Below are 288,358 nucleotides of genomic sequence, written 5' to 3' on the forward strand. Positions count from 1 at the left end.
TCCCCGTTGCCAATTTTAAAAAACTAACTTTAAATGAAAAGCAGGAGGTCTACAACTCAACCAGCAGTCTACGAACAACTCAACTCCACTCGAAACCACGCCTCCTAGTGTGATGACGTTGCCTTTGGCCCCGCCCTCTGTGATGTCATTGACCACGCCCCCTGATCCACTGATCCACCTGATGCAGAACTGTCATTTTTATACTACTAATAATGCATATCCAAATCTCTATATCAAGTATGAACCCTTTTATGTGACTCTGGTTTTTTTACAACGCAAATATTTGCGGTGATAACTGCGAGGATACATTAATAAGATTTACAATAATTTGTCCATAAAAGACTTTGTTTGGCTTTTATTTTCACAACCATTAGTTATACATATATATTATCGAATTTCAAAAATAACCTAATGATGTAAATGATCCTGGTTTTGCATTTTTAAATTTTAAAAAATGTGGTTTTGTAAAATAACGAAAGAAAATGTTTTATACGTTCATCCGGTCCTTATAATTAATGTTTAGAAATTGAATACCCATTCTAAGCATGAAAATACAGTAACTTTTAGTCCCATACCAGAACAACTGATAAACATATTTCATTCTAATTTCGGGCAACGTATTCAGGAGCCCTACACAAGTAAAAGAGCTTAGTATTTTCTTTTGTACTTGTCGAAAAATAAATTATCAATTTAAGAAAAAAAATGTTTCTGGTATTAAAGATGGAGCATTTGTAAGCAGATCGTCGTAAAAAAAATGTGTTGATCAATGCAGGTATTTTCAAAAAGGGAATTTTATTCAGATATTCTTATAGAAATCTTGTTCTACATAACGCTGGGAGGCTTTAATATATTCGCATAGTCAACTCTTAGCATTCTATTCACAAATTTAAAATATCTCTATTTTTATGAATTATTGTATGATTGTTAGAGTATGATTCTAAGGTAGCATAAACTTCATGAGGATACTGATATCGCGTTTTTAGTGTTTGAAAAGTTATAAATTACTTGCGTAAAATTGCTTTCGGCATACCAATCTTAATAAAATTAGAAATTAAGAATGTTAATTACTAGTAAATTAGAAAAAAAAATATCATTGATTGGCATCTGAAGGGAAAAAGTTCGAATTATTTTAATTTATTATTATTCAAGAAAAATTGAAAATGATGTCAAGCAGCCCAGATTTTGAAATTAAATGTCTCGGTCAATTTTTGTGGTCAGACAGTCAAATGATTTTTTAAAATATTTCTTGGAAATAGTATGAAAGTTTCTTAAAATATAAGCATAAGATCCGGGAGACACGACATAAAATGTTATATTTTTTAATTAAAAAAATTAAATTTAAAATAAGAACGGTATTTACGCGTTATAACAACCTCCTTAGTAGAAGGTCATCAAATTCTCACAATGTGCCAAACTCTGGCAATCATGTTCATAACGATTCTTCAGTTAACTAACATCGCCATTTCGCTAATAATTTTTGCCTTGAATCTAATTTTAAAATATGTGCTTGTGGAATTCGCCAACTATGGTAGAAATTCCATTAAAACTTCTGCAGGATATAAAATTGGTCACGAAATCTGTAAAAGAAACAACGAGGAGATGCGTTTGATAGATAGTCGGTGTGGCATAAGTTTGTTCAATGTCTGCAATTCTCTGATGATTTTTAAGCGAAATTAGAGGGCTGTGTATTTGGGGAAGAAGTACAGAACAAAAACATATAGAAGGATTTGGAGACTAATGTAAGAGTTTTATTAGTTCAAACTATTTCCAAGAAAATCCATCTAAAGATGCTCATTTTAAAATTATTTTGCGACATTGATGTTGAACTGAATTTTATGGTTTAATTGCAAAGAACATGATACTTAATAAATAAAGGTAACAAACAAAACATTAAAAAAACGCCTCTTTGGACGTGATTTAAAATCTGAAACCTTTTAGATTTTTTTATTTCTCTTTTTTTGCTGCATCACGTAATCATTATTTAATAATAAAAATTGTATATTAAATTGTTAAAGTTTGTTGCTAATGTTTGCTAACTTACAATATAAATCGATAGTTTGGGAATCGTTTTAAGAAAGTCTAAAAAAACTATGAACTTCATCCGATAAGTAACTTTAATCTTTTCATTAGTAAAAAATTGCCAAGATAGTTGCATTAATAGTATAGTGTCATGACAATTCATGAAATTTGTCTCAGATAAAATATTTTCATAACTGGAACTATGTATCTACGACCAAAGGTACCGAAAATAAAGGCCGGTCAATAATTTTTGTGAATATGGTTAAAATATAGCCTTAGAAATTTGATAACTGGTATATACCCTAACAAATTAACAGTCCTTACATCAATCTTCTCTAGCAATATTTCAATTCAATATATCTGAAACACAATAATATTTCTAATGTATAACATCATTGCCAAATTCTGCTTACAACAAAATAAATATTTCGGATTCACTGTAACTCAAAGAAATAAAAAAGGAAACTTCGCATTCAATTGAACGATCTTTAAGGCCATTTCATTAATAGAAATCTGGGAGATGATTGATGGGGATAAAGTCGTTTATTACAATAGCTCTGCAATCTTCAGCTCTTTCCCTCACACGCGAACCTCGTAAAAACATTTCTGAATTACAACGGACACGGAAAAAGTTATTGCCGTATCAACCTTCTAGGCGGAAATCCATCGCAGCCTCCCAATAAGCAGTTACCGAAAAATAAACGATCACCAATCAAGGGATCCTTGCAGGAAGGGGAACAAAATGGCTCCCATATCCTCTCTGTCCTGATATCAAATCACTCAGATCCGCTTTGCCAGCAGACAGCAGCCGAAGACTTCCTTTTGTTGCACGGCGGCATCTTTGCATTATGCATTGAAACCGGGTCTCTATTGTGGGTTTCAGTTCAATGGCTTGTAAAATCACTTGTCCTTTTCCGAGATATTAATAGGCCTATATATATTAAAGCGTGCGAGCTCGTATCCGCTATTTTAGTATAAATTTTCGTCTGGGGTACTTGTCGAATATGCGAACTCAAATGGATTTTGTATTCACATCCGCATAGCAGAGCAATTTTACTGAAATATTTTCTCTATGTGTAACCATATATAAATAAATAAATACAACGTGAAAAATCGGAAAACGAAATTGATGATGCATCTAAAAAGCTGTTTATATTTATATGTTAAAATACTTCAGGTCTAATATAATGCAACGAATTGAACTAAATGTTCTTTGAAACTTTTTCACCCTAGGTTGCTTAAATACAATGAAAACACAAAAATTTAAAGATCAGTTTTAAGTAGACTCCTTGCCTTTTCTATGATTTTTTTCTTAATTTAAGAACTACCATTTATTTTTTATGAAGGTTATTAAACGGTTATATTAGGCAAGATGTTTTGATCCTGAAAAATTTTCCGGTAATCCTATAATTAAAATATTTTGAAAACAAAATTAACAATTAAAATATCTTTCGCCTCCTACAACTTTCAATGCTTTTGGACAAGTTTTTTTATTACGTTTATTAGAATGTTCTAAATAAATTTAAGGATCGATTTCGCAGTTAATGAATAAGTTGCCGAGGAAAAAAAAAGGCATATTTATCATAAGTAAAAACTTTGAAACAAATATAATTTGATTTACATTTTGGGTTCCACTAAGATTCCTTTTCAATATTTTGCAAAACCCACCTTTGTTTCTATTAAATACATAATAATAAACAAGCAGTAAAAATGTAAAGTATTTCAACCAATGTATATATAAGTTTTAGGACTTTAAGTAAAAAGATTTATCGAAAAAATTTAACTAACAGAACAATATAAACTGCAAAATTCGCAGTTTAAAGGACGTAAACTCTCTTATTGGTCATTAAATTATTTCAAATTTCTCAAATATTTTTTGACCTCCTATATATATATATATATATATATCTAAAATAATACCTATTACCATTCACGGTGAATGGTAATACAAATTACAAGGTTATTTGAAAGCTTATCTGACCGAAATATTGTAAGAAAAATAATAAAATGCAAGTAGAATTTTTAACTCCTTTTTATTTTGTAAATCATTCAAAACAATTTTAATATATGAATTACTTACAACAGTTTTCTAAAGTATTTATAATCAATACTAATAATACTAATTTGTTATTTTATTTATTTTTCAGAAAAGTAAAATTTGAAATTTCAATAGATGTAAAATTTTATTTAAAACTGCCCAACGGCATATTGATTTCTTCTCTTCTTTTATCCATTTGTTTTAATATTAAATTTTATTTTAAATTAAAATAAGAGTATTTTAATCATTTATTTAATACGAGTTTTAATAGTTATCTGCTCAGGAACTTCATTTCGTTTTTATGCCACTTCTTTCTGTTCATGTCTATCACAAATAATTTCGATTTCTGAATTTCATAATAAAATTTATGGATAACGCAAAAGAATAATTGCTGATATGAGTACGAAGAGGAGGAAAAATACCTGAAAGTTCAAAAGTGAAAAAAATCCCTTTTCCAAATTTACACATATAAATATAGTTTGCTGATAGGTGCAGTCACATATGATTACCTTCGTATTCTTTTTCACTGATTTTCAATAAATACCTGGCACAATGAAGAAGTAAATGATAATAAACAGTCAGGTAGTTGTGGCATTTAAGGGCCTGTCAACGAAACCTTTTTGTACTATTTATTATTGTCAAATAATTTCAAGCATTTTCTCTGTATAGTAAGGGTATTAAAATATATTTGTAGCAAAAAAATTTTAAAATCTGTAATTCCATCGATTTTGGAGTACCGAGTTCCTTTAACTCAACTGCTGATATATAACAGAACTCTTTGATAAATAGGTATGCATAGGAGAAAAATTCAACCATTATTTTGGTGAATGTTAAAGCATATCCTATTATTATATTAAAAATAAAAGGTTTCGACAAATATCAAATAAAAAGAAAAATTTGAAACCCTTTCCGACATTTTCGAATGACTTTCAAATTGTATCCTAATTGTTAAACTATTTTTATTCTTTAAAAGATTCTAATATATTTATAGTATAATTTAAGAAAGAATCACAAAAAATATTCATTTTAACAAACATTCCACTTGACAATTAAGTGATCAACCAATAGCTGGGCGAGTAACATAGATAATTCATTCATCACAGAGGTTAAGTTGGCAGGCTGTTTTGGATTTCATGTTTCCCCATGTATTAAATTTTCATACTTCGTGTCCCCCCAGCGCTCAACGTTTTCTTTACGAAGTTTTTACGAAAGTATGGAAAATTGGATTCAGTTCCATGCAAAATTAAGTTATTTTTAAGCTAGATTTTACTTATCTGTTTAAAGATAAAACGCAAAACTGTTGCAAGCTAGATGCAATTTATTAAAGCACAATATTTCTTTGTGATCAGTTTAAAATTCCGGATGATTTAAAAGATAAAGTAGACATGTCTGCATTGACTTGAAGATCAGTCAGTATATAATTTATGAGTATACCAGTATATGAGTCAGTTTTATATGATCACATATAAAACTTGCGAAAATAATTCCTCATCAGCAAGGGTTTGCTGTAATTCTTCTTACGTCACATAAAGTCTCCGTCGGCGCAAATCAGTATTTCCTGAACATTCTCAATACCAATAGACGATCATTTTCTAAATTTAAAAATTTGTGGCTGGGTAACAGGCAACTACTGAAGAGAAACAATGTGCATTTGCAATAAAGCGTATCAAAATCTTACTTAAATGACAATTATGATTTCAAGTAATGGAGTGGAACCCATTGTCAGGAGGTAGTAATCATTCATTTGTTTACAGCCGAAAACATCTTTCGGGTGGTTTTGGTTTCCATTCCTCTTCCAGTGGTTTTGGTTTCCGTTCCTCTTCCACCACTTTTCTAATTACTAACTAAATTTATGCTAATGGTTTGCGCATAGAAAGAGCTCTTTTCAAGAGACCAAAGGCAAAATACTACATTGATGAAACAGCAGGGAGTTTTGCAGCAATACGTTGAAAATATGTATACGCCGTACCTGTATCAGCAATTCATATTGTCAGCGAATGCATGTGGAACCTTTGAAAGGATAACTTTCAGGTGATTTGCTTTGATGACGTTTCACACTATTTAAGTCAGTGGGATAAAGAAATGGAATTTCTTCTGCAAATATCGTACGTCAGATTTTCTCTTGTTATTACGTTGATTTGATTTAAACACTTTTTCCACTCTACTTATTTTTAATTTCTAATTGTAAGAGATTCCTTTGACAATTTTAATGTTGCTGAAATTGCTGTCTGTATAGTGTACTGCAGCTTGCAGCCAACATCAGCGTTTTCATCATCTTTTCCGTCGTTCGCTCTGTCTTTCCACGTGAAATGATCTTCAAAGCCCTCACGGATAATAGATAGCCGCGTTATTTGGAGCTCTTCGTATTATTTATATAACAGTCAGAGCCCATGAAGTCAAAATTTACGACCAAATAAGTTAATAAGAGGAAAATGAATACTGCATTGGCTAATGCATTTTAGATTTCAAGAGAACTCGCTTTAAAAGAACGCCTTGAGGAAGGAGAAAATTATGTGTATACTTAAAATTTTTCAGAACCGGTGCTAAAAGGCAAGGGGGAAAATACACGAGTAAGTACGGTGCTAGTAATATTATACAGTTTTAGTGATTGTGATAAAATAAAAATTTCAAGCCCTTTAATCCATTAGTAATAGTAACCCAAGTATTCCTGAAGGATTTGATTCTTAAATTGCTAATATTTTTACTGATTGATATTTATGTGCTACTAATTTATTGAAAGTTATTAAGGAATTAATTGCCTCCAAATGTAATAAAAGTAGTTGCATGAAAATCAAGATATATTTTATTATTTCATTTAGACTAAACTTTCATAATGATAAACAGATGCAAATAGCTGAATTGTTGTACTTCAATACGCTACGCTCATACTTCCCTTTCTTTTATTTTTATAAACTTTTAGTTAGTTCACTCACTAAGTTTGTAGCTATTTTTTAATTCGTGATAAACTACTCAACTCAAATTTTGTACGCACATTGTTTGTGAATGACACTATAATATGGTGAAATGATTTTTTTCAAAATCGATTTATATTTTTTTAGTTTAATATTTAAACGAATTTTTTCACATACCTCTTTTTAACGACTGAACTGAAACTCTCAGAATTTGACTGTTTGCCCCACTGTATATTTCGAGGGAAAATCTTTTATATGAATTTCCATATTATTATTAACGTGATTTCGGACTTAATTTGGACTTAACGTAAATTCGGAATTAAATTTGAGAGGAATTTTCAAAAAATTACTCGATTTTCCCGACCATTTGACATAGTAAATTTGTTGAAAGAAAAAGAGGGTTTTTTTTTTTTTTTTTTTTTTTTTTTTTTCCGGTGTGTGTAACAATTTCTCATTTGAATAATTTGGTTAACAAGTTATTGCTAAGATTAAAGGTTAAAATAAATTAAGGTAAAAATAAAAAGTATTTTTTAATGATCTCTTATTTAAAACGCATAAAGGAATTAATGAACTAAAAGGAGAAATCAATTATTCATATAGTTTCATGGGAAAAAAATTAAATAAATCTTTTTTGCAAAATTTATCTACAATTTTATATCACGTATGATAAAACCACGTTGAACTCAATAATGGAATCTAATAACTATAAAATGACAGATGAATTTCATAAAGACAATTATTTAATCTTTTGCTACCATGAAATATATATGATAAAATTTTGTTCTTATTTTAGTTGATTAATTATTTTATATATTCTTAATAAAAGTTTGTTTTATAAAAACTCTTTTTTACCTTACTTTATTATATAATTTCGATGAATAGTTCTCTGTTATCACCACAGATGTACTTGAAAATCGAATTTTTCATTTTTTCTCCGAGAATGTTGAAACATATCTATTACGCAATGAAAAAGACCTCGGCTAACTATCATTTTGTTCGCTTGACATCACCGTTGGGAAAAACTACCACTTCTGCGAGACTTCCTTTTTTGACACAAGACGAATGACCATTCATCTGCCCTACCCCCCGCGTGGATAGGGGAAGGAAGGAATACCCGGAAATGTAAGGAGCGGGCAGCGAGACTATCATGACGTGTACTTCCTCTTCTCCAGAACCCGGATATGACCGTACTATTCCGTACGGGCCATTACGAGACATAATGCGCATGCGTAGGGATAAAAAAAAAGGGGTGGGAGAGAGAACACAGAAAGAAATCATTTTTCTTCGTACAATAACACTTGACTTTTACGTATAAAAAATAATGTTCCTTTTCTATATATATATGTTTTTTCTATGTCGCTTTATGTTTCTTTTCCTGCGACAAAGATACTTTCGCATTTATTTTTATTTTGAAAGGAAGAACGAAATAAAAAAAGTTTCACCATTGGTCATTTTGATTAATGCGAGGGTAATTTTTATTCTAGTTTTTATCCCTTTTCAACACAAGTTCGTGGGGGTGGAAATAGATATTATTAAACTAGGACAATATTTAAAGACATTGATTAATGCTTTATTGTCTTTTCCATTTTATACGAGAGCATCACATCAAGCAAATCCCTTTTATATATCTAGAATACAAAATAGCAAAGCTAATATACGGATATCTAAAGCACATTGTTTTTGTAAAAAATTAAATGACCGTTGTAAACTTCAATATTTTCGATTAATTTCTGCTCTGAACATCATTCCTAGATAGAAATAAGGATTGTTTTTACATATTTCTTTATTAGAAATAAATATATGCGGTTTTCCGTTCGAAAGTCATTAGGATAATACATGTATATTATTTAAAACATAAATGGAAGCATATAAGATATAAAAAAATGGCTGATTTTGTTGTTGGTGTATTTGGTAATATACATTATACATCGTGATTTTAAATACTTTATTGCAATTTAGTAACTAATATGGACTCTATGGGAAAAATCTAAACATTTCTGGGCGTATTTTCATTACTTTTAATATGTCAAAATATATATACAGGGAGTGACAGGAGAGAGAATAGAAAGGCGGCTTACTAGGACCATTCGAGTATCGCCCGGAATCAGCAACTCTTCAACGCCAGAACTCTTTGGCGCTCCAGAAGCGCCGTGTCAGGAGCTTAATAGAAAAATTTGTTGATACTGTATGCTGAAATTTGGGCATTTTATACAATATAATACTTGTATGTTGATGCACACACTGTAGTTTTTACATAAATATTGTGCACTAATAATTAAACATTACCGTGGTGCATTTTACGTGCACCTAGGTTTAAACACTGGGAATATAGTCTTACAATAATGTTCGTTTTACACATGCGTACGTTGTTGCACGTACACTGCCCCGCCTCAAAAAAAATGGGACAGTTCTATATCTCCTGTCCTACTGGGCCGGTGGTTCCCGATGACATCGCAGACGAAAACGTCGCGTAAAAACAACACAAGACGAAAACATTGTGGTACAAAGCATCGTGGCAGAAAAAAAGGCAAATAAAAAAACATCGCATTTCTAAAACATCGTGGTCGAAAATACAGCGATTCAAAAACTTCGCAGTTTAATAACATCGTCGCCGAAAACATCTGGCAAAAACTAAAGTATCTACAAATCATCATATGTTGATAACATCGCAATGCGTTTTCAGGTTTCAAAAGTTGCAAATGCAGTTTCGCGTAATGATTTGGGAGCGCAAAAAAGAAAGAGAGATTCTTTTATTTCTTCTAATATTTCAAATTTTTGAATGAACTAATAAATTTTTGCTGAAAAAGTAAGAAAGAAACTTAAGCATTTAAAAATTGAAAATGAGTAAAACATGAATGCAAGTTATAGAACTTAACAGAATTTTAAATTTATATATTTAATTAACAGAGACCATTAATAAATTAACCTTTGTTTTTAAATTAACCTTTGTTTTTATAAAGTTTTAAGGATAATTTTTTATGAAAAATACAGTCTAAAAAGGCTTAGAAAAACGAAGCTAAATAACTGCATAAGATTACCTCTTTAAAAATGGCTTAGTTAATTATGAAATTATTTTCTTTCACATTTGTTTATCTGACATTTGTTTTGTTTCCGTTTACTCTTAAAGTGTCGTTAACATTTTCATCTATAGCATGCAATCAATTTCTTGGATATCGATTTGTTAGTTACGACGAAAGTCAGTTACATAATATGTCAGTACAGGATTTGATAAACAAGTGTGTGCTATATTATCGTCATGCGATAATTTGTAGGCACTTTATTTTTTACCACGATATTTTCGATGACGATATTTGTAAACTGCGAAGTGTTTTAACAGCTTTCTTTTCGACCACGATATTTTGTACCACAATGTTTTAGAACTGCGATATATATATATATGTCATAATAAAAGCAAAGGAAATAACGGAGCAGTGTCGATGCTTGCTTAGATCCATATTGAAGAAGAATTTGATTGCGTAGTATGCTAGTAATCAAACTTGGGAATATCTAAAGAACTTGGCAGTCGAGGCAGTTTTAATTCCATTTTTATTTCCAATTGATATTTGTGGCCACAATCACTTGGCACTCTAGTCGTGCCTTTCCACAGAAGATTTACATTTTTGATATTGTTGGGATAGCAAGCAAGCAAGCCAGCGAAATCACATCTTAGCACAGTAGCGAGCAAAAGCTGAAGTGCGTAGTTATGAAAGATGGAAGCACGCGAAGAGAAAAGTTTTGGTTTGCAATTTGGTGATTGGTCGAGAGGGATCTGCATTATGGGTTAAGTAAGATCGCATGATTAATTTGAATGACTCAATGCAGATAAGTTATTACGATTTTAGAATAGAGAGGAAGAATTAATGTTTATAGTTATATTATAATTCTGATTCATATATTTTTATCTTACATATATATTTGCTCTGTGCTGTGTTAAGATGTAATTTCGCTGGCTTGCTTTCTATCCCAACAATATCAAAAATGTAAATCTTCTGTGGAAAGGCACGACTAGAGTGCCAAGTGATGGTGGCCACAAATATCAATTGGAAATAAAAATGGAATTAAAACTGCCTCGACTGCCAAGTTCTTTAAATACTACGCAATCAAAAATCTTCTTCAATATGGGTCTAATCACGCATCTACCGTGTTCTGTCTTTTCCTTTTCCTGTGCTTTTAATCTTACATATATATACATATTTTGCTTTTTTTTTCCCTCCCACGATGCTTTGTACCATGACGATTTCGCCTTACGTTGGTTTCTCTGCGATGTATTCGTCCGCGATGTTTTTGCAGCAATGTTTTCGCCTGTGACCTACTGGGCTGATTGACGAAATTCAAACTGTGTTTTTTATGTGTCGAAAGAGCGATTTCTATTTAAAGAAATATTAGGAGCGATATATATTAAAAAAAAGTTTAATATATAGGAAAAATCTAGGTTAAACATAGGTAGTTTGACACAAAATCAGAGTTTTTCTGAAATGACATACCAATTTGTTTCCGTATTTCAATTCTACGACTCAAATTATGCCTAAATATTAAATTTTTGTAACATTTGGTGCCAAATTAACAGAGAAATTCAAAACTTTATCCTGTCGCATTTCTTGCAGTTTGCGCCAAGAATAATTTACTTGACCAACTTCTTAATTTATAGCAACCTATTTTCCTTCCCTTTTTTTATTGTAGACGAGCGGAAAAAGTCATCCTTCATACTTTCAAATAATTTTTAACAACGTGCGTAAAACACATTCCGTATTATTATCGAAAAAAAAAAAAAAAAAAAAGATGTCAAATTTTAAAACGCACCAATATGTAAATTTATGTATATCTTAGGAAATTCTAAGTAAAAAACTCCAAATTTTTTGCAGGTGTGCCTAGAACTACATTTACTTTAAGATGATGTTAAAAGCTTTATAGGTTATAATACAAAAAGTTTTCCGGAAAATTTATAAAAAATATTTAAAAATACAAATTTTAAAAATAAATCATAAAAATGCGTGAATTATATTTAAATTAATCCTAAATTTCGAATTCTGTAAGAAGGAATCAAATAAGTTCAACAAAAAAGAGATATTAACAAATATGTATCAAATTCAATTTACATTGCGAAGCTAAACGTTTGAGAGCTAATTTTTTAAAATGTACTCGTGCGATTTTTACAAAACTTGGCAGTTTGGCATAATTTGAGTCGTAGAATTGAAATATGGAAAAATTTGCCATGTCATTTCAGACTAAGTTAAATTTTGTGTCAAAATATCTAATACATGGATAAATCTAATACATATCCTAAGTCGCGCGTTTGAGACATGAAAACCTCAAACTGAATTTCGTCAATCGACCCAGTAGAACGGGAGATATAGACCTGTGCCATGTATTTTTTTTTTCTTTTGCTCAGTGTACATAAACATTTCACATTAATAGTTGAATATTTTACGTTGATTTTACTCTTGATTACAGGCCATTTCTGCAATACATACACACACACATATATGCAACACATACACATATTAAGTTTATCTGGTGCATTTTACATATATACGTAGTTTCTGGTGATACGTTAGTTACTTCATAGTGTTCATGTACAGGGTTCCATCATACACACACCAAATAGCACACAAACACGCCGCATAAGAGCACTTGCACCATACAACGATACACCCAGGAGTAAGACAGTAAGTACTAAAGAATGGGCAGGAATCAGTAATGCACTAGGGAACAGGACAAATGTCTTATCCCAAAGCCTGCAATTTTCCCATTATGAGTTTAAGTTTTCTGAGTGGAGCAGGCTGCATATTGAAGAAGCGCATTAATGGTGCATCATCAACCGGCAGCCGCAGCTACCACGCCTCTGTGATTACACAGAGTCTCTACCACGCAGGTGTCACGCATGCTGTTATGTAATGGTCTGGAGTAATAGCTTCTCCGCAGAGGTTAGATGAGACAAATCCCTTTTTACAGAAATACTCTGGGAAGGAGCCGTGACCCGTTACAAATCTTGTCACAAAAGGTGTCCAGATAAGTCATTGAGTGTGAACTTTGTGGAATGAACTCTTCTATCTTGAGGACCTGCATTCCATTCATCTTGCCATTGTTTTCATGAATTCATACAGCTGGTTGCTTGCTTCATAAAATTCCCTCTTTGGAATATTATTTAAGTCTGTGGCTTCGATTTCCTCAGTCTCTTTAAAAAATTTTTAAATTGAATTTCACTTTAAGAAAAGCCAAATCTACTTAATACGAGAATGGTTGAGAAATTTGTTAAATTTCTTTACTGGAAAATGCTTCAGAAGCATGTAATTGTGTGATGGTGCAATGTAGTACATTAGAAATTTGTCTGAGCTTTCTTATGCTTAACTCACTGAATTGTTTTCCGAATTTCGCCCATTATGTCTTTATATAATATGAAGGTAATCGTCTGCACCTCTGGAAATAATTTTTTATGAATAGTCCCTTTTCAATCAAACAGATCACAGATGCAAAGCCTATGCTCACAGGTGCATGATTAGTTTCAAAAAAATTATTGAAACCAAAGTTTCTGTGGCTTTTTCAGAACTTTTCAAATGCAAGTATGCAATTGACTTTCATCTGAAGATTATATGCACAGCATCAGCTTCATCTTCAATAATTATATCTTTCAAAAAATCAGAAGTAATTTCATCAAATCATGAAAAAAGAATCAGAAATTCGATCTTCATTCTCTGTTATAGCTAATGCATGAGAGACAAAAAGAAAAGCAAATTTTTTTCAAGATCTTCGATAACAGTTTTGTGAGAAATGCCTTTCTGGCAGTAAGCTTTTGAGATATGACTCAAAGGGACAAATGATTTTTGAGCAATAAATTTCGAACTCTTTTGATGTTCTTACCCGTTCGAAACTTCAAAAGGTAACCATTTCTGAATTTCTCATCAACATGTAAGCATCTGTACCAACAAAAGTCAAAGTATCGTGTTAATACCTGATCCTCAAATGCTTTCAGCAATATTTCATATATTGTAATTGCTGTTTTTCGTACTATAGTTGCATTTTTTTTCTGTTCTTTGTTAAAATTTGAATTCATGGTTCCAGGTATTCACTAGGTCAAAGCAAACGACTAACTGCATATAAAATAGAAATAATTGCATTGGCGTACAAATATTAACGGCAAAACAGTTATGTTATATATATATATATATATAATTTTGTTATTATTCTATTATTATTTTATTTAATTTGCAATAAAATTCATTGATGCTTTTATTAAAACATATGATAAATGTAATAAAATTTCCTTATATTTATTGCAATAAAATATATTTTTAAAATTATATGTTGCAAATATGTGTTTAATTTCAAGATAAACATAAGTAAAAAAAAAGATCGATTATTTCACTAAATTCGAAATAAAAATATGTAATTATTTTTTTCTTTCAATACCGCGTACCTTCGGGATTTAATTGGGAGCACGACTGGCTGAAAGTCCGAATGTCCGAAGTTCGAATTATGGTGAGGGAGTAGTTAATATCGCCAATTTTCTGCTCCAAAAACTTCTATACTCTGATAGTGGTACGTGAATTAAAATGTGGCGGATGATAATTCGTTCTCACCTGGATTCAGCAAGTAGCCTGGATTCAGCACTTCAGCGCTCTTTGAATTTGAGAGAATGTAAGAAATTTCCTCCTTCCTCACCGCCCTAATTTCTTCATGTAATTAGAAATTCCGGCTGGTAATCGAGAATTCCATAGCTTGAATCATGAAGAGGACACCGCTTATTTTCGTGCTTCTTTTTAATAAACCTAATGCCTCTACAAAAAAGTTGTATTATTGTTATTTTTATATTCTAGTATTTTAACAAAATACTAGAATATAAAAAATAAAATTTCCACAGTTTCATTACAATAAAATATGCGTTCCGTGTTTAATTTCAGGATTTATGCGAAGGAAAATCCCTTTTACTGTTTTATTTTATTTGCATGAAATATATACTACATATATATATATATATATATTGTCGCATGCGTACGGGCTCGTAATAGACTGTATGCACACAAGTCCGCTGATATATTAATAAAATTTATTTTCTCAACATAAACATTTCAAAGTTCTGGAATTTTCTTCAAAAATGCTCGTACAGGAGTTCACACTATCAAAAAGTACAAACAACAGTTACGAATTAAACTATTAAGAACGTTAAGCACAATGCAATGCAAAGCTCATCCAAAGAGTAAGCTATTGCGGATAACTCAGTTCAGGCGGAATTTTTAACTTCAACAACACTAAGCAACTGAGAGCAGATGTTCTCTCTTCGGCCTTAAATAATTTTCAATCTGCCATCGAGATATTTCTAGTACTTTCTGCTTCTAGAAATTACCGGAATACAAGGGTTGAACTGCGGTTACAGCTTACATGGTAGTCAATTACATTTATTCAATTTCAATACATATTACGGTAATACAGGAACGATTCCAAAATGTCGCCAAATTTGGCGAATTTCTGGCGATTTATAGCCAAATTTGGTGAAACAATAAGACCGTCGTCAGCTTGGAGATATCTCGCCAAACTACCGATATATCCATTTACACAATCTTAAATGCACTTGTTAAATGTTTAAGTCAATGTTAAATGCACTCAAAATATTCTTACTTTTCCGGCATAGCCCCTTTTTAAATTTTTCATGTTATGAAAGAAATACAACAATTTTACTTATAATTCTACTAAAATTACCTAAGTACAAAATTCGTTACATTATATATGTGTGTTTGCGTGTATAGTGGTACATTGTTTTCCATGCTTGGAAATGCACTGTACTTACGAATATAGTAAGCATAACTCCAATCGGTTAAACTTATCATCACATATATGAAGACAAAGTGTATGACCTAAAAACTCTTTAATATAATTAGCAAAGCATTGTTGAAAACTTAGTCCTAACAAAAACTCGATTTCATAATAACTGATCCCTGGAATACAATTAATCACTGTACTCTGAGTTCGAGATAAAAGATTCTTTTTCTGTTTCTCCTTTCATCAAGCCGTCTTTCTTTAACAAGGAGACGGATAAGCGTGATTGAATGGAACTGACGGATAATTTTTATTGATCACCATCAAGTTACTGAGTATCACTCAAAGTCAGTTTTCAGCTATTATGGCAATAAATATTACTGGCTTAAATATAAGCCTTTCCATAGTCAATAGTAATTACTTTCGTATGTACTTTTATTAATATCTGCATTACAATTTATGTTCTATCATTTATTTCGACATTCCGCGTAGTGTATTTTTCCAGTTACGCATACTAAGACATATCAGAGAATGTGGAAAAATTAATTTTATTTCACAGATATAATTGAGGTATATGGCTGTTACTTTGTTTTTTCCTTGGAAGTTTAATACGTCCGTACGTTTTTTTACATTTTCACTCTACATGTGCTCCCAACTTTAGAAACTTTCCTTAATATGAGCAAATATGTTCTCAAGGAGTAAATTTTTTCGAAGGCGGAAAGAAAACAAGGACAAAAAAAAAAAAAAACTAAAAAACAGAGGAAAAGGAAAGATAAGAAGGCATTTAACATTGCACCAGAAAATTTTTTAAAGCTCTTTATGCTCCCGCTAAACATCGTAGTTCACTTTACCAATCTGGTCTTGGTCTCGCTCCTGTTAACACAACATTTTGACCGTCTTAGCTTTACTATTAAACATCGCTTTCTTCGCATTTAAGCCACACAAAACTCAAGAGCAAAATCATAAATTATTTAAAAACATTTAAACGTGTATTTACAATTGCCGATAGATTATTAGTAATTGCCCCACATTTCTTTTTCCTTTCATATTCAATGTACTATTTCTTTGAAAACTAGCCGCTCGAGCGGTCCCGCACCTAAACGAGCTTTCATAAAAAGGGTGTTTAGTGATTTGAATGAGTCCAGTAAGTGTCATTTCATGCTATTGATTATTTCTTATTAGCCATCATGATTTAAATGCACTATTATTTAACTCGATCAGGTTACAAGCTCCTGCTCACAACAATCAAACTCCATATTGACAAGAAGCAATTGAATAGCGTAAAACGAGTGCAGTGTCGCCAACCCCATAAAGAACAGCATAAACTCTGAGGCCTGTGCTTCATACTTTACAACATGATCAGCACCAATGCCGATGCAGTACTTAAGAAAATTGTTCTGTTGTTCGTTTTGTATCAATAATGTTCCTAAGATATACACCCGATTTGTATCAATAACCAAGCTATTTCCGCACGTATCTAAAAAGGTCAACTAGATCAATCTAGTTCTCTTCCCATGTAGAAGTCTTATCTCCAAGAAGAAAAACTTATCATCCTCGAAATCGACAGATTTTTGATGAAATATATGCCAAACTGATATTGTTTTTTGTAAATTTTACATTTGGACTTTCTTTATATACCACCTAAAACTACTGCATTTTTAAACTTGTTACTTTAAACGACTGACATTTAAAAATACGATTCTATATCTTGCTACGTTTTTTAAACATTTGCTGTTCCAGTAATAGAGCTTAAAATATATTTTGTATTAAATCTCTATAGAATGAATGGGACTCTTCAGCTGGTGCGTTTTTTTATAACCATGTGATCAAGACCGACGTATCTTTGAAATCGGTAAGTGTGTAGAGACATTCCGTATTTTTTGGAAGCGGGAAAAGATGAAAAATATGCAACGCCTTCGCCGGGAGTCGAACCGCAGACCTCTCAATTATGCGCTGCGCCTTCAGACCACTACACCATGAAGGCTCGCTAAGAACGCGGGAAAAATACCTTATATACTCCCCCTTTTAAAGGGCGACTGGGTTTTTTTAGGGAATCCAATCGCCAAATCCTGGGTGAGGAGAATCACATCATCCAACATCCTTTTAGTTCGGGCGCCACTGTAGAGACATTAGGTATTTTTTGGAAGAAGGGAAGATGGAAAATATGCAACGCCTTCGACGGGAATCGAACCGCGTACCTCTCAATTACGCGCTGAGTGTGCAGAGCACACTACACTAGGCTCGCTAGGAAGGCGGTAGAAATACCTTATAAGTGATAAACAAAGAAAAACCGTTGAATTTGAGCAAGATTACTTTTCAAAACTTCCGCCATGAATATCTTGACAACAGGAGTTACAATCAACAGATTACCGTGATTATAAAATGGTTAGGATCCTTAAGACAATTACCCCACTCTTCGTTACACTGAATAAGACCAATTTTAATTATTCTCTGCCCTGTCCTTAAAATATTAACTAGAAGATCCTAGTAACTTTCCGGAATCCTAGGTATTCCGATTTTCAGAAATTTCTGGAAATCCATTAGTTCCAAATTAAGATAATTGGATATGACGTGAACTAGATTAATTCCTAAAGCTTTAAAGATATATTCACCAATATGACAAACAATAAATAATCGTAAATATTATATATATATATATTGTTGAAAATTAGATTGTTCCACATTTTTAGGTATAATAACAAGAGGTATTTCTTAGGACAGTATCTCCGTTTTCGTAGATCATGTATAATATGCTTTCGTAGCCATTTTTTTGGGCTATCATCGAAATGTCATCTATATTCTAATAGCTTTCTTCCTCGCAAGTTACACTGAAGACTCAACAGAGATATTTAATTAGCCAAGAAACCGAAGAAATGAGCTAAGACATTCCCAGAATTCAAACTCTAGATATCCAGATTGCCAGATGGACGTGCTTTTAATTACACCACGTCTGGGCAAGTGGAAATGAGGGCGAAAATGCCATATATTCCCCCTCACTTAAATGGCAACAGGGAAGAGAAACTAATCTTCAATCTTGGCGGTGATGAATTATCGTCAATCATATTTGCATTTGGGTACCACTGTAGAGATTAATAATACGTTTTTGAAACCAGAAAATTCAAGAAATGAATTATGCCTTCGCCGGGATTCGAACTTCGGAGCTCGAGATTTCCCACAGGTTGTGCTTCCAATTAACTAGTAAGGAACGTGGTAAGGAGAAGAAAAATACATTATAAAATCTCAAATCTTATTTCTGTTTTGATATATCCTTGCAATATTTGAACAAAATACATTACAAAGTCTTTGATTTTTATGAAAAACCAGAAATCCATGTACGAAAATTAAGAAAAACTGGACGATGATTGATTCCAAAGGTTTTGAGGAATTTGGTGGTGAGTGTTAAGAATAACAGCTTAATTTCCTTGTTAACACTAGTGTTAGTTATATTAAAATGTAATGAATGGTTAAACCATTAAAACAAACTTTACAACTGAGTGCGTCTTGTACTATCGGATCTTTTGTCATATGTTAAATATTTGTTAAAATCTAATGCAACACTTTTGGTATTTCATTTTACAAAGCCTTAAATCATAATTTTAGTGTATAAACATAGATAAAAATGATATGTTTCGCAAACATGAGCGAGCATATTATACCTTAAACTAAAAATGTATTTTCCCCTCACTTAAGTTACTAGGCTAATTAAAATAAAATACCTTCACCTACCAATTAAATCGTAGCATATATAGATATATAGCGGAAGACTTCAGTAGATTATTTATTGCTAAACACGCTCTGTCTTAATAACAGGATGCGCGGACGTGATATCTTGACACTTTCCCTAATAAAACTGTCGCAAATTCATTACTTTCTAAGCAAATTCATTTTTCTTTTGCGACTTTTAATAAGTCGGGAGTTTAAAATTTGTACTAAATATGAGAAATCTGACTTAATTTGGCAGGTCGATGGGCATAAATTTATTTAGAATTTCTCCAGGAAGTCATTTAGTTTTACTCCACACTAATACAAGTTATGTCATATTGGCTTTGTTTTGAACATCGTCTTTTCTAGATATTTTTATAACTTAAAAGGTTTCCGAATCCTAATCATCTAAATGCATAGTCTTAAACATATAACTCATTGATGAGTATTATTAATACATGCTCATGTCTCATTAATATATATATACACTTATTCAAAATGTCTTATTAAATATGTCTCAGTGTGTCAGTATTTATTATCTTAAAGACATAACTTATTTCTTAAACTTCTCTATTTTTATTGCTTCGGGTGCCTTTTGTCTTTATTGTATTAAATGAATTTTTCTTTCATTTTACTTGCTTCATACTTTTGATTGTAATGCAAATGGTTTTACGATTTACTTCAGAATTAGATTAATCGATTCAAACAACACGTAAAAGTTTTATGTCTCGTGGACGTACGCCTTAAAGGGAGAGACCTTCGTGGAAAGACCTCCACGAAGAGTTACATTCGTGGAGATCTTTATGAAGGAAACTGATTCATATTCATGTTACATGTGATGGAATCCATGAAATTGCTCAAACATTTAGCCCGTTCACTGGGATTCAAACTTAAGTCGAAGAATCTAGTATCCATTTTTGGTTTATTAGAATATAGCAAAGCACACGACTGCTATCTGAGTAAGGATAGGGATGCTTTCGAAGAGTAACTGGACTCGTATTCACGTTGCATATGAGAAAATGCAAAAACGCTACCAACTAATTCGCCTAGGTTCGAACCCAGGTCGAATTTCCAGCATTCAGCGGTCTTAACCATTCAGCCTCTAGTGAGGCAAAGTTAATATTCACAGCAGTTTACTAATCTTAGAATCTGAGAATTTCTCCTGGCGTTCAATTTTTATTGAGCTCGTTTTTCCTTTCTGCTAGATAATCTAATGGTGATGATCTTGCTCAACTGAGCTGGTCAATTTACATTTCAAAAGTGAATCGTATAACTTACGACAACGAATCGTAAACATGTTAACCTCCCCTACGTAGCATCCACTAGCTTAGATTAGAAACCCTAAATTCCATATTCTGCATGCCAAAATTAAAAATTATTCATTTACATTATAGGATAAAAATACTAAATTTCTTTGCAAATAATTTCAGGCAAAGTAATGCAAGGAAATATATTTTTAAATATATATTCAGTATATAATGAACGTGTTAAAAAAGTTGCATTTTGATGTTCATTCTAAACAAATGATCAAAATATAATATCATACTTAAAGCAAAATATTCATTTTCAAAAGTTAAGCTAATATATAAATAGTTAAAGAAGAGGAAGTATATTGATGTATGAGAAGTTAGCATTTTTTTTCATTCTAAGTATTTACTTCTGTCAGAATGCAAACAGATTTCCTCTAAATTCAAGCGTACATTATTACTTGTATGTTAATTCACTTTTCGAATAGCGCTGTTTGGCTTTTACTTTTTAACTCAAAGCTTTTGCTTTTAAGCGCAGTAAAATACAATTGTATGACATTACATTTATTACAATCATTTTGGAAACGTTTTACTTAATTGTGCTGGCAAGCCTCTACATTATTCAGTGTCAGGTGTGCTAACCACAACCGCCCAAGGACACCGTTGCACTAATTATATTAATGTGTTCTACATTATCATTACAGTGTTACTGTAGTTAGTGTTAGATCTTTTATATTATAACTTTCATATTATATTTATTCATTATTAAAAGAAATACGATATAAAGTTGCCAGAATATCCTTTGTTAAAAAATCTTCTATTTGGTAAATTTGTTTTGCCCTTTAAAGATGCATTCTTTTCTGTTTTAAAATTCCATACATTTCAAAACCTATACTACTTAACTGCTCGCTGAATGAAGAAAAATAGTTAACTACGAAGCTTTAAACTTACAATAACTTTAACAATAAATTACATTACGAAGAAAGATAATTAGTTGTTGAATATTGTGTTTTCAAATAACATACAAATCATTGAAAAGAAACCACAGTTAAAATAAAAAACTACAAAGAGTAATTGTTCAAACAAAGCAGCATTAACTGAAGCTACAGTTAAAAAAGCATATTTTCAGAACGATTTCGATAAAGAATTTTAAAAAAATTAAATGTTTTGGAATAAACATATCTGGCAACAGCTCAGAGTTTGAAATGAGAAATGTCGTCTGCTACTTTTAAATATATTCTTCATTCAAAATGTCACAAGTAACCAAGCTCTGGATTGAAGGACACGTTTTTGCACATTCCGAAGAGATTATTCTAATTCTATAATTTAAAAATGGTGCGAAATGCATTGTATTAAAATTTCTAAATGCAATATAAGCAACAGTATTAATGGGAAAAGGAAAAACTGTGAGTTATTAATTTTACATGAAAAGAAATTTTTAGACGAGCACCTGATAAAGGTAAGAACCTTTTCTAATGTTTCTAAAGTTAAATTTTTTGTAATAAGAGAAAATCCGCCGACGCTGAAATCAATTACGAAGTGCTTAAATAAATCTTCAGCAACAGTAAATAAAATTGTAAACCAAGACTTACAACTTAAAAAGATAAAAAATTGTTCACTAACTTTTGCTGAAGTCTGTGGCTCAACGCAGAACAATTTGTAGGACCCTGTACGAAAACTATTTAGCAGGATATAAATGAAAACACATTGCTACCCTTGATGAAACATGGACTTACCTAAAGGACTAAACTAAAAAAAGGCCATTTATTATTGAAAAACAACGAAGAAAATTTGTACAAACCTAGTTCCATGAATGCAAGGAAGATTTAAGTAAGAGGCTTATGACTGTCGTAAGATTTTCCTACAACGGGAAGTAAAAAAGTAAAAGTATTAACTAACCCAACCTACTATCAAAAGAAAGTTTTACGTCCGATATTTCCAGAAGTTTTCATTTCTTTATTCCAATGACTTTCAGAAAGTGAAACTTCATCAACACAAAGCAACAAATCATACTTAATACTAAACATACTACTGAAATCCTTAAAAAAACGTGGATTGCATATACAACAATTGCATATATACCTTTTAAATGTACTACTGAAACGTCTCCTATTGTTTCTTCTATGGACTGTTAAGTCTTTGATCTCTTGAAAATATCTCTTTCTAAGTGCAAAGCCATTACGAAAGGTTTTGTTCTGAAAGTTATGGAAAAGGAAGGGAAAGCCCGAAAACTTTATGAAAAGCTTTTCAATCATGGAAATCATGAAAGACTTATATTTCAAAGAAATGGCTGTCAGATCAAACATTTAAAAAATACTCTTTGTATTTTAAACATTAATTAAACGGCCTCGAAATCATTCTAAAATGTGTAAACACTCTCTTATTATATTTATGAAGTTATTAGCTTGAAAATTGTTGGAGTGTTGTAAAACAGGTGAATTATGCATAAAGCCCCGTTTCCATTAGTGCGTTGGGAACGCGTAACGTGATTGTGAGAAACGCATACGGCAGACCGTTTACAATTTTGCGTTGGATTTACGCGTACGGAAGTTCGGTGGTCGATTGCATTTATTGCCACCAGATGTCTCTGTATTTAACTTACGGGATTTGGATTCTTAAGACATTTAAATTCCATGTTATTGGATATTTTTATTTCTGCTTATGAACTGTGAAAGTAAAGTACGCTAGCAATTTTCAGATAATGGTCAAGGTTTCAGATTAAGGTTATAATGCATATTATGAACATTATTAATTGCATAGAAGCTGAAGTAAATTTTAAAAAAAAAATCTTTGCGTTTTAAGAAGCCTTAAATATTAATGAAATGATATATATATTATTAAAACTAAAATGCACTGTTACTCAAAAAATAAACAAATAAATAAAATAAAAAAGTTAAACGAATTAAAAAATAGTTCATACTTTAAAAATACAGAGCAACTGTAAAGAAAGTTTTACAATATTTGCTATGCTATCGCTGACTGTATTTGCTATACTGAATGTGAGATTGTATATTTTTTAAATATGCCCAAATTTGGGGAGAAAGCAGGTAATATATAAAATTTTAGCATCGATTTCTTCATTTTCAATTTCTTCAGGGTCATAGGTGGATAAATTATTAGAAAACGCGTTTGTTTTATAATGATCTATGCCCAAATATATTTTATGCTTAATCCATAAAATATAATTTTTAATTAAAAATTTTTTAATTCATATATATTTTTATAAATATTATCAAAATAAGCTTTCTCTCTTTATATATATATATATATATATATATATATATGTAATAATAAAATTCCATAGTCAAGAATACACTTAAAATTCTAACTGCATGTTCTTTTCATTTTTAATGGCGACGTTCTCTTACTTGAAAGTACGTGGAATTAAATGCACAGCCCCGTAATCAAGTTGTTTTTCTCGCCTTTTCTACACGTACAGTTATAGAATGTTCTGGAAATATTTAAAGCGAACTGGATTGGCTGACGAGGCTGACGTCATTTCTTGGAAGCTCCGCCTTTCCAGAGGCTATAAAAGGACTATTTTATAGCCTCTGGTTGCTATTTCTCCTGACCAATAATAAATGGATCCTGTTTCTTAAACTTATCGTCTGATAATTTAAGCTATGACTACATTTATGCTTCTTCAACAATCTTTTATTCCTGACAAAAGCTGGTATATATATATGTACAGATTAGAATCACCACAGTCTCTCTTTGAATACCTCTTTTGCTGCTAATACCAAAGGAAGAAATTCGTATGTGTGTGACTTTTCTGAAACATCAGAACAAGCCCACGAAATTCGTCGGAGGAAGGACTGCAAGATTGCGCCTGTCCTTTGCAAGAGCCTTGAGCACCATACAGGAGACAGTGCGATTTCGCTTAGTTCCGCCCCAATTTTGATGGAGAGCACTCCAGAGGTCAGGTTCGAGGGATTTCCACTTCTCTCTCCCTACCACGAATCTTTCGACAGGATTTTAAACCCACCATCTATATTTAGTGTGTCCCCCATGCCACAAAGACACTATACATTTAGAAACATCCATGCCTTCTCTGGGATTCGAAACCGGGCCTTTCGATACAGAAGAGGCTTCCCTACCATCTATACCATCTGAACGACTATAGTGGCTATACTATACGTCAGGGTGGCTAAACTAGTTACAGGAAATTCGTTAAGTAAGATTACAGGTAATAAATTTCATAAAATCTCAATATTCGAGGGAAAAAATGCTACACGATTGCCATGTGTAGTTTCCAAATTCTGAGAGTTTAAACCATAATGTAGTATACGCAGTTAATTTGAATTTTATTTTATTTTTTTTTGTATTTTGTATAAATTTAAGAATACCACAAGGATAGGTTTCAAGAGCCACTTGTGGGGCTTTTAGCACATACTGAAAAAAGGTGCTCTAGTAAATAAGCAAAATGGCACTCAAATATTAATCAACTCCCTTAAGGGTTAAGAACTTTAATTTTTCTCTAAAATCCTAATAATACGTTGATTATTCGGTAGAAAATAACCTATTAAGGCTCGTTTCTACTGCTGCGTATGCGTTGCGGTGTGTATGCGTTTCCCCAGTCAGCGAGCGAGTTCATTTTGATTGACATCTGCAATCCCGTCAATGTGCGGTGACGGATGACGGACGGATGAAGTTCAACTATGTTCAACTCCTATCCGTATGTCTGCGGATGCGTTAGGGTCACGTGGTAAAAAATAAGCAATCAGGTGTTGTCACTAAAAATTAATGGCGGCAGAAGTAGCGATGAACGCTGACTTAGGGAAAGAACGTTTTGCTAAAAAATACTTATTTCTAAATTAACATTATAGCGAGAAATCTGCATGCTGTAAAAGACAGCAATTAGCTGAATTTAGTTATAAAAGATAAGAAAAATAAGATAACTGCAACTACAGTACTAGTACGCAGAGAAAATCAGGCGTTCAAGAAAATCAAGCGCAAAAATTATAATTCCAAGTCCATGAAATAGCAAAATTTGTCCTGACAATTATTTCCTAGTTCTACATACACATTTAATGAAAAGGAACGTCTGACTGTAACAAACTGCTATAACAAATCAGATATAGCATTGAAAGATCTGTTACTTTTTAATTTGAAACAGGTAAAAAGTAAAAACGTTAAAGATAAATTAAATTTGATAGCCTTTTAAATATTCCACTGCAATAAAGCGTTTGCTAAATTTGTATTTCTCTATTTATAAATATACCTTTTTGGCTAACATATATTTGTAAGCACATGGAATATATTTTTAGCAGCCCAATCGGAACGCCACTTTAAAAGATAATGTTTTTTGTAAGAAATGTCCTAGAAGCTGAAGAATGAATTCTAGTGAGTTTTTTAGACGATAGCACGCTGAAATAGGACCAAAAAATTTAGTTTTAAGAGTTCATTTACTTGATGATGTACATAAGCCAAAATTGCAGGCCATACCCGTATGGTGATCGCTTAGTGGTAAAGCTTACGGTAACATGTTTTAGCTTTTGGGGTCGTGAGTTCGAATCCCCATACGCTTTTTCCATACTGTCTGCAACTTTCTCAGCTACTTGTTCCAATTTGATCTATATCTGTGTTTTATAATTTATTTCTATTATTATATGCATTAAATATAATGTCTTATTTATGCTCTTATTTCTTTAAATTTTCCCCGCAGAAAAATTTTGAAAATTATATAATACGAATTTAAAGCATGCTCCCTGTACACACACACATATATATATATATATACATCGTTTCACTTTTATGTGAATTTACATACATGTGCTCAGACTTTGGGATGTTTCCAGCTCTAAATTTTCACTACCAATTAACATGAGACAGTATTAATGCCTTAAACATTTTAAAAGAAACTTACCATAATAATTGCTTTTAAGTTCAGTCCTCTCCAGCAGAAGCTCAGGAATTAATTAATTAAGTATTTCCATTTTCTTTATTTTCCATTTTCCCATTTCCTTCCTCCGACGAATTTCGTGGGCTTGTTCTGATGTTTCAGAAAAGTCACACACATACGAATTTCTTCCTTTGGTATTAGCAGCAAAAGAGGTATTCAAAGAGAGACTGTGGTGATTCTTACTAGCATACTTCCAAACATAGAACAGTTCTGCAAGATTCGGCAGGCTCATCCATTTCATTAGTGTCTCCTAATAGTTATTGAATTATTAGTTAATAATGTTAAAGTTTACCTAAACTGTAAAAAGTAGCTTTGAATTATTAAAAATAAATGTACATTTTCTTCCATTAACTTAATTAAAGTTAATATAAAATTAAATGCATTTTAACCCTAGAAGGACTGCGGAAGTAAAATTCCAAATAAATTCACTTTGAATGAATGAAGTATTTCTATTTTCGTATTTTACCAAAATGGCAAATGTAACTGAGCAATGGATCTTCATTAAAATTCAATAATCAAGTGAATGGCTCTCGGAAATTGGTGTAAGATAGAAAAGTTACCATGTAACACTTTTGTTCGTATTTCATTCTTAAAATTGATATTTCATAAGCACTATTTTTCATCTATTGGTGCAATAAAAGAAATTATGTATGCATTCAGTTAGGAATCGAAATAACAAGTTTTAAAAGCGTATAGATGAATGAGAAATTACTTTAAGGAATAAGAGATTGGAATAGGTAAAGATACTTTTGAAAGTGATATAACAAATGTTGACCAATAAATTGGGTTTTCGAGTTTAATGGAATGATTCCTGATACCTTTTGATCACATTATAGTATCACCTGATATCTATTCCGTTAAAGTTGTAGTCAAAATATAACCATTTTTCGAACCATTGTTAAAGATATTTCTTTCTAGAAACTCCAAGCAAATCCTGTTTCGACTAAAGATTCGATGCGAGTTCCATTTGACACAATCCTTCACAATTCTATCTCAAACCAAATTTTATTTCTTTTACATCCTGATTATCAGATCGAATGATAAAAAACATTTCAGTTTATCTCATAATCGAAAGCAAAGAATTTCGCCTGATGGAATCATTTCGAAACTCTTTTGCACAACTCCTTTCGCAGTTTTTTCCCAAAAAAGTGCACATAACGTGGGCGAACCTTGTAAAAAGGATTGCGAGAAGTAATTCAAACGTCAGAAGCGGAGAAGTAATTCAGAAGCCTTTCCACCCAAGCTTTAAAAAGTGAGAAGGCGCTTGCTTCCACCGTGTTTTTAATGGATTAAAATCGTATCTTGTTACTTGTCGAGACGATAGCAGATTCTCCGCTTCTCCTTCCTAAATATTATTCGCTCTCGTTGTTATGCTAAAGCGATGTGGCACGTGTCAAAAACAATCTTTTTCGCTTTCCGGAAGAAAACACAGCGAAAGACAATTTTGCAAAGTGGCCAAACATACACTGCAGGAAGGAGGGAGAAATTAAATAAAAAATTCCCATTTTCGCATTTTTCACATTTTCAATCATCAATATTAAAGCCGTTTTTATTGGTATCACTCTGAAGTGAGACTTCGTTTTCATTCCATTGGAATCCCAATGTCAGTTTAGAATATTGAATGACTGTTTCCAATTTATTTGCTGATTTTTTTTCCCACCCCGAAAGAAATATTCGATTACATGTAAAAACTCATGAATTTAATAAATACAAAAAAGGCGTTTAAAGCATATATACATATATGTTACTTGATAAGCATCCATGATAAACTGCAGTTCATAAAGGGCAACACATTGTAAAACTCCGTTTGTACGTGATAAAAGGGACCGTTTAAAAAAGGCATATAAATAAGAAAAATTTATTTATTTGAAGACATTTCAGTTTAGGAATATGATCCGAGCATTTTAGCTGTAGAATTCTAATTCTGTTACCATATTTCTAATCTTATAAATTTAATTTTAAAGTTTTTAATATATTTAAAGTATTATTTATGTTAAAAAACGTTTTGAAAAAAGATATTAAATCAGATCGCTTCAAATTTCATATTAAATGCGTTTAGCATCAAAATAAGAAAGATAGAAAATTTTATTTTCATTACCTATTCTGAATAAATGAACTCTTCCCTCCAGCAATATTTCAATATAAAATCAGATTTTTTTTCCTGAAGAAGAATCTTCAAATGACACATAATGTGCGGTTCGATTTTGTGTATTAATCAAAACACGGAAGGGTGTAAAAGTCCAGTTACAGTCCAATTATGATCTGCTTACGAAACGACAGACAAAATGAAACATTAGCAAAGGAATTTGATTGGCAGACATCATTATCTATTCTATCCCTTCAAAAAACCAGTTTCATCTGCCAGCCGGGTTTTATGCCCTATTTACAGCTTGACATTAAAATAGGAGCTTCAAGATCTTAGTGATTCTTCCCACATTTACATTCATAACAGGAGTCGTCATCATCGCAAAGCCTATAATTTTTTTCCCTCTCATCTCTACGTATAACTTTCAATCGTTATAAAAAAGCAAGACTTTTGGAAACTAGTTTGAAATTCAAAACGAATTCATAAATAAATCCATTGAGGTCTGCTTTCGTCGAGATATGCATACGCGTCAGATTTACTCTGGGAATGAGGATCTACTCCATAAAAACGCTTTTATCTACTATTGAACAACACCCTGTCTGAATGCGCCTTTTGGGATCACACATTCCATTACAAAACTTGCTTATTTCGATTCCCTGTATCTACCTTTACATTTTTGACACATAATTGTTTTTGACATGCATACTGTATATGAAATTTTTTTATGGCAAGCTAGCTACTACAATTAACAGGAAGCGTGCCTTTAGAATCTCAAACTCAGTCCATTAAACAAAAATATCATTAATAGTCTAATGTCTAAATATAATTGCCTAATGTCTCTACAGTGGCGCCCGAACTAAAAGGGTGGTGGATGATGATTCTCCACACCCCAGGATTTGGCGATGGAGTCCTTTGAAATCCCATTCGCCCTTTAAAAGGGGGAGTATATAAGGTATTTCTGAGGCCTTTATAGCATGCCTTCGTAGTGTAGTGGTGAGTATGTTAGGCGAGTATTTCACAGGTCCGCGATTCGATTCCTGTCGAGAGCGTTGCTCAGTTTTCAAGTCCCCTGTTTCCAAAAAATCCTAATGTCTCTACAACTGTCCTACTTTTATCAGGTTTTCTTGCTTAAATAAAGAAAAACAAGATGAAATTAGTGCGGAAACAATAGACGCAACACCTACTTTGTGAAACAGTATAGCGAAATTAATCATCTGATGGTAGATAGATGCGTAATTATAAAATATAGCTTCCTGATGTTATGATATATGTACTTTCTATTTAGAAAAATCTATCCATTGTTGACAAGTCAACATATATATCTTTTCATCGCTCGAATGCCGACGCAGCTATGTTTTAAAACCCCGTCAGATGTGTTTCAAAAACTGTAAGTAAAGCTTGTCAAACATTTCAAACTCTTATAAGACGATCGAAATTTCGAAGTTACTGAGCCCGAAATTGTTTCAGAGTATTTGTAGACACGCAAATCGCCCGTCTCTGATGTTTGACGTGCTGGGTTAGACCTCGTTCCTCTCTTTCTGACATGAGGGATCGTATTCCGATTGCAAATAATGCAGGAAATGAAACTACTATTATATTTTTGTTTTTGTATACAATACGCTCTTACGAGCCTGTGCATGCTCCATTAAAATATAATCACCTGTGAAACCATCAAATTAAAATATAATCAAAATGTTATTACGAGTTACATTTATTGCTTTTAAATTGCTTAATTTGTTAATCAGTAACACACATATTTTAATGCGCGTGTTACTGATTAACAAATTAAACAATTTAAAATCAATAAATGAAACTCGTAATAACATTTTGATTATATTTTAATTTGATTGATTTAAATAAAAATAGATTCAGGTCCACGATATGCCTGATTAATAATTTTTCAAATGTTTGAAATTTTTTGTGAATATGTTTTTTTATGACTGAGCATCGTGAAACATAAATTTGATTACAGTGCCCTTTTTCTCACATTCCTTGTTGTGATTGAAATGCGAACGCTCCCAATTTCTCTAAATCATAAACTGAGAAACATTTTGTCATTAATATCTCTTTTGGAATTTGCATAGTTTCTGAAAGTTTGAGAGGCGCGACTTTTGGATTACTCTGTATAACCTCTTGCAATAATACAGTGATATTCAACTCTGTCGTAAAACAAAATGGCACTTCATATTTAGCTTTAAGAAAAGTATGTTAATAATTTCTTTAATAAAATGAACTAACGAAACGAAACATTTTCTTCATTTATACGACAGTAAAGTTATGTTCAGCTGTCAGAAAAAGTTCATATTGTTATACAGACTTCTTTAAAATATAAGGGAATTGGGGCCAAGATCAGTCATCATATTTGAAGTATTCTGCATATTTTAAAACCAAAATGCTTTTTGAATGCATTTACTTTAAAACAATTGAAAAATACTCCTCCTTCACAATATAAGAGCAAATCTGTTGAGTATGAATATAAAGTTCATTTAATGTAGACAATTCTATGATTATAATAATTCTTGACATGCATTGGGAAAAAAATAAAAATTAAAAACATAAGAAATTTACGTTTTTAGTTGCACTTCATAAAGTACTTGTCATTACACGGGCTTTATACAAAGTGAAGAAGCTTCATTTGGGAAGATGGCGGGGTGATTTTTATGAAATATTAGTCGGACAATTATTTTCTTCTTACTTTGGCTCCGGTAAATTCTGGAAAATTTTATTAAGCTCGAAAAAGAAAAACTGTTGTCGAGATCACTTAAATTTTGCTTTAAAAGTTTTAAAGTGTTCTCGAAGATTATACACTATTCTAAAGAGTAAACTTAGACAACGCCATCTAAGGTTTTAGAAAAAGCTGATTGGGAGATCATAACAAAGGTCACTGAAACCTAAGATAGATGTTTTGGTTTTAAAATTGAAGCTGTGCAGAAATATTAATATTTAGGTTTTGCAAGAAATAACTGTAAATTAATTGTTCAGCTTGTATGAATTCCACTGATAGCTGGAATGTAACAACAGCGTATTTGTTGAAACTAACATGTCTGAGGTGAGATCGACATCTTATGTAAACAGTGACCTTTCTCTTGTTTTTAAGGTCAAGTGTGCTAAATTTCATCAAGATCGGAATAAATCTATAGATGTGCATGAATCACACAAACACAAACAAATGGGCCGAAATTTTCGAGTGAACTATTATAATTAAAATGCATTGAAATGGTTCATCAGCTAATTCTGGATACAGAAAAGCAAGGATTTTTTTATAGAATAGAGATTTTCATTGGTTTTAATTTTTCCTCCTCCTGATGGCAATATTGATTGAATTCCTTTTTTTTTTTTTTCCGTTTTTGTTCATTAACCTTTTTTTTTAATTTGAAGAATTTTAATTTTAACTTTGGTTAACTTCTTTTTTTTTTTTTTTTTTTTTTTTTTTTTTTTTGTATATTTATATGATTTATTTAAAATTTATTGCCTATGAATTTTAATTTTTAGGTCTTTGTGAAAAATTGGTTCTAAATTTCTTTCTTTATATATATATGTATGTTGTATGATCTTAAATTCAATTAGGAATAGAAGGGATTGTAAACCAATGCTGATACTCAAAGAACTTATTCTTATGAAGCACTTTAGTCAATTCAATTTGGAGTAAAAAGCAATTTCTGTAGAGAAATCCGAAATAACCCGAGTAACCGTCCCCGACACCTTAATGTTTATGCATTTGAGTTCTATATTATTTGTAAAAATTAAACATTGGAAATTGTCATTATGAAATCGAATTCAAAGTAAAGTTGAAATAAACATAGAAGGTTACAAAATAAGATAAATAATGCAAACTTTGTAAAAACAAATCAAAGACAATATAAAATAATATAAAAAATAATATATAATAAGAACAGTGAATGTACATGAAGATATAAAGGCCAGAAAAGGTATTAAATAACTTACATTCTTTCTAGTGGGGGAGTTGGCAAAGTGTTCTCTTCGTGTCTGACTCATAAGTGTTGGGTGTCCGAAAATTCTTAGCGGCAGTGGGGCTTTGAATAATATCAGTCGGTAAGACTTGGGTGAAGTAATTTATGGTAGTGGGTGGGACTCGGAATTGTATATCTCATATTCAATATAATATTATTCCTGGAGAAGACAATGCTTGACACTAATCGGATTCACATATCATCATTATCAGCGTAATATGTCCCCTCATTTATGGAAGCCTAGCGCATCTTAAGACACCATATGAATGGTGTCTTACCATATGAATGGATAATAGAAAGAAGCGAACTGTGGGCGTTAGTTTGAAGCAAGGAAAGCGGAAAAGTTATGCATTCAAAAGGAAGCGTGCGGAGAGTTAAAAAACTGTTTGATTTCAGGTGAAATCTTATTCTTGGATTTGTTAAGAAGTATCTGCATTGAAGCATTAGGTAGGATCGTGTGATGCAGAATAATGTTGCAGTCGCTCAGTTTAGATTGATATATTACATATAGTTTCTACTTTTAAGGCAAAAACGGGAAATGCCCAGATTAAAATGAAGAATATGAGGGGCTGTTGTCAATTCAGATTAGAAGTTTGCTTCACATATTTTTATCTTATGTATATGAATGACTCTAGTTATTCCAGCTAGCATAATTTCATGGGGGTTGTTAGTAATTAATAATAACTGAAATGAAGTGTTGGTTTCTTTTAAATAACTTACTTTATTAGTTAACCCGCCAGCCCACGTGTTGGGTCTGTAACACCCAGGTAAATGTGTTTTTTATTACTTCAGACAGATGGCAGCGTCAGTACTGCTGACGTTCCACCGGCCTTCCTGTCCTTATCACACCATTTAGTATCTGCACTGAAAATAAAGTAGGTTCTTTCAAGCGGGTGTTATTTCATTGCATTAATCATCTTGGGTCTGTGAGAGCCAAATAGTCCAAATATGTAACTTTTCTCAAAATTTTATTTTATTTTATTTTATTTTTCTGCATTTTGGAATTCAGACAACTGTGTGGTACTCAATTTCTGTTTTATATACACTGCTGAAATAAATTAAGAGAATTTTCGTATTTTTTCGAATTGCATGCAAAGAACTGAACTGAAGGGAAAACCACTGTTTCTAGATAAAAATGCAAATCTTGTACGGCAAATACATAAGCGTACGCGTGTGTGTAGGCGGAGCCAGCAGAAAAACAGGCTTTATAAGCGCGTGGAGGGTAAGATGAATTGCGTTCGCTAGCACACCTCGGCGAATTTCTTGGTGTTATCTTGCAGAAATCGGTTAACTTCACATCGGAACAGTAAAAATGAGTAACCATCAACATTTAGAATGAGGATTTAATAGACTGAGGTAGCGAATTCTGGGGAGGCTAGAAGAAGGCCAATCGCAAGTTCAGATAAGCAGAGCGTTAAATTTAATGCCCAACGTCCTGTGTAACCTATGGAAACGGTTCCAGGATACTGGATCCATCGAGAGAAAGCCTGGACAAGGTCATCCAAAAGCCACTACGGGTAGAGAAGATCGCTATTTGTCCATTTTAGCGAGGTGTAACAGAGAGGCTACAGCTTCTCAGCTCTCTTGGGATCTGTATGCAGTCCCAGGAACCCGCGTAACAAGGGTGACTGTTTCCAAAAGACTGAAGGAGAGAGGGTTGTTTGCCAGAATACCGGCTGTTTGCGTCCCGCTCATGTCTACGGACAGGAGAGTCCGATTAGCACGGTGCGGGCAACATAGTGATTAAAGTACGGAGCAATGGGCGACCGTTCTGTTCACCGACGAGTCCCGTTTTAGCCTAAAGACTTATTCTTACCGTACTTTGATATGGAGAGAGCCAAGGACCCGCTACCTACCCTTGAATGTCCGCGAAATCAACAATTATGGCTGTGGCGGTGTAATGGTCTGGACGGGCGTCATGTTGGACGGCCGCATACCTCTCCACGTCTTTGACAGAGACTCTGTGACTCGTGTGAGGTATAGATATGAGGTCTTGGAGCCCTATGTTCACCTTTTACGGGGGCAGTGGACCCCGAGTTCATCTTACAAAACGATAACGCGAGGCCACGTAGAGCCCTTCTGGTTGACGAATTTCTCGAGAGTGAGGATATTCGCTGGATGGATTGGCCAGCCAGGTCTCCAGACATCAACCCTATGGAGCATGTCTAGGACACTCTAGGGAGGGCAATTGCAAATCGCACCTCTCTCCGAGAACCATCCGGGAACTGAAAACATCGTTGCTGAATGAGTGGGACCAATTGCCACACGCACTGATAAACTGCCTTATTTCCAGAATGACATCACGCTGCGAAGCCTGTGGGGAAGTAACAGGGGATCACACCCCCTATCAACCCATTTCTTTTGTGTCTTCTGCAACCGCTGTTTCAGACCTTCAGACTCCCATGAGCGTGGCACACGAACATGTGTGTCTATCATAACTGTTGAATGTTTATTTTGTTTGCATTATATCAACCTATGTTCACATCAAATTTTATTAAAATCTGTGCAGTAGTTCTAGAGATCGTAGATCAAATATAAAAATTCTCTTAATTTATTTCACCAGTGTATTTTCAGGACTTAGGAAAATTTACATCTCAATAATCCTGATGATATGGCCGCAGGACTAGCATTGTTTGAGGAGTTTATTTGGATTCCAGGATGATATGACTTAAGTTTCGTACATCCCAAAGTGGTGTAAAAGAGTAATCTACTTGACATCCATGCATCATGATGACCAAATTGAAAGTATGGATGACAAGAAGAAACTTGATATCATAACTTTTTATAATGAAACAAAAGGTGGTGTTGACTTTGCCGACGAGAGAATAGCATTTTATAATGTTGCTCGAAACACGAAACGTTGATCAATGGTCGTTTTTTATGCCCTATTAAATGTATCAGCTTATAATTTATATTTAATTTTCAAATCAAATGTACCTGATAAGGCTGAAGGTAAAAGTAGAAGTTCGATTTGACAGAATACCATATAAAAGGAAGAGCAATATCAAAAAACATTCTAAGAAATATTCACATTGCTGCACAAAATTGTCAGAAATAGTTGTAGAGCTGGAACAAATGAAACAGGAAAAAGTGACCAATGTACCTATCGTAAGGACAGAAAACCTCTATACATGTGTGAGCAGTGCAAAAAGTGTCTTTATCTAGAGCAGGGTTTCTTAAACTGTGGGTCGAGACACCCTCTTTAACTTATTACAGTAATGTTACAATTACCAAATATTTTTACATAATGTATCTGAAAATAGATAAAGATAAGACAATGCAGACAAAAAAAAAAAAAAACGAAAATGTTTCGACGCATTCTTTCCCTTGCTTTGCACGTGACGCTGTCATTTCGTCTGTTACTTATTTAAAATTTTCACATTGTTCTATGTCTTAAAACTAGAAATTAACGTCCTAAAACTGCAATTGTATATTACAGTACAAGTGAAAACATTGTCAGTTTCACTCACGCGTGTGTCGTATTTAAGCAATGTTTATGGGTCCCACAAAAGTTTTGTAAATACTATGGGGTCCTGGTCGTGTCCCTAAAAATCTCAGTGATAAAAGGGATTCGCGACTGGAAAACGTTTAAGAAACCCTGGTAAAGTATGCTGCGTTTTTTTTTTTTTTTTTTTTTTTCTTTAATGAATGTAAAAATGAAATATGAACCATCGCTTTGAGTCAGCTATTCTTCAATAATAGAAAATGCCTTTATGAAATGCTTACGTTATTTTTTTAACTCTTTTGGTTTGTGTTTAAAGCTCACTATAATGTCTAAAAGGATACCTTTGTTGTAAAGAACGTTCACAAGAATATAAAAATTTTCTTGACCTATTTTAGGATTATGTCATAAATATATTTAACTAAAAGAAGATAAAGTTAAGATTAAATAACACGCACGCCGAATAAGTATTAATTTAGAAGTCAAACACCAAAAATAAAATTTGCAAATATAACGCTGATTTTTGTTGTTTGACTTAATTATTAAATAAAGTTGTTTTAATTTTAAAATGATACAAGTATGATATATCTGATGTAAAGTACAATGGTTCTCACAGACCCAATCAGTGCATTTTTGGTATTTTGTTCCCACCCGTGCACTCACGGGTTAATCATAGAATGAACCTGAAAGATAAACTAAAATCTTACATTTTATCAAATGATGAAACACTAATGCGTATATTAATAAGATAAAAATATTATATGCGTATAAGATAAAAATATTATAGTTCCGGTAGTGGCAACATATTTATTTTAAATTGTTTAATTTGCTTAATAATTTCGAAAGGCCAATACATTGCGAGGGGCAGCACACTTCCTTTAAATCGCCGAGTTTTTTGATAAAATTTGAAATGTCTTACGTTTAAATCTTACGTAACTTTGCACAGTAGTTTGCACAGCGAGAACACAAAGTTTTACCGATGACGCGCTCTCTTTATCGCGTTATATTATCGATATATTTAATTTAAACCACTCACAACATTTGAAAAAATTATACAAATCTCTGAATTATATCACTGAAATATTCGCCTGTTTTAATGATCTAAATGACTATCTTATTTGCTTATAAACACGTAGCTATATAAAATACATTTATTATTTTCAGAAATTTACTAAGGTTTCTCTGAAGTGAAATTATTTTCAGTCTGTGGAATTCTCCAGTTACTTTTATCCAGATTCTGTCACTGCGTAGAAAAATACTAGTTTTAGCAACATTTCGTAACTACAATAAATCATACACCAACATATATATAATTTATTATAGTTACGAAATGTTGTAAATAATCACATACACTATAATTCTTCAGTATTATGACAGCAATGAAATTGTTCATTATTCATTAGCAATTTATCACGCTTTATTTTTCTTTTCACTGCTACCGGTAAAAATAAATAAATAACATTTCACATATGAGAAAACTTTCTTCGCAGACGTTTTAAGAGTGATTGCCGAATATACAAAATACAAAACAGATGACGCTTGTTTACATTATTTATCTGTGTTTAAGAAGGACACATATTGCTATGTTTTTAAACAGAATATATATTCAATGTCTAGAAGCTATTAAATTTTTATAAAATTTAGCTATTCGTTACCTTTGTTCCCTTTCTTCGGACATTTAAAGCACAGTCATGATAATTATGGAAGTGTAGAGAGAATCAGTAATTATAGTAATAATGATGACGATGATGATTATCTGATCTTTATTGTTATTACAGTATTAAACATTCTTCTACTAAATATTGGGATAAATTATTAATTAAAATTTTGTGGGATTATTTTATTTTATTTTTGTAATTTGTGTTTTGTGCATTTTTAATTCATTGTGTATTCACTTTTGTTGCTTTTATTTGTTTAAAATTACCATATAAAATGAATCATTGTGCATGGTCACTTTAAGCTTATTCAGTTTGTATTGATTTAACTTTCGTTTTGTCGCCATTTACTAGAATTGAACGAGTTTGTAGTACGCATTATGTTGTGTATTTTTTAAATATTGAGTCGAGCAACTTTTGAAGCGATATATTGCCTAAGAAGAACATGATATATAGACAGAGTGCTTTTAATTTTCTCGCCATCCTCTGAGTTCTAGAATATAATTTCGAAACTTTCCGAAAAATGCATATTCAGAGCTCAGACAGCGATTTTCTCGAAGCTTCTAAAGTGCTTAGAAGAGTCCTTGTTGAGAAATCCTATAAAAAGAACGCTGCAGGCTGCCATTAGTAATTTAATTCAATAGCGCAGTTAAGTGATTACACTAAAAAAAATCTGCTCGGTAATTTCTGTTTTAGGCATTCCTTTGCAAACGACTCAGATGATCTGCGGTATTCTATTCTTCGCATGTGAAGGTGAAATTCTATTTTTCTTCAGTTATTTATAGTTATTTGTCTTAAGGTGGTGAGACTATAAGAGGTGTTATTTTTCGAAGTAACTTTTCAAGTCTCTTTATTCACCTAGATTAGTTATGAATTAAAAAAGTATCGTTTATTATATTGCATTGTACCTTTAGGCATGAGTTGTACTTTTAGTAAATGTCTTGCGAATTAAAATTTGCGAGCTAAAAATAGATTTCAGCAATTAAAATTAAAGTAATTTATTTTCGAATGTTAGATGCTCTTTCGCAAAAGTCTATTATATATAATGTAGCTTGTACATAACAGGCACTTCATTTCTGCGGTTAAGTCTATTAAACAAACCTGTATCTAATAGACTTGTAACCTATTACTTGAAACATGCATTACGAAGGCATACTGGGAAAATGGGGGAATACGTTATGAATGTTTTCGGTGTCTTTTATCATATGTGTGTATTAAATGTTATATTAAATAGAATTATCATTAACCATTATAAAAAAGACTTATATAGTTAAAAGTATAAGATATAAAGTATAAGATCATTAGTAGCAACTGCATATCTTCTACCTTTATCAGATACGTGTATTGTAATTTACACCAATTATAAATATCACCACCATAATCACAAATTATATCAGCTATAAAAAGATATAAATTTCTAAAATTTTATTTATATTCAGAAACATTTCCTTTAAAACATTTATAAAATCTGATTTACATTAATAAATTTTTAATTTAAAGAACTTTATTTAAAGTGTTTTAAATAACTTAATTCTTGAAGTTATTTACAGAATTTAAATTTACTTTAAAGGTAATTTAAGACATCTTATATCGTCCGAAACAGCAACGCTTTGAAAATTTGCAATTATTTCACGATGGTCTAAAGATAACATCTCGATAACAGCAGTATCTCTCAAACTAGGAAATTGCCGGATGGTGTGCACTAAATATTCCTTAGTACCTTTGCGTAACTTAAATCAATCCAAAATGATGATAAAAAATAAGGAAAAGGCGGTAGATATTTATAAGACTAAAAAACTGTTATTTCTATACGTTATATTCTCTCACTTACAATCTAGTATCTAAAAATTCAATTCCATTTTCTCTGGATTGCAATAAAATAACCTGAAATTTAATATTCGATATACTTATGCAGTCCCTGAACCTCATAGCACCTGTCATTCCAATTTCATTCTTTCTGGCTGCGCTTTTGCCAGTTGTCACAGGGGGATGCGGAACCATCCATCAAAGCGATTTTCCCCGGAGATGTTCATCCTTACAAATCCGGACTCCCCGAGTTATGATTTCATAAGTGTTCTTGCGCAATCCAACTCTTTGACTGTGCTTAGAGAAACAACATCCGGAAGTTTTTATGTACTTTGCGGATGTTTTTATCCTTATTATCATCTTCATTACCAGGCTAGAACTCTGAAGTCTTAACAATGGAAAGACTTTATATCTTGGCTTTAATTAATTACATTATTTAATAATTATATGTTTAATAATAATAATGAAAGTATTTGGAATCCTGTTTATATTTTCATATTGCCAGATACAATAAAGCTAAGCTTGATGCGAATTTATTTATGTATTTAATTTCTTCTTCGAGTTCAAAAATTTAAAACTATAATAAAAATATTTACAAATATGGTTTAACAAACTGTATATATATGTAATAAATGTTTTGATGAAGATGATGTGAACATGACATAAATGATGCCTAAAGACCTTATTTGTAGTCATAAACAATTCAAAACTTCTTTACTCTGCAAACACTTCTTTTATACTAATTGGCGCAAAATAAGAACCCATTCTTCAGTGATAACATAGTATGTACTTTTCCCATTTTAGACTATATTTTAAGTTAGAAAGAGAAGCATGACACAAGGTGCTGCCAGAACAAAGATGTTGACAAAAATGCATAGATTATAGAGCATAGATGTTAAAGAATTTATAATTCCATTTTATTTCTGCGGTTAATTATAAGCTTTGATTTTAAAATTTAATACTATTATTGACTAAAAGATTTTAATTTCACTTTTGCCTTTTTGAAAGTAAATGCGTTATATAAGAAGTATATGGCAAGAATTAATTTTGAAATGGAACAGCTCAGATTGAATTGTTTCAAAAAAATAAATTCAAAGTAATGCAATAATAGAATTTGTTATAAGTTTGTACACAAAAAGTATTGCTAATTGCAAGATATATCCAAATTAAGATAATCAAAATAAGATGGAAGATAATAAGAACCAAATTAAGAATATTTAAGGGATTAATACCAAATTAAATTAATATGATATATATATATATGTGTGTGTGTGTGTGTGTGAAGAAAGAAATTTAAAAAAAAATTTTTCATAAAGAATTTTTTTTTCTTTTTTGGTTTTTCTTGTGATGGTTTATTTTAATTTTTACATTTTAAAATATTTTTATTGCACATTTATAGGATTTCATGGAGTTCATTTGAATTTCAGTTTTTAGTGTTCGAGAAAAATTTGTTCTAAATTTCTTTCTCTATATATTTACTGATCAATTTTCAGCGGCATATCGCGCAAAAATTCTTGGAAGGATTATAAATTTTCCTTTTAAAAAAATTATTTGTATTTCTGTATATTCATTGTGTCTACTAAAGTCCGGTACCACCCGTTTAACTGCATAAAGGATTCAATTATAGATACAAACGTGGTGTCTACCTATAGTAAAGTGGCTATGCGCTAAAAGGTGACATAATGTAGAACACCACCTCGTGGAAAACAGCAGAGTTAGGTGAAAATGATACCAGACAAAATGATACCAGATATCGAAAATGATACCAGACAGGAAGAAAAAATTAATTACAATCGTCGATTTAGTACAAAATGACATTTTATGGGTATGAATGCTAAAAACAGAAAGCTGAAAACGCACATTTGTTTCTTCGCGATTTCCGAAACTGTGACGTCACGAAACTTGAACGAAAGAACGAACGATTATGTTTGGACGAAACACGAGTGCGTATCGCGGCACAGTGGTATCGCTTGTAATTCACAATCGAGAGTAATTCACAATCTTCCTATCTCATATCGTTTTCGAGGCACGGACGCTAACTCCGCTGTTTTCCACGAGTTGGCCTGTAAACTATGTCATCTATTAGCGCATAACCACTTTTATGACTGTAGCTGCAGCTGTTCGGCTGTTAAACGGGTGGTACTGGACTTTAGTGGGCACCCTGTATATATCTATCTGTATGTATGTTTGATTATATATATATATATGTAAAGAAAAATAAAGAATATGTAAACGATTAAATTAGCAACGAAAATTAATTCCTTTCTGTATTCTAAAAATTGTAACCTCTATTTGCACTGCGTCATTTCGAGAAAAAGCTATCTTATATGACTCTTACATAATTCTGAAGATGTAAATAAAACTAAAACTCAAACAGCCAATAGTAATTTTACAGCAATATTAACCATCCAATTAAAATGCTTTGAAAACCGAAACTAACTCAGTCTGAATTAAGATTTCTCTCTGAACATAACTTGCTTTCTATACTTTTGCCTAGCTGGAATGCAGTCTGTCTGCTCCTTCTATGTTACTGCAAATTTATCTGAAATGTAACCTTTTTGGGATAGGCACAATTAATGTACCAACTTGGCCACAACATTTTTACTGAAGTAAAAGTTAAATATTCCTTAACTATCAAATTTCTTATTCCTTGTGGATCGGCGTTTCAGCATTCTACGGCATCAAAAGGAGCTACCTGCGTTCTACTAAAGAATCTATTATACATATATATATATATCTGTGTGTGTGTGCTTTTGTGTATCTGTTACTTTTTATTTACATAACAAATATTTCCTAATTGCAATAGTTCTTTACATTTTTCAAGATAAGAATCGTTTCAATGTTAAAATTTTAATTTTTTTTTAAAATTAGATTTTTAATATAAGCGTTTAAACGCTAGTTTTGATTATTTAAAGTGCTTAATTACTTTATTAAATAGTTGTTTAATAATAACATAAGACAACAGCCACCAGTGCCTTCTTTACTATGATAGAACGTTTCATTATATTAGATTAGTTTAGATTATAACTATTTAGAAATCAGGTTTTACTTTTCCTTAAACACTAACTGTATTAAAGGCCAGCTCCTTTCTTACTTATGTTTTATAGATCACTTAACTAGTATTAACATAGTAAAATGTAATAATTCCAAAGAAAAAAACTTCTGGTTTTAATGCCACGCCCAATAACCAATTAGCTAACGAGCAGCAGTTTCTATGATAAAAAAATTAAACTGCATTTACCAAATAACTTAAAACAGTTGTAATTTACCTATATAAGCCAAACTAAGACTATTTTCAGCCTTAAAATTAATAATCACAGTTCATACGTTAAAACATTTCAACAGTTTCCTACAAAATTTCATAAATTTGGATAGATTACACCAGAACTGGAATATTTTCAGCTTCATAACATTAAATCACTTAACTTCATAATTTAACATTAAGATTTCAATTTTTAATTAAATTTAATTTAATTTAAATTTAAACTTTCAATTTTAAGATTTCTTTTTAAATGGAATTTGAATTCCGTTTTAAAAGACAGGTTCTTTTTAGAGAAATCCTTTATTGTTCTAGTTTAATCTTTTAAATAATTACCCCCTGATGCGTCTGTCTGAAGCATTAAACTATGAATAATTAATTGCAGTTTGTCATACTGTCTTAGAAAATTGACTTTAATTTTTAAAACAAAATTATTTTGAATTAAAAAAACTATGAAATATATTTTATTTAAATTTGCTTGTCTAAATTACTTTTAATTTGCTTAATAAATATGAATAATTACAATAATTCTATTCATGTTTTAGGGTAATGTAATCTTTTTAATGCGAAAAATTTATATTCCTTTGAAAAAAGTAAATTTTTAGTCTAAGTTACTTAAGCGTTAGATTTTATGAAGTCCTAATTTCAGTAGCTTTATTATATGTATATATTGTATACAGGAATGCATATAAATATATATGCATATATGTAATTTATTTCATCAATAAATTCGTACTTTACATAAGTCATTGCTTAACATATTTTATGATTACTTACTAAACAGGTTGAATATATTTTTCTAAATTCTTTTTGCTCATATTTTTTCACTTCAAAACTTCTGTTACTCTGGTGTTACAAATTTAACTCTCCAATTTTTTACACTGTTAGCCATTAAAATTGAAGCATCAGGAAGGAATTATCTGAAGAAAGTCAAAATCACATGCAAATGATTAGTGTTTCATCTCCTTGAGACGATGCAGGGGAGAGAAATGACATCTGATACACTGCATAAAAGAAAAGTTGTGTAGTGGATTTCTCATTCAGAAAGCTCTTTGTAGGGTCCCAGTTTACTCCGAATATCGTTTTATGCCTCGAAGAAGAAATGATTACAGCCAGTGTTGAAATTCGATAGAGGCAGTATCGATGCTTATCAAGAGTGCGGATTATCGTTTCGTGATATCGCCCGTCGCACTGGTCCGACATCCAACCACTGTCATATGGAATTAATGGGTTGCTGAGGGTCATACTCAACGGCATGCAGGATCTCAACTCCCTTTCATGACTAACACCCGAGAGGTGAGACACATTGTGAGGTCGTGGTTTTCCCCATGTGTAACGTGTATATGAGCCAGTTCCCCTTCGAAAGTCCTCCACGAAGGCATCCCTCCCCTTAGGCAGGTAGCCCTCGAGGCTTTGCCTAGGGACTATGCACCTGGTGTGATGGTTTTAGCAGCCATTTCATATACGACACGCACATCTTTAGTTCGGATTTAAAGTAATTTGAACGCAGATCGGTACATTTGTGACATCTTACGCCAGTGATTGTGCCCTATCTTCGAGGCCCCCAAACGCCATCTTCCAACAATACAATGCAAGAACGTATGTTGCACGTCGTGTTCTGACCTTCCTCGATACGCAGGGTATTTGACTGCTGCCTTGGCCTGCACGGTCGCCAGATCTGTCCCCCATTGAAAACATCTGGTCATAGGTTGCTGAGACACTGGCCCGCCACCCCTCTCCAGCCAATACAGTTGATGAATTGTGGCGTAAACTTGAAGCAACAGGAAATGTGTCGCCCTTTTCTGTCATCCAAGCCCAGTTCGGCACCATTCGTAATGGGGTAAGGGCCGTTTTAGTTGGCAAGGGCGGCAGATATTTCTGCTAATTTCGCACCCCTGAAACAGCCAAACTGCTTACAAATTTAATCATTTTGTCTTCATGTCATACAATAAATATCTTTTTTGTATTTGCTTTCCTTCATGGTGTTGCAATTTTAATACCCAGCAATGTGTTTTATGTTTTTCGGATCAAATTTTCATTTATTATTTTTCATATGTTGGATTGTTTCCGTGTAACATGTTTTTTGTACTCGGGAGACTTAAGTTGAAAATGCTTGCTTATGATTTTGATGCTGTAATTTTAAAAACATTTTAACTATGCCTTTGGGCTCTCAAAATTTTTATAGGTTTTTGTACGTCGGATTGCTTGCATTTGCAAGTTTTTTTTTTTTTTTTTTTTTTTTTTTTACCGGTCAGCTGGAAATAATAATTTTAAGCTTTCTTTTTTTTAATTCTTATATATTTCTGATCCTATGATTTTTAAACTGTTCGCATTGCTTACTTGGACCTGTAGAGGCTAGACTGATAAAAACACAGATTACTTTGTTTTATGAAATTATATTAAGTTTTAAACTTAATTTATATATATATATATATATATTGGTTCAGAATTGAAGTGTTTTCTTCCTCTTTTCCACATTATTTCGTGGTGTAACTGGAAACACACGAAATTATTTGGGGGGTCTGGAATTCTATCCCCGATAAGGGTGCTGCACATTGTTCACGTCTCCATCATCAGAAAACCTAATTACTCTGCACAGAAACACGCTTATTTATTTACTTCTTTACTTCTTTCGTTGCATCTATATGCTGATGACGGTGCAGAGAAAGATGTAAATTTCTTATTTGCTTTGAGTTTCGCTGTCTTTTCCCTCTATTTCTTGCAATTTGTTACTGTGCTTCATGTTTTTGGTTTTTGTATACGTTTACTCACAACTGAATGTGAGATTAATATTAAACTTATAATATTTTTAATTTATTTTACATTAATACAACCATTTGTTGCTGGTTTCAGAACGCAAATCGATTAGATTTAGAGCTGGTTTTGTATTTATTCATTATATATATATATATATATAAACTGTGTGTGTGTATGTGTAAAATATAAAAAATACGATGGCTTTGCTCTACGCGAACAGGCAACCTATAATTAAGTTTCCGCAATTTCAGGATCTTTCCCCTATACCAGTACTCTCGAGAACATTCTGGCATGTTATATAACTGCTATTATAAATGCAGAGTTTGCGCCATTTTTTAGTCAGACTGTTTTCTCCTTCTGCTGCTATAAGACCTTTGTTGCCATTCTCCTCATCTGTCTCCCTTTGTTTGAATAATATGACGCAGTAAATTTAAAGTCAATCAGTCAATCTTATTCAGTTACTATTGCATATGTAATTTTGGAGAACCTAAAAGAATAATGATCTGCCATTTGAATTGAGTAAAGATGTGGAATCAAACGAGCTAACTTCTTCTCTGTCGTCATTGGATGCCGCCTTGCACTCAGCCAAAACTATGTCCGGATTTTGATGCCAAGCTTTGTCACCCCTGTGCTTGATTACCATAATATGACATATATATATATATATATCAGAGGGTTTTAACCAGCGGAAATTTCATAGTTTTGGAGAAAGGAAGGGAATGCAATCAGCCTTTTAGTTAGCTATTAAGTTTTAGTTTATGCATATAAAAAATAGCTTTGATTTAAGTTTTGGTATTTATTATAATTTTCTACACTTTTTATTGTTTAACTGTATCAGTTAAGTAGGCATTAAAAAAATCATCTATATTTCGAGTTTTTGAGAGGAGACGGGAATTTTCCTTTAGCAATAATGAAAGGAGTGGGTGTAAGCGTCTCTATAATCACCGGTACAACTCTGGTTATTACTAAACTAAGACATATTTATATGAATTATAATGAAAAGAAAAGTAAAAAGAACATTCATCACACCTTTACACGTCTACACTCACCATCGTTTACTCTATTCTCCCTTTGCTCATCTAGATTGCGCTTTAAAATTATCTAACTCAGTTGCAGTCGTAGTCTTTTGTATATATATTATGGAGTTAGAAATTAATTTGAACATACCTATGCTACAGATGAAAGTAAAGATATGAAAGTAAAGATGAAAGTAAAGTTGCAAGATTCTTATTTAGTTCTTATAGATGGTGTGTCCGCGAATGAAGAAATTTAGATTAATTGACACTCTACTATGCATTTATGATTAATCACTTCAGTATTAATTAATAATATTAAGTATGCTTCTTATTTCTTGTGAATGAGGGACACTTGTTCGTTAAGCGTTCGTCGAGAATTTTGGTAGAATTCATTGGTCATTTGGCTATATCCTCACCGCAAATGTAGTGCAGGGTGAACTAAGGTCAGTGAGCAAACGACAGGCTCTTGCCAACGCTGACGTCACTTGTTTACGGAAATGGGAGAAAGAAGCCATAAGGTGAGTAATTGCTTTTGAGTAGATCAGGAGTCAGTGACGTCACACAAGGGCAAACTTTAGAATATGGTAACCTTGGAATGCAGTACAAATTATAACGTATATAATAGTTGCAAGGAAAAGAGAAAGAATAACATTTATTCCTTTTCCGTTAGAACGGCGTTAGTTAAAAAATGTGTAGTTATTTTTTTTTTTTTTTTTTTTTTTTTTTTTTTTTTTTTTTTTGCCAACAGTTGTTACTAAGTATAAAAATATGAAATAATAATAAAGAAGTCAAAAGACTAAAAATCAGTTCCGTAAAAAGTAAACTTTTCTTAATTTCTTAATTCCTAAAGAAAGTAAAATTTTCTTTTTAATTTTTTAATCTAGAATATTCTACACATAAATAAAAAATAATAAAACAAAACTAAATTCAATTTAAACAGGAGGCATAAAATTACAAATATCATTCGATATTAAATATAACAAATTTCAGTTTTTGAATATAAACGACGCCACATAAATTCTATAAAATATGACTCTAAATGACTGTGAGCAGTGCCCAGCTGATGTTTATTTCTCCATTTAGCACTGCCCTACAATCGCTCCATAGTTTGGGTCTGGTATCCAGTTTCGAGGTCTTCACAATTATAACTGTGATTCGCAGTAAAATGTTCATACCCAGTATTTCTTAATTCCTCTTTCTTATAATTTTTCTAGCAGTCTGCAAATATAATGCTGTCATCTGTGATGTTTCCTAAATAGCAGTCATCAGTGTTGTATCTCAACGATCAGGAACGGCAACCAGAAAACGTTCTTTGCTTTCCCGGCATAAACCCCCAAATACCTATCGCCCCTTGAACGAACACGTCCATTTTTGTGTTTTTTAGTTTTAGTGAAAAATCCTTAAAGTAGCTATTTCAATCTATTGTCATGTTATGGATGATTTCTAACTAAAGTTACCAAAATTCAATCCTTTTTTTCAATTTCAAAATTCAATTTTTTTTTCAATCCGCACGTAACAGCGCCAGCTTTGTTTGAGTTAAAAGTTAAATTCGTCGGACGATTTTTGAGAACAAAGTCTATTGCTATGAATCATTCCTTTGTCCTGAAAGAATCTTATAACAGCCCCTTCGTCATTAGATAACTACCAAATTGTCTAATCCATTTTACTAAAAATGGCAGAAAAAATAATGAGTAATGATATTTCAGCGTTAAATTCTCGAGTCAGGATATTTGGCGTGCTGTTGCAGCATTGTTTTCTCTTCACTTTTAACTGACGCCACTCTAATGGGATAGTACCACATATTTACACGGGAATCGAACCTACATTCTTGATTTCAGGCTATAGTCAGTGAACCAACCGATTATTCAGAGTCACCATATAGTATTTAGAAGTACTGGGCATAAATATTATTATTTTATTTCAAATATCGAATGTATTCCATTGAATAAAAATTATGTCCCCTTTAATTTTGTAAATTCTTGAATTTATGCGACTATATTCTATACAATATGTGGAACAGAAAAAAACACGGTGAGAAAATTAACAAACCTTAGTATCTTTCTTAAAGTATTGAGCATAAATGCATGTTCATAAAATACACAGAATATGTCTGACATCGAATTTTAACGACTAGTATTATTTCTTTGCACATGCATAGAATAGTTAAATAAAGTAATTCTTTACAAACGAAAAATTTGTAATATTAATAGTGTAGAATATAATTTTATAAATAATAAATACTCTAATTACAAAATAATGCTTTAAGAATTTTCAAGGATATTAATTGTTCTAATTCATAAATACTCATAAGAGAAATATAAACTCCAATAATTTTTCAGTTAAAATTCATCAGTTTATATTGCATGCCTCATTTCTCTCTGAATATACGTTTATATCCGTCATTAAAACACAGGCACGCACATCAATAAAACTACAAACGAACGCAGCAGCCTATATAACTTTATAAATTCATATTACCTTGAGAAAGAAAATCGCATAAAGCGGGGGGGGGGAACTTCGTATCAAAGCCTTTCCTTATTCTAAATTCACGCAGAAAGTTTACATTCTTTCCTCATTTCTTCGAATGTGCTTTTGGCGCCATAAACACATTACGACTTAAATTCCGATTCTTCTTGCTTTTATCATATATAGTATTCAAGCCTAAAAAAGGGAAATTTTGTACATAAACGGAAATTAGTATTAAGTTTTTATACGTTTTGCATCGTAAAACTAGTTAACACAGCTATAAAATAGATAACTGCAGAAGTTGTGCCTCCACAACAGAACCCTTTCATGGCATTTTTATTGCCCTTTTTCAGTTTACACGAGATGAATACTGCTTAACAGTTACAGCTCTAATATTTTTATTGGTTTTTGCAGACAAATGTTCTATAAAAATAATTTTGACTGCAAGGGAAAGCAAATTAAGGAAATGAAGTTTATTTCCCTCAAGATACAATCTTAGAACAGGCATTGTAATTTAGAAGTGAATAGAGATTTTTTAAAAACTTAACGCTATTCAGTAATAGGAGTATTATTAATAGTAATAATACTATTCAGTAACAATAATAATAATTAATCATAATAAATTTTGAAAAATAAACGAAGAACTGAACACAATTGACGAAAAATATAACCATTATTCAACTCAGTTGCTTTACTTTACAGTTCATATTTAGCATAAAAGAGCTAAATTCTCATAAGTAGGTAGATTAAAACAATACAAAAGCATGCGCCCACTTTATGCGTAAAATAAATTATGCTTCTTTAAATTAGCGGTATTTAGCTATGTATCCTAAATGAGTTATGTTTATTATATACATTAAATGCGTATTATAGCCCAAAATACGTAATTTATTAATTACTAGACTGTAAGAACTGCAAATGTACATTAAACGTACTTTTTATTTAAAAATCATTTCTGCCGTTCTGTTTTTTTGTCTGCTCCACCATAATACATGAATGAAGTGAGTTTTTAATAAGAACAAAAATCCTTTTTAGAAGGGTTTAGCAACATTACCTTATAGAGACATTCGGTAATTTTGTTTTTAAAGCAGGAGACATAAAAAATGAGCAATGCCCTCGCCGGGATTCGAACCACGGATCTCTCGAATACGCGTCTAGCGTGCTGACCATTATACCTCAAAGGCATGATAAGAAGGCTGGAGAAATACCTTATATACTCCTCCTTTTAAAGGGCGACTGGGAATTAGGGGACCCAATCGCCAAATTCTGGTAGTGGAGAATCATCATCCACCATCTCTTTGTGGTTCGAGCTCCACTGTAGTGGCATTAGATTATTTTGAAGCAGAAAAGATAAAAAATGAGTAATGCCCTCACCGGGAATCAAAGAACGGACCTCACGAATACACATCGAGCATGCTGACCATTACACCACGAAGGCATACTAAGAAGGTGGGAAAAATACCTTATAACTTCTTGTAAAAAAATTTCTCTGTTACTGTCTGTCTTAAGAAATATTGCCATCAGTTTGTGGATTTGTCTCAGACCGCCTAGTAAGTTATTAACCGTGAAGTAGCAGAGCCTTGTAGTTAAGCTTTAAATTTAAGTTTTCGTTTGAAAACACTTTGAATCATCACTGTCTGTTAATCAAAGATGCAGAAATTAGTTTTATTAATTATTTTAGTTTTATAACTTTCGGTGGAAGTTTAAATATATTCCTTGAATATAGGAATGTAAAGGTAATAAGTATCAAAATGTTAATTGTTATTTATTTAATATTGAAAGGACGATATATTTAAGTCGATCATTCATTCGGAAATCTAGAAGTTTGTACCAATATTCAGATTAACTCAACATAATATCCTTAAACATTTTTTGTGATAAAAAAGTGAGCAGAGTAATATTTCTAACTGCTTATGCAAAGAATTCAATAATTAATTTCAACTAACAACAATATTTGTCAAAACTGCGGTACGACAGAGAAGCATGCACAGATTCATGTTAGCCTCATACTGCCGAAATATATAGTTTTATTTTAGCAGGTTTAAGAGATGCATCATAACAAGCACAGCAAAATTTTGCGTAAATTAGAAACTTACTTCGAGGTATAAATATGAGGTTTTAGTGAGCGAAGCATATTAATTGGTCGAGACTCATCACTTAATGTCTGAGCTTCATTGAGAAAAAGCAGCGTCACATTTAATTACCATCAAGTTATGTCTGCACTTTCTAACGCAGTCGTTCTGACTCATCTGGTGTTAAAAAGAAGAAATAACTACATTACTACAGTCTGTTGCATTTATAAGTTAGAAAAAGTTACATTAGTTAGAAAAAGCAGTTCGAGGACATTCTCACCTCGCAAACCACGCTTCATAACCTTGGTAATAATTGTATAAAAAAGTCGAATTCTCTATTTTGCTAAAATCTTCCTACGGTCCTTGTGTGATACTGAGGACGCACGTTATGATCGACTATGAGGGGAGAGTCTCTATGACCTTGAAGTACTTGGTTTAAAGTAACAGACTGTAATCACAAAAGACATTCTATTGAGCGGTGATAAAACAAATTCACAACACACACATTGTGCCATCAAAAAGTGTGCAAGAGTTAGTATTCAGGCAGAAAAGAAAAGATAAGAATTCCATGACCCTGGATCAGATGTCTATCACTAAGGAAAAGAATGCAGCTGAAAATTCAAAATTGTCTTTTCGGAGGTGTAAGCAATGATGATAAAAAATCAGTATCATATATCTGTTTATGTTATGTTCAAGTTGATACTTCTGTTATTTTTGGACTTGTAATCAAATGTCACTTATTTTCAAAATTTCTCTTGTATTTAATATGTTTAACCATCACAATTAATGCACTTTTTAATATTAAACACCTGGCTATCTGATATTGAAAACAATCCTTGTGGTATTGTGTAGGTAATTTGAAGATGTGTATTGTACCATCACATTCTATTAATGTCACCATATCACATTCCATCAGTATCACATTCAATAATTGTCAGTGCGATGTCTGATATCTTCCCCAAACTACCTTTAAGTTGACAAGAACCAGGAGAGTGAACACAGATGCACGCCACGTCCTCCACTGAAGCGTGGGAGTGAGTATTGAAGATCGAAAGTATGTCTTGGATTCCTAGAATGAGAAATCGAAAATTTAAAAATTCAGAAGGTTTCAGATGAAAATTCAAAAATTCAAAAATCTAAAAATTGTAGGCTAATATAGATCAAATTTCGGATTTTACATTTTAGTATAAAACATTGCTTTCTGTACTTCTCAGAAGTTTCGCCAATTGAAATAATTCAAAGCTGCCGCTGCCGATAAAGAATTTCGGACACACAACCCTTCTGAGTAATACGCCGAAGAAAACATTTTGCCCACATCCCACTAGAAAGAACGTAAGTTAATTAATGTTTCTTCTGGTCTTTTATATCTTCATGTACATTCCCTTTTCTTATTATATATATATTAATTTTCAATTTTTATTATTTGATTTGCTTTTGCAAAGATTGCATTATATTTCTTAATTTTCTAATGTTATTTTTAGTTACTTTGAGTTCTATTTCATAATTCCAATTAAGATTACCAATGTTTAATTTTTTACAAATAGTTTTGAATTAAATGCATAAAAACGAGGGTGTCGGGGTACAATTACTCAAGTATTTTGTCAATTTTACTACATAAATTGCTTTTCACTCAAAATTTTATTAGCGAAAATGCTTAATAAGAATGAGTTCTTAATAAGAATGATACTCTACTTTGGTTCTAAATACCTTCACTTCACAGAAATGTTTGACCTAACTTAATTTGCCAGTTTGGCATCACCATTATTACTTGAGTAAAAGACGAAACACCTTCGTATTTATTTATTAATTATTGTTCATTGAACGGGAGTTGGTTTGTTCCCCTTGAAAAGTCAACTAATTTCCGATCAATAGCAATAATTGCTTGCTTTGAATTTAATTTCTTTCTCCAATTGAAATTTTGTTATTCATGATTTACTTCAAGTCCCCATAAAACATTTTTAACAACTTACATTCAAGTTACTTTAAAACAATTTTAGGAATTAAACTTCCTACCTATGGGTTCACTCTTTTTAGATACTTCTACTAAAATTAATATTAGGAGATAATATAATCAATATTTCTTTAGTAAATAAATTATTATTATCTTACTTTGCAGCTATTGCGCAAGTATTAGAATAACTTGTTTTCTAACTTAGAGAATTTAAGATCATACAATACTATATATATATATATACATTCTATAACAAAAACATCGATACACCAAGAAGGAATCATTTAATTGCTTTGAAATTTCGTAAGCATAAATGTTTGACCAAATATAGAAATGATTAAAATTTAGTGTCCAATGGGTGAATAGTGCAATATGCAATGCATCGGAACTGCGCATCAGGCAAATGTGTATAAGGAGCTATTCTTGAACTGTTGTTAAAAACATTTTGTTGCATTGCGATTTAGGATACCTTTCAACGACTGAAAAGTGCCTCACGGCAAGATTGGAACTCATTACGAGCAACTGTCAAAGTTTGAAAGAGGTCGTATCATTGGATTGAGAGGACCGCAGCAGATCGGGACGATAGATTGATTGTCAGATCAGCTGTCACATCAGATGCCTGATTCATCGATATCAACCATCACTCATGTGCGACCCGCACATGAGTGTCCACCATGACCATTCGCAAACGGCTGATAGAGCGAAATATACGCTGGTACCAACCATTACGCCACCTACCACTCATGATCAGGTGAAATCATGACTCGATCAGGTTGAAATGAGGTTGACTGGTATATATAGTATTCAGCGATGAATCCCGCTTCCAACTGTGTCGTAACGATCATACAAAACGTCCAGAAGATCATCTGGAGACGCCCAGAGCAGCTTGCCAATCCTGCTTTCACTATTGCACGCTACATAGGCCCTCAACCAGGAGTTACGGTCTGGGGTATTATTTCTCTTGATAGCCGGAATCCTTTGGTCGTCATCAGAGGCACATTTACAGTACAGCGGTACGTCAACGACATTCTGAGATCTGTTTTGCTACCGTTCCTATTGCAGTACGCTGGCCTTATCTTTCAGTAAGATAATGCCAGACCACATACGGCACGTGTTGCTATTAACTGTGTTACAGCTTGTCAAATACTTCCTTGGCCAGCCAGATCTCTCTCTCTCATCGAGCATGTCCGGGATATGATGGAAAGGCGATTGCAACTACCAGGGAATGTTGATGACCTAGCCCGACAATTAGAGCAAATTTGGTGAGAAATACCTCAGATGACCATCTGGTAGCTTTATTAGTCTATGCCACGCCGTGTGGCAGCTTGCAACTAGACTAGAGGTGGATCAACACATTATTCAGCTCATTACTTTGTAATTATGTAACTGAAATAAATCACTGAATTGTTCTGAAATTTTAATCACTTCCTATTCTGTACATAATCTTCCTATCTACTAACTTTTGTATTCATCGGGCAACTTCTTGGTGCTTCGATATTTTGTTATAGAGTGTATATATATAGTTTCCAGAAGGCGGCACAAGTCATCATCATAGGCCTTGCCCACTACTAAGGCCAGGTGCGGTGGTCACTTTATTAGGGAGGCATCTAATAGGTGAGTCACTTTTGCCTCCTACGAAAGGACGGGCAGTTGTAACTATGCCTTCTCCGAGATTAGAGTCCGGGCCCTTTGGTAACGCAGTCGGCTTCCCTAAGCACTATACCATCTGGGTGACATTTTCCCTTATATATAACATTAAAATTAGTTTCCCTTAAAAGATCTTCTACGAAGACATTCGCCTCCCCCTTTTAGAGCCTCCCCTTTTTCCCGTGAGTTTTTGCTATATTCCAATACCCGGGCTATAAATTGAACCTTACCTTCGACCGTATACAATAGGCTAGATTGAAAGTAAAATGGTACAAAAAATGTATGAATCACTTTTAGAAAGCTGAACTCAAAACATTCTAAAACTGGTTAAAATATTACTTTCATTATTTCAAATGCCGCTAAGTAGCATGAGAAAACCCTATACTGATGCAATAACGTTCGTTATATATGCTTATCGGAAAATTTATCTTAAGATATGTTCTTTTAAGAGGAATTTGAACTGGCCTAAAATTAAACACTTCTTTATGTGTCACAATTTCAAATAGTCCGGTAAAGACGGACATACTTTTTCGAATTTTTGATATCAGAGATTCTGAAAGTCATGAAACCTATGATTCTGAGTTGCTATATGGTAGCACTGAGAAATGCTATGTTATGGTTTTTAGTAAAAGACTGAAACTCGTATTCCTCGCCCAAGAAACTTGAATATTAACGTATTTTTTATTAAAGCATAAACGCATTGTTGGCACACATAAAATGAAGAATGTACTTTGTAACAGAATCAGTAGGCAAGGACTTCTTTTTTCTGTTATCAAAAGAAGACAATTTCCTTTGATTCCAAAATTTATCATCTCAAAACATAACTCCTAACTAGTAATCATTGGATAATATAGACATTTCACGAAAAAGCTGATACTTTTTCATGAACAAATACATATTGCTCTGAAGTGTATTGCTACTCAACGTATATTGTTACTGAATGTATATTGCTATTGAATTTATATTGTTACAAATGTATATTGCTACTGAATTCAATGGAATAACATTTCTTATCAAAGATGGTACTGAACTGAGCCATTTAAAATTTTCAAAAATACACTCATGTCCATAAATTAAGGATAATGCAAAATCAGGCAAAGGAAGAGTTAGAAGCAAACCAAATTTGATTTATTTGTAAAGCTTATTTATTAAACAAAAGGTAAAGAGCAAAAAACGATGCTATATGTTAGATATTATTAAAAAAAATAGCGATTTTTTCTCCCTAGAGCAAATTAGAAAAAAAAACCTGTTTACCAAAAACCAATATTACATGGTTGGTATGATTGTTAATACATTGTATTTCTCCCAGACGATGCAATACAGTCCGTACAACGCCTAGGCATGCTGAGTATCAAATTATCGATCTGATCTTAGGGAATATTACACCACTCAAAAAGCAATGCTCTTCGAAGTTCCGGTAGACATGTAGGAGGAGGTTGACGGGCTGCAACTTGTTGGCCAAGCATGTCCCACACGTTCTCTACTGGATTCAAATCCGGTGAGAATGCTGGCCAGTCCATACGGGTGATATCCTTCGATTGAAGGCATTCGCTTACGATGTTTGCACGGTGAGGACGAACGTGGTCATCCATAAACACAAACTGTGCGCCCATGGCGCCCCGAACCAAACGTACATGTTGTTCCAGAATGACGTCCCGATAGATTTGGCTTGTCATGGTTCCAATTTGAACATGCAGGTCAGTTCTAGAACCCAGAATAATTCCACTCCTGCACCACCGTAACGGTGTCGTTCAATGATGTTTTCTTGGTGGTAACGGGTACACCTGGAGCTCTCCATATGAAAGTCCGGCGATAATCAGACTGCAAGCTTAACCTGGACATGACACAAGCCCACCTGTTGCGGTGTCCACAATGCATGCTCTCTACTCCAGGCTAACCGCAGGCGACAGTGAGTTGCAGTAAGTGGAACGCATCTGATAGGTCTACGAGCATACAGACCAATCTGCCCTAAGCGTCTATACAGGGTCTGCCTTGAAATTGTTGTACCAGTGGCTGAAGAGAGCTGACGAGACAGGTCTGAGACTGTGCTCCGCCTGTTTCTTTTGGCAGTAGCTGCCAAATACCGGTCCTCATTCGGCGTTGTAACTCTGGGGCGATCTGTGCTGTAACATCTACTGACATTACCATCATCTTGGAAGCGTTGCCAAAGCCTGGAGATGACACTCTGGGCAATTCCAAGTTCGTCTGATACTTCCAGTTCGGTACGCTCACATTCCAGACGGCCGGTAATTTTACCAGGTAAAAAATCCTCCAAATGCGTCCTTTGTGTCATAACTATTCGTTTGTTGCACTGAAATGCTTATAAAGCGCCTGCGAACAATTTTATTTCTTTGCCTGTATTCCTTATATATCACTCTCTTACACTCTCGTCATTGTAACGTACCATCGGTGTCATCTGGTTACTTCCTGAAATTTGCATATGATTCTTGAAGATGTGTGTAGTGATTTTAGAGGTGATATATTTATTTTAAAGTTCGATTTCCGCGTGACTCCGAATTATCCTTAATTTATGGACATGAGTGTAAATTTGCAAAAATATTACTTACAATACAATGTTTTATTAAAATTAAAAATAAATATTTAGTATTAAATTGATTTTTTTAAATATGTCTTCCGTGTATCTTTTTAATAAATTAATTTTACACGATAATTAATCAAAATATTAAATAAGTAGTTACTTTTACTAAAATACTACCTATTTATTTTTCAACAAGGAATGTGTTACCAAATACATAACCGTCAACATAAACTAACATCCATATAAATAAATAAATATATATTAAAATTAAGAATTATTGAAGAACTCAGATAGCTAGGATTGGGTTTCATATTTGCCTTTTATTTTTTTTTAAATTTAGAAAGTATAGAATTTCCAATGTTCAGATAATACTTGTTACGAGTCTTTTTCGTGAAGTAGAAAATATCTAAGCCCGACAAGTGGTCTCGTATACTTTCATTTCCGAATCATTCTGAAGAAATATGTTCCTATAAATAGTTATTACATACTCTAACACTATTCCTATTTTGCAATCATATTCCAGCGTAATGCTGTCTAATGATAAATAAGCATATAGCAAATTTCTGTTCTTTTTTCATAACGAACCTTTGAATTCATAAACCAGCCGAAGACATACCTTTTTATTAAAAAACTAAGATTTAATCTCCTGAGCTCCGCAGCTTAGATATGTCTTCTCTAAAAGCAGAGAAAAATCCCCAAACCACATAAGCGGTCTTTGCTTTAATGCATCTAAACAGGCCGACATATCTGTACAAAAGTGTAAAATATATTCTAGACATCCTTTTGTTAGAGTAATAATGCCTTTGCAGACTATACTTCAGATTCAATGCACCTTATATTTGTAAAAGTTCTGCAATAACTTTCAAAAAGAATGATTCCATTATGGATATTTAATAGAACTTCTTTAGTACGCATTAATATTTCATAACTAACTTTAATGGGATTCCGAAATAACATTTCATTGCTTTGAAGCTATTGGTAAATACATATTTTAAGAACTATATACAATATTTACATAGGTCCAGTAATTTTCATTATAATACTAGGAAAGTTGGAATATATTTTAAATGCGCGAATATCTGTTTATTTTGTTCTTCGAAAAACTAACTACGGATATTTAGAGTTTGTAGTTAAATTAGGTTTTACGGTATTCAAATTAAATAACCGTGCCTTTTTATGATTTTATTTAAAGAGAAAATTTTCATACATGTTTACTTCCTTGTACGAATTAAAGTAAGTAGTGCAATCGTGAAAAATTACTGGTATCATATTCCATCAGAATATCAATTTTGACCGTTCCCGAATCCATTTGACGATTTTTTTTTTTTTTTTTTTTTTTTTTTTCTGTGTACGTGTGTACAGAATAAAAGAATGTTTTTTTTTTTTTTTTAAGAAATGGAATTTAAAATAGATTTAAAATGGATTCAAAAGAGATTTTTCCTACGTACGTTGTTGCAAGCCATTTTTGGTTTCGTTGCACGCCATTTTTGGTACGTACGTATGTATTTAGCTTAAAAAAGATTAAGCGTAGAATGTTGAAATTTTGTATATGGGACTGCTATAACATCTGGTTGTGCACCTGTCCTTTTTTATTGCAATCGGCAATACTAAACTCTATATTTATACAGAATGCCATAAAAAAACTTCCCCGATATGTGAAAGCTTAGCGGCCTATTTGCTTAAACACTCGAAAGGAAATTTCAAGTATTGTTACTTGAAGGTATGCGTTCGAGACTGTGATGGTTTGAAACAACAGAGCTCTCACGGTTACAGTTTCAGTGAAACAATACCGAAATTTTTGAACTGCAAAACCAACTTTTTCCTGCGCAAATTGATTAACGCATTGAGAAACCAAAAATGGCTTGCAACGAAACACGTATGAGGAAAATTGCCGTCGTAAAACATTTTCAAAGAAGATCGTTGTAAAGCACCAATGACGACACCAGAGAGGAGAGGGAAACAAACTTTTCTGGAAGTACAAGTTTTGTACAAGTCCACTTTCGCAGACGATAACGCATTACATGCGGAAGATTGTTGAAAACAATTACGAGCGTAACATCAAGGGAAGAATCTGTGAAACTTTACATTTCATGGTGCCTTAAAATTCTGATAAATCTCATGGATTTGATGTATGCATATTAGATTTCAGATAACCCCAGATCCAAAAATCCATCGGAGTGAGGTCGGCGGAATGAGGTGGCCGCGAAACTACAAAGTTACGGGAGATGACTTGATCTTGAAATGTTGTACAGTTTTAAAACTTTTAGTTCTAATAAAAAATTTTTGCCTTTCCTCTGTTTTGTTGCCATTCATTCTTTACAATATTCTTTTTTGTAAAAGCTCTACTGTGGCAATTTTCGTCATATATATATCGTTCAAAGTAACTTACGGTTTCTCAGTACGCTGATGAATTTGCTCGGGAAAAAAGTGCCATTCGAAAATTTCGAAGTAATTTCACAGTACCCGTAAGAGCTCTATTGTTTTAAATTACAATCTCGAGCGCATACACTGAAATTCCATTTCACTTGAGTGTGCGGATACGCCGCTAGAGTATCATACATCGGGGAAGTTTTTTTATGGCCACCCTTTGTGTGCCTAGTTCCTTGCCCGGCTTAAAAGACCTTATCCGACTTATATTTCCGCAATCGTTGAATATAGTCACATACTTCCAGTTTGCAAGCCTTAATAAATCTAGAAATACATTAATTGGTATAAATTAAGGTTTCTTTTGAAACGAACGATTCTGATTCGGAAGTTTAAACACAGTTATTATCGTCATACATTTCCGCACTCCAGAAGAACACCTCATATATATTGGCACACTAATGGCTGAGCGGTAAAGTCGATGAACAATGGGTAGTCTGATCTGGGTTCGATTCCAGGCGTACGGGCTGTTTGTATGGGCGCTTTCGTTGTTTTTCCCATGTATAACGTGGATGTGAGCTACTTTCAGTTAGAAGTTCTCCATGAAGTTCTCCACTTCGCGGTTCTAAATCATTGATGTCAAAAATAAAGCTGTTTAAAAACATCGCAGTTTTAAAGCATCGTTGTCGAAATATAATGGTAAAAGTCAAGGCAGCTACAAATCGTCGCATGACGTTAACATAGCAGACGTGATGTTTTTAGGGCTTTAAAAGCTGTAAATGTAATGACTTCGTAAGAATAAATAAGTAATATTTTAATCTCTAGGTTTCATATTTTTGAATTAATTAATATATTTTGCTAAAAAGTCAAGGAAACGTAAGCAGTCAAACATTGAAAATTAACTCATTAGAACTAATTAATTAACAATTTTAGTATCGGTAACTTCATGTAGTTTCTCAGCTTCCTTTCTCTAATCTTGTTTAGATTATATTTTTCGAGAAAACTATCAATACAACTTTATAAACTAGATCAATTAAATAATGAACTTTAATAGTTAACTACATGCTCTCAACTGTGGTGCGTAGCATTAATTTTCTATCATTTTCAGTTTTGAATGATCAAGTTTCTTTCCTGCTTATTTAGACAAAAATTATTAATTAACTCAAATATAAAATATAAATTTAAAAATATTCCTCTGTATTATGCGCTTACAAATCATTACAACTCTAAAACATTTACAACTCTTAAAGCATGAAAAACACATATATGCGATGTTTCATCATGCGATAATTTGTAGGTGCTTCCTATTTTACCACGATATTTTCCACTAAGATGTTTTAAAACTGCGATGTTTTTGAATCGCTTTATTTTCGAGGACGATGTTTCATACCTCGATGTTTTAGAACTATGATGTTTCCACTGAATGAACACCACGTTTTAGAACTGGGGTGTTTTATGCTTGCTTTCTTTTCTCCACAGCGTTTTATAAGATGGATGTTTTCGCCTTGCACTGTCGTTTTCCTGCGATGTTTTCGTCTGACACCATTTCCACGACTCTTTGAAGATTAAATAGAACCTTCCGATTCATTTACAGGAGTTAAATAAGGAAAAAAAAGCATGAGTTCAAGCGATAGCTATAGGCAAAAAATTCGAGATTGTTTTCAGCAAAGGAAGAGGAAACAAAGCCATTGGCGCCATCTATTGACAAAAAGAAAAAATGACTATTATATAATTTCTTTAAAAACTTAATGTATAATAAAAATAATAAAACTGAAATCCTTAATTAGAACTAAAAGTTTTTTTACGAATATGAAACGCCTCTAAAAAATCTAATTAGCCGATGAGGAATGTTTTTTTTTAATAATTTTGGTTGCAGGCAAAGGAATTTGAGATTTCGTGACCAGCTATGTTAGGAATTGGAAGCTTTTTACATTTCTTTTTTACTTTCTTGTACCAAGCAAAAGAAGTACTGTAATCGCGAAAAATTTCGGATATCGTATTTCAATGAAAATATTCATTTTGACCGTTCTTCATTTGACTGTAACTCGATTCCATTTAAACGATGTTTTTACATTTCATCTATAGGTAAAGACAGAATTAAGGACGCTTTTTTTCAAAATGGATTTAAAATGCAAAGAAATTTTTTCTTGACGTCTGTACTTGCGTATGTACGTATCTCGCATAACTCAAAAAAGAGTAGCCTCAGAAGGTTGAAATTTTGTAGATGGAACTGCTATAAAATGTAAATGTGTACCTCCTCTTTTGGTTGCAAATGGCCGCACCAAAAGTATATAAATATATGCATATTATATATGCTCACTCTGTTACCCGTCCCGTGAGCTCAATTTTTTTTATTCTTATATGTTAGTAAATTGTGCATTCTTCGCTTTAAAAGTGATTAATTTATTGTTGTTATATTCGGTTAAGGGTTTTAAGCCGCTAGTTAATCTTCATACAATAGTTGTAGAATTATCAACAATTTAAAAGTTGTTTGTTTAAGTTCCACTAAGCCTAATGCCGCTTTTTTAATGAATATGTTTTGAATTTTTATGTATTTTTCCCTAGCCTAGAAGAGAGAACTGAATTGAAATTCGCGAAAATAAGTTTAAATGAAATGCAGTAAACATGTGCATAATTTAATATGCCGTACAAGTAAATAATGTAGTGCTCACATCAGATCTCTTTTAATGCATATCTCATGTTCCTTGGAGCAAAATATCAAGGTTTTCTTATCTTGTCCTATGGTATTGTATAGTATAGTAACATAATCTTGTGCAAATTATATATTTAATTACTATTGTATAGCATGCAAACATAGAATGGCATATATTGTAAAATCTGCATGGCATTCTTTTGTATTTTATATATTGTATTGAAATATAATCTGGTATAGTACGGTATTATCAACATAGCATAATGCTCTGTAGTATACATCATTTTTCAATAGGGTTGTGTAATTTAGAAATAATGTAACTGCAACTATTTATGTCTTTATAGTTTTCTCAAATTCGCAACATATTGTCTTTTCAGTCACATAAAGATAATTTACCTTGTGCAATTATAAAAGTCTCGCATCGTACTGTAATAATTTTGTATGGTACTGTTATGTAAATCTACTATTATACTGCATTATTTTTTGTGTAGATACTGTAATTATATAATCGAGTCCAGTACCATTTGCTTTTTCAGTTAGTTATTTAATATTTAAATGGTTTGTAGTACTGTTTATGTTATGTACAACTTATCATGCCTGCCACAGTCGTTTATTTCTGTTTATTTATGAAAATGTAATCCTTTCATGGCAGTATGCAAACTCATATATAATAATTCTAGCCCTTGTTTGGCCGTGTATTTATTGTTTTGATATTCAATAACTATGGCTCTAGATGGGGGTGGGCACGGTGCTAAACCGATTAACCTAATGGTAAAGGGACATTGCCCGTGAACCCCGTCACCTATCTCCTATCTTGGCCAATGTATATTAAGGCACATTGATAACGAATGCTGTAGATACCCCAGGATGTCATATGCGAAATAAAGTCTTTAAGTGTGTAACTGTAAATTTGATTAATATGAGAAATTTACGAAATGTAAGCTAATTCTTGTTGCTACAGTATTAATTTTTGAATCTACAGGCGACATTCACAGGCGACAGTTTACATTTTACATCTATATTCATAAAGCAGAAAACACGAGAACTCGACAGAGTTTCGAAAGATTCCTGTTCCACTATATTCTAACAAAATATAAGCATACATAAAGACCTACTCTAAAATTTATAGTTATTCCGAAAATATATCAAAGTCATTACCTTGTTAAGTATGCAGCAGCTTCCATCTCTTTTCGTTAACTATCAAAGAGAAGAAGCTTTTAGATTCGTAAACCAATAAAACATACATTATTTCCAAACGAAAATCATAATCTTCTAAGCTCTTCTGTTTAAATACGTCTTGTTTAAAAGCAGAGGAACGTAGACAAATGCAAAACTATTTACTATATCAAAACAGAGAGACATATGAATAAAATCCACTCTATGTATACTTTGCTTGGAGTAGTAATGTCTATGTTTTTACTCATTTCAGTGTACTTACGTTTTGATGAAATCAGGAATAATTCTACAGTAGCTTTATAAAAGAATGCCATAATGGATGTTTAATGGAACTCTTCCGCGCATAGTCTACAATGTTTCATAATTCATTTTAATGTAACTCTGAAATAGTATTTCATTGTTGGATGCTATTAGTAGGTAAATATTTTTAGAAACGCAAGTTATATTTATATAATTTTTGTCTTATCTGTGATCTTTTGGCACATATTTTAAATTTATAAATATTTCTGTGACATATTATTCCCAGTACTAATCATTACAATATATATATCATTTGGAGTTTTAAATAATTTAAATAGCTTTTTAATAATTTCAAAATATCTGGATATTTGTATATTAGTTATTACTTCTGTTGGTATCTAGTTGAAAAATTTCCGGAAATTTTGAATTGCGATTACTATTCTTATTAATTTCAATTTGAAGTTTAATAACTGGAAACTGAATGAAGCAAAAAATAAATTAACGTTGACTTACAACTTCGAAAAATTACAGCAAAAGGCGTCTAGGATTATATACAAAAATGCATTCAAATCTTTTTTAAATAAGTTATTAGATTAATAAGTGTTTTAAAGAGAACAAAATTATATCGCCGCATACGTAAATATAGAGTGTACTTACACATTTTTAAAAAGATTTCAGGGCAGTTTAATTAATTTTAAAGTGTAAAAATTACTTTTCCAAACTTGATATTCTTAAATCGAAACATTAACATGTTTTCTTAAGAGCAAAAATATTTTTAATTTCCTAAAATTAAATTATTTTTTAAATATATTAAATCGGGTTCTTTTGTTGAGACATCTTATACTTAAGTGAAGTAAAGGTGCCATGTACTAGTACTAAATCCGAAACATTGCAAAGCTTAAACACCGAGATCATCGCTGTGCCATTTTACCTAATATTTTTTATGATACTTATTTTTACTTTTACTTAAATAAACATATAAGGTATTTCTCCCGCCTTCGTCGTATAGTGGTTCTTCATTCTGGTTGTACAGAAGTCTGTGGTACGATTCCCGGCGAAGGCGTTTTCTCATTCTTCATCTTGCCTGTTTCCAAAAATACCTAATGTCTCTACAAACAAAAACAAAAAATATATATAAGATGGAAGTAAAGAAATGTAATATGATCACTGCTGACCATTAAAATTGCAACATCAGGATGATCTGACGAACGTCAAAATGGAAGGAAGAAAAAGGTTGGGATATGCAAATGATTAATTAGTATTTCAACGCACTTAGATGACGCAGGAGGAAGAAACGACATCTGAAGCATTGCAGAAAAGAAAAGTTGTGACGTGGATTTATCATTCGGAAAGTGCTCTGTAAGGTTGGCGTTTGTTCAAAATATCGTGTTATGCCTCGAATAAGAAGAGGAAATGCTAACCACCAAGTTTCGAAATTCGATAGAGGCAGAATCGTTGTCTAATCGAAAGTGTAGATTATCGTTCCATGATATCGCTGGTCGCACTGGTAGACATCTAACCATTGTCACGCGAATATGTAATCAATGGACTTATGAGGGTCATACTGAATGGCATTCATGAAATCAATCATCCAGTATCAGTTCTTAAGGTACGAAGGTGCGTCGACTTTTGCAGCAGCGTGGATTATCAGCAGGATGACCATTACTTCGCCTTCACTTAACAATGCATCCCAGAGAGAGACGACGACTCTGGTGCGCCAAACGACAAAACTGGGTACAGGAGTGGCACAATATCGCCTTTCAAACGGGTCCGGGTCCTACAACGGATACGAGTCCGGGCATTCGGTATCGGCATAAAGGCCCTGCAATTAGTGTGATGAATTGGGCAGCTCCTGGCACGACACTCTAGTTCGGATCGACAGTAATTTAAATGCAGATGGGTACATTTCTGACAGCTTACGCCCAGTGGTTGTGCGCTATCTTCGAGGCCCCCAAATGCCATGGTCCAGCAAGATAATGGAAGACAACATGTTGCACGTCGTGTTCTGACCTCCCTTGATACACACGGTATTCGATTGCTGCCCTGCCCCTCACGGTCTCCAGATCTGTCACCCATTGAAACAATTTGGTCATGGGTTGCTGAGAGACGGGACCGCCCACCCCTTTCCAGCCAATACAGTTGATGAAGTGTGGCGTAAACTTGAAGCAGCATGGAATGTGTCGTTCTTTTCTGTCATCCAAGCCCAGTTCGACTTCCATTCCTAATAGGGTAAGGGCCGTTTTAGTTGGCAAGGGTGGCAGCTATTTCTACTAATTGCGCACCCCTGTAAATCTCCAAAATGATTACAAGTTTAATCATTTTGTCTGCATGCCAAACTACTTACATGCAATAAATATCTTTTTTGTACTTGCTTTCCTTCATGGTGTTGTAATTTTAATGGCCAGCAGTGTAATTGAGCAAAGCAGAAATGAAAATTATAGAATAATGAAATACATCTTTTAAATATTTAGCTAGGAATGTGAATATTATTAGATTCAATGCCGCTGCATATTTTAAGATATAATGCTTAATATAGTTTGTTTATTCATGTCAATTTAAAATAAATGAAATAATAGTTAGCTTTGTCTTAAGCTTATAAACAAAAATATACTCTAAGTTATATAAATAAAGTATTACAATTTTGTCAAAGATCTCTCAACATAAACCGAGAATATTTGAATAAGTTTATTAAATTAAATTTTGTCACCGAAAAGAATTTAATTTACTCTCTATTCATATTGAATTTATGTCACGATATGGTTTGAATAAATTTCTCGTTATCAGTATTCTGTGACAAAATAAACAATCCTTTATGTTTCTCGATGTCTAAGAAACGCCTTTTCATTACGCATTACAAAATGAAACTAGTGTTTGCTATTCACAGAAATCATATTATCAAGATGCAAAAGGCTTTTTAATTAAAGTAACAAGGTCTGATAACCGGGACCAAAATTACATCCATAAAAGTAATAGGGTTTTATTAACGTCATGCTGTATCGTTTTCAAAAGGTATAATTAGATTTTAAAGCTTTCATTTTACATAGCTGCTGGTAGTTATGGTGGATGGGCTTTGTTAAGCATTTCAGAGCAAATATTCATAATCTACTAAGCAGATTATAATATTCGTGACAGAATTTTTCATTTAAGAATTTTAATAAGTAGATGAAGAAGTTAATGTTAATTCGGTTATTAATTAGAAATAAAAGAATGATGATGAATGAATTCCTAATAAAGTAATGTATTTTATAATTAATTTTTAAGTAAAGCTGAATGAGACAGAATAATGCTGTTTTACAGAACGCATCGTTTAATTTCAATTTCATTATCAAATGTGCTGTAAAATACTTAGATGTAATGAACTTTATATTCTTTTTATATGATTTAATCCTCTCAAAATACTTTTGAAAATTCATTTCAGTATATTATCAGGAACAAAGCTCCGAGTTTGCTTACTGAAGTTTTTAAAATTATTACTGAGGCATTTCATACAGTGCAACTCAAAAGAAATATATTCGTTCAAATTTAAATGTTGTATAACTAGCCGAGCTGAAGTGTAATGCGAAAATTTAAATGAAATGTTGCACATTTAATATTATACTTTCTCGTACTTAATTAAAACCATTGTACATGCTCTGAAAAATTTCCTTTTCGTTTCCTCTACTTTCAACACTCTTGCTTAAAGTTTAAAGATATTGAATTCTGATGTATTGCATAGAAAACATTTTTACTTTAAATATTTTATGAATTATTTAAAAAGCATCTTTTTGAACTTACAGCTTTGTGCATTTAGATGGGGAAGAATATTAAAGTTTTTAAGAGTAAAAACAGGTAATAAAGTGTATATTTTCTAAAAAGTCTTTTGACTAATGATAAATTCTCTTTGAGTATTTTTCTGTAAATGTATGTACGCTAAGTACTTAAGGCAACTCAAAAGGCAAGCAGTGGAAAACATTTAAAAAACCCATTAACTAATAATTACTCGTATTTATTCATATAATAATGGCTACTGTGTGGTCGAAATTTAATATTTAATGCACTGAACAATTCTTACTGACAGATGAAATGAAACTCTTCATCTAGTAGCTGTTAAAGTAATTTCTCACATGATTTCAGAAAGGATCATTAATAAAAAAAATCTCAAATCTTTCAGATTTTATATTACGACCAAAGGCGCACGTTTTTAAGCCATTTGTGTGTTACCGTTATTTATTAAATATCATGTTCTTCGTACCTTAAACCATAAAATTTAATTCAACAGCAATATCGCAAAATAATTTTAAAATGAAAATATATTTAGAATTTACAATACACAGTCTCATGTGCTGGAGATAAAAATATTTTTTTCCCAAACAGTTTTGCCATTGCTCGCTTTGAAATAGTTGAGTTTGTTAATAAAAAATTCGTTGAAGTGTTACAAAATATGAAATCAATAATAAACCAAATTTCGAAGATCCAAATTAGGGCCTCCAGATGCCCATATTTGGTAGAAGATTATGTTATTCAAAATTTGATGGCTCTAGGTATTGTTGTTTTATCACAGTACGAGAAACATACATACATTCATGCAGATCCTTCATTATTTAATTTCTTTAAATATAACACTGGGCGAAAATATTTAGTAGCAACAATTTGAAAAGTTAACCGACACAAAATACCAAACGCAAAATACGAAACAGCAAAATATCAAACGAAACGCTAAGTACCAAAATGAAATTAATAGCCCTTTGAGCTAAAAATAAAATACTAAACCTTCTAAAGACATGTTGAGGATTAGTATTTTCTGTATACATATTGTAAATATTATGCATTATTTAAACATTAAAATGAAGCATTCTGAAAAAAATTGGCTAGGTACTTCAAAACTATTGCATAGAAATATGCGTGGAGTTGCGGATCATGAAAACACGTAATAATCACATAGGGCCGCATGCGCAATCTCGATGCGTAACACGCCAACGAAGGCAAAATGAGAAAGATGCAAGACAGGACATACATAATGAATCCTGAATAAAAAAATAAGAATATATACGCTATTATTGTTTTAAATGAAACTGTTAAAGCAGGTGTTAAAAGTTGCTACCTGCAGGTGCAATACAGGTCTTGCAAGGACGATGCATGGATCTACGAACATTTGTTCAACAACAACCACCATTTCCAGCACAGCAATGTTGTGTGCTACTAGGCCCGTGCTCAATTTTACAAGGGTTTTACACACTAGGCTTTTCATGCAGCTACCAGAAACGGTATCAGTAGAGAAGACATCTGGAATCGATGGATTTATGGAATGGGATACAGCGCCCGTAGAAATACCTTCCAGATACTATCAAACAATACAAGAAAAATGCGCTGGAGCTCCATCTTGTTGAAATCACATGCGTTGATGCGCATATATCGCTCTGAAATCTCAGAAGTATCTCAGCTAGGAAGCGGCTATTACTCGATTCGTCTACCCTTGGTGGAGGATGTGGTGGACGATCACTCTGTCACCAAGCAAACCTGCCGAGAGACGATAATGCTGCAGCGAGGCTAATAAGCTCGGGCCGTATGGTTCTTGGAATTTAAAGTGCCCACATATGTAGATTGCACCCATTGTATACGCCTTCCAGTATAAACAACGTTTCGTCTGTAAACAGGAAGTTGACTGCTAAATTGGGGACCGCAGTTGTTTGGGAAAAAAACCAATGTGCGAACTCTATTTTTGTGACGCCATAATTCCTAAATGATTTGCCGTAAATAATATAAAGAACGTCGGATGAGCAAAAAATCTTGACAGTTTATTATAAAAGTAAATGCACAGCGCAATAAACATCTGTAAAGAGTTCAAGCAAATCTCTGTATATATTAAGAAATTCCTTAGTACACGAAAGTCAGCTCCAAAATCACTCAGATAACCTCTAAATCGCAATTCAGCTAACTAACTACTAAATATTACAGCTGATTAATAACTAACACTTCCTAGCAGTCAGAGCTGTTTTTATAAAATGTTGCATGCACACGGGTATGGTGTAGCCTAGGTATAGCGCTATGCGCGAAATTTGTTCGAGGGCTTCAATGATGAGTTGTCCCGAGCTTTTCAGAAAATCATCAAATTGTCGAGAATTTGTTAAATGTCATTAATTCGTATTTGCGAATATGTGACGTTACTAAATTAAAGACGTTAAACTCAAGAAGGGTTAATTATCCTTTATTCACTCAAAATAAGATTAAAAGCCGGCCCTTTTCTCAGGGCGTACAGTGAAGCCTCCATTTGGGCTTAAAATGTAAGAAATAAGAACTAACTATTAGCCCAATCTTTCATAATTCTAAACTAGTTGGACCGTAATACTAAATTAGCCTGCGAACTATCAAAGGCGCATTATACTGCCGGAGCGTAGTATCAGTTTTGAGAGACGTAGGCCAAAAGCAAACGCGCGCTACTCAGGAATCCTCCCTCTCTCTGGCGAAGTCAGTTGAATTTGAATTAAATACTAGTCTCTTTCTTGTTTTCAATTAACGCGATATTAAAAACTCATTATTGTAGGGAGTTGTAAGTTGAAAATAAGAATTGAAAGGAAAGGGTTTCAAAATTAAAAATTAAACCGGTACAAAATTAAAATATACCTTACAACGTATATTAAATAATGAAGTTTGAAGTATTTATGAGTTTTTCGTATCAAAAATATTTGTATGTTAATAGAGTTATGAATCGAAACTTATTAAAGACGTAACTAAATTTTTAGTAAAAACAAACTAAAAATTACTTCGATATGAAAGCTTTCAAGCACATGCTATTATTCGATACAGCATTGTGCATACTCAAATGTAAAACTATTACACAGTTCCTGTAAAACAGCACTACAAAGAACTAACCGCACATATGCATTTTTTGACATTTCAGTTGTTTTTGCAAATTAAAGAGGTCTTAAAATGTGCAATACAATAGAAAATAAAATTGCAGTGTAATTGAAAATACAAAGTAGTAAAAGCTGCCGCTTTCCATATCCATTTATCTGTGAAAGCATATGTCTGTTTTCTTTCAAATAAACAGAGTTAAATGTGTATTCATTACCAAGTTTTGAAATAGATTTAATTAAATTGGTTAAAACATATATTATGCATTAGTATTAGTTAGAGGAAAATATAGTGAAATGAAAATTCTATAAAATATTCAGATAAATTTTATTTGCGTTTTTAAATCGGTGTAGACTTTACAAGCATTTAAGCTATTATATTAAATTTAAGGAAGTCATTTTGTGATATTTGTTCCGAGCATAATTTGTTAAAATATTGCTTATTAAAGAAGTAATGTCGGTTAAGTAAAAGTAGAAAAATATTTGTTAAAAAACTTTCCTAAAATTTGAGCTGCTTATTTTTGCTCTTATATGTCTCGAATTTACACAAAATTTAAAATTCACATTGCATAAAAATAAACATTTTAAGACAATCCAAAATTTTCTCAAATTACAGTTGTTTGCTTCAGCAGTTTGCTATTATTATTTGTGTTTACAGATTACATATTAGTTTTACGTGAAAGTTTCTAAGAATATTTATATAATATCATATAATGCTATATCTTAATTAAGTTAATTAAGGTATGTGAAAGCTTAATTAACTAGTTATGTTATAAATATTCATTCTTACTAAATTGAAATGCAAGACAAAAGTATTTTGTTTTTTGTCATCGTTAATTTTGCAATACTAACAAATAAAAAAATTTTTATGCAAATATCTAAAACTCGTTTATCTTAAAAATATAGAAAACATGCATATTTTAGAAATGTTGATTGTTATAAAAGTTATTTGAATTAGCATAATAAAAATTAATCAATTTTAAATAATTTTTCAAAAGGAAGAAATTAGAAATCTTAAGACAAAATATTTTGTATAGACGACATTTGAAATTACTTTAATCGTATTCCTATAAAAACACTGTTTTGACTTCCTTGTGATGGAAAAAAAATTAATTATTTTAATAAATATTCAACTAAATATTATGCTTCTCTTTGCACTTTATTAAAATTTTTATTGAATGAAATTATTTCTCGAGATTTATAATAGCATATTTCAAGTTTCCTATTGTCTACCTTAAAATTTTAATTTAATCATTAACATTAATGTTCAGTGGAACAGAAGCAATTCGAAGAATTTCACTTATACTTTACAACGCGTTAATTGGTAATTATGCAGCGCATGCAGAAAGTTTTGTTTAATGTGAAAGAGATACGAATTTTTTTAATACTACTTTTCTTTCACTTTATTCCTTTTCTTACTTTTCTTTATTTTTCATTACTTAAGTTGCTTTCAATAAAAGAAAATGCGAATAAATTCTAAATATTCAGTTTCATAATAATATTATTGTAAATTATGTAAATATTTGTGATTATTAGCCATAAGAGCTTTATTCTCGAAAAAGCATTTTGCGTTCAATCGTTACAAACGTTCTGTCACTTTTCAAATTATTGTCTCCAAATACTATCGCCTGCATTATATTTAAACATGTCAAACAAGGAAGAATCTGCATGAATGCATGTATGTTACTCGCACTGTGAAAAATTAACGGTACCTAGAGCCACCCCATTCTGAATAACGTAGTCCTCCACCCGAATATGAGCATGTGGAAGCCCGTATTTAGAATTTGGAATTTGTTTTATTGCCTATTTCATATTTTGTAAAACTTGAACGCATTTTTGATTAAAAAATTCAACAATTTCAAAACGAGCAACAGCCAAACAGAACGTAAAAAAAAAAAAAAAAAAAAAAAAAAATCTCCAGCGCGCGATACTGTCTATTGAAAATTCGGAAGATATTCTGTTTTTAAACACTTTTAGCCCAATGGGACATAAGGCCGTATGCTCACGAAACGTGTATATGCGTGTAAATTATAAAAACACCTCTTTGGGTGTAATATAAAATCTGAAATTCAGATTTTATAATTTTTTCCCCTTATGTAATTCGGTTTTCCTGCATTTTGGAAAAAATATGGTATTGTTGTGGTAATTAATTATTTTTAACACGTATACAATCTCTTTATCCATCAAAATATACAAAACGAGGCACACATAAGTAAGTTAATTAAATATTACAAGCGTGAATAAGGCAAACAAAAGCAGACTATACTAGATTTCACAAAAGCAGATAAGTTGATTGGTCGAGCAGCAGATAGCAATTCTAAATCATTCTATAAACATAATCTGCAGAGCCACCAAAAATAGAAAAAGGAGAAAATTTAAAAAGTATGAAACCAAAAATACACAGAAGTCATAAAACAAAGTTTGTTTATTTAGATTAATGGTGCCATCTTGTTTTGATAATACTGCTCTTTAAAAATATTCATTGACCTCGTAGAGGCATTAGATATTCTTTTGAAGCATCATGGGTAAAAAATATGCAATGCCCTCTCCAGGACTCGAACCTAGACCTCTTGAACAAGCGCCGAACTTGCTACCATTACAGAAAGAAGGCATTGTTATCTAAAGTATATCGTAGCGTCAACACTAATCACTAGGTGCGGCCTCAAGCGGTGTGGAGGTATCAATAGCATCTCTGTATCCGCTCAAGCTCCAGCAACTAGCGGAGTTTAAGCCTTTGGACTATGCAACCCGCGCATCGGAAATACATTCTTATTTTAAATTACAGTCCAATATTACATAATTCTTAACTAAATCAAACCTCCGTAACAGGCATGCTGGAAGGAGGAAGAAAATACCCTTTTAAAGGGCGAATGAGGATTAGGAGATCCAATCTCGAAATCCTGATGGTGGCGAATTATTGACCACCACATTTTAGCTCGAGCGCCATTGTAGAGTCATTAGAGGTTCGTAAGGGTTGCCAGGCTGGGTCAAACTTCAACACTCTGGAGTCATAGTTATCACCACTCGGACTACGAGGAGCGAAACAACTGCAATAACTTTCATCCAGCAGCTTTTAATCTCTCTGACGGTATCAGTATAAACGACCAACCAATTCAGAGGTACAGTATTAACCTTTTCACAGATGGCTCCAAAACTGAGAACGGCACGGGCAGCGCCTTCTGTAGACTAGAAAATGGAGTTGTAACATTCGAGTGGAAAAGGAAATTAGGCTTGAACAACTCGGTATACCAAGCAGAGCTTCTAGCTATCGGTGCTGCAATTAGATATGCGAACACATGTCAAGAGGAGAAATTCTCCATACTCAGTGATTCGGCATCAAGTCTGACGGCTATCGCAAGTCAAAACAGCCGGAGTCCATTGGTATACAGAATTCAGAAACAGCTTCTGACAATGCCTATTTCGCAAAGACCCACTTTAAAATGGGTTCCCGCTCACACAGGGATTCAAGGCAATGAAGCCGCTGACCTACTGGCCAAGCAGGCAGCCAACTGTACGGATATATTAGAAAGACCAACTAAACTTCCTTGGTCTCATATTAAGCGAACAACTTTGACAAGTCTGCTACAAAATTGGCAAAGTAGATGGACAGAGGCGGAGGTAGGACGAAGGACATTTCGCTTACTGCCAAAAGTTAACATGGAAATAAAGACCCACTGTGCTAGCCTAACACAGTTCTTGACAGGTCATGGACCATTCCCAGTATACCTGAACAGATTCAGACTTAGGGATACTCCTTTCTGCGAATGCGGAGAGGAAGGCGACACGGACCATTATTACTTCCATTGTGTACATACAAAAACCTGGCACTTGAAGAAACCAGCGGACTGTGCCTGGGCAATGTGGACGACTAACACACTCAAAAACAGAATAGCCCTCGATAAAATAGAGAAAATCTCAGAACACTGCCTAAGCAGAAACAACCGAGGATAATATTATAATGTTTCAAAAGTTCAGAACTTAAAGCAGATAACCAAAATAACGCTTAGTGCCTTGCAGTTAACAATATGTAAAAACTGTTATTAGTTTATAATATTCAACCTTGTTACTCTGGAGTCTTCCCCGCCGTGATGGTATATAATTCCGTTTGGTTCATGTCCGTGGTTGGAAGCCATCATAGCGGTGCACTCACTCACCTTGGGAGTCTGCAACTGAAGACACCGCAAAGGCAGGCGAGTTTTTATCTTAATGAAATAAAATGTAATAAATATTTCAAAAATGAAATTTTTATTGCACAGAAATCATATAAAAACTGCGTTTTATTTTTGTATAAATATGCAACGCAAAATATTGCAAGGGTTTTCAATTCTTCACTTTACTTTTGGAATTTATTAGTGGTTAAATGTACAGTTGTAGGTTCGGTGTATAAGAAATACAGCTTTCAGCTGCCATTTTAAACATTCCATATACATTTTTTTTAAAATCTGATAAAAAATAAAATGCTAGATAATAGAATCTAACTAATAAACCTTATTTGTGAATCCTATGAAGCTAGATGGAGATTTACAGAAATAAGTATCATTAAGGTATATATTGTTTATGTTCTAATTTGTATATATAAATAAAATCGTAGATGTTTAACCTTTCTTTATGTATAATATTTCACGAAGCCGAACAGCGTGGAAAAAAAGCTATGATGTTTAACGCTTTTTTTATTGTCTCTCCATTTCCTGGAACTAAGAGGGAAGTACTTCAACGACACTTAGTGCATCCATCCATCTTCACAAAATGCCAGACCTTGGAAAAATAAAAATCGCACTAAAAGGGTCACTCTAAAAGCGTTTCGGCTTTACATTCAATCGCACCCGTTGACGTTAAAACATTTGCTTTATTCTTTTTAGTTTAACGTCTTACTAGTTAAAGTTATTGTTTCGAACGTGTTCGGAGAATACACAGAAGCGCGTTGAAGTAAGACATAACGAAAACTCAAACAAGTAGAAACTAGAAATGTTTGGTCTAAGGTTTGGAAAACGCCATTAAGAGACGGTATTGAGATGCAAGCCGCTTTGACTCTCAGATTGTATTTATTCTTATTTTAATCACTGCTACCGTTAAACGTTACTAAAATTGCCTATACTGGTATAAGGAATTTTCTTCTTCCTTGTCTCGTGCCTTTGTGGAGTATGAGGAAGCACGCTCGACTTGCAATCAGGAGGTTCGAATCCCAGCGAGACATTGCTAACTTTGTAATGTTTCCAGTCTGAAGTAAACATAATGGTTCTACACTGATAGTAATTTTGTAGTCTTTAAATATACTGAAAGACAAAATAAAACATTTTAAATTGAAAAAGTGTCCGACATGTAACTTTAACCATTTTTATAGTAGGATAACTAACTAAACGTGCTGTCGTTTAAACTTGTTGGCTAAATGACACGTCAGCTAAATGTTTGCGTGTAAAGACATTAGGTTAATTGGAAAAGCCAGAGATAAAAAATATGAAACGCATTCGCCGGGAATCGAACCACGGACCTCTGAAATACCGGTTCAGAGTGCAGAGCCACTACACCACGAAGGCACGCTAGGAAGGCGGGAGAAATACTTTATAGGCGATCGAATATTCGGTGGTTGCTTGGAAGCTAAAGTTTGTTAATATGCAGGACATGATGAAAATAGAAGCAATAGGTAGCGGCAGGTGTACCTGGCGGATAGAACAACCAATGCAGTGATTCTCGTGAAAGAGATCACCAAAAACGTTCCACTGAAGACGTAGTAGAATATGTTAAGCAGTGATAGAGCAATAGGCTCATTCCTTTAACATACCTCAAATACCATCTTGAATCATGTGATTCAAGATGGCAGAGGCGCATTTCTAAGGAAACAAGTTCACTGTTTTCTGATTACATCGCGTGCTATTCTATTGCCCTCTAGCGTCCGAGCGGTAAATTCGCTGAACACTTACTGCTCGCTGAATTCCGACCAAAGTTTGATATCAGGCGAACGAGCTGGCCGCATGGGGCGTTCTTTTGGTTTACCCCATGTAGAAGAGCCAGTTTTCTGTAGAAATCCCTCCACGAAAGCATCCGTTTCATCAGACAGATAACCCTCGTGTATTTTCCATAATTAAATAAACCGAACCAAACTAAGCCAAACCTACTATTCTATTACATAATGATATCCGGGTTCAACATTCTTTAGGTACATAGTTACGGATTTAACATTCTTTGGGTGCATAGTTGCGGGGCTTACTGCCAAAATTTTAGACTTTTAATGTTAAACTGCATAGTGGAATTTCTTGAAAATATCATTAAGTATCATAATAGTGAAACTTGGTTTATACTCTTCTAATTTATATGTCTTTTACATGACGTTACACCTCTTGTTTAGATTCATTTAAAACCATGTAACTGAGGAAACATTATTTACCGTATACGCTCATGTAAAGTCCGTGCTCATGTAATGTCGGCACCCCAACTTTACAGATAAAATTTATGTAAAAAAAAGTGACCCGCATTTATGTCCGCACCCCAAAAACTAAAGAATTTCTTACTTTCAAATATATATATTTTTTTAACATCGCATTTTCCCTTCAGTTAATAAATTAGTCAATAAACATCTTTAAAGAAATAATATGCATTTTTTTTTCTTTGGTTTGCGCCAGGATGGAAAGCAGAGACTTTCCTTACATTCTGGTGCAGCTGTTACTCAGTCATAACATCGGCGTCAGCAATCCACTCGGCAGACGCGAAAATAAATGAAAGCAGTCCAAACAGGTTTTCACTACGCTGTCTTCCAGGAAATACTGATTTGTAATGAAATTACTTTCCCCGCCTCCCTCCTTGGAGCATTCGCATATTTCAAGCTTTCTCTTTTCATTCATAGTATCATTTGGAATTTGGGGCAGTTAGCAAGTAGCGTGCTTGAAATGGGAAAATACAGCAGCTATACAGCGGCTTTTAAACTGAAAGTCGTTTGCGCAGGAAAATGGTAAAAGAGCAGCAGCATGAATATGTAAGGTAGACGGAAAAGTGTGTGCGCAATTATAGCAAACAGCGTGATCAACTGGCGGGAGTTTCGTGGTTCGAAATATAAGTTTCGGAACCTTAACAAAAAGTAGAGGCGTATGTTCGTGATATGCGTGCTCAAGGGTACACAGTAACGCGTGAAATGTGCGAAATAAGAGCGCTTGCTGTGGCACGAGAAGATGACGTTCCTACATCGCAATTCAAGACGAGTGAAAGCTATTTGCGGCGAATGATGAAACGAAATAGATTTTCGTTTCGCCGATGTACGACAATATGTCAAAAAATACCCAGTGACTAGGAAGATACGTGGATGTCCAAATACGTGGAAAAAGGAACAAAAGTACTGTAACGTGTGTGTTGAAAATTGTTCGAAAAACTGCTTAGAATTTGGATTTTAATATTTAATGTGTACGCACTGTTTTTGTGGTAGCAAAATGTGGTTGGAAATGATTTGCCAACACGATATAAAGGTGAGATAAAAAATTTTTTACTGATTAATTTATTTGCACTCATATACTGAGTGTTCACAATGATTTTTTTTTTTTTTTTTTTTTTTTTCGGTAGCTTGAAATTAGAAACAATACCGCTCACTGATTCTCTACTGTGTGGCTGCAACTACAGTGCCTGCACTGCCATCTTGTGCATTTTTATTCTACTGTTTGCAGCAGAATTCAAATTTTACATTCGCGCATGCAGACATAACAACCAAAATTTTCATACAGTGCGTCAGAACAGATTTTAAAAAAATAATGTGAGCAACATATTAAAAGAACCAACGTTTATTTCATTTGTGTAAAAGTAAATATTAAAATTTCAAGTGTTGGTTAATTTGTGCCTCTATATTGTGCTCCTGTGCGAACTAATACGCGCGGAGTGTTGATAACGTAAATGGGGTAATTTATATTACATATGTGGATATGGGAGTAAGTGAGTTTATAAATTTTAGGTAGCTATTAGACAGTTTCAAGTTTGACACTTTTATTACTTGTGCTATTTTCTTCCACTTAGAACTTAACTTGGCTGTTTGAAATGAAATTTATACCCCAAATTACTCACGAGAAGAAGCACGACATTTGAACGACCCGTGTAATGTCCGCACCTGCATTTTAGTGATGTAATTTTAGTAACAAAAGTGCGGACATTACGTGAGCATATACGGTACATGAAACTTAATTTTGGATTATATGTTGTTGCTTTTTTCTTACTTATTCATCGCTTTTTTTTTTCTAAAAATAAAACAGCTTTTCTAAAAATAATTTCCTTCTCCTGCTAGCATCCGGAAGTGTTAGAGCAAAGAGAAAATATAGGACATTTCATACTTCACCGCGGTTCATATCTGTCTAATGGAGAGAAAGAATATCGTTTAGAGTAGCAGAGTAGACAGCAGAGTCTGCTGACCAACCAGGTTTGTGGATAGGAGACGCTTCATCACTGTGTCATTTGGTAAGCATGTTTTAAATCATCTGTAATTTGTTCTTTTCGCTCTTAGTGCTTCATTTAAGGTTCAGAAACAAAAGCAGCATCATATAAAAATTAGAAAACTATAACAGAGATGCACGTTTAAAACTGAATGTTTATAATAGCAGTATTTTTCATTTATACATTTTTTAGCAGTTCTTAACCAACGCATTAACGGTGCTTGGGGCATCACTGGGAGCAAGGGTTGAATTTGATTTTCCTTTAAGGACTTTGTATTTTGCTAATGATCTATTTCTTCCTCTGCAAATATTCTTTAATATCCAGACTTTTATACATATAATCTTCCTTTTTAAGCCACTGAAAGATACTTAAATGATTTTCTCAGTAAATGTTGTGAAAACATATACCGTATTTTACGACATTTAACGCGCATCTATAATTTCGATCTATATTTTAAAATTTTAGGTATATTCGCAGTATAACGCACATCCAATTCTTTCCGAAGAACCTGAAAGATGCATGTGCAATGTTCTTATCTTTTGAGTTCACTTATTCGAAGATCTTATAAGGTATTTCTCCCACTTCCTTAGCGTGCCATCGTGGTGTAACGGTAACATGCTGGGCCGGTATTCCAGAGGTCCGTCGTTCGATTCCCGGCGAAGGCAGTTGCTAATTTTTCATCTTGCCTGCTTCCAATTAAACTAATGACTCTACAAGTGGCGCCCGAACTAAAAGGGTTGTGGATGATGATTCTCCGCACCCAGGATTTGGCGACTAGGTCCCCTAAAACCCTAGTCGTCCTTTAAAAATGGGAGTATATAAGGTATTTCTCCCACTTCCCTGGCGTACCTTCGTGATGTAACGGTAGCACGCTGGGCCGGTATTCTAGAGGTCCGTGGTTCGATTCCCGGCGAAGGGGGTTGCTAATTTTTCATCTTGCCAGCTTCCAAAAATTACCTGATGTCTCTACAATCTATAATAGCCTTTCGAACAATGGTATACCGAACTGACAAGCGATAAAGGGAACGATACGTGTGTGGTTAAATGCTTAAGGGAGCAAATATACTTGCAAAGAGGTTACTTGGTATTCATTGCAAGTGTCGAAAAATGTGCTGTTGCAGGATTTCGAGAAAAGGAAGATATGATTTGGAGAAAGAATGCGCTTCCAACCCGAAAGAATTCGCAGCATTATGATTCAGATGTTTTCTCTTTCTGTGACCATTTGAAGACAAGACTTTCAAGTGAACATCGAAGGCTTTAGTTAACATGCAACTGATCTAGCGTTTCTTTTAGTCGTAAATATGACTGCTGCCAAACGAAACAACACAGTGCTGATTTCAGATGCAGAGTCATTCAGTTTGGGAAAGAAAATGGAAATCGTGCTACAGCAAGGATGTTTGGTGTTGGAGAAAGATGGAACGGATGATGATTATTTAGTTAAGGATCTGAGTAACAGTGATGGTGAAGATGAAACAGAAATCGATGATGTTCCTGAAGGTATATGAACGACGAACATGACGAACTGTTCATGTTATCCGATAATGAAAAGTTTTTAAGTTATAAATGCATGTTATTTCTTTTAAATAAGCTGCATAAATGCACTTAAAAATGTAACTTTTGTATGTTGATTTTTCCATATTTTTAGTCTGTCATTTTTATATCCGAGGGATAACACACACCCATAAATTTCGATAATATTTTTGGTGTTACACCGAAATACACGGTAAATTATAATAAATTAAACAAATTTCGTCGTTCAATCATCTTAATAATGATTTCGTGGACATTAAAAGAAAAGAATAATAAGTTTGAACTATTTACTGGCTTTAATCTCCCTCTCAGAAACAAACAAACAAACAAAAATCTGATTTTCCAAGATGTTTTGTCATTATGATAGAGCGAAGAGGAAAAGCCGACCAGATATAAATTATAAATTCCAGTTAGCTATTTTCCTAGTAAACGTAGCGTTAAAACTCCCTATTCTATGAAAAGACTTTTGCATTTTTATGAATAGCAAAATTCTTCTTTCACGGAGACTTAAATGACGAGATAGTGGAATCGATTGCAACTTTTCACACGTCTCGCTCGCCTTCTGTTCTATTCAAGCAAATGATAGGGCTGGCTTTTGTACCAAATTCCAAGCCATCTGACAAACATACATACACTCCAGCGATCTGCGGTCTCTTTCGTCTTCCTCCCTCCCTCCCTTCTTCAACTCGCTAAGTGACGTCAGATTCAGGAAGGGGTGGCATCTCCCCCAACCGGCATGATTTATGACCCTCGGTGTGACAGCAAAGGCCAGCTGCTTTGCGTTTGGTCCTTGCACGGTTCCGTAATGTTTATAAATTGCAACCGAGGAATATATTTAAAAGGAAGTTTTAGTTTTATAAAAGCTTTTCAAACGCAGACTGGTGAAAAAGAGTCCAGTGCCTTGCATTTCTCCAGTCATAACTTAAGCTCTGGACTTTAATTTCCGTTAATTATTCTAAGTAGGCGATGTTCGCGGATGTGTTGATGTTTCGAGAAGCAACTTTCTTCCAGTTGCGGAGCTTGTTTATGAAGTTTTAATGACAGTAGATACGAAAAGGAGATAGCGTTGGAGGAGTGTGGGTGACCATCTACGAAAAGTGTAACATAATTTTAAGAGGAAATATTCCCGTTCAGGAGGTGTTATATTTTCTGTCGCTAACAGCAAACGCTGTGTTACCTGTAATGAGTTCCTTTCGATATCATTATTCTGCTCTTGCTGTTTTAAGGCAATTAATTTTTAACTCCCGCAAGAAGAATCTCATTTCTCAGAACTTGTCTTAATCAATTATCCCTTATCCGAAGCAATGAAGAAAATTAAAACTCATTCGGTCAGCCTGCAAGCAAAACGTTTCTAATTCTTCTTCTTTTTTAAATTATATCTATCTGTTTATCTATATCTATATCTATATCTATATCTATATATATATATATATATATATATATATTTGCACAGAAGAGAAAAGTTCAGATTCGTTAGAGCTTTAAAGTGCATTTGATACTGCAGTTCCAGAGTAAAGAAGTTACACCAAATATAAACAATAATACAATACTAAAGCGGTAGAGGTTAACGCGAAAAGAACCTACTGTAATAACTACAAAACAATATAAACTTTAAAAACAAAAATGGAATTAGAAAAGATTATTTTTTTTAAAATTAAAAACTCCATATTATGTACGGAAACAATCAAAAACAATTTAAAGGCAAAGAAATTGTATTCCAAGAATTGCAAATAATGGTCAATTAGCCAAATTCGCGGTTTCACACGGACTTACAAACAGAAAAGCGTGAGAAAACTCCAATTTAGCTAATATCATAGGCGCGTTTCGTCAAACGAAACAATTGAGAGAGAAAGCTGAAATTCATTAATAGGATTATCAAATTAAATTATCTTATTATAGCTATGGCTCAATAGCTTCGTCTCTTTTTCCGACGCGTCTGCAAATTAAATTAAAATTGAACTTGAAGAAAAAATAGCAAACAAGAAAAATTTTATGCTAAAAGAATTCCTTTTTATTTTAACACTTGCAACGGATGCAAGAAAAAACTTATACAAGGTAGCCTGGGTTGGCAAATGTACAGTTTAAAATAAATAGCTTCAAAGCTATTAGTCAAAAAAATATACACAATTTTAAGGGTAAGCCCTATGAAATAGAAGAATAAAAACTTTGTTAAAAAGAAAGATAAAAATAAAATAACGACTCAAAATGAGTCCTGCTAAGACCAGAGCCAAAGAAAAAGACTAACATACCTGCGTCTAAAGCGATTGCCTTTTCAAATTAAAGTGAGCAAAAATCGCGAAAAAAGGTTGCCGAAATTAGATGAATTCTAAAGAGATACTTCCAGAGACGACGTGGAAGGGGAAAACAAACGTATTAAAGCAGTAGCCAATGGTACTAAACGGGCAATGGCGAAAAAACACAGGTCCAAAAGGAGGGTTTTGGAAGGTGGAAGACGGAAGCAAATATATATATACGTATTTTAAATCTAAGTCACTCTGTATTTTTTTATTTTAATTACTTCGTTATTATTATTATTATTATTATTATTATTATTATTATTATTATTATTATTACTAAATTGTAAATTATCATTAGTTATTAACAAAAAGGTGGGAAATCAAAAACGAATAAAAATTGAACCCAAAAATGGTCTACCCCAGTCCCTTTCTCCCACATATAAAACAATCAGCGATTTTTCAAAAACATTGCCTTTTCATCTAATCTTGGATTGTCTCTAAACAAGCGGCCAAGCAGGAAAATCGCTGGACAGTGGTAGGTCCGGCCGAGTATCGTATCCCGACGGTTAGGCCAAGATGACAAGGCAATGTTTTCGAAAAATCGCTGGTTGTTTTAGATGTGGGAGAAAGGGACTGGGGAAGACCATTTTCGGGTTCAATTTTTATGTCTCTTTTCGTGGTTTTCCCCAATTGTAATGTGTATACGAGCCAGCTTCCCTTCGATAAACCTCGAAGAAGTATCCCCTGACTTCAAGCAGATAACATTCGACTGTTTTGCCATAATCAAATAAACCAAACCAAAACCTTAAGCACGTTCTGTGGGTCTCAAGGACCCAGCAGACACTAATCTATCGACATGGGCCAAAAGTAGACTAAACAATCATTGTTTTTTAGATGATATCACTTAGCGCTTCCGTATGATATTTGCAACAATATAAGAAGTTTTATCTTACAAATTTCTTGCATTTTTTCACGCAGATTGCACTAATTTTACAAGGTAGAAATTTTCTTCTGCAAAATCTCTACCTTTTATATTACTGGGGAAAAAATGTCCTTCTGAAAAAGAAGTTACCTAATACCTTTCGAAGTCCCTAAAGTTTTATTCAAAGTCCACACCAAGCTAAGGCTGTTTTTGACAGATGTTAAACATGAAACACTGCTTGGTCCCAGACCTACATTATGCGAGATATGTTAATTATCTGCACTGAGATGCTGGATGACATACAAATCCCATGCAGCCTCACGTCGTTGGTGCAAAGTACAACGTGCAGTTCTGCTGCATGGTAATATCTGTAAGGGAGTTACAGCCGAAAACATCGCGGCAAAAACATCGCAGACGAAAATGTCGCGGAGAAAACAACGCAAGGCGAAAACGTCGTGCTACAAAACATCGTGGGAGAAAATATCTCAGAGAGAAAACATCGCAGTCCTAAAACATCGTGTTGCAAAACATCGTCGTCGAAAATAAAGCGGTTCAGAAACTTCGCAGTTTAAAAACATCACCGTCTAAAATATTGTGGTAAAAAATAAAGTATCTATAAATCATCGCATGACGATAACATCGCAGACATGCTTTTTTCAGATATGCTTTAATAACTGTAAATGAATATTCCCATAATGATTTGTGAGCGCAAGATGGAAAGAAGGATGATTTTTACTTTCATATTTTTATTAACTAATAAATTTTTGCTGAGAAAATAAGAAGGAAGCTTAAGCATAGAAAATGAATACAACTTATACCACTTAATAGAATTTTAAACCGACATAGTTAACTAGCAAAGGCCATTAATAAATCATTTTTTATAAAGTTTTTACTGGTAATTTTTCATGAAAAGTATAATCTATAAGTTACATTTAATTTTCTATGCTTAAGTTTCCTTCTTACGTTTTCAGCAAAAATTTATTAGTTAATAAAATATGTGAAAGTAAAATTTATCCTTCTTTACACCTTGCGCTCACAAATCATTATGGGAATATCCATTTACAATTATTAAAACCTGACAAAAGTATGTCTGCAATGTTATCGTCATGCGATGATTTGTAGATACTTTATTTTTTACCACGATATTTTCGACGACGATGTTTTTAAACTGCGATGTTTTTGAACCGCTTTATTTTCTACGACGATGTTTTGTAACACGATGTTTTAGAACTGCGATGTTTTGTAACACGACGTTTTCGCCTTGCGTTGTTTTCTTTGCGACGTTTTCGTCCACGATGTTTTTGCCGCGATGTTATCGGCGGACACCCTGTAAGGGATACTCTGAAAGATCAATAAATTACAGAACAGCAGTCAATATATCGTTAAGCTTTTCATCTAGTGATCTTTATGTAATAATTTATAGGTGTTCTGCTTGTTAGGACATCCAACTTTCTTAGTGTTTGTTTCAGTTTGATTAGTTAATTACGACTGGATATGCAAACGTGTCTTTACTGAGGTATGCCTTTATAGAAAACTTTGTAAAACAAACTAGTACATATTTAAATCACACATTAGAAAACTACGAAAACTTCCTTTAGAAAGATGGTCCCGTCTGTAGGATAAAAATCCGGAATTGGAATGAATTTGTGCAATATTTTGCGACTTCAGACATAAAGTTGCCACTTTCGGACCTCTATACACTAATATGTAATTAGAAATGTTTTGAAATGCATGGGCAGGTTAAAAGCTTCTGTGCATTTATCTTGTGCCAAATGGATCCAGGATAATGGGACAACATCCTCAAAGTACCTTATTCGTTCTGATTCTCTTTCTTCTCTTCAACTTTTGAACAGTATTACCAGTTGCGATAAATTAGTTATCGAAACCCTAGTAACTGTTAGTTCACTTAGAATTAGAGGTATTGATATCTGCTTTGCTTATGTGCGTGCTCATCATGGTTTCTACGAAAATGAAAGAGCTGATTTCTTAGATAAAGATGCCTTAAATTTACCCATTGATATCACCATTAGCATTCCAAAGAGTTATTGGAAGTCATTTCATTATAAAAAGCTTTTAGCTATGTGGAATGAGGAATACACTTCATCTTGTAATGCTGAAGTCACCAAAAAGTTCCTTCCTTCTATTTACCATAGACTGAATTCCGAGTCTTTCCTCGCGTTAAATTTTAAAGTGTCTCAGTTTTTAACTGGTCACGGTAAATTTGCAAGTTATCTGTTTCGTTTTAATCTACGATCAAACAACTTATGTGAATGTTCAAAAAGAGTTCCTCAGGATGTGGAACATTTGATTTTCTCATGCCCTACATTTGACGGCCCTAGATTATGCTTACAGAACGATTTGAAAATGCTCGGAGTGACTTGACAAGTGAACTTATCTGTTTTTCGTGAAGTCCAGTTCTGTGCTTTTGTTCGCTTTATTTATGCATGTAACTTTTAATGTTTTTTATGCATGTAACCTTTAATATTTTAGTTAACTTACTTCTGTAAGCACCGTGTTGTATATATGTGGTGCACGGGGAGTCTGTATGTTCTCAAAGAAAAAAAATGGATAAATTAATGTATTTTGAAATTTTACATCACTGAAATAATTATTTACAAATATTTTACGTTTTAAGAAAAACAAAATCTATTAACACTGAAAAAGTTGCAATAAGGGAAAAAAATTAATTTATATTTGCTATCGTTAATTTATGCTTTATATTTCAAAGTTCTTATTATCCCAAAGGGCGTTACACGAGAAGTGCTATTAATTTCGTTTTGGAATTTTCCTTTGAAAATTTTAAATATCGGTTCACTTTTCAAATTGCTGCGACAAAATATTATCGACCTGTATTATATTTAAAGAAATTAAATAATGAAGAATCTGCATAAATGTATGTATGTTTCAAGCACTGTGATAAAACAACGGTACCTAGAGCTATCAAATTTTGAATAACTTAATTTTCTACCGAATATGGGTAACTGGAAGCACTAATTTGGAATTTGAAATTTTTAGTCCAAAGGGAAAATTTGCCCTGAAGAACTATTAATGTCGTTTTGGCATTTTGCATCGAAAACTTTAAAAGGGTGTATTACTTTTCAAATCGAGACCACCATATATTCTCGTCCTGTCTTATATTTAAAGAAATTAAATAATGAAGAATCTGCATAAATGTATATTTGTTTCTCGCGTTGTGATAAACAACGGTACCTAGAGCCATCAAAATTTGAATAACGTAATTTTCCATAGAATATGGGCGTGTGAAAACCTTAATTTGAATTTAAAATTTAATTTATTACCGATTTCAGATTTTGTAACAATTTAACGAATTTTTGATTAAAGTCTAAACGCTTTCAAAGCGAGCAATGGCAACACTGTGCGAAAAAAAGAAAAACATTTTTATCTCCAGCGCGCGAGACTCTGTATCGGAAATTCTAAAGATATGCTCATTTAAAAATTATTTTGTGATATTGCTGTTGAACTGAATTTTATGGTTTGAATGCAAAGAACGTGATATTTAATAAATAAAGGTAAAACACAAAATGTTAAAAAAAATCCCCTTTGGACGTAATTTAAAATCTGAAACCTTTCAGATTCTTTTTTCTTTTCTTTTCTTTTTTCTTGATCTTTTTATGAAAGCAATCTTATTTTTCTTACAAATAGTTGTATTTTACTCTTTTGTTATTATACGCGTATAACGTAAAGTCTGCTTTCTAAATACCATTTGCAAACATCTTTTTAGTTTAGTAGCTGTTTTATTAGCACATAGTGTTTTGACCAGAGAAATTTTACATTATGTAAACAAAATCGTGTAATAGAAGAATAGTCAGTTTATGTTTTTAATTCTTTCTTTCTTTAATTTAAATTGGAGGATGATTACTTTAGCGATTGACTTCTTCATTTGTTTAGTCGCTCTGGAATGAATTTACTAAAACCTCGAACTGTATATCTTCAATGGTTATTAAATGGCAAAATGGCTCGAAGAGTTTAGTTTTAAGTTTTAATAACTGGAATAAAATGTGCAACTTAAATTTAAAATAATACGATATTTATTCATAATTTAAAGCATGTTGATAGTAAAATGACTACAGCATCTGTAACATATTTTTAATATTTTAGTGTACATAAATTTGCTAAATATTTTAAAGTTCAATTGTGCTTTGCTTTACAACTGTGAGATCCAATTATCAGATTTTTTTTATAACAACAACAAAACAAAACAAAAAAATCTGATAACTGGATCTAGTAAATCCTTTTTTTTTTTTTTTTTTTTTTTTTTTTTTTTTTCAATGTCTACGTATTCATTTAGAATTTATCTCATGCTAAAATTTTTCTAAAGTCATTGCGTAAAGGAAGAAATTAACATACCGTTTATAAAGCTATAAAATCAAGTGAAGCATTTTAAATATAAAAATTCTTTACTTAAATTTTTGCCGGAATAAAATGGGATCTTTTTAAATTACTCGCACTAGCACACATGGCATTAAAATAAAGATAACTACTACGATTTTTCTCACAACATAGCAGATTCTTTGCCATTTTTGCGATGACGTATTTTTAGATAATTTTACCAACCATATTATATGATTAAAATTATATTTCTAATAACTATAGCAACTCCTCAACAGTGAGTAATAGATGTCGTACGATATTTTCCACTCAAATGATTTTAAAGTATTGCGCATTCATTTAAATTAGCAACATAAATCTCAAAGGATTTCGTGGATAAACGAAGGTATCCAGATTTCCATCATTACCATTGGTTCAATATATCAGTTTGCTTTAGAAAAATTATTCACAAAGCATAACAGCAATGAAATTGTGCAGATATTAATGATAGAAAGAATAAATGATTTGACATTCTTCAAATGTTAGTGTAATTTATTTCAATAGCTCCAGTGTGGCAAGTGTGAATTTGGACTGGCTGCTATTGTAACACTGCATTCCTATTAAAATGTAACTTAATCCCAAAACCCTTCGAAGGAGATAAAACAACATTTTGAGCTGAGCTGAAGTACTTTGCTTACATTATCGCAAACCAGGAGCTTCTAGCAGAGCTCATAACAGAATTTGCAACTCTTCCAGTTGTTCCCATTTATTTTCTATTATCAAAGTTTAAATTCCTCTTCCGCTATCCGCTAGTCATTATCTTTTGTAGAGTATTAAATCCTATTCATTCCCTTACGAAATGTTAATTACTGGAGGACTGTTATTCGCCGGCAGGCATTTAATTGGAAGCTATGTGTAGGAGCTCTCAAATGAATAATGAAAGATTAGCTTACGGATTAGCCACCTATTTCTTTCTTTTTGTCAAGCGCACCGTTTGTAGTCTATTTCGCAATTATTATTGGTCATAGAATCAGAAGAATTTATTCCTGAAAATTGTATAATATTCATAAACGTAGTTTGGTTTGGATTCTTTACAGTAATAGAGCGCTGACTTAAATTACTAATATTTGACAAATCTATACTAACTAATGAAATCTGTGCGCATATGTCTGTTTGTTTGTGGTATCAACTACTCCGGAAAAGCGGGAAGTTGAGTTTTGAGAGAGGTAACTCCGGATTCCAAAAATTCGTGGAAAGCCATTTTGACTATTCTCGTCTTTGTACGACTTTAACAACCGACATATTAAGTAAAAAAAACCTTGAAAATACTAATTTTTGCACTCAGTTTTCCGACTGGCAACAGTTCGCGCATGTAGAAAATAAAAATCTGCTTTACTTGAAAAAGTGTTGCCACTGCTCGCTTTCAAATCGCAGAGTTTGTGCATAAAAAATTGTAAGTTTTACAAAATATGAAATAAAAATAGCATTGCCAAACATTAAATATAGTATTTTTTACATAAGGTCATATTCTAACGTTGAAAAAGCACGCGATTGAATGTGACGTCATTTCATGTCGAAACATTTTCGTTGATGTCAGCATAAACTGTCGTTGACAACATTTTTGTTTCAGGTTAGGATAACTGGCATGATATGGTATTGCCACGTCAATTCTTTTATTGATATTAAGAAAAAGTTATTGTATTATATGAAATTTAAGTCATGACTTCATACGTAAAGATATTAACCCGATGTGTCAAAAGTTTTCGTTTCGTGGTTTGGCAACAAAAAAATATGATTTCAGAATCGGTTGTTGCTTGGAATGAATGAACTTATTTCACTCATATTGAAATGTTTTTACACATTTTCTTCTTCAGATGTACGCAGAACTTATAAATGTTGCCATGGCCGCATTCCGCTCATCTGGCGGTATTGCCCGCTAGTATGTAATAATAACTTATCTTATGCTTGAGGCTTTCATAATTAAAACATTGACGGAAATAATAATCATAATAATATATGACTACAGATTATACTTTAAATGGCTATTTATTTGTACTATGTTTCCTTTACATTAATTGGCTCACCAGCGGCGAGCGGAAAAGTCGCTGAACACTGGTAGTTCGGTCCGAGGTTCGAATCCCGCAAACGGGCTGGCTGCATGGGCGTTTTCGTAGTTTTCCCCCTGTGTAACGTGTATACGAGCCAGTTTCCCTTAGAAAGTCCTCCACGAAAGTGTCCCTCCCCTTAGACAGATAGCCCTAGTTTACTTTGCCTTAATTAAATAAACCAAACCAAACCAACGTTTACATTGATTACCTTTGATAAATGTACAAATCAAATCTTGCAGCTCTAAATATTATAATGTCAATTAATTTTCTCAAAATGTGGTAATTTCTTTGATATCTTAACTATTTTTACCAGCATATAAGATCAGTTTTCGATGGCTAGCTATAAATTTGATGTCGATGTACATAACCTTCGAATTTTCTGTCTACCTAAGTAACAAGGTTTCTAATCATCAAGATTTTTAAATGTTATTCCATATAAAGACATCGTTTATTGATATATAAAAATTCATTAATCGTTATATCGATGTGTAACTTATGAGTTACTAGTATAAAAGGAAAGGTTAATTTTCAATAAATGTGATGGTTCAGAAATGCAAGTAATCTTCCTATTCCGTCAGTATTGTAGACATTTAAACTGTAAGTTAAAATATTTATAGTCTTATTTGAGGGGGCCATAATCATTACACATTTACGATCTCGCTGTAGGGTCTAAAGACATTTCAATAGAATGAGAAATAAAATTGATGCATTTGAATTAGTTAAAAGCACACAAAGCTGATCTACGATAGTAAAATTAAGTGCGGTAAAAATAGTGAATAATACTATCAGTGGAAATATCGATTGTAAAGGAAATATCGATTAATGGACATGGAATGGAATTTTCACTTCAGGAGTGATGAAGTAGTCCAATAGAATCAATTCAGTCGAGCAAGTTAAATGGGGGTTATTCAAATGCAGGTTCTATTTTGAGTCATATCTATAGTCTACTTATAAGCGTGGCATCATCTTTGGCATCAAAAATTAAATCAAGCAGAGTAAAAAAAAAATCTGAAAGCATTCAGATTTTACGTTAGGCCCAAAGGGGCGTTTTTTTAACATTTTGTTAGTTACCTTTATTTATTAAATATCATGTTCTTTGCACTTAAAGCATAAAGTTCAATTCAACTGCAATATCGCAAAAAAATTTAGAAAGAGCATATCTTTAGAATTTCCGATCCATAGTCTCGTGCTTTGGATAAATATTTTTTTTTTCTTTCGTACAATGTTGCAGTTGCTCGTTTTGAAATCGTTGAGTTTGTTAATCAAACGTTCGTTAAAGTTTTACATAATGTGAAACAGAAAATAAAAAAAAACCCAAATTCCAAATTTTGGCTTCTAGATGACTATACTCGAGTGGAGTACTACGTTATTGAAAATTTGATGTGTCTAGGTCATTCCTTACTATACTATGTAAAGGCAAATACTTTTCTTTCTAAATTTCAACCTCCCACTTTATATAAAGACAAACTAAACTGGCAAAGGCTGTCGGAAGAAACAAGAGACGTGGGAAAGAAATAACATAAAAATAAAATTTTGGCTAATAAAAAACGTGTATGTTCATTGTAACAAAGACAGTTTCTAATGTAGATGCATTTAAAGATACAGCTACCTGGCTACTCAGTTATCTGATATTTTGTAAGGTATTTGAAACTAGTTTACAGCGAATGAACTAAAACGTAAATCAGTAATTTTGGTAGCAAGTTCACGATCAAAGTAAATCACTCGGTCATATCTGTCACATTTCCTCCTCTCATAACTGTTTATTACGTCTGTTATTTATGTATTTCAAAAGGCAAGAGATGAAAGTTAGTAACGAGTAAGAGTAAACCAGTAAGGCAGAAAATTAAAAAGCTTAGCGCAAATTAAAAAAAAAAAAATTCATTCAAATGAATATTTCTAGTGGAGTAATGATTTCAAGTTTTGTTCGAACTTGTATTTCCATTGTAAATTTCGCATAACAGTGCTAATATATGTGCAACAGATTTATGTGCAGTTAGTGTAACATGGGTATTGTACTAATATTATAGCTGTATGTTACTCACCGATCGGTCACGGATACTTAACCGACACAAGTTAGCCGACAGGACATTTATCCGACATGGACACTTAGCCGACAGGATATTTAGCCGACATGGATACTTAGCCGACAGGACATTTAGCCGGCAAGAACACTTAGCCAACAAGGCATTTTACCGGCACGGACAGTTAGCCAACAGGACACTAAGCCGACAATGAGTCTCGCTCTTCCGAATGCTTTCAGATTTCTTTACTACTTTACTCAGCATATCATGCTACATTCATTCCCGTGTAAAGTCGTTCGCTTCTCCTACTAATGAAATTTCCTTTCCCTGTCAGGAAGTAGAGTGATTCTCCCTATTCATCGCCACACTGAAACTACTTTTTATTTTCTGAAATGCTATTTACACTCTCAGAATGCTATTTACATGTATATTTATAAATCTAGGATAGGGTTTCGGCCTAGGAATTCACGCCTCATGGCCTGCGACCACCTAACAGAAGTAGGTTTGCTTTATGTAATTTCGGCAAAGCCAGAGAGCTGTCTGCCTAAGGGTAGGGATACATTCGTGGAGGACTTTCTAAGAAAAACTGGCTCGCATGCAAGTTACACGTGGGGAAAACCATTAAAACGCCCAGCCCTAGCCCTTTCCCAGGGATTCGAAACCCGAACCGAACTACCAGTGTTTAACTACAAAAGCTTACGTCGTACTTAGCTATTTTTTTTTTTCCTTTCGAAAATTAATTCATATTCCTTGACAAGAAATTTCAACCCCTTTTCAATTTGGCCAATATACTCCAGCACGATATGCTTGTATACGCGATATATTTGTAATACAAACTATGCTAAATTACACAAGAATTAAAAGCACATATGAGATCTTTAAGAATCGAAAAAGGAATTTTACTAATAGATGAAAACAATGACTAAAATATTGAACTTACGGCGAAGTCGAGAAGTTTTGTAATTTATATTAAGTTTAAATAATTATTGGGTACGCGTCAGCTAAACGTCACTTCGTCGGCTTAATGTCCTGTTAACTAAGTGTCTTGACAGTTAAATGTCTCGTAGCTAAATGTCATTACGGCTAACTCTCTGTGTCCGCTAAATGTCTCTGTCGGCTAAATGCTCTGTCAGCTAACTGTCCGTGCCGGCTAAATGCCCTGTAAACTAAGTGTCCTTGTCGACTAACTGTCCGTGTCGTTTAAATGACCTGTCGGCTAAGTGTCCGTGTCGGCTAAATGTCCTGTCGACTAAGTGTATGTGACGGTTGTGTCCGTGTCGGCTAAATGTTCTGTCAGATAACTGGTGTCGATTAAGCGGACCCGGTATTGATATATGTATGTGCCTTCACTAATGCATTAGTTATTTGGTACTGCAAATATGCGCTATATTTTTAAAAATGTTTATCTAATGAATTGTATCAAACATTCTTCTGTAGCATTTTGTTTGCATATGTATAATAGTTTATTGTCATGTATGTATTTTAAAACAAGTACATTATTGTACTATATTTGTAAAAGCTCTATAATTAGAGAACCCTGTAAAAGACAGCTCTGTTTTTAAACCAAAAGAACAGCCCATACACAACACGCGCAAATTAATACTTGAGTAACCAAAAACAGACTGCTTTTTAGCTGCATGGTTACACTGCACTTTAGTTGCACTTTTCTATAGCGGCAGCTCACAGTAGGAGATATCTTTTCCCTAATTCCCGCATGCCTTCATGGTGTAACGGTAGCACACTCGTTGCGTATTCGAGAAGCAGAGTTTCGAATCCTGCAGAGGGCATTGCATCTTTTTCACATCTCCTGCTTCAAAATAACCTAATGACTCTACACCAGCATGTATGTCTCCGGACTTGTGAACAAAACTAGACTGACTAGCAAGTCTTGAACAGGCTGATAAGCACCATCTTCAAATAGACGGTGGAGTAGAGTAAAGATGAGAAATGATTATTAATTTTTCAGACAGAGGTTTGCTTCACCAGTGACTATGTAAGATTTTTATACACTGGCAGTCTCTCAGAGTTTTAAATTCAGGTGATTAGGTAGCTGCATAGAATATTCAGAGTTTCCTTCAAGGGTATTATTATTACGATCAGTTCTTTCATGTGTTAGTTGTCGTTGTCTTGTACATGTATTTCATGTACGTAATTCCAATAATGTAATTCCCTTTCCCTGTCAGGAAGTAGAGTGATTCTCTCTATTCTTCGCCACACTGGAACCACTTTTTATTTTCTGAATTGCTATTTACACTCTCAGAATGCTATTTACATGAATATTTATTAATCTAGGATAGGGTTCCGGCCAAGGAATTCTATCCTAGATTATTTCATATATCATATAGATTTCATGGAAGAATGGTTGCCAAAGCCTCAAGGATGTTGGATTCCTATTCCATCCCAATTTTTAGGGAGGTGGTCCGAGGGTCTCCCATACATCTACCCTACCACCAATCCACACGAGAGGACTTTCAGTTTTCCATATATTCAGAGTTCCCTCGTGATACTATACATTTACAAACACTCATTTGTTCTCCGGGATTCAAACTCGGGCCTTTCAGTACCGTAGTAGTCTCCCTGAATCTTTATACCATCTCAGCGGTATAATGTGTAACTTATTTTACATTAATTAACCAATGTTTATGTTTTCATTCTGTATTATAACATCTACTTTTCGTTAACCGTAACCATGAATGCAATTAAATTAAAGACTATTTAAGGTGAGAATTTTGAATGATTAAGATATAGAACGTTTGGTAGCAATGCTAGCAAATTTACGTTCTATCACCCAGTTCTGCGAGTTAATATTCTGGCATTAGACATTTGCTATTCGAATCTGAATTGGGCCTTTAAAATTCGTGCCAGCTTAATTAGGTCAAATTTACGTGGTCTCTGAAAAAGAATCATTGCCAAAAAAGAATCTGCCTAACAATGCAACTTGATGTTATTTTATCCGAAAGTGGCAGAGTTCTGATCGTATACGTGACTTATGCCTTCTGTTAGATTATGCCTTGAACAATAAGGTTTATTCAAAACGTTCATAATACTTTGTGATCCAATTTCAGACAGAACGATAAACGCTTACCAGTCCAATAGTATTTGAAGAACTGTGAAAAATAATGTTTCACAGTTTGGGAACTATATCTAAAACTCCTTTTCTTCTTAAATTTTTCATGTGTATATACAGGGTGATTCAAAACTAGAAGATCAAACTTCTAAAAGGGGTAAGGTGTACCTAGACGACTCGAAATCCGATATCGAAACAGGGGTGCAAATGAGGCCTTAAAGACTATAAGCTTTAATTAAATAATGACTTTGCTGGTAATGAAGTTGCCAGAAATTTCGTAATGTAGGCACCACATGGAATCTCCACTGCTTTGAAATACTCTGGAAATCCGTCGGATGTTCGCAGTAGCCACGAAGACCCGCCATTTCAAACGCTCAGTGCATTTCAAAACATCTGAGATTCTAGGCTTTATGCCACGTTACGAAATGTTGAGGACTTTTATCATTAAAAAAGGCAGCAGAACTTACTTTTATGGTCTTTAAATGTCAATTTGCAATGAAGATGTATTCATAATTTCCATCTCAACACGTCTCTGGGTGGCTCTCGGCGGTTTTCCTGCAAGAGACACTAACATCCCCCGTATCTCACTAGGACTTCACTTCCGGCTCTGTATTGTAGTGGGACTCCGAGGGGTACAGGTGCACCCTACCCCTCCTAAACATTTGTTTCTATATTTTTGAATCACCCTGTGTATAAAATCCTCTATGAATTTACTATCTATTGTAAAAAGCTTTTGCATGTTTCGTTAAAATAAGTAAATAAGTAAAGATCAATGAATTTTAATTTTGATGTTTTTTATACGTACACGTAATTTACTATAAATAAGCATTTTACGAGCAATATAAGTTTAGTTGTTACTAAACTACCAGTATTCTGTTTGCGTTGTCGAATACAGCTGATACAAGGAATCTAATTTATTTAGCATAAATTTAATGAATTATTATGCTTCAATTATTACTTGCTTTAATTAAAAAGCAAGCAATAGTCGAAATTATGATTCAGAAATTTATATTACATACCTTTGACTGGATTTATGAGAATATTAATCAGTAAAGGGTTCCTTCAGACTTAGTCAAAAAAGTCATCATGTTATTTCTACCAACATTAAAAACAGTTTCTCATATAGCAAATGTATTACTTGGAGATATTGACGTTCCGCAATAAATAGATCCCAATAATGTAGCTTTCTCTCTAACTTCCCTTGAGGTTTTGCCAATAATGTTCCCAGACTTGAAAGTATCGTCACTATCTTTACGCTTAGTCTGTTTATTCCGTCAAACAGCAATTAATCGAAAGTCCCTCCTTCAAATAAGGAATTCAAACTATTTCCTGGCCAAAAGTATTTACTCGTTATTTCTAGGGAATGTCTAAAAATACACATTTGGGGTACACCAGGAAGTAGGAATGAGCTGAAATGGATTATGAAAATAAGAGCTGTTTGTTTACTGTCCGTTGATTTTTCGATTATAATTTGGCAAAGTAAATTCAAATTTTACATTTTAAGTAATAAATTAACAATCAATATTTGAGAAAAAAGTAAATTACATGTTAAAGAACACATGAGTTTAGCCAGTTCAAATCTTCCAAAACCCAGATTCAGTTATAAACCATCTTTACTTGCACATATCTGTACTTCAAACTAAGCCCACTTAAATCTTACTTAATCACTGAAACCAAATGTCAGAGAGAAACTCTTTTATTTTAAAATTAGCTAAAAAAGTACGGAATTACAAGATTTATTCTATATTCGGGGAAAATTATAATAATAAAATTTTAATTCGAAAAAAATTGGAAAATCCGCCAAATATTCACGAAAATATTTGTAGAAATCAGCGCAGAGATAAAGTTATATATTACCCTTGATAATTATGTTATCTTTCGCAAATTATCCAACTATAGGACTTTGCAACCCCACTTGTTTTTTAATTGAGATAATGTAAGGGATGTTATTGGGGATAGTGTAAAAATGGTAAGAGATGTGATGTAATTGGAGATAACGTAATTAATAATTAAAAGTTTCCTGGCGAAAGCTTGGTTAACATTTCAAGTATTTCAAACTTCATCCAATAGTAGTACATATTTTCACCACTCGCTGCAACTCCTTCATGTATATTAAATATATAAGGTGCTCATGTTGCTTTAACTTTAAGTATATAATTTAAACAGACATCTGCTTTCGAAGGGTCTCAAACTCCGGCCCTCCGTATACTAGCCGTCATGCTCCTAATTATATCACAGAGACACTCTCTAAGGAAGGAGAAAATTCTTTACATTCTTCCCTCACTAATAAAGCGACTGAGGAGCAGGGGCCCCAGTTTTCGAATTAAAATGGTACCGAATTAATATGAATGCGAAAGCAATTATCGTCCATCGCACTTAATTTAATTTGGCATTAATTTAGAGCAATGTTTATTTTAGAGCAGGAAACATGAAAAATTAGTCATAGTTTTGCCGGCATTCAAACTTTGGACATCCCATATTACGTAATGTGCTTACTATTATTGCACAACGAAGTCATGCGGTACAAAATGGGAAAATGCCTTATGTAATCAGAAAAATACACCTACTTAAATATTATACCGTGTTTCAGCTCCTTTCACCGTCTTCATGTGTAATGTATATTGTGTATATTTTCAGTTGATTTTTAAGTATTTTTGTTCACAAAGTGCATAATGGCACCATAAACTCTCCCGGATCTCTTCAGCTTTTTCATGTTTTATATATAACATGCGTATTTTGGTAGTTTATTGCATTTCAGCAGCTCTCAGGCACAGGTTCTCTATCAATTTTAATACGTATTCATGAAATTCAAATCTGCAATTTGTATTCTAGATAGAAATTCACCACTTGGCTTCTCCGCAGGAACGCTTATAGCAAACGAGCAAGTCGCATGCTATTTATTTGCCACTTCTGGATAAACATCGTATTTCCCGCACGCATGTTTGTCAAATTCCGATTGCACAAATTCATATTTTAGAGTTTGTCGATACTTTTCATAAATATTTAAGTTTTCTTCAACTTCAAATTCAGGACTTTCAATTTCCAATTTTGTGCATTTTGCTAGTAACTTAAAATACCTATTCCATATTTATAATGCAAATGAAAATATTCGAAAAGAAAAACTTCTATTATTTTCAAAATATCTCATTTTTAAGTGAAATTACTCGTATTCAGATTTTTTTCTAATATGTAGTGTTTTATTGCTAATTAAATAATAAAAGAAATTCCCCAAAATTTTGCTTTTTGTTTTGTTTTATCTGAATATTTCTATATTTTATCTACTTAATAATACAAATACTCCGATTTTATTTAAATTACTACATCTCTTTATATGCTCCATAAATTAAGAATAAGTGAATTTTGCACAAAAAAGTCAAGCATTCCAGGTTTTTTAATATATGCATTATAGGCATGTTTTTAAATAATTGTAGAAATAAAAGTTGAAGAAAAAAATTTTATTCATTAAATATAACGCATGTTATGGGATTTTTTTTCTTCTCATATACTAAAATCTCTCTATAAACAATGAATAATACATTAAGCGGTATTTAATTAAATCATAAAATATCGTTCAATTACTAATAGCTAAAAACTAAAAAGAAATATTTCTGACTCTGAGTGTTTTCCAGCAAGCTGAGTTTACTTATCTCCCACTTCCTGTTACATTAAAAAATCTTAACTTTTGTTTTCAGATATTTCTGAAAATCATTAAATTGATCATTTTTAATTCAAATTTGATTTTAAAAACTATCCCAACATGTACAAGAGAGTATAAAAACATAAATTTTGTTGCAGTGATCTATTTTAGCCGATCTGTTCCAATTAGTACTGACAAATAAGTAAGTAAATATAAGTAAAGAATTAAAGTAAAGTATAAAAAAGAAGGAAAAATTGTCTACAGCATTTTAAATTTGCACAAAAAAGGATTTGTTAACGTTTCGTATGTTTTTGCCAAGCAGGTTACCAGTGTGCTCTTGAATTCACTCCTGCTGACATGATTTCACATTGAAAAGTACATTGAAATTCACATTGAAACGTAAATGGTGCACTCCGTCCAACATATATTCTAGAATGTGCTCTAAGGGACAAAAAAGTGGGGAACTCCTGATATACAGAATATATTTTATATATTTTAAATATTTTTCTCCTAGAATCCTCAGAAAAAGTCTGTTCTTTGAAGATAAAAAACTTTTTTTAAGTTTCTTTATTTTTTTTTACTTTTATAGGAATTGAACAGTTAATTTTATAGATTTCTTCTTAAGGACGTTAGAATCAACTATACTTTTCCCCAGTTTCCAGTCTGAGTTCAAGTAAATGAAGATTGCAATTTTATTGGAAAACTGATTAACCATTTACAATGAAATATTGAAATTATTGGAAATGCAGTAGTAAAAAAAATAATTTTTCGTATTTTAGAATATATAATATTATGAGAAAAATAATTTGTGAAATAATGTGAATTTGAAATAAAATTATACAAAAATATTTTATAATACTTGGCAATGCAACGGTGTTTTGAAAATTTCTTGAAATTTTAAAATTTCGCCAGAACGTTTCTTGTCGACTTTCAAATTCATCAGAAAATTTAGGCAATAGTGATCAAATCTTCAGTTTTTAACATTTCTTTCTGATTATTGATAAAGTATTAACAGCTAATTTTTTACTATTATGTATGTCTAAAGAGCAGATTCATGTATATTGTTAAGAAGAAAATCAGATCTTATGTTTGATAGACCTTCCTTGTAAGCCTCACAGTGACGAACGGTTAAGTCCACTGAATACTGGTAGATCAACGTGCTTCAATCCTTTGCCAACAAGCTTGGCTGTATAATTTGTTTTCATGGTTTCTCCATGGTTCTTTCATAATTTCTCCATGGTTTTCTTTCATGGTTTCTCCATGGTTCTTTCATAGTTTCATGTTTTCTCCATTATTCTGAGGCAGATAGCCCTCACGGCTTTGTTATATTAAAATAACTTAACCTTTCTGGTCAGTTGGTCCTCATATTTTGTTCATGATTTCTCCGTGGTTCTCTTTCATGGTTTCTCCATGGTTCTCTTTCATGGTTTCTCCATGGTTCTCTTTCATGGTTTCTCCATGGTTCTCTTTCATGGTTTCTCCATGGTTCTTAGGCAGATAGCCCTCGAGGCTTTGTTATGTTCAATAACCTAACCTTCCTGGTCAGTTGGTCTTCATATTTTGTAAACTGTGATTTTTCTTACTAAAATTTACATTGAAATAATGAAATTCTTAGACAAAAAATAACAACACAGTAATACATAAACTGTGATTTCTGTTTTTTTTTTTTTAAAATTTAAATTGTAATTACAAAAACTTATAGTTTTAACGGAAATTTAGGTCGAATTAATGAAATTGAGCATAATGAAGTTATGAAGCTATGTAGACACGTCACTGTAACACTTAATTAAAATTTAATTTGCATTTAAACAAATTTTATTTCTAATGAAATTTAGATTGTATGCATATAAACTTAATTTTTAGCTGAAATTTAAATTGCATATGAATATATTTAATTTCTTTTTTTACTGTGCAATAAATTAATCTTATTTTGTTTTAAAAAATATAAATCAAAACAATGAAATTCTTAAACCTCAAATAACAGCACAGTAACATTTAGACTGAGAATTTATCAAAATGTTTCAAACTTTGATAACTCTGAATAAAACTCGTGCATTTATTATTCGATTTATCTATAACAATTATTGGAAATGTAATAAATCGTTGTCCACCACATCTGTCAGTCTATGAGACCCACTCCTAAAGTAATCTGATTTACTAACCGATCCAGTGTATAACTTACGGAACAACATGAAATTCTCCCCTGTAATAATCCCTCCCCAATGTACACCCCTCTTTTCGATCATCCCTTCTTGACACCTCGGATGTCTTGTAGAGAAGGAGGGCTTCGAGGGCGCAGACGGACAGACTGATCACTACTACACTGAATGAAGAAAAAGAAGCAGACGTTGATGGATTGGACAGACAGGTTATTGATAGATAGGAAGAGCTTTTCTGAAAGTATTTGAACCCTGAGTAATCGAGTAGGCTTAAAAATATGCCAGAATTTCTGCAGACTTGGAGATCATGTATAGAACTAATGGTTCTCTTATTAAATTTGGTGAATTTGTAGAATAGTATGGCATATCAATAACTGAGAAGTTGGAAAACTTTTATGAAACTAAAATAATCAGTTATTTGTAATTATCATTGCCAATCTTGATTTATGAAACGAAACTTTTATGCATTTATCTTATTAATGAACGAAAAATATAAATTACCAGGGCCTCTGACAAGCTGTGATACCTTACGATAGATCCAATCGCATACTTATTTTAATTTAGTTGGAGATATTTCTTCATCTAATGTGTTAGCTATGTAGTACATAACTAACTACCATATCACTAGAAAAAAAATCTGATACGTTTAGCTAATGATTACGTATTCATTACACAACTATATATTTGCATAAATTATTATTATTGTTTAGGGCTGAATAAAAATATGTTCAGTAAAAAATGGAGTTAAGTAAATATACGGAACGAGATTTTTTTATCACTACATTATCGAGGTTTCCTTAAATTCACGCATTTTTAAATCTTAGGTAAAATATTTTAAAATTTACACTATAGGATATAAATTTACACTAGCATATTAACAGTTTGAATTATTGCCAGTTTAAATTTATAAGAAATAAATTTAAGCTAGCATATCGGCGTTAATAGTACTTAAAATGCCATCAGGGTTTATTTGTAAACGATACTTTATAATTAGGTCATACTAATGCTACAACATAAAATTGTGAAATTCTGCCTCTGGGATTCGAAATCTGGATCTTGCGACTACCCCACAAAGACCCCCCCCCCCCGAATTTCCTGTCGCGCTTATTTAGTAATGGGGAAATAGCAATGCTTAGAGATTGCTAAGTTGTAAGATCTGTAGTTGAAATATGATAGAAACAAAAAAATAAATTCGAAACTCCGAATTCAGGCTTCCAGGGGCCCATATTCGGATGCAAGGGTACGTTAATGAACATTTTATTGCTCTAGATACTGTTGTTTCTCAGAGTGCGAGAAATATTCATGCAGATTCTTCATTATTAATTTCTTTTAATAGAGGGCGATAGTATTTGTCGGCAACAATTTGAAAAGAGAAGCTGACATTTATAGTTAACCGAAGTAAAATGCCATTTCAAGAATAATATCCTTTCTGGGCTAACACTTCTTTGGGTTAAAAATGCATGCCAACACTTAGCATTTCATCAGGAATTCTAAACATATTCTCCTTTTAAATTTTCTGTGATTTTACTGTTCAATTGTTTATGGCATAACTTAGAAGGAAACGATGTTTAATAACAAAGATAAAAAGGAAAAAAAATGGTTAGCAGGAGTGAGTGCAATAGCAGACTTAGACTGGTAGACTGCGAGCTCAGCAATAGCTTAAAAAGTATCTTAACAATTTCCTTTTGTACTATTTTTAAAATCTGAAGAGTTTCAGATTTTTAGTCCAAAAGAGGCTATTAGTCTCAAAATGGGATTTTGCTTTAATTCATTATAAACTATATATCTCTATCTATACTTATTGGGCCTACCAGCGACCGAGCGGTAAAGACGCTGAACACTGGTAGTTCGGTCCGAGGTTCGGATCCCGCAAACGGGCTGGCTGCATGGGCGTTTTCGTGGTTTTCTCCATGTGTAACGTGTATACGAGCCAGTTTCCCTTAGAAAGTCCTCCACGAAGGAACCCTACCTTTAGGCAGATAGCCCTAGTGTGCTTTGTCATAATTGAATAATCCTACCATGTAATTATTGTTTACATTTTTATGTTCTTTTAAAAATCTAAAACTTCAAAAAACTACATTATTATCGAGGTTAAACCCAAAAATACTCATTGGGAATGCCGATAATTTAAGAAATTTCTAATAAAAAGAAACTAATGCAGGGTAAACACAAAATTCCCACCGTTATGGAAAATACAGAAATTGCTAATAAAAGCAAAGCAGTGCAGAGTAAACGCAAGGAAACAAATTGAAGATCACTTATTTGTATAGAGGTTTTTCATTTAAGTGTCTAAATAAGAATATAGACAATAAAAATTTAATTTAGCTTTTAAAAAATTAATGATATCATAACAACAACATAAATGTGAAAAATCGGGAGAAACGACAAGTTCCATAGCAATTCCTTTAATAATTCATAGCTGTAGAAATGTACAATGTTCTTCAATTCATTTAAAAAACAATTTATTACTTTCTTTGATATCGGATTTCTAACTTTTTAAATGTTAGATAAATGCTTTTTAAATGAATTTCTAATTGTAAAAGTAAATTTTTTAATATAACTTAATGACAATTAAAACCTCCCAAATTAGAAATCAAAAAACGTAATATTTTTTTTTTTTTTAAATTGCAGGTACATTAGGTATTTTAGAAGCAGGAAAGATAAAAAATGAGCAACGCCTTCACCTGGAATCAAACCACGGACCTCTGGAATATGCGCCCAGCGTGCAGACTATCACACCACGAAGGCGGGAGAAATATCTTATATACTCCCCCTTTTAAAGGGCGATTGTGGTTTCTGGGGCCCCAATCGCCAAATCCTTGGTGTGGAGAATCATCATCCACTCATCCACTACCCTTTTAGTTTGGGCGCCACTGTAGAGACATTAGGTATTTTTGGAAGCAGGCAAGATGAAAAATGAGCAACGCTTTCGCCGAGAATCGAACCACGGATCTCTGGAATATGTGCCCAGCGTACAGAACACCACACCACGAAGGCACGCTAAGAAGACGGGAGAAATACCTTATAAAATGAATTGAAGAACGCTGTACATTCTTTCAGGTATGATTAATATAACTGCTGTGGAACTTGCCATTCGTTAGATCTCAACCCTTTTGTTGGTGACAACGACTACACCGAACATCGTTTCTCTCGAACTTGGCGCCTTTTCCACATTTATGTTGTTGTTATGATCATAATAAATATCTGTGTAATTGTAATGATGTTCTTCAACGAGCTGCATTTGAACAACTATGTTAAGTTTGTTCGTTTATCTGTAATTATTCATAGCATCCCAATTACAATATTTCCCCGAACATGCTTTCGTAATGTAACTGGTAACTGAAAGAGTCACAGGAGGAATACAGCTGATTTTTTTAACATATCTGTTTCTAAAAAATCTAAATTCTAGACCCTAACGTAAACGATAAACTTTAAGACTCATCAATATTTATCAGAATAAAGGACTATATTATAATGAATGTCTGTGTAAATGTAATAACGATACTTATTGAGCTTCATTTGAACAACTATGTAAGATTCTTCGTTTATCTGTAAAACCCGTATTTACTCTAAGAGCTTTGTAAAATTCATTCACCATTCAGCAGTCACAAAATATCTGACGAGAGAAGGAAGGAGACTAAACCATTTGTCTTTAAAAAATCATCGGGCTTTCAAAATTGGAATTCACGCCGCAGAACTGCAACTGAAGTCTAAAAGTTTTAATGCTCAGTTTGAAATGCATCTTTTGCATTATGATATCCTATTAGTTTTTTTATACTATATATATATATAGACTGACTATGTAAAACATAGCTCTAAAACATATTCCAAATTCATTAACTATTTGAATGAGGTTTTCAAATTCGAAAGAGAACTAAGAAAATATAGCTTGAAATTTTAAATCAGGCGAAAAAAAAGCATCTTCTTAAAAGATGCAAATGCTTTTTATGGTGAAAATTTACTATAGTAATGGGTTATTGTGTAGCGTATTCTTCATGTACTTTCCGGTTGGTTTACGACGAAGTAAACTGTGACAAAAAGCCGTGTCATTCTAAAATTACTTCAAATATTCCTTTACTTTTAGCTATATGAATTATTTAACACGCATAGGGATCGTAGAAATATATTCAGCTTTCTGTAAAAATCCATCGGGAAAACATATTGTTACAAAAAAACATCATGTTGTATACATCTAGAAATTTATATGGATGCCTGGCGTTAAATTTGAAATCAAAGCCATGAAACTGTAACGGTGAATAACATACTTTTTTTTCTGGAAGGATATTTCACCGGGAAAGAAAATCGTGCAAAGTCTCCCTATCACACGAAAAAGAAGAAAAAAAAAAGATACTAAAATGCATATTTTAGAGATGAAACTTCCAAGAACTTTATGCGGGGTAACCCACTGATGTAAACAGAACTTTCAGCTGAAATGAAGAAGATGACGAGAATCTTTTGATGGAAAGAAGGTGGAGTCGAAAAACCGTCACACATTTTTGATCATTTTTATTACAGTAATACTTTATTTTATTTTTTCACTTTTTAATACACATCTCCCTTCTTACCTAGATATAAGGTTCAATAGAACTTCTCCTTTCTCAAGATCACACAGCTTGATTCAGCGGTTTTGAGCAGACGAAAGCGAAAAAGGGGAAAATGTAAGGAAATGCAAAATCAATTTAAGGAACATATATTTGGAGGCTTTAGCCAGTAGAAGATAGGACGATAGCAGAAGGTAAAAGAGGGACAGATCCCGGAGGGAATTATATAGAAAGATAGGAAATATATTTTTTCCTCTCTTTTTCCGGAGCAACTGCTGGACTTTACTTTTATGCGCACACATTTCTAAGCTCGTACCATATTCCCCACCAAAGTTATATATTATTGTAAAAGGAAGAGGTATATTTTTTTCTTTTCCTTCTTTCACCGATTATTCCGGTTGAATGCTTGAATTATGGAGATTGAGTAGAGCCAGCTCTGCCATTGGAGCATAAGTGGTATTATGGAGTTTAGCGAATTTAAAACATTAATATGAACTGAAATTGTATCTATATAAATTACGCGCCCTCACGTATATAAATTATACGTAGTTATATATGCAGGTATATGTAAAGCAATGAACGGTTAGATATCGCTTTTTAGAAAAAGATATTTTAGTGTATTATTAGATATTTTAGTATATTAAAATATCATCGGACTCCTCTATAACAACCTCCAAGGGACCGAAAATTTAGTTCGCTATATCCGATCTGTTAATAAAACGAATGCATTGTCTCCCAAAATATTGCAAAAAGTTCATCATTGATGGATCACGCTGAGAGAATGATTATAATTGTTACATCTTCCAAAAACGGTTAATAGTAACTTTAATATTAATAAAATGTTACAATGACAATTATTATTATGTTAATTGCTAAATTTATTTTTTGTTGTTTTTTAATTTTACCTCACATTAATAATTTTACAGAAAAAAAAATACTTAACATAACAGCCACAGAAATATGGCATAAAAGCCCCGATTTAGACTCGTCTCTCTAATTATATATTCCGATCTATAATACTTATTTCTTGAAATTACGAATAAGGGTCAATCCAACATAGAGTGCTTGGTGTCTAACACTAACTCAGATGGTACCAAAGAATTGATTCAAGCTCTTTGTTTTAACGAATCAATGTTCTTTAGTTCATAGCATAACAGGATCTCATCAGATGCGTTTACTGTGCATTCTGGTTTTCTAATAACTGAGTGCTGCGCCTGCCTCGTATTTCCTTTTGCTTAAAACACAGAGAATTTAGGATCTGAAGATGGAAAACAGTAATACACGGCTGTTTTTCGTCATTTTAGACTAGTAATACATAGATGTGTTTCGTTATTCTAATGCCCTAAATAGGATGAATTTAAGGGTTAGTACTTTTTCGGTTAAAAGTTGCAGAAATTCTGAGAAAAAATTAAATAAATAAATCCGTTAAAGATGTCCATAAAGTTCGTTATTTCCGAATTTACGCATTTGGAAATTCTCTATAGTCTTATGAAATGACACTGTGTCTAAAAAACTGAACTATGCCAAAACGTTCGTTCGTTATATCCGGAGGTAATATATTGTTACGAATTTGGTATTTAAAAAGCTAATGTTAGTTCAATTATAAATTAAATGGTTTTATTTCTCGCGCAGTGTAGCGCGTGACGAATATTAAAAGAAAGCTAAGCCGGAAAATTGAAAATACAAGAGCGCGTGCATTAAATAAATAAATATCTCTTTTTGATTTCGAGAAAGTACTGGAAAATTCTAGTGCGTGATTTTAAAATCTTATAAAAGGAGGAAAACATCTCAGTTTGTAGCAGTTGCTTAGTTTGTTGTTGTTTAGAAAACTACTGTTGTTGATTGTAGCGAATTCGCGGATTAGCGTTCTTTAGCTGTTTTGAATTACGTTCTATTGGACATTTGAGTAGTTAAAAGAAACCTACTGTGAGATATTGTAATACTGCGTGATAATTTGAGAAAATTTAAGCATTTTCGTTGTGATAATAATAAATTTTTGTTCATTTTTCATCGGACTTGTGCATTCATTTCATAACGAACCCGTACGCACGCAACAATATATATAAGTCGTTTGACTTATTATTATCATTTGTGATAAGTAAAATGAAATCACTGATCTGTATTTTAATTCTTGCTTAAAAAACTAAAGAGACAATAATACTGCTTGAAAAATAATTTAGAACTCTACCTAAAATATATCTACCAACACTATCTAGTTAGTTATTTATTAGTGACAACCTATATTTAGACACATCATCTGTCCTCTATTGCCCTGTACCCTAAACACGGCGTGTTGTTAAAAGAACTGGTACTTTCTCTGGATGGTTGACTTTTCCTATTTCGTGCTACCAAGAAAGCACCACCACAATTTGAACTAACCATTTAAGTTATTATAAACATTCATTTTCAAACATAGTTGATTATATAAAAGAGACCAATTTCTGGGACACCTAGAAACCAGGATCTAACCTAATTGTATTTCATGTTTTTCAGGCTGCAAAAACCGAAACAGTAATTAATGACTCTATATCAAAGACTCTGAGTGCTGTATCAAAGGTCTCGGGTTCGAACCCCGGAGAAAGCATGGATGTTTTTAAATGCAGTGTCTGTGCGGCATGAGGGCACTTTGAGTACGCGGCGAACAGAAATTCCTCTCGAAAGATTGTTGGTATGGGAAGAGGAGTAGGAGACACTCGGACCCATCGGCTCAGCGTACTCTCCTTCAATTGGCGGCAAAACTGGACTGCCACCTGTGTGGGGCTCAAGGCTCGTGCCATTGACAGGCGCATTTGACTCCTTCCCACGATGAATGTCGTGGGCTTGTGCTGACCATTGTCAGGCAAGTGGGATTAGTAATAACAACAGCATCGTTTCTCAAGCACATAAAATATAAAGTAATCACGGTCAATCATATTTTCTTTGCTCTGATACGGATTAAAGTTGGATATCCTTTCAAATAAATGTCAACACTTATAGTCACAAAACTCGTATCAAAATTGAGACAAATATTTTGCCCATACTTAATCAATATTATACTTAATCAATATAAAATATTTTTATCTCCAGCGCATGGGACTGTGTATATGAAATTCTAAAGATATGCTCAATTTAAACTTATTTTGCGATATTGCTCTTGAACTGAATTTTATGGTTTAAGTGCAAAGAACATGATATTTAATAAATAAAGGTAAAGCACAAAACGTTAAAAAGCGCTCCTTTGGACGTAATTTAAAATCTGAAATCTTTCAGATTTCTTTTGGAGAGGGCTTTATTGTTATTATTGTTATGTTAAAATTCACTATCTTAAATATATAAAAATAATATCTTTCTAGTTTACCAAAATAAAAATTTTAAAATTTAGAATTCCATTTTAGTTTGCTCTAAAAATCGTTGCCATCCACACCTTTAAAACGCGAAAATAATAAAATTAAACATTTAATATTTTCCAGCTTTTTTAAATGCTGGGTTAGTATTTTTGTACTAAGAGTTTGCTTAAACTTTCTGAATATGTTTACGTTCCTGTGTTAGAATGGCGCCGACATGGATGACGCAGTTTCAATTTTAAATATCCTTAATAAATTCAACGACTCTTGGTCTATTTAAATCAAACTTAATACATTTAATAATATAACATTCATACGTAAACATTTAGTAATAATTCAGGAGTACAGATAAGCTTTAACATAAGAATTACAACCGTTACAGGCCAGCTACGCTTTTAGCGACCGAATTCTATAAACGACAAATCTCAAAAGCCTGTTGCCAACGCAGGGCAACGAAAAGGTGGAAATTAATTCAATAGGCTTGAAAGTAAACAGAATATATATGAAAAACCAGCAAATAAATTAATCAAAACTTTGGAACCCTTTCTTAGAATTCCTGTAATAGATTTTACTGGTTAAATATAAAGAATAAATCAGGATAACCATCTGTATACTTTCATTAATTTGTATCTCGAATATAAATGGTAGAGCAAATACCGAAAAAAATGTATATTGGAGTACCTAACCCATATACCTTTAAACCTTGTAAACGTGAACATTGAACAACTGATTGCGTCCATTTCGCGCACATTTTTTTCTCTTCACATTTTCTAATGTAATATAGTTTTATGGGTAATCTGAAGAGCCAAAACCGCGTGTGATGTGCTTGCCGAGTAATGTCAAGTACACTTAACTAATGCAAAGTATAGAATAACTCTTTGAGACTGCTTTTCGTTTTCGTTTTATGATATTTTATTCCTCGAAAATATTTTGTATGAATTGAAAATTCCGAAATACAAAATATGTTGTGTTTTTGTATTCCGGGTAAGAGATATATTTAATTACTTTTAAACACGTTCAACAGAGCTCTAAAAGAAAATTGTTTGCAATTGTAAGCTGAATTTATCATTATGCAAACTGTAATAGAGTTTGAACTGTGAACACAGCTGTTGAGATTTACATTGAAATACTACTGCAGTCCACCTACGCAAGTTTATAATGCTCAAAATTTGACTTTTGGCTGACTAAATAATGAAATGTATAAGCTCTGGCATATTAAACGTTAAATGTTTGCAGGCTGAGCGCGAATATTTATATGCATCTAGTTAAATATTTACATCCAGCATATATTATAAAGTGATGAAAGAGACAGATGGAAGCAGAATCAAACTTAGAACTAAGCGCCGAGCTATGTTGCCAGTTATAATTAAACTGGGGTTAAGTCTCTTGTCTTTTGTTTTTAGTTTTAACGTAATAATCAATATTGTTGCGTGCTTACGGGTTCGTAATGGATTGAATGCACAAGTGAATAAGTAGTTGATAAAATTTATTATTATACCAAGAATAAATACAAAATGCTTAAATTTCCTCAGAGCTATTCGCACAATATCGCAATATATCACAGTAGTTATATTTTTAAACTACTAAAACGTTCAACAGAACTCAATTCAAAACACAGAAAGCTAATCCGATCTCACAGCAAATTCGCTGCAATCAATAACAGCAATAAGTAAACAACTGAATTGAGATGTTTTCCTCCCGTTTTTATAAGCTTTATAATCAGCACGAGAACATTCTGGTATTTTCTCGATTTTTCTGGATAGCAAAAGCGTACAATTAAGAGATACCTATTTATTAAAATGTTAAATGCGCGTGCTCCTGTGTTTTATATTTTCCAGCAAAACTTTCTCTTCAAATAAGTCTCGTGCTGCATTATAAAATTCAAAAGAAACCACAAGAGAAAAAACTCACTGTCTAAGAGTCCTCCTTAATTAATGTCTCCAGGTTTATGAAACAAATGACACATAGTGACATTCCCAGAGAGCGGACTGCTCTGGGTCTCTGATCAGACAGGGTCTCCGAAGAACTTTAAGTTTTTAAATATATATACCTATACATAAGAATATAAAAATGAGATTTTGTATTATGGCGAGAATGATTACGCATAAGTCTGTAGTGATTATGTTTACAAGTTTATCTTAGAAGCACTGATGCTATAATTTTATAAGAAATGAATAGTTTGCTATTCCGCTAACCATGCCTCGACCTCATGCCTCTGCCTGAGGGATAAATACAGCTCTATATGGAGAAAATTGGCGGGTAAGCGCGTGTCAAAACTTGATTACAAACTTAAAAATTTAATAATTTTTTCCTTAGATTTAAGGAAAATTTGTATAATTTGGCAACACCGATTATGAGGTTGCAGTGTGCAGCCCCCCAGAGGAGAGTTACACATTTAGCTTCGCAAACGCAGCTATAGAACGTCATTTCGAATGTCGAAAATTGTAAAATTAATCTTGAAACGTCCAGCATAACTTACACTTCCTACAAAGATTTAAGAGATTAAAAAAAGGATATTTTTTTCAAAAGTCATTTTAACTATATAATTTTAATTGATTAAATGATAATTGCATATTTTTTGCCTTTTGTACGGTGATCATTTCAATAAGGACTGCCCCAGGGATATTTCAGTCCCGAGCTTCATTAGCTGTAGGTCCGCCACAGACACAATCTTGGATATTGTCTAAACTGCAAACATGAACATATTGCTACGTTACTGATGTAAATATAATCCGTACAAGTGTAAACTTGTTGTACTAATTTATGTTTATGCTGATAAAGCCTTGTACGGATACTTGAAATTGCGGTTGCATTGAACTGAGTATCATAGAATTTGAAATTAAATTTCAAAATTCTTCTACCTTTGATTAATAATTTCCAGTGCATTAACTTTGCCATTACCTAAAATACAAATGAATTTTCAAAAGAATACTGATATGTACTGAAAAATTCAGTATTTGGAAATAATTCAGAAATGTAGTTGATTTTTACATGTAATTCAGCCTTGTCCATATGTAAGAGGATTCTTAGTATATTTTTATGGGAAGTTAATTAAACTTACCGCTGATAAGAAGCAATTTTTAATTCCTCCCTCTCTTTAGCTTAAGATAAGCAAACGTCTGGAAACGTCTTGCATTTTGTCCTGGGTTCATTTCCCTTAGAAGAGCACTTTACAAGTTTACAGTTTCTCTATATCTAACATAAACATTACTCATTTGTCCGGAGAAATTAGAAATACACTATCTATGAATGCAGTCAGTGAAAAACGTCGATTGCATAGCTATAAAAAGATTAATTTACATTTTTTCACCTTTTAAATAGAACTCGGAGTGGTAAGTAAACATAAGTAATACGCCCCGCTTCATGACTTGCATAGAAATTCATAAATAAAAGAAATTAAAAAAATATGGAGGGGTTCGAATTTAAATGATCGCCCAAAAGCATTTGTTCAAGTATTTTATGCTCTCGCTGAGCTCGCCGTCTATCATTCTGCTCTTGCACTCACTCTTACTAACACATTTTTTTACTTCCTTGTACCAAGTAAAAAAGGAAGTATTGTAATCGAAAAAAATTTCGGGTATCATATTTCAACGAAAATATCAATTTTGACCGCTATCCAATGCAATTTAAAGCTGTTTTTGCGTGAAATCCGCAATTAAGGACAGAATAAAGGACGCTTTTCCCCCAAAAAAATTATAAAACTGATTTAAAATGAATTCTAAAATGTATTTTTCGTGGCCTCTGTGCGTACGTACGTATCTCTCATAACCCAAAAACGAGTAGACTAAGAATGTTGAAATGTTGTATGTGGGACTGCTGTAACATGTAGATGAGTACCTCGTATTTTGGTTGCAATCGGCCGCACCGAAAGTATATAAATATATGATTACACGGCTTAGTGAGCTCAGTTTCTTTATTCATATATGTTTGTAAATTGCTTTAAAAATGATTAAATTATGTTCTTATCTTTCTGTTAAGGTTTTTATGCCTTTAGTAAATCTGCAAGCAATATTTGTACAATTATCAACAATTTAAAAAGCTATTTAAGTGCAGTTAAGCCTAATTTTTAATAACATGGCGAGCATATTTGTTTACATTTGAAACAGCAGAATAGTGGATTTGTTGCCAATCTAGAGAGACTAAGCTTCGCAACAAAGATAACGCCTTCATTTATTGTTGCGAATTAAATCATATTTAATCCTTTCTGGAATTTTTTCGAGGAAATAAGTGTTTGAGATTTACTTCGTGATTTTTAATATAGATATTTTCAGTTTTTAAATATTTTTGCCTTGTCGCGAAGTGGGAACTGAATTAATTGAATGAGAAATACGGAATTGTCTGTGAAAAACTGTTTCCTTTTTGTTTTGTTTGCTTAATTTCTTTTATACAACGTTTAAGATTTATTATAATATTTGAATAGAGCATGTGGCAACGATTAGATAATTCTTCAAATGATATAAATTTTGTGCATTCTGAGTTATAATATGAACAAAATATAACGCTGTTAAGTGAAACTAGCGCCAGAGTGTCGCTATGGTAAACAAATACTAGAGGGAATTTTAAAGAGTGAATTTATACTATTGGTAGTTTATTCGCTATCGACGAAGTAGATTTAATTCAATCCAATAAGTTTAAAAGAAATGCAAGAAAAATGCGTATAATTTAATATTCCGTACAAGGAAGTCATGTGGTGTACACATCAGATTTTTTATTTTTAACTTCATTACTTAGAATCATTTTCTTCGCTATATACTATTCAACAGCAAAATTACAACAATTTTAAAAGTATCATATGCTTACGATTCCCGATGCAGTGTTAAGTAATCTCATACGTTTTTCTATTTTTTTCAGTCTTTTCTCAGTTCATCATATCAGTGTTTAATTTTCTTAGTAAGATGGCTACAAAACATTTTTTTTTTTTTGTATTTTTATTATTATTTTTTTATTAACTTTATTTAGTAAATATCACGTTATTCGCACTCACGTCAACATAAAATTCCGTTCCACAGTAAAATAACAGAATATTTAAAAACAGCATACCTTTTGAATTTTCGATAGACAGACTCGTGGGTTGAAGATAAAAATGTTTCATTCATTACAGTGTTGGCACTGCTCGGTTTGAATTCGTTAATCAAATATTCATAAAAATTCCTTTATAAAATACTGAATATAGAATTCGAAATTCAAAATTAGGGCCTACAGGGGCACATGTTCGGGGGGAGGATTAAGTTATTCAAAATTTTGTTGATTTAAGTACCGTAATTGTTTCACAATGCGAGGAACATACATACATACATACATGCAGATTTTTCATTATTTAATTTCTTTAAAAGTTATACAGCGTGGTAATATTTGGTGGCAGCAGTTTTAAAACTGATTCAGCCATTTATAATGGGCGACGTAAAATCCAGTTTCAATAATAATAGCGCATTCAAGTTAACTCCCTTTTTGGGCGAATAAATAGGTACGAGAAATATAAAGAAAGTAATAAAAAATAAGATAATAACATGTAACAACGAAAACAAATAGATACCTAAAGCCTCTTTTTATGTGTAAATATTATAATACGGTAAACTCTATTACATGTATTTCACAATTTTAAGAAGAACGTTTCCCTGTAAATAAAGTCTTTCAAATTTACTTTGGATAAAAGTCTTAAAATACATTTTAAAATCAACAAAATATTTAATCAATTTAAGTTGTTACTATTTAATTAGTATAGGGGGAAACATATATTATTGTATTTAATTTAAAAATATGGTCTTGAAAGACGATTTTTCTGCTGCATGGATTGTCTTTAAAAGAACAACGTAACAGTACGTTGAAGGTTTAATGTAAAGGATTTTCAGTCACTAGTAAAAGGCTTATTCAAAAGGCAAAAAGCCTACATCTGAGTAAAGAGCTATTTAATAATGACCTTACCAGTGATGGTATTAAAGATATTTGATAGTAAAATGTGGTATACTATTTTGAGAAGAATAATGAAGACCTTATAGACGGAAATGTGAAATTAAGTATTCACAACAATGCGTCTGAGATGGAATTATCACATGATGAATTTACAATGATGATGAGAAAGATAATTTCTGCTTAAATTGATCAATTTACAATGTATAAAAAATATAAATAGTAGCAGTTTGACAGATAAAGCTGTGATAAAGCCGTACTAACAGTTTGGTTTATTTTATTTATTTAAGGCAAAACCTTCGAGGGATATCTCCTTTAAGGTGAGGGAAGCGTCAGTTGAGGATTTTCTTATGGAAATTGGCTCGCATCCAAGTTACACACAGGCAAAACGCAGAAAACATATTTTTAGCTCCCTCATTGACCTGGAATCGAACTCGGGTCAAACTACCAGAGTTTAGTGATTTTACCGCTCAGGCACTGATGGGCGAGTGTAAAGGATCATGGTATTTTCTTGTGTGCATTCACGTTGTGAATGCGGTTACCCGACAAACTATTCATGGTTCGATGTTTTTAGCCCAAAGAGGTTATCCCAGAATGGTATTTAAATCTCAGAATAGCATTTTGTGGCATCCCATTATAAATGGCGAAGCATTTCTCAAATTGTTGCCACCAAACATTACCTCTCTGTATTATATTTAAAGACATTAAATAATGAAGAATCTGCATGAATGTATGTATGTTTCTCGCAACGGTATTTAGAGTCACCAGATTTCCTATAACTTAATACTCCACCCGAACATGGGAACATGAACGCCCGAATTTCGAATTTGTTTTATTATCTACTTCATATTTTGTAAAACTTTAATGAATTTTCGATTAACAAACTCAACAATTTCAAAGCGAGCAATGACAACACTGTACGGAAAAAAACATATTTATCTCCAGCGCACGAGACTGTCTATCGGAGGTTCTAAAGATATGCTGTTTTAAAGTATTTCGTGATATTGCTGTTGAATTAAATTTTATCTGGTTTAAGTACAAAAAACATGATATTCAACAAATAAAGGTAACTCAAACACCCTGCTTAGTCGTAATATAAAATACAGAATCTTTCAGTTTTTATTTTTATTATTTTTTTATTTTTTAAAACTTTCATTTGTTTTTCTAGTGACGTACAAGCCAAAATGTGCTAGACAATAAATCATCGTGTTCTGTATTTGACTAACTGGTTTTTAGACCTGTACAAAATCACCTTTATGTGGGGGAGAATGCAAGATACTACCGGCATTCTTCCGTAAGTGCTGTCATGGTGAATATAGTATATTTAGCTACTAAATTTCATAGTAATTAGATGATCTATTCCAAATACCGTCTAGGGCAGCTCTCAACCTTTTGACTAACGCGTACCACCTAAACAAAAATTTAAAACCTTTAGTACCACCACTACAAAGTATTACTACCACCATCACTGTTGAACAAAGCTCAGATCGCATAAATTTGCGAGTGTTGGAGAAAAAGCAGGATGCTGGAATTTTAATTTTTGAATTTAATAGTTAAAAATACTTTGCTTCTTTGCGTACCATCTATTTTTCTCTTGCATATCACCAGTGGTACGCGTACCACCGGTTGAGAACCCCTGGTCTAGGGCATCACTGAGTTTTAATTTTTCCATATATGGAAAACATAATAGTCAACATGTTACATGTCTCATGTAGAGAAAATCTAATTACCAATAATGCAAATTAATAATTGCGTAAATAACTATTGAAACTCACATTAAAAAGGAATAGAATAAATAATATTAAAATGCGCTACATGCGCTGGAGAATTTTACATGTTTAATTAAAAAGTATAACAAGTTTCAAAATGCTCAATGCGTGTGAAATTGCAAAGATTCATTTCACAATATTTGACACGTAACAAAAAAGAACAAACGTGTCGTAAATTGATCAATAACACAGAAATCATATATTTTAAAACATTAATTGGAAGCACAGAAGACCAACTAAGTTTTAAAAGCGTTTTCGTGTTTGAGAAGTGGACATTTTTAAAACATTTCTGACATATTATTTATGTATATCCTAATGCAAGTGTGTTACATAGATGTACAAGAAGATGTGAAAACATGTAAAGGAATAACAAATTTCCAACGAATTGTTGATGACGCATTTATTTCGTGTTTTCATTCTATTAGAAAATAAGAATTTAGCTTTTAGAACTTCAAAACTTAACACTCCATCGCTGGAAGGTCTTTGAAAGGAACTGTACGGATTTTGCATAATCTGAATGTATTACCGTTAACTCCCAAAGCTTTTCGCTTGTAAACAAAAGTCGATTTGTTACCATGGTAACGAAATTTATAAATCCCCTCGCTAAAGCAGTTGTGATTAAGCAAGTCTTAATCTTACCAATTAAAGAGCGGAAGACGGAGTTGTTCTAAAATGCAATTCTTTCCCTCGCAGTGAATTCAGAATCTAATGATGGTTAATTCTGCTAGATTTAAATGAACGAAACTGTAATTTATCCAACATTCTCGAAAATACAAAATAGACCTTTTTCTGAATTTCCACAGTAAATTAAAAACAAAATCCATGAAAAACGTTTCTTAAAATACGAAAATTTGTGTGATATGCTGTATGCTTTTAAACAAATTAATTCTAAGAAAGTATGGTGAATAGAGATATAGGTAACATTGTGTAAGGACTTTGAGTTTTACTAACGTTTATTTTATTTTAAAAATTCGCTATTCTCTCTGATTTTTTTTTATTTCCAGACAGAATAAGCGCGAGTAGGAGTCTTATGCTAATGAGTTTCAAATTGTAAAGGTATTTAAGAAGAGGCCTTTAGCCAAGAGTGGAGACAGCCTTCTTGCTACCCTGCCACGCGCATGATTTTCAGTCAGTTCATGTCTGCCATTAAGGCCAAAACTTAGTTTCTGCTGATATACTAAGACGAATTGTAGTATTTTGCATTTCGCATATGTAGTGTCAAAAGGCCAATCTTCGCGTTAATAGTCTCCGTACAGAATTTAAGTTTACTTCTTATTTAGTTAAGTTAGTCATTTCTTATTTTCTACGTTTCAGACCAAAAGTGTTGGTCTCTGTATCCCGAAGGGCAGGAGCGCCTGTACGCTTTGAGAAATAAAACGTAAACTTAACCCTTCTTACTTGTGTGCTGTAAAGTTAACCCTTCTTACTCAAACTATGCACACACGAGCATAGTTTGAGTAAGCTCCCTGCTCCCATTCAGGATTACTAAATGTTCCCCAAGGCAATGAGGATAAGGAATAGCAGTCATGAAGACATAAGCTAGAGAATGTATACGTTACGGAAATGTATGAAAGTATGTATTGTATAGAAAGCTTAGCCAGTGTATACAATGCGGAAATTCGTCATCGTATGAAACTATTATTTCACAGATTTCCTAGCTATTAAGTGCAATTCTAAAAGACAAACCAGTGAAGATATATAAAACCCCTGCTGATGGTGTTTGTAATGCCACAAGACAAGACACGGGGGACTTCTGGCGCTCTCCTCAGATGGAGATTTCGCTACTTGCACTTCAGTCTCTGCTTGGAAATGACGAAATACGTTATTTTGAATATGTTGTGCTAGACTCTCTGCCAGGTGTTCCCAGCAGGGTCGGTGTTGACCTCACGTGTGTCGATGTAACTTTAAATCATGGAAAATAAATATAAGACGAAAATGCACAGTAATTTTAAAATGTATTTTTTAAATCAGTGACATTTTCTAAATATATAAACACGCACACACACAAAAAAAGAAGCTAAAACGCAAAACCTTTTCACAAGATATATTGTTGCATAGAAGATTTTAATGTTCGGTTCCACGACAGTGAAAATTTAAATTTGCCGCCATGGCTCATAGAATTAATGAACTGCAATATATCTTATAGTGATATTACAATTTTACAATTTTTATACTCTCATATTGATACTATATGTTGATTACTTATAATAAGGATATTCAATTCAATTAAAAAAAACACGTGTACGCTAAGGTTTGGAATTTAAAAGCCATTCTGAGAAATACTGAACAAATATTATCGACTCTTCTTCTTACCAATAATTTAGTACGAGGAACAAGTTGAATATTTTTAAGCGAAGTAATTTAAAAATTCAGTTAAATAGTTTTATGCCAACTATTGAAAATCTTGCATCGATATATCAAGCGCAACTGCCATATTAATTAAAATCGGACTTTGGTGCAATTGGAATCTGTTTTTATTCCTAGAAACTTATTTATACGGAGAGTGTTTACACATTTTTAGAACAAATTCAATAAGGGCATAAAAAAGGAAATTTCTAGGAATTACAATTTCTGACAACAGCTTATTATTTGAGATAAGAAATATGGTTTACCACTTTTAAGTTTATTCTTCTTTCCGAATGTCCCATGTAAAAAAGCTGTTGGTTAAAGGATATGTTTCCGCGATTTCAGAAGAGAAATTTTCATATTCCACACATCAAAAATTTATGAAATGCATGATATTAAAATTTATAATTGCAAAATAAGCAACATTATTAATCGGAAAGAGAAAACCTGTCAATAATTACTTCTGTATGGCGAGAAATCTCCAGACGAATACCGGAGAAAGGTATGTACTCTTCTCTAAAGTTTCGAAAGTTTAATCGTTGTTAATAAGAAAAACCCTTAATAACAGTTGCTCAAAATATTTTAATATTTTGCAGAGTTTAAATTTAACTAATTTCTTTGGTAATGTGGAATGTCAAATTCTAAATAGTTCGGTTAAGACTTCTTATCATTACATAATTTTTTCAGGAAATACTGAATATTTATTAGGCACTTGTTTATTTATAAGGAAAATGTAACACTAGGCTCTTAAAATTCTAAACGTATTTCATTGACTCAAACGGTGATGTTTTAACTTACAAGAGATGAAGTGAATTATTTGATTAACTTGTAGGGTTTATATTTACTTTAACTAACATTTATTTTAAGTTTAAACTATCTTTCCTGTCAATCCTTACTTTCCCCTGGAACTGCCAATGCCAGAATATGTAAATTTGAGTAGAACGCGCAAGCATTCGAATTATCAGCGGAAGTAGTATGATTTAAATAGAAGGAAACAAGTTCAGTTAGAGTTATTCTTACTTCGCGAGCGCGGAGGTAGAAATCGAGAATTAAAGAACCCCGCGTTGCGGCCTATGTGCTTGGCGGGAAGTAGTTGCAATTGTTCCAGTGAGCTTCAAGTCTGCTGAATTAGCTGCGGTTTTTGTAAAACGCGGTGAGTTAGTTATTTTAGAGAGCCTCGTAGTTAGAATCTTGTCTTTATTTTCTTTTCAGGTTATTATTTTATTTTGACTGCCTAGTTGGCAAAGTTTGTAAGCGTCAAGAGGACGCAATTGTAAATTAGTACGTTGAATAAAAAGGGACTTAAACCCTTTATAAGACTCTGTGGTTTATACAAGCTTTCACAGTCACCTCTTGGTTGCGTGCTAGTTAGAGGCGCGCAACGTTATAAACTGTTTCAAGAAATGTCCACCAAATCAAGTGAAATGAGCATTTTACTTACTTTTTAATAATCTAGTATTAAACTAGAGACATTTTTAAAAATCCCAATAGGCACAATAATAAGAGACCTGAATAATTCGGAAAATATACATAAGAAATGAATTTTTTCCTCACATTAATTATCTTTTCAAAAATTATGAAAATAGTTATTATTCCCAAACTTTTGTAATGCTTTTCTGATAAGGAAGATTTCAAGTCAATTTTAGGAAAAAAAATCTGAAAGCTTTTGTTTAAGTTTTGTGTATTATCTTTATTTATTATATATCAGGGTCCTTGCACTTGAACCATAAAATTTAATTCAACAGCAATATCGCAAAATTATTTTAAAATGAGCCTATATTTAGAATTTCCGATACACTCGCGCGCTGAAGAAAAAAATGTTTTTTTTCTATTAAACAATGTTGCCCTTTCTCGCTTTGAAATCATTGAGTTTGTTAATAAAAAATTCGTTAAGCCTTTATAAAATATGACATAGATAATAAAACAAATTCCAAATTTGGGCTTACAGATGCCCATATTCGAGTGGAAACGTTATTCAAAATTGGATGGCTCTAGGTACCGTTGTTTTTTCACTGTGAGAGAAACAAACATACATTCATGCAGATTATTCATTATTTAATTTCTTTAAATATAATGCCGGGCTATAATATTTGGTGGCAACAATTTGAAAACTGAAACGCCGTTTTATAGCGGACAACGCAAAATGCTAAGACGAAATTAATAGCCCTTCTGGGCAAATTGCCCTCTGTGCTAAAAATAAAGCATAATTGTTTAGTCACACATAATTATCGTAATTCCGGAAACGACAACTTTCAAATAAGAGGAACCACGAGAAGTTTTATTTTTCCAGGTTTTAGCTCCAAGAGGGTTATTAGTCTGATTGCGATTTTGGGTTGTTTCAGTTTGCATTGTTTGCTACTGTTGAAATGTAATTTTTCTTTGTTTTACTTTTCATTCAGGTCTGGTGCAAGTCTGCATAAAGTAAGATATTTATCTTGAAAATTGAATCTGTTTGTTAAAGATGAACAAAGTAAACTATTTAAAAGCAGTAGATGGAGTTCTTAAGAAGAGTATTTGTACTTTTTAATTTCATGCAATTAAATAAAAATGCATTTAATTCATTATATATTTAGTTAAAACAATTAATATTTTTATAGAATTACGCTATATATTGTTTCTCTTTTTATTTGAGTCTGTTGCCATTTAGAAAAACGTGTAATTTTACTCTTTCATGCTTAATCTATCTCTTAATTAACAAATTAAACTAAAAGCAATATATAATAGCTTTTAAAAATATTATTTATTTACTTTTTAATGTGATTGAGTTAAATAAAATTAATGTGATTGATTTAAATAAAATTAATGTTATTGATTTAAATAAGAATCAATAAATGATATATCTAATTAAAAATTAAATATTTTTACATAATTACGTTACATATTTTCCCCTTTTAAAATATACAAAAGATATATAACGTTTCCTATTAGTCTAAATGCATCTAACATCCTCTAAAATGTTTCACTACTCCCGCGGGTCATGTTTATGGATAATCTGCACTGATAAACCATATTAAACTTTAACAGTGCCCTTTGGGTGATCGTTAAAGTCTGAACACTTTTAGATTTTCTTTTAATTATTTCATTTTCAATACAAATTTTACTTTTCGGAATAGGAATTTGAGTAGTTTCTTTTCTGCGGTTTTCTACAGATGGATAAGTAATAAGAATTCAAAAAATCATTCCTTGAATTTATTTTGAATAAGGTATACTTGATATTACTAATTTTATTTTTAGATGTAATTTTGTGAAAATATGAGACGAAATGACATATACTATGTATATTGATTGCGATCCTGTCCAGAAATTGCAATTTACTCTAGCTGAATGTAGATTGGTCCCTGGACAGATAACGGTGCCAACCGAACAAAGCCGGATGAATGTCATACTCATCTCTTATGACCAGACAGGGAATTAGTAGGCCAAATATCACGTCAGAATTACTGCCTACGGAAACCTCGCCTACATAAGTGATACGTGTTAGGTGAGAGGTTGAATGGATACGTAAAGTATATTTGGATTTCAGGTTTACACAACGCTAGAATCAGAAGTGTTTGATAGATAAATAGGAATATAAAGGACATCTAATATTCATACACAATAAGCAGGTATCCTCACGTACTTTTCCTCTAAATATAAATACTAATTCATGGATTACTTTTATATTTCTATTCCCAGTTACTAAATTATTATGTTTATACATTTTTCCCTTCTGCATTCACTGGTTAAGTCAAGCCGAACTTTACAATCGGTCTGCCAGCATAATCTACAGTCATTGAAGGTAAGGCAGGAAAAAATGAAATGTTCTACATGAGGTAATGTTTCTTTTAGCACTCACATAAATTAATTAATCTTAGATTGAAACTAAACAGGTAACTTGCAAATTTATCGTGACAAGATAAAAACTGAGATACTTTAAAATTAATAGAGAGGAAAGACTAAATAGATAGAAAAGATAGATAGATAAACTAAATAAATAGAAAGAAAGAACTTTTTGGTACCCTTAGGTTTACAAGATGTAAAAAATTCCTCATTCCATGCTAATATTTATGTCTAAGGATAAATTTAAGGATCTTTTGCTAAGAAATCAGCTCTTTCATTTCCGTAGAATCAATGATGAGCATGCACTTAAGCGAAATGGATAACAGTTCCGCTATTTCTAAGCGACCTGACAGTTAGTTAATAGCGTTTTGATAACTAACTTGTGTTAGTAATTTTTGAATTGGGAACTTTGGAAACTGGATTTTAATAGCAAGTGGTGAATTTTAAGAAAACTCGATATTGTTCAGATTTACATATATTAGGTCAATCCATAAATTCGTGCGCATTTTTTGGTAAATTTTAAAATAATATAAAAACAACACAATTTAACATTTTAATCAATTATATATTTTCCTCCATTACCTACAATGTCTCGCCATCTTACAGGCAGCCTTTTTATGACATTGCTGTAGAAAGACTCTGGTTTTGATGCAAAAAAAACTTGGAAGTTCATTGTGTACATCCAGTTTGGAATTTAATTTTTTTCCCAGTAAAAAATTTTGTAAGGCACGGAATAAGTGAAAATCACTTGGGGCAATATCTGGGGAGTAAGCAGGATGTGGCAAAAGCTCCCAATTAAATTAAATTTTTTGCAGCGCTGTTCGAGCCGTATGCGATCTAGCGTTATCATGATGAAACAACACTTTCTTGATATTCACCAATCGTGGGCGTTTTTAGATCAATTCTGAGTTTAGACGTCAAAGCTGTTCACTATAAACTTCTGAATTAATCGTTTGATCTGGTTCTAACAGTTCAAAACTTCCTGAACTGGGTTTATTATCAATGCTGCTTTTTCCAACTTTAAATTTTTTAAACCATGTCTAGTCAGTCCTTACACTAATAGTGTACACCATGTACACTATTAATTTTTACCTTTGCAAACCTGGCAGCTTCACCACACGAAAATAAAGAATGTAGCACAGCACCGTTTGTACTGATTATTTATATTCATTTTCTGTGGGTACTAAAATCTGTTCGATATTTACGAAAGTTGGTGATGAACTGAATAATATGTTAGTCAAACGACGACAAGTTTCAACAGGTTTAAAATTGTATTGTTTTAGTAAATGCGTCATAGTGAATTCCACACATACTCTTAATGCGCACGAACTTATGGACTGACTCGATAAAAAAAAACCATGAAAACCAGCCATGCAGCCATCCCTTTGCTAGAAAACCTTGTGGCCACTGATGAGGGCCACGAAAAATGGAAAGCGAGTGTTGTATGATAACCATCTGAGAAATGGTAGTGCTTCAACTCCGATAAATTCAGAATTATATTGCCAAAGGCGTAATTAATATGCTTAAGATCAAATTGAATTTCTGAAGTTTTTACTGAAGTTCAGTAAATTTTGCTGGGGTACACGTACTCAGTTCTGGAAGTAATTTAATTTCTGGAGGTTATATGGAACATTTTCTTCCTCAGCGCATTCTTTGTTTAATCAAAGTGCATCCGGTTAGCAACGGAAAAGTACCGATGTCGAACCCCGGCGACGGTACTGCTGATTTTTGATACTTTCCTCGCAAAAAATTCTAATCAGAGTGTTCAAAGGCGCGCGCCTAAAATTTAATGGGCAATTACTGATTACTACTTGGATTTGTCGAATGTGCTTCCATCCTCATAAATAGCCCTTCAAGTTGGAGAGAAAATATAAGAAATTTTCTCTAAGAAATTTTCTCTTATATTCTCTCCTCTTGTGTCCCTTTGGTGTAACCAAAACCACGTCCCGCTACACTTTGACTGATCCCGATTGCATTGGCGATTTTCGTTTCCTTTGTCGAAATAAACTTTAACCGCTTGCATCGAAATAATTCCTTCGCTACATGCCGACTAACCATCTGAAAGGTGAGCTATACTTTTTTAAAACATACTAGTATTAATACATTAGTGAAAACAATTTTGGTGCATAGAAAGTATGAGAGAATGCATACAGAGTGTGTAGAGCAGCGGTTCCCAACCGCTGTTCCGCGGCACACCAGTGTGCCGTCTGAAGCACCGTGATGTGCCGCCGGGTCTGGGTGTCACGGTGCTGTTTGCCCGCTATAACTCCTCCCGTCACTCCCCCCGCCAGTGTCATAGGTGGTCATGGCACTGTGCAGTGCTATAACTCCTCCCCCTGCCAATCTTGACAAGTGTCCGCCGTGTCCTCGCCCCCATGAGACGCAGGCAGACGCCTCACACTGTGTCAGAGAGACAACGGCTGCTGTGAGGAGAGAGACACTGATACTGCAATGATGGACAAGTTTTTGAAAAGGAAAGAACTGGACTCTGAACAAAATCTGGAGCCAGATGAGAGCCCGAGTATGAGTGGGGGTCAAAAGAAAGCAAAGATGGTTAAATTCTCTGGCGCAAGGCAATATAGCAAAAGCTATATTTCAGTTGGATTTACTTTCACTGGAGATGAACACCAACCAACTCCACTGTGCGTGGTGTGTGGTGACTGTGCGTGGTGTGTAGCTGACAGTGCTATGGTCCCAAGCAAACTTAAACGCCATCTCCAAATGAAACACCCTTTGCTTCAAAACAAGAATGTGGACTATTTTGTTCGCCTGCGTGACAACATGGAGAAACAGGCAACTTTTATGAGAAAAACAACAAAGGTAAATGAAAGAGCTCTTAAAGCTAGCTATCAAGTTGCTGAACTTATAGCCAAGACAAAAAAGTCGCACACTGTGGCAGAGAAATTAATACTTCCTGCCTGCAAAGCTATTATAGAGGAGATGCTCGGACCTGAAGCAGCAAAGGAAATAGCCAAAGTCCCTCTCTCAAACAACACAATTTCCAGACGTATTAATGACATGTCTGCAGACATCGAAAGTGTGGTTTTGGAAAAGATCCGTATCAGTGAGAAATTTGCATTGCAACTTGACGAGTCTACTGATATCAGTGGACATGCTCAACTCTTAGCTAATGTGCGTTTTGTTGATGGTGATGCAATTAGAGAAAACTTCTTTTTTTGCAAGGTATTGCCAGAAAAAACAACAGGAGAAGAAATTTTTCGGGTCACATCAGAATACCTTGAACAAGGAGGACTTAAGTGGGAAAACTGCACAAGTGTCTGCACCGATGGAGCTGCAGCCATGGTCGGGCACACCAAAGGCTTTGTAAGCAGAGTGAAGGAAAGAAATCCAGATGTGATTATTACGCATTGTTTTTTACACCGCGAGGCCCTCGTAGCCAAGACTTTACCATCAGCCTTAGTTCATGTGTTGGATGATGTTGTGCGCATGGTAAACATTGTAAAGTCACGACCCATGAAAAGTCGCATATTTGCAGCTTTGTGTGAGGAGATGGGAGCAAAGCATAAAACCTTGCTGTTTCATACGGAGGTCCGGTGGTTGTCGCGTGGCAAGGTCTTGGTTCGTGTGTATGAGCTGCGGGAGGAACTTAAAGTGTTTCTGACAAATGAGGGGTCAGATTACGCAAAGCAGCTTGCAAGTGATGAGTGGTGTGCAAGGCTGGCATACCTGGCAGATATATTTCATCATCTGAATGAATTGAACACCCGAATGCAAGGCCGAAATGAAAACCTGCTTACAAGTACAGATAAAATAAATGGATTCCGTTCAAAGGTGCAACTCCGGCATCAACACGTGGAAAGTGGTAATCTTGAAATGTTCACACTCACCATGCAATGGCAAAGTGTTCACACTGCTGCACTGTGTGAGATAATAGTTAAGCATTTAAAAACTCTTGAGGAGAAGTTGTCATTTTATTTCTCTTCAGTCTCCACTGAATGCCTTGACTGGGTTAGGGACCCTTATAGCTCAGCATCAGTTGTTGGAAAGGAAATGACTTTACAGGAGCAGGAGGAACTAATTGAACTGAGACAAAATCGTGGTTGCAAGCTAAGATTTGCTGATCTACCTTTGGACAGTTTTTGGTTGGATACTGCCAAGGAGTTCCCCCTTCTGGCAAACAAAGCTATTTTGACATTGCTCCCTTTTTCCACTACATATCTGTGTGAGATTAGCTTTTCAAGCATGATTGCTATGAAAACCAAATACAGAGAGAGACTGAGAACTGTTGACGAAGAGCTACGTGTGTGTCTTTCTTCGATTCCAGCCAGAATATCAGCTTTGTGTTCAGCCAAACAGGCCCAGGTTTCGCACTGAAAGTATTTTATAATTTTTCACTATTCTGTTTACTTAATATTTCATAATAAAGTAATTATAAAATACTTTCTTTGTGCTTATTTGATTCCTATTCAAGAGAATTACTTTATTATAGTCAATATAGGCACAGAGTTAATTTTTTAACATTTTCTAATGGTGGTGTGCCTCGTGATTTTTTTCCCCGCGACAAGTGTGTCTTGGCCAAAAAAGGTTGGGAAACGCTGGTGTAGAGTGTATATAGATGTGCGCTGAAATGTCTAAAATAACGCTATTAAATATACTTTGAAATTCAAGTGGTTTATAAATGTAAATTTCAGTTGGAAAAAACCTGTGGTAAATATTTTTAGCTATTATACTAACTATATGTGTTATTGCTTAATTTTTAATGTACCTCTCCGAAATACTAATAAATAAAGTTTCGAAATGTCATGAAAGTTTTCAAGGAAATACTCTCACCAAAACATGAAATTTTCACAAATGTTCACTACTTACTAAGCAACAACTTTAATTTCATGCAATAACATTATTGCTCTAATTATGATTAATTAATGATCTTTGTTACATCACAACAGAATTAAAAAAAATATTACTAAGGAATTGAGATATACCGTTTAAAGATTGAATTAAAAATATTATTGAATTATACATAAGCATTTATAAAAAATTAAATTTAAAATTTTGCAGAAATTTTTAATTTAGAAAAGGCTTAATTTTAATCTGGAAATTAAATTTAAAGTAACAAAAATAAAAATAAAAATGTTAACATTCAAATTTGTAACAAATGTTAAAAATGTAATTTATAAAATTTAAAAATTTAAGTTTTAAATTTAGAAATATTATTCTCCATGTACTCATTTTGAGTTTGATGATATAAACAGACGCTCAGTCAGGAAAGATCAATCAGGTGATCATCCTAAAGGAAAACTAATAAGTGATCCAAATACCTGTTACATTAAAACTATTCTTAGCTTTATAATAAGTGAATAATTAATTAATTTTTAAACTGATAAACGGGAGAAAAATAAAAAGCAAAAAAAGCAAAGTAAATAAGTTCTAGAAGATGATCGGATTACTCAATCACAATCATGAAATTAAAACTTCTACAGCAACAGATCACTTTATCAAGGTTGATGTTTTTAATTTCATTATAAATTAGTAAAATATACGAATTGTTCAGTTGATTAGTCTGACTGCGAAGTAACAGGAATGTCAAGCAGTTAAAATAATTTATACTTCAGCTATATTAAAAAACATTTCTTTAACAAGTATTAAAACAAAATCCTTTAACAAATTTAAATAATGCTTTATTTCGAATAAATTATTAAGAATAAAGTTTTAAATAAGTTTTGCTTATACCAGTCTTATGGATTATTTCAGAAACTTTGATGATAATGGCAAAATTTCTTTTTGCTTACACCTTAAATATGTTTAACAGTTCTAATTTAGGAAGCTGACCTGTTGGTTCAGGAAATTTTTCTAAAATTACATCAGATTTAGTGAATATGCAGAGCATGCTTTAATTTTGGTCTAAAAGTATTAAATTTTGCTTCCAAATAATGATGAATATAATTAAGCGTAGTCAATATAATTTAGTTTATTCAGCAGAATCTGAGTACGATGTGCAGTCGCGATATGTCTACATGCTTTGAATATTTGTAAATAATATTGTTCTCAACACAATTAATTAATGAATTCAGTGCTTCAGAACACATTTGCCGCTTTTACTGAATTAATTTCAGTGAAGAATAGATGCATTTAACATTAAGATTAAAATAAAAGTGATGTATAACTGATAATATTACAGTTTCCTGCCTTTATTAAATAATGAAAAATCTGTCTGTCTGTATGTATATAGGGGTTTTCCTCATACTGTGGAGAAATGGCGGCACATAGAGCCGTCAGATTTAGAATACACATAATCCTTCACTATGACATCTGCAACTCGAATTCGAAATTTTGAATTTCGAAATTTTTGTTTTATTTATTTCATAGTTTATGTAAATTCAATGTCATTTGGAGTAACAAACTCGGCCATTTAAAAGCGATGTATTGCCACTCGGCGAAACTTAGAATATGGATGTTTAATCAGAAAACCCAACGATGTAAAAGAAATGTATTCCCACTTGGAAAAAACTTCAGGTATTTGTTTCGAATCTAATCAGAAAAGTCATCGATTTAAAGGAAATGATTCGCCACTGCTCCAAATGAAATATGTTCATGCATCATACGCCTTTCTACAAAGGTTAAGTTAATTAATTTTTCTTTCAGGCTTAATTCGTCTGTTACTGATTTAAAAAAAGTTAGCGATTTAGAAGTAAAAATATATGGAGTTCTTCTATATTATTATTAATTACTAACTCTATAAGGTATTTCGCTCGCCTTCTTAGCATGTCTTCGTAGTGTAGTGGTAAGCACGCTAGGAGCTTATTCCAGATGTCCGTCGTTCGATTCCCGGTGAAGGCGTTGCTCAATTATCATCTCTCCCGCTTCGAAATAATCTAATATCTCTACAGTGGCGCCCGAACTAAAAGGATGATGGATGATGATTCTCCACATCCAGGATTTGACGATTGGGTCCCCTAAAACCCCAGTCGCCCATTAAAAGGGGGAGTATATAAGGTATTTCTCTCGCCTTCTCAGCATGCCTTCTCGTAGTGTAGTCGTCAGCACGTTGGGCGCATATTACAGAGGTCCGTGGTTCGATTCCCGGCAAAGGCGTTGTTAATTTTTCATCACTCTTGCTTTGAAAATAGCATAATGACTCTATAACTCGATCTATAAAATTATACTACCCAGACTCATTAAATTATTAAAGATTGTTTATAATAATTATATTAGGTAATTAACTGCACAGTAATTCTAACAGCAGATTCCAGTAAGCTGTAGAATTTTGGGGGTGGGGAGTAAATTGAAAATCTGATACGGAAAATCAGATTTAGACATGAAACTTGCCATGTTTCAAAATTAAGATTTAATTTGGCAAAATTAGTGCTCTTAAATTCTTCAGCAAAATTCAGGGTAATGATATATTATTTTTTTCTTAACTAACTATGGCAAGGCATGGTAGGGTTATTTGTTTAAGAGACAGCTTTATAGAGGACTGCCTATGGAGAATAAGTCTCATAAATATTACACATAGGAAAATTGCGAAAATATTCATGCAGGTAATCTATTCGAGGAATTTTCCTGATAATCCGCATATGACATTGAAGACATGAAATTTACATTGCACTGTTTGATATCCGGGAGTTTCGACACAGTATATAAGTTCAAAAGCAGGATGCTGAATCATTATAGAATTGCTCGAGATATCTAACACTTCAATTTTTATGTCAGAGATTAGCTCAGTGGAATTTTGCATGTTGCTCTCTCTAAATTTACACTACCAGCGGCCCAGTGGTAAAGAGTGCTGGATACTAGGCATTGAACCTGTGTTCAATACCAAATGAGCGGGCTGGATGCAGGTTTAGAATTCGGGGTATTACTCATCCGTAATGTAAATGCAATTCCTCAACGAAGGCATCCCTCCACATTGATAAATAACCCTCGCATGATTTTCTATATTCCAGCAAACTAATTAATATAATCTCTTTAAATATATACCGAAACTACAAAATATTTCGCCGAATGGAAGGCGTAGAAAGTATATTTAATCGTAATACAAGTTCCTTTTAATTAAGAAATTATTAAACGTAACGATATTATATTATGTTTACAATTCCATATTTGAGCTTCAAGAAATCAATGCGTTAGCATCATCGATAATATATGCTAGGAAATATACAGCTGCAGTTGGTGTAGAATTTACCATAAGGACATAAAATACATGTTCAAATTTAAAAATTGGAGGTGACCCACTCGCCAGATCCAGATTATGTCGAATTATCGTCCACCACACGTTTAACTTTGCGCCAGTGCCTTTTATGCTCTTTTTGAAGATGAAAAGCATAACGAATCAGCGATACCCTCGCCGAGATTCGAACTTCGGTCATTCCAATTGGGCTAATTAAAAGTGCTTTCAATAACACCAAGAATGCACCCTGCCAGGAGAGAGATAATTCCTTGCAAAATACCGATGAATGAAGACTAGTTTCTCTTCCTCGAGAATTTTACTTATAATAACTGTTTTACTGTAAAAATGCATCCTACATTATTTATATGATCATGATACATGTTATTAAACTATTCATGCTATATTGGTAAAGCTTCTGGTTAACACCAGGCTATAAAAAGTCATAAGGAATTCTCTCTCCTCACTACGTGCTTTTGTGGTATAACTGGAAGCACTTTCAGGTAGCAACTGGAAGGCCTGGAGTTTGAACCCCGGCGAAGATATAGTGATTTTCTCACGCTTTCTACTTAGGAAATATTCTATGATTCTCCATCATACGATTCGATGGAAAATCACGGTGAAGGATAATTTATCATCACTCGGATTTGATGACCGAGTCCCCCTCCTCCCTAGTAACATTTTAGGTGGGGGAGGTTATAACGCATTTTTCTTTCCTCACTTCATGCCTTGTGGGGTCTGGTCCACTTTGCAATCATAAAATAGATCTCTCTAAGGAAGCCTGGTGACACCTGGCACAGGCGTGAATAATACCAATACAGAAGAAGGGTAAAATAACCCTTCATTATTCGTTAAACACTTGACACAAATGCACGTACTTCGTGCTCAAAGTAACACCGACGACTTGCGATGGAATTTAAGAATAAGTTCACAATAAATTCACAGATAAAGAATAGGGCTAAACTAACTAATTTAATTTAAGACAAACTAGGCTGATTCAACAACCTAAACTGCGATATCCTTGTTAAATGGTCAAAACGGCGTAACAGCAAGGAGAAACTAGTAATCTGCGCTGACTAGCGAAATTACGCTCTGAATAAACTACAAGATTCGCCCGTTTAAATACTCATTTCACTTAACTTTAAATTTGCATCCTGGTGAGGAAATGCGAGGAGAAAATGAGAGGTTCAAGAAAGATACCAAACTTAAAATAATGTGTTCTGTAAAATAAGGGAAATCCTACAGCCTTTGTAATGTAACTGGAAGTACGTCCTAATAGAGAGTGGAAGATGTGGAGATCTCGGTGAGTGGATCGACGATCTTCCTGTTTTCTTAGACCCTACAAACATAATTTACAGGGTATTTTCTATAGCGTGGCGCATTGACGCCCTAATTATTCACCTACAGGAAAGATTAACTGTATACTATAAGACAAGTGATTGCGTTTCGAAAAAGAAAATATTAAAATTGATAGTTGTACATGCATAAATACAGTTCACAACTCGCTCATTTTATCTGATTCTTCACTCACATTTTTGGACATCCAAAGTTAATGAGAGCAACCAGATATCTCAAAATACTACTGTCTCAGATTCTCCTTAACGTGTCTAAATCTAAGTTTGTTAATTACGCTAAACCAGATACGTGTTCCATGAAGTTTGATCCCCCATAGTGACTCGCTGATACTATCAGCTTTTATGGCATAGCTTTAATGACTCTGAGAGATAGACTGCCATCCTCTGGTTCGGAGGGGAATGATGAAATGCTCGCAGACACAATATGCATGAACAATGTAACGAGATATATCCAAGTAATATGAGATATCAGAGAATGAGAGGACCTAAGGATGTCACAGGAGCGTTAGGGCACTATATTAAAACGTCAAATTGGAGATTAATTTCGCCGACTAACACCGGATAATGTCTTCATGTGTCTATTGGATTATGGACCGAGATCAGAAGCGTGTTGGCGTATAACTGGTATTAGGATTCAAGCTGGATTTTTCAGGGCTATACAAATAGACGTATTTTAACCACTTCACTGAAATGGAGGTAGGGTATGTTTCTTGAAAAAAAAATTATTTTGCTTATTTTTAACTGATATATGCACTCCGATGGTCAGTATAAATGGATAAAATGGCTTCCTATTATTAAATTAATATAATTTATGCTAACTAAAATGATTCAAGGCTTTTAAATAACTAAGTAGTATAATGTAGGACTTATGTAATACATAAGATATACTAACCAGTGTTTGTATTGTATTAAATAGAATACTAAATAACATTAGTCCTTGAATTAATTCACTTTTTGTTTCATATCCGCTGAATTTTATCCTGAAAACTCAAAGTGTAGCGATTAAATTCGTCTTGTATATAAGAATATATAAAAGTTTGTATGTGGATAGGGCTGGAGTAGGAGAGTTTTAGCGAATTTAGGAAAAAAAATCTCTTCCATTGTAATTCGTTTGTTAAATTGTTTACTTAATTTTTTTAGATTATAAAGAACAATATCACAAACAGAATATTTTACGGAAGTAAGATTACAAGTAGATAACTACACAAACCTGGAAACAATCTCCCAGTTGCAGTTCTCTTAAAAATCCATTACTGAAATTAATTAAATCTTTATTATTCTGTTGTCGCAGAAATATTACTACTTCTAGTTTCTTTGTTCATTTCCAGTCTATGTAATAGTTTTTGAAGATGGATCGTGTAATAGCTGTAGATCTTGTCTGAATCAAGAAATAACTTAATTAACAAAATATTGCGTCTTTTAAGTTTTTAGAACCCGGATCTAGATTTTGCTTTTGTGTTTGTGTGTGTGGATGCGTGTCCTTATCACTTTTCAAATAGAATGTTGTTGTCAGCAAACGTTACCATCATGTACCATTTTAAGAAAATAATACAGTGAATATTAAATAATGTATATACACTTAACACTCTATAGGGAACTTTCGACAACCTTTTATAACTGAAATTACTCCATGGACCAACAACAACACCTTCGTTACGACGATGTCTCTGCCTTGCGTTGTTGTTTCCTCGACGTTTTAGCCCGCGATATCTTTACCACAATACTTTCGTCTGTAACCCAACTATGCAACTCGTCATGAAATATCCTTAAAAGTCTGTAATAGCGAGTACTTGACGAAACGAGGCATAAAGAGTCAAAAATAAAATTCCAACTGTTAGTTAAACGCCATGAGCATACAGAAGCCATTCCCCTTCATATACGTATTAGTTTTTGCTTTTTAACTTGAAATATCGCTTTATACCTAATATGCATATGTTATCTCTGCTGCATATTATGTGTAGCGTATATCTTTATATGTGTAGTTACAATAAAATACAAGGGATATATTGACTGTATAAATAAAATTGGATATTTAATCAAATCGTGTATTTTAATGCTTGTAGCAACATTTTGTACGGTTTTGGTACATTTTCAAGAATTCGTCATAACCACTATTATTGATAAGCTGACTTGCACCAGCACAGGAAGCAAGAAGAGTGGGAAGAACGTAAGATGTCTTTAGGTTCAGACACAACTCCTTCTGCAGCCCGGAGAGATAGAGAGCGCATTTACATAAGGGATAACGTCAGGATTTAAATGTAAATTTTTTTCGCTATCCATTCCTACCATAGCCCTCATCAACATCTCGAGCACGTATTGAGGGAGTTGAACTATTTGATGGTTGTATTTTCTTTTTGGTACCAACAGAACCTTTGCCAAATTTTGCATTTCAGCATGAAGAATTTTCGAGGTTTTTTTCTTTTTCAACTTTTATTTCCTTAACCTTTCTGAGAAGGGTTATTTGGGTTAGAAATGGAAGCACGCTGGTGACTTTTCAAAACGAGTAAATATCTGCTTCGAATTACAGGGAGTATTTTAAAATTTTTAAAACAATTTTGGCTCCTTTTGATTAATATTTAAAATACAAAGCGTGCTGTTTTATTGTTAGAACTGATAGCCTACTTTCTATACTGTAAGGCTGATTCATGATTCCATGATTCAAGGGATTTTCGTCAAATTTTCAGGGATTTCTATCCTTTTTTCACAGCTTTCCAGAGTCCATTAGTCGTGGTAGGTTTGCTTAAGAAAAAGGTCTTTTCAAAAGATCAAATGCAGAGTAATACTACGTTGAAACGTAAGGAGACTTCGCAGGAATACGTTGGAAAGGGTTAAAATATTTACAAATTCTCAAGAAGGGTTAAAACATTTACACATATTTACGATATCATACATATATATTCTAAAACGATTTAGAAATTATGATTTGTGGTATGGTATTTAGGCTTTGTTGCTGATTAGAACTGCGAAATTAATGATAACTAATTAATTTATCATTAGAGTTGCAAAGTTTGTGACAAGCAGTTCACTATAGGATACTTATTAGAGTTAGAAAATTTATGATGAAAGTTTAGATATTCGATATAATATATTAGATGCCGCAGGAGTATTTTGACGATGCAATACTTATATCAGTCATCATTCATTCTAGAAATGTAGTGGTATTTTCCATAGTTTGACTTGATGATGTTTCATTTTCTGAAACTTATTACGATAAAGAAATGGAGTTTTTTTCTGTAAATATCGGACATAAAACAATCTCTTAATGGTACGTTGAGTTGATTTTCAATTTTTTTCACACTTCTTATTTTTAATTTCACACTGTAAGAAAATACTGCTACAATCATAAACCGCTTGCTGAAACTTCTTTTGCATTGAGTTTTGTACGATAGTTTTTCCCTATTTTTGATAATAAGGAGACGCGTTTGGTTGCAGTCATTTAAGTAAACACATGCTGACTTAAGATTCGCGATGCATTTTCATTTATTTCTTGCTAAACACTTTTCATACAGGGTTCTGCAAATTGTTTTGTGTTGAATCGGCAAAAGTTGGTGAACATTATATTTTGCAGTTTTTAAGATTGTAAATATTGGTTTATTATTTTATTCATTGTTGCCACAAATGTCTTTTAAAACTTTGCATCTGATTTCTGCATTGGCGTATTTTCTCTTGTTATCAGCGATTTAACTTCAAGAACATTAGAAACAGTACGTACCCTTAAGGGTATTCTTTTGAAGTGCTCTTTCCATGTAGAAGTAATGATAGAGGATATTTCTCTTTCCAATTAATAATATTTTACACTTATAAATTTTAATACTATGCATTTCACAACATCTTTAAGTTATGGAATGGAGCACCTTTCTTCGGAATTATGGAATGGAGTACTTTTCTTCGGAAATAGCAAACTGTACTTCTTATTTCAGATAATAAACTGCTGCTAGTAATTTTTATTCCACATCTTTTTCAATTCTTAATCGGGACCGTTCTAAATACGTCTAAACACTCTATATATATTGTCTTTTTCTACACAGAAAATGTTTAGAAAAGTATTGCTTGCCAAAGCAAACATTATTGCAGTGATTTTAAATTGTAGCTTAGTACTTTTTTAAACTGAATTTTTTTAAACTTTACGCACTGTGTTAAAGTTATTTGAAAAAATGAACGATGGACTTTTTTTCCTCTCGTACATCAATGAAAAAAAATCTGATGTGTACACCACATGACTACCTTGTATTGGAATATTAAATTATACGCATTTTTTCTTGCATTTCATTTAAACTTATTGGATTGAATAAAATCTACTCCGTCGATACCGCATAAACCACAATAGAATAAATGCATTCTTTAAAATTCACTCTAGTATTTGTTTACCATAGCGACACTCTGGCGCTAGATTCAATTAACAGTATTAATACTTATATAACAGTTAACTTATATAATAATTATATAACGGAAACTAAGTTAACTGTTATATAATCCAATAATTATATAACAGTTAACGTATATACTTCGTTCATATTATAACTCATAATGCACAAAATTTATATCATTTAAAGAATAGAATTATCTAATCGTTGCCACGTGTTCTATTCAAATACTATAATAAAGCTAGAATGATGCATAAAAGAAATTAAGCAAACAAAACAAAAAAGAAACAGTTTTTCACAGACGATTGAGTATTTCTCATTTAATTAATTCAGTTCTCATTTCGCGAGAAGGCAAAAGATACATAAAAACTCAAAATATCTATATTAAAAATTACGAAGTAAATCTCAAACACTTATTTCTCGAAAAAATTCCAGAAAGATTGCATGATTTAATTGGCAATAATAAATGAATGCGTTATCTTTGTTGTTGCGAAGCTAAGTTTCTCTAGATTGGCAACAAATCCACTAGTCTCCTGTTTCAAATGTAAACATAAATGGCCGCCATTAAAAACAGGCTTAGCGGCAATTAAACAACTTTAAAATTGCTGATAATTCTAAAAATATTGCACCCAGATTTACTAAAGGCAGAAAATCCTTAACCGGAAGATAAAAACTACATAATTCAATCATTTTTAAAGCAAAAAATGTACAATTTACAAACATATAAGAGTAAAGAAAGATACAGAGTGGATATATATATAAATATATTTATATACATTTGGTGCGGCCGATTGCAACCAAAATACGAGGTGCACATCTACATGTTATAGCAGTCCTATATACAAAATTTCAACGTTCTGAGGCTACTCGTTTTTAAGTTATGCGAGATACGTACGTACGCACGCACGTTCGTACAGACGCTACGAAAAATTCTTTTCAGAATTAATTTTAAAGCAGTTTTATAATTTTTTTGAAGGAAAGAGTATTTTATTCTGTCCTTACGTACAGATATCACGCAAAAACTTCGTTAAATTGCATTCGATAGCGGTCAAAATGGATATTTTCGTTGAAATATGCTGCCTGAAACTTTTCGCGATTACAATACTTCCTTTTTACTTCGTACAAGGAAGTAAAAAAGGAAAGTAAATAGGTTATTATAATTAAGAATTCCGCCAAGTGAATTATCCTTTGCGCAAATTGAAAAAAAAATGTGCCTAGATAAATTTTTAAATTTATTCATAACTTTCTCATCCGAAATTATAAAATTTATGGTCTAGGCATAATTTGAGTAGTAGAATCGAAATGTGGAAAACCATTAGCATGTCATTTCAGAAAAAGCACGATTTTGTGTTAAAATACTTGTGTTAGAACAATGCTATATATAAATATAATATATATTCCAAGTAGCTCTTTCGAGACATGAAGAACGCAAGTTAAATTTCCTCAATCGACCCAGTAGAACGGGAGATATAGAAATGTCCCCATATTTTGTTTTCAGTGTGAACAATCTAATAAGTTTTATCAGTTAATGAGAATTCCGGTTAGCACGAATTACGAAATGTTTTTTGTGTCGATAGATTTTATCTTTCAACACGAACTCTAAATTTTCTTATATATTTTTCTTTTCGTTTATCTGCTAGTTCTCAGTTCAGAAAATTTCCGTTCCACATACTTGAAAATCTCACTGTACTGAGAATTGCGACTATTCCATCAACAACGAGTTTTGAGGAATTTTTTAGTGCAGATGGCGACGTTGCTGTATGTGCTCCTGTAGAACCTGATGTACAAGGTCTGATGTGCAATAAATAGAAAATGAGGAGAACAATATCATTACGCCCATCCGCAAAGAAATGTTACACGCCTTTAACACTGTAAAACGTTTTTCAGAAATATCCTTTAATTTCATAAGGAGCCATGAGTACTGTTGGTCATGAAGGTGATGAATAGTGCGGCCTTTTTTTCAAGTTACACTGAGTAAGTTACTAATTACAATAACATTAAGTGCGTAAGTAAGTAGTAAGTACTTAATGAAAGACTTTAATATTTTCTGTGACGACACGCATCATATATTTATTACTTATATAAGTATTTACTGTAAATGGTGAATGTGCAGAAGATATTATTCTAGAAATAAAATTTGAGGCTCAGTTAAGGTGAATGTTTTTAAAGCTGTATCTTCATTTTTCGATTCCTCCTGATTCGTGTAAACGAGAGTTTATAGTGTCGACAACATCACTGCAATTAAAAGGAGATGTTTCTGACTTTATTGGATTTCAAAAGTAGTACAAAATTAAGCACTTTTTAAAATTTTTATAATGTATAACTTTTGTTATTTGTTTTTTAAATATTTTAATGCTGAGCTCTTACTTTAAAGGCAAATTGTTATTTGACGTTTTCAGACTCAAATCAGTGTTCATTGTTCAGTGTTCAGAGACAGTTCAGTGTTCACTTTGAATTAGCTCAAAAGAGCTATTAGTTACGAAACAAGATGTTGCTTTTATTCACATTAAACATCATCCTCTGCAAATGCATTGTTTCACTTTTCATTCGAGTCCGCTGCCATTCAACAAAATGCAAGATCTTTGAAAGTGAATTTGTTTGTTGTAGATTAATTAAACTAAGCTATTTAAAAACAATGATGCAGTTCTTAAGAACACAATTTTTTTCATTTTTTAATCTGACTGATTTCAATAAAATTGCATTTATCCATGAAGTATGCATCTATGATATATCTAATTCAAAATATAATATTTATATCGAATTGCGCTACATATACGTATATTTACTTTTGAAATATATAGAAAATGCATAATATTCTCATGTTAGTTTAAATGTACATTTATCCAGCAAGTTATAAAATGTTCCACTATTTCACCTTGGCCATCTCTAATGATAATTTATACTGATAAACCATATTAAATTTTAAAAGAGCCCGTATGGGTGACCGTTAAAATCTGAGCCTTTTGGAATTTTTTATTTTTGTTTATTTATCTGTTTTAATGTGAGACTCATTCCGTTTTAAGATGCGCTCATAACTGAATTCCTCTTGCTTTTACCATGCATATGCTATGTTCTAAAAGTGATAAAAGTACCGAAACTTCATGTTGAACTCTAGCTGTTGTTAGCATTTGAACTGTGGCTATTGTTAACATCAAAGTGATACTGTAAGAGGAAAATTGCGTGTTTAGATATCATTTAGCAGTATGAATTTGCGGAATATTTGTGCTATAACTATCACAATTGTATCCATGAGAGGTAAAAACTGTTAATATATGCAATGACTTTTTCATTAGAAAAGTATCAAAAATAATTTTAAACTCCTTAACTTAACGCGTTGGCAAAAATCAATATAGAGAGCAGCTTCCTCTTTCTCCCTCATTTCATCGAATGCTGTGAATCTCAGCACGCGAAAAAATAATTTTTCGTGGATTTATTTCTGTCTTTTTTTCGTAAGAATGACAAAAGCAGATTAAAAAAAATCATAAATACTCTCTTTTATTAAAGAGAGCAAAATGTTTAAATCAATGCAAGGAAACATTTCTGTGTCGCGAGAACTGGCAGCACGCAGATGTCATTTATCATCGCAGCAGTGACATCTGGTGGACAGAAAGCAAACAAAAAGCAATTTAGTGAAGTCTATTATTATTAATCAAGTAAAGTAAATGTTATGTACCGAAGGGAAGGGAAATAAATAGAAATAGATCAAATCTGAAATTTATCTGTGACAAAATATATCGAAAAACTAATATTTTGCGTTCAAGGCACAAAGAAAGGTGGCTTTACAAAAGTGATTAATTGTTGATGTGTAATAAAATCAGATATATTCACTCCGCATAACTCACTCCTGATATCCTTATTTCTGGGAAGCAGAGATTTCGGATAGATTTTTTCATTTGCTGATACATTAGAAATGATAAAAAAATAAGTTAAGATCCATTCATATATCCTATCGATTCTGTTAAAAAATTAAGCCTCAAATCTCACAAAATATTACTATTCCCTCAAATCTCACATACTATGACTATTCCTCATGGCTGGTTGCAACAGATACCAAATCTAATAGAAATATATATTTATTCAATTAGATTCAAAATCCAATACAAGTGTATGTTTATTCAAAGAGTGCAGCATATAAAAAATAATTCCCAGTTCAATTCTACATTTTTTACGGTGACTTCATTATTTCTCGAAATTTACTTCTCTGCGATTTCCTCCCAGACGAGAAAGTGGATAGTGGCTCTGACTGGCAGTACAGAAGAGCCCGGATTCGGATCCAGAGAAGGCACGGATGTAATTTGCCCATCCTTTTATAGGAGGTAACGGTGATCTACCAACTAGGTACTTTCATAATAAAGAGATCACCACTTCCGGATTTAGTGATGGCCAGTGCCTAAAAACGACTACGGCCCGCCATCGGAAAAAAAAGTTCTTTGCGATTTATCGATAGAAGGATAGGAGAACTATTATTATTTGCTTATGAAATTAGTTGTAAGTATGGTAACTTTATGTTTAGACAGACGTAACGCGAAATAGTTTCAAAGCTAAAGTGATTTATTACGTTTTCTAAATATTTCAACTGAGAATTTGTTAAGGATTTACGAGCTCGTGTATCCCTGCGTTTGCTGTTCGAAGGTTTAAATGTTAATATTTAAATTCTACAAATAATTTATGACTTTTCCTCGAATAAGCAAGTTGAATAAGCAAGTTGGTACAATTTTAATGGAAAAAAATCATATAAATCAAACGACTCATGTAGCAGTGCTACAACATGGGGGAACACTTTAAAAACAAATCAGAAAAGATTCAGATTTTAACGTCGCATCAGATAATTTGCTACGGTTATTTACACTCTTGCTGAGCATTGCAGTTTACTAGTCTGCTCTTAGACTCGCTCATGCTGACACAGTGTTTCGTCTTTTTAACATTACTTTCTTTACACTTACGCCACATAAAATCGACAGCAAAATAGCATAAAAATAGCATATCTTTAAAATCTCCGATAGAATATTAAGAGTTCCCATACATCTTCCCAACATACATACAAAAAGTAAAAAAAATTGTACAAAAATTGTTCTTTAAAGGACTGCGTTTATTGTTTTTTTAATCACTTTATATTCTACTCAGTAACACTTCTAAATTCTACTCACATTTGAAAATTAAATATCTTATCTTTACTGAGTGGCAACACGCTGATCCATAGAGATAAGCATTCTGCTTGAGGACGTAGCCACAATTACTTTCAAATAGCCGAATTTTTTCATTCAAATTGAAAGACAAAGCTCTGCCATCTGCCGAATTCAACAATCTGGCGCGTTGTAGATAAAACTATTTTATTTCGAACAGTGATACTACTTCTCGTTTACAAATCGCTGAGTTTTGTCAGCAAAATTCTTTGCGTTTGCGCAAAATGTGAAATAAATAAAAAATAAATTTGAAATTTAAAATTCGGGCTTCGAAGTGCCCAAATTTGAGTGGAACACTGTGGGTATTAAAAATTTCGTTGTATTAGGTTTCATCTTTTTTTCTTAATGCGAGTAACATACATACATAATAATTCTTCATTATTTATTTTTTTAAGTAAAACATCGGGATACATTTGGTGGCAACAGTTTGAAAAGTGATCTGGACACAAAAATTATTTAAAAAAAAGTGACTTTCGAGACTAGTAATACTTCTGGTGGTAAAAACATACTTGTCAGTATTTAGTTGAAAACGCAGGCTTTGTAAGAAATTTTCTTTCTCCTTACTGTGCGCATTCGTGGTGTAGTTGTAAAGCACGTCTAGCTAGTTATGGGGCAGTCCGAAGTTGGAATCCCGGCGACAAAACTTTGGATTTTTCACCTAATTCCAAATGAAAAACCTAATGAATCTACAACTTTCTGCAATATAATTTAATTTATAAGTGAATTTATTAAGGTTTAATTAAAATAAGCATTTTAGAAGAGAAGGCAAATGTTAGTGTATATCTTTTTTATTATCTTATGTTCTGATATCAAACAGGAAAGTAATGTATTTTGGTAAATTATTCGAGTTCTATTTAGAGACTTGAAATTAAAGGTGGCTCACGACTAAAGGTTTCAATCGGATACCGATAAATTGTTCATAGATTAATCGGAATCATTTTCGTAAAATATTCCTTTTAAATATATCAGTGGGAAAGGTAATATATATATAATAAATGTAAAAAATAAAGCAAGTAAAGCTTGATAAATGCAGTAAAGTAAAAAGTACCGAGTAAGGTTTAATAACTAGTACTAAAAATCTGAAAAGTGCCAAATAATATCAAGTACAAAATTTTCAGTGAAATTAAATTGTTCGACTAAAAACTTTTCATTACGAAACGTATCATTCTTAATGTATCAGAAAAGTGAAAAGTGCCAATAAATCTTAATATATATTGAAAAATTAATTTGATTTTCGTTCTATTAAAATACCCCTAACACACTAAGATAAATGTTTTAATACTGAAATTTAATTAGATATAAGGTAGCCATTATTTACACATTAAATGTTAAAACATTAAATATTCATTGTAATTATTTTTGAATAATGCATAATTTCCCATGAAACACAACTATATTCGTATTACAAATTTTGCATCTTTAATTTTTTGCCCCTTTCTGTTTAACTACGATTGCAAAAACACTAGTTTATTCTCATTTCTATGCTTAATTACTCACTTAAATTGAGTTAAACTGAGGTATTTCATAAATTCTATTTTTCTTTAGTTCTGAATTTTTGGAATCTGAAACTGGTTTCTATTCGACTTTTACGTTTATAAGATCTCTAATGCATAGATTAGCTTAGTACCTATCCTGCATAATATCGGCATATCATAAAATCGACACTGTATAGAACAGACATTGCTTAGCATTGCTCCTGAGTACTGTTGACATTGCATAAAATCAATACCGTGCAAGAGCAACACTACTTATCACCTATCTTGCACAGTATTGACATGATCTAGAACCCGTATTGCTTAATAACGATCATACATAGAGTCGGCATGGCATAACATCGTCACTGCCTAATGTCGACATGATCTAAAATCGCACGCTCAATGGAGATCCTGCGTATTATCGACATAGCATAAAGGTAACAGCACACAGGGTCAATACTCCGTAGATCGGTTTAGCATAGTATCAACATAGCATAAATTTGGCACCAATGCACGATACCAGTCGGCACCAGCACACAACGAACACTAGTAAGCAGCATAGTACAAACACGCTAGAGGAGAAATTTTGATATTAATAGAACAATCAGTACAAAAATTAATACATATTTGTCATCTGAGCAGAGCAGTCGCAGGTATAGTATCAACACAGCGGAGAATCGACATCGCCCTATCATAGACACAACATGATCGACACTGCCACAAACGAAATTTGAGTAAAATAAACGTCTAAGTAAAATCGAATCATTGTGTAGAAAATGTTTATAAATAACCAATTTATAAGAGAAATAAATAGAAGAGAAGGAGTTTGATTAAATTACTACTGTTAAGGTACCAATCATCCCTACTTGAATTACAACTTATATAAAAACAGCAAAAATTGAAAAATCATTTCAAACTCGAGATGTTTGGCTTTCTAGTATATATATTACATTATGTTAAAAATAACTCCATTAAATGAATTAATTAAAATAGCTTAAGTTTTAACTAATAAGAGTCTAGTTTAAGAATGAAAAACTAACAACAGTGTGCGTAATTATATAAAACTGAGAGTTGATTAAAAACCTCGGGAGTGAGGTTATTAAATTAGAAGCAACGAACTCTGCGCTGAATAGGCACACACGTTTCAAAAGAAAAATTTAGCAGTGCATCTTTTAAAAGTCGGATAGCATATCCTTTCCTCGTGGTTAAAAAATCTTAATTATGCGAGAGCGAACTGTATTGTGAAGTGTATTCTTTGTGGATTTATATATATTTCAAAAATAAACCACATCTAATTTCATTGGTAGAGCTACCTGTTATATAACCACTGGATTTAGGAATCTGTATGTACTGGTTTAATACAAAGCATGAAACTTATCTGACTAACGAAAGGGATACCTTCTAAAGGGGAAGCATTGAGGGAAAACCTATCTCATAATGAGTTCAAGTTACACAAGGGTAAAACGATGGAAACGCCCATGCAACCAACTCTGCTGGCTATCGTTTGAACCTGAGTCAAACTACGAATGTACAATGATTTTATCCACTGTTGTACACATGTTGGAAGGCAAGGCATTAACTTTTGTGAAATTTATAAAACATAAATATTTTTAAAGATAATTAGGTTTTCCAAAACTGTAGTTCCTTGAAAATTCGGAACATCGTCCCCCATTTGCCAATAAAACTTGCCAAACACTTACGCCACAAGAACTCTGCGGAAGGCAATATGACAATTCCTTACATTCTCTACCACTTATAGGGAACTGCGGAAAAGCGGAGATGCAGTTGACCTGTTACAGATGATGACGCATTATAACCGAACACTTATTATTTCAGAGGCCATGATCAGTTTAGTCGGAACTTCAAAACGAGATAAATAACTGCATCTACAGCGAAATTCAGATAAACGTCCTCCTATTTGCTAACTGGTGGTGTTACACCACTTACACCACAAAAGCGCAAACGAGGGAATAAAATAATTTTATGCATATTTAAAGCTAATACTACATGTAGGTGTATACTACGCTTCAGAATGATCATGCTTATACCGAACAATTTTTTTACTAATTATGGCATTTATGCATATTACTGATAAACATGAATTATTTTTTTTCCACAGAATTTTTTATGTTTAGAAGCTTCGCTTTAAAAATCTAGACCTGTAACGGTTTATCAACCAGTATGCATATACCTGATTATTCGCTGAAATGTTTCCACACGAGTTTAAGTGCATTTATGAGTGATATGCATTTCTTAGTGACTCGATATTTTTTTATAAATTCATTGCTGCTTTCTTTATAATCAATATCAAAATAAATGAAGTACGTTACTTGTGAGTTTTAAAAAATAGTATGCATCTGGGAGAATGAGAGAGGAAAATTGATTTCATTTTCTTTTAACGAAAACTTTCCTCCACTTTAATGGCTAAAATAAATCAAGAGGGAAGTAGTACAATGAAATTCAGTAAACGCAAAAGTAATAATATATAAAAACTACGCTTGACAGCGAATTTAATATTTAATGTTTAGAGTTTAGTTTTAAAAGCCTAGTTACTTTATGTTAGTTTTAAATATTTAAATGCTGACATGAGCGAGTGTTTATATATTATATTAAAACTTTTAACGTTTGTTTTAGCTAACAGTTATATTTATAATTTTTTGTTGCCTCTATTTTTTAGTCAGTTTTTACCAGAATGCAAATTAGTTTGTGTTCAAACAGCAATCTGATATTTAGTTTATGGAGATCACTTACGGAATTACACGATATATAATGTGTTAGACTACATCAAGGAGTCTCACATATTGCCAATACGTGGATCTACCTTATCAATTTAATTCTATTAAAGCCGCCCAACCAATATAGTGGTTAGCATCGCTGACTGTTGTGCTGAAGGTCCCGGGTACAAACCCCCGAGAAGACATGGCTGCTTATAAATGTACAGTGCACGTGCAGCATGGGAGTACTCTAAACATGCGATGGGCCGAAAGTCCTCTCAAGAGGTTGATGGTAGGGAAAGAGGAAGCGGAAGATTCTCGGACTCCTCCCCCCGCGGTGCTCTACATCAAAATTGGGGCTGAACTGAGCTAAACAACACTGTCATCTGTAAGGTGCTCAAGGGTGTTGCCAACGACAGGCGGAAACTTGCGCACCTTTAATTGCGCAGGAGGAATTAATTGCGCACCTTGCGCACGAAGAATTTCGTGGGCTTGGGCTGACTATAAGTCAGACAAGGGAGCATTATCAACAATAACAATTCTATTAGAGCCCATTGTTGGAATTCTTGTAAGCTGGAACCAAGTTATTTAGTAAAAAAAAAAAAAATAAATTTTAATTTTAATTTAAAATTCAGTTTTAATTAACATTTTAGTTAAATTTTACTTTTTCGTTTTTCGGAAGTTTAGTAGATGCCTGTTTATTGATGAAGATTATAATAAGAAAAAGTTAAATAAGTGTAGTTAAATTGTTAACCTTAAATTTGTAAGCTAAGAAAGATTTCGGAAAATTTTAATTACATTTTTGATAAAATACATCCGCAAATGGGCATTTATTAATTTGTTTTGAGAAGGATTTTTAAATTTTCACACACTTTTTTTTTTGAAAATTAAGGTGATATGCAGGCTAAATAATTCAAAATAAGTTTGTCCTAAAGAAGGAGAAAAATTACTCGTTATTTTAAAAGTTTTCAATAACTGGAGGTAAAATGCTATGGCGAAAAATATGAGAGTGAATACCGTGTAAAGATTAATTCTATTATAAAATTAACACTAAATATTCTATTATAAAATTAATTAAATATCAGTTGTATTACAGAATACTTTAGTTGTATAAACGATTTTTTTAACATATTACATCTGTTAGCTTGTTTACAGGTCTGTCTTCTATTCTTCCTTTTATTTATCACCGCCTTTTTTCTTTCCATGCTTTCATTTTTGCTGTTATTTTATTTTACTTATAACACCTATTTCAGTTGTTGCCATTTACCCTAACATGAGGCTGGTGAATGCATTGCACTTGGAACTGCTAAAGGATTTCTTGTAAGTTTAGCATAAAAATGTGTTTACTTTGATCAGCATAAAAAGTTTCCTGACTTTTTTATTTGCATAAAGGAATTTTTGACATATTATGTTTTATATTTAAAATTGCAAATGCAAAATATGTATTTCATTTTTCAAGTAGTAAAGTATTAATATCGATTGTTATTAAATTATGAACATGTTTCGACCTTTCTGCCTACAGACTTATATTTCTTCTATGAATTCCCTTCATACAAAAGCACACTAAATTATTCCCGAGCACTCACATATCATTCTGAAATTGCAATATACATGACTTCTGCATTCTATTACTTCGAAACAGAAAATCCATTTCTTCGCAACAGAACTCCGTAACAACGCTTCCTACGTTAAAGCTTGTAGATTCTAAACAAACTGCTCGAAAAAGAAAAAAAAAATATCTTTAAAGAAATGAAATAAATCTGGGCCATTTGACAATCCAAATTTGTTCCGGGTGAATTCTTTTGATCTGGAGTTTCACGTTCATTTGTCTCCGAGGAAACGTGAATTCTATCTCATTAAATTGTCATTTTGGAAAACTGTTGGCGTCCATCTGGGTAGTTTTTATCCACACAGCTTGGAGAAAGCGTGTATAAATTAACTTTTGCCTGTAGCGCTTTGAGAGATAGAAGGTTAATAAAAAGAAAATACAAATACCCAGTAAAGTAGTAGATTTCACATTTATACCGGAAAATAGAATTTAAGTTAAACTAATTAAGAAATATTGAAATAGTTCTCTGCAAGTCGAAGATAAGTGGCTGAAATATATAACAAGGAGCATTGATTTTTAATTTAAGTGGATTGAAATCATTTCCTTCGCGATCTCTAATTTAATCAAGTGAAAGATTTTATTCGGACTTTTGATTAAACTTAGATAGCTTAATTTAAATTGTTACATTCTTTGAGAAGGAATTTTTTAATAAAGAAATTCTAGCGTGACATGAGCAGTGTACGTTGATGATTTCTCATTATAAATAATGGATTTGTTTATAATCTTCATTTAATTTTCTTAATTAGCCTTAATTATGCACAAAATTTACTGATAAATAATTACATCCCAGGAATCTCCAGGACATAAAATGAAATGAGAAGATACAACATATTTTTACATTCGTGCCTGAAAGGTCAGGAACGTGCCACCAACCTAATCCTTTCAAACGCAGAAAGTAATTAAATATATAAAAGTCATTCTACTTGGATGCACTTTGCAGTTCCATCATGAATACTTCCAAATGGTCTATCACTGTCAGCTGCTGTTTAATAACACTAAACTTTTATCTTAATGTGAATATGTTTCATGTAAACACTAATTTGATTCCATTCGGGAACAGAACTCGAAACATTAACATTTTACTTAGCTGATAAATATTTTTAGAAACAAATTTTGTATTCAGCCGAAGCAAGTATAATTTATAATGCAATATACAGGGTGTCCCAAAATGATTTTTACCTACTCTGAAAGTCATTGGCGGGACTACAAACAACAACGAGTATTAACATATTCGGTGTGACACGTCTTAACGTTTCAGATACTGAAATGATCGCCATGGCGTTAATTTATAATCTCCATGCTAAAGGTTGAATTCAGAGGACCGATACTACGTAAAACGAACACTGCATGGATCGACACTACTTAAGACTGACACAGCTTCGAACAGATACAGCGCAGAACTGACACTAACACAGAATCGACAGTGGTATGCGACCGACACTAGTTAACCATATACGATCAACACGATAAGAGGGAAATTTTTAGGAAGATCAATGCATATTTGTCACTTTTACATTGTTGTCACACGCATATGATCGAATTTGCGTGGAGCCGATATCGGCAAACGACGAACCCGATGTACGAACGAAACTGGCGTGCAATGAACATTACGCAATTTAGCCAAGGATTAGCAACAGTGCATAATCAAAATGGGAAGAATTTTATTAAATTATATTATTTTTAGTTTGCCTGAATGGGAGGTCAACAACAGCGCAGTCCCGGCACAGGCATAGAAAGAACATCGTTTTTGATTTGCCTTGTTGGTCTTATGTCGGAAAAGAAGCTTTCAGTTCTATGCAATCCCATGCAAAACAGGTCCTCTAAGGACATGTCAGAAAACAACGGACAGAATTTTTGCAGAAGAGGAAACATAGATATCCTTAATCGCATGTCTCATGCCATCCCGTCTGCGCGCGATTTTGTGGCCTACACACTGGAAGAGTGAGTGTAAAATCGTTCACATCCTTCATGCATCCTTGGTGTCTTGCTCTGCGTCATTTTTTCTTTATTCTTAACATTTAACGCAGTTATTTAGTCTAAAAGTTTACAACCTAATCTCGTATCATTTGACTGTAGCAAAGTATCAAATTTCCTCCTCCATCATCTTTTAACATCACACAATTTCTCAGTTTACTCGGGTAACTTTTCCAAATTAACTTACAGTAATTGAAAGAAACTCGCGCCGCATTTCTCTTCTTTTTTATATACACTTATGTCCAGCTTCTGGCTAGCTGTGACGAAATTAAAAGGAACACAATACCTGCATGTGTTCATACATATTCATTACCCTGTTTGGTATAGAGACTAACGTTGTTGGCTGTCGTATCATCGGGGCTTCATTCAAATTCCTCCAAACTTTTGGATATTCATTAAATGCATAGTACCACTGCCGCATGAATGCTCTTAAAATACTTCTTCTTTCCGGTGTTTCACCTTAATATAAATGAATTAGTCAGTATTTAAACTGAGCTTTTTTTCTATCTTTAGACACAGCGTGTTTCTGGCTGGTCCGTGTACGTTGCGTTTAGTTCCTTTCAGATTTGATAGTTGTAATTATTCCGCTTTGCATTATTCCTATGCCGATAATGTGATTTTGCCACCTTGGTTAGAATTATTGAGCCTGCCTAAAGTATATTTATGCTGTACGTCTTAAATTAAATCTGACACTTTGTGTGTAGTTCTCTTACCACGACTTGTGTCCGGTACTAGCACAAGAAAGTGATTTATATTCAAATTTCTGTTCAATAAAAAAAATGTGTTTAACCTTATCATGACTTGCAGTTTACTCAGATCTTGCGATAATTCTCTTCACGACTGATATGTCTACTACTTGCAGATAAAATAAAACCTAATAATTTAAATGCTACCTAAGGCCTGGGCTAACGACAGATACAATCCTGCGCTCTTCACCTCCGTAAAGGTCGTGGATGTATTCTGTTGTTACTGTAACATAATTGAGATAAATCATAAACATCACATTCAGTATAGATGTTTCGGCACTTACTTATTATCAATTTCTTATAGATGAAAAGGTAAAAGTAACTTAACGGGTGAAAATCAATGGTTTTTCGCGTTTTAGTTTTCAGAAATGTTCCAAAACTATTGATATTTATCGTAAGTTAGTAAATATTATCAACATACCAAAAGAAAATACACTGTTTGAACTAAAGGATTGTTATCAGCATGGTTGCCCGAAGAATGGTTATGCGCATGGTTGCCAGAGTCTGGCACAATTCTGAAAACTTATCAATTCTACTAAGGTGGTTGCGTTAACAACGACATTTTCACAACTGTTGCAAAAAGGTGGAGTTTTGGGAACATTTAGGCGTCGTTAAGACGTCGTGATACGATGCTTTCACAACCAAAATATAACCTGCGAAAGGCGCAATAACGACGTCTATGCGACAAAAATCTCATCTGCAAAGACGTAATAATGACCTCTTTACAACGGTTGCAAAACAGTGGAGTTTCGCGGACATCTGGGCGTCTTAAAGACGACACATTGCAATGCGACTTGCGAAGTTTGCAACGTCTTTACGACGTTGCCGTGCTACTTGGGAAATTATGAAAATGCATAGTTCTACATTCATGATTTTTTCCAAGCTTCTAAGCTACCAAATGTTGTTGACAGTTTTTTCCCTAGATGTTTCGGTGCTTACTTATTAACACTTTCTTATAGATGAAAAGGTAAAAGTAACTTAACAGGTGAAAATCAGTGGTTTCTCGCGTTTTGGTTTTCAGAAATGTTCCAAAACTATTGACATTTATCATAAGTTAGTAAATATCATCAACATACCAAAAGAAAATACACAGCTTGAGCTAAAGAATTATTATCAGCATGGTTGCACGAACAATGGTTATGCGCATGGTTGCACGAACAATGGTTATGCGCATGGTTGCCAGAGTCTGGCACATTCAGAAAATTTATCGATTCTACTAAGGTGGTTGCGTTAGCAAGTAAGTATCGAGATTTTTACACGTAACTGAACATCCTGTGTTTTCTTTTAAGTAGGTTTTGGAAGTTTGCATTGCACTTCGGATAAGGTTGACTGAATGCTCCCAAAGATGTCGTTTCAGTCTCACAGTAGTGCAAAATTATCCCCTTTAAAAGCTATTAAGATGGATTTCTTAATACAAACGAGATTTTGCTTCATTGTATTAATAAAATTATTTTTATCTTTGTTAACATTCTCTGATTGTAGATTTGAAAGAGTGTGGATATTACACGTTAGACTCAAATACATCAATTGGATAAAATATCCGTCGGTAAATATCCGAAGTTGGAATTTTTAAGTTTCACAGATCAATGGGAAACAGATATTTTTCCCCAAACCGATATATAATTTAGGATGAGCAATGGAAGAAAAAAAAGAGCTCTTGTGTAATTAAAGAAATTTAAACGTTAAGCAACTAATATATCATATATGAAACAAATTAATTTTAAGTTTAAACATTCCATAATTTTCAAACATTAAGTTTAAAACAGGTGAAATTATTTTAGCAAATACTGTTGAAATTATTTTAGCAAATACTGTTGAAATTATTTTAGCAAATACTGTTGAAATTATTTGCTGGGAGATTTTCGCTGGAGAGTGCAGAATTTTACTGTAGTTTGTCATTCGAATGTATGTCACCGAATATATCCCGAATTCTTTGATTTTGAATTTAATTAAGGTTACTTTTTCTAATTAAAGTAAACATAATTTTGAGAGATTAGAAAAGAAAATTGTTTAATAGTTAGATGATAATGAGTTCGAAAATATATTAAGAAAAACTAGCGCGGTCAAAAAATAATACATACATATATATATGCAAGATATAACAAAATGCGATGGCTGCTCTAATGCTTTTCTTCTACCCTGCTCACTCAAACTTTCTTTTGAAGGTGGGGGAGAATATATAAGATATAATAAAATACGACGGCTGCTTTAACAAATAATTGGCGACCTCAAAATTAATTTCTAAATTTGGTGCTCTCCCCTCCTGAATTCATCTATTCTCCCAAATTCGAGATATATTATAAATTACATAAAAGTGCTTGACAAAGGTAGCTAAAACTAATATTAAACAATCATAGCTTAGAATATCTACGGAGTAAAAATACTGAGTCACGAGCACTACGCTTCCCTTTTATTCCCTGACTTCTGCCATGCAAACATCTGCGCGCCACTTATGCTTCCCTGCCCTGAAACGACGTCGTAGCTTTTTATTCTGTGTATATAAAAATTATTTTTATTCATCTATGATATAAAAGTAATTTGTCTGCCAAAGAAATAATTTCTGATGTGCCTAAAAGTAAAGATGGTGATTTGCCGAAATTAGTTTTGTCAACGTCTTAGTCTTACCTTATCCACCCAGCCATGTCTACTGCCAGAAGATAAAAGTATCAGATTCATGACTGCGTACTTATTATATTACATGAATATATATTTATACACACACACACAAGAGGATTATAGAAGAGAACTAAGGCGCTTGGATTCAGATCAAGATCCTCCCAATTTGCTATTTCATGCATAGATGTTATTTATAGTGCCCGGATGATAAAAACACGTGAAAGTAGGCATATTTTAAAATTCCACAGAGGAACGAGATTTATTGAATTTTCAAACACATTACAAAATTAAATCAAAATTCATTATTAAGAAATTAATTTGGCATTCAATAAATCTTTTAGCTACATGAAAACACTGAATATTTCATTAAAAACGAAAGCCATTCGAAAAGCTTTCATCAGATTTGTCTGTCAGTTGTTAACTTTCCTTAATGAATCACACGGCAAGAATCATACTTTACGAATGTGAAAGCATTTGCAAAATAGCTACGATTTTGGAAATATAACGCATAATTATTAAACACAAATAATATGATTTTGATGCATCATCGATTTTTTTAAGTTAATAAGTAAATATTTAACCACTTTTTATTCCGAAATTTGAAATTTTTAGACAATCGTAGAAATTCGTTATAACAGCTAAATTCTTTGTATTTTTTTTTAAGTAATCGAACTTTTTTTCAAAAATAAAAGAAGTTATTTTATTATTTTATTTTAAGATAAATGTTCACTGCATTAAGAAGGCTGGTAATTTGACTTACCAGCCTTCTGGTAAGTCTGAATTTAATAAGACTTGAAAAAGGAAATACAAATATTTTAAAATCGAGAAAGGCTGAAATAAAAACCTATACTATTATATAAAAATATTGTGTATATGCTTCAAGTTCAAGCTTTACTACATATACAAATCTACTTTCTCACCAGTTTCATTAAAATTATAAAATACGTTCCAAACTGAAAATAATAAATAGAACAGTTGATATCTAGAAAAAATATTTTTATTTACGCAACACTTAAAATAGCATTTTGAAATGTCATGGAAATATACTTTGTGCACAAAATTTTTCAAGATTAATAATTGTGTTTTGGCAAATGCAATACATAATATATGATACATAAATATATTTTCTCATCATTTTCATTAAAAGACTTTTCAAACTGAATTGAAGCCGTTCAAAACTGCAAATAATAAATAGAAGAGTTAATATCTGGAACGAATATGCTTAGTTTTATTTATGCAACACTGCGAAGATGGCATTTTTTAATGTTATGGAAAGATACATTATCCCTAAAATTTTACAAGATTATTAATAATATTACCATGACAAATACGTGTAAAGTATAATTTTAATTATAATAGAATCATAAATTGTATCTCAAACATCAAGTTTCGGAAAGATAACTGTTTAAATATTTTTAACGTTTAAAAGCCTGTAATTCTTGAATGCATCATAATTCATTTTATAATATTCATAGTGTCTTGAAAGCTTGCAGTTTAGTATTCTAAAGAAAGAAATAGAAATGGTGGTGCAAATGAAACGAAACAAAAACAGTCGCTTTTTAGTTTATGCACATGTGATAAGAATATGGCGCAATTTTGTTCCTCAATAGACATCCCTTTAAATGGGGAAATTTCTGTAGTTACTTCTTTTGTATCAACGACTACTAGTGATCGCTTTGATGCAGGGGGGATATATTTTGCAGTGAAAACTGAAAGTATTTACTACTAACGCTGGAACTAAACATATGTATATCGTTTGAGGACACAGAGTATATATTCGAGCGAATTACTGCGTGATGGTTTTTCTAATCACGAGGTAATTCTAGATCTCTTTTAAGATATCATTCAGACTACGATGTAGCATAAAAATTGCAAATCTTATTCTTTCTATGCATTAAAATCATGTTTCGTTTTGTCCAACATATTTTCTTCAGATTTTAGCTATATTCCCATCCATCTATGAACTTCAAACCCCACGAAAACATGCTGGAAGGAAAGAGAAAATATCGTATATACTCCTCCTTTAATGGAGCGACTGGGGATTAGGGGACACAGTCGCCAAATCCTGGTGGTGACGAATTGTCCACCACATTTTAGTTCGAGCGCCACTGTTCGAGATTTTTTCATGCTGAAGATATGAAAAATAAGCAATGACCTTTCTGTGACTCGAACCTGGACCTCTCGAATACATGCCGAGTGTGCTACCGTTACACCACGAAGGCATGTTTGAAGGAGAGAGAAAATACCATATAAAGTGTTTTCTAAATTCCATTGTAGTTGCATTTTAACCTGATGACTTATCTCTCAAGTAAGGGAAGAAGTTGAACCTCATAAGTCAAGTTTAGCCTGATATTCGACTGATTCGATTGTAACGTGATTATCATTTTTGAAAAGTATGTGCAGAAATCGCAATAGAACTTTTCAAAAGAAACTAATTGAAAGGAATATTTTGAAGTAGTTTGGGTATCTGTATAAAGCACAGAAGAATTTTTATTTATTAAACTTACGAACATCAGTAGGAACATCGGAAGACCACAAAAATTTGTATCCGATTAACAAAGGAATCAGTAATAATTCCAAAAAATAAACAGTAATTCTAATATATTTTTCTTCGCAATCATTTTGTACATTTCATTCTTACAACTGTTTTAAAATATATTTATAATAAGAATTATTATTATTAGCAATTTATTTCACTTAATTAACCAATTGGTTCATTTGTACTGAAAATTACGTATTCTTACAATTCCAGATAACAAGCCATGAGGATAATAGATGAGTTTTTCTTGAACTAAGAATGACCTTTCAACACAGACGTTTTGACTATCTAAGACCCGGAAAGTGCTAAAAGATACCCAATCAATACGTAGCCAAAAAGACTTATTGGGAGTAGATCTTGAACAAGGCCTTCTATCTACTAAAACAATTTCGAGAGCGGCCAGACACGGGTCCCTCTTCTTAAGAAGCAAAGCGAATTTATCCTCATAGAGATAAACAAAGAAAATTGAAAGAAAGTTCTCGGAAATGCCAGCTTGTAGCAAAAACCCGAATTTGAAAAGAAGCATTTCAATGCGAGACTCAGTATTAAGGAAAAGGGCATCTGATTTTGGCGCAACCTTGGAATAAAGTCCTGTCATTGTCGTGGGTAATCAACACAGATACTTCTTTTTTTTTCTTCAGGAGCAAAGAAATAAATAAGTAAATAAATAAATAAATTCTGCCATGATAAGAAGTCTGATAGCCCTCGAAATCACTGTAGTAGAAACAGAATTTTATTCAAAATCTACGCCGAAATAAGGTTTGCTGTTTTGACTAATTTAAAATTTTACATAGGGCTGTTTCTCTTGTAATTTGAATATGTAGTTTTTCTTAAGAAATTAAAAATACCTGATATTAAATCATTTATTTTATGTATATGTTACCGTGAAAGACCGAAATTGGAGAGTGTCGTTGGTGAACGATCGAATATTGCATTACATTCTTGTACATTCGGACCCTCACTGGTGTATGTCGACAATCACAGATATGCTCTGGTGTAGGTCGAAAAGAGAGGTATAGTATATATATACACGCTGTCACTGCAAAAGGAAGTGTTCCACAAATCTATCCAGATGTAAAAGCAAGGGCCTCTTGTGCAATTCAAAGTTTCATAACAGTTTACGTTGTTGCAATAAATAAGATTCGAATCACATAATTTAGTAAGTTTTTAACTTCTACTATTTTCCTTTTTCATTTTGAATGTACTGTGTGTTTTAAGTTCTTATATTCCTATTTTAAGTTTCAAAAGCGTTTTTCGTGACTGAATTACGGAGAAGAAAGTATAATATTCTTATATGTTCAACATTTACAATTATTGGTTAGAGCCGAAAACATCGCGGCAAAAACATTGCGGACGAAAATGTCGCGGAGAAAACAACGCAAGACGAAAACGTCGTGCTACAAAACATCGTGGGAGAAAATATCTCAGAGAGAAAACATCGCAGTCCTAAAACATCGTGTTGCAAAACATCGTCGTCGAAAATAAAGCGGTTCAAAAACTTCGCAGTTTAAAAACATCACCGTCGAAAATATTGTGGTAAAAAATAAAGTATCTACAAATCATCGCATGACGATAACATCGCAGACATGCTTTTTTCAGATATGCTTTAATAACTGTAAATGAATATTCCCATAATGATTTGTGAGCGCAAGATGGAAAGAAGGATGATTTTTACTTTCATATTTTTATTAATTAATAAATTTTTGCTGAGAAAATAAGAAGGAAGCTTAAGCATAGAAAATGAATACAACTTATACCACTTAATAGAATTTTAAACCGACATAGTTAACTAGCAAAGGCCATTAATAAATCATTTTTTATAAAGTTTTTACTGGTAATTTTTCATGAAAAGTATAATCTATAAGCTGCATTTAATTTTCTATACTTAAGTTTCCTTCTTACTTTTTCAGCAAAAATTTGTTAGTTAATAAAAAAATGTGAAAGTAAAAATTATCCTTCTTTATATCTTGCGCTCACAAATCATTACGGGGGAATATCCATTAACAATTATTAAAAGCCTGAAAAAAGCATGTGTGTGATGTTATCGTCATGCGGTGATTTGTAGATACTTTATTTTTTACCACGACATTTTCGACGACGATGTTTTTAAACTGCGAAGTTTTTGAACCGCTTTAATTTCGACGACGATGTTTTGTACCACGATGTTTCAGAACTGCGATGTTTTCTCTTTGCGACGTTTTCTCACACGATGTTTTGTAGCACGACGTTTTCGCCTTGCGTTGTTTTCTCGGCGACGTTTTCGTCCGGGATGTTTTTGCCACGATGTTATCGGCGGACACCACCATTATTACATGGTGAATGTTGACATTTACCGGTGTAAGTCAGAAATAAGAGTATTTGGAAAATATTTCGGACATACACCAAGCGACTATGTGAATGTTGACATTCACCGGTGAAAATCGACATTCTTCAGATTTCGGTGTTTCACCGTAACATATATAATAAAATCAACCCAAACAAAAATTGTATCAAAAATAAATTTTGTCCCATTTGTTGTTTTAATGTTATTATGTTAATTATGTTGCATAGATTGTGACTCATTAGGCTGAAACATGACTAACATAATAGTAATATTTCGGAAAAGAATGCGAAATGTTTTCGGTTCTTTTGTGTAATGAAAAAAGTTTTTCATGAACATATTTCTCTTCATTTAACTGTATACATATTATCCATACATACAATGTTTTCTTAGATAATGAAGGTATAACAGCTTGACGAAAGATATACAACATAATTTTAGGTTCTTTAAATTTTAATGCCTGTCTCTTTTGTCTCTCTCTGTAGAACCAAAATATTTTCCTGACAAAGTCCAGTATTATTGATCTGATAATGAAAATAAATACAATTTACTTAAATAATATATTTTTTATAAAAATATTTTGTACAATTAAAAAATATACTTATTGCTCAAAAAGAAATCTTTCACAATTAAAATTATATAAAGGTTGCCTTTTTTAACGAAACGTATTACATAAAAGAATTTTATACTTCTTGCTTTTAGTTAGTTCCAACTACATTCCATTTATATTGTTATTACTTAAATCTGTAACTCCAGGAAGGATAAAAAAAAACACTTCATTAGAACTTCATACAAAAGACTGAAACAAGTATTACTTCTAATTCCTTATATTAAACTTCTTTGTATTCTAAACAATGGAATAATAGATTCCGGCTTTATACTTCCTTTGTAAAAAGAAACCAATTATTTTATAAGCATATAGCTTTATCTTGGTATTCGGGTTATTTTTAAGCTTTTAACCGTAATGTCATTTAAAAACGCTACTGTTTATATTTTATTAAATATAAATGTTCTTTGTTCAGGGATTTGAAGTTTTGAAACGCTGTAAAATGTAGAGTTTTTGTATAGGTATCAAAATACTAATTAAAGTATCAGATAATACTGAATTTATTTTTCTAATTGGATTAATTAATTATTTTTTAATAAGAGCAAACTCAGTTTGTAGGTTGGAAGACTACATACTTATACTATGAAGATTTAAACTCTGAAAATATGCAAATGTTTTAAAGATCTGGGATGCGCACGTTTCAGTTTTATAAGTTTTTTAAATAAATGTTAATTAACTAACTTAATTATTTAAGAAATTTTATCAAAGATTTCTAATTCAACTTTTATTAGTTTTATACAAAAGAATCTAATTATTTACCAATGATTTAATTTATTGATATAATTAGTTCTTTAATTGTAAAATAGTGAATTAAAAGTATTTTATTTTGGAGATAATTATGCTTATTTCTTGCAAAAAAATTTGCATTTTTTTAAAGATAATTGGTCGAAAATATGGCTTGTTTTTTTTACAGAGTCATGATATATTAATCTATGGTTTCTGCATTTCTTTTCAAAGGTCAATTAATAGTTTTGGAGGACTTTTCTTGGGATTATTTTCTTATTTATGCCTCTTTGAATACACTGTGAATTAAAAGTGTTTTATTTTACATAATTAAGCTTATTTAAGAAAATTATTTTGCAAAGCATTTCTTTTCTCAAATACTTAAATAAGTGTTATTTAAAGAAAATATACTTAGTGCTCGAAAAGAAATCTTTCACAATTATAATTATATAAAGGCTGCCTTTTTTTTAACGAAAAGTATTATACAAAAGAATTCTAAAAGTGTATTGTTAACGTTTTGAATAACTTTTCAAAGTTATAAGAAGAAAATGTTGTAACTGAAAAAGGATTATTTAAATAATATTTAAAAGTAAAAGATGAGCAAAATCATTAATTTCTTTAGTTCCTCTATGAAAGGTACCTTTTAAATTTTATGCGTCAGAAGTGTTTTTTTGAAAAAAGACAGCATCTTATATAACCATATAACAACAAAAAACTGTTTAGAAGTGTGCGCACGTAGGAAAATGGGTCTTCACTGTAAGACAAACAATAAAATCAAAAATCTATTATATATTACATTTATACTTTTTGTTTTCTGCTTGCTTTATAAATTATTTCTTAGCAATAAGTAGTGTTATATTTTTCAGTATAGATTAAACAAATATGGTGCCATTACGCCAATTCTACCTCCACACGGTTAAATTTTATTATTGAAATATGCAACTCAGCTTCAGTCAGTATTACTTGTTTTACGGTTAATTTTACGGTTTAGGTAAACCAAAAATTGTTTAATGGTTTAATTCTTTTTTTTAGAAAAATGTGTTACTTGCATGTTATTGTATGGAAATAAAAATATTGAATATTTTTAAATCTGTACTTGTTATTATGAATAAAAGGAAAAATTCAGTTCTCTAGCTTACATTACATATACTGCATCGTCGAGATACAGAAAAGTAGACAATTCAGTTAACCAGAATTTCCGTATATCTGGAGAAAGTGTAGTCCATTTGAGACCGTATATTTAAAATTCTTCTGTGCTTAATGGTTATGAAGTCATTCCGTATGTAAAGTGACTAAAGGAGAAAAATTTCTCCTTCTGAAAAAACAGTAATTTTGATTCTAATACTTAATTTTGACCTTTGTTTTTTTAACTCTTTAGATGGTTTATTGATATGTTACCCTACCAACAACATATCATACACCACTCTGACAACTATTGCTACTATAACAGCTAACTGAATACATTTAGGTCACCAATAACCAATAGTCTTGGCATTCACAGTTATCATACAGTTACCTTAACGATGCCCTTCTGTTTCATTTAATTTTAATAAATCATTTAAATTTACGGCACTGCCTCACAGAAGTAATTGATGACCTAATGGTAAATAACTGGTTGACAGCCAGTAACCATAAGTTGTCAGCGACCAACAAGTAGATCACCACCGATCAATACATTTTATGGGCACTTATGTCCTTCGGTTTAGTTTTACTTTTAAAATGTATTCAAATTTACTTCACCGTCCCACACTCATTCATTACTGGATATCCTCCGGCGACCATGACCAATAAGGTTTAAATTTCACTTTATGCATTATTTAAATTAAATTTTATTTCTTCGCCTTTATTTTTGACTTTAATCTTAATTTTCAAATCTATCTTAATTTATTCTACTTTCCTATAACCCTGGCGTATGCATTCATGTCCGAAACTACTCACTACTTACCCTTAATTTGACCAACAACTTTGATGAGCATGAATGTACTTCTGTCTAGATTTAGTTATCAACTGCTATGTATATTTATGTACATTTAGTGCTTTTCCCAAAATTATGACCAAAGTCTTAACCACAAATGTGCAGCAACGTGTAAGAAAATCTTCTAAAAATATTCGTATAATTTGTTTCCCTTTCTCTGAATATAGTTCTCTAAGGGCTAATTTATTGGTAATCGGAATTCCCTTAATAATTTTTATTTTTATTAAGTGTATTCAGTTTGTTTTTGCATTTTTGTATTATCTTTTCATCCTTTTTATCTTCGTTTATTGCTTATTTTTTCCATATTCTTCAAGGTACCTTAGTCACAAAGCGACGTGTCTGGCCATCAGATGTCGGCTTCATACACGTCGGATATTGTAGTGTTGTTATTAATATTTATTCTTAATAAGTTTACTTTAAAGAAATGATGTTGTGGTAGTTACCAGTATTTATTAAGGATTTTTCGTTTGTTAAGTTCTTACTGAAACCGCGGTCTACGGAAACTAAATTACTTACATAATATTTTCGTTTTGGATTTTTGGGCAATAAAATTACTCAAGGCAAGGAGGAAAATACAGCATGAGTACTTTTGCCGAGTTTGACAAGCTCAGTTCTTCTTTTCTAAATCCCTAGTAATCTAGGGCTAAGACAGCGAAGCACTGGTATTGTGTTCCGCTCTGAATCGACTGAATGCATAGTTTTGTTTTCATTTCTATTTTTTTACCCCATAATGAGTTCAATCCGCTATTCTGTGAAGGCATCTGTATTAAGGCAGATAAATTCACATATTTGTTTCAATCTAATTACTTAGTTAACGATTCTGTTTCCTGGAAAATATACAATTCACGATCATTTAAAACATTCTGCATTCTACAATTTGCCGACTTATTTGAAAATGTAATGAAAAGTCCGTAGCTCGAAAATTAGCTGCCGCATTTCATGTAAGATGCTCTATTTTTGAAAAATAAATTTTAATTAAACATTTCGTTTATGCATAATAAAGGAATATAGAACAGTGTAGAATAATATCCTAAACTAAAAAAAATATTTTGGGGTTATTCTTTGAAATCTGAAAATGGACCAAACAGCTGGCTTTGAATTAATATTACGAATCTCTAACTTATTCTCTGATTTAATTAGGAAAACAGCAGAATACATTTTAATTAGCGAGTAATCGATTCTGAGTTACTACATTTTGTACATGTAAACATTAAACGCAAATATAAAATAGTATACAACGAATAACTTTATACAAACACAAAGGATAAAACTCATTTGAAAAAGCAAACTAAAATTTTCTTCTCAATATGTTAATAGGCAAATGTTAATTTGAATTTGAAAGAAGAAATTCTCTATAAAATAAGAAACTCTTTCGAGTTATTCTGCTTGCTATAAACTCTTTCATTTTCAAATTGGAAGATTTAAATTCCTCCGACAATTTTCCTTAGAAAATGGGCACAAAAACGCTTGAAATGATATTAAACAGTTTGAAAGGAAAACTCATAAATAGCAAGATATTTGCCGTTCCTAATAATACGTTTTTTAGCCCTTTACATTCCAGACGCATAATTGAAAATGAGAACTGCGTAGACAATCTTATAACTTACATTAGTATTTAAATAAAAATGCGCAGGTTTATCCCATTTGTTTTCAGACCTATGCAGATCTCAGTTGCATAAATATATTTATACTCATTTTGATCAACTTTTTATCAGTTCCATCAGCGTTCCCGTAATAGAGCGTAAATAAATTGAATATGATGTTTTTCGTTTCTCTATTGTTAGCAGAAAATAAACCTGGAATCACATTTAAAGAAATCTATTAATTTTAAAGGAATAGTTTCTAAGAATCCATTTAAATACTTCAAACTAGTTTTATGTATGCGTAGGTTTCTAATTTCTTGATGTAAATATTTAAGGTTAAACTAAATTGATTCAGATCGTTATTATTCCTTAAAGGATAATTTTTCTGCCATATGTTTGAAAGAAACTCGAATGCAAAATAATAGCTTAAGCAGATAAACAATCTTGGTTAATAGTTTCATAAATTTACGAAACAGTACTTTGAATAAAAAATAAAACAAATAGTCGCTGGCTAAGTCATGGAACATTCATGATAATAAATGCATTATTTATAATAAATTCCCAAACTTCCTTTCTTTTTAAAATTTTATAGTCACTCGCTTTATCAATCCAGGACACATGACACATGTGCACTGCCCTTGCCGGAATTCGAAACTTGTACTCCCACTTACTAGCTGGATCTGCTGTCCAATTACACCATGAAAGTAGGAAACAAGGAGGGAGAAAATACCACATAAACTTACAAGATATAAATAGATACATCTTGTAAGGCTGTTCTTTATATCTGTTTGTTGAACGTGTTGTTTCTAGCTTGCTCTGGCGCAGCCCGCAAAAAGGCCATAGAGCGATGTAAAGTCTGCCAGGAGAGTCGGCCTGCGTCCCTCATATCATACATCTTATAACATATTTTCTCCATCGTTCCAGCATGGTCTTCGTGGTGTAACGGTAACGCATTCGTAGAGTATTCGAGAGATCCAGGGCTCGAGTCCCGGCAAAGGCATTGCGGATTTCTTTAGATCACTTGCTTTGAAAAGTACTAAAATGATTCTACAAGTGGCGCCCGAGCTAAAAGATGGTGGACGCTCATTCTTCATCACCAATGCCAGTCGCCCTTTAAAAGGGGGGAGTATGTAAGGTATTTTCTCCCTCCTTTCCGCATGCCTTGGTGGTGTGATTGGAAGCATACTCGACGCTTATGTGAGAGGTTCAGGGTTTGAGTCCCGGCGAGAGCACTGCACATTTTTCAACTCTCCTGCTTCAAAAAAAAACCTAATGTCTTTACAATCTGTCTTACAAATGTCTTGGACCCAGATGGCCGGTTTAGTCGAACGAGATTGTTATTTATCTGATAAATGTTTTCTGCAGGACTTTCCAGTGTAACTATGTATGTTTATATTTCATATGATAAAAGGCACAAAAGAAGCCATGCAGCTAGGGCATTCAAACACAAACTGAATACTAATGCTCAGTAGTCGTATATTATCAGCTATGTGTTGAATCATAACTTAAATCAGCACTGTAAGATCATCACACCTGTATCCTACTCATGATGTATCTGATAAATAATAGCGGCTTTCTCAGTAACACTATGAATGTATTTAGCTTTCCCTTACACTGAAAAAAATGTATTGCATGATTCACGTTTGCATTTGATGAATTAATTAATGATTAGTTTTTCTCCATGTATATTTATCCTAATTCTAATTCTTTAAAAAACATCATATACATCATATATTGTTTTTGATGCAAAACTGAAATAGGCTGATAGCTTACATTAAATTTCGCGTATCTATTGTTTTAGAATTTTGAATAAAAACAAAACCACTAATTTCATTTCTGAGAAAGATTCGTAGTTATCCTACATGCGAATGAAATTAGGGAAAAGAATACCTACGGTTTGGTTTGGTTTATTTGATTTTTGATTATGGAAAAGTACTCAAGGCCTGGCTTCTTAAAGGGAGGTATGCCTTTGCTGAGGACTTTCTAAGGGAAACTTGCTCGTATGCAAGTTACAAACCAGATAAACGTCAATGCTGCCAGCCCCTCGGCGGGATTCGAACCCTGGACCGAACTACCAGTATTAACTGACTTTACCGCTTGGGTACTGGTGGACGGAATGCCTTCGGTGGTGGTGGTGGTGGTGTATTTAATTATGGCAAAGCACACTAGGGCTATCTGCCTAAGAGGAGGGATGCCTTTCGTGGAGGACTTTCTAAGCGAAACCGGCTAGTATACACGTTACACATGGGGAAAACCACGAAAACGCCCATGCAGCCAGCCCGTTCGCGGGATTCGAACCTCGGACCGAACTACCAGCGTTCAGCGACTTTACCGCTCGGCCGCTGGTGGGCGGAATGCCTTCGGAGAGGTCTTTCTAAGGCAAACTGAATTGTATCCACGCTAAGAATGGGAAAAACACGATATTGCATTTGGCCTGGAATAAAGCTCCTGTTGACCTACCAGTGTTCAGCGACTTTATCGCTCAGCCGGTGGTAGCCTGTTTATTTTTGAATTAAATTATAAATATAACGGTAAAAATACGAAGAATAATCTTAAAGCGATCTTAAAGCAATTAAATTATAACGATCGAGCATTGTATATTTACGTTCATCTTCTATTAGACCTAATCAACCATTTAAAAGGCCGAAAGGTTTTAAAAATCCTGCAAACAGTCAAATTGTCACTCAGTAGAACGTAGGTACCAATCACATGTAGTTTGGAGAAATATATGACCGTAAATATACTAAAGCCTTGAAATTTAGCTTCGATAATATGGCAAATGAAAATAAAGCTATATTTAATAGTTTGTTTATAAAGAAAAGGTTTTCTGAAAGAAATAAAACGTCTTGTAGCCAATAAAATTCGGAAAATAGGTTGATATATTCCAAAACCAAGTTTAGGAATCTATAATATATTTCATTTAGTTTACTGTAATCTGTGACTTTCCGAGGAAAGAAAGGAATAACAATAAACCTTGTTATTTGGAAAACAATTTATTAGAATGGTAGCGAAGAAATATTTTTGATCAAAATTTTCAAAAAAAAAATGAATAGCATAGCTATAAAAAAGAAATGCACTTATAATAACGATACATATATAATTTAAGTTTTCGTATGCATGAATATTTTTCTTTTTGCTACAAATGTTACAAACACATGGTTCTCAACTATCTGCCTCTTCTTTTCCAATAGTAAGTTCTACAAAATTAATGGAAGAAGCTGAAACAAGTAACATAACGGTGATTCTTTAATCTGTAAACGATTTAAAAGTTAATGGAGTTATATAGTTTTAATGTTAGTTAAACTATTTTAAAAGGCTTCGGGATACTAAACGTGTAAGATCTTATTTGTTTAATTCATCAGTTAAGTTATTAGGTTGTTCTTCCCTTATAGTTCTCATATTTTTATTTATGTAATTTAATCTTGGGTTTTTTAGCTTTATATTTTCGTAATTAATTTGAAACTTTTATGAGAATCTGTTTGAAATATTAGACTGTAAACTGATAATAATTTACAATATTGCTTGTTTCTTCTGTTATTATTTTATTCATGAAGCACTAAATTTTCTGACAGGAAGGTGATAAGTATTATAAGGTAATTTCCTCCGCCTTTCTAGCGTGCCTTCGTGGTGTAGTTGTTCTGCACGTTGGGCCGGTATTCCAGAGGACCGTGGTTCGATTCCCGGCAAAGGCGGTTGCTAATTTTTCAACTCTTCTGCTTCCAAAAATTGCCTAATGTCTCTACAATGTAAACGAAAGACTAATAGAAGAAGACTGATTGTCCTAGAAAAGTTCTCGCTAGAATTAGCGTCTCTACTTCAAAAGCACGTGTGGCATCTTTCAAAGTGTGAACTAATCCCTTTGTTGTCATTATGGTACATATATTGCAGCTGTCCGTCGTTCCTTTGAACAGTTCCACTTCAGGATCCTATATAGTTCGTAATAATTATCCGTGATTAAAAATGTATTTCAGTTTTACTAGTTACTGCACTTCCGCCTTCACATTTCTCCGCACATTTGTATTACTGGCCATCTTCTATCACTCCTCAAAGTTATGACTCCCAGTTCTGTTATGCCCTACACATATACACAAACTAAGAATTTATAAATGCATGTTAGAAAACAGTATAAATGTTGTAGAGACATTAGGTAATTTCGAAGCAAGAGACATGGAAAATGAGCAACGCTTCCGCCGGGACTCGAACCACGGGCCTCTCGAATACGCGTCGAGATTGCTGACCACTACACTATGAAGGCATCCAAGAAGGTGGGAGAAATACCTTATATACTGGCCCTTTTAAAGAGCAACTGGGGATTAGAGGACACAATCGCCAAACACTGGGGGGTGGAGAATCACCATCCACCACTCTTTTAATTCCGAAATTTCGTAAGTTGCATTAAATTAAAACTGTAGAGACATTAGCTATTTTCGAAGAAGAGAGATAAAAATGAGCAACGCCTCCGCAGGAACTCTAACAACCTTATAATGCCTTTATGAATTGCAAAAGGCGCAGTGCCTTAAATATTAATGTCATTAATTGAATTTAAATATACTTAACACTTTACTTTTAAATTCTGAATAAATGGAAAATAAATTAAAATCATTTTAGTTTCATTAATTTTTGTGAGTATATTAGATCCAGAAATTTCCAAAGAACATATCGAATTTCGTTTGAATAATTTTTTCAGTAGTTAGGTAATTATACATTTGAGTGCAAATATTTAACTATGCGGTAAAATTATTTCAACATGATGAAAATAATAGTTCTACAATAAGTGTTTCTAAACGTACAGACTTGTGATTTTCAACGTAATTTAAAATAGTTAATTATTTATAAATGGCTTGCAAAAAGTCAAAACATTTTAACGTAAGTATACATGTAAAGATTATAATGATTTTTCCTCGGAAAAAATGAAAAATTCCCTCGCCGGGATTCCAACCACTGATTTTCTATTGCTAGCTGGACTTAAACCACGTGATCTCACACGAAACACTGCGATACTCCCTGCGTATATAGCTGGTAGATGTACATTCTTTAAATAACAACTGACATTCAGTATTTTGACCGAAAGATATCCTTGAGAAAAATGTGTTTACTTATTATACGTTAATAGCGCAGTTGAATTTTACATGGAGTAAAAAGGAATTTTAATTTTCTAGCTGTACAACTGATTTCTTTTCTTCCTTTGGTTTCTTATTTCATTCACTAAAATAAAAATTCTGCTCAAGAAATTGTGTTATGTCAAATGTAGAAAATAGTAATCTAATTTAATATTTGAGTGACAAGAAAAGAATTAAAATTCCATTTTCTTGCGCTACCCAACTGTTATCCATATCAACGTTCGAAATTTGATTTTTGAGCAAAATAGAATATATAAGAACATGCATGATTCAGTTTCCGATATAATAAAAAATTAAACTTAAGAGATCGCTGGAAAGAAATGATTCCCCTCCCCTCATAATTTTGAATAAAATTTTATCCACAATAACGAGAACTGGGTATTAACTTGGCTTGTAAGCAGAAAAATCGCTTGAAAACGCTTCTTTCAATTCAATTTAAGACTCGTAATTCAATCAAACTGTGAAGGAATTACTTTTAACAAGAAGTTAGACATTTCGTAAGTTGCATTAAATTAATCTTTCGTTGTTACTCCTCTTCTTAATGGTATTACAATTAGGAGAAAACAAAAATGGATTTTCATTTTCTGTGCTTTTATTTTTTTATTTTCTGTCCCCCAGAGAAATTTAGAATTTCCGCGAAACGAAAGTGATTGAAGTGATTTTTCTCTCAAATTCTAATAACTGTAAGTATGTCTTCGCTCTTTCTCTTGGGAATATTCAGTGGCTATGTACGATACCGGTTTGGATGTGATTTAATTATTTTATTCTTTGTTCAAAACTGTAAATTTTTTAGTAAAGGATTATTTTATGTACGAAAACAGAAAAGGAAAACGTAAGAAAATATATTTTTATATAGAGAAGGGAATCTTACTTTCATAAAATATGTAAAATTTATTTTAATCAAATCGTTATATATTTGCTGGATTTCAACTGCTTCCTCTTCCTCCACTGAAAATGCGTAACGTATATACGAGCCATTTTATCCTTAGAAAGTCCTTCACGAAAACATCTCTACCCTTAGGCAGATAACCCTCGAGGATTTGCCATAATTAAATACACACATGCATACTTCATCAGAAAATGTAAATGAAATGAATTTAAATAATAGACATGAATCTAAATTTACGCGAGAAAGAACTAGCAACCTCAGTCTGTCATATTGTAGAGATATTGGTTTATTTTGAAGCAGAAGTACCTGAAAAATGAGCAGTGCCCTCCCCGGAACTCGAACCTGGACTTCTCAAATATGAGCCGAGTGTGTCAACCGTTACACCATGTTCGAACTTTTCATAGTATAGAGGGCGCTGTTGCGCTGAAAGAATTCTGTGTGATTACATTATGTAAGAGTACTTCGCCATTGCGGTGTGTCTGTATTACTGTGATATAGTTGATGCTTTCATTTTCGTAATATCATGCTACCTCTTTTGAGAATTTCTACGCTTTCAGTCGTAATCTTCAAAGCCGCTTGCAAGTCTTCTTCACCTCCAATCAAATCGTCGACATAAAACCATTCTGATAGCAATTTGAAAGTATCAGGAAATTCTTGTTTACACTTATCAAAATGATATTTCAGAGTTGCAGCTAATAAATATGGACTTGGTTTTAATCCAAATAAAACTCTACTAAAGTTCATTTTTTGATATGAATTAGAACCGATATCATCAGTCCAGAAAAATCTAGTAAATTTTCTATCACTAGGATCGATCAAAATTTGTAGATACGCTTGTTTTATATCCGCAGTGAAGGCGATTGTATTTTGTCGGGACTTTAAAATCATTTCAAATAGATTTGGATACACACCACGAAGGCATGCAGAAAGGTGGGAGAAAATACGTTATATACGTCCTCTTTTAAAAGGCGACTGAGTATTAAGGGGCCCTATTCGCCAAGTTCTGCTGGTTAAAATTATCATTCACCACCTTTTAGTTCGGGCGCTACTGTAGAGTCATTAAGAATTATGTGGATCAAAGAAACTGAAGAATGTGCAATGCCCCCGCCGGGACTCGGAACCTAGACCTCTCGAATACTCGCCGAGTGTGCTACCGTTACACCACGAAGGCATGCAGAAAGCAAGAAGAAATACCTTATAATGTCTATAGCTACTTACTTGCATTTAGTGCTGTGCTGCGAGCTTCGAAGCTCTAGGCCCTGAACTCTGCTGTGTAGAACACGGTCCCATCTAGCGATAGGAGACCTAACTCTTACACACGTATTAATATCTTTATACCAGTTAATAAATTGTTAATGTCTAAGTTTAAAGCTCAATATAATCGAATAGGAGAATGCACATTTATGTCTCGTATTAATGTATAAGGTAATACTGCTCTACAATAAGCCTGTAGAGTTTAGGAAATTTTATTATTGTATGTATTAATATATTGAGAGCACTATTAATGTATGATGTATTATGTATAATATGTAATGTATTATGTTTAATGTATAATATGTAATGTATTATGTTTAATATATAATATGTAATGTATTATGTATAATATATTATGTATACTGTATAATATAGTTATTGATTGCACCTATTTCTGAGAGTCTTAAACTCTTAACTTACTTAAATTCTCAAACTCGTAGGCCTTATTAGCTTAAAACTATTTATGCTGTTAAATTGATATCTGCATAACAAAATTTGATTGTAATTGTTTTAATCTCTAATTTTCAGTTTTAATACATTTTTCCTTTTAGACCAAAAATGGCTATTAGTCTCGAAGCACGATTTGGGATTGATTCGCTTTAAATGTCATCTCTGTGCGTTGTTTGACCTTTCATTCTAATTTATTGCAATTCCACAAAATGGGAGATATTTATGTTTTTAATTCAGTCACTGTGTTGTTGATTAACACACTAAGCTATTTAAAAGTAGTAGATGCATTTTTTAAGAATATTATTGGTTGCTCAAAGGAGCAATAGCCCAGAATAGCTATTATTTTCCAAATGCATTGGCGTTGTTTCGCTATAAATGTCCATTTCACTTTTCAAATTATTGCCACCAAATTTATTGCTCTGTATTATATTTAAAGACATAATGAAGTTTCTGCATGAATATATGTATTTCTCTCGCATCGTGAAATAATGGCGATACTACAGTCATAAAATTTTGCACCTGGAAGCCCGAATTTCGAATTTCTTTTATTATCCATTACGTATTTTCTAAAACTGTAAAGAATTTTTAACTAACCAACTCAGCGATTTCAAAGCGAGTAATGGCAACACTTGACGGAGAATAATATTTTTATCGCCACTGCGTGAGAATGTCTATCGAAAATTCTAAAGATATGCTGCTTTTAAATATTTTGCGATTTTTGCTGTTGAATTTTATACGGTTTAAGTGCGAAGAACATGATGTTTAATAAATAATGTTAACATACAAAACGTTAAAAAGTGTCCCTTTGGACGCAATATAAAATCTGAAAACTTTCCGATTTTTTTTTATTTTTTATTTTCTTATCGGACGAATTTAAATAAAAATGCAATTAATGCATAATATATCTACTAAAAATATTAAATATTTTCATACAGTGGCGTTATATATATATATATATATATATATTTAGTTTTCAAATATACTGGAGATATACTATAACGTTCCCATGCAAGTCTAAGTATATATTCATGCAGTGTGCTCTAAAATGTTTCCTCTTTCCCACCTGGACCATCCCTATTGATAATCTTTACTGATAAATTAAATTAAAACGTAAAAGAATATTTTGGGCGGTCCGTTATAATCAATCCTTTCAAAAATTCTTTTTTCCGATTTAAAGATAAACTGGTTGAGATTTTATATTGCATTCTGAACGTTTCAGTTTAATATTCGCATTAATACTAAGACGATAAGTTTTCGCATTAATACGAAGATAAATTTTAATGAAATATTTCTCTGTGCCATTTTCATCTCAGAATGAATGAATACTTATTAAAGTTTAAAATTTGAATATTTACTTAGTGTCATCGCATAAATACGTACGTACAATTATCAAATTAATAATGTCATGGCATAAATGCGTATGTACAGTTATCAAATTAATCGCGTCACCGCACAAATGCATACGTGCACTTATCAGATTAAAAGAATACTTTATTAAAAATACAATAGTTATATTTGAAGAGCCATTTTCTAATTAATAGACTGTTCCCTTAATGTGAAAATGCTAAAGAGTGGTGAAATGCTATTATGTTTTCACCTTTTCATAGAGCAGTTCTTTAAAAAGAATGGTCTCTAATAACATTTTGCTGGGGTATTAACTATTTAATACTTCCCCTCGTGTTTTAGAAGTTTAATTTCTTTATTACCTAATTTGAATAAGTTTAAATTGATGAATATTATATCAAAGTTTTAAACAGCAAGTAAGATTTCTGGAAATTTTCTTAGTTGAAAAATACATGTAAAATGAATAGTGTCAAAACTTCACAATGTGGCTTTAAAATTTTAAAAATATGCAATATCTTATGAATAACAGGTAATAATAAAACATTTATATAGCTATAATTTATATCACTTAGTGTGATTATTTATTGCAAATTATATGACATTAATTTTCATTTGAGAAATACACGTATAAATAAAAGAGTTGTCGTACCAGCAGGCTGGTTTTCGAGATGAAACATCTAATGGCATTTAAATTTTTCGGAAATTTATAATTTTAAATAGGAGCTCAATTTTGACTATACTTTTTAAATATTTATATCTAATACAAAAATCATAAAAGTACAATAATAAGAAAAAATTCTCTTAATTAGAATTCTGAGTTAGCTTACAATATTTACAAGCATTTTAAGCTTCAAAGGGACAAGTTCTTTTCTAAGGCAAAGAGTTAAATTGCACCTAATTTTTGCTACTTTTATTCAAACTAATTAAATATTATGAGCGTTCTCTAGTTTTTCCACGAATGCATTAATGAACAGTTTTGAGTTACCTCTTTCAAAAGCTTTAAATAGTATATTCTTGGAGAGAGAATCGTGATGAAATACAAATTACTTTTTGCAAACTTTCTTGCTTCTTATTATTTCAGATATTTTAAGCATGCATTTTTTATTACTCGCACAAGTTGTAAATCTTTAAGTAATACTTCAGAGCTTTGTTATCAAAAAAATTTCTCATTACTTTATTTCTTGTTTTAAGTCTTTAAATTTTCCTTTTCCTTATAAGCTTTTAAAAGCACTTCTGAAGATGGAATAAATAATTATTCGCTAATTTATCTAATATGTGGTTATTCAAGTTGTTTATTAAGCTTAAGCCTTGAAATCTACTATAACAGAGACTGATAACCATCCATGATGTTTGAGTCTGATATAATATTTTCCTACCAGTTACTCTCCTAATTTGTATAAGTATCAATTACATTTGCGCTAAATTTTTTAAAGTTTTAACATGAAAAATAATAATTAGGCAAAATAATACACCTTAGAAGCTGCTTAATTAATCGCGGTTAAGGTTATTCATTCGGATATCGCTATATGACTGCAGAGTTGTAATCCGTTTGTATACGAAAATAGTATATTGTGATCGGTAATCCGGTTAATATGCTCCAAATATTACAGAATACATTTTAAACTGAAATAAAATCTCCAAATAAAGTCAAAATAGATTACAAAAATTATCAAATGCTAGAAAATTGTCGCCAAGTTTCAGTCCTAAACAATGTTTAAATTCCAGTCAACCATTTAAAACCAGGCATAAAAACAGCTTTAGTTTGATGTAAAATTAGAGGGCATTAGACGCAGGTCTCTCTTCTTCAAGAGCAAAAACGGTTCTGCAGAATTTCGTTTTTCCCCTGAAAAAAATTCCTGGAAACCTCTAGGCCGAGGTAGTGTTACCTTTTTTGCATAGTTTTTTAATTTTACACTGCTATGTGCTCTACCAATAAGAGATGGCCTCCGAACATTAGGGATACAGCATTGGTCAAATAATTTCCAAAAACGTTTTGAACAGTTTATAAGGTATTTTCTCCCTCGTTTTAGCATGTCTTCGTGGTGTAACGATTAGCACAGCGCGTATTCGAGAGATCGAGTCCCGGGAAGAGCACTGCTCATTGTTCACGACTTCTGCTTATATATATATTAAAAATGTCTAATGCCTCTATCATGGCGCCCGAACCAAAATGGTGGTGGATGAGGATTCTTCACCACCAAGATTTGGCGACTGGGGCTCTTAATCCCCAGTCGTGCTTTAAAAGGGGTAGTATATAAGGTATTTTCTTCCTCCTTCCAGCGTGCCTTCGTGATGCAACTATTAGCACACTCGTCGCGTATACGAGAAGTCCACGTTCCAGGCAAGAGCACTGCTCATTTTTAACGTCTCTATCAAAATAACCTAAAAATAGCAAAATACCTATATCAAAATAATGTGCTGGCCATTAAACCAAGAAGGCATGCTAAGAAGGCGGGATAACTACCTTATAAACATTACTTACCTTAAGGGGACTAATACACATTAAAAGCCATAAGATGTTCAAATAGGTGATTCTTGCAAGAATTGGGATAACTTATTTACTTTAAAAGCAATTACTACCAACTTTTTATAGCTGACTACATAATATAGCTGCTTTTTGAAATAGTAATCAGAAAGTTTGTGTTGCCACAAATATTTTTATAATTTAATCCGCTTTGTGACAACATTTTTCGTCACGTTTCCAACTTGCGCGAACAGTTAAAACGGTCTGTTTCATTTTTTAATTCCACATTTAATATATAGCTTTTATAACATTTGGAAACTACAGTAAACCTAAAATTATAAAAATTTCGTGTTAAATTTTTATTTTATTTTGAGTTGAGTTTATAAAATGTATTTTATTAAAACAATTTGTAATGTTTTCGTCCATAAAATTTTTCAATATTAAAATATTCGTCAGATTGTTGGTTCAGTTAGAAAATAGTGCCCATATAAAGAATTCCTTCAAATTTCAAGTATTTACCATTAGCTATTTTTAAAATATCGTGCGCGCAAGGTGGAAACATGGCGAAATATTATGTCATAAAGAGGATTAAATTACAAAAATATTTGTGGCAACACAATCATTCTGGTTACTATTTTCCAAAGCAGCTATATTATGTAGTCAGCTGTAAAACGTTGGAAGTAATTGCTTTTAAAATAAATAAAATATCTCAATTCCTGCAACAGTCACATATTCGAAGATCATGAGGGGGTTTAAGGTGTATGAGTCCCCTTAAAATAGTATTTCATTAAGAAAATTCATTCTTTAAACTCATGTGTGGAATTTATTCATAATACTTCAACAAAAGTCAAAACGGTATAGACATTGTTATATGAAATATCTGTTCTGATTCTTCAAAACCCATTTTATCTTCCGAAGAATCTGTTGTTGCTCAAAATTTTCAATTAATTTATTTCAGTATGCATTGCCAACCACTTGCTAGCGATCAGACCTTTCGAATTAGAAAACGTAAAGAATTGCCGTGTCGTCGCTTCGACGTGTACCATGAAACTTTCCCGTTTTAGGTATACGTCATATCAGCTTACACCATGAAACCAGGTACATCAAGAAAAGTGATAATTCCTTACTAAACTTTCCACTCTATGAGCGATCAGGAAACACACAAAACACAGTCAATAAATCCAGATGATTACAAGTTATAATCTAATAATCTTTTAGCTGATTCTTTCATGTGAAGACAATAAGGTTGGTTTGGAACGGAAGCTTGAACAATCAACTGTGTTCTTCCCGTAATTCGAATCCCGAATCCTATTTCTGCTAGCCAATTATGGCACTACAAACCTCATGAGAGAAAGCGATTACTTCTTACTTTTCCCCCCTTGAAATGCAGCAGTTAACAAGCACGAAACCCAGTCGAGCAAAGTCAGGATGTGAAGTGTTATTAACCCTTCCTGTTTGGCGGTCAATTTAAAAACCAGTGTTAATGCAGGAAGCGTGAGACAATCAGCTATACTCCCGCTGGGATTCGAACTATGGGCCTACACTCGCTAGATGACGCTGCAAACCGCTTGCATCACTACAGCATGGATAGTAGAAGTCGATAATTTTCTGCGCGTAAATTAAATTATCTAGTAAGTTAAATTTATTGTTTAACATCTGAAAGAAATTTATAATTTAAGCTAGAAATATATTTTGTCGGTTACGAAAAATGATGGATAATGTCGGTAGAGAGTTTTCCTAAAAGTCACGCCACACTTAATAACATTACAATTCGGAACAAATTCATACTAATTGAAATATTATCGTTTTCTCTCCAAAAGAGTATCGAAACAATCTAAAAGGAAATGCTCGAAATTACCCTAGAGGGAAATTCAATTTATTTATTTAAAGTAGACGGCTTAAAATCACAAAATTCCTTCATTAAGTCTAACTAGCTAAGACAGCGAATGAAAAATGAAATTACTATAAAATAGAGAAGAAAATTGGGCTCTACCGTTGCGCATTTCGCAAGGGTGGGAATAAACTCAAACATTTTGTTCGCAGCTAAAGTCGCCGATTCTATAATGCTATTAGTAAATCCCGCAATATCAACAAAAAAAAGTGTTTTGACCCACGGCCTCTATTTTTTGAAGTCATTTTCGCTTTCGAGAGGCGAATTAAAATGGAAATAAAAATGACATTCTAACACTGGAATTTTAATGAAGCTAATCTCCCGTTTCGGAGAAATATATTATGCGCTGTTTTAATTTTCTCACTGATGAAGGTTTATAATTTATTAAAATTCAAGGATATTACTTGTCGCTCGCAGTTTCACAACTTTTAGAGACATCGTTTTATTTTCTTCCCTTGAGAATATGCAGTATTATTTTGGTTGGAGTCAGTACAAAAGTTCTTAGGAAGTTTGGAATCTGCGAAATGATTGAAATTAGAGTGGAAGTAAGAGGAGATAGGTATACAAAAATTATCAACAAATGAATGATCTTTGAATTCAGGATAATTTTCTAACACAAAGAATGTACCGGTTTAATTCTGAAATATTTATTTATTGAACAAATTCACCAATATGGTAAATTGTAAACTTACTGGAGTGAGAATGGATGCATAATCTGAAACGATATAACGTGTTTACCTGATATTTTATCCCTTTTGATAAAACAGAAAATTAACCACTTTACTGTCCTACAAACCTCAAATATTCGCTTCTTTCTTTTTCCTCCAATCATAAAACTGTTGATTCTGAAACTAGCCTTAGAAAATAAATTCTTTCTTTTCTCTTTATACCTGTTCTCATAATCTACTTAGAAAACAACTTATTTGTCACACTCACGTAAATCACGTTTCTTTTATATTGTAATTCTCTGAAAATTAACAAAGGCGATCCCGTAAATGCACGCTTTCGCATCAGCAGTAGTTCCATTGCAATGCCAACTAAATGGAACCAACAGTGCATTTCTAGTCCCCGTCTTTTTAAGTTAACTTTATTTTGTGTGATCTTCGATATAACTCCCTTGTGAAGAATCCGTGACCAGTTAAGGAAACTATCAATCACCTCTTTTCATTTTCGCTGCACGCGAAGTGACAAGTTGCTCTGAGTGGTACTGATCCAGGCCATACTTTACGTGTGTGTGCTGTTACTGAACCCAGAAAACACTTTTCAAATCGACGAGTCTGTTTCGAAGGAAACTAAGATGTGATTAATAAATTATAATATTTTTATCGATTATTTTCCTTTAAAAATTTCATTCAGCGTTGTAACTAAAACCATTCACAATTTATCAAAACGAAAATAAAAAAGAACGCCATTTTGCATAGATATGTTTCATAGATGTTTATAATTTAGATTTAACAAACAAACTGTGAAAGAATCTAACCACAATCTCGTGGCATCAGTACAACCTTTCTTTATGCTTTCGGTAGGTCTAACTACATTTTAAATTCTCAGATATACTGGAGAGGTACAAGTTCTCAAAATCGGTTATTCCTTTCAGCACAAATATATATCATTCTACTTAAGTTTGATCCCGAATTTACATTCTTCAATACAATAAAATATTATCAGGTCATATAACAGGAATTAAAAGCTTGTTTGTAACTCTAAGGCATACTTGGTTTTCTTTTCAAATCAATCTGCTTGCATTACAAATGTTTGGACTGTTCCATCTTAATATTTCATGGGGACTTGATGTAAACTATTATTAGAGATACCGCGAGATATGAATTATGGAATAAATGGCTTATCTATCTCCAAATAGAAGTGTCAGGATCAAAATTTTATCTTAAAAATAACTATAGTTTTACTAGTCTGAAGATTTTGTAAAGGCATTACTTGCCATTTTTTTTATCATAAACTGTGAAATTTATTCTCGCTAATTAATGATATGCATACATGTATTAAAGGAGAGTACATTGACAGTACAATAAAATAAAAAATTAATAGCTTTCACAGACACGGATGACTTCAAGAATAATTTCTTTATATCTCACATAATATTTTTGATTTTCGAAACAGTTTTCTGTCATTATATAATTAAAAACTAATATTTCGATACCCAAAATTGCTTGGCCTTAAAATAGTTGGACTACCAACAAAAGAGATTACTGAAAGAAAGCCCGAAGCATTTCCATTCTTTGTTTAGTTACCCAAAAAGTGAAATTGTACCTTCTTAAACCTTCAATATCTTATTTTACTCGTAAAATAGGTTGGAGTGTATAACTATTTAAAGTACTCTAATTGAAGTTTAAAAAAGAATTTTTGCTGTTTATCATTAGTGTATGAATTATTTCTCCAAATGTGTGTAATGTAGCTATCGTGTTGGGATATTTAAGAATTTCATTATGTTTAAAACTTAAAGTACATAATGACTAATTAAGGTAATAAAATCTTATTCTTGGATTGAATACACGTCGCCTATTTTGATCGCAACATAAAATTATTTAAATTAAATTACTATATAACCAGCATTCAGTGAAACTAGGCTTCTTATTTAATTATTTTAGCTGCAAGAAAAATGTAATTAAAATTAAGAGTGCGCAATCTAATTAACTTTCTTTCATTTGTTAATTACACAGTATTTATGACATAATAATTGTCTCTCACCTTTCGCTGCTCTTAATTTCTACGTTTAACCAAAATATTGTGTAGTAAAACAACTTTGCTTTTGTTACTTCACTCAAAGTTTAATATTTTACTAGAAAATATTGCAATTTTCTATTAACTTCAAAGAATATTGCAGAGTCTTCTTGTCTGTTTCGGGATCATCCAAGGGTAGACCCTACTGGAAAAACTAAGTAAGGAATTTTAGCTATGTCTTTGAAGAACAGATATTTCAGAAGAAGGCTTAAATAACCTTTATATTTGAACTAAGTAAAAATGCACTCGCTCGGTGCTCACAATTGACCACCACTTGTGACTAAGCAACTCTAACAGAAAATAAAAATGTAAACTCACAATAAAGTAAGATAGGCTACACGACTGGCTCCTTATTTATCAAAAACCACTAAATCGGCAACAAAGCCGAACTTAGAATATCAGTATGATCTAAAGAGAATGTCTAAGCACCAACTATTCACGTACAAAATATCTTCAAACGGCACGATATCAATTCGGAACTAACTCTCCTACTACCCCTCACGTACTCTTAAACCGCTGTTTAAATACTGCTTCCGAACTCATTCGAATTCGCATAAACGTCATTAAAACTTAAATTCTGGCAGGAAACGGAAAACGGAAGTGAAAGGAAAGTTTCTGAAATTAAAAATAATTGGTTAGAATAAAACAAGATCTTTACAATATGAATCCTAAAAAACTGCTTCCATTTGTGTCACCTGGAAAATGACATTGAATTTATGAATTACTTTGAAAACATTTTATAGTTTTTAAAGCTGTTTTCATAGATATTTCTTAATAAAATTCTAAGAAAAAATAGTACCTTATAATGTATTTCTTCCCCTTTCTTAGCATGCCTTCGTGGTGTAGCGGTCAGCACACTCGATACGTATTCGAGAGGTCCGTGGCTCGAGTCCCGGCGGGAACACTGCTTATTTTTTATGTCTCCTTCTTCGAAATGACCTAAAATCTCTACAACCCTTTCGTTATTATAGTAAATAAGAACATTGACGTTTATTATGTGACTTTAAAACTTCAAAAATCAATTTTAGAATATATTACTGAGCGCTAAAAATGTTACTTAGCTTTAAAAACATTTTTATTAGTTAATTCAAAACACTAACAGAATTTAGATAAATGCAGTTTAAAGAAAGATAAACAAACTGGCGCATAATATTTAATTTTTATTTCATGTTACATATTATTTGCAATACCAATACTGAATAATGAGGTTTATTAAATTATCATTTTGTTTCTTTGACAACTTCGAATTCTCAACAAAATACAAAACAGTAATTTTTATGTGAACTTTATATGTTTGTTAACATAAATTATTTTCGTTTCGATGTTTTTGTGATTTCGGTCGCTGTGATTTTAACTCAGAAATAAAGAAGCTGTGTAGAGAAGTAAGAAATTTTAACCGACGATTTATTGCTTTAAACTGTGAAAACGGGTTGATATTTAATGATGAACAGTGTTTTCGAGAACATATATAATATATTATTCAGTTACATAATATTTCGTAGTATTTTCAGTATATCTGTCAATATAATGATCACTTTGTGTTGTTCCTAAGATATCATAATTAACGTATTCAAAATGATCAGTATTCCTATTGAATTTTAAATCAAAATTGCTACAAATATTTTCTTTTAATCACATTCGATGAATATTGTCAAATCTACTTGGCTTGAAATCAATTCTAATAATAAACAAAATAACTAAAAATAACTAAAACAAAAAATTAAAATCCACTGTTAAAAGCAGTGAAACTAGATGTACATGGACGAAAGTTATTTTATTTGATCTTGGCACTTTAGGTTGTGTTATATTGAGAAGTTTCGACACCAAGGTTAAATAGCTTTACTTCAGGGTACCATGTTATATCTAAAATTCCTATATTGTTAAATGTTAAATATGAAACTACTTGCCGTGAAAAGGTTTCTACTTCCTCTTAGGGAGGAAAACTAAACTCTTCAGAATTTGCCAACTAACAAAATTTTAGTGATCGTATAGTGAAACGTGTACAGCATTTTTGCGTTGTGAAAAAAAATGCATCCCGGGACCGCGCCGTGAGAGGATCGAAAACATAAGGAAAACATGTACAAGATATAAAGGAAAAGTTCATATTAAATATATAAAGAAAACATACTGTAACAGGTTCCAGATTAAATATCAGTTTATTCAATTACATCACAATAAGAAAAATCTTAACCTCATCTGAGAGTCTTTTCATTTAAATTCATAAAAAAAAAAAAAACTTAAGGTTTGTCTGGTAATTTAAAAGAAAGGAAAGGGAAACAATTTAAGGCCTGAGAGTTAAATTTTAGATTCGACGTTGTTTTTACTGCTAAGGACGTTTTTGAAAAACTTGCCTAAAGTTCAAACACACCAAAAAAAAAATAAAACTTATCTTGAGGGGACATCTTGAAGTGGAGGACTCGTATCTTATCAAGCGTTGATGTCGGCCGGGCTCATCTTGACACTGGTTCTAAAAATGTAGGCGCCAATTCCCACTGTAGAACAGAAACAGGAGCACTGCTGCCCAGGACGGCTATCCGCTTGGTCCTGAAAGTCCTATGTTAACACGCAGGTAACTCGTTCAAATTTCGCCTCTTTACCAGCACGCCGCAAGGAAGAGGGTTTTCAGCTTCAGGTCAGAAACGTTTTTTTTCTAGGCAATTACGGCTCGCCTGTTCTTACTCATCCCAAGAGCAAGCTTCACGAGTAACGTCCCAAGTAAGTTCCACCCGCCAGTCAGTAAGTGAGTCCTCTTAACCAAAACGCGGCCGGGGAGCATATTTGCCGCTCCCCGCCGGAAAACATCTCTCGTAGTCAATTACATTTATCTCCTTCAAGCCAGTTTTCAAGAGCAACGTCCACACGTCCAGCAAGCCCGAAAGTCAGCGAGTCCAAGAGTAAGTGAGTCTCGCCTCTTAACCAAACGCGGCCGGGGAGCATAGTTGCCGCTCCCCGCCGGAAAACATCTCTCTTCGTAATTACATTTTGTCCAGCAAGCCCGTAAGTCCAGCAAGTCCGAAAATCAGCGAGTCAGTCAGAGAGTGAGCCAAAAAGTGAATCCAACTCGAATTTTCCTTCGTATCCTTCACAAACCGGGCTCCCACTATGGCTTCACCTATCGCCCCCTTAATTATGGCAAAACCTTCGTTTTCAACTCCAGAATGCGGAAATAAGGGTGATCGCGCATGCGCGCCCTTCTTCACTTAGCCAACAACCGGACCCTCAATCGCCAAAACCTGAATGACTTACATTGAAAGACAAGTAGCAACCTTTGACCTTTCTGTCACGCACTTTCCTCTCTTAAGGTCAACTAACAATGAAAATTCTTTCTCGAACATTCTAAAGGACAAAGCGCGCGAAATCATGACTTGGCAAAAATTGCCTCCCTTTCCCTGCTTCTTTCACAAAGAATAAAAGTTTGTACAAGATTTGCAAATAAAAGAAAATAAATAACATTCATTTAAACTAAATAATATTTCCAGAAGCATCTGTTTTTCCCCAAAATTAAAGCCTTAAAATAAATAATTCATAATCAAATAAAAATTAAGATTTCCATAAATCATAAAATCATTCACATAGTTTTTATAACGCTATCAGATAATTTCTCTACATAACAGTTGTTATTAAACAAGAGAATTCGTTTCAAAAACGTATGCATTGAATTCATATGCGATGCATAGAATACTGGGTTTTACTTTCCTAAGCGTGTTCATGTATTGCTGATACCTTTGGAAGTGCAGTTTATCCATCGCTATTTGAAGGAGAGTGTTTTATTTATTCTTCCATACAATCCATTCAAATGCACGCATATCCCTTGATAAGTTAAGAGTTATTTGGCATTTAATAAGCATATTAAGTAAGGTTTCGTACAAAACAGACACAGCTTTGAATGAATTTAAAATACGGTTTCCTATATTCACTATGTATTAGCATATTAAATAACACTAATTAAATTATTGCAACGATTATGGATAAATCAAATTTTAGCAGCAAATTTTAATAGTTCCAAATTTTAACATATGCAGTGTGTCTCAAAAGGGGATTGCCAAACTTAACATGCTAGTCTGCCATATAATGACAAATAAAATTTAAGTAGGAACGTGTGTCCGAAAATCCGAAAGGCAACCACTAAAGGGCAATGTTCACAGGGTCATGCGAGAGTGAGAAGTGTGATCATTTCAGGCGAGGACTTTGCAGAATGATGAATTGGCTGAGTACTAATTCAGTTCTTTATGGACATTCTGTGGAAAGAGTGCTGCCGAATCTATTGATTGGCATTCCAGCAGCTATACGCCGAAACTTCTGGTTTCAGCATGATGGAGAACCTGCACATTTTAGTAGCACTATTTGGGATAGGATATATCTTGATCGATATTCGATAGAATATATGGCCACCGCGATTCTCCGACCTGACTTCTCTGGATTTATGCTTCTGGGTTTACATGAAATTCATGGTATATGAGATAACCGTAACATCGGACATAGATCTCGTCGCCAGGATCGTGGAAGCGGCGGCAGGTGTCCGTGAACCTCCTGCTCAATTTGAACGGGTCCCTGAACCCACGCGTCGACGTTGTGAAGCATGCAGTTTGGCAAATGGAAGGAAATTTGAACATCTTCTATGATTTAACTATGTTCTTTAATAAATGACATAGTAATATCTCTTTTAACATCCTTTGATTCTTCCCCTCTACGCTTACGAACACTGCCGTCTAGCGGTCGCCGTTTGCAATTTCGGACACAAGTTTCTATGTAAATTTTATTTACCAAGGTATCACAGACCAGTATGTTGACACTTTGAGACCCTATATTCTAAGAATAATTACGTCTGGAAATAAAGCTCTTAACAACTATTCAGAACTTGGGTTCTATTATATTCGTGATGTTTTCTATGCTAAAAAAATTAAATTTCACACAAAAGTGTAAAGGAGAAGCGACAGCTCAGAAATTATTTTCGAAAGGTAAAAATACACATTATAAGCTCCTAAATAAATAAAAATGTAGGTAAATAAATGAAAACGACATCCTCTTAATTTACATAAGTTACGTATTTATCTATAGCCCTTTCCATTATATTCTATGCATTTATGTTTGATGACTTGTTTTCTATTGCATAATTGGGTGCCTGAAATACTTATACACCACCATCAATAAATTATGCAATATGAGTAAGCGGTTTCTAATTTTCATTGTTAAATACATATGTAGTTAATGTTTTCTTGCACTTCTGAAATACTTTATTTTTGAACTAATAATTTTTCCGTTTTAGCTACAGTTTAATTCTAACATACCGACCTATACTCACATCTTTAAAAGAAACACAGTTTACCAATTTCTCTTTTATACTGTATATGTTGTTTAACTGCCTCCGTATTACATCCGCAGGTAAACCATGCACTACATTTTCGCTGATGTGCCTGTAAATGTGCCTTTCTCGCTCAGAGAGTGTTAAAGTACGAAAACATGCTTTTTAATACTATGTATAATGTATCAAGTCAATATGCTTTTGATATAGTATATAATATACCAAGTCAACATGCTTTTGATATATATAATATACCAAGTCAATTTTAAATTCGAAGTAGTTATTAGATATTGAACATTGTCTAGACGGATTAGGTCCGAAGTTAAGGCGTCATATTTTAAACGGCTGCCAAATTCATGGTAAACTTTAATAATAAGCTTGATTTTTGCGAAATAAAAACTCAGATGTGTTCCTTAAATATAAAAATACATTTAAATACATGGCTTGGGTACAGGATTTCTTTAATGAGACCTTCTTTGTGATAGCTGTGGATAAGTATATTAGAAAATCTTTCCTGAACATGACAAAATAATCAGATATGTGCTTACATGTATGCCCAAAATAAATTATATAACATTAGGCTCAAAGCCAATGTTAAATATGATATTTCAAAAAATTATATCAAATATGTTTATTCAAAACTGATAATAATTCTGAAATTAATTTTCTTGTGCTCTAATAATCTTTGTCTTTGTAATATGCAGGTTGTTTCATATTGAATGGTATAAAAAGTAAGTATGCCTGTGAAAGCTGTTGTTACTTTATTTTCATAGATCAAATTTTCAGTGAAATTGTAGTCACCCTAGTTCCCATAGATGCTCTATGTGTGCTCCTCTGGTGACACGGCAAATATCTATGCGGTATTTCAGTTCCTCCCACATTCGTAATAGAGTAACCTTTGTATTGATTCGAGCACTTTGGTTATCCGTTGCTTTATTTGTTGTAAGTCCTGGGAAAATTAAGGCATGGACACTTGATTGTTAACAAAACCCTATAGAAAAAAACCATAAGAGATTAGAGCTCAGTGTCCAGGAAAGCAATGTCATATCGTTTGACTCAGTGCGGCCAATCCAGAGATAGGGTAGAGTATCGTTCATGTACAGACGTACGTTTTTACGCCAATATGGTCGAACATCATCTTTCTGCAGAAAGAATCCAGGAGCCTTTTCCTCCAGCCGAGGGAACAACCGCTCTGTTAGCAAATCTCGGTAAATGCCCTCGCTAATTTATTTTTACACGAAGAAAAGAGGACCAAAAACACACTTGTTGGAAATGATGCAGAAGAGAATCACGTTCATGTTCTGTTACACCACGTGGATTTCCATGCCCAAATCGTAAATTATGGCGATTAACTTTGACAGAAACGTCAACAGGGGCTTCATCCATAAACATACGTCTATTCGCGAAACCATCTACCTCCAACATGTTTTGCAAATTCTCACAGAGAGTTCACTAAACGACTTGTTGGAAGGATTTTAAAACCACAAACATAAGTCTGAAACGATCTGAAATGAGTGTGGCCGGAGTTGTAGACGTTTGTGTAACACACGGCACGCCGTTATACGAAGCATATTGAGTTCAGAACTCTCCCCAATGCGTTAATTTCATAGATTTTGTGGAAAAAACGTTTCACGAATTTTTTCAAACACTTCGGATTTGGCGGTTAGCCCTGAGCTGATTTTCTTACGCAAGCAGCCCGTGTCTTGAAACTACTTTGTTGATACATTAGGAGTTTGGAATTAATTTGGAAGCAGGAAAGATGAAAAATGAGCAACCGCTTTCGCCGGGAATCGAACCGCGGACCTCTGGAATACGCGCCCAAATTGCGGACCATCACACCAAGAAGGCGGGAGAAATACCTTATAACTTCACACACCGTTCGATGTTGTGATGACGCGAATCCTTACCAAATTTCACTCGAAAATGTCTCTGAATGACGACAAATGTTGATGTTTGGGTGTATTCCAACACACAGAACGTTTTCGTTTTCATGGGATGGCGCTATTTCGATTAAAAAATGCATATAGCCGCGATTTCGTAAGCGGAAGATTTTTCGCTCTTCCGAGGTAAAACATGCATAATTATAGTTTCAGAATTAATTCGTTTCAGCTTAATAAATCAATTTCATACTTATAACATGCTATCCTTTTTGTGCCGTTCAATTTTGAAACACCTTGCATACAGTAGTAATTTTCAGATCATTAATTTCTGAAATTAACGTACATCCGTTAACATAATTTCAAATGAGATTTTGACCGCGAGCAGTCATTAGTGCATTTTCAGTATAATTTAATGCTTTATTATTTCATAACCGTCATTATTTCGTAACCGAAAGAAGCTAAAACTACGACACCAGAGAAAACTCATGTAACAGAGAGGCTACTTTATGAACAGTTTCCATTTAAGAAGTATCAAAATGCGAACAGTTAGATCTAAGAATCCTTAATAATGATAAAGTTAATGAATAAATGTTACAGAAAAATTTCTACAGAATTTTTCAAAAGAAACAATTGGCAGACACAATAAACGTAAAAAAAATACTTTTTTTTTGAATAAATTCTTTATTTATTATAACTACCAGAATTGTCATATGCATAGTTTACAACAAAAGTATAATAATTTGGAAGCTTTAGTTTCTTGTAATATGTATTTTCGAAGAACATAAGATGGATACATTTTTAAAAATATGTTTTAAGATCTTTGTAAACATAATGCTGCCAGATATTTGTTATGCACTTATATTTAATCTCTCTTCATTTAGAATTTTCAGTCAATAAAATTCATTAAAAATGACGTAGATGACAGCGACGGTCCAAATTCTTGGTAGTCTCTTAACAATTCATCTCTTTTCTTTGTTTTCCTTCAAAACATTTAAACATGGGTATTTTTACTTCCTCGTACGAAGTAAAAAGGAAGTATTGTAATCGCGAAAAACTTCAGGCATCGTATTTCAACGAAAATATCCATTTTGACCCATATCGAATGCAATTTAACGATATTTTTGCCTGACATCCGTACGCAAGGACAGAATAAAGGACTCTTTTCTCCCCAAAAAATTATAAAATTGATTTAAAATGAATTCTGAAGAGAAATTTTCGTGGCGTGTATGCTACATACATATATATCTCGCATAACTCAAAAACGAGCGGCCTCAGAACGTGAAATTTTGTATATAGGACAGCTATAGCATGTAGATATGCACCTCGTATTTTGGTTGCACAGCCGCACCAAAAGTATATAAATATAAGTATATATATATTCGCTCTGTTACTCGGCTCAGTGATCTTAGTTTCTTTATTTTTATATGTTTATAAATTGTACAATTTTTGCTTTAAAAATGATTGAATTATTTTGTTTTTATCTTCCGGTTAAGGATTTTATGCCTTTAGTAAATCTGGGTGCAATACTTTTAGAATTATCAGCAATTTAAAAGCTATTTAAGTGCAGTTAAGCCTAATTTTTAACTAACATGGCGGACATATTTGTTTACATTTGAAACAGCAGAATATTAAGTTTGTTACCAATCTAGAGAGACTAAGCTTCGCAACAACAAAGATAAAGCCTTCATTTATTATTGCGCTCTCACTGAATTCGAGCCGTTGTAGTTTGGGCGTCACTTGCTGAGTCTTAAGCTTTATTTTGAAGCAGAAAACATGTAGAATCAGTAAATCTCTCACCAAGATTCAAACTGCCAGGCCTCCCGATTCCTATCCGGACGTGCTTCCAGTTACACCTTAAAGGCACGCAATGAGAAAGGAAAACAGTTTCTTATATCCTGAATCAAAATCAGTTTTTCCTTTATTAGAAAACAGTTTTCGTATAAGGAAACTTCTCCTTTAATGTGACAAAGCAGAAAAGAAGCACACTAACCTGAAGAACAGAATTCGGAAAATTCAGCTTAATTTTTAAATTTAAAATTATAGCTAAAGAAGATTGAATTTTCTTTCCTTTTGATACTAAGTTGTACTCCCAGCTTTGTTTTTCGTTCCTGAATATATTAAACACACTCTTTTATTTATTATATAACTTCGCTTTTATCGATTAGGCATCAAATGCATAAATCTGCAAATTACAATCAATAAATTATGGCAATTATTGCAGAACAAGATAAAAAGCTTTTATGCTTTTTTCTTTCAGGGATGATAAATACATTTTCCTTTGGCAACAACTAAATTCTTTTTCATTTAGGGATAAGCCCCTCAGGGATTCATTCCCAAGGCAAGTGATTAAATACCTTGTCCACTCCAAGAAACAAGTGGCACAGCGTAGTGTTCACTGACTGATCTCTCGCTACTGCTCAAAGTGACCGCTGATGAGCTGAGTCATCACTGCAATTCCTTCTTTGGGAGCCTCTTCACCGCTTCGACCACCCCCTTCTTTCTTGACGGCGACAGCTGACAAATGGATTAATTCGGAGAAGGATGTTGGAAGATGTTTGTGCTTAGGACAAATAACGGTAATTTATTAGCGTCTTAGCAGAACTGGTTCTAAGCTTGGGGAAATGTGTGCCATTCAGTGGTATTTACATTTATATATCCCACTGGATAAACATGTCATACAATGCGAATAACACGAGAGCTATATCATCTGCTTGAGAGAATATATGTGAAAATTAAAAATTTTTATAATATTAAGTTAACCTGGAAGACATCTGGGCATACCATTCTTCATTTAATATGGAAATCCTGCAAGGAGATGATTTTGTCGCTAAATTCGTGATCTCAAAAATAATGAAAAATAAAATTATAACTTTAAGTTAAAAATCAATGGCAATTTTCTTGTCAGCACTGATCTGTTATAGCAGTTACTCGATGTATTATTCGAATAATACACGTTTGCTTCTCAAAACCCATATGCATAAACGCTATCCTGGAGCTTAGTTATACTGTAAGAGAAGTTACCTGCATTATCACGGAATTTTACATTGCAAAATAATAGAAAATGTAAGCAAAGAAATTGAACTAAATGGCGAGTAAATCATTGGTACTATCAGATTGAGAGGTCTTAAAAAATTATGTTGAGAGAAGGGCTTGAAGCTTAAAATTTGAATTGAAACCAAGCCATGGACTTATCAGAAATGTAATTTTAGAGAATGGTAAAGACTATAAATTATAAATAGTGGCATGAAGATTATTTGTTTAGTCGACTAAAGAAATAGTTTTGTAAAGCATGTGTTCTTCAGCGTAACTACGTTTACATGTTCGTATACATTCAAATTTTGTTCTTGCCATTATATTTATGTTGCTTGTGCGTTTACGTGCTTCATAAAAATTCATAAATAGGTTCTGAATTTTGCTATTAAACACATAAGTAGTAGTGTTTATCCTATGTATATATTCTGGTATTATTTTATTGAGAAATACTTTGTTTAACCATTATGTAAATGATTTTATTATGAGAAATGGACTAACAACTACAATCCTGTGGCAACCCAGTTTAAATTTAATTAACACCACAAAAATAGTCATTTTGGCCTGACAAGAGCGAATAAGGAAAATACATATTTTGAATCAGATTTCTGTGTTAATTAAAGGTAACATTACTGGTTACAATTCCCTTTTTAAAAAATCTGTTTAATTTAATTTATTTTTGAGTAAATGTGACATAAATTAGAAATATATGGCACTGAAATTCAGAAAAGAGCCAATAAGAATAAGACAGAGTTTAACTTGAGTGTGTCTGCTAATACAACTTAAGAGTACTTGTCACAACTGCTCTTTTTACTTCTTTGTATGAAGTAAATTGTAATCACTAAAAATTTCGGGTATCACATTTTAACGAAAATATCCATTTTGACCATTATCGAATGCAATTTAACGATGTTTTTCGTGACATCTGTACGTAAGAACAGAACAAAGACCTCGTTTTCACCAAACGGATTATAAAATGGATTTAAAATGGATTCAGAAAAGATTATTTTCGCTGTACGTATGCAGGTATGTATCTCGCATAACTCGCAAACGAGAAGCTTCAGGGGTATCAGAAACCTCTATACCGACAATGTTAAATTGGCTATTTTCGATGTACCTTTTCTCAAAATCTGCTGTAGATACAAACTTGAAATTTTTTCTGTAATTAAAGTATATCTATCTGATTATACTGAAATGAGCTTTTGAAGCATTTTGAATTTTAGAGTAATTTACAGAATATTTTGTTAGGCATAATAAAATTTAGCACTTTTCTCGAAAAAAAAAATTAAATCTTTTATTCTAAGTTTATCACAAAAAGCTCATTTCAGTAAATATTAGGAAACCTAATAAATAAGCCATAAAAATTTAGATACCTGTAAGCAATAGTTCCTGAGAAAAGGTACATCGAGTATAAAAAAATTACGTTTGGAGAAAAACGCGTTTTTATGTAAAACTCCTCATTGATCAAAGCAGTCGATGACATATTAAAACTAGATTATTTTACATTTCTAATTTTCATAGAGATTAAATAATGGTATTTTTAGAAAGATAAAAGTGTAGAGAATTTGAAAATGCAAAAATCCGAAATCACAATTTTTTGAAGATTTTGGTGTTTCAACACCCCTTCAGAACGTCGAAATTTGTATACCGAACTTCTATAAGATGTATCTGTGTACATCCCTTCTTGGTTGCAATCGGCCGTATCAAAAGTATATATATGCATATACCCACTCTGTTACTCGGCTCGGTGAACTCAATTTTTTAGTCTTATATGTTGGTAAATTCTGCACTTTTTTCTTTTAAAAATGGTAGAAATATGTTATTCTTATCTTTCGGTTAAGTTTTTATGGCTTTAGTTAATCAGCATGCAATAGTTATATAATTATCAGCAATTTAAATGCTGTTTAAGTGCTGCAAAACCTAATTTGTTTTTACCATAGCAGCTATATTTGCTGACATTTAAAACAGCAGAATAGTGAATCAAGTCAGTTTCTGCATCTTCAATGTTTTTCTGCCAACCGGTACCAAAATTAAACTTTCAGTTTTGTGCACCGAAAAATCTGTCTTGTTGTCTGCTGGCCGAATTGCTTGTTTTTGCTTAGAAATTCTAATTTTAATTGTAAAAATTGTTCTTTCGTTGTTTCAATGAATGAGTAATCTATCTTTAATGAAATGCAGCAAAAATGCGTGTAATTTAATATTCCGTACAAGGAAGTCATGCGACACCCGCATCCATTTTTTTTTCTTTCAGAAATCTGGTCAGTTGTACAAACTTTTGAGTGACCACGAGATTAATTAGGAAAATATTGCATATGAATTTTCAAAAAAAATTTCAAGTGCTCATTGACAATACAAACTCATAATTTTATACATTATCTGTTAGTTGTAATTTATTATCTAGTAATAATAAGTTGAAAATTACAATGGACTAATTGTAATAATTAGCTTATAATTTAGGGAGTAAATTTCTTAGTTACGTAATGCATTTTTATTATTGACTTTTAATGCAAAACTGAAATCTGATATTTATTCTTTATTGTTCTTTACTAATTAATAATGATTCACATAAATATGACTTTTCTCGTTAATGAAATAAATGTAATAACATGAGAAAATACATATTAGCCAGGCCCCGGAATTTGATGACTTAACTGAAAATGCTCTTAAGAATGGCCAGAAATTGCAATTAAAATGAGAAAATTCCTTTAAAAGATAAATGTCCTCCAAAAAAAAGGACCACCAAAAAAATAAATAAATAAATAAAATAATAATATAAAAATGACATAACTGACAAACATTGCAAATAGATTAAAAATCAACTAATTACACATATCTATCAAGTGAATTTTATTTTTGTTTTCGAAAAGTACGGTCACCAAACGTGCGTCTTTTGCGTTTATGGCATTTCTAATTCGACATTTCCGTTTTCAAAATGAAAAGCTACAAGGTCATTCAACAAATTATCCTGAACTGTAGCATCTGAACAAAAAAACAAAAAAAAAAAAAGTAGAGGGAATTTTAGCAAGTAAGAAAGAATTGAACCCAGTGTGTATCTGTAGAAGAGTATCTGTAGAATAGATTTTTCCTCTCTGCATGTAATCCTATGGAAATAAGCATGCGCAAAAAGCCTTAAAGCGCTAAGAAATACCGGTATGAAATAACTCTTAGAAGTGACACCCAGACCTTGTAGAAAACGCTTGCCGTGAACATGATAAACAGGATTAATGGATTACGTAATCAGCTTTCTATGAATATAATATACTTTCTTAACAAAAGTGAACTCACAGAAGTTGAGACAGTCCTATCTGATGAGTAATTTTACGTTTCAGTTTAATTACTAGAATATGCCTTAAAATGCTCTGAAATGCCAAAAAGGTACCCTTGAAAGCTCCCGAAATGCTCTAAAAACGTTTTAAAAAATGCTTTAAGGGGACTCATACACCTTAAAATTCATAAGTTCTTCGAATATGCGACTGTTGCAAGAATCGGGATAACTTATTTATTTTAAAAGATATTACTTCCAACTTTTGCAGCTGACTACATAATATAGCTGCTTTCTGAAATAGTAATCAGAAAGTTTGTGTTGCCACAAATATTTTTATAATTTAATCCGCTTTGTGACAACATTTTTCGTCAAGTTTCCACCTTGCGCGCAAAATTTAAAACATTCTGTTGCATAATTTAATTCCATATTATAACATTATATAACTTTTATAACATTTGGAAAATACTGTGAACCTCAAATTCTAAGAATGTCGTGTTAAATTTTTATTTTATTTGAAGTTGAGTTTATAAAATGTATTTTATTAATAAAATCTGTAATGTTTTCGTGCATAAATTTTTTTAATACTAAAATATTCATCAAATTTTTGGTTCACTTAAAAAATAGTGTATATCTAAAGAATTCCATGAAATTTCAAGTACGTACCATTAGCCATTTTTAAAATATCATGCGCGCAAGGTGGAAACATGACGAAATATTTTGTCACAAAGCGGATTAAATTACAAAAATATTTGTGGCAACACAAACTATCTAGTTACTAGTTTCTAAAGCAGCTATATTATGTAGTCAGCTGTAAAAATGTAGAAGTAATTGCTTTTAAAATAAATAAAATATCCCAATTCTTGCGACAGTCACATATTCGAAGATCATAAGGGGTTTAAGGTGTATGGGCCCCCTTAAATTAGAAAAATACTCAAAAAATGTATATGTCATATATATCTAGTCCTTGATAATAAAGCTTCAAGAAGTAAATAAATGTTTTATTTATTGATCAATAAGACATCTGGAATTTAAAAAAACATTTTAAATTTATCCATAGACTATGTTCATTAAGCTACTCAACGAATTTAGTTAGGTGGTATAACTAAAGCATTTTCTACAAAAACTTTTAATAGATTTTAACATGGAAATCTGAGATTCTGGATATCCAAAAGGCGACACCATTACGGAAATGAAGCGTGTGACAGCAAGTATGACTTGAAAGGAAACAATGCAAGCCATCTGAGTCATCCGGAGTCGTCCTGTCGGCTTTGTCATGGGAGAAGACAAATCTGACAGACGCAAGCTCCTCCTTCGTCATTGCAAATCCTTCTACCTATTAAAGTCTAGAAAATTAATGTTATTGTTAAAACTTCAGGATATAAATGATGGCTCAGCATTTCCATGCCATAAAACTTTAAAATACAGAATATTCAAAATGTTAATACTATATAACGTTTATAATTATTTCAATTGCCTAATGTAATAAGAAACTTTTGTAAAATCCACAAGCTATGAAAGAGAGTTAATATTTCACGATTTGACTGTTGAATTTAGTTAGAAAATCACATTTTTATATTCATTATTCTCTATTATGGAAGTGTACTTAATCAATGGCATTCTTTACAGATTTTAGTTAAAATTAAATGATTATATAAACACTTCAAGGAATTTCTTTTATTGCAAGATGGCAAAATGGTAGTATTGAACTCAATGTAATTTAAATAATACGATGATTCCCTAATTATAAGCGCTCATTATATTCCTCTTCATTTTGATTTACGCCAGCCGAATTAAATGTCTTTTTTTATTAACGCATTATTGAAAGTTTTTCTTATATATTTAGACTGTTCCCATGCCGCAAAGACACTATACATTTACAAACATCCATGCCTTCTCCGGGATTTGAACCCGTGCCCTTCGGCACTGCAGTAGACTCCGTTAACCACTGTACCGTCTGAGGGTATCTCTCGTGTGTTTTTCCATAATCAAATATTAAACCAAAATCAATTAGTAACTCGTTAAAACACTCGGTAAATCAGTTACCCACTCGGTAAAACGGCCTGAATTCATGATTAGTTTTAATGGTTTTGTTCCTGTGTGAATGCGAAACAGTTTTCCTTAGAAAGTCATCCACGGAGAAATCCTTCTCTGAAACAGTATATTCTAGATTTCTGTTAATTCTAATTTAATTATAAACCATTAAAAGCTCTTTAATACATAAATACTATTGTCTGGTTATAGCGTCATCGTTTTGAACGAATTCGCTATAAAAGATCCTTTCTGAAATAAATTAACATTATTTTCATTCGCGCAGTTTTTTTCCTAAAAATTCTAAGAATTTTCTAAAACTGTGAAAATTTTGAAGCTTGTGTGCTTGTTTTAGTAATTTGCTTGTAGTTAAAGACCTGTGCCTATTGTTAGCCTGTCAAAAAGCACAGATCTTCCTATTAATGAAATCGCTGTTAAAAATGGCTTTGGGAAAGTTTTCCACAAATATTCAGCACGTCATTTTCAGACTGACAGCATTTTTTCAAGTGCACTTTAAATTAGCTTATCGATTATTGCAGTCATTGGACGGAATACATTTGTATCATAGTCAATGTCTTGTCCTCTTCGGCTAACATATAAATTTCTGTACTTAAACCATTGCCATACACAGTGCATCAACTTATGTGCCCTTTAAACGTTTTATCGAGTTATAAAAAAATTTAATATCAATATTTAGCTCTGATTTGATTAAAAAATGTACCAATTAACATATCCAGTCTAGTCTGGGTGATAGCGAAAATGCATTTGCATGCATTTTACACAGTATATGGGCAACCATGAAGATGTATCATAAACAATTAACAAAGAATTTACCCGTTCCAGCCAGTAAGATTAAGACAACCACAAATTCGTACAGTAAATTTCATATCCTTATTGAGCAACAGAAGAAAGTTCAAAGGGCATTCCTTTTAGGCTCCCTTTCTGGGCTTGCATGTTATAAAAAAATAAGCAAAAAATAATAAAAATTAAAAGCAAAAAATATAAATCTAATACCAAAAACTAATAAAAATAACAAAACATAAATTTAATAACAAAAAATAATAAAAACTAATGAAACATAAATTTACTGAACAATTTTTTTAAGCTTTTGTTTATATTCTTCGTCTAATTGTTGTATTTCAGTTATCCACATACAAATATTTATGTTATGATTATATTCTATGCTGAATACTATGCAGAGAAATGTGAGGTTGTCGATCGAGAAAAACATGCTTTTAAAAGGTGTCAGTAGAAGAAAAAGCTTGGTAATCCCTGTTCTAGTATGTTTATATGTGGATTTGAGCAACATCCGCTTAATATCCAAAACGGCCTTACATTAAATAGTAGTTTAAAAGCAGGTGAGTGAGTGAGTGCACCGCTATGATGGCTTCCGACCACGGACATGAACTAAACGGAATTATATACCATCACGGCGGGGAAGACTCCAAAATAACAAGATTGAATACTACATACTAATATCAGTTTTTACATATTGATAACTGCAGGCACTAAGCGTTATTCTGGTTATCTGCTTTAAGTTCTGAACATTGAATATATGCCTAAATGCTAAGACAACTAATAAAAACTATTTATTTAGCGTATAATGCATTGAAATAATAAAACGTTAAAGGTAGTTGTAATGAGTAAACATTTCAAACAGCCAACGGATGCAAATTAAATCCGATTCCTCTAGTCAATCAAGGGAATTTATTTTGAAGAAGAAGGGGTATTAATCTTTATCCATCAAAACTTAATTGCATGCCATGCGCCAGTCTTTTGAAAGAGATATGTACTTAAGCTTAAGTTCTTGAAGGAATTTGCCTTAATCCTAAAGTGAAATTTATTCAGAACTATAGCTACATATAGCTTTATATTTCACCAGGTAAATAACTGGAGGCGGAACTGTCGCTTTCGAAGTCATTAGTTACCAAGGGAGCAAACAAAAGGATTTGGAGAAAGGATTACGCGCAACATCATGCCCTAATCTTTTACCCCACGAAGAATAATAGATACAAAAATAAATATGCCCATACTGCTGTCTTTTAAGATGCAGCTAACGTTGTTTGTAAAAGCGAAAAAAATGTAGAAAATTCTAAATGTTGAATTAAGGTAAGGAAAACCATTGCAAAAATTAACTTGAATTAATTACTTTAAGTATATGTTTTAAATAAAATACAGTTTTCTTCTATGAAGAATTTAACATTGCGCATAAATAATTAAAAATCTGTTATGTTTGCATTTTAGAATAAATGTGCGCGCCTGTACTACATTTTAGTTTGTCGATGATCACGTCTTTTATGATGATTCATGTTTCGATCTGCATTCTGATTTATGCTCGCGCGGACAAAGCTGTTTGCATAGATATATCAATCAAACGTTGAAACGTAGTCGCTAATATAAATTCCATTGACTCTCAGCAATGTATAAGTACATTTATTTGTTAAAGCAATTAACAGTAAGTAACAGAAGTCTATGAATTGTGAATAAATTTACTAGATTATAGTTTCACTGTTTAAACACTATTTTCTTTCTCGGTTGACGGGAAAAAAATGGCAAAATAAATCAAAGAATAGAAAGAATAGAAACCTCCATATATACAAAGAAAACATTTCGAGACTGTTCTATATAAATCATCAAAAGCAAATTTTATAGCGCCATCTATTGGGAAAAAGTTTAACCAAGAGTAACTAACAACAGCTGACGAAAAGGTTTCTCTTACTCGTGCCAGTTCTTGCTTCTTATTATATGATAAATCTCGTTAATTTGTTTTAGAATTTAGTTTTTTGGTATGTTCTTTTATTAAATATTTATTTGTTATTTGAATGTTCTTACATTTAGCTTATATACAAGCGTGTGCAAAATGACCAGAGTTTTGCACATTATGTGGAATTTCTAAAAAACTAAGGGACAGATTTTAATTAAAAAATGTGTTTATAAAAAAGAAAGAGAATTACTGTTAAAAAGTCATTTTATGTAGGCATGATTAACCGTAAACCTCATAGAACTGTGATGAAGAAAATCCACGATATCGAACTGAAAATGAGTCTAATGTGGGGTACGGTCCTCTCTCAAAACCAGACAGGTCACGCAGCGTAACGGCATACTGAACAGAAAGCAGTTGAGGTGTCCTTGTGACAGTCGATCCTACTCCTGTAGAAAGGCAATTTACAATTACAGGATGTTTCTCGCCGGGGGATAAAGAAACGGAATTGCTCTTTCGAGAACGTCCCAAACATGCTGTATAGGATTAAAGTCAGGAGATTTAACTGGCTAGTCCATGTGGCTAATATCCTGATTTTCAAGGTAATCTTCAACCAGCTGACCCCTATGCAAACTAGGGATGTCATTCATTAACAGAAACCCAGGACCAACTTAACCCCAGAAAATTTGAACATAGGTCTCTAAGATCTCCTCTCTACATTTCATAACAGTCAGAGAGCCTTTTTCAAACACATGCAGGGGTGTGCGGCCGTCCAACATAATGTCTGCTCAAACTAGCTCCACCACCGTGATGATCCTTTTCTCTGGTGAAGAAATGACGGTATCGTATTCCAGGCTCTTTCCAGATACACACAAATCGGTGCCCAGGCTAAATCTCAATCGGTCTGTCAAAAGTGCGGCGATCCACTGGAGTCTAGTCCAAGGCGCATGCTGTCTGCACCATACTAAATGCGCAGGCTTGTGTGCTGCAGTGAGCAGGACGTAAGAAGCAAGTCGTTTGGAATATAGCTCTATCTCATAATGCCTTACGCAACTGTAGACCGTGAACTAGGCTTCCATTGACAGCATACAAGCCATATGAAAGCTGTGAAGTTGCAGGAGTCTTATGTCATTGCTCTGAAAGTGCCAAATAATGATTCTCCTTCGTCTCTGTGGTTCTTGGTCGACCTTGTTCATGTTTCTTTTATATGAATCCAGTGTCCTGAAACTGATTCGACAAATTTTAGAGGACAATGTGCGATACATCGAGTTGTGTAAATTATGTAAAGTAGACATTTTCTGCCAACAGTCTGCAAAAAGAAAGGAAATAAAAACATAATCCGTATGTTGATTAAATCGTAAAATATTTTATCTGTTCGAAAAAAGAGATTATGACTTCAAGCGCCCCGCTCAAAGAAGAATTTTCAATATTTCAACGAAAGCATCTATAATCAGCTTTTACCTTCATTCAAAGTAATGTGCAAAAATATTCGACTGAGATTTACGAGATATGCAGTTAATGATCCCTTCCTTTCTAGGATTTAAATTTTCACTTTTAAAAACGTCTTTTTTATTGCAACCAAGTTTGGATTTTAATACTTTACTTAAATTATTTTGCATTTTATTGATGACTCTAATACAGTCTGAGCACTTAAAGTACAGTTAATCATTCAATCAGGGCAACCATATTTGCAACATATTAAAGAGTTTAAGTAAACCTCCTGAATTATTACTCACGTGTTTTCCTTTATATATTTCACTTTAGTATACTACTGCATTTCATTTTAGCAACTTTTATAATTCTTTAGGACAATTAAATTCTTTATAAAGGCAAAAGGATGCTATTTATATATAAACTAATAATTCTTTAACAAATTGAATAATTATTTAAATTAAATTTTCCAACCAACGTACTTGTGCCCTATTCAACGTTCAACACTTGATTTCAGTCCTCACCGATCTGTCTTGAATAATCGTTATTATGTAGTAATATTGATGTCAACTCCGCGAGCATATATGAGAGAGCTTAAATATTTTGATTGCTCAATGATCTTTCTTAGATTGATTTCATTTGCTCTCATTTTGAAAAACATTGCTCATAAACGTTAAATGTTGATCAGATTGATTGCATCCATTCCTTTCTCTTCGTCATTTTCTCTTCATGTTTCTCAACCTTACTTATCCAAATGCTGATGTCGCTGCTAACGCTTCTTGTATCCTCTGTTTATAAATCTGCAGCTACTGTACAGCCACCTAGCCCTTGTATGACCATGTATCTTATTTAAATGTACAACCACCTATCCCTTGTATGACCATGTATCTTACTTAACTGTACAGCCACTTAGACATTGTATGGCCATACAATGTCTAAGTGATTACATGGCCATACAATGTCTAAGTGATTACATGGCCATACAATGTCTAAGTGGCTGAACAGTCTTACCTAAATTCCTGCATTCTTCAACAAGTAGTGGAGCACGAGGGGCATGCTCTTGCTTACTGTACACCCACCTAGCCCTTGTATGGCCATGTATCTTATCTAAATTTCTGAATTCTTCAACAAGTAGTGGAGGACGAGGGATATGCACCTGCTTACTGTACAGCCACCTAGCCCTTATATGATCCTTACTGTACAGCGACCTAGCCCTTGTATGGCCCTGTATCTTACCTAAATTCTTGAATTCTTCAACAGGTAGTGGAGGACGAGAGGCATGCACCTGCTTACCTCTCATAGAGGCCAGGTGCCCCTGTCCTCCGTCACCTGCGACTGCTAGTGCTGAATGTAATAACTCAAGTAACAATGAATTATAACTAAAGTAAACAATAATCAAAGTAGGCAACTCGTATATGAAAGCTCAGTCACCTCATAATATCTTAAAACTTAACACTAGAACAGTTAGCTGAATGCAATTTATAAAACTAGATAATAATAATATATCCTTTAGCATTCTATTGATTGATTTATTGAAATCTTGAAATTTAAAATTTTAAACATGTCAAATAATAACTTACATGTTTTCTTAATAAAAATGTTAAGACTTCGAATTGTAATTTAAAATACTTTAAAATACAATCCATCCACAGTTTTAACACAAAGAATAATTAAATTAAATATTTTAATTCCAAAGTTTTAAGATATCGAATTAGTATATGTGTGTTAACAGTTCTTATAAGCTTTGCGAATAAACATTCCAGAAGAGCAACAAGGAACCAATAGTTTGGAACATTATTTACAACTCCGAACAGTAACAAATTTTCCAAATCCTAAATACAAATAGTACAGCAAATATAAACAAATATTTAGTAATATTTAACATTCTGGAAACGTAAACATTGATCTATTGACTGCGTTTCGGCGCACTCATGTTTTCCTTAACTCCTTTTCTAATATAAGATATCAGACCAACAGATCATCAATCATATATAAATATCGGACTTTACATACTATATAGTAACCACTATTAAAGAAAACGCAAAAAGAAAACCTAATTTGCTTATTATTTATCGCATAATTATGAAATAGTGTACCAAAGTTTAAACGCTCTACTTTACGATATTACGCTAAATATCAGTAACAATATACACTTAAATCATTATAACACTATCGATATTTTATTAATTTATGAACAGTTATTAGCATATTATTTATAAGATACTTCAGTTGATAAAAAATGGCGCACGGTGACTGAAAATAACAATCATTCCTTAAAACAATTTCATTAAAAACAGTTAGATGATAACATCTTGCTCGAGAAATGTTAATGAAGGTTAACGTAATACAAGTCTAATTCTCTCGTATTCATTAAAACGTATCATGTCTCAGACATATGCAAATCAAATATCTCTAGCAGATGAATATTAGTTTACAGATGATAATAAGCCAAATGAACAAAGTTTGCCGGTTTTTCCTGTCTGTTTGCAGCATTCCGCAAATGCAGTTGAAGAGAAATTCTCTAAAGAAAATCTCATCTCAACAACTCTCCTCGGTTAATGTTGATTCTTAAAGTAGACAGACAGCGCAAGAATTACAAGAAGCATAAGGTAGAAGTCGAAATGCAGTTGAGGGAAGCAGAAACTCAAGAATTTTAGTACCATATCAAGCACCAGAGAATAAAGTCTGCTCTCGCTATATAATCAGTGTATTCATTATGAACAAGAAGGTATTAAGCTTTAATTAATGGAACTTAGGAAAGCACAGCGGCGAGACAGCAGCCTCCTCAGAACGTTCACGGATGGCCACTTTAATTTTCACTCCGAGGTTATTGAGTAGCTTCGTCTGTAATGCATGTTTAACGTTATAGTTAATGCCGAGAATACAGAGTCATCTAGTTACTGATAGTAAATCTGCATGTAATAATGCCGGAAAGTCCTTGAATTTATAGTGATATATATATATATATTTTAGCATCTGCTACTGCAAATTTATTCGTCAAGTATTCATAGAAACTGATAGAGGCTATGTTTTTCATTGACTTAGAGAAATAAATAATGAATAATGATAGAATGTCTATAATTAAGTAATAATGCAATATTGATGCTTAATAATATCTATAAATGAATCGCTTTGTAAAGATATTAGATATTTGTCCATACAGGAAAAAAATCAACAATGCCTCTGCCAGGATTCGAACACCGGACCTTCTCATTACTAGCTGGACGTGCTGTCACTTAGACTACGAAAGCATTTGGTAAAGAGGGGCAAAATTACTTACATTCTTCTCCACTTATTAAGTGAGTGGAATATGGAGATTGAGTGGCTAAATCCAAGTAATGACGAATTATCTTCGACCACATTTTAGTTCAGGCACTAGCCCATCGAGTCACCAGTGTTTATCCAAGTAGAAAACACGAAACATAAACAAGCTCTCGCCGAGATTAGAACTACGGATTCCCTGACTACTAGCTGGAATTGCTTTCAATCACACCCCAAGGACATACGTTAAAGATAAAAAGACTCTTTCATCCCCCCCCACCCAATAAACGGCGACTGGGAAGACAAGGACACGGTCGTCAACCCCTGGTAGGTACGAATTATGATCCAACGTATTTTAGTTTCACCGTCACTTCTAGATTCATTTAGAATTCTTTTACAAGCCTTTGCATATGAAGAGTGAATGGTTCTCGCGGGGATTCGAAGTCCCGGCCTACCGATTGTTAGCTGGACGTGCTTCCAATTACGCCACAGACACGTCGTAAGGGTGGAGAATATACTTCGCATTCTTCTCCACTTAAAGGGCCACTGGAAAGGCGGGAAACCAGTCGCCAAATAATGGTGACTTACGAATTATCGTCTTCCATATTTTAGTTTGGGAGCTATTTCTAAGGTAATTAGATAGTACTTAAGCAAAACGGCATGAGCAATTAGCGACTCCCTTACCACGATCATAATACCGAACCTTCCAACTGCTAGACGAACATACTTCCAATTGCATTATGAAGGCGCTCGGTAATAAAGAAGAATATTCCCGTAAGGTGACCATTAACGTTCACAGGTTTACACTATGAAATTTAATTATTATAATAAAATACCACTTACATGCTCAGATGAAAAGGTCCAAATTTTTTTCTTGCTAAATATCGATTCTTTTAAATAGTATGTTGTAGTAGTAGTAGGAGGAGGAGACAGCGGTGGGCATGGTGGCCACCTTGACAAGATTTGAAAACGCTTTATTGCACTAGAGTACTGCCAAGAATGCATTCCAGAAAGCAAAGTGGTAGGAAAGAAGGAGAGGCACGTGACCTCAGATAAGCTCGCAACAAGCTTTCTGAACGTGATATGTACAACATGAAAAAAATAAACTTAACAGAAAACGTTTAAAAAAGAATTTGCAGTGCCTTGAAACTGTGCCTCTAACCTCACCTACTACTGCATATGGAATAAAAACTAGGGTATCGCTGCTATGTAATATATTATACCTGAAACGTTGACCTGGGTGTGGCAGGAATTAGATAATCGTCTAGACGTCTATCGTGCGACGAACGCTGTCCACATTGAAAGCTTGCATGCTTCAAAATTTTGAAGGGGCTTTCTTCTGCACAGTTATTTCTGTTCACCAGCAAAAGTAAATACATTATTTTACATTTTGGAAACTAACGGCGTTTACCTTATCAATCACTTTAGATACAATCGGTGACATACAAAAAATTGTTTTATGTTAAAAATTAGATATCCCTGAAATAGAGATAAAAAAGAAAGAATTCTTATAATTAATACGTTTATCATATCTTTATCAGAACGCACGTCTGTTAATAACTACTAACTTTAACTGCACCGAGTATTTTAATAATATTTTTTTTTGTCATGATAGCAATATTATTGTAACACAACATCTAAATTAAGTGTATACACTATAAATATTCCACAAGACATTCGTCTCAAACTCATATGGCATTAGGGGCAGTCTGAAAAGAGCTGAAGGGATAGAATATTTTTTTAATCAAAAAGAGAATTTTTATTAACAAAGTAACAATATTTTTAATAAAGTTTTAGTTTCGCTCGGAAAGTGTTTATCAAAACACATATATAAACAATATATAATCATATATATGCGATAGCAGAGGGGGGGGAAATCAAATTTGTGTTTGTTTTCTGTCTGAAATTAATAAGTTATACGTAGGATATTTTCGTCTGTTGCACTGTAAAATTCAAATATATTGGCATTGATATATTAAGCTCTTTTTTATATATTAAACGCTCTCTTCCCCACTGGCGGGCTTTAGCCATTATAGGCGTTGACCTAAACTATGAATAGCTCTAGCCATTTATAGGTGTAAGCCGGAAACGGTAGTCACTTTATTATGGAGGTAACCTAATAGGTGGGTTATCGTTGCCTCCTGTGAAAGGGAAGACAATTTAAATCTATGCCTTCGCCGGCATTCGAACCGGATGCTTTGGGTACGGCAGTCAGAGTCACTACGCACTCTCCCGTCTGGGCGGTACGAAATGTTAAGTTCTTAGTGTGACATTTCTTTCAAATAATTCAAGTATGTTTAATAAATCATTAAATAAATTTAATGATTAGTTTTACATAATGGATAAGCACAATTTAAATTAAAAATAAATAAATTATAAAATTGTTTTAAGTTTTTAGAGAAAATTTATCAAATTTGACAAAACTTGAGAATAAATAATGACAGCCTAATCTGATTCTCATTTTTTAAAATTTTCTTCGACGCATAAATAAAAGTCTGAAGTGGACACTGCATGACTTCTTTGTATGGCCTATTAAATTATACACATCTTTTCCTGCATTTGATTTAAACTTATTTCCTCGAATTAGAAATATATTTCTCATTCAATTAATTCACTGCTCACTTCGTGGCAGAGCAAAAATATATAAAAACTCAAAATATCTTCATTAAGAATTGTAAAATACAGAAAAACATAAAACACCAAATACAGTTAAGTTTAAAAAAAAAAAACATTTTCTACAATTAAAACTAGAGTTTCTGCGCAAAAATAAGCACTTCGAGCAGTGGGCAGAGAGGGCACATTTTTGGTGCACAAAACTGACATTGACATTGAATGTGCAGGGACTAACATAATTCACTATTCTACTGAGTTTCAAATGAAAACACATGGTTGTTCGTTAGTCCTAACTCGCCACTTTTAAATTGATGATAATTCTACAACTATTGCATGACGATAAACTAAAGGCATAAAACCCATATAATTTTCAATCACGTTTACACCAAAAAAGGCGCAATTTACCAACATATACGAATTAAAATCTAAGCTAAACGAGCCAGGTAACAATATGGGAATATATATTCAACAGATTGTATCGAGAAAGGGAGGTGCACAAGTGGATTTTGTAGCATATATAAAATTTCAACATTCTACGGCTATTCGTTCTTGAGTTATGCGAGATACATACTTACGTACGTATGTACGTACAGACGTCAAGAAAATCTCTTCTGAAGCCCTTTTAAATCCATTTTACAATCCTTTTTGGCAAAACAGTTGTTTATTCTATTCGTACGTACAGATGTCACGCAAAATCGTTGTTCAAATGATTTCGAGAGCGATTGAAATGGATATTTTCGTTGAAATATGATACCTGAAACTTTTCACGATTACAATACTTTCTTTACTTCAAGGAAGTAAAAATCAAAACGTATGAATATAAATTCCTCTACTTCTTGATGGCATTTCGATTCTGATGAAGTTAAGAAAGCTAATAAGCCCTGGAGATGAGTTAATAGAATTTATCTTCAATATAGATTGTGCAGGGACTGATCATTCAGGTTCTTCTGAACAGCGAGTAAAAGCTGTTCACCTATAAATATATTCCCAAACAAAGCAATTACTCTTATTGCAAATATTCGTAATTAAGCTTATATATTATTTGAAAGGTACGAATAAATATTAAGAAAATCAGTATCTTCAGATCTTGGAATAAGGGTTATATAATATTATAAGTTTATTGGTTGTATTTAAATATTTTCTGGTGCGTTATTTATGTTGTTTTAATGGAAATAAAAATTATATAAATTCGGACTTTAAATTATTAAAATTTTGAAGTCTTTGCAATATCGTATCGGCTATAAATTCATAATTCAAATGACGACTTCGAGAGGCCGCATAAATTTGCCTTGGAGGACGCCGCCAGTTCGAGACTACTGTATGCGATTCACAGTTTTTAAATTGAGACTGATGGACGTCTTTTGCGTGTTTTGTTAACCATTTCACTTTTCCTAAGTAATGTAGCTTTATGTCTTTAAATTAAAATTTAGTTTCTCAAAGAAGAAACCTTTCACAAGGCTAACAACAAAATGAATCGTATTCATTAAGCTTTTAAAAGTTCCGATTTAGAATACAAGATGGACTTCAGCAATGCAAGAGGAGAAAAAAAAAAAGACTTTTCGTAGAGTCGTGCTATAAATAATGTATGCATCTGCCTGCTTGCTGATTGGATGAATTATTTAGTCCTTGTTTCCAAACAAATCAGTCATTAGCGGAAAAGATTACTTTAATGAGTTTTCCGCAAATAAAACCGTATTTCTAACGTTAAATTTTGAATAGCAGAATGCTATCACATGTGCTGAGAATTTGCTAAAAGAAATCACTCGGAGAGTGTTTTATGTTTTAGCACTTTGATTGAATTAGTAGTATAAGCTTAAAAATAAGAGTCGGTGTAAATTTGCAGGTAAAGGGCTGAATTAAAATTAATAAGACCCTAATTAATAAAATATGTTGCCGAAAATTGTGATTGATGAATGTTTTAGTAAGGAAGAAATTTTCAAAGAGAAATTAATAATTATCTTTGAATATACTGTTTATTTTAAAGTAAACACATTTATTATATTCCTCAGAATTACGCTACTGTGTACGATGCAGTGTTTCATTGAAAAGCTTTCAATAACACTATAGAGTCATCAGGTATTTTTGGAAGCAGGCAAGATGAAAAATTAGCAACGTTTTCGCCTGGAATCGAACCGCCGACCTCTCAATTACGCACTGAGCGTGCAGTCCACACCAAGAAGGCGGGAGAAATGAGAAATACCTTTTATACTCCCCCTTTTAAAGGGCGACTGGGAGTTTTAGGGGACCCAATAGCCAAACCCTTGGTGTTTAGATTCATCATCGACCACCCTTTTAGTTCGGGCGCCAATGTAGAGACATTAGGTATTTTTTGAAAGCAGGAAAGAAGAATAATACGCAACGCCTTTGCCGGGAATCGAACCCGGACTTCTCAATTACGCGTTGAGCGTGCAGACTACTACACCACGAAGGCTCGCTAAGAAGGCGGGAGAAATAGCTTATAACACTTCCAAATGATGTGAGAAAATATTAATAAATTATAGTACTACTTATAATATGACGGTAACAACAGCAATTCTCTATTAACTGAATTATGTTTTATAACAACAGAATTATGCTTTATACACACACACAAACATATATATATATATATATGTACATAATTCAGCTGTTAATATTTTAATAAACGATTAACCACGTATGTAGTTAGGAAAAAGTTTCAAGCAATACATTACCAACAAAAAAGCCCATATAATGCTCCCAACTAAAATTTAATTATTTAATTAAAATTTTTTCCATGATATTTCAGTAAGACGTAACGATTTTAGTTGCAACAGTATACATCAGTTTTTTACTTTCATGATTTTCTCATTATTGACACATAAAGCTCAGGAATGGAGCTAATCGTTGCTCTTTTTATTTCGATTCCATTGCAATAAGCACAATTATTCGACAGTTCTCCGTACTTCTGTAAGTAGATACTTCCCTTCATTTATAATTGAAGATCTCTGCCAAGGTTTAAGCTACAGCGTTTGTTTTTGCATGACGTCACTGACTCATGTAAATAGCAACTTCTTCCCGCCTCCATTTATGTCTTCGTTTCCCTCAATTCTGTAAGTGACGTCAGCGGTGTTAAGAGCCTAACTTTCTTTGTCTATTGTCAGTTGGGCGTCAAAACAAAAACTATACAAATTGCAAATGATTAGACTGCAGCCGAGTAACTAAAGATGTCTGGTTGGTTTAGCTAACTAAGGTAAAGCATGTGAAGATGTCTTCCAAGAAAACGATGTCTTCGTAGAGGACCCACGTAGGAAAACTGGCTGGTAGTTCTAACATGTTAAAAGCCATAAAAATTACTCTGCAATCAGAACAATCATCGGGATTCGAACTCTGGTATGTTATTAGCTGTCAGTGGTAGTATGTACTCGGCCATTGGTGACCTCCAAAGCTAGTTTAAAATTTATTCTAATATCCATTTAAATATTCTTCTAAAAGAATTGCCTCTAGTTGTGTTACAAGTTTTATATTAGTAACATAGTAATGTTCTTCGCATTTTAAAGAGCAGTACTCTCCTGTAACTACACGTCGATTTGTACACTATTAACCTAATATTAATAATATGTAACCTCATCCTACGCATGTGTAATGGATATCGCTAATCCACTAACCCAGTTCTGAACTCCGCTATAAACTGAAAATACCACTCGCACTTCCGACTAAAACTGTGAAGGCGGAATAATGTGTATCAGTAACTTTAACAGAAATAAAAAAAAAGGCAAAGCAATTTGAATATCGTCAGTTTCTTCCTGTCTAATATAAGTATTAAATTAATGTAGATAATATATAGGCTATTATTTCGAAATATACTTTCCCTTTTCTCTGAATTTTTTTTTTAAATATTGGTCTACACAAATCCTTAGAAATTTAGAATATTATCTGGAGATTTTTTTTCTGTGGTATTTATGATATACACGTCAATACAGCGTGGTTCAAAATTATTGAATCCATTTTACATTTGTATTGCGTGCCCCAAATAGGCCTCATATGAAAGTTATTTAATGTTTAAAATTTAGTTGTGTAAATCTGTTTTGAATTGTCTTTCCAAGGAAACAATAAACATGTAAAACATGTAGCACCTTATTTTGTTCTTTTTTTTCATACATGAAATGCACTGCACAACCCTTTATAAAAGTGACTGAATCTCTTAGAATACCTACCTGTTAAACATTTTTAACCTTTTAATGTGAAAAAATTCCGGAATAGTTTTCAATAGCTTTTATAGATTTTAATCTTTTAATATTATACATATGTTTACATATGTTCATAAATCCTGCATCCAGTTTTCAGGCATTAACCTTTTAATTTGTAGATTCATTAGATTATAGCGATGCAGGAGTTTCAAAAATGCGCATTGCCTTTGCCGGGATTCGTACTCCAGACATTCCCAAAACGCGTCGAGAATACCTTCAATTACACCACGAAGGCATTCGGAAAGGAGGGAGAAAATGCTTTACATGCATTACCTTTTAACCCTTTGACTACTAACGGGGCATGTGTGACCCACTAAAAGTTTAAAAATTACTGCTGAGCTAAAACGTACTTAGAAACTCACTGTAACGTATCCCAGTCGTACAATCAAACCAGTTAAAATAAAAAAAAAAATATATGTGTTTTATCAGAAATCTTGTACTTTAGTAAGAGTTTACATATGTTCATATCTTCCTAATTTCAATAAATGATTCAAATTATAATCCTTAATACTTGTCTATTTATGAACATTAATAATTTTTTATTGTTTTGATGTATGTTCGATTACAGGTTGCTTTAAAATTCAATTACATTTTGATTTTGTGCTTTATATTTTTCCTATACTACTAACAAAGAGAAAATAATAAACATGCTCCTAATGCTCTGAGCCTTTCTCTCAAATTAAATTTATTCAGCTAAATTATGAAAATTTGTTATTTTAATCTAATATATGCTACTTCGGATATCCATTCATTTCTACATCCATGTTCTAATCCTCGGAACTGTTTCATGCATACGAATGCCAGTTTCTGTATCATCATTTGATCAGTGATGTATGTTAAGTAAATCACAGTACTACCGATAATGAATATACCCTTAGATATCACTTGGATCTCAACGTTTCTCTAATTAAATCAATGAACTCTTCCGATGGTATTTCATTTGAGATGAAAATGCTGCTTGTTCAGTTTCAACATTTAAATTACCTATCTGCAATATCCAATTTATCTAAGAATATTAAAGTAATTTTAATATTTTCCAAAGCCTTTTCGGTATAATCGTATTTAAATAATCTGGTCATGGAATAGTGTGAATAAAAATTAATATTATGATTCTAAATTTATAAAAAACCTAAAAAGTATGTTTAAAAACTGAAAATTAAACATAATGTTTCCGAATAAAAACGAAAAATAAACATTATGTTCACAAATTTTATGCTTAGAAAAATAAAAAATAAAAACTAAACATTATGTTTACAAAACTGATAAACTAAACATTAGGTTATAAGGTATTTCTCCCACCTTCTTGGCATGCCTTCGTGGTGTAATGGTCAAGCACACTGGGCGCGTATTCCAAAGGTCCGCGGTTCTATTTTCGGCAAAGGCGGTTGCTCTTTTTTCATCTTTCCTGCTTCCAAAAATACCTAATGTCTTTACAGTGGCGCCCAAACTAAAAGAGTGTTGGATAATGATTCTCCACACACAGGATTTGGCGATCGGCCCCCCTAAACCCCAAGTCGTCCTTTAAAAGGGGGAATATATAAGGTATTTCTCCCACGTTCTTGGCATTCCTTCGTGATGTAAGGGTCAAGCACCCTGGGCGCCTATTCCAGAGGTCCGTGGTTCGATTCCTGGCGAAGGCAGTTGCTCATTTTTCATCTTTCCCACTCTCAAAAATACTTAATGCCTCTACAAGGTTTACAAAATTAAAAGAGGAAAAGTAAACATCATATTCACAAATTTAAAAAGAAAATTTAAACATTATGTTTACAATTTTTTTTTAAACTGAACATTATGTTACAAAATTTATAAAAGGAGAAAACTAATATTATGTATACAAAATTTAACAAAAAAAAATAATTGTTATTATAAAAATTTTTTTCAAAAAAGCTAAACAGTATGTTTAGAATATTAAAAATAATCCAAACATTACACTCACAAAATTCAAAATTTTTCCCTGTGAATTAAATTTCAAAATTATGACCATATGAAATGAATCTTGATAGATATTTAGCAACAGATGCTTAGGTTTAATTTAGCTGGGGAAACAGCATGCTTATTATTTGTTCCATATCTTTTATAAAAGGACAATGAATATTTCCTTTGCAGTTAGGATTGACCTTTTCCTTCACATATGCCCGTTTAAGGAGCGAAGAAAATTCTAGAAGCATTCTTTCTTCCTTAAACATGAATCGAGTTTTCCTGACGAGGTTCCAATAGCCAGTTTCTGGTTTTCGCCACATAATGCACTAGTGAATAATAATACACGAGAACAGTAAGATAAATAATCACTGGACTCACTTCTCTCTTTGTTTAGTTTTAGAAAATTCTTCACCAAGTAATCAGTGTGATTAAGCAGACAACTCTAACGTATTCAGTTACATACAAGTGTACAGTATTCAGTGGATATCTTTCTTCACCTAGTTATGTGTTAATTAGCTAAACTTTCCCTAAAGCAATCACGTATTTATTATTTAACTCACATAAAACCTAATATAAACTTAAAACTAAACCACTTATTTTTCTTATACTGTAAAATCATTAGATGTTCCATTAGCTTCATTTTGCTTTCAATATAACACAATGGAACTTCGGTGTACGTCACTATTGCATTTTAGATCCTTGGGCTTATATCAAACTGAACATACACCAAAAGAATTTTTCCAGTAAGAATAAAGGGGATGTAAGATTCTTGTGTTTTAATCTACAGCTTAAGTTGAAGAACCTTAAGAACAGGTAAGCGAATAATCGCTTTAAATCAGTAGACAGAGACCATAAACTCGAGAAGGGTTAATTACCCTTTATTTTTCCAAATAAAGTTGAACAGTCGACTCCTGGAGTTAAAATAAAGCCTCCACTCGGGCTTGGACTCAGGAAACTAAAACATAAAACGTAACTAATCTTAACTAAAAAGTTACAGCCGAAACTATCAAGATTCTAACAGAGTTGATCTCTTAATGCTAAATAACGTCGGAGCTTTCAAAGGCCTAAAGTACGGTCGAGGGTAATAATAGCTTAAGAGAGAGAGTAGATTAAAAAGGCGAACGCGTGCTAGTCAGAATCTCTGGTTTTCTAACGAAGTCAGTAGAACTTCACAGTTAAATACGTCTCCTCATCTGCATTCAACCGCGATTCTGAAAATACGTTCTGGCCGGAAGTTGTAATCTGAAGATAGGAAAGTAACTTCTAACTAAACATTAACTGTTATGATATTTATATTATTTATAATAAACCTAACAAGGAAAAATCCTACTTTATTATCAACTAGCAGCTTCGCTATATTTCAGTTATAGCGAAGCTGGCTTTTAAATATACCGAAAAATGCCTGAAGGGAACACCAAACGTTAAATTTAAAAACTGCGCAGAATTTTACTCTGCAAAACAATTAAAAAAACACACACAAAATTTTAAAAAATTTATTACATATAACAAAATTACAGTGAAATAAGCAATACCCCTTAATACAAATATTAATTATCCTAGTAAATAAATTAACCAACTTCCCGTTACCTTCTCTCAACAACCGTCCAGTATCCAAGATAAACATTAAGTTTAAAAACTGCGCAGAATTATCGCGCTCATTTTTCCTAGCGGCAACAGTGCTGATTTTCAACACTCAGCAGTCCAGTATACAATTGAATGAAAACCTGTAGCCAAAAACACATTTCTAAAAAATTGAAACTATTCCGAAATGATGCGATAAAATTGAAAAGATAAAATTAAAAAAAAATATGATTCGAATTTTGAAAAAAAAAAAAAAAAAACGCTTAGAGGTGCACTGGCTCTTGTCTAGATGCACCTATACACCAAATTTCGTAGCCCTGGGTCTATTAACATACGCGCAGCACGAAAGAGACATTATATTATATGTAGAGATAAAATTATTCATAATTTAATTAATAAAATTTCTTTAAATAATTTATTTAATAGCACATTTTTCGTTTGATTCTTTGTTAATTGTAATGTGTTTCACCATTGTTCGTTATTTTTACTTAGCTTATTAATCATAATTCTTTATTTTGACATTTTAATTTAGCAGATATATATTTTTAGAATATCATTAATTTATATCCCTTTTAAGCATCATTCAAAAATCATACACATCTTGGAGAAAGGATTCCTTAGAAAGCTCAACACGAAGTCCTCCCTTCCCTTAGGCAGATGGCCCTATCGTGCGTTGCCATAGTCAATAAAGCTAAACTGAAATGCATTTATTTAGATTTAATTCTAATTTTAACACTTTAATATTTTTAATATTTCTTGCACAGCAACTTCAATTTTATATATGTATGAAGCTGTTTCCTTTCCTTCAAAGCTCACTTAAAAATGCAGTTCGTCATATGTTCAGTGGACTATAAAAAGAAGAAAGCAAAAACTGCCATAACGCAATGAATGCTTTCTTGTTCGCACAAGTTTAAAATGATTTTAAATTAGGGACAGTATTAAACAGTTTATGAACACTATAAGCCATGATACGCATTTTCACTAAAAACTCTTAAATTTCTTATCTGATAACATAAGCAACTGCAGAAGCTATATTTATTCTTTCACGGGTGTCTTCTCTCTGTTTCTGCATCAGCGGACTTACGCTATCTATTGCATTTGATGCTCGTAAGTTCCTGGCACTTCACGATTCAATGAGCCATCAATCAAAAAGAACTTGAAAGTGGATCTCGGCAGGGTTTTGGAAATAATCACATTGACCTATCAAACCGTGCATTAAAGTTTGATTGCAGGGCTTTATTGGCGACTTGCTACTTGGCAAGCAGTAAACTTTTTTAAAACCCTCCAATTTTTTATCCTTGAGGAAGATTAAAATTCTCCACAACAGCGTTTCCACCAGATCCAGCGGTAGTGTATATGAAAACTGACACATACAAAAAACTTAAAATAGTGACGAGGAAAAAGGGATCTTTCTGGTCATAATGTTTTATAGTGTCCGATAAAAACTGACATCTTCCAAACCCTAAGCCGTTTGCCAAGAGTTGGAATTTTTTTTTAAGCCGTTATTAAAAATATATACGCGGAGAGATATTTTCTGGAGTGCGCGTTTTTATGGCCTTCGACTTCACTGGAGAGCGATACGAATTTCCAGCTATATTTTTTTATGTTTAAAAAAAGAAAACTTCCCTCCCACAAACCATCTTCTTTTTAAAGGATAAAAATGATGGGGATAGTTGCGGGAAAAACTTCCGCTAATGCTCTGCAGAGAGATAGGAATATTTTTACCATTATTTTTTATTCAGGATTTTAGAAACATCCCTCGATGTCTTACGAGAATTGCGAAACCAAAGCTGAATTTTGAAGCAGTCTGCTTCCAGTCTCGCAAACTCTGTCAATATTCAAAGAATATATATGGGAAATTTCCGCTGAATATGAAGAATATCTTAAGGATTTCGTTTTAAGACACTGTAAGAGCAGTCCAGTCAGTTTTTAAATTTTATTCTTTCTTTGTTACTACAAATAAACATATTTATGTTTTAAATAAATGCTTCAAAAAATATCTGAAATGTTTCAGATTTCAAATTACGTCCAAAGGGGAGTTTTATTAACGTTTTGTGTGTTATGTTTATTTATTATTGTTCTTCATGTTCTTTGCACTTAAACCATAAAATTCAGTTGAATAGCACTGTCGCAAAAGAATTTTAAAATAAGCCATCTTTAGAATTCCCGATACACAGTTCCTCGCGCTGGAGATAAAAAAGTTTATTTTTTTTCTGTAGAGTGTTGCCATTGCTCGCTTTCAAATCTTTGAGTTTGTTACTCAAAAATTTGTTAAAGTATTACAAAATATGAAATCGATAATAAAGCAAATCCCAAATTTCAAATTTGGTCTTCCACATGCCCATATTCAAAGGAGGATTACGTCATTCAAAATTCGATGTCCCTATGTACCGTTGTTTTATCACAAAGAGCGAAATATACGTACATTTATGCAGATTCTCCATTATTTAATTTCTTCAAATATAATGCAGGCCTTTAACATTTTGCGGCAACAATTTGAAAAGTGAAACGGACATTTATAGTGATTCAACGCAAAATGGCAAAACGAAAACAATTGTCCTTCAGGAACAAAGCTCCTTTGGACTAAAAATTAAAAATACAAATTTAACTAAAAATTGATATATATTTCTTTTTCAGAGAACTATTTTAAATCAAGGCCTGTATTTGTGAAGGTGTACAATACGAAGTAGGACAGGTAAGACCGAAGGTACGAAGTAGAAAAGGTAAAACCGCGCAGTGCCCTCGCCAGAAGTCCATATCTTCCGACTGCTAGCCGAACGTGATTCCCAATTACACTACAAAAACACGCGGTAAGAACGGAAAATACATTTTTCATTCTGTTGTTGTTGTTGTTGTGACGTCTGACAGTAGCTGACACTTGTCTGACAGTAGCATCAGAACAAGCGCATGAAATTCATCGCAGGAGTGCAAGTTTTCGCCTGTCATTGGCAAGAGTCTTGAGTTCGATAGTTCGATTTGTTGAGTTCCGCCCCCTCCCAAATTTTGATGGAGAACACCTCGTAGGTAGGGATCCGAGGATCTTCCACCCCTCTTACCCAACCACAATCAAGTGGACGTTTGGCTCGCAGCATATTTAGAGCGCCCCATGACGTGCGGACACTATACATTTACAAAGCATCCATGCCCTCTTCGGGATTAGAGCCCATTTACTTCGATATGGCAGTCACTAACCTTTATCCCGGTTGGGCGGCACTTACATTCTTCCCCACTTACAGGATGACTGCAAATTCGTCACCATTCTGTTTCTGTCACCATATGCGATGACGACCATCTATCATTTCACATTATTCAGTTCGTTTAGACAGCCTTTGAAATGTTTTGATGCCGAGAAATGTGTAATAGCCTCGTCGAGACTCGAACTGCTGACCTCCCGATTTGTTAGCTTAATGTGCCTCTTAATTACTCATGGAGGACGTGGTAAGTCGGTAGAAAATACTGTACAAAGGGAACGACTGATCCGGTCTCGTATCTTGAACATTACATCAGTCACTTCATCAAACATAAATTATCCATCTCTCATTGCACTACCACATACTCTAAAACTAGATTAATCGCATCCAGTCTGTGGTCCTACTTAGGATCTTCAAATATCCAACTTTTCGCACGGTTCTACTACAATTCTTGACCAAGAAATGAATATTGAATTGTAAAATAAGGTAATTTATAAACGTTATCAGGTTCAGTGTTTCTCCTTACTTGCTTTGGGAACATTCAAGAACCTGACTCGGAACAGGGGGCTTACTAAAGCTATGTTCAATAACTGTGGGAAGTAGACAAGATACACAGGAAGGGTATACGAAACCCTTTATTTTTCACTCTTTACAATAATTTCCGAACTTCGGAATACAGAGACCAACCACTTGTGGTCTGAACGTAAGAATATAAAAATATTTACTAAACTCTAACTTAACTTTGGAATAATAAACAAGGGCCTACGTGGAAGATTGGCCGTATATTAACAGGAAGCCGTATGTAGTACAGAGAACTGTTAACACTACAATCGTTTAAAATTATTAAGATGATTAAACCTCTGGCCTGGAAGGCAATCAGCAACCGAGTAAAACTGCTAAGGCAAGCGGCCTGCTCCTAATCACTCCTTCCTCTCTCTTGCTTGGCAAAAAGCCACAACTTAAGTACTTGACGTTCGCCAGACAAATTTGCGTAAATAAGTTAAAGCTTTTAATTCTGGCCGGAAGTAGAAAATAAGAAGTGATAGTAAAGATTTAAAATAAAATAAACGTTAGTAAAACTTAAGATCCTTACAACGTGAAACCGAAAACTGCAGTACAGAATCTAAACATCTCAGAAAGCTGAAGTGTGTTATTTAGAACTGCGTAGTTAAGTACTTGAATTTGAACTTGACTGAAGTAAATTTGTGTTTGAAGGTTTAAAGCTCAGTCAGTTCTGCAATACTCGTAATCCATATATGTAAAAAATAAATTGCGGATCACAAAAATGACTTACATATATAAAAATTAGCGTATGTTATAAACAAATATCATACTATCTACCTAAAACAGATGGAGTATTTGGTGACCATGTAGTTATAAAATTCTAAAAAGGTAGAACAAAAAATGTCTACTGAGTTGGAATCTCGAACTACAACAATGGCAGTTTCTATACAGACAGTGTTTTAATCAGCACAAAATTATTTAAGTTTTAGAGACATTGAGTAAAACATAAAAATAACTTCGGCATCTAGAAATCCGAAAAACCTTTGAAAGTAGCATATAAAAATCAAGATATAAACGCAGATTTACAATTATTTTCAAAGTTAGGAGCTGCTATGAAAGAACGGTAGATTTGGATTTACTTAACAAAAGAAAGAGAAAAAGTACATATATTTAATCTCTCTGTTTAAGATATTTATATGAGGTTAGAATGTAAGCTGCATAGGCCATTAAAGTGTCGCATAAGAATTTAGGCTAAAATAACACGCCAAATAATGATTTTCGGAAAAGTCAAACAAAAAGAATCAGGGTAACATTTGTAAAATTTGCAGAACTAGTTCCAATACTTAACTACAAAACCATCCTCTTCAGCTGCCTAAGTGCAAATGAATCATTAATTTACACTTAGGCAGTTAAGGAAGTTGGTTCTGTAGTTAAGCCATCGAAACTAGCCCTGAAAAATTTGCAAATATTACACTGATTCTTGTTTAACTTCACCAATAATGTTGTATTAGAAGTTTTAAAATTCAGTAGGTATTACAAAAAATATCTATGTTAATTGCCAAGTCTTTCTATCTGAATAACAATGTAACTTAATATCCTATACTTGTTGGCTTAGTTAAAATCAAAAGGGAATATACATCTGAGAAAATTTTATGTTTTTGGCAGAGTATTTGCTTACGTTTCAGTTAAAATTTTAGTGCTGCGCATTTTGAAATATTTTCCTGAAGAAGATTCGTATTTAAAAGAAGTTCTCTAAGTTTAATTTTCTATATTTAATTTTATAAAACTTCAATTTACTATTTATAATTTCTAATATGAAAAAAAATTCTAGAATTTAAAGGAAGTTCTGCTTTACACCTGTATAAGTGGCATTTCGAATATTACAGAACGTTTCTAAAGATCCTATGTAATCCTAAAGTTATCTAATTAACTAAAGTATGCTTAAGGCAGTGGTTTTAGACTGGCTGTGCGCATGCGACGCTGAATTTATGCAGCGAATGAAGACATTTCATTTATAAATTAGTTAAAAATACGCTGCTGTAAAGATTTCAAGATTTTAGTTATTTGAAGTCTAAGTTTATATTATTTTCATTTACTTTATTGTGGGACTTTTTATTCGTTTTTATTCCTATCATTTTTGTTTTTATTTATTTACTCTTTTTTATATATTATTTATTTTTTCATTATTGGCATGGTACTTTTTTTCTTTTCCAAATATGTCAAGTTCCTTAAAAAACATCTTCCTCTGCAAATGCAAAATGATAGGATTTGAATTTTATACATTTTGCATAAAAAATAGAACTACTTGAAATGTCGGTCACAAAAGCGGCAACGGCTAAGGAAAATATCTCCAACATCCCAGAAAATGAAAGAAATTAAATAAAACCATCTATTCTTAATATGACTGCTACTTGTAAAGATAATAAGTTTTCCAGGCTAAAATGCTTTTCAGCGCTACACCAGATATCTTGAAATTAATATATTTATCAGATTTTTAAATATAAAATTCGAAGGAGATGTATTTGAGTAAATAAAAGAATACATTACATCTGTATTATTTTTTTCAGTGTAAGAAAATAATATTTAAAATCCCTATCATTTACAAAGATATTTCCAATACAAAAAATAGTTTGAAATTGATTACAAAACTAACGTTCTGAAACAATTACATTTAACATACATTAATTATTTACGTACCCATAATAATATGCCATGTTAAAAGAAAATACCTAAAAGTAGTTTAACAACCTATATCTATTTCCACGAAATAAATACTGCATTTTTTCATAGTCTTCAAAAACATAAAAAAGGAAAGAAAGTTAACATTCGATTCCATCCAACTCGCGTGAAATATTATACTTCCACTAAAACTGTGACCGTGCCCGCTCAAATGCCTAAGGGATAGAAGCGGATCGGCATTTTCGTGACTTATTGAAAAGTGGGACAGTAAAACATTCTGCAACTCCACCTTTTTTATGAACTTTTGAAAAAAAATCTAAGAGAGAGAGAGAGAGATCTAAGATTTTAAAACCCAACATGGCTGCGCCAATCCTGATAAACGCGAGAGCTTGAAAAATGGCCCCTGCCAGTAAAATGGGAAAAGGATGGGGATGACTTTGAGATATACCTTTATTTACAGTGTCTGGATGTGTGTATGAAGCGATATGGAAAAGACAAGAAGGAAAGGGGGAGGGGAAAAAGAGTTGATTCTGAAAAAAAGTGCTTGGTCAGCAAGATAAAAGTGAGGATTTGTAGGCTTGTGACGCTGCAGTCACTAAAGTTTCAATTCGGACCTTTGGTTTATAGCTGCAAATCTTATTGGGAATTCTGTATCTATAAACCACGAAGTTTGCTGCCAGTTATATATTTTCATTTTTCTCTCTATATATAATAAGTAGTACCTTTCACGATTCCAAGATTTATAGACCTGATATATGTATGCATGTAATATATATATATATATATATATATTTATGTGTATGTGTGGGTGTGTATCTTCAACGAAATATCGTTCCTTATCTTCTTTTCATAAAATATAATTAGTATTTCATAAAAATAATTCTAAAATACAATCTTGTACCAGTTTTATTTATTTTAATTTAAAAACTTACTTTCAAATTAAATTTTAATACCCGGTCAAGTACGTAATGCACTCCGTAAGCCTTTCCATACCTCAAATTCGTAAACTGCTCAAGTGCATCTTCCTAAGAAACTGCAATATATATAATGTTGAAATAATAATAATACATGTATAGTATTGTTATGTTATATGTATTATAGTATGTACAGTATTATGTTATATGTAGCATATTGTAATATAATCTTATAAGCTTATAAAAATAAATTATAACTATTCAGGCAATTAATTTAAAATTAAGGCTAAAATTCGGTAAATTATTTTAATTATATATATAATTAATATATATATATATATATATATATAACCTAGAGTTAATAATAATTAAGTCAGAAACTGAGGCTAACTAGCTAACAGAAGGAGTGAAAAATCAAAACTGAAACAAAACCAAAACAAATCAAGGAAATAAAAATATAATAATAAAAAAACAATGTAACAAATAATTACAAATTCTTTTGTCTTTTTCAAGGAGCAAGAGAAAATTTTTTTTTCAGCAGAGCCACATTTCTGAACTATAGCTGAATAATTATAAAAAAAATAATAGATAACTCAAAATTAAGTGCAAAAAAATTATTTCAATTTAATTTAAATTATAAAATAAAGCCATTAGACTTTTTAAAAAATGTATTACATTTAAATTATTTTTTTAATTACTAAGGTATAATCTGCCCTTTCTTGGCCTTAAACAAAAATACTGTATACTGAATGCAGAACTGTTGAATTATTTATTAATTTGTTTTTAAAAATATTCAAATATAATTCAGAAACGTGTCTGCTTCTTTAAAAAGAATTTGTAATTATTGTTACTGCTTTTTTATTATTTTATTTTGTTAAACCAAAAGGGCGTTATCCCAGAAGGTCTATTAGTCTCGAAACGCCATTTTGCGTCGGTTCGCTGTAAACGCATGTTTCGCTTTTCAAATTTTTGCCACCAAATATTATCGGCTATATTATATTTAAAGAGATTAACTGTAAGGAATCTAAACGAATTTTTATATGTTTCTCGCATTGTGAAAAAAAGTTACCTAGAGCCATAAAATTGTGAATAACATAGACCTCCACACGAATATGGGCACATGGAAACCTGAATTTGGAATTTATTTAATTGTCTATTTCATATTTTGTAAAACATTTAAGAATTTTTGATTACCAAACTCACCGATTTCAAAGCGAGTAATAGCAACACTGCTGAAAAACTGAATTGAACACAACTGAAAAATATATTTTTATCTCCAGCTCGCGAGACTATCGGAAATTCTAAGCATATGCTGGTTTTAAATATTTTTAGCTCAGAGGAACTTTAGCCCAAATGTTCTCGAAACACGTAAAACAAAAAAACGAAACAACATCCTTTTGGGCGTAATATAAAATCTGAAAGTTTTCATATGCTTTTTTAATTACATTTGTTTTAATACATTTTTATATGCCCTAATTTGGGATAGCTATTTTATGAGCTTGTGTTTATAAACTTCTGCTAGGAGTAAAGATTCCCAATGCTAAAGTAAATATCTTAATATGTATGAATTAGATTTTTAGATTTTAAACCTAAAACATTTTTAAAACATGATATTTTTTAATTGTTTTTCTTTTTGTTTCATTTGTGATTTTTTTTTTTTTTTTTTTTTTTTCAGTTAGCAGAAAACGTTAGTCACCTTTTCTGCTTTCTTAATTATCTCTTGATTATGTAATTAATTTCGAAGCATGACTTTAACAATTAATAAGCTCAATTTTGAAATTTAATTACATATACTATACAGAGATAGATAGATATGAGTGTGTGTGTGTGTGTAAGATACTTAAAATTGCTAATTTTAATTTGTCATCCGCAGTGACGTAAGCACTTGTGCAATCTCTTTAGAACTTAAACAAAGGATTCAACTTTTATATATAGACCTTTGCTAAAATGAGCAGGCTCTTGTATACTAGTATCTCTTTTCTTGCTAGTGCATCTCTCATTGGTGGTGAGTTGTGTATAAATTCGTGGGATGCTTGTCGCACTCACAATGATGCGTCAACCAAGAATATATGTCCTAAGAAATTATTCATAAAGGGATAAAATTATGTGTTGAATATTCAGTTTTGTAGTTTGCAAATTCCATCATCTATTATGCATCATGTCTGTGTCCCAGCAACATCTCTAAACAACTCGGCATGGCTAAAAGATAATTGGTGCCTTCTCCCCTTAAGTCATTTCCAACAAAAATATCATACATATATATATATATATTGTATTATAAATGACACAGCATGCAACAGTGTTTATTCTTATATGAACTATAAAAATATGGAGAATATATAGAAGAATATAAAATAAAATTGAAATAATTGTTTTCAAATGAAAAACTATCGTTTAACAGCTAATTGATGGTGTTATTAACGGAAGCCTGAACGATGAAGATATATTATTCTGAAAATACATGCTGGAAAAATCTATCTATAATCCTATAAATTAAGTATTTTTTTGGAAGCAGACAAGATGAAAAATTAGCAAACGCCTTCGCCGGGAATCGAACCACGAACCTCTGGAATACCGGCCCAGGGTGCGGAACCACTACACCACAAAGGCACGTTAAGAAGGTGAGAGAAATACCTTATAACATAATTAAAGAATTAAACTGCATCATGAGCGAAATTTCAATTATTATGCATATTCCGAGAATAAAACCTTTCAATATTGCCTTGGAAGTTTGTTTTTTCCTATTGAGAAAGAAATATTAAATTTATTTTTATGTGCGAAAATATTTCAAGTAAACATAATATTAGGTCTATATATCTTAAAGGATTAGCTAAATATTTATAATGTTTACCTAAATGATCTCACACATGTCTGATGTAAAAGTATTTTGTGAGTGCGTTCGTGGCGAAACTGTCGCCCGCTTTAGTTTCCTTTTCAAAACCCTTTTCATACTATTAGGTATTCTTTTAAGGTTAAAAAGGTTAGAAAGTCTTTTAAGTTCTTTTAGTCTTTTAAGGTTAGAAAGTTAGCTTTCTTTTAAGGTTCCAAAAACATACTGTAACGTTGTAGGAGAAAATACAAGATTATAATCAGGATTATGGTAAACAAGATTATGGGGGTTTTGGAAACGATTATGGGATTAGGGGGAAAACAAAATTACTGAAAATTAAAAGACTATTTGCGGCCTTGAAAAATCAGAGATGCTAGTCTTTGACCATGCAAGTTTAGCAGTAGTTTTTGATAGTAAAATTATTGTTATTTTGTATGTATTTTTAACAAGCCATGTAAATGGTGTTTAAATAATTACTAGATTTCCGAGTAACAGCTAGAGGAATGGTTCTAGCTTACTGAGAATACGAATGACTGACAAATGCAAAACACTGTTGTGAAAGAACTTCTTCTCAAAGGATAATATTTATTCCGCAATAAAAAATGTTCGGAGCCTCACATTTTTAAAAACCTATGAACGAAATTCGGTGACGTTTGTTAAAGTAAATTCTGCTGTGCACGGTATCATACAGAGATAAAGTCTTATTTACAATGAAAGAAAATAAAGACATATTTAGACACGTTTAGACATTTATTTTGTTAAGAAAGGTATTTGGAAATCGGTTTGCTGACCCATCTAACAGGCCAACACCTTCCATTTCTCGTACAACCTCCTCATCACAAATATCCCGTTTACTTAATGATGAGACTGAAGACAGATGTATACTTATAGAGACATTAGGTAACTTTTGGAAGCAGGCAAGATGAAAAATTAGCAACGCTTTCGCCGGAAATCGAACCGCCGACCTCTCAATTACGTGCTGAGCGTGCAGACCACTACACCACGAAGGCTCACTAAGAAGGCGGGAGAAGTACCTTATACACTTTTTCTTTTAAAGGGTGACTGGGGTTTTTTAAAGAATTCAATCACCAAATCCTGGGTGAGGAGAATCATCATCCAACACCCTTTTAGTTCGGGCGCCACTGTAGAGACATTAGGTAATTTTTGGAAGCAGGCAGGGTGAAAAATTAACAACGCCTTTTCTGGGAATCGAACCGCGGACCTCTCAATTACGTGCTGAGCTTGCAGACCACTACATTACGAAGGCTCGCTTAGAAGGCGGGAGAAATACCTTATAGACTCACCTCTTTGTAAAGATCTTTATATAAAGGTTTTCTAGTGACATCCTCACCCTACACGTGACCTACACTGCGTCAAAGTCGACAATCCAAGGTTCGTGTACTTTAGATCCATAAAATTTTGAATTACATAATACTCCACCCGAACATAGGCACTTGATAGCTGAATTTTGAATTTCTATTTTGCTTTATTATCTATTTCATATTTTATAAAACTTTAAGGAATAACTTACTAACAAGCTCAACGATTTCAAAGCAACCAATGGCAACACTATAATGTCAAAAAATGCATTTTTATCTCCAGCCCCCGACACTGTATATCGGAAATTCTAAAGTTATGCTGTTTTTAAATATTTTGTGATATTGCTGTTGAATTGAATTTTATCTGGTTTAAGTGCGAAGAACATGATATTTAATAAATAAAAGTAACACAAACATGGAAAAAAGTTCCTTTGGCCGTAATATAAAATCTAAATCATGAAAGCACTCAAATTTTAATTTTTTTTTTTTTTTTTTTTTTTTTTTTGTATTTTAATTGTTTATTTGATAGTTCTTGTAGTTCTTATCTCACTAACAAGGACGATAAGATGTAAGGAATCTAGTAACATTTGGACGAAGACATTCGTGGAACTAACTGTCATTCAGTATTCAAATCTTTAGTAAGACGGGAAGCGTATATATATTCATTTTTTTTTCTCTTACGTTTCTTGGACGTTATGAGATACAACAGAATACCAAATCTTCATATCTCTTATTTGATAAGGCTACTAATCTTCAATACAAGATTCCAGAGAATAATGGGATACTAAATACTAAGAATTCTCCTCATGTGTATATTTATAAAATGTTTATGAAACATTTATATATTATTCATAATCTTGATTTCCTCCTAAATATTGACAGTGAGTATTCCAGAACCCAAAAGAAAGCTAGCCTTAGAATACCTGATTGTCTGAAAAGGGTTATGAATAACATTTTGAAGCTGTTAGTTACACAGGCCCAATTTGAGAAAAATTACATGAAGTGTTTGTGGCAAAACCATTAAGGGTCTGTAAGACCTATCTTCACTCGTCTGTTAGACCTTCTTCTTATTGAATTACTGTAACGCATGCAAAAGAGATTTGCAATTGCTTGGATCATCAATCTTTTTTGAGCTAGAATTCTCCAACTTTCATTCTGTTCCTTTAAGGCTTGCACCAGCGGGGAAAAAATGCAGCTTTCTTTTTAACTAAATTAGATCTTACAATGAACCTGGCGAATTCTAAATTAGATCCTACAATTAAACTAAATTAGATCCTACAATGAACCTGGCGAATTCTAAATTAGATCCTAAATTAGATCCTACAATGAACCTGGCTTTCTTTTTAACTAAATTAGATCCTACAATGAACCTGGCGAATTCTCGCACAGGCGTGAATTAATTACCAGTACAGAAGAAGGATGAAAAATAACCCTTTATTAATTCAAAATAATTTAACAGAAAAGCACGGACTTCGTGCGTTACAAAAACACCGTCCACTTGCAGTGGGAACTAAAATGTAGAATATAGTCAAACCTGAAATAAACAATGCAAGAGAGCACTTAAGTTTACGTCTAAGACGTGGACTCACAAAAATCTAACCGGCGTGATACTAAACTGATAAGGCTAAGAGGCTTATTAGCGTGACCGCGAAATAACAACGAAAAGTGCGCTTGGCTAGCGAAACACGCTCTGAATAAACTGATATATTCACACGTTTAAATAGCACTTCACGTAACTTTAAATTTACATCCTGGCGAGAGAATGTGAGGAGAAGTTGAAAAGTTTAGAACAGGAAATCAAACTTAAAATAAATTTGTTATGCAAAATAAGGAAAACCCTACAGGTCTAATAAATGCAAAAATTTAGCCTCCAATACACATGAAAAATATTTTATCTCAATTATTTTGGGGTATACTAAACGTTTGAAATCTTTATATAACATTTGGAAATATATAGACCGTATATTGTGCTTACTTGAAATATTTTGGTACACAGAAAATCAATGTAGATTACTGGAATAGATTCTTTTCAGATACTGAACGAAAAAAACTTACAAAATCAATGCTGAAAATGATTAGTCTCAAAAAATGTGTGATGATGGAAATCTTACTCACGATGCAGTTTAATTCTTTTATAATATAACTGTAAGCACATAAAAGAGAAATATTCATAATATTCAGATATTCAGCAATCTAAATCTGCTCAAGATTTTCACGCACTAAACAAATGAATTTATATACCTAATTATTTAAAATCAGTTTTGGACATTAAAAAAATTATTCTAATTCGTCAAAAATTTGCAACTAGTGAAAGACATCGAATCAGTTTATAAATGGTGTAAAGTATTTTTTTTTTTTTTTTTTTTTTTTTTTTTTTTTTTTTTTTTTTTTTGAAGTTGCTTATACGAAACAAAAAAGATTTCCGATGACTGAACTAGAAAGCAAACATAAATAAAACACATTTTTTCACGCATTCATTTTCTCAACCAGAAAGCAATTTTTTATTTTATTTTATTTTATCTTATTGCATCATCAGCAGAATGTTTAAATGTATGCAGTGTTATCTACGTCTACTCTTTTTTCCCTACCCATTTAGAATCGTTTGACCATGCTAGAAATAAAATCTCCATCTTTCCACACCCATTGTCATTCACGAGGCGAAACTTCATCAGGAAGTTTTCGAGGTACCCACTATTGAATTACTGTAACGCATGCAAAAGAGATTTGCAATTGCTTGGATCATCAATCTTTTTTGAGCTAGAATTCTCCAACTTTCATTCTGTTCCTTTAAGGCTTGCACCAGCGGGGAAAAAACGCAGCTTTCTTTTTACATGTATTACTATTGATGTTGATGGTTTTCTACAGTTTGTATCACAAATGGCAACCGAAGCAAACAAACAATCAGTAGTGTACCGTGCCATGCATACGAATGGGCTAAAAAAGGAAGTTTTTGCTCAGCTAAACTCGGTTGTGTATGCAAAATAAAATGCAAACAAATTCGTACATATACGAGTATAATGAAATGGAATACTTCTATTCTTTTCTAACAATATAAGGCTATTTATGATTATGCAAAAAATGTTTGACGTATTAGTAATTTGAACTGTTTTAGCTTGGTAAATAAGAGTTTGTAAAATTATTTAAGAATTTAAAATATTTATAATTTCGAATGCCCGAATTATAAGAACCCACGCTTTATGTATAATTGTGCTTGAATTGTATGAAACAATATAAATGGAATTTTACAAAACAAGTAGTTGCGTAGATTGCATCATTTTTCTCACCCCGACGGTCGACTGACAGTATATCTTTTTTTTTTCGGGGGTGGGAGGGAATTAATTCCAGAAACTTATCATTCTTGGAATTTAAGAAGCTTGATTCAGTCCTCTGCAAGCTAATCGCGCAAGTGTTCTTACGAATGAAATATTTTTTCTGTACTCTGAACTAAACATTATTTCCCAGCTGACAAGATTCAGCTTCTCAAGTTTGAACCTATTTTGATATTAATCGATTTTGAGCATACTTTACCACATCTCCATTCTGAGCCATCTTTACTACCACTTGTCCAGTTTGAATCTAATTTACTACTACACTTTTTTACTCCATTATTCTCACTATTTTACTTACTAATTTACTTATACATTATTCATTTTTTATTAACTTACACTTTACTATTTCTACTTTCTATTTACTATTTTTTACTATTTTACTTACGTTTTGCTACTACATTTTCTCTCACTCTCGTCAACCATTTTTTTGTCTTTTTAGCTATATTATTAGGCATCATTTTCTTCATTTTTACGCTCCATACTATTCAAAAGAAAAATTATCAAAATTTTGAAAGCAGAATAGCAGCTTATGTTTAGAATTCCCGATGCAGCGTTCAGTGTTGCACACATTTTTAGATTGTTTTCAGTCTTTCCTTAATTGCCCATATCAATGTTCAGGTGTGTGTTTACTTTATTAATTAAATATCATGTTCTTCCCACTTATGTCACATAAAATTCCATTCAACAGCAAAATCACAAAATATTTTAAAAACGTATATTTAGAATTCGTGATAGAGCTGGAGTTAAAAAGTGTTTTATTCCGTACAGTTTTGCCACTACTTACTTTCAGATCGTTGAGTTTGTTAATTAAAAATCTATTAAAGTTTTACAACATCTAAATATAAAATTGGAAATTCAAAATTCGGGCTTAAAGGTACATATTCGGGTGGAGGAATACGTTATTCAAAATTTGTTGGCCCTAGTTATTGTTTTTTCGTAGCGTGAGGATCATAGGCAGATTCTTAATTATTTAATTTCTTTAAAATTATTGCTATTGGGCGGCAACAAATTGAAAAGTTCGTTTCCAATGGACGATGCAAAATCCTGTTTCGACATCAACAGCCCGTTTTGGTGACGCACTTTTGGGCTTAAGTAGTGCAAATTGTGGACTAAATGATACTATGAATGACTAACTAATGATGAGTAGAATAGATTTAATTATCCTTAATGAATACATGTTACTTTTAATATGTGGAAAAATCCAAAAAGATGAAATTTTATTATTTGCCATGGCGAATATGTTGACGTTTTTGAAAAACAGCAATAGTTGTCGCGAGGATATCTCACTCCTAACACCGCTAACAATGCTGCTAAAAATAAAATTAATAGCTGTAATTTAGGAGGTTTTAAAACTACTAAAGAGAACACTAGAGTATATCCTTTTGTGTATGCTGTTTTATGAGATAAAACTCGAATTCCATATGAAAATGTGCTTAGCATTTTTCCGATCTATTACTTATGCGGCAGACACATATCTATGGGTAACAGATTTTGAAACACCGATGGCAATATCCTACATAAAACCCTTCTTAGCTTTATCATTAAGGGGTATAATTTTATTACAGTAAATATGTGTGAAGAAAATTTGCAGAAACGCAATCTAACACAAGCATCACAGACGTCGAAGAGGTATATTCATAAACACTGCACTAAAACTTTGATGAAACATTGATAATTAATGTATTAAAGAGTTAAATTCATTTAAACTATTAGCACTGATCAAATTAGCAGTGATACGCTGGATCGGAGTTAAAACATGGATATAACGAAGTATATATGTAACTATTGTATAAAAAAATCACAAAACTACGAATGCCTAATAGCAGCTTAGTATGTTAACGATCATTTTTTTTAATAAACATTGTGTCCATTATACTTGGAAATATGCTACACTTAGAAATTTATGCTAAACATTTTAAATCCATTCATCTTGTAAACACATTTAATCCATTTTTCTTTGATTATTTAGCAAAACGAGTCTAAATTTTATGATTTTGTAGCATTATTCTGGGGTATTATGTTTAAATTTCACTAACAAAAGTTTATTTAATTTACATTTTTCCTATTTCCTCATGTTGCCACGAGTTTCGTTCATTACAAAATCACTGCAGATTTAGTGTACAGTTAGAGAAATAGCTCATAACTTTGTTTCATAATTTGGCATTAAAACCGTACTACCTGCCGTTTAAAGCATCTCTTCCTCGCGCCAGATTGAAAGTCTCAAAGTACGTATATTTGCTCGGTAGTTTAAGAATTGGGTCACTCGATGAGTCTTTAGTAAAGATTGCAGCCTGTGTTAGGAGAAATTATTACTTGTAATCAGAATCAGTTTAGGGAAATTTCTGTTTATTGCAGCCAAGACCAGGTAACCGGTATTTTTGTGCTGTGATATTTTAGGTTAATATTACAGCACAAAACCACCGGTAATAGTATAAATGTTCATTGTAGAGTCATTAAGTTTTTTGATACCTGAAAAATGAGCAATGCCCTCGCCGGCACTCGAATTCGAATCTGGATCTCTCGAATACGTGCCGTGTATGTTACCTTTACACTACGAAGGTATGCTGGAAGGAGGAAGAACGTAACGTATATACTCTCCCTTTTAAAGAGTGACTGGAGATTAGGATTTTGACATTTAACCTTCAGATATAACTTATGCCATTAATTTTAGTTATGAATTTTATTTATTTGAAAATCGGCTACTGGAGCTCTACTGGGATAGCGCTGTCAGCGCGGACACTTGCATTTCAAACACCGTTAGCCTGAGCCGGAGATTAGGGGACCAGGCGCCAAATCCTGGTGGTGGCGAATCGATGTCCACCACCTTTTTAGTCGGACGCCACTGGAGAGTCATAATGTCCTTTTGAAGCAGGAAACATGAAAACTAAGCAATGCCATCGCCAGGGCTCGAATTTGGATCTCTCGATATTCGCAGAGTGTGCTACCGTTACACCACGAAGGCATGCTAGAAAGAGGAAACAAATACCTTAACGTAGAATACAGTTATCAGATTAATGTAAAGTACGTGTGTGTCTGTCTGCTTGAAGAATTTAGTTATTCTAATAGCGATAACTCACCAAAAGAGTCAAACTAACACAAATTTATAATTGAGGTATCTAATTTTCGTTTAGGCCCTTAAGATGTGTTGCACTACATTGTAACTTATTTTAGTTTGGGCCCTTAAGAGGAGTTACTCTTCATTAATATATTCTTTCGTACTTTTTCCTAAAGAAAAATTCATTCAGAAAATTTATTATGCGTTAAGTTAAAAACCCGTCTTTTTAAAATGGATATGATACTTTACTAAAAGGAGAAATATTTATCATATAATTGAATGGGAATACTAGATCAAATAATCCCATTTACAGAATTCATCTGCAAATTTAATCGCGAATAATAAAAAACGTGCGCCGCCTAAATAATTAAATTTATGAATTGAATTACATTGCCAAATGTATAAACCACTATCTTTTTAAATTTTTCATGAATGCCTCACGCTTTTAGTATTATTGTCGATATAGAATTACAGATAAATTATGTAAATAGAATTATTTAATCTGTTATCCCTTTTAGCTATATGATAATTTATTGTTCTTCTTTTAGTGTATTAATTATCAAATAAAAGCTTAGCGTGCAAAAGCCTTTTCTTTAATTGTATTTTATAAATTATATGCCCATTAATATAATTTAATGTATAAAGTCTCTATTTTGCTTGCTATTCATCTGCTTTTTTACATTATTTATTACTTAAACTAGTGAGACAAAGTTCTGTCTTCAATTAAGTTTATGGATCTCGTTTGAAATGATCTACAGAAACACTGCAGCACTCGAGATATCATCCCTTGCCTCCTTTCGTTAATTACTCTCTCCACTCTCACAAAAACACATTACTGAAGATGAACATGAAGCATCTTTATGCCAAGTAACACATTCTTAACTTCCTTAGAAAGGCAAAATTTCAACCATTCACTGTTTACGATACATGCAATACCATTGTGCTTTTCCCTTGGTGAGTATTAAGCAGAGAGAGCGAAAATTCAGGAAACATTAATTTCTGAAACTTATTTGCCACAAGTCCATGAAATGTTTCTCCTTGTACTTTGGTTTTGCAAGCCAGACATTAAATTTAAACCCCAATCGGGAAACGTTTGGTCTAAGTTGTGGCGATATGGTCTTGACTTCCATTTATTATCACGAACCATTAATAGCTTGGTTCAAATGAGATGCCTTTTGAATAAAATTTCATGAACGCGATGTTATCTGTGTTAATGAGACTCTTGATTCAACTATGAACCTGAAATAATAAAGCGAGGAGTTCATACGAAGCTTACAACAACAAAGATAATTTCAACTACCATTTTAATTGGTTAGAGTTATTCTAGTTTAACCTTTTACGGCTTCTAACTTTCGAGTTCTTTAAAAATAATGTAGCTATTATTATCGCTAGTCTGAGTAAATGACCTAAAATGCCTACTAAGCCAGCTGTAAATTCTATTTAAAATGGGAACTTTGTACAAATAAATATGACAAAGACGCCTGTAGCAATATTTTCTCAATGACTCATGAGAGTTAATATCGTTTTTGAAGAACTATTGTTAACAAATGTCCCGAGAGTAATTCAAAAATTTCTGTAGAAGTTTCCATTGTGCCGTAATCGTAATCGTTTGCCATATAAGGTAACTGAGTATTTTATTTCCAGCAGAATACATCTAGCTTTTTCATTCTAAAGCAAACCATTCGAAATATAAAATAAAATGAACAAAAGCCTGTTGCAGCTCTATTTTAGTTGCTTATAATTGCTTACTCAAATCTATCCATGTTATTTCATTTAAATGTTAAGCAGGAAACTTAATTACGGAAAACATACAGAAAGAATTTGCTTACCGTTGCTGTTAGTATGATTTATTCCTTTTATACTTCAAATGAAATAACTATGGAGTATGTTTAGTATTTCAATGCTTCAAAAATGACGTAAGTATTACATTTATGTATAATATTACGTATAATACGTATCAATATTTTAATACTGTAACATGTATTTGCTCAGCAATACAATGCTACATATCAAGATTACTCATGATACTAAAATATGAAAATTTCGATAAATCTCGAATATATATGTATATATTGAGGCAAAGGAACTTAATTCTATAAAATGTTGTCGTTGAAAGCTTAATTTTTAATTCTGTTATACTTTATCACATAACTAATTTATACTTTCATAGTTAATATTTATTTATATTAATTATTAAAATTTAGGGAGAAAGACTTAAGAAGAATATTTATGATATGCTCCGATGTGCGTATTTAAGAGTTAAAAAAGTTTCAGAATGCAAAAAAACAAAATGCAATGATGTTAAACTGAAATACAAACGTAAGATTTAAAACTGAGGAACCTTAGTTTGGGGTAGGTTTTAAATATAACTCTATTAGTTTCGAGGGGGGATTAGGCACATATCCTTCCTTTTCCATGCGCAAAATAATTTTGCAAAACTATACTTGGACTTGAGTCTTATTCTGACCAAACTATCGCATATCAATGCCATTTTGCCGGTTTTTTTTAAATTTTAGCCGCAATGACATATAACAGTAAAACCTTCTATACGAGGATGATGTCACTAAGGGTAAAGAAATCTGACGATGGAGGGCGGCAGGCTGTCCATAAGGCCGCTAATCTGAGAAGAAGCAATCAAAAAGTCAAAATAAAACAAAAGCTTTCCCATATATAAAACCACGTGGAGGAAAGACAAGTACAACAATCTGAAACTAAATGAGCTACAAGTTGTCTGATGAACTTATGATCTAGTGATATTTCGTAGTTAAACATTTGTGAGTAGTTTAACACAGGCAGTTGCCTTTTTAAAAAAATTGCCAATTGTGCTGTAGAAAAAGGTTTTTACGTCATGAGTTTTAAGATTCTTATGGAGTAAAGAGTTCCTGACCAAATAATGTGCATCTGTATTAAACCTTAAGAATTTGTTTTGCCCTACTTTTTTGTGATTTTGACTATTTTTATGACTATCGCCATATTCTAGACAGGTGAAGCATAGCATAGTGCTTATTAGTATATACAAGGTATATGCGTTCTGGCTTTTACACTAAGTTTTGAAAACCAGAATATAATTGGAAGGAAAAAAATATTAATCCTAAAGCTTCGCTTCTGACATTGTCGATATTATCCTTCCATGTAAGCGTTTTATTAAGGATAATTACCAGGTATTTGGCTTTGTCTACTAGTGGCACAGTTTCTTTGATTAAGGTCAAAATTATTTGAATCAGCTTGGAGTTTTCTAGTCTTTCTAATTATCAGTAATTACGATTTATCAGCACTTATGTTTCCTCTCCAAGTTTTTCACTAATCTTCTATGTTTGGCGTTTGCTTTTGCACTTTAAGAATAGCATGATTTGTGTTGATAGAATTTGTGGCTATGGCCGTATCATCTGCGTAGAAAGCTGATAATGAATATTTATCATAACCTGGGTGGAGAAATTCGTGAATCTAGAGTAAGTAGAGTAGCAGGTTGAAAATATGGAACAATGACAGCAGTATTTATTTATATCGAAAGCGATAGGTGGAGCAAAGGGAACTTGAACATAGCACCATCTGTGGAGGGAAACGGTAATGAAAAGTTTTTAACTGAGCTATTAAGATTTTAAAAGCTCTAGGAATGAACTGGATTCTATTCCCTTGATGCTTTTCACGTTAACAAAATTATCTTCTTTCATTAATGACGTTATTAGTCCCAATTCAGCCCTTCGTTATGCTTTTAGAAGTCTATTATTTTAATTTTTTATGCTTCATCGTTATTTTTCTGGATGGACGACACTACTTTTGTGTTCGCAACCCCTCCTCTTGCTTCCGATATAAATACGGTCGTCACGCCTCATAGTAAGTTATACATTTCTATCATAAGAGTAATATTAACTTATGCCTTTCCTTCTTGGAGTTCAGCACCTGACTCAAAGTTCAAACTTCAGATTTTTCAAGATAACATTCTGAGAAAGACTACTTTGCTCTCAAGTTTGTACGAAACGAGCTACTGCATAAAGGCTTGAGAATTGATTATATAAAGGACTACATTTATCATATCAACATAAATTATTATGATAAAGTCATTAATAATAATGACCGCTGGTCTAGTATTTGGAATATAATTATTTCAAAAATTCTAAATATGAAACCGTAGATAATTACTTCTCACTCAGACTGTATACTTCCAACCTCCTATGTTAGGCTCATAGTTTTTGTTTTATAATGATATATATTCATCTTATTACTCCATTTCGTTTACATTTCTAACGGAATTATTGATTGTTTCTACATTTGTGCCCTTGTTCTGCCTTACTCGCTTTCATTTCGTACTCCCTCCTAATACTTTTGCAAGTTTAATCACCAAAACAAGCGCCTTTGTATCTCCCAACTGCTAGAATATACCACTGAGTTTTTGTACGTAAAATTTTCCATGTCTTGAGGCATTTAAAAGTACCCTAAATGTTTTGTACTCAAGCGTGATAATTTTAGTATCCAACTATCCTATTTTGCAAAATTTATTTTGTTCTTGAGGAAGAGAGGCTTGTGTCTGATCGCTTTGTAAATCGATAGTTTTATTTAAAAATCTGGGCCACACTAAATTTACTGTTTTGCCTCATTTTAAATATAATGATGCATCCAGCAATCTAAAACATGCGATTAAATTTATGAATAAAGGTTTACTTTTTAATCATAAATGAGGAAAAACGATGCCAAGTGCAATTTGCAGAACACAAAATATATCATATTATATATAGCAAGAAAAGTTTGAATTTAGCAGAATTATGATGAACATGTTTGATTTTTAAAATATCAAAACATATCTTATAATATTCTTGAAAGTGTTAAGGGGTCTCATACATTTTAAACCCCTCATGATCTTCGAATAGGTGACTGTTGCAAGAATTGGGGTATTTTATTTATTTTAAAAGCAATTACTTCCAACTTTTTACAGCTGATTACATAATATAGCTGCTTTGGAAACTAGAAACCAGAAAGTTTGTGTTGCCACAAATATTTTTGTAATTTAATTCTCTTTGTGACAAAATATTTCGCCGTGTTTCCACCTTGCGTGCATGATATTTTAAAAATAACTAAGGGTACATACTTGAAATTTAATGGAATTCTTTATATGGGCACTACTTTCTAACTGAACCAACAATCTGATGAATATTTTAATATTGAAAAATTTTATAGGCGAAAACATTAAAATTTTTTTAAATAAAATACATTTTATAAACTCAACTCAAAATAAAATAAAAATTTAACATGAAATTTTTAGAATTTTAGGTTCACAGTAGTTTCCAAATGTTATAAAAGCTATATATTAAATATGGAATTAAATTATGAAACAGAAGGTTTCAAACTGTGCGTGCAAGTTGGAAACATGACGAAAAATGTTGTCACAAAGCGGATTAAATCATAAAAATATTTGTGGCAACACAAACTTTCTGATTACTATTTCCGAAAGCAGCTATATTATGTAGTCAGCTGTAAAAAGTTGGTAGTAATTGCTTTTAAAATAAATAAGTTATACCAATTCTTGCAACAGTCACCTATTCGAACATCTTATGGGTTTTAAGGTGTACGAGTCCCCTTAAAATATTCAAAAGCCATAAAATATTCAAAACAATTATTTTCCCAAAGATCAGACGCATTAATGTACTTTATACAAACCACTTCAGAAGACATAAAAGGTAGAAATATAGTAAAATATCGCAAATTATGTTAATAGGGATATATTCCCTACAGTCCAATTCTCTTTTAACTAATTGGATCTTTAATATGAGTTTAGAAATTCTCTTAATGACACTGCTACGCCATGAATAAATTTAGCTACAGAAGAATGTGTTGTATGCATGATATTTAAAAAATATTTATTTGCAGGTATTTATAAATTCATGTCATATGACTTACAGTAGTGATAATTCACGTTGTTAGCATAGTTAACTTAAATATTGAGTAACATTCCCAGATAACTCTGTGAACTCTCATCCTGTCTTTAACTCAGAATCCAACGGCACAAACTGATAGCAATCAACGTAAAATCAACCAAAAATTTATATTTTATATTATCGTAAATGGTGTTGTATGATAGTTCATTTATCAAGTAATACTGTGTAAATAATATTTGCATCTTCAGCAATTTATTAATTCAAATTCAAATTGCGCAAATTGTAAGTTATACTAAGGTTCAAACTGAATAAAATGCAAGTTATATAAAGAATTACGGAACGCTTAAATTACGGAATTCGTTCGATTACTGTACGAATATTTAATCATCCCATAAATAATGCCTATTTACATATTTTATTTTTTAAATTAATAAACAGTTTTCTTTTAACTTAAAATACATTCTCATTCATCGTCTGCTAGTTCCTGAACATTTAAGGTCAGATTTTGTTCCACCAGTGTTTGCAGAGCATCCTCTTTAGCTCTACAGATCTTGCAAGAAAATGCCCGTCTTCTAGGCTAAACCTCCCGGCCTTGGAAATTCTAGAACAACCTCTGACACCAGTTTATTGTCGAACTCTATATTCTCAACTAATATTTATATTAATAGTTATTTAATTGAATTCATAAAGCAAAATATGCACCTTTGAGGGATCCATTTAGCTTTGAAAAAATAACAGTTAAAAATCGAACTTCAAAATTTGTATGGACAGTAAGAACAAAAGAAAATTGCTACTAGATTTTCTGTGAAGTTGATGCAGTTAGCTAAGCCCACTCCTCTCCATTTTTATTTCAGTTTTTTTTTAAAATAACCTCATTATTTTTAAAATGACCCAACAATGCACCGAGTTATGTAATTAAAATATTCAATAAACTCTTACCTAACTCGAATTTAAGTGAAATTTGTAAAATTGTTTGAGTGTAACTTCCTAAGAAATTACATTATTTATTGTAGGCAGGAATGGATATATGTATGTATACATTTTATGAAGTATTACTTTATAAATAAAACTTCATGCAACTTTATTTATTACTAAAAATTTTAACCATATGAAATATATCCCAAACGGATATAACCACAAATTGAAATAACACTTTTCAATTAAGAAACGTTCTTTTGACAAATAAATTCGCTCTGTAAATGTATGGTTATGAAGAGAAATGATGTTTTTTAGAAACATCTCACCTCTCCATGTTAAAGTCTGAGGACAACCGGTGTCCTTTGACTTGTTATCTTGACCTCAGTGTGGGAGGTATTTCACAAATATGCCCAGAACAGATTGCTTCGTCACGATGACTTTGACATTGTAGATAGCATTAGAGCTATATTTATCGGAATGCATATAACTGTAAGCATTCTCGAACAGCTTGGAGTTTAGATGCCATAATTCTATTATAAATATTTTTAAAGACCTAGCCTTCTCCTTTTAAATTGATTTTTCAATTCAGTTTTGGTGCAACTTTCAGAAATGTGAGCCTTGTCGTGCTTTCAACAATGCGAGCTTTATCCTTCACTATCGTACTCAGTATCGAAATATTAGATCAATTTACATCTAGAGGTATTGTGGATATAACATTTTGTCGTCTTACTTACAAATTGTTTTCAACTTTTCTTTATATGTAATTTCAGTCTTTTACAATTCTACCAGCGCATTCAGTGTATCGTTTCAAATAAGTTTTAACTGTAAATAAACATCGAACGCTAACAGTGGAAAATAAATGACTGTACTTGAGCGCGCGAATATCGTATGATTGCGAGGAGTACAATTTGGAGGAAGGAAAATTGCTTAAAGATCCCGATTTCTAATTGGTAGATTTCAATTTGAATAACCGCCTTTTGTTCCCTCACTTAACTTCATATTTCCACGAGTCACGTAGCCGATCATATATGTATATTGTCTTTGTAAGGGTTATTTTAAATTTCCGACAGTTATTTTCAGTCTAAAGGGGCTTTTTCTCTGAATAACTATTGTTTTCGGTTTGCGATTTTGCGTCGAATCACTCTGAACGTCCGTTTCACTTTTCAAACTGTTGCCACCAAATATTATCGCTCTGCATTATATTTGAAGAAATTAAATAATTGAGAATCTGCATAAATGTATTTATGTTTTTGTAATAAAACAACGGTATACATAGAGCCATTCAAATTTGAATGACGTAATCCTATTGCAAATGTGGGCATCTGGAAGGCCAAATTTGAAACCTGGAATTTGTTTTATAATAGATTTCATATTTTGTAAAACTTAAAAGAATTTTCGATTAACAAACTCAAAAATTTTAAAGCGAGCAATGGAAACGTTTTACAGAAAAAACGTTTCTATCTCCATCTAGTATCGGAAATTCTAAAGGTATGCTCATTTTAAAATTATTTTTCGATATTGCTCTTGAATTGTGTGGTTTAAGTGCGAAGAGAATGATATTTAATAAATAAAGGTAACACACAAAATGTTAAAAAAAAAAAAAAAAAAAAACTCACATATGGAGGTAATTTAAAATCTGAAACCATACCTTCATCTAAGTCAGTTTAGTTTAGCACTAGATTAGTTTTTATTTTCTATTTTAATTGAAAGCTCAAGTGGAGGCTTACTTGTAATCCTGAGAAGGGGGCCGACTGACATTATTTCTTTGAGGATATGAAAGGTTATTTTAACGCTTCTCTGGACTTCGTTTACAGAATTGGACTCAGCGATGAGTCGCTACATAGTTAAATAGGTTCCACTACGTTCAGCATAGACAAAGTAGTTAGGGACTACTTTGTAACATCTTAAACCATCGGTTGTCAACCTTTTGACTAGCGCGTACCATCTGAACACAAATTGAGAAACTTGAGTACCACCATTACATTTTACAATGATTATTTTTCAACTTCTCAATAGAAATATAAAAAAAATATATTTTGCCATTTGCACAATCTATTGTCTATATTAAATGTGCACACATAAAAAATATTAGATTAAAAATTGGTTACCATTTTAATTATCAAAATTTAAGTTATACTTTAATTCTAAAATTTATTATGAAATTTGGTCCTGTTTAAGATAGATCAATTTCTTTATGTCTGGTTATATTTCACTTAACTTTACCCTTAAATTAGAATCCAATTTAAATCTTGTTCTGTACTTTTTTTCAAATAAAACGTAGAAGAAAATACGCGTTTACACAAATAGGTTGTGCAAAAAGACCATCAAAATTTAACAGCTTTGTTTGAAACGCCTTTACATTCTTTTTTTTTTAGATTCAGTCAAAAGTTAACAAGTGTATTATTTTTGAAATCTTCACTTAGATTTTGATCAAAGGAAATTTTTATCAGATTTTTCTTCAGGATATTTTTGAATTTTATAGTTAAAACCCCTTTGTTTTTTTGCATGCCACCTATTTTTCTCTTGTGCATATCATCAGTGGTACGCGCACCACCGGTTGAGAGCCGCTGCCTTAAACGATAAATTTTTACATTTTGTGTATATTATATGCATTTTGAATAACGTTCCATCACAACTTTGCCTACAGGATGGTTACGTCAGTCGTACTATTGTTAGATTATTAATTGTTAAATTGTTAATCGTTAATCATCAGGTATGCACCCTTAAAAAAACATAATACTGATAATAATAAACTCTAACTTGAATACTCCAGAAAGGGGGAAACGTCTTTCAATCAATTGGCAAAAAAATGAAGTTCATCTTAATGATTAGCACAAGTAAGTAAAACGTAGATTGTAGTAATTGTAGATTTGCTGGAATTCAGTTCAAAATTATCAATACTTTATTGCTGTTAAGGTTCTTATTTTTCCGGTTGGAGGTGTGAATCTCTTCCCGAGTCTTACGTCTTTTCATTTGGTTAACGACGGAAACTTTTTCGTGAAGCATTATAACTTCTATTGCGGTCACCAACAAAAACATTCTAATAATTTTATTACGGTTGAATAACTTTGTCATGAAGCTCTAATGAAACTGCAGTCAGGGAAAACAATTTTGCTTTTCTGCCTAAATTGTTAGGTTAAACCTCAGCAATTTTAAACTATGATCAAATTTAAATTTTTTCAGTTGGATATTTCCTAAAGTACTTTGATAAGCTAATTTCGAACATATTTGATTATTTCACTAAAATGCAACTATTGTAATTTTCAAAAGAATTAAAAGTCAATGGAAGTTTAGCTCAAGTTCCTTTGTGGAGAATAAAATCCATGTCTTCTATATCCATCAAAGAACGGATCAAAATTCTCCAGTTAAGTAACCCTATCTATTCGTTTCTCATGTCAAAAGCATGTCTCGAGGAAAATCTTTCTTTGAAGGAAGAGAAAAGTAGGTAAAAGTAAAAAATAAAATTTCCCTCAAAAAATGTCATTCACATTTAAGGAGCAACGCGAAAATGAACTTAGCGGGGAGTAAAGAAAAAGGAAAAATACTTTTTGACTGAATTTACCTTTGGGGCGACCGGTGACTCTTCTTTAAAAGCTTCTACCTCCTCCCCCCCCTTTTCCATTCTTTTGAGTCAGACAGGAGGGTAAGAACAAAAATGGAAAACGGAAAAAGTCGAAAATTGAATTTATTTTGCTCGTATCGTCTATGAAATGAGACAATTTATACCTTTTAATGAAGATGGGATGAGGAAGGGACACATTTCTCGAGAATTCTGGGGTGATTCAGCGAGGGGAGCTTCCGAAAGTGGGGTGAAGAAATGTTACCATATTCCTAATATTCGCGAAGAAGGATGGATGTTCCTTGAAAGAAAAGTTTGACAACTGAATTTGCTTATTAAATATTAAAAGAACTGCGTCTGATGTTAGGGAAAAAAATAAGAAGCCAAATTTTTATCAGCAGTTCCTTTCCGGAATTTGAAGCTTTCTGACAAATCTTAATTATATTACAAGAGAAACTTGTAAAATGTCATTTCTCACCAAGCATTTTTAAAAATATTGAGATTATACCGGAGACAGTATACTTGTCGCTGTTGTGAAACAGGCAATTTAAAATAATAACACACTGTATATGTCAGTGACGTACGATTGTTAATGTTCATTACCGTGAAAATCTTACATTTCATTGCAAATTACGATAAACAATACCCATATGGTACCTTAAACAAAGACAATGAATTTTTACTAATTTTCATACACTAAACGCGAATACTATTGTTATAATCACATATTACCACACTTTTCAAATATCCTTGGAAATATACAACAACATGTAGAAATGAAAAGAGAAATCGGTTCCACCAGTATCCCGAATGATTTCAAACCGGACTTAAAGAAATGTTTAATATGCGCGAAAAATTAGAAGAAACAGTAACTGACAAAATAAAATTAAAATCCGAATGTTTTCAGACTTTATTAATATAAAGTCTGAAACCATTCGTATTTTACTTTTTTAAACGCCAAAGGGGATTTTTTATGTTTTGTGTGTTACCTTGATTTATTAAATATCATATTTTTCGCATTTAAATGACATCAAATTCGACTCAAAAGTAATATTGCAAAATATTTTAAAATATCATATCTTTAGAATTCTGGATAGACAGTCTCGCGCGCTGGAAATACTTTTTTCCATTGTTCGCTTTGAAATCGTTTACAATATTAATCGAAAATTCTTCAAAGTTTTACAAAATATGAATTAATTAATAAAACAAATTCGAAATTCAAAATTCGGGCTTCCAGGTATCCATGTTCTGGTAGATAATCATGTTGTTCAAAATTTGATGGCTCTAGGTAGCGTTGTTTTTTCACAGTGTGAGAAACATACATACATTCGTGCAGATTCTTCATTATTTAATTTTTTAACTATAACATAGGGCTATAATATTTCTTAGCAAGAATTTAAAAAGTGTTTCATTGTTTATACTGAAACGCCACAAAATGCCGTTTTGAAATTAATAGCCCTTCTGGGCTAACCCCCCCCTTTGGCTGAGAATGGTAATTGGCTTTAAAAAACTGTTTTTTCTCTGTTTTTCAATAAATAAAACGTCGGAAACAATTTTTATCGGAAACAATTTTTAAACTACATATTCTTCTTAGCTCACTTTTTCATTCTCTAAAATTAGCAATACTAATGTATGTACATTTTCCTTTTACGACATTTTCTCTTTATACATTTCTTTATAGCAACGAACTACATTATCTGATTTTAGGCAATTGCTAGGCTATGTTTAAAATTCGAGTCAACTTCCATAATATACCCTAACAAGGTTTCATTCATTCCACCAATTTTTTGTGTTAATCAGATGTTAATTATCATGCATGCTCAAGGACAAATGGCCCAATCATAGGTACACACACATACACGGGGGGTTAAAAACTAGAGGAATCAACTTCTAGGAGGGAGGGGTAGGTTATACCTAGATGATTCGGAATCACATAGAATCGGAAATGCGAACCTAACTAAGTACGATGAATGATCGGAACTTTGAACACCTTCTGTGAAGCTGAAAGTGTACATGCATTCTAAATTATCATTAACTAAAGAGTTTTCCTCCCGTTGTTGGTTTGTCATTCCCGCAATTTTGTTTTTCCTCTAGATCACCAGAGACAGAAGAGAAACAAATTTATTGGAATTCATCGTGATCGCGAAGTGACATTTAAATGATAAAAATAGGTTTTGATGAAGGTTCCCGACATTTCGTAACATAGCGTAAGGCATATAATTTTGGACATTTTGAATTGGCTCGACGGCTGTCGGATGCCTGGTGTATTTTAAGACGTATAAAATCCCATACAGTGTCCACGTTACAAAGCTTCGGACAACTTTATTATCAGAAAAGGCATGGCTTATTTTAAGCTTATGGTCTTTTAAATGTCAGTTTGCGATGGCGATGTATTCATATTTTCCATCCTAACACCTCTGCGGGAAACTGTGGCCAGGTTTCTTGCGATATCTCTAGTATCTACTGTATTTCGTTAGGACTGCATTTCCGATTCTGCATTACTATGGGAATCCGAGTCGTTTAAGTGTCCGTACCCTTACGTTTGTTCCTCTAGTTTTGAATCACCCTCTAGAAAAGGGAAGCTTAAAAAATCAAAATATATATTCTATCACATACCATTAAAAACCAAATTATTATTTTTTATGGCGGACACTAGCCATTTTTAGGCTTTTGCCACGAATAAGGCCAGAACTGGTGGTCCTTTTATTATGGAGACACCTAATAGGCAGCCATCATTACCTACTATGAGACAATTTACATCCATGCCTTCTCCGGGATTCGAACGAAGGCCCTTCGGTATTGCAGTCGCCTTCCCTAACCACTGTACCTTCGGGGCGGCACCAAATAAACCTCAGCTGCATGAAAACACATTTGAGAATATAGAATAGATAAAAGTGATCATTTATGTATTAAAAATAATTTTGAAGTTTAAATTCTTAGAACTAGTTTTTAGAACTGTTTATTCTGATAAATTAAAATTTAGTTTGTTTTGACATTTTCAAACCGTTAGTGAATTCGAACTATTCAAAAACCTATGTCAGGTATATGACTAAGTCCATATACCAAGTATATGACCAAGTCTATATACTTGGTCAGAGAGAAACATGTGTCAAGTATTCCTATACTTGGTCTGTGACCTGCGAATTAATAGTTTCGCGTGGTGGCTTTGAGATAATAATACAAAATTCTCTGACCATGAAATGCGAATTATTTAGCTCTTTTTGTAAAAATTAATTTAATCTTAATATTTCTTGTAAATAATGTAAACTAGGTATAAACTTCTAGTAAATATTATAAAGAAAATATTAATTTTCTGTTGTACTCCAATTTTGTTAGAAACCGTTTTTGTATCGCATTAAAATTTTAATTAGATGAGAAAGTGCTCATCAAACAAATCTTAGAACTATTGAATAAATGCTTAGCGACGTTAGGCGTCCACATTTAGCATTAAAATTTATATACTAGAGCTAAGATTTTAGTTTCACAAATTTTAAAGTACTTGAGAAATGTAATCAAAACATTTTGAATCTATCTTTTATAATATTAAAGTAAATGCACTAAATAAAATATGCTGTACGTAGATGTATTAAATCCTTCCTTGTATTAAGGCGCAAATCGTATATGTTTAAATATTCAGTTTGTGGTATTCTCTAGAGTGCTTTTACATAGCGTTCACATGCTAAAAGGATTAAGTTTATTATATGTTTAAATTTCCTAAGAATGTTTGCGAAGAACATCGTATGTACTATTTAGAAATCTCAACGGTAAAAATATATAATTACGTCTGTTGCTTACCCTAAATACTGTCCTGTGTTTACTTTTCATATATTCGTTCAAACCAGAAGTTTATACAAATGAAAGCATGCACAAGAGAGTTTAATAAATGCGAAGTGTTAAATTGTACTCAACATCTTGTTTAGTAAGGTGTGGTGTGGTGTGGTGTATTTAATTATGGCAAAGCACACTAGGGCTATCTGCCTAAGAGGAGGGATGCCTTCGTGGAGGACTTTCTAAGGGAAACTGGCTCGTTTACACGTTACACATGGGGAAAACCACGAAAACACCCATGCAGCCAGCCCGTTCGCGGGATTCGAACCTCGGACCGAACTACCAGTGTTCAGCGACTTTACCGCTCGGCCGCTGGTGAGCCCTTGCTTAGTAAGGAGCTACATTACTGTTTATAAGAGCTAGAGCCGATCTATTTGGAAAGATTTAGGACTATCAAAGACAGCATCAAATTCGATTCTCGCTCGAACTTGGAAGGAACACGCTTTATACTAAATAATTTGAAAAATTAAAACCAGGTGTCTTGCTTGAGAAGATATGATTTTGATAGTTTTAATTTGAAGGTAGATCAGTTTAGATGTTAGAATTTGTTTTTAACTGTAATTTTTCGCTTTAGTTGTAAACCATCCGGAATGTATAAATAATTGTTTTTCTATTCAAATCCCCATTTCCTTGTGCAAAATGATTATAGGCAGAGAGGATATATCGCTGTCGTTTAGAAAGTAGCCCTAAAGGTCGATCTACATGAGGCGACAAAGTTGCATGGCGATACAATAAGTTTCCCTCGTAAATTTGGGTTCCCTTACAAAATTTCTGACCGACAAGGTAGTATATATACGAGCTATAATATTTTGTTTATGTGTGTAAGAACGTGCATCTTAAAATATGTCAAAGAAATTAAGGCAGTAAGTTAAATGTATATAAATCCAAATATAAATTATCAGAGGCATTTTTACATTAAAATCAAGGAAATATCTCTTTGTCACGGCAGTTTTCGTTAATTTGGGCTTTCTTAGTAAAATTTCTTGCCGGTTAAAAGGTTCATTTACATTCGATTTTTATCTAAGTTGCCTTAATCTAATAAGCCAATCAGAATTGTTAAAGTATACAACTGAGTATTATTTAGTAAGAAAAACACTGACTTAAAAGTCGCCATTTTTCTTCGAAAACATGATTTGCACTCACAATATCATTGATTTTCGCCAATCAAGTCGTCGGCAACTTTGGTTTCCATCCTGCTCACTGTCTTTCTTCCCGCCGCAAGCTTCAGCGATATGTTTCGATCATGCCACAATGCATTTTCCTGTGTAGACAGACTGATGCAAGAGCCACACATAATGGGGAGGAATTTGTTCGGAAATATATCACTTCAGAAAGGCTGGGTTTTAATGAATTAAGGTCAGATAAACATACTTTTGAATATTAGAATTATAACGAATATGATAAAAATAAGAGTCTGAGAAAATGTAAATTGCTCTGAGTAGCAGTTATAAACCAGCCAACCGTATTATAACAAAATATTACATACGTATATACGTATATTCTTACCATATACATCTGCTCTGAAGTTAAGTCCAACTTGGTAAACGTCCTGTTTGGATGCTAAACTTTTTGTTTGGTGTAAGATGTTTATTTGGTATACGTTTTTAAGTGGATGAATTACGACTTCGCACTACACCTGTTTACATTTTTTTACATAGACAATGCTACGACGTAAGCTTCGGTATTACCTTTGTTACTGTTCAGTAAACAGCCCGCGATATATCTCTAAATTTTCAAGTAAGCTTTTGTTTTTACTTTTATTTCTTTTTTGGGGGCAAATTCATTAGCAGTGAATTTTAGAAAAGCTTTATGCAAAGAATCAAGTAACAACGAAAGTTGTTAGGATTACCATGTAGGTGAAAAACGAAATCACTGGTATAAATTATTACTAGTAAAAAGAATTAAGATGGCATGCTTATCCGGAATTAGGCTATTGTATACCGTATGCCGAGTACGATGGTGTGTATAAAAAAAAGTTATGAAAACCAAAGACAATATTAAATCGGCTAACGTTGCAAAGAAGGGCGAAATCGACTAGCAAACAAAAACATTAGAAACAAAACATTAAAAACATTAGAGTATGTAAAAAATTGCTTTTGATCTGGTTAAAGGTATTTCTGTACAATATCATGTGAAATGCTTCATTTATGTACAGTATAATATTTTACCCACTGCATTTGTGTTTTATTATTAAAGAATTGTTGTCATCTGATGAAATTCAGAGAGTCATTAGGGAAAAATATGCAGTGGTCTCGCCGAGACTCGGAGCTGGACCTCTCGAATACGCTACCGTTAATGAACGAGTGTGCTACCGTTAATGAACGAATGCTGGAAGGAGGGAGAAAATACCTTACATATTCCCCTTTTTAAAGGGCGGCTGAGGATTAAGAGACCCAGTCGCTAAATACTGGTGGTGACGAATTATTGTCCATCAACTTTTAGTTCGGGCGTCACTGTCAAGTCTTTAGGTATCTTTTGAAGCAACAGACACGAAACATATGCAATGCCTTCGCCGGGCTCGAACCTGGAACACTCGAATTTGCACCAAGTGGGCTACCGTTACAGTATGAAGGCATGCTGGAAAGAGGAAGAAATGACCTTATGGAATGTTAAAACAGTAAAAATAGGATTTGTTTATAAGAATCGATTCATTATTTCCCCTTTGCTTCTTACTAGTGAACTTCGTTTGGTATACGTCCAAGGATCTGAAACGGATCAACTACATATACCAAGGAAATACTGTAGTAATAATCGTTTTGAAAAACTATGATTGAAAATAATATTACGCATTATTTTGTTCAAACTGAAACATTTCTTAGGATTCAATTAAGGTTCTCTTTATAGAACTTTAGTTCTTCCAATTTTTGTTAACGAAGATACATTTGCCATTCCTTTTTCGAAAACCAACTCGAAATTAAATAAATAAATCTTAGCGAAGCGGATAAAATTATATAGAATTATTCATGCAAGAACTATGTTTGGTTTAAGAATAATCCATAATACATAGCATAATGAGACGAATCCAACGTTACCTTGATTTTTATCACGCACAGATACAGTTTTATGCTTGCCTTTTCGCGGCATTTATTCTTGTCACCGTACTAAGACAACATATTAAGGCGTTCCGTAATTAAAAATTTAAAAATAAGACATTTTATCACGAAGTGCTAGTATTTAGAAGAGAAAAACCACGCCCATTGGCACGTGTACCAGCGTGTGCTTAAATGCTTTAACGACACGCGAGTGAAAATAAGTACTACTTCGCTCTCTTATCTTGCATTTCTATCAAATTTTGATACTGCTAAGAATTTTAAATCTTCTACCATAACTTAAGAAATTCGTTTTATACTCACATTTTGTATTGCTCATATATTCTTCTCATGAATTATTGACTACGTTTCTTACAGTGTTTTCGCATGCTTATGATGGAAGAGAAATCATTCACATAAGCATTACTTATAAGGTTGTTCAACCCAAAATATTTACACTGGTTTGAAAATGGTAGATATAACTTCATAAGTTCAAAAGAAAATATTTTAAGCAAAATTAATTTTTGAGTTCCTACATGTAATCAGAAAATATTACTACGTATAAAAATTTTATTGCCAAACGCAACATTCAGACAAGATTCAGGGGTTGCTTTGGAGAATTCATCAGATTTACAGTCAGCGCTTTTTTGAAGTCATGTTACTACATGTTTTGCATATCACTTGTGTTTAGTGACTGTTTAGTGCTCATTTATGTTTATTTATATAGCAAAATGTTGTCATCGCACTTGAACTTTGTACGCAGTAGTTTTTCTATGCGCAAAATACAGCTATTTAGAACAATACTTTATTTAAATTTAGCAAATATATTGCACGTAAAACGTGCTATTCTTTGTTTTTCATTTTGTTACATCACATCAACTCTGCTTTACATGTAGCAAATGATAAGCCTTCTTATGTGCATGTGTTATATACCATTATATACTGTCCTTGCAATGGTTTATTTTGCTCTATTATATTTAATATACTATTGCCCTGAAATGTGTATATTTTATAACGGAAGAACATGTCTATAGGATTAAAACATTTTCTGCAATAATTTGAATCCTCGTTATTCAGTTTGTATCATTTATGAGATTAGTATATATTTATCAGTGGTAGAGAAGATACGGTTGTTGAATGCTTGTAGCTCACTACGCGTTCTGCTCCTGATAAACGGGTTGGCTAGATAGGCTGCTTCGGAGTTTTCCAAATGTGTAACGGGTATAGGAGTCAGTACATTTCGAAAACACTATACGAGCGTAAATATCTTTAAATGGCATTGAAGGCTGATGCGGTAATTATCTAAGTTTGGTGTAACTGCGTATCACCAAACACCTTGCAGTGGCTCTAAAACACAAATGGACAGCCTTATTAAGTGAAAGCATAAAGCATCGGACGAAGCAAGCAAGAAAACAGAGTGATTTGAACGCTAGGTGGACATCAGAAACATTAATTTACACAACTGTCATCATCGAACTAAAATCCGCAACATGGTTGGCGCGTTGGCCAGGACGAAAGATTGCTTCGATGGCTATGGTGAGACGGTTTTTGAAGCAGTATACTTGTTTCGCAATCACACATGGAGAAATGACTCTCTAGGAACCTTGATACTCATTACGTGAAATAATAAAAGGACTCTGCAGCAAGCTCAAAGGATTCCACAACTGTCTTGCCTATTATAAAAGAAAATATAGTGGCTTCCATGTGCTCAACCACGTATACCTTGGGCAGGCAGAGGAACTCTAAAATGCCTCAGAAAGCAATCTGCGAACCCAATATCTTTTTGCTGCCTGAATATTGGCAGCTGCTTTTGCAGTCGTGCCAGTCCATAGCAAAGCTTAAGCCACAGATTGGGGATGTGCGGTGTTTAACGACAAAAGGCAGTTGGATTTGGAAACAAATGATCACCAATTCCTTTTGTGGAGATGACCCTCTCAACATAATAAATTTAATCTCATTATCAAACAACATGTTTGCCTCTCCAGAGAGCCTTGGCTGAGCAGCTCTAGCCTTCAGTAGATTATGCTCTCTGTTAGCGCTGTATGAAAAGCTGATGGCCCGCAGTTTGATAAGATCCTATGGCCCATAGGCTTCTTTCGCAATGGGTTCGATTCCAGCCGAACCGACTCGTTACTTGGGTGTTTTCGTGGTTTAACCGATGTATGAAGTGTATGCGAGCTAGTTCCCTTAGAAAGTCATCTACGAACGCATCCCTCGACTTAGGATGATAGCCCTCGTGGACTTTGCCGTAATCAAATAAACCGAATTCTCTTCCACAAGTTCGAAAGCATCAATGATGTGGTGATATTTCTTGTGTAATGCGGGCACGCGAATCTGCATCATAGGCCACAGGCGATCGATGTTCTCTTTCCTTCACTGAGCCCTGCATAAAATATTCAAATGGAGTCAAGTCCGGAGAACGTTCAGAAAGTAATCTAAATGATTCAAATCATTACCGTGAGAAATCAAGAAACAAGTTCGCTACGCCTGAGTCTTTCTGCGAAACATAAGTTTCTAAGTTCTTGTTTCCACCTACTAAAATCACAACTTAATAAACAAATTGATTTCATTTTCATTACTTCTATACTGGATTCTCTGTATTTTAATTTTGCTTTGATAACCCTAGTTAACAAGCAGACGCAAATTTCTCCGATAGTCTTTTCCCTAACTGTGCAGTTACTTGGCACTTCAGTTTAACAGCAGCGTAACCATATAAATTAAGCTCGCTCATAAATATGCGAATGCAGAAAGAAATATACATATTTACAATATTTATTTGTATATAAGGAAGTTCATATTTATTATTATTAAAAGACTCCCTAAACAGTTAACAAAATATTTAACTGTAATTTTTATCCAAATACTGAGTTCAAAATTTAGGTGAAAGGAAACCTTTTGCAATTTGAATACTCTTTATTCGGACTTCAAATTTCGATATTTGCTCCTTGTTTTCTTTTCTTCCACGATGTTTTATACGACGACGTGTTCACATTCCTTTGTTTTCTTCGCGAAGGTTTTGCCTCTGTGTTTTAAGCAGACACCATAATTATGATCCTAAACTAATATAAAGAATACGTCTGTTTTCCGTTGGAAACTACTTTCACATGATTCTCTGAAATATAGACCAATATGGTCATATCAGTTAAAGAACTGACTAAGCAGTCAGTACAGACTTACCAATATACTGATTTGGAAAGCCATCTTCTGAAACTAACAAACATCCAGATCATGCTTACTTATAAAAAGTTTACATATTTTACATTTATTTTATAATGCAGGGCTATCACGACTACATTAAAATTATTAATACTTGAATTTATGCAAGACTCTTATAAATGCACTATACGTAAAGAGTTGAACATGTTTCGCAAAATCTGCACCCCAAGTATATAAATGCATCGGCCTTCAAACAGAATTTGAAAAGCCAATTACGAAGTACTTTGCCAATATTTTCTTACGTAAACCAAAAATGATTAAATACACAAAGGAGTATTTAAAAACTTTTATCGAATTCTCCCAGCATCTCATTTTCCACTTAATATGGTTAAAATATCGAACGTCTTTGCAAAACTCATCACAAATATTGAAGCAATGTAATAAAAATGCTATCTCGACGATTACATGAATTTGGAATTCAACACCCTGCTGCTCGCGGCCATCAAACTTCATAATATAGAATTTTAGAGCAGAAAAATTTCCCCTCTAGAAATCAGTAGCTTCTAGTTAATCTTAATAAACCGATCGTAAGTACGTCCCCCCTAAGGCGAAACTCCACAGCATTATACTTTATTTTGACGTTAAAACCTTCATCGTGTTCCTAAAAACAGCTCGCAATTTTTACGTTCTTTCATAAACGTTGAGGTGGTCACACTATACTATGTAAGAACGCTTTCTCCCTTTTCCAATTAACAATATTCTGCTGTTAATCACTCCACTGGGGATAATGCACCATGCTACGTGAGCCTACATTCTTAGCACTTAAAATTTATGTCTTCAGCTCTGCCATTGGTAGTGCTTTTGGCTTGTTTCGGATGACTAGGGTTAAAAAATTGGTCGCCATATTTGATCTCTTAGCATCAACCGAAGTACATGAAGCACGCCGGGGAATTTAATTAGGGAAATGGTAATAAACAAAGTAAGGTGATTATTTTTCATTGACTTATACTGTATTTTAATGCCTTCATGACAGAAAAGTTAAGTACTTATATCTCTTAAATAAGTAACTGTCTTTCACAGAGATTAGCTCGAAATTCAATGCATACATAAATAGGTGTGTATTAAAAAATTCACCAATGGAAATCTGTCTTCTTCACTAAATGCATTTGACAAAGCTCTTCCGTGTGTATGTATTAATCCTCAGCCTCTGTGTTGTCAGCTCCTCTCAGCTGTTGCGTTAATTAGAATGATTTTTAATGCATTTGTGTTGTATGTTTGTTTATTATAACAAAACACTGAAAGGTTATCTGCGTACTACGGAAAGGGATGCCTTCGAGAAGCACTTTTCTAAGGGAAAATTCCTTGTACACATTTTGTGCACGGGTAACACCATGAATCCTGTCATTCATCCAGTCTATTTGCTAGGATTTGAACCGAGGTTGATCTACCAGCGTTCAGTGATCACTGGTAACCTTCTGTTACATTATAGGAGTATTTTTGTAACAGCATAGAACTCGGATTTCTAGATCTGAAAAGCTAAATAGGAAGATTCACTGATAGCCAAGTGGATAAATCCACTGTACATTGGCAGTTGATCTCCTTTTCGATTCTCGGTGAACATACTAGCAGGTTACAGAGATTATTATGCATTTCGGATCAGGCAACGAGAAAACTCAATTGAGCCGTTGCTGATATTTGACCTGTGTGTCTTCCAACTGCCAGTTTAGGTGAACCATTTTAAATCAATAGTGCATATATGACAAAAGGCAGTGTTTCCTCACGTTTTTCCTTCATAGGAAATGCGTAACGGAGAGAGAGGAGCATAACCGGTTAAAAACAGTGGGGAATTATTGTTTGCATCATTCTGAGGATCTCGCGGAGCGCAAGACGTAACAAATCATCTGTGTCCTTAACCAGGACTCGAACCACAGATCTTCCAGGCTCAATACTTATAGCGCAAGATCAAGCACAGAAGAATGCAATTATTCTTTCCAATATTTTAGTGGATTTTCTCATGTGTAACGTGAACACTGAACAGTTTCTCTTTGAAAAAAATGTCCTACACAAAACCTTCTCTTGTGAGATAGGTAGACAACGTCTGCTTTGCGTAATCCAGCGATTTTCAAACTTTTCCTTCCGCGTACCCCTTAATAAGGCTTTTTATAGTATACTCCTGATTCCCTTCAGATCATAGAACCAGTATTCCCGCAGTATATATTAATAGCAGTTTAATAACATTAAATTAATAAACTATAATGAATAAGGTCAGAAACATACAATCAATAAGTTCGTTTTCAGAGAATTATAATTTTGAGGCTCTTTTTAAGAAATCATGGAAACAAAGTGAAATTTAGTTGTCCTCCGCACTTGATCAGAAAAATAATGTTTAAATGACCTTTAGAGCCCTTTTAAAATGGGTTATTATTTCTCTTTAATACATTGGAGACGAAAAGGTCATTTTCTAATAAGAGGTTGTTAAAGCGTCTCAAACACTTCGTTCTTTTATTTTCCACGCTTCCGAAAGTTCAGTTTTTTTTTTCCGAAATTTTCCATGTTTTTTCCATGTTTCCGGATTACTATTTAGTAATCCAAATTTGAGTCTTTTTTTTTGCCAAGATTTAACTCTTGAGGTCATTAATTAAGAAATTTGAAGCTTAACTAAAAAGAATAATGTCCAAAAAGTGCCTAGAGTGGATGTCAATAATTCTACCTACAATAATTTCAGGGCAGCACGAAATATTGTTTTGTATTTGACCATATACCCCTTGTTTTGTATAAACACTCTACGTTTACAAATATTAAAAGTGTTATGGATATAATATCACACTCGGTATTTTCTATATTAACAGTGCGGTTTTATGTTTGAAGTTATGTGTAAATCACGTCTAGCTGACCTACAGGTCCGTGATATTAACCAATACTGACTGGTTAATTCAGTGAGCGACGCATATATTATTTAGGATGCATTTAGTCTCGCATTGGTTGATTCTATAATGTATGATTCTATAGTGTATAATCTTGCATCTAGTTATTCTTGCAGTTTAGTGAACTGCGTAGTATGTTACAAATGAGCCTAATGGCTAATAACTGCTGGTCAGCCGTTTTGTTGCGGAAAACCTTTTATGTTGAATCGTATCTTTTCCTATATCTTTATTTTCAAGTGCAGCGAAACCTCTGAAGTTGTTTATCTCACAACAAAGAGAATACAAAATTAGTTTAAAGCAAACCTCCACACACAGACTGGTTTGACAAACAAAACTGTAAAGAACCTAAACTAAGCTGCTGACTTAATAAGTCATAAATACTGATGATAAGTAATAACAGAGCTGGGAAGGCTGGTTACACAGAGATGCGTAAGGACTCGAGTAATACAGAAGTTGTCATTTTTAGAACGAAGAACTAAGTAAAAAACTAATATGCTTTGCAATTGAAATTTATGGCAACAGCTTATTATTTGATATGAAATATATCTTCTGATGATTTTAAATTTACTCTTCGTACAAAATTTCGCTTTTTGACAAGCTAAGGATTTCAGGATACGTTTTAATGCTTTCCAAAGAGAAATATTCCTATTCCATAATTTTAAAAAAGTTGTGAAATGCTTGGAATGCAAATTTATAAGTCCAAAATAAGCAATATTATTAATAGGAAAGAGAAAATCGTCAATCACTATTTCTATACGGAAAGAAGATTCCAAATGAATACATGTAAAATAGTACATACTGTATCTAATGTTTCTAAAGTTAAAATACTGGTAAGAAGAGAAAATCCGTCGACGCAGAAAACAGCTGATAAGTCTTTAAACACATCTATAGCAGCAATAAATATAATAAAAATAAACAAGATTTAGAGCTTAAAATGACTACAAAACATAACTTTCCTCACCGTTTGCGGAGTCACTTGGATCAACACAAAGTCATTTGTGGAACCCTGTTTGAAGGCTCTTTAGCAGGCTATGAATGAAATATTGTGTCCTTTCATGGAGCATAAGTTTACCTAAGTGAATTACAAAAGACGTCTATTTATGAACGATAACGAAGAGAAAAATTGTACAAACCTGATTCATTCAATGCAAAGAAAGTTTCACTACGGGGCTTATTGTCTCATGATTCTCTTATAGTGGGAAGCTGAAAGAAAAAGAAGAGCGAGAAAATTTGTTAAAAATCATCTCAACGTATTATTAAAGCTTGGCTAATCTTTGGAATATGGTAACAGGTAGTTTGGCGACATTTTGGTAAGGCGATAAAGGTTACTAGCTAGGACTTTAGCAATAATCTGAGAAGTACACAGTTCGAATCACAGATTATTTTGTCTCAGAGAAATGAGAGATCATGAGACATGTAATGTGACATTTTCCGGAAAATTCCAATCGGGATTTTAGCTAATAAGCACTTAGAAACAATTTCGCCGCTAAAGTGCAGAATCGCCCACTTATTTGTTTGGCGCTTTTTACAAGAGTAAGAAGAATTAGACTTTTGTCAATTTCCTTTGACTTTTAAGTGAAAATAGGTCTATGTGTACATGGATAAAGTCAAGAGTGTGCGCAATGCCATTTTTGTGCGATTCTGGGATTTTTTTGAAGTGAAAATAGGTCGACGTGTACATGGATACCGTGTATATGCAATTCTTCAAAACGCGGGAAGCAGAGGGCGATTCTACACTTTCTCCCAATTTCGCACCTAATCTTTGTCATGATTAAGCACTTTTGCTCCCTAAAAGTTCTAGCATAAGTGTAATTCGGCTAGCAGATTGTTAGAAAAAGTGTTGAGTTAAAAAAAAAAAAAAAAATGCCTTTATTCCGGGAAAACAAAATGGCGTCCAACCAAAAAACTAGCAGGTTGCTGTAGCAGGGTTGGTCGCCAAAGTTTCGCCAAAAATCGCCAAGTTACAATAATCCGAAGATTCACCGAAAGCTTTAACTCCGATATTTACATACGAAATTCCATTTCTGCATTCTAATGTAATTCCGTCTCCAATGAATTTCAAACAGTGAAACTTCATCAAGACAAAGTAAAAAGTCATACTTCGAAAAGCACCACTGTAATCATTGACAGAATGAATTCTGATACAGGTACTGTATTCTACGTTTTCATCGTATTTCTGAGAAGTTTCCTGACATTTCACATAAGGACAACTGGCGGTTTTTTTAAAAGAGTTCTTTAAGCACATACCTACCACGATTATTGGACTCCGGAAAGCAGTGGACGAGGAATGGAAATCGATACACATAAAAATTTCGCAGAAAGCGATTCTATCATTGAATTTACGATGCAGATTTTTAATCCAAGAAAAAGGGTATCTGGACGAACATATAAAAGTACTCTCTACATTTTAAAAATTAATTAAACGGTCCCGAAATCGTTCTAAAATGTGTAAACATTCTCCGTAAGGCATATGAATGTGTAACTTGTTATACCTACTAACATTCTAATTGTTTCCCATTTTGGTTAATAGCAGTTGCAATGAATTACTGGCAACTACTTCCCTTTTTATTCAAAGATAAATTTAATTTCCTGAATGCTTTCCTTTTTATCAGCATTTATTGTCATATTTTGTATTTCCCGCCATTACTGAGAAATATTTCCAGCACACCTGATTAAGCTTTGGGAGTGCGCTTACTACAGACTGAAAAACACTGGGGTAAACAACCAAATAATAAAACCAGTTATAAAGTTCAAGTAACTTAACATATCTATGCAATTAATTGAAAATAAGAACTTATTATTCATGCTTATTAACTAGAACCGTTCACCAAATGGATAGGAATCTCTAGATTTTGCTTAAATGTCTGAAATAGCTGAATTTTGAAATGTATACTCTTACACAAGGTTTTTCAACCAGGATGTAGTTCCTCCCTAGCCGAAAATTTCAGAATTTCAAGGGGGAATGCGGTCAGCCTTTTATTTACGTTGAAAGGATTTAGTTTTAGTTTATGAATTTAAAATGCTACTTTTATTTAAAATTTTTGCATTTATCAACATTTCCTATGCTTTTGCTTGTATAATTTATAAAATGCATTAAATATAATCTAAATTTAAAAAAAAATTGAGTTTTATAAAAGAGGAGGGAATGATGATCTAGTAATGGTGAAAAAGGTGTATGGGGCAAAAAGGATTGAAATTCACTGATACAGTATAAACTTAGAATGCAATAGAATTTCAAATTTAAAAATATGGGGAAATGATCATATTTAAAACACCCATATTTTTACTTCAGTGTAAATCTTAATTTTGTTTAACAATGTTCATAAAACATCTAACAATTTCTATAACTGCCTTAACAGGAGCAAATTTTGCTATTTGATGCATGTAGCTGTAATGTTTCTGACTAAAGTAAACAAATTTATTACAAGAAAATACTTTAATCATTAAAACGCTATAACGTTCTAGTTAATTTACGTGTCTGTGGCTAATAGAAACTTAGAAGTGTCTAGCGACTATTTGTTGGTGGTTTTCTTCCAGCTATAAGTCCAAAGATGGATTAAAATACCCTTTTATTCATTCAAAAGAAATACTAATAGACGTCCCCCTCTCGGGCTTATAGAAAAGCCTCCCCTAGGCTTTAACTTAAGATAAGAAATAAGTCAGACTTAGCCGAAGCTGTACAGAAATAAGCCATTAAAATAATACAGTGGGCGCTCTCGGGCTCACAGAAAAGCCTCCTATTGGGCATTAACTTAACATAGAAAATAAGAAACTGAACTAATTTTAATTAGCTGAACTTTAGAGGAAGCTGTACAATGATTACTAATAGAGTTGGCCCGTAATTAAACCTCACCGGCGGATGCTAACAGCTACGAAGACTACGGCCGTAATGTTGTAAGATAAGCTTAAAGTAACGACGTGGCCCGAAGACAGAATGCGCTGTACTGAGAACTTGAGAGCTTTTCTACTGAAGTGATTGAACTTCCCATTAAATATTGGTTCTACTTCATTTCCATAAAACGCGATACAGAAATCTCATTCTGGCACGGAGTTGTAGGTGGAAAACATGAATTTAAAAGAAAGGGTTTCGAAATAAAAAATGGCTATTAGAAAATTAAAATAATCCCTACAACAAAATGAAAATAAATTTACTCTTATATTAAATATAGTTGTTCTATAAGTTTGAATACAAAATGGAATTAAAATCAACAGGGAATATCCTTTGTACAAATTACTGTTCTAACATTATTAGTCGTCTTACATAAAGATGAAAACTGTGCACAAACGTTATTTTCTTAGAATTATTTGAGATATAATTCTTTCTGTGGGAATAAGGATATTTTTTAGTACTTCAATAGCTTCACTTCTGAGCTCAGCTTTCATTTCGCACAATAAGACATCTGATATCAGTTCTAGTGTACTTAGCTTTCACCTAAGATTATAATCACTGATATTTATGGAATATATTAATTATATTTATATTTATTTTGGCACTCAAAGTTCGACGTTTAAAGTTCCAGAGTTTGTTTTGTATTGCATTTTACAGTAGTCATTATACTAGTGGGAAACATCAAAAATCAACTGGATTCTTGCCGAGAATCGAACCATAGATTCAAAAACTAACTGAACGTCCTGATCATTTACACCGCAAGAGCACTTACAGGGAAGTAAAATACCGCCTTACAGGTTTTGAAACAGACATTGATACAAAAATAAAAATATAAAAAATGGCTGTGTGGCAAGAATAGTTATTGTTTGTTTATCACTGTTAATTTCAGACATTGCCGGTATCGTGGCACCATCTATAATTATTTTGTAAATCAGTACGCAACGAGCGGGATTCTTATTTGTGATATATGCCGATAGAGAGCGCTTTTGAAGGTCATTGTTCTTGACTGCTAGCTCATGACCAAGTTTGAAACAGGAAACCTTGAGGTCCACTTAACACTTCGCCGATGAGGTCAAAACAGACGTTTGGAATCCAAACCATTTGGAGTGATGTATTTTCTGCGCGATAAGCGATGCAAGTGTGCTACCATTTGAACAAAATGTTAAAAACTTGCATAAAAAGGCTTGCTCTCTCTCTCTGTAGATGTCAGATATAAAAACAAAATGGCTTTGCTGTATGCGAATAAGGTTAGTTTATTTAATTACGGCGAAGCCTCGAGGGCTATCTGCCTAAGTGGAGGGATGCCTTCGTGCAGGACTTTCTAAGGGAAACTGGCTCGTATATACCTTACACACGGGGAAAACCACGAAAACACCTATGCAGCCAGCCCGTTCTCGGGATTCGAACCTCAGACGGAACTACCAGTGTTCAGCGATTTTACCGCTCAGCCGCTAGTGGGCCTATGCGAATAAGCAACCTCTAATTAACTTTCCACAATTTCAGGATCTTTCTCTTAGACCAGTACTTTCGAGAACATTCGAGCATATTGCGTAACCGCTCCTATAAATAGAGAACTCGCGCCATTTTGCGTCAGAGACCGCTTTCTCTTTCTGTTGTTAAGACCTATGCTGCTGCTCTTCTCATCTGGCTCCCTTTGTTTGAATAATATGACATAGTAAACTTTATCTTAGTAAAGAATAATGATTTGCCATTCGAAATGAATAAAGATGTGGAATCAAAACAGCTAACTTCTGTGTCATCATTTCATGCCAAGCTTCATTTATGGGCCAAAATAACATTAATTTTAATAAGCTGTAATATTTTGGCAGTCGGGCCCATGAATGGTGTAGTGGTCAGCACGCTGGACGCGTATTCGAGAAGTCCATGTTCGAGTCCAGGCGAGGTATTGCACATTTTTCACGTCTTCTGCTTCACAAAGTAACCTAATGTTTTTACAAGTTGCGCCCGAACTAAAAGGTAGTGGACAATAATTCGTCACCAACAGGATTTGGTGACTGGGTCCCCTAATCCCCAGTCGTCCTTTAAAAGGGGATTATATAAGATACTTTCTCCCTCCTTCTAGCATGCGCCTTCGTGGTGTGACGGTAGCACATTTGGCGCGTATTTGAGAGTTTCAGGCTCGAGTCCCGACGAAAGCATTTTCACTTCTCCGCCTTAAAATATATTCTAATGAGTCTACAAGATGTGAGCAGTTTTTCTCGGCCATGAGTAAAATGTGGATTGGTTTGATATTCTCTAGCCAGCGCTCTACTTAATTCTATCAAAGTATTCTATCAATCGTGAATCTCTAAAATATCATATATATATATATATATATATATATATATATATATATTCAAAATAAAGTAATTAAAAGTAAATAAGAAGCCTGTGACTTGCGCTAACGCTGCAAAGTAATAAACTATTAATTTATAATAAGAAAACTTTCCATATACCATCTCCAAGGAACACTAATTCATTTTAAAATCAAAAATGAAAAACAAAATTTAGTCACTTTTAAATTAGTATTTTAAATTGTTACAACAAAAATGCAAATAAGTAAATTGTCTTCTTTTAATAAAAATATTCTTCTCTTCAGAAGCAATTAAGTAGACATTAAAAGTAAATATACGAAGAACAGAATAAAACACTCTCACCCAGATAACTGATTCTCATAACAGAATAAAACACTCTCACCCAGATAATTTATTCTCATAACAGAATAAAACACTTTCACCCGATTTTGTTACATCAAAGGTTCATAATTAGAGAAGGATTACAGCGGTATCGTTCTGTCTGTTATTAGACATATTACTCTTAATCTAACTTAACTCGCATCAGGTAATTCCGCTATTTTTCATTTTTAATTAATGCAAATAATGTTACAATTTGCCTTCGCCGCAGTGCTGAAACCACGTGTAAGTACGGATTTCATATTTTCTAAAACACGAATTTTGTAAGATACTTTGAATAAAATCTCAAATTTAAAAAATAGGTTACACTGATCAACATTCTTATAGGAATCTGCACTCGTAAATGTATAGGAATCATCATTTGTAAGGTGTATTTTAATTTAGTTGGGTTTTCCCATTTTTCCTCGTTTCAACTTTCAAGAATAAGTTTTTAAATCACGTTGAATGCAAATGAGTAAGGAGTAGTATTTAAGGAAATTTGAACTTACTTCGAGAGAGAGCTAGGAATCCTGAATAGCGCGTATTTGCCTTAGGGCTAAGTCTCGTTAGAAGCTACTACGCTGGACCGTATATTACGTGCCTTTTGGTATTCACCGGCTAGTTTAAAATTAAGGGCCAACTACGTTAGATTTGTGTTAGCTTCGGCTAAGTCTCTTAGTTATACTTAGTTCTTATTTCTTATTTTGATTTCAAGTCCGAGTGGAGGATTTGTTGTAAGCCCGAATAAGGGGCCAACTATTCATCTTATTTTGAGAGAAATAACTGGTAGTTAACCCTTATTAAGTATATGATTTCTGTTACATGAACTAAGCGATAATTCAATTAACAGTTCACTAGCTTCCTTGAAATTTACTTTAGTAGAATAAGAATGAGGAACTCTACACACTTAACCCTATGAGCGGCATTTTTTGTTACTTGATGCATATTAGATTACAACTTAAGAAAATTTCCTTTTTACTTTCTTTAATAATGTAAATGTAATCTTAATGAATGTAACTTTATGAAGATAGAGGCTAAAATAAGTAATTATATAAATTTAGCTAATAAATGTTGCATAAATACAGGTCTTCGTGACAGATCCAAAATTCCGTGCCGCTTAGAGGGTTAATTTTTTTTTTAATATCAGACAGCCTTTTTTTTAAAGTGCTTTATTTTTAATTAGTACATACAAATGGAAAGATTTCGCTCTCCGATTTGTGTACAAACCCTCGATGTAATGTTCAATTTTAATATCAAATATTTCGTCAATTTTTGCTGTACGGTAATGAAACGTTTAGTGGTTTGTATTTTCGTTACAAGCACAAATTCTTCGTAATTATACGTTTATGTCTGAGATCAAGTATAAAAAGCTATATTTCTCACTATAAAGTGAATTTTTTTTTAAATTTAAAACAGGAAAAGAAGAGAATTTGCAGCATTAAAAAAAATTTTATAACTCGCAGTATACGTATACGATCAATAACTGTGAAAATAAAAAACGGTTAAAAAACCTTTAAGCATGACTTAAGAAATTAACTATTATTGGGGTAACTTAGAATCATCCTAAGAAACTAAAAATGGCCGCCATGTGGAGTTCATCATTAGGATCATGCTTTGAAGTAGAAAGAAAGTTGCCGTAAAATACAAGGCATTAAAACTTGATTTGATGTTTATGTCCCGTCCATAACCTGGCATAAATAGAGGCAGCACTGAAAGAAATCCCTTGTGGCATCCCGAAATTTCACGTAAAAGAACCGATAATATAATTCCAAAGCCTTTCTCATTTGGCCTCAGGCTCAGTTTCATTAAACGCCTCAATTTCAAGAATTGAGAAAAAAACGAGTGCCTTGTTTAAGAGCTTTTTCTTATTTCACTGATTCTTCTCTTCAGAAGCAATTAAGTAGACATTAAAAGTAAATATCCGAAGAACCGATCAAAGAAGTTTGCATTTCGGGAGGAAAAAAAGTATGTAGATTAAAGAAACTAAGTTGAGAATTAAGCCTACCTAATAAAATTAAGCTTATCCATTTTATTATGCATTGAATAATAAATGGGAAATTAACTTGAAAGCTTCATCACTTGCGTTAGAGCTTTTAATCTATAGTGAGATAAATTCAATAAAGCTCCGTTTACTCCATATTATTCACGAAACTAACAGTAAAATTTTTAACTAAATAAGTGACACGTGGATTAAAAGCTTCGAAAAATTTACTGTATTAAAAGTATAAAATGTTTCATTCTTTTCTATGAAGTTGAGTATATAAATCTGCTTGAGAGAACAGTATTCTGTGTTAATATTGGATTGCAATAAAATAATTTCGGTTTGCGAAATTAGCGTTATGTTCATAATTTTAGTCTTCTAGCAATCTTATATTTTTTTTCTTTTGACACTTAGTAGCTTGACACTTTTAGTTTGTTATAGAAACAACTTTTTTGCATTTTTGTTTAAAACTGTTAATTTACGGTCAGTTTTAAAATAAGATGCAAAATAAACACTCTTTATGTATCGTATATACCCTCGTAAAAATCGAGATATTTTGGACAAAAAAAAGACTTCAAAGTGGGGGAGTCGACTTATACGCGGGGCATAAAAAATTAAAAGAATCGGAAGTTAAAAAATTTCTTTTTATAATGCAGTTGTTTTCTTCCCGCACTCAAATTGGACGACGTATCAAATAAGTCACTTATTTGAAGTAATTTCATGATTTAAATTATGTGACGAACTAATCACAGAGTTTTATACTTTAACTAGAGTAAGTTTCGATTAAACCAAAGAATTTTCGGCCCCCAAACAACCGATCAATATCAAGCAATAAAAAAGTTTCGCCAACACGCCAAGAAAAGAGAAATGCAGATAGTTTCTATGTACGTATAAGTCTTTAGAATAGTTATTGTTCATTCATGAAATACTTTTGTTAACAGGCGTACACGTCAAAATTTAAAAAAAATAGCCCACGCAATAACTGAACAGTTTTGAATATTTCTTTACTTTTTTAATTTTCAAAATGGTAAGAAAGCGGTCGAGGCTCACAAAGAGAAGTGTGAAGTTTATGGCTTTGATTGCTAACAGAACGCATGTGTGAGAATTGGCTTAAAAAAATTTCGTTTTGGAGATTTTTTACTTGAAGAAAAATAACATTTCGACAGACCTTCTGAACTTGACGATGACACATTTTAAGAGAAATTCCAATCGAATCGTCATATGCAAGAGACTGCAAAAAGGTTAATGTTTCACACACAAAAATTGAAAATCGCATAAGATGTCTTGGAATCTTTCAGAAACTCGATATTTCGGTTCCGCATGAATGGAAAGAAATTCTCTTAATGCAACGAGTCAACTTTTGCGATATGCCTTTCAAACGTAAGGGAGTTGACTATTTTTTAAACGAACTATCACTATTGATGAAAAATATGTTGTCTGCAATAACATAATCGAAAAAGGATCATGGTCCCAGCATGATGAATCAGCACATATTATATCGAAAACTAAATTGTATCAGATAAAGGTCATGTCGTCAACCTGGTGGGATTTCAAAGACGTTGTACATTTTGAGCTGATTAACAATAAACTGAAATGTTTATTGCCAACAACCTATGAAACTAGAGGAAGCAGTCAAAGAGAAACTGCCAGTCCTGACAAATCCGAAAAGGTTTCACCACGTTAGTGCCTCACACAGCTTTAGCAACACGTACGAAATTATTAGAGCTTGCACCATCAGATTATCATTTATTTCGAAGTTTGCAAAACATCTTAAATGATAAAAATTTCATTTGTAACGGTGACCTTATATAGCTTTTGGTTAAATTTTTTGCTGATAAAGATCAGAAGTTTTACAAACGCGGAATCGCAAAGTTACCCGATAGATTGCAAAAGATCATCGAACAGAATGGAAGCTATTTGGCTGATTAAAGTTCATTATATATATATATATATATATATAAACCTGGTTTGGTTTTGGTTTATTTAATTATGGCAAAGCACACTAGGGCTATCTGCCTAAGGGAAGGGATGCCTTCGTGGAGGACTTTCTAAGGGAAACGGGCTCGTATACACGTTACACATGGGGAAAACCACGAAAACGCCCATGCAGCCAGCCCGTTCGCGGGATTCGAACCTCGGACCGAACTACCAGTGTTCAGCGACTTTACCGCTCGGCCGCTGGTGGGCTATATAAACCTGAGTTTTATTTCAAAACTTAAAAAACCGAATAATTACTTTCTTGCTAACCCGATAGTAATAATGAAAGATTACACCAGACTATGATTTACTTCAGATTTCATCGTGTAAGATCTACTTGTTTAACTTCTAATGTGACAACTGCAGTACGTGTAGGAATTACACAGGAGAAGGCTAAAAAAGAACCCTTTATTAGCTCTTTAAAATTCACAATGCGTCGACTTGACTTTAACACACTAAGCCTCACTCGGGCGATAACTCAAATAACAAGAACTAAACTAAAAATTTGAAGATATTAACAAGCAGATGAATTACTTCACAGGGCTCAGATAATCCTGTTACCTAAAAACAGCGTCGAAAATCTAGTGTTAGAAAAGTAGTAGCTGTTAGGCCCCGTTAACCAGCAATAACTGCAGAAACAGAAGCTCACGCTACAGAGGTGACAGCCTTTGCCCAAACCCTCTAATATTCCCTTCTAGGAATCTGTATTTAAACTTTTCTCCTTAAAGTAAAATTTTCATTACTTCATGCGCGCTACCAAGTTTAAATATCTATATTGACCGCTATCGAATGCAATTTAATTATGTTGTTTTTAACATCTGTACGTAAGGACAGAATAAAAGACTCTTTTCCTCCAAGAAAACTATAAAACTGCTTTAAAATGAATTCTGAATAGAATTTTTCGCAGTGTCTGTACGTACGTACGTATGTATCTCGTATAACTCAAAAACGAGTAGCCTCAGAACGTTAAAATTTTATATATAGGACTGCTATAACATGTAGATGTGCACCTCGTATTTGGGTTACAATCGGCCGCACCAAACGTATATAAATATATATCCACTCTTTTACCCGGCTCAGTGAGCTCAGTTTCTTAACTCTCATATATTTGTAAATTGTGCATTTTTTGCTTTAAAAAAACTGAATTATGTTGTTCTTAACTTCCGGTTAAGGTTTTTATGCCTTTAGGAAATCTGCAAGCAGTAGTTGCAGAATTATCAACAATTTAAAAGCTGTTTAAGTGCGGTTAAGCCTAATTTTTAAATAACATTGCGGACATATTTGTTTACATTTGAAACAGCAGAATCATAGATTTGTTGCCAATCTAGAGAGACTAAGCTTCGCAACAACAAAGATAACGCCTTCATTTATTATTGCGAATTAAATCAGGCTTAATCCTTTCTGTAATGTTTTCGAGGAAATAAGTATTTAAGATTTACTTCGTAATTTTTAATATAGATATTTTGAATTTTTATGTATTTTTGCCTTGCCGCGAAGTGAGAACTGAATTAATTGAATGAGAAATACTGAATCGTCTGTGAAATCTGTTTCTTTTTTTCTTTGCTTTTTTTTTCCCTTTTTTTTACTTAATTTCTTTTATACATCGTTCTAGATTTATTATAGTATTTGAATAGAACATTTGGCAACGATTAGATAATTCTTCAAATGATATAAATTTTGTGCATTCTGAGTTATAATATGGACGAAATATAACGCTGTTAAGTGAACCTAGCGCCAGAGTGTCGCTATGGTAAACAAATATAGAGAAGTTATTCTATTGTGGTTTATGCGCTATCGACGAAGTAGATTTAATTCAATCCAATAAGTTTAAATGAAATGCAAGAAAAATGCTTATAATTTAATATTTCATACAAGGAAGTCATGTGGTGTACACTCAGATTTTTTATCGTCCGTAATTCCCCAGTGGATTGAAATCTATCGGAAAGAAATTATGTATGCCATTGCCTTAAGCAAAGGCCTATAGCCTAAGATTCATTGGGAACTATTTTGATTATTCAGAAGGCCTTGAAGCACACTTTTGGCATCGGATAATATGAAGGCCTTTACAAAAGAGTAGCTGCGAATCGACAGTTGTTGGATAGCCACAGCAATGGCTTCAATTTCTCTATCAAAAACAGTAGTATGAGGGCCCATTGATAAGTGCAAGCTAAAACGCTCGCTATGGATTCCAGCTCCAGCACCGCGCCCTTTTCTCTGACATAGCGCCGTCATTGTAGACACACACCCACTCATTTTGAGAAAAGCTAGACAATTTCGGTTCAATTCCAAAACATCAAATTCCCTCTCAGCAGCTTGGATAAAGCAAATTTGAGTTTTAGTATTTCTAGAAATTTCAGTATCATAGTTCCTCCGAAACGAGTTGTCGGCCAAACGCACCAGCTTCTAGTATAATAGGATCGCGTTGTTTCTCTTAATAAAATCATGAACAGTCTCCAAATCGGTTGAAAGCTGCATTGCAAGAACACGAGTAGATCTCACTTCCACAGTAATTATGCGTAACGCTTGGCTCTGGAAGACTTCTGTATGAGGTCTACATTCTCAGGAGTAGTGATGAAAATCTCGCTAAAATATCCAATAACTGGTTGAACGTATAATTTGTAAATAGTCATCGGTGTCTTTTTGTCACAGCCCATCTTGAGTCAGCCAGACGTTTTAAGACAGAGGGTCTTCTCACGGCTATTTTTCAAATGTTCCGCGTGTCTCCTTCAATTTAAGCGTAGATCGAGAATGCAACCCAAATATTTAGTCGAATCATTATGTTGAATATCTATACACTTATATGTCAACTTCGAGGTAAAAGGCTGTCTGAGAGAAGAACTGCTACAATCCCTTATCCTGATTCACTCTCATACCATTTTTAGGCACTAATATTCCAGCTCTTTCTGAGCACTATTAAGAGTCACATTTAAACAATCCTGCTTCTTTTTAGAAGCACTACTCCAGACATTCAAATCATCAGCAAAAACGGCAGAATCCACCCACGGTGCCGGAGTGTTCGGTAAGTAATTAATAAAAGCACAGAAAGAATTAGGCTGATGACTGTTCCCTGCGAGAAGCCAGTTTCGATCAATTTAAATCTAGAAGTATCACAGCCATATCTAACAGCAGAAAAACGATGTGATAAGAACTTCTTAATCCATAAAGCATCCTTCCAATTATTCCCAAGTTCTCTAATTTCTGAAAATTGCATAGTTTCCATACTTTAAGCTGATTCGAAGTCTATAAATGTGCCAAGACAGAAAAACGTTTGTCTAAAGAATCCTTAATGGCTTGACTAACGGTTATAAGGTATTTCTCCCACTTCCCTAGCGTGCCTTCGTGTTGTAACGGTAGCACGCTGAGTCGGTATTCCAGAGAACCGTGGTTGGATTCCCGGCGAAGGCCGTTGCATATTTTTCATCTTTTCTGCTTACAATTAACCTAATGACTCTATAACGTAAGATACATGTTGAGCAGTGGAATGATATTGCCGGAATCCAGCTTGTTTAGGAGACAAAAAACTGTTAATCTCCAGAAACCAACTTAGTCTAGAGACTATCCTCTTTTCCATAATCTTCAACAAAACTCTAGTCAATGCAATATGTCGATAGCTTTTAATATTATCTGCAGGTTTATTCTTTTTCAAAATAAGGATAATAATGGCTTTTTTCCACATAGTAGGTACATAAGAGTTCAATTATGATTAAAAATAGATAGCCGAGACATCTGAGCATTGTATCATAGATGTTTAATAAACTCTGGATATATGTCATCTGTGCTTAGACTTTTTCATATCTTTAGAAAATCAGTTGCTTCTTCTAGTTCCATGATGTCAAAGTTTCTATTAAAAATCTCTTGACCAGTTCCCAAAGTACTATGGGAGTCCTTGATAAATTTCTTCATCAACTTTTCATCTCTCTTATGTTTATCAATTAAGCGCTGATTAGAAGCATTAATTATATCCTTCTCAGTTTTAAAGCCTTTCTTTTAATAGTGGTTGGTATCCTTGGAGACAGGGAGTAGTCACGTTTCAACGTATTTACAAATTTAAAAACCTTATTGCCGCGCCATCTTTACGGTATTCAATATTTATTTATAAAAATTTTTTAACTCTTGCGCTTTGCTAAATTGATTTCTTTACGGAGAACTGCAATACTCTTTCTCCAATTTCTGACATCTTCCTGGTTGCTAGGATGTTCAGCCTTAGTACGGCCTAAACCGACTGTTCCGTTAACAAAGTAAGTTGATCATTCCAAAAATGTTGGTAATTATATTGCTTACCTCTAGGTATCCAACGTTTAGCCACTGTTGAAATGGTCTTGCAAAAATACGAGAAGCAGGAATCTACATTTTTTTTCTATAGTTTGTTGATCTATTTAAAAGAACCTCCAATTCATCGCGGTATGCCTTCCATTTGGCCTAAAATTCCACCTGTTCTTAAAATAGTGCTTTTGTTTAGAGGTTTATACCTTAACTGGGAATGAAGTAACAGTAATGCCATGGGCAGAGCTAGGATCATAAATTATTTCTCTGTTCGCCTCATCTGCTAAGTCGCTTGAATCCAAAGTTTAATCCGGTTATCTATTATAGCGGAATGTATAAGTAGGAATATCAGGATTTTTGTAGATCAATTCGAGAGTATTGGAATTCATAGCTCTTTCTGCACTGTTTGTGTCTCAATAATTCCAGCGTAAACTATGTTCATTTAAATCCTCATATTAAATTGTTTTGGGCTATTGCAGTTAAAAATATTAAAATGGTTCTGATAAATCAAAATATCGACTCGAACCATCTCAACTCCACTTTTGGACGAAAGGTAACTGATGATTTCAAACGTAGAAGTTAAAACTTTCCTAATAAATAACTAAAATATCACTAGCATTGCGTATAGTTTTAGGTTATAGTTTCAAGTAAAACCAGGAAAGTTATATTTAGTTAAATCACTATATTCAAGGTTTGCGTCGACTATCATAAAAACCTCAATGTCATGCGACCCTAAGATAGCCTGAAGTTGTGCCCGTTTTTATTTCCGAAATTCTACAGGCATTCCATTGGAGAATTCTCAGTGTCCTTAAACGGACAATTGAATGTCCTTAAAAGGACAATTTGTATTATTTTTTTTTTTTGAAGTTATCATCAAAAAGAAGACAGGATCGAACGGCAAAACTGTAACAGATTCAGCGATATCCAGGCTGCACCACTAGGAGGCCTGCTACGTTACATTCCAGAAACAGGGAAGCAACTCGTAAAAACACATAACTATAGTAACACATAACAAGTATATAAAAATAACACCTACTTTTTTTCTCAAATAAAAATAATACCTACATCATGAGCTGCCATAAAACTGTTTTTGTTTTCTTAATAAAATAAAAATTCAACTTGATAAGAATTGAAGTTTTAAAAACTTCGTTTTAGCATTTCGATTTTGCAAATAAAATATTATAAAAATATTAGACAAGTGTATTATCATTTGAACAGAATTCTAAAATGAAATATGTATACAAATTTTCTATTTATATGTTACCGCACTTTTAACATAAGTACTAGACTCCAAGACATATGCAAACTATCTCGTATGAAAGAAAAATGAGAAATACTGCAGTCGACAGCATATAGAATAACAATCACTTCAAAAAATGAAAATAAAATAAAATCTTAAAAAAAATCTGAAAGGTTTCAAATTTTAAATTACGTGCAAAGAGGCGTTTTTTGTGTGTTACCTTTATTTATTAAATATCATGTTCTTCGCACTTATCAAAAATTCGTTAATGTTTTACAAAATATGAATAAAACAAATTGCAAATTTCCAATTTGGGCTTCCAGATGCCCATATTCGGTGGAGGATTACATTATTCAAAATTGGATGGCTCTAAGTACCGTTGGTTTATCACAATGCGAGAAACATACATACATTAATGCAGATTCTTTACGGAGTTTCCTTATTTAATTTCTTTAAATATAACACAGGGCGATAATAAAAAAATAAAAAAAAAACCCGAAAGATTTCAGATTTTACATTACGCCCAAAGGGACTTTTTTACCTTTTGTGTGTTACGTTTATTTATTAAATATCATGATTTTCGCACTTAAACCATAAAATTCAATTAAATTCAGCAATATCGTAAAATAATTTTAAAAGGATTATATCGTTAAAATTTTAGATACACAATCTTGCTCGCTGGAGAATTTTTTTTTTTTTTTTTTTTTTTTTAACAGTGTTGTCATTGCTCGCTTTGAAGTCATTGAGTTTCTTAATCAAAAAAATTTTTAAAGTGTTATAAAATTTAATAAATAATTAATAATTTTATGTTAATAATTTTATAAAATATCAATAATAAAGCAAATTCCAAATTTTGGCTTTCAGATGCCCATATTCGGGTGGAAACTTACGTTATTCAAAATTCGATGGCTCTATGTACCGTTGTTTTATCACAATGCGAGAAACATACATACATTTATGTAGATTTTTCATTACTTGATTCCTTTAAATATAACACAGGCAATAATATTTGGTCGCAACAATTTTAAAAGTGAAACGGACATTTAACGTTTTCGACGCTAAATGCCAAAACGAAATTCATAGTCCCTCTGGGATAACGCATCTTTTCGCTAAAAAATATTATAAAGGTAAATAAAACATTTAAGAGGTTTATTAACATATTAATAGAATCAAGAAAGGCATTACATCAAATGCATTGGGCTAGGAATGTCAACAGTTATTGGAACATAAAAATTCTGCGCTTAAAGGCGCATGTGCGGGATCTGTTTTCTACCGTAAGATTTATTTCGCTACGCCCATATGCGTCACTGGCATATTAAGTAAGCTCTCTTTCGCCGCATACACACGGCAGCTGTCCGCAAACAAGACATTCAACTGCAATGAAAGAATATAGAAGTTTTTGTTTTTTTTTTTTTTTCAGAACGCTATGAAGTATTGTCATATATTGTCATAGCCAGAAAAATATATAAAATATATCTACATTTAATTTAAATTGAAGACCTGCAATTTTTCAAAACCCGCGTCTTAGAAATTTTCTCGTCCAATTCTTGATGCACACTAGTCCAAAAAGACGGATGAGTAATAAATAAATAAGTCATAGCAGAAAAATATACTACAGCAAATATTTCAACTCGCCCCTTTCGTAGCCTTCAATACAAATGGAGAAACACAGATTTACATCTATGCAGGACCCCAGAGGCATATAACTCATATTCTTATTCCCTTTTATCCCATAACTTTGTACCTCGAGCACAGAACGTCTCGTGAATAATTGCATAGTGGGGGCAGTACGACAAAGGCACTTTTTTCTTTCCCGGCCTTAAGCGGGTGGTATTTTCGTGAATTATTGAATCAAAATATTAGGAAATGCAATGGCAAGGATGTCTGACGGGTTTAAAATACGAGCGAGCATATTTCATATTTCACTTGGTTTTGGCAGCGCAATAATCGGTTAAAGTGTGCTTCGAAAGAAAGCCATTGTTATGAGATTGTTTCTTGTGATAAGATCATAGCCGTATTTCAATTCTATTAGAACAATCGGAAAGTTAGAAGCAGAAAATATCAGGTGCTGTATATATTTTTAGGACTATTCGTAAGATATCTATCTACCTATCTGTATCTATCAATCTCTAAGACGAAAGAAGGGAAACACTACAGATAAGTGAATGCACAGATAAAGTTGAGCTTGGAAATGACGTCTCAAATATTTTTGAGACGATATTATAAGTCAACTACTAAAAAACACCTTAACAGATACATAAAAATATACCGGATTTTCAAGCCGAATTGGCTGCTATCATATTTTCTCTATAATGGACTGATGAAAGCCTGAGTTTAAAACATATATTAATATATAAACAGACTCATTGTCTGGTTTCAAAGCATAATAGATGCTAAAAACACTAATATTTTGGTCTCATATATAAAAGATCTCCTTGTAAAAGATGAGAAAATACACGAAGTGAAAACGAATTGGGTGAAAGCCCATACTGGTTATAGGCAATGAGAGAGGTGACAGACTGGTCAAAGAGTCTGCAATGGGGAATGCCGGGTATATATGGGGAATGTAGTATATTTGGTATTCAGGCATCAAAAGGAATCGTTATTGGTAAAATCAAGGATGTCTATTACGATTGCTGGAAAGAGAAATGGAACATTTCGGGTAAAAGGAAAGACTATTTGTTGAACTTTGAAGTTTCTAAAAATATGAGAATGCTATGTGATTTTGATTACAATCAAATAATCACTGAACAAGGGCCCTTCTCGGCGTACCTGAAAATATTTAATTTTCAAAATGATAGTCTTTGCATTTTTATAGTGCTGAAGGCAATGCACGACATTCCCAATCATTAAACTTAATAAACATGAATCCTTCCGTTTGAAATGGGTTGTTCAAAATGGTAGGAAAAATTCTGCAATAATGTTATTTCATTTAAATTAATGTCCTGAGTAGACTTGCGCCCTTATTTAATGGATAAATTGTACACGAGGCTTGCTTCAATTATTTTAATTAAATAGCAAAACTTTACTATTTTCCGGGACACGAATCTGCAAACTAAAGACAATAAGTATCTCAAAGAAGTTTACTTTGAGGTATTCAAAAAACAGGCAAAAATATCATCCTAAATCAAAATTAATTTTGCATCAAAAATAATAAATAACATTTTCAAATATACGTTTATTTACTTAAACTATTTTACTAATTAAGAAAGTATTAATAAATCAATTTAAAAGCAAAAGTTTATATTAACTTGGATAGTACAATGAAAGGGGTATTAAGAATAATTTTCTGATGCTGTCATTTTAAAACATTAAAGAAGACAGAAATAGCACTACGCTATGGAAATACAATAAAAGCTCTTCAGTTGTATTTAAGGAGTCATTTTCAGCACCCCTTAAGTAAAATTTTGTAATTTAGTTCATTATCTGTTATTTATCATTATAACTTTCATTGTAGTTTCTAAATTATATATTGTTAGCAAGACTACGATTCTCTAACCAATCAAATAACACTTTAAATTGAAATGACCAACCAACGACCTATTTTCAGTCTCCAATGATCTGCCTCGAATAATTTTGACAATAATAGACATTTTGATATTGGTATATACTCATCGAGCGAACGGGCAGAACTAAAATTGACTGCCCAATGATCTCAGATTGTTTATGATTACTCTCATTTTCGAAAATGTTGCTTGTAAAAGTAAACATTAATCATCTGAGAACGTCCACGCCACACGAATTTTCTCTCTTTTCCCTTCTTTCCTTTACGCTATTATATTGTCTTCGCCTTTCATAATCATTTAAACAAAGATGCTGATATCACAGTTACCGCTGGAAATAATAGTTAAAATAACAATAAATAATCACTAAGACAGGCAACCCATGCATTAAAGTTCATTCATCTCATAATACCTTAAAACTGACATCAAAACATTTCGGAAAGGGCAAATCATAAAATTAGATCAGAGTAATAAAGCTTATAGCATCCTACTGATCATATTATTTAAATCTTAAAATCTGCAATTTTAAATATATCCAAATAACACCTTACCTGTTTTCTAAAATGAAAGTTTTAAAAATTAGGATTTCATTTTAAATTGCTTTAAAATTAAATTATTGTCATTCTCAGTTTCAATATACAAAATGCGCTTACGTATTAACGCAATCAGTTTAGTAGATATCGCCAAATTTTCAGAATGTATCAAACTGGCAACCATGCGCATAACCATTGTTCCGGCAACCTATAATCCTTCATAATAATCCTTCAGTCAGACAACGCCGCAATTTTCGTGTGCGTTTATTTATTTATTTTTTCTGTATTCTAAGTTTCAATGGTTTTTATCAGCAAATTGTGATATTTTTGTCTTAAACTTAGTTTTAAAATATAAACTTGTGGAATTTGCCAGCAATGGAAGAAAATGCTGTAAAATTTCAGCAAGAATACAGAATTTTGTTGAAAACTTTCTAAACAGAACAACTAAAACATGCCTTTCGTAGATAGTCGCTGTTGCTGAGGTTTGAACGAAGCCGGGTTTTCGAAATTCTCCGATTTTATTTTAAGTGATAAGCAGATCGCTGTGTACTTCGGTGAAAAATAGATCAAAAAGATTACAGAAAGATTTGAAGAAGAATATGAGTGTTTTATTTTTTAATTTACCACGTAATTCTTATTTAATGATTCAAATTTGTATTTTGAATTGCTAAAATACGTTTTATGTTCGTATGCTGACAATATTTAGCAACTTGAAAAACATCAATAGTTTGAAATATTGATAAACATCGATAGAACTTGAAAAATATCGATAGTTTGAAAACCTTCGTAAAGAAACTCACCATCAGCTTGAACTCGATAAATAACTTCTACCTTTTCATCTATAAAAAATCGCCAGATTGCGCCAAGGTGGTTGTATTAATACGTAAGTACCACAAAGAATAATTACATTAAGCATTTTGATACTTTCCATTGTTTTTCAAATAATGTACATGTTCATTTAATAACTAACACGCAAATTTGCATAAAAACTACAGAACTTCAACAAAGTTCATACAACAAAGTTCAATTTTCAACATAGATTCTCTAAAAAATTCTTGGTTTTTTTGTTGTATGACCTCATATTAGATTTGGTTGTTAAAAGCCTATACGAATTTTGTGAGTAAACACGCCAGAAGACCAAAACATTAACCAAAAATTTTGAACCATTTTTACAAATCAAAGCAGCAACAGTTTTTTCAGTTGTTACAAATACAGCACTTTATATCCCAAATATAAATAGGATAAAGTGGACACCACTTAGCTTACTTGTACGGCTTATTAAATACTCATTTTCGAAAACTTATAACTTGATATTAAATATTGTTAGATATTTACAACAATATAGTGATATTCAATATGGTTAGATATTTACAATAATATACTGATATTAAATATTGCTTGATAATTATTAGGCCCACCAGCGGCCGAGCAGTAAAGTCGCTGAACACTGGTAGTTCGGTTCGAGGTTCGAATCCCACGAACGGGCTGGCTGTATGGGCGTTTTCGTGGTTTTCCCCTTGTGTAACGTGTATACGACCCAGTTTCCCTTAGAAAGTCCTCCACGAAGGCATCCCTCCTCTTAGGCAGATAGACCTCGAGGCTTTGCCATAATCACACACACACACACGCTTGATAATTATTGTTCAACTAATGCATGTAGTTAGATTTTATTACTTGTCGAAAATTATTTTTTTTAAATTTGACAATGTCTAAAGTAGGAATATCTTCATCATTTACACACTTCTGTAATTGAAAGTATAAGATTACGAACAACGATTACAAAAACAAACGCCGGGTAAGGGCTATTAACCCCGGCAAAGGGGTGCATATATAAGTATATAATATATATATATATATATATATATATATATATATATATATATATATGTTTGCTTCTGCCGCTTCCGATAAAAGAAGGAGGTGCGAAACTAGAGGTCTCATATACAAAATTTCGACTTTCTACGTCTGATCATTTTTGAGTTATGCAAGATATATACATACGTACGTACACACTTACATAAATACGTACAGACATCATGAAAAAATCCCTTCTGAAACTATTTTAAATCTATTTTGCAATCCATTTTGGAAAAAAGAATGCTTTATTCTGTCCGTACATACAGACGTCATGTAAAAGAATCGTCCAAATGGATTCGGGAATGGTCAAAATCGATACTTCCGTTTGAAGTATGATACTCGAAAAATTTCGCTATTGCAATACTTTGCTTATTTCATACAAGGATGTAAAAAATATGGCAACGCTTAATCTGTAAACGTGAGCATTGATCAGGCTGAGTACGTCACACACATGCATCCACATTTATTTTTTTTCCTTCACCTTTTCTAATATAAGATTTCCAAAACCATTAATTTGTTACATCATGTTCATTACAATCAATTAAAATAATATAATTTATGCGAATATAATACAGATTGTCAACCGAGATATGCCTTCAAATAATGTAAACTGTTTTTATTTATTCTTTTATCAAGAAATAATTCCAGAATCGACATATTTGTTGACAACATAAGCTATTTGTAATCGATCGACACAGACCTCGAGCACTGCAACCTTTCGGTTCAGAAACTTAAATTGCATATGCATATTAAGCAATTTTATTAAAAACAAAAAGAATGTTTCTTGTCCAGAAAAGTTAAAATTTTGCTTCCATCTTTTGCGTTCACGTAGGGAAAAGAAAATACACATACTTGCATTCTAGTTTAATATACAAAGAAATCAGAAATACATTGACCAATGTCAATCTTGTATTAATTCAGTAAATTATTTCTTCACACGCCAAAAAAGAGAGGAAAAATATCGCGAACAGTTTACCTTGTATTTATTATTCAAATTACTTTATAAAAATGTGTGTTTTGTATTGCGAAATCTGATAAATGCTGAAATAATGATTATTGTAACTTGCTTACGGAAATTAAATTTCAGAAGCAGCGTAAATAATGGAAACAAACATCTGTTAAGTAATTTAATATTGTAAATATATTAAAGTAAACTATATTTTTAAACAATTCTAAAACTACTAAAAGAAGGCAAAGCGAACCAACGCTTTAGTGGTTGGCAAAAGTGATGTTGGTAGTAGTCTGATTAGGTTTCGTATTTCGCCGAACAAGATGCCTTCGTTGATGTTCACGGGGAGCCATTCTGATACCTATAGTGGCAAACCTTGCAGGCCACCGGATCACTGGGCTCCGGTTCGAATCCCAATGAAAGCTTGGATTAAGACACAATAACACGCCGAACAAATACTAATTCAGAAGTTAAACTACAAAAATCAGCGTTATATTTTCAAAATTTTCACAGGACTAGTTTCGTTGGTTTTACCGAACCACCATCCTCAGCTGCAAAACCGCAAATGAACGAGATAGGATATAATGATTAGATAAGATAAGAAAGCCTGGAGAAGAATAAGTAAGTGGCGCCATCCGTTGAGGAAACCAGAACTAAAACATAATTTCCTTAAAGACCGAAGGCAAAGTTGGATTGGAATTAGGATCATTAACTAGAACAGAAAGTTTTTTTTAATGTGAAATGCCTCTAGAAAATCCAGTTCTCCAATGGAAGATGTTTTTTTAATAATTTTGGCAGTAGAAAAATTTAAAGTGTGATTTTCGGACCAACAATGTTGAGCAACAGGATGCTTTTTAATGTATGAGTCTCTGCTACGTGAGGGCACTTAAAATACACAATGAGCCAAATATCCGCTAGAGTGGCGTGGTGGTAAGGGAAGAGTAGCGGGAAACTCTTGGACTCGTTCCCCAGAGGGTTATCCTTCAAATTTCATACATCTAGGAAACGTCATTATGTCACCTGTAAGAAGCGTAAGATCATTAAAATTAGAGAATTTATTTTGATCTTACTGCCAGAAAAGCAAGTGAGATAAGTCACAAGAGAGGGAAAAAAATTAAAATAATTAAAAATTTGTATTATCTCTTTTCAACGTTCGGTAAACTAACAATACTGAATAAACTTACAAAGGGCAAATTCCAAGTTAAAAAAGACAGTTTAGTTACAAAGAACAAAATTTACAATAAAAGCCACAACTCGTGATGATGCAACTAAGTATATGTTGAACAGTAGTCACAGACTTAAACATTACTAGAAACTGCCTCAGTATTCTACGGAAAATCGACGTAAAGCTGAATAATTAGATAGGCAGTGATAGAACGTAAAGCTGAATAATTACCACTATCAGAGCAGGCAGGAATCTAACATGTAGCATGACGAGAAGCCAGAAATACGCTTTGTCTTAAAATCTACACAGTTTAAACCGTGATCTCCGGGAATGTGGGTCCTCCAGCTGGCCGTGGATTAAATACTGGCTACGAATTTGCACTCCCGGGAAGAATAAGGGAAGGAGAAGTTATGGTAAAGACCGAAATCATAATAACTAATTTAAAATAATAACCTTAAGTGCTGCTAACGGCTTTCATGTTATTTATTTTCTAATAAATTTAATTATGAGAAACATACTTAAGAGAATAACAGAAAAAAATAATGTCGCACATAAATTTCCTCCAAAAGCAATTTTTAGTTTGTTTTATTTGCCTAACGCGTGTCCTTTCTCTGCACATATATAACCACATTAATATCCTCTATAATTGTGAGGAATTTGTGACCAAATCGTCGCTTCCTTTGTGCGAAAAGACACCTTTTTAGGAATTCACTGTCATTTACGTAACTATTTTTCATATATATAACTAGGATTTAAACAATTCTTAAGAAAATTTCTTCCGAAAGCATCTCTCTCGAAACTGCGATAAAATTGATTAATAGTGACAATTTTCTAAGGTAGTGGTGACCAAGCAAAGAAGAATCTACTTTTATTTACGGCCTCGAAGAATTACTTAAACCCGATATTTGTTCATATTATTTTCACTGCCCGAGAAGAGTTATAACCGCAACCATTTTAATCGTACTCCCTTTCTTCCAATAATATATATCACTAGCTTGACTAGTCAGTAATTTATGCATCCAATTACTTAGTTTTCTGGTTGCTCGAAGTTCGTTTATGCAAAGACACAAAGGAACTTTGTTTGCCTATCGGGTATTTATGTGAATATTTCGTTTGACATCTTTATCGTAGTATTTGGTTTGAATGTGACATCTTTTTGATTATTTAAGAGAGATTTGAGTTGAAGTCGTATGCAAATATTTCATTATCTGTGAAAGTTTGTTTCTCTAACAAACTGTCATTCTGTCAGTGTGATATCGCATGTGCTAGAAGCATAACAATATATGAGCACTCCTTTGTTATTTGCGACATTTTAAGGCTTCGGCGGTATTAAGTGTGAGTGAGTTTAGTTTTTTTTTTCTTTTGTCGCGCGAGATTAATTTCCATTGCACTAACGGTTCTTGTTTCGCATTAAGTTGAAAGTAATTTTTTTGAGTTCTATTTTATTCCCCCTTACCAAGAAGTTTTTCCCCTTCTTCCTCTTCATTCTTTTTTTAAAAAAATTCGTTTTGAGGATTTTGTTTCATAATAAATATATTTTTTTTTTTAATTTTTATTAGCAACGTTCTTACTAGATGTCAATTTTTTTTCTTTGATTCTTTGATTTCTTTTGATTCTTTGATTTCTTTGATTGGATTCTCTAAAAGTAGCTGCAGAGACTCAACTTCTATGAGATAGTAAGATGACAGTGTGGATAAACATTAATTTTTAACATTCCCTATAAACACGGCAGATATTTATTTCTAATTATTTCAAACTGCTAAAATAAATATCTTATTGCTTATAAAGTTTACTAAATGGAAATCAAAAATTCGAACGCCGCCCAATAGGGATAGTGATTAGTAACGCTCACTACCGTACCAAACGACCCGGATTCGAATGCCGGAGAAGGCATGTATGCTTGCAAATGTATATTAGCTGTGCGGTGTGGGGGCTCTCTAAATATGCGGTGAGCCGTAAGTCCTTTCGAGAGGTTGTTGGCAAGGAAAGAGGGGTGGGAGACCCTCGGACCCATTCCTCCAAGATGCTCTCCTTCAAAATTGTCCATGTTGTCAACCACAGCCGCAATGTCTCCTTGCCACGAAAAATTCCGTGGAATTGCTTTGATATCAGACAAGTGAGATTAGTCGCGACAGCAACAACATTTCGAATGTTCTGGTGACCAAAATCAAATACATTTCCATCCAGTGGTCTTTGTGCCCCAGAGGAACATGTTCACATTTTTGTTTCATACTTTTCTTCCTGTACTTAGAGCTATCAGAATATCAGGTTAACTCTGAAAATTGTCTGTTTCCTGCCGTATCCCCCGTACCTTTTTCCCTAATTTTATCGCCTGAACATTGAGAGGGAAAATTGTATGAGTATTTTAAATTCCAAAAGACGAGGTTTCAGTAAAAATATAACAAGCGAAAACTAATCATGGGGAAACTACAGGTAATTATTACAATATTATTTACTTAAAAAAAACCTACATTCGATTAAGCATACATAGCAATATTAAAATTACATTATCTAATAGAATATCTTCATTTCTACTTCCCTGGGACTTCAGTGTCGCCCGTTATTACTGTTTTCTCTGCTACTCCTTAGACCTAGATAAGGTAGATGTGCAGCTGTCTCAGCGAAATCATAGACTGAATATTAGTTCACGTTTGCTTCGCAGTGATGAGTCAGTTCCTGCATTAGGCTAGCAAGGAAGAGCTGGATGAGAATTTACAAGATTAGGTTATTTAATTACGGCAAAGCCTCGAGGGCTATCTGCCTAAGAGGAGGGATGCCTTCGTGGAGGACTTTCTAAGGGAAACTGGCTCGTATACACGTTACACAAGAGGAAAACCACGAAAACACTCATGTAGCCAGCCCGTTCGCAGGATTCGAACCTCAGACCGAACTACCAGTGTTCAGCGAATCTACCGCTCGGCCGCTGGTGGACAAAGGTTTGTCTTTGTTAGTAAGACGAAACCCAACACTATGTTAACCAATATTTAAAATTTAGGAAATTCGTCCTCTGAACACATTGATGAAAGAGAAAATTACGTGTATATTTAAAAAAATTTCAGAACCTGACGCTAAAATTTAAGAAGAAATACACGCAAGGAAATACGGTATAGCATTTGGTAGTACCGAATGAAATAGGATGCCTCCATATTGTTGATATAGGGTTGTGAGCTATAGTAATGCAATAGAAGTGACTTATTATTTATGCTGTGTCCGGAATAAGGTGAATAGTTGTGACGTGGCAAAAGGAAAATGGAACCTCGAACTCTAGATTTCGAGGTTTCATTTTCCTTTTGGTCTCTAGGGTGTCTAGGGTGTGAAGTCTAGAGCATGGCTACTCTACACCCTAAACATCTATATATTTTAATTTCCTAAAGTAACATTTCTAATTTTTTATGTCCTTTATTTCTTAAAGTGACTTTTTAATATCATGGAATTACGGATTTTAGGTGTGTGGAATGTCATTTCCTATCCTTGGAACACCTTTTGCTGTTATATTCTAATACCGCAAATTAGAATTTTTTGGCACCGTCTGTCGGAAGAGACAGTTGAGAATGTACATTCCGACATGTACTACTTTCGGGAATGATTAGAATGAATGGCAAAGTGTATCAACTATAAGTGGGAATCTTAAGTAAATATATGTGCGTACTTATGGTGAGCATATTTCACCTTTCAGTAACTAAAACTTTGGGTGTTATTAATATTCTAAACTAAGAAGAATAAGACAAATTTAAAGAGATTTTCCATGTTCACCTGAGTAGCGAAATTCCAAATCAGGATAATCACTGTCATAATTTACTGAAAAGAGTTGAATATTTGAATAAATCACATCAAATATGAAGATTTATGCGTTTTTTTTATTAAATCAGCATTAATTTTGTCCGAAATTTTTTAATGATACTGTTGTATATTAACTGTTCATAAAGATATGAATAAGCTGACCAAATGAAATGAAAGACTTCAACATTTAATGTAGTTCTAAGTGCTTCAGATATTATTTCTCAAATAACTGTACTAAAAGCGCACAAAAAGGCAATAGTATCTACGCGGCATGTTTGTAAATGGACAAGTGTAGCGAAAAGATGAAATCAAATATTTACTATTTCTTTGTCTCTAGGGACACGAATATTAATATTGTTTTCAAGATGCGTAATCGAAAATGCTCCACTCTGTCTAACGATAGGGGAGATATGCAAGGTATAGTATTTCACAGAGTAGTTATATGTTTACATTGAAGTCCCGCATGTATACATAAAGGTTTATTAGCATTATAATACATATATACACAGAGGCTGTTTGCGTATTTGTAGATGATTTTTATTGTATTCCCAGAATTATTTCATCTAACATTTTTGCGTTTTACATGTTCTATTTCATAACCCTTATTCTTCAGTATCTTTCAGTATCTATTTCCAAAACAATAAAACTTTTTGCAGCATTGAAAGAAGCATTTTATGCTATTCATCTCGAACAGGTTTCCAAAGTCTAAAGAGGGTTCGACGTTTGGATAGTCCGTTTTTAAAAGGCAAAAAGTGCAAAAATCCATCAGTGATACATCAGGAGATTTAGTAGTGATATGAGTAAAGGATATGGCCTCAATACCAACTCCTTGTTCCATTTGTTCCAGGAAATTAACAGCGGATTTTCACGTGTGGCTTCTTGCTTTGTCTACTGATTGATTGCACTATGGCTAAAGAGAAGGTATTTAATATTCGAAAATTGAGTGCAGCATATATTTCTCATAATATCTCAAGTTGATCTTAAAATTTTTCTCCACTCTACACCATCTCTATCAGAATTCCAATTCAACCCTAGGACTTTCAGCTGTTGAACTCCCACTATCTCACTGTCACAAAGACCATTTTCTATCCACAATTTTTCCAATTTTTCTAATTCTCTACTGTTCGACCTCAGTTTCCTCAAATTAAATCCACCACTCATTAATATTGATACAGCATCCGACGACAATTCAAATGATTCTCTCACACTGTCCCTACCATAATATAAATTGTTTAGATAAAGTGATGAATTATACATTTCAAATGACTTCGGTTTACTTTTCTCATATTTTTATATGATGCTTTATCGTAGCAATCAAAATAAAAGGGGCACTTTTACATCCAAAGGGTAATCTTTTCATTCTCATAATTTTATATTCTTCACTAGGGTTATCTAAATACCAAAGAAATTTTAAGAATTTTTCGATCTCTTTCAGAAATATTTATCATTAAGAAAGTCTTCTTTATATCACCATTAAACGCTATTTTGTAATTATGAAATTTTATAATCACATCAAGAATATTTGGATTTATTTTTAATTTGCCGTTATATAAAAAACCAGCAACGGTCATAAATCCCTTCAAAACTTTCTTTAAATCTTTTTCATCATATTTTAAGATCTTTTTCTGATCTTTGGCGGTAGTAAATGGACCTCTTTTTATTGCAGTCATTTAAATACACTGAATATTCATCCATTATGACAACATGTTTCAATTTTTGTCCGGATAAATATTTCTCATAAAGAATTCTGCGGCTTGTTCGGAATTTGGCTATATGCCGTGGAGAACGACGATGGCATTATGTTTTTGTTTGCCATTTTAACATTTAAATCACGCTAAATACCTTTGTTTACAGTTGACACTGAGCATTTTAATGATTTTGCAGCTGTCTTTTGATTCAGAGGGTTTCTTTTTATTATTAAAGATCTTATCTTTCAGCATTCAGAACATTTCAAACAGTATTTCCATTTGAAGCCAAACATTAACGTTTTTGTTTTCCTTTCTTTTTGGCAATATTACCTATCGTAGCTTTAGGTGTTGCTAAACTGTGGCTTTCACAGAGGTTTTTAATAATAAAACACGAATAATTTTATTCGGAAAGAGCACAAATGTAATCCCCCCCCCATCTAATCCTTCTTTAAAAGCGCCATTTCGCTTGAAAACAAACTGTCAAGTAACAGATGGTGATTTATGCTTTCAAAAATACAGTTGCAGTTAAAAAAAAATTCCAAGGAAGCGATTTTTCTATAACAAAGCAAACAGAAAAGTTTAACAGGAAGATTGTATGCAGCCATAATTGTGGATAAAATACACCTAATATTCCTTAAATATCTGTAAACTCGGTCGAAAATCGATAGTAACATCTTAATCTACCGACTCTCAATTCACTATCCTCCTGCATGCGGTAAGTTACCAACTTTTCCCCATGACAATTGTATAACATCAAATGCCCCAAAATAATGGGTTTCCCAACAAAAGCAGCGGAATTGGTTATTCGGAAAGAACATTCTTTGAAAATGAGAAATATTTTTGCATATTTAAAACAAATAAATGTTCCGATTTACGACTGCCATGTGTGATTTGACCTGGTAACACTGAGGTTCTATCACTGTAAGTTCATTTACAGCTTCATTGTGACTCAAACGCCATGGAGAAAGAGTGAGGCTGATAAGATTTAGTAGACCAATCTTTGGATGTAAACATAATCTAATGAAATCTAATGAAACAATAGTTGGCAGATTGATAAAGAAATTTATGGACATAGGTTTGACAGCAGACCAAGCTCTCGATATTAATCACCAAGCTCTCTCTCTATACAGCCGTTCTATTGAGCACATCGTTATTTGCGTGACAGTGTTATTGAAATTCCCAAAAAATACTAACCTGAAGTAGAAAAAAAATTAAAGGGGAAATTGAATACATCAATAGCCCACTTCAATAGATAGAAACGTGAAGAAGTGATTACGAATTTCATCGAAAAAGTGCAGTGCTGTAGAGCAAGTCATAGAAGACTTGCTCTACTAGTCATAGAGGATTTGTTTTAGAGAGATCATACATTATTTTTCATTCCGAATATTTGCCTAGTGTAAATATGTTAATATATTTTCCGTTTTCTGAAAATAAACATTTTATAAGACATATTAAATCCAGTGCTCGAAAATGATGTTAAATCCAGCGCTCAGAACATATTTATTAGCTTATGTTGTTTAACAACTTGATTAGTAAAAACTCTCAAAGGCTCTTCTGTTGGCAGCGAATGCTTTTGAGCTTTAGAATAGCGTTATATTATTTACATAACTTACGTACGTAGTTAGATTTTATCACATATTTGTGCAGTCTGAATGAATTTATTTAAGATCCTTGGCATGAAAGCGTTACTTAAGTTTGTAAATAAATAATTGAAAAAGGAAACCAAGAATAAGATAGTAAGTAGCTTTAGTGAGACTATCCCCGTACAATACCTTCTAAAGGGAGCTGTCTCGTAGGTACTCTATAAGACCGAAACCATTAAGGTTCCCGTGATGCTATGATATCCCCAGGAGATGGTTGGCCGGCTAATTAACTTTGCAAATCCCACAAGAGCTATTTGCGTAGGAAAGGATGTCTTTGTGGAGGGTTCTCTAAGAAAAATAGGCTAATATTCGCCTTACAAATGGGAAGAGTCCCGCAAACAAAGCAGTCTACCCAGTTCGAGAATGGAAACTAGCAACACTTCCAGAAGATGTGACAGCTTTAGTACCGGTTTGCGACTTCAGGTTATTTAGGAACACTCGGAACACAGTCTATTTAGAACTACGTCCATCGCACAGGCTATAAATACTAGAAGCTTTTTCGACTTGTACTGAAATTCTACACTTACATTCTAATTTAGGAACGATATTAGAATGTAAATTTAAAACAAGACTTTAGTCCTTTATCAGAGATTTTTAGCTCCACTGCTTCCCATAAAATCTCAGAATGAAGCATTTTGAGAAAGATCAGTCCTTGAAAACTAATTGAAAAAATGAAAACAGTCCTTTAAAAGCTAATTTATGAAATATTCCTTAAAAGCTAAAAATGAAGCAGTCTTTAAAAGCTAGTTGTTTTTGATTGCAAATATTTTTAAATGCTTTTACCTGAAAAACTACTAATGGATCAGCGTTAATTTTGATTTAAAAAATACTGGCTTTAAACATTGACGAATGTTTGGTATGAACCTACATGTATGTACTAATTTAGAAGAAATGACTGAGATACTTTCAAATATGACTATTATAATATTTCTTTATTCTTGAGAGACATATTCGTAGTTTGATTACACATTTCAATGGGCTGAATCTACACGATCGTTCGTGATCACATTGTGTCTTTTTTTATATCTTATGACATCACTATTGATGAAAAATAGGTAAGTGGTGACATACTGTCAGTATAGCAAGCAAGAATAGGAATGTAGCTAATCTAAGATGAAAGCTGAGTTGAAATACAGTTGAGTTTGGGTTGACAATTTTCTCATTCGCTGTTAAGTTTTGATTCTCAAATCTGAAACTATTTCCTATCATTACTGGCTGAAGTCTATATATAAAAGCCTGCGTCATTAATGTTATATATAATGCTGCTGATGGAGTGAATTCGTATTATAAGAATCACATAGATTAATTCTGTAATGGTATAGTTTGTTATACTATTTTGAGGACAGAAAAGGAGAATAGCCAAATTAAATTGGAGAGGTAAGAGATCGTTGCAATATGGTGGAATTTAGAATTTTCTTAGGTTACTAGCTCTGTAAAAGTTTAAATCAATTTCCCTCATCCTACTGAACCGAGAAGCGAATTATTCCTCAGTGTAAATTAAGATGACAAAGTTTTGAAACTTAAACAGACGGTACCGCTTGGGTGTACAATTAACTTCCGCCACTTGCAGCTATTTAAAATAACATTAGCTGAAATTCAGATGCAAGTATAGTTGGAGACTACACAAAATGCTCCATTTAAGTTGGCTCAAATGTTTTAAGTGACATGTTTTTAACGTCCGCTAGGAAAACGCCGAAATCCGAATAATCCCTGCAGAGCTGGAGATAGAACATAAACTGCAAGCGAGGCTACCAAACGCTCTAATTTAAAATTCCGAATTAAATACCCAAACATCTAATCTGCATTCTGGTGAAGACTACGAAAAGGAGAAGTTAAAGATGTAAATCATAATAATTTTAATTGTTGCATTCCACCGTACATGCTCACGCGATGTAAATCCGTCGTGCACATTCTGTTAAAAACTGAAAAATCCGTGAACCTAACGTCGGCAATGGCACAGTTGATTTCCCATGTTTCTTGCTCCAGAAATACCTAATAAATTATACAGTGGCGTCCGCACTAAAACTCGAAGCCCAATTACTAGTCGCCATCTGGATTTGGCTAACTAGATTTCATGCTTTTTCTCACTCGCTCATTAAAAGGAATGATGGTAGGCATTATTGCCTTTCTCCGTTTATCCCCTCATAGTACAAGTTAACACATAGAACTGGAAATGGAAGATTTGTGGTTAGAATCCCAGAGAGAAGGAGATAATTGTTGAATTTTCACGTTTCTGATTTCGTAGAATCTAATGGTTTCTCCAAAATTAAGTGCACATTTTGAAAGGGCCGTATGTTCACAAATGCATTTTCAAGTCTATCTAAATGATCACGCTTCTATGGCGGGGCATTTGTTATTTGATTTAAATTTAAATTCTTTCTTACCCTACCTACCATTTAAAGTGTTTCGCATATAAAAGATGATGGGACAAGGTCTAACGTCACACGGAACTCAAATCGGAAAACTGAAAGTGAGCCAGATGTTACAAAACGGAAAACAATTGCTCTTAATTTCCGTTTAAGTGATAAATGTTCAGAGTATACTTTTTAAGCGAAATGCAATGAAAGGGTCATTTGAATATAAAAGGGATGGTTACAGCTTCCAATCTAACATCGAATGACTTAAAAGAAAATTTGAGGCCCTTTTCAATCCATGTAGGAGACACCGATGTTAAAATATCAGTTTAATGAAATCGGCTGTCAAATATCTTATCGGAAAAAGATAACATTTAAGATAAATGTGTTTTCCTTATTCCACCCCCTCCGAGAAAAAAACGCTTCTGTCAAATACATACATTTAAAAAGCGTACATCTCATCTTTATTTGTTAAAATATTTTCAAAAATTTTCCTTGAAAAATGGATTTAATTATTAGCTAGATTTCTGAATTCAGTTTTGATTACGTCTTCTAAAATTATACAAAAGGTAATAAAAGCATAAAGTAAGCACATATGCATTGATTTGCTTTATTTTGATTATGGAAAAATGCGCGACGGTTATCTCCTAACGGATGAGATGTCTCCGTGGAGGACTTTCTAAGGAAACTGGTTGGTACTCAAGTTATACATGGGAAAGTTACTTCTCCGTTTTAAAAGGAGAAGCCTATGTAACCAGCCTGTTCGCCTAGAAGTGACCCCAAGTTAAAGTACTAGACTTCACCGACTTTACCGCTCGGCAGCTGGTAGGCCGAATATTCACTGATAATACCAATTAATGAACCGTATTTGTTCGATTCTAAGAAACATAGGCAAAGCTAAAAATAGAATGGTTGACATCCGTCTCTGAGACACAGATGTTTCTGAATTACTAAATACCAGAAATTATTAATATTTTCACTACACTAATTTAAACTGACATACTATTACGCTAATAAAACAAAGCCTATTATTAAATATATTTCCCAGATGTATATAAATATTTCCTTCATTTATTTTATTTACTTGGATTCGAAATCTTCTAGTGCTTTAAGGTCCACATTAAGGTTTCATCTTATTAGAACGATGGTCTATTAAAAATTGATGAAGTAATGTATTTTGCATAAATCTTTCAAATTGATATATAATTAATATTTATGTTTGTAATTTAGTGGAATTAGTTTCACCTGCATAATTATCTTCATTAAATTCTGAAACATGGAAGGTAGGAAATTTGTAGCAATTCAGTTTATAGTTACGCCGTTTCGCTATACAATATTTTTTTAACATTTGCGAAATTCGTGGATCTTAAAAAGTTTAACAAAATATATAAATGTTATAAAAATTTTCAAAATAAAAAATAAAAATTCGAAATTGAGAAAATAATTTCAATTTGAAAATTAATCTGTAATTAAAAGAGAAACTTTAAATTTAAAAAGGAGGCCAAAATTTTAAAAGGCCAAAATTATAAAAATTAAAAAATTCATTGGGTGTAAAATGTTTCCGATGTTTCTTCTAGGATCCTTTCTTCCTTCTTTGCTATTTTTTCTATTTCATTATTTAAGTTGTGCACACGTGTGGATGAGCTCGTGTTCATCATCACATTTCCCTCGTGTTCATCATGTTACAATCTAAAGTAACAATCCTGGAAAATCTTCAATATATAAACTTAGTTCTCTCCCCTCTCCTTTATTTTACCTTTTTTGGGGGGGAGAGGGAAGGAATTAACCCCTCGAAGGCGACCATATTTATTGCTAATTATTTTCAGATTGCCATAAGCCATATAACCGATTAACTCATGCTATT

At 32.8% G+C, this 288,358-nt stretch overlaps 2 long non-coding RNA genes across 2 annotated transcripts; one reads left to right on the forward strand and one right to left on the reverse strand.

Moving 5' to 3' along the window:
* Nucleotides 1–51,310: 51,310 nt before the first annotated feature.
* On the reverse strand, nt 51,311–202,721 carry LOC146994961 (uncharacterized). The gene is made up of 2 exons (XR_015043672.1): nt 202,417–202,721; nt 51,311–52,170 (listed from the first exon to the last, which is right to left on the reverse strand). It is a non-coding gene; the product is annotated as an uncharacterized LOC146994961 (long non-coding RNA).
* On the forward strand, nt 78,787–104,129 carry LOC146994962 (uncharacterized). Its single transcript, XR_015043671.1, has 2 exons — nt 78,787–78,925; nt 103,543–104,129. It is a non-coding gene; the product is annotated as an uncharacterized LOC146994962 (long non-coding RNA).
* Nucleotides 202,722–288,358: the final 85,637 nt, after the last annotated feature.

This window comes from Stegodyphus dumicola, chromosome 10 (assembly GCF_044657685.1).
Source record: "Stegodyphus dumicola isolate Sdum_Otavi_A_Nest chromosome 10, ASM4465768v1".
Lineage (NCBI taxonomy): Eukaryota > Metazoa > Arthropoda > Arachnida > Araneae > Eresidae > Stegodyphus > Stegodyphus dumicola.